We start from the raw sequence: 282695 nt of genomic DNA on the forward strand, positions 1-282695 counted from the left end.
CCAATGCTATATAAACTCTGGCATGCAGCGTCGACACCTGATCTGGGCTAAAAGGGCCGCTGGAGAGATCCTCTGCTCCCTCCTTGTCCCCTGCTCTTTCAAGTCCACTGCCCCTTGCTCTTGCCCAGGCCCACTTACTGGCATGGTCACCAACCATGGGGGCCCCTTTAGACTTCCACCAAACAGCTCTCACTCAGTCTCAGTCATCACTGCCCTGCTAATGAGGGCCTCCGAGGACAATCTGACACAACTAATGGGACAGTGTGGGCACTGGGGGTTCTCTGTAGCTGCTTGCAGATGAACTCTCCCTCCCTGAGTTCAGTTTAATGCAGTGATTCCCATCCACACCACTGAAGACCACCCAACCTCACCCAATCGGCGAGTAGAGTACCAATCAGATGAAACCGGACAATCCTCCATGGCACACCCAATGGCCTCCCACAGTTGGGAATCACTGGTTTAATGTGCTCCAATGTGTGACAGCTGTCCATCTGCTCTGCCTAACAACCCAAAATCTAAACTGAGATTCATTCATTCAAACTATTTCTGTTGTCGGGGGTGCTGGAGCCAATCCCAGCCAACCGGGAACCGAACCTGCAAATTTTTTGGGGTAACCCACTGCCCATAAACTGAGATATGTTAGCATCCAACACTTTTATGCATCTAATTCAATTCAGAGTTTTCTGGATGGCCAGGATGGAAGTGTAGTATTGTTGACCAAGGGTCAGAATTGCTATTCTTGTTATGTGGTGCATTATTATGAGCCACACTCACTACAAACTGAAGATGGCCTGTCACAAAAATGCAACATCGTAAAGCTTGACAAAACGTGTGCAAACAGATAAAACAATGAGGAAAAGAGCCCCTTTGGTTCGACAGAACACAGGATTAATGCAGTTTAAATTGCATGTGGAGCCCTTGAACCACTACTTATTTGTAGAGTCGGTGTACTTACTGGCGTCTGTATATTAGTTAAGTGTTTATTACAGTCTTTATGTCTTCAAACTTTATGGTTTATTTATTGCTTAATGAAATTATAGCAACTGTAGTTTACAGCTTTACAGCTGAACTGGTGTATATATAGATATAGATATATATGTTTTTAAGCTTCAAGTGTCATGCACAGTGATGGTAAATGAAATATTATCTTCACTTGCGCAAACAAGCAGCTGAATTAACAAAAGCCATTAAAAACCTTGACTCAAGTAAACAACTCTGACCCCCCCCCCCCCCCTCCCCCCTCCCCCCACCCCTCTACCCCAAACCCCGAATGGAATAATGTGACCCACTAACATCAATTATTCAACTTTATTGAGCAGGATATGAGTTTTCTACTCCTCTAACAGCACAAACCCGATGAGCTGGCAGCCTCAGAGAGAGCAGTCTGTGGCCTGCCATGAATTTATCATAACATAGAAATCTAGTGATCGATATTATACACTTCTGCGAAGATCAAGCTAATGCACATGGTCGGCTGAGAGTTATTAACACAGAGAGATGGACTGGAGGTGAAGGGTTAGGAATAAGAAGTGAAAACAGAGCAGCAATAGCTAGCTTAATTCTGGACTAAATCCAAGTGTGAGGTAGCTGTAAGGTTGATCATCTCTTCTTACACTTTGGGACATGTATGCTTTCCCACTGTTCAGGAAATGAATGTATCAGTGACCTGCTCCAGATCACAGGATGTAGATGAACTCGGCTGATGTGACGTAACTTTCCAAGGGGTTCCACTCCAATTGTGCTTTTTGCAACCTAGATTTTCAACCACACTGCCATAGGCTGAATAGCCCCCTGGTTGTTGTGTCAGTGTCACGCCTGTGACCTCTGCGATGCATTACGCTCCATGGAGAGCCTCTTCAGATGAGGATTAGCACTGGGTGCAGATAGAGAATGCGCAAACAGGAGACAGCTCTTTTTGTCTCAGCAAGTTTGGAGAAGGAAAACAGCCACATATTTCGGCGAAAGCTGTGAAAAGGCCGAGCGAGAGTGGAAATAAAGAGAGTAAAACACCAGAGGGCCCCTCTTTCTGCGCTCAGGATGTTGTTTATGTTGTTGACAGGCCTTTTTAACCTCCCTAAGCTCATTCTGTGGGGTCTCTTTGGGAGCTCACTTTGGGTTTGTAGCCTGTGGAGTCTGCATTCAGCCTGTATCCAGTCAAGCAGTTGCATTATTTATGAGTGCTGCGGCTGTTGTTCTGACTCTGTTGTTGGGATTGTTGGTACCTCATCATGGAACAAAAATAATGAGAGAACAATAAATTTAGGTGCTGTCAACAGCCACTTGAGTGAACAACATGTCAGGTTTCTCTCCCCCAGATTCAGATGACATCAGACCCTTCTCTGCTTGCGATATGTTTTCCTTTTGGACAGGTCCAATGGCCTGGCCTCAAGGCCCATTTCACACTAGATTAGTTTCCATTTCAAGCATCAGACCAACCCCCCACCTCTTATAGTGGACACATGAACTGAGGTTAAATCCTCAGAAAATCTTTTTCATCTTTTGTCATGGGTCGAAAAGCAATGCGACAGAAGCTTGCTTTTGGGGCATAAATTAGTTCTGGTCAGACCGAAAACAGACTTTAATCCAGCTGTTTAAAATGGATCTGAGAATAAGACTGTAAATCACACAAAGTATTGTGCTTGAAATGTTGAATAAACTGGCAGATGATGTGATTTCATGCTAAGCCTTTATGGCTGCAAGTAAACTGGTAACAGCGTGCCCAAAACTACCATCATGGAAAACAGCACATTGCCCTCTTTCTTCTATCATCAACACAGTTTTCTGTTTCTCACAAAGTATACACACAGGTAAACAAGCAAATGCCTAAATACACACATACATAAATACACATGCACGTTACTACTTTTCTTTGTAGATAGACTTAAAGTCCGCTGAACGTTTCTTGCGAAAGAAGTGCTTTAAGTAGACAGCTGTACACGTACAGGCCCCCATCAGTGAGTTTACTTCCAGATGTGAACACAAATCAGTCACTGGAAGCAAGCCTCGCTGTGCCTCCACACACACGCATGCACCGGCGCGAAGTGAGTGTTTGTATCAAGGGAAATCATAACAGGAAGAGAAAGAAAGTGGGGAGAGGGGAGAGAAAGAGGGTGTTACCTTAGTGGAAGGGAGGTTCCAACAGATCTTAGACTCTGGCCAGTCACCTCATTAGCATCTGCTCGGATGTAACTGAAAATCGGCGCAATCAACTGGTCATCAGCCCGCATCTTAGTGATAAAGACAGCTCTGCAGTGCTCAGAAGGCCTCGAGTTTCCAAAGCATTTTGGCACTCTGAATCGTATTAAAGTACTCTCATGGTGGCAACTTGTTAGTCTTACATCAACTTCACTTCATCATATTCTGTTATCATTTAGCTCTTTATCCTGCTGCTGAATCAGTATTAACTCTTTTCCAACAACACCTCATCATAATAAACGTCCAGTCACACTACATTAGCCACATGTCAATGAGTTTTGGGAGTAAAACCACTCCTGTTTTGACCTCTAAACTCCAGTTCAAGCATCCTTCGCATTCTGTCACTTTTTTTTTTTTTTTTTTGCAGTGCTAAGTGATAGATTGGGCATTTGTTGTCTCCAATCTGTCGATTCTTTCTTTTATGAAAAGTAATAAACAGAAATGTATTATCTTGAAGCCCTGATTTTTATTTGCAATTCGAGTTGTGAGCTTGTCAGCTTTCATGGGGAGGACATTTTCTATAAGATCATTCACAAGATGACTACAACATTCAGATCTGATGCAGTGGCGTGGCAGTTTAAAAAAAAAAAAGAAAGAAAAACGTGAATGATTGAGTCTTGATATCTCACTCAATCATCAGCTGATAGACACAAAACTGTCAGGCAATGTGAGACGATACATTTTCGCCTTTAAGTGACTCAGGTTTGAAGAAAAGAGAGCAACTGTTAGGTTAAGAGGTTTAATTCAGGCCGTGTGTAAACAGGAACTTTTCAGCAGCTAATTGACCTTGGGCTTAAAAACTCAGCAGACATCAGCCTTATTTTATTTTGACAGCCATCAGTCTCAGAGAAGTAATAATTCAGAGGGCTCAGTTCTCGTTAACAGTTGCTTTGCTGCAGGGCTGTCCAAGGTGCCGCCTGTGGAGGCTTGCAGTAACAAGCACAAGGACCCTCTTAGTCCAGCTCTCCTGCAGAGTGGCATATGGAAGACTTTGCTACAAAAACCCCAAGATTGCTGTTGGCCAGCCTGGCTTCATTAGCCGAGTTAACCCTCAAACCGTACTGCTGCCTCTTGCTCTGCCCTCAGGTCTGTTATGGCTGAGAGGAAGTTGGAGCAAGACTTGTGTCAAATATACTGTCAACGGGCTAAACAGGAACAGCTTGGACAAAGACAAGTGGCTGACAAGCGTCCCACTGGGCAGGGAAAAGTTTGTGAAACACCACAGGAAGTTAAAAGCCTTTCTTTCAAATAAAACTGTCTCCTGTTTGTCTGAGTTTCAAGCTGAAGCTTTAAATTGATAACACGCAGCTAGGGCATGAACCGACTGAGGACTGAACTCACCAGTTAGAGAGCGTAGCTGTGGCAATAACAGCCTCTGCTGCGCGAATGGTAGCGTTTACGGGACTTCTCTGTAAGGTAATGTAGCAGCGGTCTTTGATCATGGTTTCATGATGCAATTTTTGGATTAGCGGTCACTGGATCCAGAAGCCATTTGCCATATGACATGAATGATATAACGACATGAAGGAAGAAAATAGCCGTCCTCTATGTATTAAATATACTTAGTGATCCTGATCCATATTGCACTGGTTTACCTTTCCCTGAGGACCACACGCTCACTATGAAATACAGGAAGTATTATATGACCTGAAACTAACTCGAAGAAGCTGTGGAATTTGTCGACATGGATGTGTATTGATACCAAATGATCGGGGCTGGTGTCTATCACTCTTGGCGTCGCAGTTCATTAAATACAATGAAGACCAGCACTGAATAAAAGCCAGTCTTTCCTCGTAGTCTAATTTATCTGATTATTGGGGCACGCAGAACTTTTTTCTTTTGAAAGTCCTGCAAATCTTTTTAGCAATGACATTTTTTCGTACCTCATCTGGACAAACTCAAGCAGAAAATTAAGTGAGACCCAAGGTGAGGCTGACTCACCCAGGTGTCACACCTTTGTTTCCCTAATAACTTCTGCAGAGCACCCTTTGCTCTGTGTGAGGCTGTTTCACGTCCCCCCCCCCTCCTCTGCTGGTCAGAGGCTTGATGAGCTCCAGATGTGCACCAGATGAGACCCACATCTGACACGGGGATATGAGAGGAGCTTCAGACTCAAAGGGCTCCATCAAATCACCATAGGTCCTGCTCAAATTGATTTCTGAAATGGAGGTGCATGTTCTACCATGAACTCAGCATCTTAAAGGTTTTTTAAAAAATTGTATAACGCATTTCCAAACTTTCAGAAGTCTAAATAAAGATTGGCCACGTAAAAACCCTTCCATCATACCTGTGGTCACTATATATGATTTCTCTCTGGTTTGTTGCCTTTGTATCACAATGAACTAATACAAACACAAAACTGGTTCAAATATGGGCCAACCTTGAGTCATAGAGAGATTCATTTGGTCTTTTCGCTGATGCAGCGTTTCTTTTCTTTTTTTTTTTTTTGATAGACATCAATTACAAGGATTTACCGTTAAAGAAAAGGAAGCTGTACCTTACCACCTAAAATATTTTTTTTTACAGTTGGTGTCTAATAGTTTCAGAGATTCCACAGATACTTGACAACATGATGGGGAAAGTGTACATGTGTCTATAAGGCATATACTCTATATTGGTCTTGCTATGCTCTAAACTGTAACTGCATGACACAGAGCAGACGAAGCTCCTTCCTGGCTCCCCATGGCAACAGCTGCATGATGTCAGATGCTGAGCTGGTGATCTGAGGTATGCAAGTGATTGCGCCTAAAGTCTACAGAGAAATATTACACGTGTAATGTAGTACAAACAGTACATGACATACCGCAGCGGATTTTAGTCAGTTGGCGTGTTGTTCAAATGTTTGATTTGTACAATTAACCTTGGATGTTTGTTATAATTGTTCGCAAAGTCAGGAAACACTCATGCATCTTTTTTTGTTCACTTAGAGAACATGCGGCTGTTCTCCGGCTTACGCTTCAGCGTCCTGGGGAGGCTCCGTGAACAGTCCATTGAGGAGGATTAGAGAGACAGAGTTCCAGCTAATTGCTCATAGTTCCCATGTGCTGATGTGAGTCTCAAACTGTTGCGTCGGCAAAATTGATTTCATGACAAAACGTAATTCTGCAGATATGAGGATTATCTAGTGCGACGTGGAGAAATGCAGCTGGATTCATCCAATTATCTTTTCTTTGCTGAAATATTTCTCATAAGCTTCGGGTTAAAGCAGTGGGATAATGAGGAAATTTGCATTGCCTGTCTAAATGTAATAATCGCATAAGGTCAAAAGATGCTTAGAAAATGTTTTCATTCACCAACTGCCCTATTAAGTTTTATGTTTTATTTATTCAGGTTTTGCACAATCTGACGTTCTGCCGCTATCTCGCTAAGATGAATGGAATTTAGTTTGTGGTTGTTAAAGCGTCAGAAAACTCCACAGCAGCGTGTTCCTGTAGAAACAATGCCCTAGTTACTGATCACAAACCACAGACCGCACTGTGAACAGTTTTTGTTGGAACTACTTTTTTCAATTTTCAATTCTTCACAGCAAGGTTTCCTTGGCGGCTCCTTACTTATTTTTCATTCCTTTTTTGCATTCGTTCCTTATTCATTCTGATTATTTTAGCGTTTTGGTCCCAGTGAAACATTGAATTGTAAAAATCCTCTGATACAACAAATACTCAGATTCAAACGTTAAGCTTTTTCTACTTAAGAGTAGCTTTGATGCAGGTTTGTGGCCATTGAATACAGGCAATATCGAAAAACACATCACAAACATTTGGCTTCATATTTATGTGTGGAACAGTTTTTAAAATGTTAAATGTATTTGCTCTCTGGTTGATGCGGGGAAGCGATCCTTAGCAGGGTCTCCTTTGTGGCATGTTGCACGCAGTGATGTCACAGAAAATTAATGCTGCGTTTCTCTTATCAAACAGGTCAGTGTAAAGGAATGACATATCTAACTTTACAGCCACACTGCCTCTCTCTGTCCGTCACTACCTAACACCTCAAAGCAGGTCAGTTAACTACCTAACCTATTTCTATTAAGACCGTCTGGTACCATACCAGCAACTATAATGTCATCCTCTGATATAGTCCTACTTTATTAGCAGTCTCTAATATCAAAGCTGGTCCTGTGATTGAACACACAGTGAATCCAGGTAGATTTCTAAAAGAGAGGGAGAGAGACACAAAAAGTGCTGATAATTAATGGCTGTCACGAGATACTGAGTGGATGCAGAATGATTACACATGACATATAAATTGCTGTGTAATTTCAGACGCTATGAGCGTTTTCTGTTGGAGCAGGTCTCCTCTTGTACTGCCTGACAGATGATATTCAAATGGAAGTCAATGCCAGAGGGATAACATGCCATTGTTGAACCATTCGATATGCCAAGGACATATAATGGTCCGGGCTACACGCAGAGCAGCACATCAGACAACTTCTAGGATTTCAGGAGAACACAGTGTAACACAAAACACATTCTTAGAAAAGGATCATTGTGCTTAAGCAGGAAGGTTCACTTCTGTTGTATCAAGTCAGAAATATTCACACATGCCTTAAGCTTTTGGCGTGTTTCAAGTTGGCAAGCACTTGATTAATTAAAAGCGAAATAGCATGCATTTAAAGGTGTGAAAGCAGACAACGTCACTCTCCATTGAGAAGCCGCACAGATTAGTTTGAGCGCGTTCATGGTCACTGATTAGTTAAATATGCCCGCATACAGTAGTGCCCGCTAGAAGGCCTCATCAAGTTTCCTTGTTTGATTTATGCATCAACAGCTGCAGAGGTGGTACGTACACCAGCCAGGCCTGACACAAATGCATCATAAAGGTTGATGCATTATCTGACTCTGCAACACAATCCCCCCGCTCCCTCAGCAGTTCCAGATATGGTTTGATAGTCTATGAAAGTGATTAGATCCGTGTCAAAGGGGAGACCTGAAAAACCCGTAGGGGTCCTAGTGATGTTCCACTCATGAAGAAAACACCTGATGGTCTCTGGGTTCCTGGTTCACCTGGTTGTTATCCGGCACACAGCAGACCCTGACTTTCATACAGATTTTCAGTAACTGTCAGAGAAACCGTGTTTTCCATAGTGTGTGCATACCCATGAAAGCACCGCTAATATAAAAAATATGCTAATATCTTGAAAGTCCTCTACCTATGCCTACAAACTAAGCCCCACATTACACCCTCAACTAGTCGAGGCCAGATGTGAAAACTCGAGGTCATCTTATGGGTTTCCATGAGATGAACGCATGCTCCTAAACAAGTGCAACCCTATAAATCTTTAAATGTTCTGACATGTGCACAGATAAAGAGTAATCCCACATCTTACTCTAATCACAGCGAAATATCCAGATGGTCCAGATTTGACCTTTCATAACAGATTGTCATGCATGATATAAAGGCTCCAGCTCTGGTTTGGAAGCTTACTGGGATTTTGTGTTTTTTGTGTCCATCAGGGGAAATTGTACCTTAGTGCTTTGTACTGAATCACACTTTTCCAACCTAAAATGGCAAACTAAAGTGAAGTCTGAAGTCTTTTGTTATCTTGCCATACTGGACTAAGATGCTTTCATTGGGAACAGTTCCCTTATTACAGTTCATGATATGAAAGATTGTCCTGCCAGGACGACTGCTGTCAGGAACCCCCTCCGCCACATCAGTCATATAAATACTGGGAAACAAGAACAGGAGAAAAAGTGAAATAACTGTCTGCATTAGCAGTCCTGGCCTGTTCACCTACCCTCTCTGCTGTAAAGTCGTCAGTTAAATAATAGTCCGTCCGGGAAAGCAGAGGGGTGTGCGGGACCTGATAAGACCACCCAGTCCAATTGGACTGAAGTCAGTGGACTCGTTCTCTACAAAAACCCTGTCTTTCATTTTGCTCTGTGACATTTCACTGATCTGACATACAGAAGAGAGTGCAAAAGAGTATATGGAAGGAAAAAAGGCAAGAGTCATCATGTTGACACTAATCGGGGAGAGAAGGAACATAGAGCTGCGAAAAGGACTTTGAAAAAGTCTGACCTTTCAAAGGTAAAAGTCTGAGATAAGATACAGCGATGCAACAGGACAGAGGGAACTTGAAAGAGTTTTTAGGGCACTTTACGTCCAGACATCACTGATAGTGAAGAGACAACTGGTGATCTCCATTGACAACAAGTCAACTAAGTGTTTACAGATAGCTGATGATGGTTTTATTGATTGATTGATCAGTTGATTGACTGATTGACTGATTGAGTGAGTGAGTGAAGTGATAAAATGTACCCCCTGCACATACAGTCGACTAAAATTAAAATTAAACCGAGAAACGAAACGTCTCTCTGACTGATAACCTCGAAGACTTTAAGATAATGAGTAAATACGTAGCTTCAGTTCAGGAAAATGAAAATTCTTGAGCTCTCTTATGCACATCTTGAGAGCTGCATGAGAAAAACACATTTTCAAAAAAGCTCGCGTGAGAATTGTTCATTTCATGATGAAATTCTCAAGAAAAGAAACCCCTGCTAACATACATGCAGATGTGCTGCAACACTTGAGGCTCCCATTAAGAGACACACATTAATGGTTGCCTCTTTTTGCTCTCACGCCTACGCATCGTTCAGACTTACCCAAATGGCTGCGCTGTCTTCAGTCCCCTGGGAGGTGGAAGCGTCTCAGCTCCCGCTTACCTGAGGAGCAAAAACAGAGAGGAAATAAAAGACATGGAGATCAAATGATATGAAATGTAAAGCTATTAAGATGCTTGCACTTACATATTGTATCTTTCTTTCATCCTTGCTATGATGTGCAGTTTAAGATGAATGTCTCCAAAAAGTTGAATATGATTTATTGCTTCCATCTGTCACCCACCAGGCCTTAAGCACAGACATTAAGAGCACACGGACTTCTGTTCCTTTCCCACATTCAGTCCGACTCTAGAGAAACTGCTTTCCCCTGGAGTTCACTGATGTCAAGTTAAAATCACAACTTCACTTCGAATTATTTTCATTCATGCGCAGAAATCAACATTAAACCCGATTCGGTTTTCAAACCCAATTACACACAGCAGATAAGCACTAATGCGCACTTGCGTATCACAGTGAAAATCAAGAAGAGTGAAAGAAAATTTCTGAGCTCAGACTTTAGACAATAACATTTGCATGTTTCCCACCAACTCAGCTTCATCCATTTTCATGTGTGTGAGACTTCAGGCAACATTACAGATTGCTATAATCCCTCAAAGCTGACAATGGTGATATGGCTGTTAATGTTGTCAGTGTACTGCTCTGTGCCTCCAGGACAATGAATAATTTGTACCATCATTTTCACTCCAGGAATTGGCTACAACACAGGTGATTGTGTTACAACAATACTGACGCGTAAAAAAAAAAAATAAATAAATAAAGAAATTGGAGTGGAACAAGTTGGAACGTCGATGAGAAAAGGCAGCAACTCTACATCTTCATCTGTCTCCCAGCACGGTGCTGATAGGTTTATCAGCTGAAGAAAGCTAATGTAAACCTACTGCTGATGAAGCCAGCCATGTGCTCCCCGCTTCACCCTGCACAGGGAAGAGAGAGCAGCAGAGAGCTTTTGAACTTGGGTAAAAAGCTGGTGTTGCAAGCTCCTTTCAGCGCCCCCTGATCCCATGATCATTTACAGGGCCCTGCTGCACAGGTACTGCTCTGTAAAAGCTTAAAAAGCACACGATTCAGCTACAAGTGTAATCATACTGTTTGTGCCTCGGCTGCCAGGCAGCTGGTTGAAGCGATGTACCTTTTTTTTTTGCAGCTGCTGAGAACTAAGATGACTAAAGAAAAGGCAAAAAAAAAAAAAAAAAAAAAAAAAACTGTGCCGGCTTGAGAAGGAGATGACAGATAGAAAGCAGCTAATATGGTATCAAAATGGACTATTAGTAATAACACGCACAATATACTGTAGCAGAAAAGGCCATTAGCAAGGATGTTTATTTCCACTTCATGTGACTTGCAATAATAAACTGAGGAAAAGGAACTGACCTGAAATAATGTTTCATCCATATGGCTGCTATGTGAAAGCCATCAAACGTACTCCCATGGGGTATTATTATCGCCACAAAAATGTTCATAACATTACTTCCAGGTATTTCTAAACAAATCATTGAAATGAAAACCTTTTCCTTCCGCCTAAAGACACACACGCTGTCTGATCATGTCGGCGATTGTAGTTTTAGCTGATAATATTGTCTCAGGACATTACTGTTTTCCCTCTTCCCTCAACCTTATGGTCCCTTAGCCATTTGCGCACTGTTCCTTATATTACATTAAAAATTTAAAGTGTCATTAATAATACACGAGGATGAAAATCTAAATATCTGAAAGCTTGAACTCAGTGACCATGAGAAAGCTCATTAACCAGGTGAGGAAGAGGCGTAAAGGTCACGTTTTCTTGATGACCGTTTTTATTTTTAATGTGAGCGTTCAGAAAGTCACTGCAGTGACTTTCTGAAACTTTTATCTATATTGCAATGGCAGAGGGTCAAGTTTTGTTTGCAATACTCAAAAAAAGGTCATAAAAAAGTCATTTTGGGGGCCGTCATCAGTTGCAAAAAAATCATTAATGAAGTGAGATGACTGCACTTAATACAAAACTTGGAAGAGGGTTTGATTTTTTTTTCTTTCTTCTCAGAAAAAAAGACAAGAGAACAAAGGAAAACTGAACGAATTTCATTTCGTGCCATCACTCCCGTCATTCTTCCGTCAGCGCTGGGGTGCAGAACAATGACATCATCCCCAAATGTTTTGAACGTCCATAATGGTCTCAGTGACGGGTCAGGCCGGTCGAATTGGTTCTGGCATGAGCAAATGTTCTCAGCATAAGTTGTGCACTGATGCAGATCCTACACCTGACAATCATAAGGGCATTTTCAAGAAAATGTTTTAGATTAGCAATCAATAATAGTCCTCATTTTTCAACTTACACTTGAAAGGATAAACCCGATGGTGAAATTGCTCGGACAAGCATGATTTTCCTATAAGCCTGTGATGGAATAGGCGCTTTGTTTGCAGGGGCGACCACAAACACATGCTACTCCTTAAGGAAGTCATTCTACATGTCATATGTTTTTGATCATTTGTCATAACGGACTAAGAAGAGATTTCTGACAACCGCACAGTCATCCTACATTAAAGCATAATGGAAAATAATCCACTTCATCTTTAAGGCTTCGTGGATTTCATTTCATACAAAGAGCGGGTCTTCCAGAGGCTTCTTCAACAGGGAAGGCTACACTGGGGGGGAAAAAAAACGACATGCTGTGTGGTGAACAGCCTGCCAGTTGGTAATGATATGCACTTAGGACATCTTTGTCCGTCTGCAGCGGCTTGGTGTCAAACCTCCTTTGAAAGCAATCAAATGAAGTCTCTGCCTCCTCCGTGGACTGACTCTCACATCTCAGGTTCCTGCTGACCGTCTTCTGCTTCTGTCTCGGCCGCAGACCGCCGCTGCAGCTCCACTCACCTGCTGCTAAGAGTCATCCAGTCAGGATAATTGGCTACCCCGTCCACCATTTCTGCCATTCACACTTACACCTGAAAGGAGACAAACAGAGAATACTAAGACAGCAGCTGTGTATGTCCTAACTCCCTCCCCGGGGACATCTTTTAGGAGCTGGGGGCGCCTTTGAGTCTTGCAAAAGAAATAATAGAGGAAAAAAAATAAAAAAAAAGTCAGGATGGGTAAAAGACTTTTTTTTTTTTTTTTTTTTCCAAAGATCATTTTGTAGCATTTGATGAGGGAAAAAATGTTTACGTCAGCTAATCACTCAGCCAGCGAGTTTATGTGAGACTAATACCATTACAGCATTTTACCTCAGCACTGACTCCTTAAATTCCTCATTATCTGATGATAATTTCTGCTTCACCCAAGACTTCAAGACTGAAATACATGAAACCTATGTCCGCGTGAATAAATACTCTATTTATATGCAAATACATCGATCCTGGGCCTAAATCTGTTGCAGGGAAAATGTATTCATTTCATTGATGTCCTAGGATACACTGACCTACAAAGAAATGAAAATTTGTGATCATGGCAACCTGCCAGCAAGATAGAGGGGGAAAATAACTGCAAATATGGAAGCAATTAAAAACCAAACATCTAACAACATGATCAAACCTTTGATTTTGCAGACATGTAAGCAGTCTTCCATTCCAAGGACGGCAGGAATAGTGACCACTAAAATGCTTTACAGAGACAGGTATAATCTTTTTATTTTGTAGCGGTAAGCATGTTTCATCCCTTCACTGTGCTGCTGAATAAATATGCTTAATTTTGGGCTATTGTTTAAGAAGAGAAGACAGTGAAACATGACTTTACCCGTCTGTGTTTGGCTCATTTGATGTAACCTGTGCGGTCTGAATCACTTTGAAGTTTAAATGTGAGAAAGATTGTGGGAAATTTTGACGACTATCAGAAGAATTGACAATTCATAACCTGAGGTATCGCACGGGCGAACTGAAGACGAATAGAACGAGTTTAAACCAACACAAACATGTTTTCCCCTCCTGAGGGAATGATGTGATGCAGAATTGGCAATCAATCACGTGTTTTAGATACAGGTCGAAATAAAGGGGGATGCTGTCCTTGTTGACCCATTCCCATGCCAAAGCAGGATACATTTTCTGAATGTTAATACAAAGTTGGGTTTTTCAAGTACACGCCTACATCTGGGCAAAAGAAATGGCAACTTCGTGGTCAGGGTTTGGAGTAAATACATCTGAACCTGAGATAATTACTGTGTTTTTGTTTATTGTACTTTCCTCTGTTTTGTTGCCAGGCCACAAAACAAGGTTTACATAGAAATGTAAACTTGTAAATTTCCCCATCTCCGAAGGCAGATATTCCATATACTGTCAGTCACTCTGAAAAAACATGATGCTCAACTTTGGCATTTTACCCACTGTTTGGAGGAGGGCCAGGTCTGTGGAGGCATGAAAGCAGAATACGAGACCTGTTCGAGCCAAAAGTAAGCAAATAGTAGGAAGCACAGTTGCTCTCGCACAGAGGTGTTGACTCCCTCCCTGCTCCTTTCCACATGGATTCTGCTGTTTGTCATTGACTACAGCTCCTCAGATTCCCCACTGTTCTCGTTACTGCTCTCAGAAGAGCTAGTCTGTCAGCACACTAAACCCTTGCAATCCTCTACATTCATCGAGCTGCAGCCGCAGGAAGGGTGTGTGCTGGTGCCTTCATATCAGTAAAGGTCAGAGGGAAGCTTCATGTTCTAACTCCTGCAGTGCACAACTGGGAAAGATTAACGCTGCTTTGACCAACAACTGAAATTACCATCAGTGGAAGAAAATGTTTGAGGCAAGCTGGGTGGGGGGGGGTGTTATTACTGGTCGACATGGGACCAAACTCTAATTGCATGTATACGTGCAGCTGGTAAGTTGGCAAATTCATCAAATTAATTATTTCATTCACCAAACATACTTGGATATACCACATCACTGAAAAATAAATAAATAAATAAATAAATTTACAAAAAGCATTTCTGTGCCATCTAGTGGTCAAATGGTGGACTATCTGCAGACTTAAAAATTACTCAACCACAATTAAAACGGTAGCAAAATACACTGAAGCAAAAAGGTAATCCACAATCTTTTACTTAAAAAAATATGTACATATAAAGAGCAATTCCCACCAACGAAAATTAGTATGTAAAAAATGATTGTGGCCTGTGTGACAGCATCATTTAAAAAAGACAGTATGGACACACTTCACATTTGTACATGCAGGCCACAATAAACATGGGAGGGGGGAAAAAAAAAAAAAAATTAGTCAACAGTATGAATTCATTCCTATACATTACCCATCGCTGTGGATGTCAAATTATTTTTTGTTTTGATCTTCAATGTAGCCATTATAACGTGTTTTAAGGCCACATCTTTTCTTACTTCACCTCAGTGTAGAAAATTGTGGCTGTACAGCAATATCCAAAGCAGAGCAACAGTAAAGTCAGTCCAAGTGATGTCTCATGCCGACATGGTCAATATCACTTCACATTAAGTGACGAGGTGTTCAGATAAATTACTCCAGTTCCTTGAACCGTGCAAACATGGCCTTGCGTACTGCTTGTTTGTAGGTGGCATGGTCCCAAACGACCGGTTCCTTCTTTTTCCTCTGCTGAAGACAGAAGTGCAATTAAAGGTTTAATGAACAAACCAGAGAAACAACATGATTGTTATTGAGAAAATAAAGCTTCCCCACCCACCGGGACAGGTTCAGCCCCTAGACCAGGTCTCTCACTGACTTTATTGGTCTCCCTAAAAAGAAAGGAGCAGAAAATTGTGAGTGTACCAAATAAAATATCCTGAATAAAATTACAGGGCAGTTTTTCCAGATATGTAAGAGACTGATGAAGCACACCTACCTGGAGCTACCAGCCCAGGTATTGTGGTGCTGTTGCTGATGGTGTTTTCTTCTTTTCTGCTCTGGGGATCTGGTTGCCTCTCTGGCATTCAGCTTTGGAGAACACATTCCACAATCAATTGATGAAATTCCACTCCACAATTTTTTCAACTGTCAGAATATTTCACACTTACTTCTTTTTCCTGGTTCTCTAGTGCCTCTAGCTCCTTCTTTGACCTCTTGATCTTGAGGTGAATCTCCATATTTTGCTGGCAAGACAACACACTGAGTATTAGAGGTTTTGTTTACAAAGTCACTGCTGACTTGAATAAGCAGATGGTGGTGAGTAGTACTTTATGCAGGTCGGAAAGCTGCTGGTGGCGGATTAGAGCGTCTTTGTTGGGGAACTGTCTCCTACACAGCAGACAGGCCATCTTCTTCCAGTCTGTTAGTTTGTCATCTTTGTCTTCAGACTGGCTGCTTTGGCTGCTTTTAGCTGCCTCCTCCTTATCCTCTTCCACTTCTTCATCACTTCCAGCAGCATAGTCTGATGCCAGCAGACCAAGGGAGCCCATTGGGCGCTGAAGAGGAAAAAAAAACAAAAACAAATGTTCAATAGCTTCATCTAATAGTCCATTTGTTGAGTTGCAAATCGTCAAAATGAATTGTCAAAGACTCAGTGATGGAATATGAGACATATAAAGTTGACTGCACAGGAAGATTCATACCTTTGACTTTTCATCTTTCTTAGGAGGAGCAAGAGGCTTTTTGAAAAGATCATCTCCGCCTGAGATCTGAATATTAGACACAAAAAAATAAATAAAAAAAAAATGCGATAAAAAATGCATGCACGTGCGCACACACACACACACACACACACACACACATGTATAAATAAATGCTTGGAGCAGGTCTCTTACCTTCCTCTCAAATATTGCAAAACCAGCGTCAGCTGACTTAGACTGCCTCTTATCATCATCCATTCCAGTCTTCAGTACTGGTGACGGAGCACGGACGCTCTCTTTTTGACGATTCTGGATCTTTGCCCATCGCTCCATGTCTTTCATAATCTGCAAGCACCGCCAACAAAGCATTTAAAAAAATTTTGCACTAAACAGCCATTTTCTTAGCAAAATACTGTATAGTAAAGTCATCTTGTGCAGAGAATTGCACCTCAATCCTGTTGTAAAAGGAAGTCGAAAGCAGCACTCCAAATAAGGCCAGTGAGGAAGCTATGACTCTCACACCTTGTGACATGACAGCAAGCATCCTGTTTATGTAACCACACCAGCTAACCATAATGTACTGTGATCCATATGCATTATACCAAGAAATTTTCTTTTACATGAAAAGCATTAAATGCCAAACCACATCCTGTGTAGGTGTTGAAGTCCGAGGTCACTGGACCCTCCCCTGCGCGGGACAACATATATACCAGCAGCATTACAGCTACGTTAGATCTTGATTGTGCTTATCGACACTCAGACAGAGCCGAGAAAAGCTTCACCTTATCAGCATTATTATCTTCCGTAAGCATATATTTTCTTGAATTAATCCTATAGATAAAGGGGTTATATACACAAGCGCCTTAGCAGGTCTTGGGGCCCAACCAAACCTTCTGAATTCGCCTGACATCCTTAAAGATCCTCCTTCATTAGCGCTGATCAGATCCCCAGGAGGGATTATCTCCTCCAGATCCTCTGGAGTGTGAAGAGAGCTCCAGTCACAGACAGTGGGGCAAGTGAAGGTCACTCTAAGTGACCTTTGAAGCCTGAGTAAAATAAACCCAGGTCCTCTGGATACTCACACTGAAGTGCACATCAGCTCACCAGGATTAAATTAAGTCACATGTTGACACCCCTGAGGTCCCTTAGTGCGAGGAAGACTAAGTGAGTATGGCCACCATGGGGAAAAATGGGTATAGAAATAAAGCTTAGGCCAGATCGAGAAAAGACTTCGTCTGGACAAGCACCTCGCCTTTCACTGTTTAAAGTTACCTTCCAACATTTCCTTCACTGAAGGAATCACAAATCCAGCTTCCTCATCAATGCTGTTCATGAGGCTGCCTCAGCTGATGTGTTTAAGTACCTTCATGCTACATAAGGCTACATATCGGTTTTCTTTTTTGATAGCTAAAGCAGCATGATAACATTAGCTAATTTGCAATTACCAACAATGAATTTGCATGTCACTATTGTTGCACAATGCTGTGCAGAAAATCCCAGCAATGCTAGTGTGGGCTAACAGCTGTAGTTAGATTGCTTTCTGTTGGCATTTGTTTTGTTGGTCTGAGATATTGGTGGTCTACTATGACATGTAGTGACCTCTTCAGCTTATCTATGTCATACTTTGTGTGATGGTATTGGTACTGAAGTATTACCTTAACAGCAGCAAGACTTTTTGGTTTCTCCTCTTTACTGTCCTTCTCTTTGTCCTTTTTCGTAGAATCGTCTTCATCTTTCTTCTCAGAAGTGGGAACAGTCTCTGTAGCAGATGTGACAGCTGCTGCAGTGTGGGGAGATGCTGATGGCTTCTTCATTTCTAGAGGAGCATCTGCTGCTGGGTTAGAAAGAATGGCCTGGTCTTCAGCAGTCATGGTCACTTGTTGGGTCTCTGTAGTCTTCCCTCCTGGAACTGGGATGTACGTTTTTGACACTGCATCCCAGTACAAGTACTCCTGGGTTTGTGCATTGTAGAAATACTACACAGAGGGGATGAGGGAAGGGGGAAAAAAAAAACAAAAAAAAACAACGATTCAAGGTGCAAGTACAAGTAAACTTAAACTGCAGTCAATCATATCAATCAAGGAGGTCTGTTGTATCCTTATCACACATCTTAGGTTGTAGGCATTTGGATAAACACAAGCAAGGTCTTTGCATTCTCACCCTAGAGTTAGGGTCGTAGTATAGTGTTGTCTCAGGATCGTAGTAGAAGCCTGACGTGGAATCATACAAATAATTGGTCATGTCCGGTATCTCAGAGCCTGGAGAAGGAATTTACAAATGTTACATAGCTGTAGTGAGCTCTGCAGTGTGACTTACAGTCCTAATTCAGAAAACATGCCAAGTTTAAATAATTATTGTACGAATGTACATTTATAGGTGATATAAAAAAAATGAACCTAAGATGAAAAGCTACAATAAAGTTTCCCATTTGTCTTACAATTGAATTGAAAAGAGTACTAGGACTGTCTTTATACATTTAAGACTCTCGAAGTTCAGCTCAACCAAAATATCAGATTATGTAAAATACAAGTGGATAGGTATCCTTAACCAATTGTGAAATCTGAATACAGCACTGAATTAATTTATGATAATGTGGTAACAATACTGTCATATGGTGATCCAACACTGTTGGGGATGAAATCATTTGATGTGTTTCTCACCATAGATATAGGCTTGTGATCCATCTGCGGTAGCAGTCATCCCAGCTGATTCTGTGGGCACATTAGCCCCAGCAGCATGGTATGAAGGATCCACAGTTGGAGTCTCACAGTAGCCAACTCCCTATGAGATGTAAAAAAAGATGACATTAACTACTTAGCTTCTGATCTTTCCATCTTTGTTTTTTTTTTTTTTTTTTTTTTTTTACACCTGCACAACCTACCTGGCTAATGACAGAATCTGACATCAGAGGATTGGTGCCAGTCACCAAATCACCTGGTGAGAAAAAAAATTATTCTTATATGGTGGTTGGAGATAAATAAGATTGTTAGAATAAACTGTGTGAGTGTGGACCAAGATAATGGACTGTGTTTCTTGAAGACTGACCTTGCATAACAGCAGGAGCACCAGCAGGTGGTTGCATGGGTTGCAAGTACTGTGGGGGTTGTGGGTACTGCTGCTGCAAAACCAAAACAAAATAGTGATGAGCATGGTGACCATTCTCTCCTTTTCACTAATTTAACATGGACTAACTAACTTACTCCTATTAAGCTGGCGTCGGGTGGAAACCCAAGGATTGAAGTGTTGGATTTTTCCAAATCTCTTCTGAAACTGAAATGAGCAAAAATGATCATTAACAAATACGATTGGATTTGGAATAGATTTTTATGACCAAAAATCCTGGCAACAAGTTTGCTTACTTTTGGTTCTTTAAGGGTTTAGCAACCTCAGCATAAACTCTGACTCCGTCAATATAAAGGGGTCTGGGTTTGGTGAGGAGCTCAACCAGACGTGTCACTTGCTACAAAAGACGACATTGTGATGAATGCACATACATAGTAATCACAAACTGTTAGAACAAAAAAAAAAAATAATAATAATAATAATAATTCTTTTGTACCTCGTGAGAGTCCATGTCAACAAAGCAGAAGCACTTTGCTCCAGGTGGCTTGGCTTTGACTAGACGCACATTTCTTTCATCGAGATATGCGAAGGGATCCAAAGCTTTCAAGATAGTTTCTACTGTGGTGGTTGGCTTCACATTTTTTATTATCATGGCTGTGTAGAGACAGAAAGCATAAAATGCTTTTAACTGCCCTCATTAATGACATCACATATTGAAACAGTTTTGTCCATAAAAAGCAGCATGAGTTTAACACTCAACCTACTTTTACTGTCTTTAAAGACTAAATCAGATTGGTGCGAACTGTGATGAGAAAGGTTGCGATTGCCCCAAGACTCTGCCTGCTGCTCAGTTTCTTGCTGTTGCAGCTGTCGGTCCACCTGCTGCTGCCATGCCTCTGGAGTCAGGTCAGAGCTACGCTGCCACAAGCCATGGGACAATGGATCCATAGGAGCTTTTGGGTTGGAACCTTTCAGGTTATTCTTCACTTCCTCTGAAGGTTTATCCGGTCTGGGCAACAAGGGCTCCTGGAGTTGAGGTACTTTGTGATCTGATTCCTATTTCACAAAAAGAAGAAGGGGACACTTTTTTTAAGAACACCATCTTTTGCCTTTACATAAATGTAAGCTCAACAACTACACCATCATTGTTTGTTGGACCTTTGAGACTTCCTGTTAACAACAGAAGTAAACAGTCATTTTCTATCACTATACTTACATGAACATCTCTTTCACACTCTTCTGGCTGGATGAATTTCATGGTTGCTGTTCTAGTGCCAACCTTTAGGGACCCCTGAAAGAAGAGCAGAAAAGATCAAATCAGCATTATGACACTGGTAATTCATACCTACAATATCAATGACATGCACTGTAGCAGGTTTAGCCCTCCTCTTCTCTGCCGAGGATAAAGTGGACCAACCTTTATGTTAGTGTGCAAAGCCCAGGCTTTACACAGGCCATTTGCCCAAAAACTATATTGAATAGTTTACTACAGCTAAAAATTAGGGCTGCACCTTACGATTATTGCATTACCTATTAACCTGAACTAATCTATAAATTGAGTAATCTTTTGTTCCATAAAATGGAAATTTGACCGTCAAAAACCCAAAGAGAAGCAGCTCACTACAAGACAAGACAAAGAAAAGCAGCAAATCACGATAACCAAAAAAGCTTGAAACTAGACTATGTTTATAGTTTATAGTTGCTGATTTATGTTCTTTTCACTCAGCTCAATTATAAACACTGGAACTTTCTAGAGGGCTGACTCATAGCCACAGAATATACCAACTTAAACAACAGGACACTATAGTGCGAAGAAGAACCACTCTCCAGCGAGGTGTACAAACCAAACAATGTCAATGTAAATACCCCATTCTCGATGCTACACTACATGTGCCAAGGAGGTGAACTGTTTTCCAAAAAATAAATAAATAAAAAACAAAACCCCAAAACTCTCATTTCCTCACAGTGGAAATGAGCATCGAAATCATACACCAGCTTTTAGGAAAAAGAAAAAGTGAAAGAACCATTTTCTACTAGACCCCGTGATGGTTTCAAACTGGGCATTAAATCTGAAAATGTTCACATTAACTGCAGCAGAAGACACACAAAAAATAAGAAGGGAAAATAAAGACGTAGAACACAACCAGTTTCACAGAAATAGCAAAGAGCCAAACAAACTGCTGACATTTTGGGAACAATCAAGCTCTTCTATCTCTAACAATTTGATACTCTCAGATCACAGAAGTCCAGCCATTGCTCCAAATCCAGAGATCCAAGTGAACAAAATTGATCAGTTCAAGACAATACCATCAAGAGGACATGGACTCACAGGGATGAGAGTCAGAGGACTGAAAACACCTTTGACCAAAAGGGCTTTGCCAGAGAAGGACTCTTAAAGAAACAAGCATGGGTGCCTGCCACCACATCAAAAGTTCTATGTGAAGCTGAAATACTTCTATGACTGTCAACGTAAAAAAAAGAAAAAGAAAACCAACAACCAAAAAAACAAGACAAAATTAGGTAAACCAGAAAATCAAACTGAAATGTGAGATACAAGTCAGGAGATTACTAAAGCTCCCAAGAACAGCCAGCAGCTGTTTAGAAATTTCCTTTCTGAAACACAAACGTAACCCTCATCATGGTGTAAAATATATAGCCAGGTCAGCGGCAAAGTCAAAGAGAGTAGGTAGCCATGTCAAATTATGGAGAGGACGTAGACCTTTCACTAGATAAAGAGTTGACCTGCTGGTTACTATCGAAGAAAAGTCAAGAGACAAAGACTTAAGGATTTCTCCTCTGGGCACCAAGAAAATTTGAATCAAATGAAATGGCAATCCATCCAGTAGTTGTGGAGACATTTCGCCAAGAATCAAAAAGTCAACTTCACAATGGCGCTAAAGGAAAAGTAAGGACATCACCAAGACAGCAGGCTTCTTCTTTAGGTGAATTAGGCCTGTGCAGACTTTCATGGTGGTCCAACTGACCTGACAGATCAGCTGCCATTGCCATCCATAAAGTCACACTGGCAGCATAGCAAAAAGCAGCAGAAGCAATATAGACCAATACATGGTGGAGAATATGATACAAGTTATAACAATACTAAGATCACTATTGAAAAAAAAAAATTGAGTTCCCATAGAGGCTTCTGATCGTTAAAAAAAAATAATTTGTAATTTCCTTCTGCAAAGTAAGCAACAAATATTTTCAGTTGGTTCACTGCATTCAGACCAACTTTCGTCCTGCTTGAAACCATACCTCCACTCACTCTTTAAATTAACCTGGTCAAGTCAGAGTAAGAGGGCGGCATGGCAGAATCAGTACTGTTGCCCAAAAGCAACGTCATGGGTTCTATTCCCAGGCCCCTTCTGCGTGAAGTTTGCATGTTCTCCCCATGCTTGCATGGGTTCCCCCCAGGTACTCCAGCTTCCTCCCGCAGTCCAAAGACATGTACATCTAGGCTAACTGTTGACTCTCTCTGCCCGTGTAAGTTTGAATGGTTGTCTATATGTCAGCCCTGTGATAGACTAACCACCCGTGCTGGGTATACCCTGTTCTCACCCAAGGCTCCAGCGACCCCGAGAACGTGACATAAGCGGTTAACAAAACTGAAAGAAAATTCTGAAAGTGGTATTGAGAATGCCGCTGTAGTCCATCAGCAAAAACAACATGATCGTTCAGAGGGAGTGCAAAGCGAACAACAAACTTCATTACAAAAATAAAACAAGTACCTTTTTTTTGTTTTTTTAAGTATTAGTGTCGCAAGTTATAAAAATTTCTTTCAATCCTTTTTGTTATATACGAAATCACAATACAGGAAAAGGTTGTTTAGTACGGTACCTTCATTTCCTACGTCATTTAACCTTCATTCAATTTTCTTCATGCGTTAAAAATTCCCCCAGTGAAGACCAATTTGGAAATTAGACTTACTGTTTGTTTACCTGTCACAATTAAGAGTTTATGTAAAGTTAGCTCTTTCTACACCTTGTAAGTACAAGTTTTACAATTTATATAATATTAGCTCTAAATCCTCAGGTTTAAAACAATAGTATCTAAAAATTTCAAAAACCGACACCTTCATCTTCTTGACTAAAGTAAATTGAATGTAATAGCAAACCCATACTCCCAGACTCTCTCCCTCCCCCATCTACTAAATGCCCCCTCAACCCCTCATAATCCTGATGGAGAGATGGCCTTCGTAGAGTGACGAGGATGGGCCACCTTGTTGGACTCCATGAAGTGGACTGCATCCTCGAGGTTTAAAAACTCCACATAGGCCGTATCGTAGCTGTAACCTGGGGACAGCATTTGAAATACAGATGGGTTTTTGTTAGTCAGTGCCAGTAATGACAGTCACCCGCTAAAACATAAATAAGAGCAGTTCGTCAGAATCAGAGTGAGCGAATTTTTTTTTTCACCTTTACAGACACATACCTTTTCAGGAAAGCACACATTTTGTTTCTGCTTTTTTTCTATTCAGTCTTCTGACAACTGACGTCATATCTCACTTTGCCATGGAAGACTCTGATAGAGCCAAGCTTTAACAGACACATAATCCAGGCCATTGGCCATGAACGACTGGTGTACATCACCAACACAGAAATATTTACCATTTTTGTTTATATGCAATAAAGTAAGACTTCTATCTCTTTCTGGGATTAAATTTTTATATTTATGCAAAATTAAAGGGCTTTGAAACATAAGGATCTCCGCAAGGCTGCTTGGCATCATAGTCACATGCACAGCAAGCCGTCAAGGAAAACTTTCACCCTAAAGCAGATGTTAAGATCAACAAGATGAGCAAAGCACTAACAAGAGAGTTTCCATTTCAGAATTGTCGACATTTTGCAGTTGAAGAACTTTGATAAACTGCCCCTGAAGGACACATTCAATAAGTCACTTGTCAAAGATGGTGTGTGACTGAATATCACTCTCTGAAGCTCCTAATATTGAATCCTTGATAAATCCTCTTCTTACTGACAATGACCCCACATTGTCATGGCATAACAGGCCCCCACCCTTCTGACCAAGTTCGCACAGAACAGCAACAACAAAAGCAACCAAGATCGTGAAAAAAAAGAATGCGAAGGTTCGAGTGTCGTAAAAAGCGAAATGTCGAGGGACATATTAGCGTTCGAGTGCCCCAAACAGTTCCAAGAACATTTTTGTTTCTTACCTGGCACAACATTTTTGATTTTCATCCCCTGCATTGGCACACCATCACGGACTACAAAGGCACCTAGAATCTGCAAAACAAATTGGCAAACAGAGTGAGCGATACTACGTCTGAGGGTACAAATACTACCAACAAAATCCAGTAGGACAAAGTTGCTTTTCTGTTTGATGATCACCTGTTCCATTGTGGCAGTCTTGGGAATACCAATTATGGATACTGTATTTGAAACCTTGTCCTCTACTGATGCGCTCCTGTAATCTTGATCCTTTCAAAGTTTTGACCAAAAATTATGGTTATAAAACATCAACATTTAAAAAAATTTAACATGAAACTAATTAAGGAAATAAGCAATACACACCTGAGAACCAGACTCACTAAATTTTGAAGGTGCAATGGCTGGCTTCGACTCTTCGATGAGTTTCTCGGGTGTTTGTAGTTCCTCATGTTTGTACTCAAAAGCCCTTCCGGACCCTGTTCTGTAATCAATGTCCCTGTAGTCTTGGTCTCTCGCCTGCATGGTGTCGCTGCTTTGAAAATCTCGTTCCACTCTCACCTTACCCTTGATAGGCCCTTGACTGTGTGGAATGTCTTTCATTCCTGAAAAACAATCATTTGGTTCCTGTATTTCAGATTTATTTTTCTCTTGATGGTAAGGGGACCTTTCATCGTGTTGTGGCTTATTCTGATTAAGTTTTGGCTCCCTTTCTCCAAGCCAGAGTTTACCCTCATTTTCTCTACCATGTGGACCAGTAAGAGGGCCTAAATCTGGAGGGGGGTGGTCTTGAGGTCCTTTGTTGCCAACTGGGGGTAGTTCAATAGCAGGGAAGTGATCACTGTGAGGAAAGCCAACATCTTTCCTTGGGAATTCAACAGCTGGCCTATCCCGTTCCTGAAATTGTGGTGCATCTCTAACATTCACATCACAGCCAAAACCTACTGGGAAGCTGGGTTCAGGTACACCTCCCATGCCTTTACCCATGTTTAAGAAAGGGTTTTTGTCCTTTCGACGGTTCTTCCATTCTTCTGCAAGAGTCATCTCTTCACCACTCCGATAATCGACAAGGGGACTGTTATTTGAATCTTGATACTCATTCTCTCTAAGAGTGTTTTCTGCACCCACATACTCTGATCTCTGAGGGCAAGCAGCATCTGAGAGCATGTCTGACCTTGCTCTGTCCATTGGAGGGTTATCACTATTTCCAAATCTTAAGGGTGATCGATCTCTACCTCTAAATTCACTTGATGGTCCAGGACGATTTCTGAAATCCATATCAGAATCAAATCCACCTCTTTGATTGAAAGGCGGTCCTCCTCTTCTGTCGGTATCCATCATTCTCCTTTCACGTGAAGGCATGTCCATATCATAGCGATCACCATCTCCCATGCCCATTGGCGGACAGTCACGCATGCCCCGAAATCCATCATTTCGCTCTAACCGGTCGACGGGAAACCCTCTTCTTCCATCAGCATTGGGATTATTGAACCGTGGCATGTTGTAATGAAAAGGTTCTCTGTCTCTCATGTCCATAAATTTGTTATTTGGATCCCTTGGTGGCATACCCCTACCTCCCATGTCTACTGAATTCCTGCCTGGTCCTGGAAAACCAGAAGAATTCATCAATTTGTCTCTGATGGAAGTGTCAAAATGCCTTCTAAGACCAAAGTCTGGCTCTTCCCCATGTCTAAAGAAATCTCTGTTTGGCTCTCTTCCTCTCATATCACGGGGATCCATATCACGCCCCCTTATTGGTGGTCCATCCATCCTCCTCATGTCCATCGGTGGGAGGTCAAGAGGTCTTAGGCCCATATGACCCATATTCATCCCATCTCTACCTCTGAAATCAGGCATAGATCGATCTCTGCCCCCAAACATTTCTCCATGATGATCACCCCTGCAACATACATTAATATATTAGACTTCTGTGCTGTTGACATACACATAGACGAAGAACATGGCTTTCAATATAGTAATACAGACAGGAGAACTATTGATTTTCACATTTGCCCAATGAAAATACTGGTATAGAAGAGGTGGGCAGCCTAAGAAAAAAGGCTGACACTATTCAATAAACAAAGACCTCCGGTTATCTAATGGAAAAATATGAGAATATGAGGGCCAATACAGACTAGCATTTAAAGCAAAACTATCTCCATAAAATGCACTACAATCAAATTATCAAATGACAAATTACTGTTTTTTTTTTTTTAAGCCATGTTGCTGATCCCTAACGAGGACATTCAAGAAGAGCTTCTAAATAAGGATCTTTATTACTTTAAATCTTTGCCTGGGACGAAATAGTGCTTGCTTACCTAAAGGGTCGCCCTCCCCTTGGTCCTTGCCCTGCTCCGTCCCACATGTCGGCCGTCAGTAATGATCTGGAATCAAAGTCAAAGGTTAACATCCTGATTTGAAGACAGATTAAGTCACCATGTCTGATTCGACAATGGCTGATACAACCTTGCAATGCCTGAATTAGCGTGATAACACATAACTGATCACATAGCCATATAAATCTAAGGCAGTCTCTCGGCAAAGGGTGAATTTCGTTTCATTTTTGACCTTAAGGACGGATCCACACGTCAAACACGGCCTGGTTGCCCACTCTCGGAGACGTGATTTCTGGTGCCGGCCCTCCGGAGAGGGGCCTGCTAAATATAGCCATCACTAGGCCCCGATAATCTACGCCACAACATAATCAAATAACCTGGGCGGAATAAATTAAGGATATGCATCTGCAAATCGGGTTATAATGGCAACCATAGTGTGATTAAATGAAGGAAGAAAAAGACGACTATAACGTGACCATTCAAAGGGTCAGCGGATCGGAAGCTAGCATGTCTTGGCTAAGACTGACGTTGAAAAAGCCGCTTTTTGGTGACTATTAGCAATTTAATAGCATCTTTTTAAAAGAAAAAAATCTCCAAGGACAACATATTTAATCAAACATACAATTTACAGGGACCCACTTTGCTTGTTCCCGGTGTTCAGTTGTGATATCGCGGAGCTCTGTCTCTCCGGACGTCGATGGCTCGGTTTCAACAAACTGATCAAAAATGGAGACCGAGCTTCTTCTTCTTCTGCGGCGGCAGCGAAGGCGTCTTCTTCGCTGAGCTGAGCCTGCAGCGCCACCGAGGGGCCGAAGAACTACACTGCCCCGCAGCACACCGGCCTGTTCAGTCCCCATGGAGATTGGTCAGACTGCAGACATATAAGTCTGTATAACCCTAACCCTAACCCTGAGACAAGGCTATTTATCCCCTAAAGGAGGGGACAATATAAATAACAGCTTAGCAGCAAGCTCTGTTATATCAAATATAGTCATACCAATGTATCCTCAGTACAAATAGTTAACTGTCAAGACATGGCATGCTTGAAAGTTAGTTTGTTTTGTTTTTCAAGCAACAAAACCTGTGTTTTGATTCAGCCATACATGGAATGGGGCTTTTGAGTTTGGGTGACCTATCAAAAGAGTTTAACTCTGTTAAATGCCCCTAACATATCTAACAACATCTCAGTTTCAAAAATAACACATTTTATAAATCACTCCAGTTTTTAGTGTTAAAAAAGAAATATATGAATATGTCTGGAACATATTTATGTCTCCCACATTTCCGTTTTAGAAAAAATGGACCAATCTAAAAGGGAGGATAGCGTGTTTTGACATTGATCAATATTGTCTTTGATAAATCACAAAACTGTAAGAACAGTTGTTGAGAAGGAAAAAGTCAAATATCTCCTTCTGAAGCATCTGGGGTGATCAGTAGTTGTTCTAAAAATAAAAACAGATGCTAAAAAACTATACAATTTGAAACATCATGGAGATGTAATATATTAATTTTAAATTCATTTAAAAAAAATAATATACTCCCTAATACTTTAAAAACTTTTAAAAACTGTTATGGTTGCTTGCCTTCCTTGTAATCAAAGGATGGATAAAAGAAATATGGGTAACCAGTGGAGGGGCTAAAATCAAAACACTCAGGGGGGGACAACTTAAGAAAACCCTCACAGTTTCAACAACATTAGTATTGCTCATTTTATTCATTCACAAGCGATGTAGCAACCCATTAGCTCAGCTAAATGTTGCTAAATACACATGTAAATAAAAAAATACACATGTATACAATGCAAATATACATTGTGGTACAGCAGGCCTATCAGGCTGAGCTCTAAACTTTTAATTTACTAATAACAAGTGACAACACAACAACAATAACAGCTAAAACATCACTCCACATAGAATGCTATAAGTCTAGTTTTGTGTGCTTTGAATAAAGGGTGAAAAGGACAGAACACAGGTTTCAGTACAGCAGCATAGGACTAAACATAGGTGCAAAGGAAACCACGAAACATTTCAAAGAAGTCAGTAAGCAATTATATTGAAGTTATTTCTTTTGAAACATTTCAGTACATTACTGCAACAAATATTAAGGCACTTGAACTTAAAAATATACTTTCTTGCTGCCTTAAAATTCTAAGTTGTCTGAAATTGTGCTGCACTGAAAATATCTTGTCAGTGTGTCAAGATGTAACTTAATGTTTGTCTTTCATTATAAAAGGGCATGGCCTTAATTTTTTTTTTTTTTTTAACTTTCTTTTCAATTATAAATTGTCAAATGATCCACTCAAGCTATATTAAAATTTAGAAGCATGGTTAACTCATAATTGCTGAAAGTATTATTTTAAAGTATTAGTCTAAATTCTGTTTATTTACTCAAATTAAACCTTGACGTGATCAATTTACCAAATCTTTCAACTCATAATTTTAAGTCACAAGACACAAACGCAGGATTGTACGTTTTGAAGCTGAAAACAAGCAGTTTGTTGAGAGACAAATACATCTATATACAATGAACTGATGATTGCAGATTAGTTGATTTCACCAAATTACACTATTAGTTTTTACAGTTTTAGGAAAAAGGGAACAACAGAGGAGGTACTTCGCAACTAGCTTTAAAGGGACTTGAACATAAAATAACAAGAGAGAATGGAGAACACTATTCAATAGAACAATCAGTACAGAAGGCGAAAAACATAAAATGCATGGTGTTGAAATAACTTTGCAACCTGGCTTTAGTCAAACAACATAAGACGTGGAATCATAATGCCAAATTTATTGGCTGTACTGCACATGTGTTTGTTGCACTGTTAGGGTCCTCTTCTTTTATATGATAGAGGCTTACTCTCCCTTTCTATGTGACAACATTTGAGGAACATCACCATTGCACCGCACCTGAGGCTGCTCATCCTGTCGAGCTACACTGGGCATGGAGATGGCCGCAGTCTGTGTGTCAGGAGCCTTTTCACTAAGAGCAGCTTTTATGCTGGCAGCGACACTGTCTCCGCCTCCAGCTGGAAGAGTAGGAGCGCCGCTGGGTGTGTTGGCTGTAGCTCCTGCAGCGAGACCAGAGGCACCAGACTCACCCTGCTCAGATGCTCTGAGCCTTTTCATGAGTGTGGTCACTCTAACTGCTTTCTGTGGATGTAAAAAGAGGAAATAAATAAATCATAGTTAATGACATACGTCAAACTTAGTTCCTTAAAGAAAGGCGGCGCTTTTGCCTTGAAATGTTTTCAACACAGCAGAAAAAATATCAGGGTAAATGGCCTGAGGAAGGCCTCAGGCTAAAACGTCTCAATGATATTTGGATTAAGTACAAAGCCATGCAGACACTGAATGCTTTAATAAGAATAATAATAAGAAAGTACATTTTTAAACTGTGATTAAGTCCAATGGCAAGGATATACAAATATGTTTTTGACGCTGGCAGGACAACCAAAGAAGTTTATGGATAAACATACTACACATGATGATTGATGTTTAGGTTGTTATTGACAATCTGGTAAGAAATGAGTGAACCACAAGCTAGTTGTGATTTTATAATATCAAAACAGTCATTCTATTTTAGTTATTTTAAGTAATCAATATAAATATAAAAGTATTGAATATCAAATATAGAATGTTTCAGTACAGTTCTCCCAGATAAAGCTTTGGGCCTGTGACCGCATTCAGTTTGTCTGATTATGATGTTAGATGGTATCTGAAACATCATGTTTTATATGAAGAAATACCTTCCACTTGGCTTTGGCAAAGTTCTTTTCTATTTGTGCACAAACTCCATCCTTGATATTCTTGTCTGAAGCTGCATTTCCAGAAATCCTAAGAGAAGGAACAAGAAAATTATATTTGCTACTAACATAACATAACTCGTTACTCGTAACTAACATAAATAGATTAGTGGTTATTGTACAGCAAACCCTTGTTGGTGGAACCATTTGTATTCAAATAACTTGACTTTGTGTACCATTCATGGGCTATAGCTTCCTGTGCAGTCAATCGCTGGTCCTGGTCTACTTCCATCATAGATGCCACTAAGTTTTTGGCTGAAAAATGCAAGAGAGCAATCATGACAGTGAATTAGTTTTTGCAATATCAGGGCTTGAACACATTATTTGTGACATCTGTAGCACAATTAGATTTGATGCAGTATATATTTAAATTCACTCCCTCACCAGAATCTGAAATGTCATCCCAGTATGGTGAGTCGAATTCGTAGTCCCCTGACAAAATCTTTAGGAAAAGATTTTTATCACGATTGTCAGAGTCATCTTCATCAGCATCATCATAGAAAGGAGGGTTCCCAGATAAACTGTTGAGTCAGTGAGATAAGAAAATGACTGATGGCATCGTTACACTTAAGAAAACAGCATATTTGACGGTCCATTAAACAGCGCGTACAGTATATACATGATGACACCTATGGCCCAACAGTCCAGAGGTCTCCCATATCGCTGCCTCCCAACCACCTCAGGAGCTGAGAGAAGAAAAAGGCTTTAAAAAGGCATCCTGACGATATGATGGAGCTTTAGCCACTTTAAATTATGGTATGATCACAAACCAATCCAAACCAATATTGATTTTGTAAAAATCTGTATTCATTCAGCTGTTATGCTGCTTACCAAGATATTCTGGAGTACCACATGGGTCCTTAATGAGTCGATTTTCCAGTTTTGCCAACTGAAAGTCACTGATAACAATTTTGGAGTGCTTCAAACGGTTAAAATACACCAAATTCTCCAGCTGCATGAAACAGTAAACAGATGAAGGCTTATAAAATTGGAAAAGAAATTCTCTGAATGCGCAGTGTTTCATTTTAACAGAGGAAGTCATTGGTCTGTGGTGAAATAATGTTGTTTTTCACTAGGTGTCAGCAGTGTGATATACCTTCAGATTTCTGTGTACAATTTTCAGGGAGTGCAGGTAAGCGACGGCTTCCAGCACCTGCCTCATAACATTGCTCGTGTCCCTCTCTGAGTAGTAGCCTTGATCTAGGATCCAGTCAAAGACCTCTCTGCCTGTGGCACTGAAGCGATGGGATATCCAGGAAAAAATGCATCACTTTTTGATGAAAGCAATTAAAACATTTTAACATACTGAGTAAAACATGGGCTTCTAAATGAATTAGACAATTACATGTACACACGCCTAAGCCAACTGTTTTCTCAAATGATACTCACAGCTCCAGAAAAAGGAAGTACTCTTTCTTAGTTTCAAAAGCATCAACCAGTTGGAGGATGTTATGATGTTTTACCCTTTGAAAAGTAGGAAAGGACGAAATTGAATAATAGTATAATGAAAACATAAAAATAAATTTAAGACAGCTACACAGCCATGACATTCAGGACATTTAAAGTGACAACCTGTAAGTATGATGGATGTATTTTGATAAGTGTAGCAGTATCACAGTCCAGTTCACCAGAGGTTAGAGAATTAAAACAACAGGTGATTCGATTCGTTACATAATGTAATTAGAAATCATCACCTTAACACCTAATTTCAGAATTTCAAATGTGTAATAATCATCACTGCATAACAATACGTTTAGATTTACTAAATGCCATGTATAGTTGACTGACATAACGAAAACCACGGTGTTATCAGGTTTTATTATTTTATATGTAGGTGGATCTGCAAACAAGATTAAAGAGAAAGCAATTACCAAATTCTCAAATTTAGAATATAAGGCTTTTGAGATTTGTTATTGTCAACAAATTCAACAAAAGTAAAAACAAAACATGAAATGTGTTGTGTTATCTCTTAAGGTAGGACTTTTCTTTCCCTGATAGGTTTCTTGTTTAAGCACAATTTAAGAAAATAGGCAAAAATCCAATCATAAAAACAGGGTTTTTTAATGTCAACTATGGATTTGGTGGCTTTTTCATGGCACTGAGCAATGACTAACTTCCCTAAGTCAACAACTATGAACTTTTAAAATCTTTTTTAGCTTTGCTTTGTCCTTAGCTTGTCCTTAAAAGAGAATTTTCCTGATCATTTGTCTCAGAGCTTCAGACACACGAGCTCTATTATGAGGAGCTAAAATCCCAACTTACATCTTTAAGATCATGATCTCGTTCTTAGCAGCTTTCCTCACTTTCCTTCCATCCTTTTTGTGGAACTTTTTACAGGTGTACATTTTCAAGGTGTTCCTGTCCTTTGCCCGGAATATCTCACAAAACTCCTCTCTGTGAAAGAGACAAAACAGGGAATGTGCATCACATTTAGGCCAAAGCTATTAAAACAACTTTTGAAATGATAATAGTCTTACAACATAGATGTACTCACGATTTAACAATTTGTCCAAGGTCATATTTGTCAGTCACCTCTGAGGGATTGTTATAATCCTTCTTCTCCCCAAGTGTCAGACAACCAAATGGCATGGCAGCTTGTGCCCTAGCCAGGGAATATATGGCTACAACACAACCTGTCAACAATATGCAACATGTTACATTTACCTAAACAAAATCACTTTAATAGAGAGAAAAACATGAATGAATAAACTAGATAGATAGATCTTTTATTTATCTCCATGGGGAAATTATTGTATCCAGGAGATCATCAACATAAAAAGAACCTGCATAAAAACTATATGTAATTACATAAACACACAATCAATCACAAAAAAAAAAAAAAAAAAAAAACTGTGTGGAACACATGCTAGTGTTGTAATGCCGTAAAAATTTATATACAATTTCCTTCACGGAGAAATGAACTGTTTCATTAATGACAATAATAAACGTGGAAAAAATGTTGCCATACCGCCATAGGCAAAATAAATGTGCAAATTCTTGGAGACTAGTTTCGAAACACTCTTTTGGCCAAAATCTTTTCAGTCATTCATCTATGAATGGCAAAGCATAACTGAGCTTGTGGGAGCAAATTACTTCAAATTACCACAAGAGCAACACAAAATAAAAATGATATCTGCCATTACCATAATCTTCTTCAGTGAACTCAGTCAGACTGTTCGACTTGTTTCTTTCCACTCTGCAGTGAGTCAGCTCGGTACTGCAGCAGCAGTAGCAGCATTATTCATATGTGTGCGTTCTACTGTGGAGAATAAATCAAATGGACTTGACCCTGTACTGCAGCTGGAACAGTTGTATCATTATTTAGATGTTTTGTAAGACTCTTGAAAGTTGAAAAATATATTATCTAGTCACCTGTGGAGAAAAAAGAAAAGTGTAAATTCTGTCACTGAGTTGGCCGAAGGTAATTGTGTTAAATGTATACTGCTTTCAGGCGAGCTTGCAGCATTCTCACACTGACATAATATTTCTATGTAATCACATTATATAATAATGAATACACTTTAGCCAATTTACATCCAATTCTCCAGATTATAGGGGTGGGTAACTTGGATAACTCTATATGACATTTTGGATATGGTATAATGTAAATAGTTTATTAATCCCATGAAAATGCCAACTCAATCATGCAAAACACCAGTGTTGCAGTTCTGCTCATTCTTCAGCAATATTGCCCTCAGTGGACTGTGAAGGCAGGCATTTTAAAGGGGTGGATATTTTGGTCTAAACAGCAAAATCACTGCAGAGCATCAAGTCAGCTTTCCTCTATCTTAAAAGCAGGTCAAACTGAATCAAACCACATTGCAGCAGCCAAAGGATACAACGTTGAACAAAGCATCATATTTCTAACAGCAGACAAATGAACTGCCCAATAAATAAAAATCACCCATATCACCCTTTAACATGTTTATTTGCCAATTTCACAGATTGCTTTTTTTTTCTATCTAACACTGGTTAATTTCCTACAACTTGTTTTTTAGGCAACAGGCACCTGGGTGTTGCATCTAGTGGTACAACAGTAAACACTGGGGCAGCACGGCGGTGTAGTAGTTAGCGCTGTTGCCCCACAATAAGAAGGTTGTGGGTTCTGTTCCCGGCCCGTGGCCTTTCTGTGTGGCTTTGTCATGTTCTCCCTGTGCCTGCGTGGGTTTCCTCCCACCGTCCATAGACATGCATGTTTGGGTTAATTGGTCACTCTAAATTTGTCCGTAGGTCTGGATGAATGGATGGTAAACACTGTTGTCCAACAGCTTGAAGTTTCTGGACTTGAAACCTGGCCTTGGGCCTTTCTATATCTACATATCCTGTCTGCTTGGGTTCCCTCCATAGACATGCCCATTAGACTAATTGGTAACTCTAAATTGCCCCTGAGTGTGAGTGCCCTTGGTTGTATGTCCCATACCAGCGCTGTGGTTGACTGGCAAACTGCACCCCACCCTCACCATATGCCAGTTAGGATTGGTTCCAGCAGACAAATGGTATGGATAATGGATTGAGTCACTAGATACATAAATATGCAAAACTTTGAATCAGGCTGATGTGAATCACTCCAGCTGCACAAAGGAACTAAATACGCATCCACCACGAGCGGCTTCATTTTTTCCCGTGACATTTAATGCTTGTATGGAAAATAGATTTGTTTTTTTGGCAAGCCTTACAATAGAAATGGCAGCCAGCACAGAAGAGTGGGAGTGAAGAAACTCTGTCTGGAGCCTCAGTCAAGGTCCTATCAGAAGCAGCAATTTAAGCCAGTTTTAGCATCCAGTAAAATTTTTAGTAGAACAGAAAAGCTTATCAGTATTTGAAAAAACAACCCAAAGACTGCCTGTGTTAAAATGAAAGTGCTTTACGACAAACAGCTATTAGTTATGTGACCTTTCATTAACGTGAGAAAATATGGTTGGAATTTTATTTCCATTAATTGTTTTGATGGTAAGGGTTAGGGTTAACTTTTTAACCTCCAGGTTATGTTAAACCTAAATTCAAATTTCCTGGTTTGATTCCACCTATTGGCTTTTCTTCAATGTCATGCTTTTCTTTTTCTTTCTCTGCTTCCAGCGTTACTATCTACTGTCACTACATCATATAAAACAGTCTATTTTAAAAAAACAGTAACTATAGCCTCTGATAGGAGGACATGGACATAATTTAATGCTGACATTGCTTCACGTTCCCAAATGCTAAACAAACACTAACAAACAAACACACTGAAGGGATCAACCAGAGATAACAGCACATTTCTTATGCCACTTTAGCTTGGTTTTGAAGCGGAACCATTACATTTACTAAAAAAAAAAAGAAAAAGAAAGTACCTGTTCACACAAGCAGTAATGGTCATAGATGAAGGATTGGGCCTGTTGCCCCTGGCAAGTGGCTTTTTTTGGTGGTGGTGGTGGTGGTGGTGGTGGGGGGGGGGGGGTTGTATACATAGTGCTGTATGACGCACACAACATTATATATATTTTATTTGCTTTTGGCCATATTGTTCATAGTTCAATGTCTGACTCTAATGGTTGTCATAAGTTTCTCATCCTTCAGTAAAATGGTTCTATAATTTGGATTTTTACACCTTAGTTGAACCAACAATATTGCAGAATACATATTTAGTAATATAAAACAGATTTATAAATTTCAGTATATACCACTGCCACTTCAAATTAACATTGATCCAATTACTTTATGTAATAAAGTACCTGATACACTCAGCCAGATATATATATATATATATATATATATATATGGAGGTCAACTTTGTGTATCTCAAGGGATCAAGCCTCTTCTATTTTTCCAGTATTTTTGTTTGTTTAATTTCCCCCCAGATAATGATTAAAGCCAGTGTTTTTCCAGAAGTATGTACAAGGAAATTAAATGTTTGCCTGGGGTGAGTGAGAGGAGACAGAGATGCCACAGCACACAGCCCATTTTCACTGCAGGACTCTAGCCAAAACAATAACACATTTCAGTTCATTTTTTACTGTTTTCCTGATCAAACGCAGCAAAAATATATACCAGGGCCCCAATTTCTCCTGAAGCAGTGCATTCCTAATATTAAGTCTTAAATATGAGAAGCAATTCACAGATAGACTTCAGCTAAATCTTCCCCTAAACTTGAATCCTACAAGAAGAACATGTAGCGCTGCTTTTTCAGAGCATGACCAGAACACTGATCATGTACCCAAGCCAATAAACACAATTTCTGTCTTCGCATCTCTAAAAGCTTTCGTAATGTTTTTGCAGGGTGTAATTAAACTGATTGACGATCAGATCCATGGTGATGGCAAATGGCAAAATCTAACATTCAACCCTCGTTAGCTTAGCTTTAAAGGTGTGATGTCAAAGCTGAGCAGAGTCTCGAGGAGTATTTCAGCATTTCAATTCACACAAAAATGAGTCCCTTTGGCACTTCTGTTTCAATATAACCACACAACCAAGAGCCATCAAACCATACACTTCCATCCATGCTATGCAGAATCGAGGGGTGTGGCTGATGTGCAACCAACATTGGACCTCAAAATGAGCCATAAATCTCTGCCTTTGACTCGCAGTGTATCAAACACGTAACAGTGAGTATGACAAGTCAATCGTAATTTAGCGTGAATTTGTTTTTCCCCCTTTCAAGGCAATCTTGGAGATAAAACGATGTTCTCCAACACCAGAAGTAGAAAAAGATAAAAAGGCATAGGAGGCAGGACTACTGCTGAATCAGGAGTCTTTTATCTCGGTCTTTGGAAACACTTCATTAATGGGAATGTAAATGCTGTTTCAACTCGCACAGGACCCCGTGCTGAGAAAACTTCACTCTGGACACTGTTGGAGGGTGAACACCAAAGGCAGAGTTGTTGCATCCGATAAACAAACCTGTGTCCAATTAATTTTCCAGTAGGTGAAAAAAGCCAAAGTAAAAGCTCTACAATTTAGATAATTTTGTTTTCAAGTCACAGTGGCCACAATATAAATATAAGCCCAAGAGTCACATTGGGGGGAGAAAAACAGCAACTGAATGCTTTCATCAATATCTTATTAAAAGTTCTTATTCACTGTTAGATGAAGAGATAATGCATAAAATAACACTTTTTATAGCTTGAGAGCATTAATAGCTGAATAGATCAAACCCAGTTAAGGGAGTATTTTATACATAATGACTGCCACAAGTACCATGGCTGAAATCAGCAGTTCAAAGTTCTTTAAGATGTGCTTTACATATATTGCATTACATTACTAACTATCTGTAGCTACCCCTCAAAATTACACTAGAAATGTAACAGTTCTTCATAAGATTACATTAGTTTAGATTAGATTACAATGTGCAAGAACATAATGATAAATTCAAAGCCTAAAAGATCTTAACATTAAGGGCGTACAACAAAAGCGATGCAAATCTAATTTTAATTTATTCACTCAGTCAGTCAGTCATCTGTGCAATTTTGTAACTGCGATATCTCATGTGAATACGCAGGTTTGAATTTGAATGAGGACAAAGGATGGGTGTCGTATCTTCACACCTTATATGCCCTGGCTGTTGTAGAGCTACACCGATTGACCCGGGGCAATCTTCTATTTAAAACAATCAAGTTGAGAAGTAATGCCTCTCAGACACTGCAGGTTCACCTTATAGCCATCGGGTATCTTTTTATCAAAAAAAAAAAAAAAAACAACAACCCCCCCACTCCCCCGACGACAACACACATCTCTGGCAGTTAAATGTGACAGTAATGGGTTTCGTGAGGTTCAGGATGGAGAATCAAGTCTTCTACATCAGATTTGGAGTGTGGTGTGCCAGATGTAGCAGAGCTATGCTGCCAAAGTGGAATTATAACAAAAACTAAAATGTGTTTTAAATACCTCAGACACTCCTACTCCAACTTCCTGAAGGCTTGGTGCATTTTGGCTTTGTGTTCTGGCATTCAGTAACGTAGTGGCCTAACAGAGATGCTAAATTTAAATTCTGCATGTTAAAAGCCTGATCTCATACCTGGGTGACAAAACATCTGCTGCCATATTTTCAATCATGTGTTCACATAGTTCATACTGAGAAACGTAAGATTTCAAAGTAACTTGACTTGAAGCATATTACACTAATCCTAATCCTTCAAACTCATATGACTTCTGAGTCATGCTGCCCCAACTGAGATGAAAATTTGATGATGGCTTTTTATATTGTTGCATCAGCATCTAATGGGACTACTTAGGATGTAAATATACGCGTGTATATGAACTTATGTGTGGCAACATATCCTCTGAGAGCACTTTGGGGGGACTCGGATGCACAGGCCAGCTCAGCTTCAGCTTTCTATTAAAGACCTGGAAAAAGGCTGCAGCTTTAAAAATAGAAATGTAGTGTTGTTTTTCGTTCCATGTATATACATGAGTACAAACAAGAGGTCTTTTATTTTTCAAGAATAGATATTTTGGGTGCTATTTTGGGACGGAGGTTAGTTGGTAGTAATGTGGGACTTTGGAGGCAGGCCAGAGAGAGCCAAGGGATTGGCCACAGTTGAGGCTCTTCAAAGGGGAAGGCTTGGTGACAGGGAGCAGATGGTGGTGATGATGTTGGAGCCAAAATTTCGATCCTGAAATGCCTCATTTAAGATCTGAATGCCACTCGTGCTAGCTGCGAACACAAAGGCAATTTTTATGGACCTTCACTTTTCAGTGGCAATATATCAGAAACAAACAGAGGGTAAGGAACACATATGGGAAGAGAGATGAAGAAAAATATTGATGAATCTGTCCACTTTTGTCCTTGGTTCTGTTACGTATTGAGTCAGCCATTCATCTCCTCTTCAAGCATCACTGGCTCATCTGACCAGTTTCTCTGATGTTGTTTTGTTGCCATGGTAACCAAGTGCTCCAGTATGCGCCACGGTACTGTCTGTTCAGGATGGCTCGCTGCGTACTCGTCGATATCACCGCCCAAGACCACAGCCACCTCGTGTGACTGAAACTCCATTTGTGATCTCGAATCCAAAATCCACTATAAACGATCAAACTACTCATAATGAATGAGTATTCAATTATTTCTCTTTTTTTCACCTATGTGTGTCCCAGTTATCTGGCAGGTACTTTAACTTAATTAGTTATAGCTGAATGCCCAGTGAAACACATTCAATGCAGCGTGAAGCCTGTTACATACACAAAAGGCTTTAACTCCTTTCAAATAAATCTTTCAAACATTTGGTTTCACTCTTTCTCAGCATCAGGGATCCAGGTGTAGGGAGAGAAACAACAACATGAGTATGTGAGACAGGATATCTGAGTAGCACTGCTTCATACATCAGCCCAGGGTACGTTCTATCACCGTGTGTTTTAACTTCAGAAATCTTAGCTTGTGTTTATTTCATCCATTCAGACTATAAATGAGCAATAAAATCCATCCAAAAATGTTGTCTACTTTAAGTTTGCTCCCACACAAGAGCACTCCATGAGTGTATGACTGTGCAGCCAGGGCTTCCCAAACTTTTTTTATGCACAGTTTTTATACATAGCAGGCTGCATTTGATCCATTTGGTTTGATCAGAATCAATTCCCAACTACATCTGAAAGCGCACACAGCAATCCTTGCAAGCAGGCATGCTTTATTTGGAGGAGAGGCTGTTTTGCAAAAACTGTTCTCTCTCCTCGATGTGGCTGTTTGAGCATTAGCAAGAAAGCGTGCAAAGCAAACACAGGCTCGTTGGGTGTGAGATGACAAATAATGACAGGGAGGCAGGGACGACGCGAAACTGCGAGACTGAATTGAAGAAGTGCTGCAGTCAAGAGCACGCCTTATGTAAATGTGAAGCGCAGTTTGAGCCTCTGTGAACTTGCTGAGCCTCCTATAACGACTAGAAAGTGTAAACTGCGGCAAAATAAATAAATAAATAAATAAAAAATAAAACATAAAAAGAAAATGATTCAACCCAATTGTGACCTGGAAATGTGCAGTGTGGAGAGTTGAAACAGGTGCTACCTTGATGTGTTTGACTGATGTTGCAGCCGAGCGAAAAACTATCCTGCAGTTTTCAGCAATCACGCCAGCACGTCCGACGATCTCAGCAAAAAATAAAAAATAAAATAAATAAAAATGTGGGATTCATGCAAAAGTTTTGAGTCCCCTGTTTTCAGTGCGACAAGCTGGTCAAAGAGGACAACTGCTGAGCGATTAAAATCTCGGACAGCATCCCTCAGTATTCCCCACTTCTCGCGTTTTTGACACCGGCGCTTTGTAATTGAATTTGTGATCATCCAAACTACGCTCACTTACCTTCAATGGAGTGAAAAGGTGATGATCAATAATCCAACCCCCCCTCCCTCTGTCTTTGTAGTGGAATATTTCCCTGCTTCACTTTGTTGTTTCACTCCTTATCGGTGGCTTTTCCAGCCGCTGCTCGCTGTCACAGAGGCTTTAAGATCCTCGAGCATTTCCAACAAGTCTGCCCGTTCTTGAGAGTATTACGTGAGCGCGTGATGCTGCCGGCGGGCTGTGATGCAGGAAGGAGGGGGAGCGCGCGTGCGTGCAATGTGCACGACTGTGCGCAGCAAATGTTTGGATGATAACAATAACACCGTCACTGTGAGGGCTTGTCACAGTGATGATCAGCTGGAGGCTGTTCGGCGGCTGCCCTGCACAAAGAGGGTCAAAATAATGTTTTGTTGTTGTTGTTTTGTTTTGTTTTTTTCCAAAGTCCCTCCAGAAGTTGGAGCCAGTCAGTTCCCAAGATCTTCCATCTTTCCTGCAAGCAGTTCACCCCCATGGATAGTCACAATCTTCATCTCCTGTCTCCCAGAATGACAGCAGTTGTTTTAGACAAGATTATGTTTTGATCCTTACATCTGTTGCTATGACTGATTTGAAGTCATGGTTACCACTTTTGTTTCAGTTAAAGACGGGGTGGCTCACACTCTTGGAAAGAACTTAAGGCGTGTGCACTGATGCACCTCATTCTTACATACATTTCCAATCAATCACACGGGATGTCACATTGTCTGCATTGCAGGTAGCAGGAAGTCAGAAAACAGGACAGCTTGATTGGCCTTACATGATGCTCAAGCAAGAGAGAGCAGGACCCAACGACAGCTCGGAGGGGCAACAAATACTGTAGTTTTAAAAGACAATGTTCAGAAGTCATTGCCGTCCACAAAGTGTGAGCACTCTTTCGTAGTCTCTTATCTCTGGTAGTCTTTTTGGTCCTGCTGTGCATTTTAGTGTCTGCTGTCAGACCTGAAATAACCATGGGTGATGCAAAGTTACTGGCAGAAAAATGTGCTTATCTTTCAGAGCTGATATATGACATAAACGTAAACATGTCTGTCTCAATATCAACAATTGGAAATGAACGTATCGTTCATTTAATTCCGTACACATTTGTCATTCAAATCTCCAAGGTCACCTGGCTACCAGATGCATCTTTACTTTTTTGGATACATTTTTGTACAGTGTTCTCTGCTTGCAGCAGTTTCAAGTGAAATCTGATCTGACCATCGGCAATACTTTCCAATTACATACAGGTATACAGAGGATCTGTGGGGATTTTAGGTGGTAGGCAGCTCTGGCTTATGTAACAGAAGTGTCTCTTTCCTAAAAATGAGTAATGCCGCTAAAAGGCCATTGGGATAACAGGAAAGAGAGCGGTAGAGCATCTTTAACCTGCTCCCCACCTACCCACAAAACCACGCACTCTCTCTTTTCTGACTTCTGGCATCACGTGGCTCTCCAAAACTCTGGATGTCTTAACAGTACAAGTTGTGCTGTATCACAAATCTGCGTCCTGGAATCCCTCGTATCACTGTCATTATTTTAGAGTGGGAGGTTTATAATCCTTCTCAAATCCACCACTGCAGGAGGGTGTCAATCACCTCTTTGTCTGTTGTCTGCATCTGAGCGTAAAAAAGAGCCTTCCAACCCTCAACCCGTGGCATGAAACCCACATTTTCACATGGAAGGGAAATACTTAAGAGTAAAAACACACTTGGAAATATAAATACAACCAAAGTGGCGCAGTAGCAACAGCGGAACAAAAGCATTTATTCAGCAAAAGAAGTGAAAAGGTGAAGGCTTCAAAAATAGAGCTCAGTTAAACCCAACTTTTGGGTGTTCTCCAGATAAAAGGTGAGACGTTTTTGGCAAAAGCCCAGAGTGCCTGAGTCATATACATGAAAGCATTCAGACAGGACTCTTTACAGTCTTCTACATATTTTGAAGAGACAGTTAATCAAAATATGTTTAAAGTCATGCATACAGGTATACGTGCCTGACATAAAAGCTAAACTGTCATTGACATCGACCATTTGGGGTGCTGTCACCATATTAATGGCCTCTTAGGGGATACAGATATGCAGTGAGTGTTTGTTGTCATTCAATGCGAGAAACTAGAGGAAAGGTCACTTTGGATTAATACATTTGACACCAAGGACCCCCAAAGCAAACCCAAGGATTATTTTCAAAACTGTGACACTCCTGGGATTTTTGTAATATGATGATTCTTGATGGGCAGCACAGCAGCGTAGTGGTTGCCACTGTCGCCCCCCAGTAAGGTCGTCGGTTCAGTTCCCGGGCTATGGCCTTTTTGTGCGGAGTGTGCATGTCCTCCCGATGTCTGCGTGGGTTTCCTCCCACCGTTGAAAGACATCATGTCCTGCGATGGACTGGTGAACTGTCCAAGGTGTACCCCACCCTCACCCAGTGTGAGCTGGGATTGGCTCAAGCACCCCCCACGATCCGGAAACGGATAAGCGGTTGAAGATGAATGAGAATGATTCTTCATAACTTTATTTATCTGGGGGCTAAGGACTCAAACATACTCCTTTTGTCTTCTGACCTTACCTTTGGCCTTTCTCTGATCTTTGACCCTGACCCTAACTCGAATGCAATATGTATAATCCCCAAATGCTATCAGTTGTTTTATGTGTGTCTAACATATCTCATAAAACAAGCAACGTCTTTATTAGTCCCTCCCAACTCATACAATGCCTCGTGCTGTCAGTTTCTCGCATGTGATTTATATCAGTTATAATTATCCACAGGAAGGCTAATTAGTCTGTTGTACAGTAGAGACATACACAAAAGTGGAATCTGCATCACAAAGCTCGCAGGCAGTATCGCCTTGTGTTTCTCTAAAACTACTCAAGGCTCTGCTCATCCTCATGTTACCATGGCTGCATCTAGTCAATCCAGTATTTGTAAGTCTATGAATGGGCTCGAGTGGCTTGCCTGCTTCACAATTTCAAGGTGTTTGTCTTCTCATCTGCATTGGAAATCTCACATTGTTTCTTCACGGAGGGATTTAAGACAATAAGATTTATTTTTATTGTATGAGATTCCTTTGCTGATTTTTATGTTGGACATATAAGGTGACATATAAAGTTAAACAAGGCATGGAAAATTCCAGACAAACACAATATGTGTATTACAGGTGCAAACAATCACTCTTGACTATGTTACAATACAGAGCCACAACTAAAAGAGAGACCAACTAAATTTACCCACCTGAGCAACAGAAGATAAAACATGCAGCACAGTCAGTACTGCATGTCAAGACATACAGCAAAAACATCCATCTTAACTCACATCACTGCTCTGGCATACAAACAGACACTCACACCGTTTCCCTTTTATGAATTCATGGCAGTATCTGTAAAAGAGACAGAATAAGAAGAATAAGAATAAATTCCAGGATTTACATATTACAAAAAATTTATTTAATCTCACTGGTAGATTTTTTTCCATCTGTCATCTGCCTTCTGTCAAATTTTCCGTTTTTGTATTTTGCAGTGCAGGATTGGTTTTCTGACGAAAATATTTCCATGCTCCGCAATTCTGTACTCATGCTTGTAAAAGATGAGTCAACTTATAGTTCAGTTTAGTTGTCATAGAAACGAAAACCAATAGTCATGAGGTCTGTGATGGAAACTTTTGAGGGGTGGAAAGCATGCTTCTCGCAAGCATCGGTGGAGACCTCGACAGCTGTTACAGCAGCAAAAAAAACACTCCTAATTATTCAGTGAACAAGTAAACAACATGCTGATATTTTGAACTGTGGTGTTTAACATATATCTAGAAATGAATCACCCAAATAGAAAAAGTTTTACTTAGAAGCTCTTTAACAGATAAAAATTATATATGTTTGGAAATATTTATAGAGCGAATGAACGTGACTAACACAGCATAAAAATAATAATAATCAGTATCAAATAGATAACTTTATTTATAGATTATAGATGACTGATCATATTTCCACCATTGGCCAGCTGAATAATAATACATAAATTACTTCCATTACATGTATTGTTATTGGAGGCAGAGGAATATCTAAATATGAAATACAATGAACAACAGTTAAAGAAAGGAGCAGATCTGAATAGCCTACAAACAAAAGAGATGCCAACAAGCAGAAATCAGTCAATATGTTCAACTTCAGCATGTAAATAACAAAACAAACAAAAAAGAAAAGTCAGTTATTCAAGTTCTCTGTTCATAGATAGGCTTGAGAGACTTCGATTTGAAACAGTTTATGTTCACCCATAACGCTAACACGGCAAACAGGTGCAACAGAAAAAATGCATCATACCAAAACCGAGCGAATTATATATATATATTGTAAAGATTGGTACAAATACAATTCTGCATCAACTGAAGGAGGAAATATGATATTTGAGAAGTGTTATGGATCAGACTTGGAGGTGTTCGGTGTGAGGCAATATATAGGTTATATGTCAAATGGAAAAATGAGAGTTGGAAAGCAGCTGAAATCACAGCACAGTTTCTCTCTTGATGTGTTGTTTGTTATCTGGATGGCTATAAAATCAGGACTCAGAGCAGCAGCTCCAAAATGGCTGAGGAGGTTTACACGTAGTCTGAATGTGCTGTTGCTCAGCCACTATTGTATGACAAGCAAAAGAACAACACTGAAGAAAAAGACCAAGAGACATGTAAATGAGAGCAATGTTATTGTTATTCGGCTGTACTGAAACACGCTGCATGCGAGCACAGAGGAGAAACAAACGGATTAGACAGATGAGGGAGAAAAAAGGAAGAACTGTTCAGGGAGTTGGCATTTGTGTCACTGTTTTTGCTAATTTTGGTGCTTACTTGTTTCACCAAACATTTTCGTACACACTTTAAAGTCAGCGTTGTGTGAATGTATTTGTATTTTGTTGTTTACGCTTCACTGCAAACAGTCTTCTCCTTTCCGCTTAAAGGGGCAACTCAGTCACAGTACAAACATCCCTCACTGACTTATATCAAGTGCCGCGCAGATTCCCTTGTTCTCATCTTATAGCTGCTCGAAGAAGGTGAAAATTTTCATCGGATGGAGAGAAACAATTGCAAAGTATCTTTCCAGAAACAAATATATGTTGAACTTTTCAAACAAAAAAGCCGAATGGAGACAGTAAGCCAGGGCTTCAGCATGTTCATGGTTTTGAAGAAAGTGCGAACAAACCCCATAAAACTCGGTCATTTAGACAGTTGGAGAAGTCATGTGGATCTGGACTGGATCTGGCTCTGTAGATGGAGGGAGGCACAGTGTCACAGATGATACCCTCACACTTCAAGCAGAACATTTGGTGCTCTTTCAGGTTACCATAGCTACCACAACACAGCAAGACCGGATGTCCATAATGTTGATCAGCTTGTATCTGGTAGAGCATCTATGATTTCTATGTCAAAGCAAACGGGTTCATAACAAGCCATCCATAGGGACCATCCCTCGAGCCAAATCAGATATAAATGGTAAAATATCGATTTGTGTAAACTAATCCTTTTTTTTTTTTTTTCCCGGTTTAACGTCATCATGTTAGTGAAAGCAAAAAACAAACTATAGCTTGGTTTATTTGATACATTTTGTGATTAGGTCTTTTAAAGGTTTCATATCCTTGTAATTACTGTGGCTTCTCCACTGATGTGGAAAGGCAATTTATCTCTGAGTCGTCTTGTGCTAATTCAGAGTTTATGGGGGCTGCCGTCGGGTCTGCACTGGCACTTAATCACTTTTGTAAACACTGAGACTCTTTTTCCTAATTGCTGCAAGCTACAGTTGATGCAAAACTATTAAACCTTTTGCACCATGCTGTGTCCACAGATTTCAATTGCAAAGTGATAAATGTTTTTGGATGGTGATTTTAATTTATGTGACAAAATGTCCATTTGCCTAATTTTAGATTCACAGATGAACTCCCACTGTACATTATGCTCATTCATAAATGCTATTTTATTCTATTCTATCCTATTATAGCTAATAGAATTATTTATGCTTTATTAATATTATCATGATTATACTTTGGATAATACTGATTAAATATATATTGTATGTTTTATTGGACACTATTTATTGCTCTGTAAAAAAGAAACCCTTTTAATGAATAATTTCCAAGAGTCCAAATTTTGAATGCCCCATCTCATCTGAAAGGTATTTGTTCATACCTATACAGAAAAATATAGCATTCTTTTACATATTAATTATCTAACCAGAAATTTCAGCAACTGTTGAATGAATGTAACTATTTTATGTTGTTTTTGTTTTTTTTTGTTGTTTTTTGCATAGTTTTTCTTTTTATTTATTCCCCTGACACAAACATGCACACATGGAAATTATGAATAGATTATAAAACATGCATAAAGCAGTTTGATAATTTTCAACCATATCTCTCTGCCTTCCTACACACCACTGGCATCAAATGATGGTTGTCATAGCAACAGGCTCACAAGCCACAACAGGGTTTTTGGAAGACAAATTCAGATCAGGATAAGAGAAAATCTTTCTTATCCACATTTGCCGTCTATAAAACCTGTTTAGACCCCACTCACAAGAGGTAACATGACTAGGTTTTGCTTCTCTCATTTGGAAAACGCTCATGATTGCTAACAAAGGCGGCTGCATGACTTTTTGTGACTGAATGGCATTCCTTTGCAGTGTAGTTTGACGCAGCTTTGACGGGGGGGAATACATGATGAATCAGTGGTCTCCATTAAACATGGTCAAGAGGGTCAAGAAACGTCATTTTGGTCATTTGCAAAAGTTTTAGCAAACTTCATTGATGTGATGTATCTTGCACAGTCACATCTCCAGATGTGTCTTATTTCCTTTTATGAAGAATTTCTCATATATTAAATGATCATTTCCAATATTGAGCGTACACCTGAATGTCTCCTTCTCGTCTCTACATGTCTTTAAATGTCGACTGGCCCTATTGTTTTCAAAGCTATTTGCATGTAAAAATGCAGAGGGACAGTTTTTAGCCTGCACGTTTGCAAAATCCTCATTACATCATAGTTTTTTTTTTTTAAGCATTAAACTTAAACTGTGTAGAGCTCTAAATAACTGAGCTCTTGTGTCAGTAGCATTAACATTTTCACCCAGTATGCATGAATATACGCAGGAGTGGACAATGACGAAGTAAATTTACAGTTTTTGAGTATCTGTACTTTACTTGAGTAAAGTAGTTTACTTGAGTTTTACTTTCACTTCACCACATTTGCGCTAGTCTAACATTACTCCTTCACTGTTTTTAATTGTAATTGTTTGTAATTGAAGCGGTGGAGTAATCAGTAATTTCAACTTCAGTAGGCTTTGGCCCGAAAGAGGGTGCTCCGTAGTTTAACAAAAGCAAACTTGTGTATTAAATGCCAAGTGAAGCAAACCATGTTGCTCTTCCGTGTTTGAAAGCCGTGTTTTTTCAGTCATTACTCAAATGACAGCTATAGCACCACTCTGGTTCCAATGAACGAAATCGACGAATGACTTGAAAAAAGATTTGTTCATTTTACTGAACGAGAATAAAAGACCTGACTCAGTAAAAAGAGCCGTACTTCCCATCACTGCTACATACCTAGCAGTCCCAACAATATATTACACAAGAACCCTCAATGCCTTTGGTTTACAAACATAAACTCAACTGGTTTACGACAATTGGCCTCAGGCTTACTGATGTAAACCTCACTACCTCAAATAAATGTAGCAAGTAAACCATCTTGCCAGCTATTACCTGAGAGCAAGTGCTCAGTTAATTTCTTCTTTTCCAGCGTCCTCAGCAACAATGTTTTCTCTGGCACCGCTTTTGTAAAAATAACGCGTCAACATTTGCTGAGACTGTGTCACGTTTTTAGTTTCACACTGGGCCCCAGCTCTGGAAGCATCTCAACAGTATATGATGGGTTTTAGTGTGTGCTGAAGTGGACTGACAAAACACAGTGATTGTCTGTTATCACCTATATTCAGAGGTGGACAGAGTACACAACTTCACTAATTGAGTAAATGTGCAGACTCCTTGTCAAATATTACTCCAATACAAGGAAAAGTAGCTTCATCAAAATATTACTTAAGTAAAAGTACAAAAGTATTTGCTTAAAAAAAATATTTAAGTAAAAGTATATATATGAAAAAATACCTCAGAAAATACAGAAGACTGGATTTATTGTCATTATACAATACAGTGATGTATTTCTGCTACATACATATTCATAGCTCAAAAATACCTTCAGTTAAAGAGGCCCTACAAGAACTGGTCTGTGGAGGGATCCAGTCCAGTCCAGAGGTCTCTAGCTCCGGTCCTGGAGGGACACTGTCCTGCAGGTTTTAGATGTTTCCTGCTCCAACACACCTGATTCCAATAAGTGGCTCCTTGTCAGACTTCAGCAGAGCTTGATGACGAGCTGATCATTGGAATCAGGTGTGTTAGAGCAGGAACCATCCAGGACGGGATTTGGAGGGATTTGGACTTCTGGTCTCGTCTCTAGTCTCTGGTCTAGTCTCTCGTCTGTACAAAACATATTTTATATGGACACAATGAACACAGTCTCAAACTCTGGAGGTCTGTGGGGGGTCCGGTCTCTGACGGTTTGCTGTGTGTTACCTCGTGTTTCTGTCTCTGCTATTCACCTTGATTAATAGACTGTGCTGTGTGCTCCATGTCTAGTTCCTCCTCTGCCTCCTTTTAGGATCGTACCTCTTGTCATAGATGCAGGATGACGGCAAAAATGAAGGCGAGAATTAATGAGTTAGAGTCACCAATTCTGTCTGTACTGTGTGTTTTATTGTTTGTCTGTTGTGTGAGTAAGGCATGTAAGTGAATGATAAATAAAGTATATATCTATCATATTTATAATATCAAAATAATATATTGTAATATATCCAGAGACTAGACTGGATCCCTCCACAGTGTGCCATTATAATGACTCACATGGATTTTATCCTAACACCCAAAAACGCCATGGACTGAAGCAGCATCTATAAAAAACGAATATCGCCCAGAATTACAATGCAGAAATAATAATACGTAAATAATACGTAATTAATTAAATGACAATGCTTAAAACTATTGTCACAGTGAATTCATTTGCTTGTAATACGTGCCAGAGCTAAATAATTCAAATAACCTACAAAGCATCTAAAGCTGAACACCCACAGACCTCTCCCACAGGCAAGCTGAACCTCACTAAGGTTCCTATTAACCTTAATGAGGTTCAACCGAAGCATCTGAAAAATTGTTAAAACACCTGAAAAAGGCATTCATCTAAACAATAATGTCTTGTATAATTGTAGAATATTGTACTGCAGACTGCTTTACAAATTTAATTGCTTTAGCAGTTTAAGTTTGACTGGTTGGATATAAACACGGTTGCATTATTTAAAATAGCTAATGTTAATAAAAACCCATTGAGCCACAGGAGATTTTATAAAATGGAGGAACACAAATCTGGAGCACTGAGGTGCTAACAGTTTAGAGTTTCATGTGTTTTATGCACCAGTACGAGGGAGACAGCACACTGTTTCAGGCACTACTCTCGGTGGATATACGTTTTTGTGATTACATGTGCAGTATGAAAAATTCATAAGAATGTGTGCTGACGAAATATGTCTCATTATTAATGCAGAAGTAACCAAGTAATAAGTCAGTAGTGACGACACACAGTGTGGGAAGGTCAGTGTATATTTAATGAATCCTCTGAAGCCATTTGCATCACATTTAATTTCATATGTGTTGTTTTATTAAAAAAATCCAGTATATTGTTTATAACATGTTTTTGCAGTAATTGTAAAACTTTTTAAGTCAAAAAGTAGCACACATTGATAGCAAGAAGGATTTTTTTTTTTGTTGTTTTTTTTTCTTTGCCAAATACAGTTCATTTGTGGTTGGCATGGCCTTGTTCATCAAATACTTTTAATTGCTCTGCAAATTTGTGTTTTCTTTTCAGAATAATCCCATCTGCGGAGACTTTCACTTAGAGAGCAGAGATGAGAACAAACATAACACTTCTCTCCATCTGTGACCTCCCAGCTCCTCATCATCCCTCTGAATGCAATGCAACAATGGAGAAGAGCAAGGGAGAGGGAGGAGGGTTGTCTCACTATTCAAGTGGTTACTGGCAGAAGACAGTCTCAAGGACAGTGGATTCAATTCAGAGAACAAGAGTGTGAGAAATGCTTCAAACCCACATCAAGATATCTGCACAGGAAGTTGGACTTTTGACATGGAAAGGCATAAGTCTGGGATCTCTTCGAACCACACCTACATTTCCCAATCTTTGACAAAAGTGCAAAATTATTTAAGGAAGTAAGAACGATTTTGATTATTGTAAAAACATTTTCTGCAAGCTACAACAGGAAAAAGCTGACTCGGGTCATGAATAATGAAATGTGCATTCTCTTATTGCACTGCTATATTTTCTTCCTTTGTCACCCGCTGCAGATTTCTTCTTACCAGTATCTTGAAAAGCTAAGAATATTCTTGCTGCGAAACTTCAGACTGAATGCATCCACAGCTCAGCTCAGAACACCTGCGCGGAAAGGTTCAACAGCAGTGAATGAGGCTTTTTTTTCTTTTTTTTCCAGTCCTCAGGCCATTTTATATCTAGTGGTGCAATGCAGAATGTCTGATACTGTGTCATACAACAAAGCCAGAAGCTTGCTAAATGGCCAAATCATTTCTGTCATGATACAGATTATTGCCGGACAAATGAGTGTGAGTGTGCAGAATCGCCACCCTGCTGTCACGGGGTCAGGGCCCCACAGCTAGCAAGGCTGCAACATCCACTGCGTGCAAAATGTTTGATAATCAGTTACTGATTGTTCCATTGTGTTTTCAAAGTATCAGCTCTGTCCCTGCTCACACATTTTCATTTTACATCATCTGACAGCTCGCTCATCTCACCATCAGCTGACCCCAACTGGCAACACTCTCGTTTGGCACATTAAAATCAGTGGCCCATCTTTTCTCATCACCGAAGCAAAATCACATCCATAGTTAAGTTTCAAGCTACAGATTGTATCAACTGGCTGATCCGTCTTGTGTTGCCCAATCTGTGGAACACTAATTTGTGTTAAGTCTCAGCAGAAAACAGATGACCAAGACTAGCTGGTTTCTTTTCCCTTGTCTAGTTTGTCATGGATCACACAACAGCTGCTGTGTGACATTTGCAGTTTCACAATCAGGGCTGTGTGAAATGAAGGTGTAAAATATTTAGAAATATATACACTTGAAGACAACAAAAGGACCAGACACGGGGGTCCTCCGTCAGTGCAGCTCACTGTGCTCCGGGCTTGGGATGGTGCTTTCTGAATAGATGACTGAGAGATTCTTTCTGAGAATCAGAAAATAGTCCATCGATGGTTGTTTGATCAGTTGCTGGCTAATTGTTCACCCTAAAAGAAGCAAACTTTTATTCACAAGTCAATTTATTCTCAATGGGGGTTTTCTTAATCATCCTACATCCATCCAGCATCCGTCCATCTTCGACCGCTTTTACGTTTCCCGGTCGCAGGGGGTGCTGGAGCCAATCTCAGCCAACGTTCCGGGCGAGAGGTGGGGTCACCCTGGACAGGTCACCAGTCCATCACAGGGCCAACACACTGAGACAGACAGAGACCAACAACCACTCACACCCACATTCAGATCTACGGACAATGGGAGGAAACTGGAGTACCTGGAGGAAACCCACGCAGACAACATGCAAACTCCACACAGAAAGGACCCAGGACGGGAACTCAACCTTCTTATTGTGAGGTGACAGTGCTAACCACTACGCTGCCATGCTGCCCCCCACACAGACAGATGTATTTTATTATCTGTGGCTACAGAGACATTTTCTGAAGAGTAAGAAAATGACCCATGTCATCCAGATTATCTTGACTTGGATTTATAGAACATTCACATTAAACCTGAGATGCTGTATTTGCTAGTTTCTGACATACGTTTGGAAGTCCCCAAGCTTTTTAGTACAAAGTCAGACAAATTGCAGACTGTTTAAGATGTGCAGAGCCTAAAGAGGCAGACTTTATAACACAGGCAATTAATGTGACATTTATTGGATTTTTAGGTCATAAAAGAAGAGAAAAAAATCACGCTTAATCCACTTAAGACCACAGCAACATCAAGTTTACAGTATTTCAGTATGTCTGTTCACAGGGTCGGCCCTGCAACAGACCAGTGAACTGCTCAGGGTGTACACTGCACTTTCCCAGAGTCAGCTGGGATTGGCTCCAAAGAATCTGACAATAAGCAGTATGGATAATGGATCAGTGTTATTAGGGTCAAATAAGATTTTTTGTTAATGTTGAAATCAAAACCTAAACAGAAAATGTAGATATTGGAATTGGGAAAACTCCAAAAGAGTAAAAAATGAATTTCAAATCTATTTAAAAAAGTTTATAAGACATTAAAATAAGACAGGCGTTTCTGTCAAGAGTGCATAAATCATGGCAAAAACAGACTTTTTTTTTTTTTTTTACTTTCTCAAAGTGCTGATGCCAACATTCCTCTTTCAGTTCAAATTTTGACTTCAATACCAGCATCCTGTTTAAAAGCCAAATTTATTTTGAAATGCTAACAGCATTTACACAATCCCAAGAACTGCACTGTCTAATTAATCATAAGGTGACACAATGAAGAGAACTGAGAGACTTGCCGTAAAGACTTAAAGCTTTCTGTGGCATCTGTTGGCATTTTTGATATTTGGTTGGCCACAGGCCTAAATTGTAGGCACATGTTGCATTTTTTTTCCCGCTCTGAGCTAATGCACAATGCTAATGTTTACTTATTGTCTAACTCCCCCTCCCCCCCACCCCCCACCTCATCTCCTCTTCATCAGGTGCAGTCATTAAATACTCCTTAATAACACTGCTACACTACCTCATTAGCAGGAACCAGATCTTTCACTAAACATGCAGATAGATTACATTTTTTCCTCTATACAACATGAATAAAAGAAAATCCTTCAGGTGATGATTGTTCGCAGAAAAATAGATCCACCCAAACAACTTATCATTATGGCCACCTCTTCAGTGCCTGAACAGCAAGGGATAAAAAAAAAATAAAAAATACTTTTTGGACCCATAAATTATTCATTGTGAACATTACAAATGTTAGATGTACACATTAGGCTGAATCATGCAGCTTTCACTCTAGTTGAGCTGGCATAATTCAGACCTAACAGTGTGTGTTATTCCTCTCTTCTACCTGACAGAAAGAGAGAAAGAGCTGTGCTGCTTCAGACCTGTGCCCCCCCCCTTCAGTGGCTGTGGCGATTGACTTTCATGAAGAACTCCTGTGCCTCCTCTCGCAGTAGATGTCTGCATTTCATCTTACCAGATAAAACAGTTAAGAAGAAAACTTGGGTCCTTTTGTATGGGATGCAGTTACAACAAACAAGTCTTGGGAGACATTTATGTGCAATAAAACCCCTTTTTCTGTAAAAACACACTTAAGAGTGCAACCCAGAGCACAGCTCAACCTTTAGAGGAACAAAAAAAAAAAAAGAAAAAGAAGCAGCACGTTAAAATGATCAAGTATATCCATACAAAATTCATTATCACTGGAAGGAGAGATTAAAGGTCAACGTATAACCGTTTTGGTGAACCACACTGCTTTGTCAGTTTAAAGAAATAAATCAGTGCATACATTCTAAAATGCTGTAGATTATTTCATTTTGCTGTTGCAATCACGGCAATCACAAGAGACTGTGTTGATTGGGTTGACAAATTGAATTTTTAAAATGTTCTCAGTAGTTCAATAGAGTTGTATTGTTTGTGTAACACCTGCTGTATATGTTGAGCTGTCTTCTGTAGTGCAGCGCATCACTGCAGCAGTAGCTCCAGTATGCCTTAGAAGGAGGCTTTGGTTGCCCTCTAGTGATAACTAAAGTTACTTATTCAGTTGGAGCAAAGCTTGTTAGTGTCAGTGGAGTTGCATTCAGAATGTTTTTACACGCACTTTTGTGCTGACTTTAGCTTTTTAAGTCTGTATGAATGGATTTAAACAATTACAAAACTGACCCTGAGCACAAGTCAGCATTTATAGACCCCCATGTCTGTCTAATGCACCGACTCAAATATCCTTATGTACGCTGACATCCCTTTCTATAAATCTGAGATCATAGGACATGTTACATTCACTGCGTCTCATTCACACTTGTGTTTTAGATGTTTATAAAAAAATAAAAACATTTACTTCCATCTGCATGTTGCCACTTTTTTGGTTACAAATAAGGATTGGAACTTCAAGAGCGATTTTGTCTCAGCCCCCGTAAAAGTACCTAAATTGTCTTTAATCTGTAGCCAAACCTTCAATATGCTCAGGTTTTTGGGCATAATAAAACAAAACATGTGAAAAGGCAAGCTGTCCTCCATCTTCTATGGTCCAGGTCCTGTTTTAGTCAGAGAGTCTTTGGGGATCTGAGACACTCAGCTGGCAGCGTCACTATCTGTGTCCAAGTCTGAAGTGTTTGCCTTGTCTGCATATCTGCTCAAGGAGGGATAAGACCTTGGCTGGTCTAAGTTGACATAGGTAACATTCAGACTTATGTAGTGCTCTCCTTCCAGACCGGACAGGATGTCCTGTACTTCTGCAACCAGGCTGCGGAAGCTAGGTCTGCACTCAGGTTCTGGGTCCCAACACGCCAGCATGAGTGAATACCTTTGGAATGAATAAATGTGGAAATAAGAGCATGAGTAAGTGCTTGGCTACAAATTTAAGCAAGTGAAGGAACTGCAAAATGATGGTCATTGTGAGACTGAGAAAAATATACTACAACTGAGATAAAACCGAAGAAACGTCATTTACAGGACGCTGCAGTTATTCTTACAGTGTATCAGGGCAAAATTGTGGCTGTGGAAGGCGACGTCCCTTCAACAGGAAGTGTGTGATGTCGTAAGGGTCCACTTCTGGATATGGGCTAGCACCTCTGGTCAACAGCTCCCACATTAAGATGCCATATGACCACTAGGAAACAGAAAAGTATTAATGTATTATACATGCAAATAAAATAGATAGAAACCCATTTCTGCGACCTTATTAAGTGCACTCACCACATCGGACTTGGTGGTGAACTTCTGTGTTTGCAGGCTTTCAATGGCCATCCACTTCACTGGCAGTTTAGCCCCTTTGTGATCTTGAATGCTGTAGTAGTCCTTGTCATAGATGTCCCTCGCCATGCCAAAATCAGCCACCTTTACTGTGAACGTTTCATCCAGCCTGAAAAGAGATGACATCTTAACAAAAAAAGAATCGCACTCCAAGACAACAGGAAGCATCTGTACACTCATCATGAGCCCGCTAACTAACTTTACACCAATTTGGAGCATCTGCATTAATGGTTTGTGATGCTCCTGTCACATAATTGCAATGCACACATTTTAGGATAATGAGGATGGTTATCAATTCCATTTGTGTGAACTCTGTCAAAGTAAGCAAAAATGCTTATCTCCCAAATGTCTTCTCTAACATGTATGGGTTAATAAGGACAGAAAAAGGAAAACTCAAAAACCACTGTCACAATTAACTGTCATCCTGTAAGGATTTGAAAGAGACAAGACGTTTTGCTCTCATACACCTTTGCAGCACAGCATGTGGATGATACAGGCAGTGAAATGACCTCATCTCCATGGTCCCCATGGACCATTAATCAGAGCATGATTCACACTTACATGCAGTTACGTGCAGCCAGGTCTCTGTGAACAAATTTTTTCTGAGCCAAATACTCCATTCCCTTGGCAACCTGAAGCCCAAAGCCGATCAGGTCTTTCACTGTTGGGTTCTGGACAGGACAAAGAACTAGTAAACAGAGCTGACTGAAGCATAGCTCACAGAAGTGAATCATAAAAGCTCCAGACCAGACACACAGAGCGGATAGTCACCCAGATGACCTTACTGGTCCAGAGTTTCATTGCGTAACCATACCCGTTTCTCAGAACGGATGAAATGACGCACATCCCCATGCTTCATGTACGGTAGCACCACCAGAGGGAGCCCTTCTTTGGGCAGCATGATGCCCAGCAGAGACAGTATGTTAGGATGATGGAAACCTTTCATGATGATGCCTTCTCTGAGGAACTGGTCCACCTCTTTCAAATCTGTGATCCCTGTGTGTAAAACATGCTGTTATAGAGACAAGCCTACCAGTCAAATACTCACATAATGTATGTAAACATATGTAAAAACAGACATTCCCATACTGTTCAATGATTTCACAGCACAGTGGGTCTCTTGCTTATTGCTGTCTATCAAGTATCCATGATAAACTGTCCCAAAGTGTCCTGCAAATGAAGAAAAATTGGTTGGTAAAGGTCAATCGTAAACTTTGAAGAAAAAGAGAGAGAGACAAACCAAAACACGTGCCTTTGCCAATTATCTGACTGTCCTCAATTCTGAGCATGTCAGCAGGGATGAGCACATCTCTGACCTCGTCGAGAAGATCAGAACTCAGGCTGGTATTGTCCCGAGACACTAAAGGGATGGACAGATGGTCATAGCTGGCGGCATATAATAACCCTTGGAAGGCCATTCCTCCTGATCCTGATGTTTGACTGGAAAGATCAACTGTAACAAACACAAACACACAAACTCAGATGATGTGAAGCTGTAAAGAGGCAGTTGAATCCTTTCCTGTTAATGATGCCAAACAGACTTTAAGTATACGTTCTTCAGATGACGCGCCTTGGACGTTTGTTTTTGTGAATCACAAAACACTTTTTCAAATCCATAAATATTTAAGCTTTAAATTATTAGATTATTCTTTATCCCATTATCCTTAGCTTTGTTGACAGTGACCTGACATTTTACATTAATCTATTGATTTACCAATCCACACTACTACAATCTTTTGCGATATACATAGATTTAAAAGGTTGTGACTAATAAAAGACGGTGAGCGGTTGGATGCATTTGAATGAAGGAAATGGAAAAGAGTGAACAATTGGAAGGTCTGAACACACTAAACATGGCGTTATAAATGAATAAACATATTACAAAGACTCGCCTCGTCTGTAGTCTCCTGTTGGTGAGAAATCGGAGCTGCTACCCAAGCGGCTTTGCGAAAGCATTGTTGTTAAACGGTTCTCGATTTCAGCTGAAAAAAACAAAAAAAAACAAAAAAAAACCACATTCAAATAAATGAAAACACGTTGATATATAAAAACACAAAAACATGGATGCTTAGGTTAATTGGTGACTCTAAATTGTGTGTGAGTGTGATTGGTTGTTGGCCTCGACCCGGAAGCGTGTAAGCGGTAGAAGATGAATGAATAGTAATGAAGATTAGCGATGTGCAGTAGCAATCAGCAAAATGTATGTAAAATATCAGGATTTTTCTCACCTCTTTTCTTCTTCCTTAACTTGATCATCACAAGTAATGCCAGGCCAGCACCTAATACAAGCGCAGCAAGGATGCCCATCACAATGCCCATCACAATGCCCACAATACCCTTGTGGTTGTTGTCGTAGACTACGGTACCCACATCATGTACCTCCCCGTTCACAGCCACCTATAGCAGTGGAAGAGATTATCACTTCAGTTGAATGCATCTGATTTGTTATATACGTGTTTCAAATGGGTGAGATTGTTCTCTTACCCTGACAGGCAGTCCCTCACTGGGAATGACCAAGCCTTTTGGGATCCGACACGTCAGCTCATTTAGCAGAACTTGAACGTTGCAGTGCACGCCGCCGATGGTCATCGTGATTTTCATACATGTGCTCACTGTATTCAGCTTGCTGTGCTGTTAGATATGTGGAAACAGAGTTTACGTGCAAAGGGTTTTGACTTTTGTTTTAATTTGTATTCTGTGTTCAGTAATATACTGATGGATGGCACATTAATGATCTCACTGAATTTTGATACATTTTCATACAAACACATTTGTAAAAAAAAAAAAAAAAAGGCACATTAGTGAGGAAACATACATGCAGTGAAACTTCTGTCTCTCCTGGTTTTAGGAGTAATACGTTGTCATCAGATTCAAATGGAATGACTTTGGCGTCAGGGTAGTAGTCAAACCGTCTCTTCCACAGGTCATGTTTTCCATCCATGTGAATGGAAATGTCTCCTAGGTCGGACTTTTCCTCTGGTATTTCCTCAACTAAAGCAGGAGCCCAGCACTCCATATGTGTGGCATTTTTTGTGCCATTGCACACCTCAAGAGAAGAACAAGCGTATACAATTCAACTTTGAATCCCATCCGCTGTAAATGTTTGGCATAATTGTAAATCTTGAGAGAGAATGAGCATTTGCTTCATAAATGTGCTCACGGCTTGGTGAATAAGATAATGAAATGCTTCACATCACTTTACTCAACACACAGCATGTCTAAAGAACCCCTTCGAACTGGGTAACACACTGCAGCAAGTCAGTCTTGCAAATGAACAAAATCGACACGTGAACCTACTTGTCGAAGAGATTGCATCCCGGCAGTTTTGGGAGTGTACTGAACCACAATTCTGTGGGCAGAATCAAGGTTCTGACCTTGTATCATCAGCTTGGAGCCACTGTAAGACAGAATACATGAGCATGTTGACAACGACTTCCTGTACGTAGCATCGTGGTTTGTACTGTTATGATCTTTTGAAACATTTGGTAATGCCAGAGCTGACTGTGGTCAGCGCCCTACCGTCTGAAACTGCAGTGAGGTTCCACAGAGGTAATAACAGGGTCTTCCTTGTACGAGAACAATTTCTTGGCAGTCACTTCATGATTGTCGATGATGACTTTTACAACTGCGTTCCTGGCGCGCGCTGCTGCTGTTGTGTTGCAGACAATTGAAGATAAAGGGGCGGTTCCTTCATGAGTACTGAAAGCAGCACAGATAACAGTAACCACACGTGCAGAATGCTAAAAGCCTTAAATTGAAATAATCTGAACACAAGGGATATTTGACAAAGTTAAAATTTAGGCACCTTAGAATGTTACACTTGCTGTTTTCGAAGAAGACATGTCTGTATAGCCCAGAAAGAAGAAATCTGCCTGTTAGTGTAACCTCTGTTCCTCCAAACATAGGCCCATAGTCTGGTGTGATTTCTGTAATAGTAACTTCCTAGTTGGAGAGAAGTGAAACATATGTTACAGTGGAAAACACACATTATTCCCACAAATAACTGTCATACAAGGTAATGTACTGACAGATTACCTCATCAAAACAACTGCTCAAATTGCATAAAATATGTTATTCTCACCACAAATGAGAAGCCAGACCTCTGAGCTTCGCCTTCGATTGAGTAGCGACCCTCAACTTCCCCCTCGTGCACTTCCAGAGTGATGGTAATGTTCTGCTGTGGCCTTTTGTCATGAATTTTGCATACTAGCCTGGATTAAAGACGCAAGAAATGATGCATCTATGAATTTGGCATTATGGCATGAGTTAAACAAATAATTTAAAATCCTTTTAAACTAATGTAAGGGTCATTACCAAAGCACAGATGAGGAGATGTGGTTTTCATAATAATGTAGTCTTGTGTCCGTAACCCACAGTGAAGTCAGAATTGACTTGCTCATCTATTGTGTGTGTATCCGTGTGTTGTATGATGTGTACAATATTTTGTATCTGTAAAACTCACACTTCATTTTTGCTCTTTTCGGGCAAGATAGTGCACACGGTCTCGGAGCCCACTGTGATGGTGTGAGTTTTTCTGCTGATGATGGCAGGTCGCAGTGGGGACTGAAAGTCCCAGCCGCACAACGTCACCTCTGTCTCCCCACCAGCAGGAGCCGTTTTGGGAAAAAACTGCAGACAGAGGGAGTGCCATCCAGAACGTCAATCAGCATATCAGCCCAATCAGTCTGCTCAGCATAGTCTCATGACTCACACTGTTTAAACTCACGCTTTGGCTAATCAGTTACAGCTGGCAGCATATCTACCTCTGTTATAACGGGTGCACAAGAGGCTTGGTTCCACTGCGAGGTGCACTCATGTTGCCTTGAGCAGATTCCTGAACACCAGCCGCAGTTCATGAAACGTGGAGCCGTCAAACACATGGAGCATGTCATAAAATGAGCACACCCTGGTCCTGTAGCGGGCACTTTGAACATCTTGATGAGGGAGACAAGAAGACGAGGGTGGTGTCCGGTAAAGTGTAACACAGTCAAAAGATAAGCACTGGCTACAAAATCGTACCTTATTTTCAGTGACAAAAAGTAGCGAGTCATCTGAGTACACTGCTGCCGTCCTGGATATCGCAGCCTCTCCCAGAGAATAGTTGGCAAAAACCACAGTCCTGTATGTGTTGAGAATAACCTAAATCAGTGAGACAGAGAGGCGGCTGTAAGAAAGATGTTCCTTTTGAGAGGCTGTATGTGACTTTCTATCCAAATGGTAGAAAGATCGTCTGTGCCTTGTTACCTGCAATACTCTGCCGTCTGAGGTGCCAAAGTGACCCAGTGTGTAGTTCCCAAGAGTGGTGACCAGAACAGCAGTGAACAAGACATCTCTCATCCGCCTGTTAAAGAGGTCTACTCTGTAGTACGGTTTGGACACCAGAGTGGCCATAGCCGTGCATGTGTCAGTGCCCTCAGAGCTCTGTAGAATGAGTGAAACACGCAGAGCGAAGGTGTTAGCAACGGGAAGGATCAAGTGCTTCATTCTCCTCCTGATGAGATCTAAAATATCTACATGCACACCCTTGTGTGCAACAGGAAGTGGGGTGGAACGTAGAGTAATAGGAAGGTATTTTCATTCATTCATTTAGAGAGGAAGTGCTCAAGCCGTGCCTCCAAGCACAGTTACCAGCTGTGAGAGCTACAAGGTCATAAAAGCCACAGTGACTCCAGCCCTGTATGTTGACTGTTGTCTGTATGTCATCCAGTGCAGATTGTCAGCTCTTGAAATTGGACTTTCCAGACGTGACAGATGTGCGTTTATGGCTGGCAGGCGGGCCATGACCACTCAATAAAAAGTAATTATTTCAAAGAATGGGGAACCTAATGTTAAACATTCCTCTCTGAAGTGGCAGACTTGCCCCAGCATGTCTCTGTTCACATGAGCGTTTCAATGCCCTTCATTCAAATCATACAAACTTCTCAGTTTCTTTCTACCTCACCATTTTGAGCTTCAAAACGGCATCTTGAAATTATTTTAATCACACCCATCCCATTCTAGAAAGATTCACGCCAACAATTTTAAGACAGCGTTATTATTGATTCAACCATAAATGTGCTGCTCAAGAAGAATGCGTAAAAGCCAGGCACACTGCAACACGGTCCCACCCCTCCAAATTCCACCTTTTTATCAGTAGGGTTTATAACTTGTGTGTGTTGGCGCACATTCTTATAAGTGTACACATGGGTCTTGGAGCTTAAAGGACACAGTCCGAGCTCCTTAAAAGGAAAAGGCCACACCTTTATTGTTTTCTACAGAACCATAGACGAGTGCTCTGTTAAGCACAGACCTTGAGAGCGAAGTCAATTTGGTCTTTCCTTCATCGTTCTACTTTTCTCGGCACACAGGCCAGAGTCAGAATAAAACAGAGGAGAAGAAGAAATCACTCGAAGATTCAGCTCTGCACTATAAACAGCTGCCACATTTTCATTGAGAAAGACTGAAACTTAACAGAGCAGAGCCGTGGTGTGGCAATCTGCAGGTCACACGTCTGACTCATCCACCTCTCCCACTTTTCTCATCAGGCCTTGCTCTCGCACACACACACAATTATATTATGCTTGTAACTGCAGCGTCACAAGATGATATGCTATCCAATATTGCTCAATATAAAACTGTAAGCTTAATGATAAGCTATTTGCTGTGAAGACAGGTGACTGAACGACACAATGTTTGTCTGGGTATGTCACTTCCTATCTTGGTGCAAGGGACCTTTGTACTCTTCCTGTCCTCGGATGTCAGTCAGACATATGGAAAAAAAAAAAAAAAAAGGAGTTACTCACTTCATGTGGGCAGTTCTCACATGGCTGGAAGTGGCATAGTCCTCTGGACAGCTGCTCTGACCCTGACTTGCAGCAGGCCTCTACACCCATGTCAATTGCAAGGTTCACTTTAGTCAGAGGGAAGGCACACAGGGCTGAGTTTTTCTGAGGTTTGCCGCGCTCATTTACTTCTGCGAACACCCCATAGAGGATGTCATCGCTCTTGTCCACCCCCAGCTCATCGGCCAAGTCCTTTCCCACCCGGCCAAAGTGGGCTGCCTGTATCCCGTTATACACAATGTCTTTCAAACTCTCTCTCCGTCTCCTCCGGCGTTTTGGTTCATACCGGCACTCCAGAGTGACCTCCCTGTACATCCACACTTCTGGAATTAATATGGGCAGTCGCCCCAGTCGAGTCTGATAAGCCGAATTGTTCCTAAAGGGGTTTTCTCTTTGCAAGGACAGAAAGTAGACGTAATCCTTGGTAGAGAAGCTGTAAATGTAATCAATCCTGTAAGAGTTCCGTAGACCAGGGAGCACCGTCAGACCATCCATGACCATATGAAAACCATCTTCTGTTGAAAGTGGCCTCATTGCCGATAAGGACCTCCTGGGGTACCTCTGTGCCACTGTGTCATTGACAGAAGCTGCTACGAAGAACAACGATGTGACCCCTTGTTCCACAATGGTGACTTTGGTGCCAAGTGGGCTGGCGAGGCAGTCAGGACAGTTGGCAGCAGAGTTTTGCTCTTTTTTGTATAGACACTGAGGCTCAGGGTGTTGAGCCATAGTGTCAACGAAGTAACAGATTCCATGTTGAGTACTCCCACAAATATACAAATATGGCAAGAGAAATCCAGAAGGATCCAAAAGCAGAACCTCATTGTCTGTATTCACGGGATTCCCAGGATCCGTTTCAATGTCACACACTTTACAGGTTTTACATTCAGGGCTGCCAATAGGACCAGTTCTCAATTCCCATTTTTTGTCCATATTATGGTGGACTGCCTGTATTACATTCTGGCTTCCAACATACACCTCTGGCTGCAGCTGATCCAACTGGACAGCAATGTTCTGGATGGTTTTGTTGGCCTCGAAGTGAGGGAGAGAGTATTTTACAGTGAAATCCACCACAGGGGGAAGAGGAGGACACGTGTGCTGTCCTGAGGCGATCTGGGTCTGTATCCATATGCATACTGTCAGCAAAGCAGCCCAAGGGATCATCTCCACAGCCACAGTCCCGTGTGATTGATTGCTACCTATAAGATACTTTCTTCAGAGAGAACATTCTGCAGGAAGACACGGTCTGCAAGGGGAAACAAAATGAGGAATGCTGACATTCAACATAAGCAGCAGCAACATTTGAGTCTCACGTCAGCAGTTTTACAGCTTTTGATGTGGGCATAGAAGCCCATGTAAACATTTTAGCGTGTTTTAACTGAGAAAAGCAGCAGGAACGAGGAAAAGGTATCAGCTGCTGTTTTTCTGGCTGAGACCAGCGACAAAGTAGTCGCTTTATTTTTCCCTCTTTCAGCTTTTTTTTTTTTTTTTCTAAATAAACGCCGCTGCTTATACAACACAGCTGAAACACACACAGTGAAGCTGGTGGAAAAATAAGTCAAGATAGACTCCAGCGTGGGCAAGACATGTCATGCTACAACTTGTGGAGCAACTGTGGAAATGTTCAAGACCCTACAGTCAAACACAGATCTGCAACAAAACCTCAAGTAAACCTAATATGGAATGTAAAGACACCTACATTAATGGACATTTAGACACAAATAGTTTTTCTCTATTCCTCACTGTGATGGGCTTTGGAGGGTGATTTACAGTTTCCAAACAGAGAGCAAAATATAAGTTACACTCATCTGTAAAGTCAGAACATTGCGTTAATAATCCAAAACAAATCTGATGTTGAGGGGAGTGAAAATGAACATGAGCTGATGAGAACTGGAACTTAAGTGTGCTGGGTCATTCATTAACGTGGACCAATGGCTGCTCAAGGCATCTTCTCTGCCGTCAAGAAGGAAAACAAGTGAATCTTACCTCGGAGTGGTTGATATCTGAACAGAACAGATTCCTGAGCGCTGATCTTGATTAGTTCCCTGCGTTTGGGCAGCTTTCCTCGCTGGCCAGCAGTGCGCTCACCTGACAGCGACACACACACACACAGACTGGAGTTCACACTGACGGTGAACCGAGAGATCCGAGAGATCCGAGAGCCCACAGACCATCAGGAAGCTGTGCTCAGCCTCACAATAAAAGCATGCTCAAGCGATTGTTCCTTTTCTTTTTTTTTTTTTTTTTTTTATTTATTCGGTTATTTACACTGTTTGTCTGTTTGTTTTGTGACGTTCACAGAAAAACATTCACAACATTCAGACTTTGTGATTGTCTAAGCTATTGACGAGTTGAATGATCTATTTAAAATGATAGATGCTAAAAAGCTCTACTGAAGTACTTTCAAATACTTTCAGAGATGCCACAAACAGCTGTTTAACTCCTCAGCGATGTCTATATTTAATCATTGCTCAAGTATTAAAATCAAAATCTATATAGTAGTGATTTAAAATATAAAAACAAACCAGAATAGCATTTAAAGGTTCTTCAGGAATTATGGCAAATGAATTTAAACTGTTCAAACATGAAAACCAAAAATTCAAATTGTCATTGCATAGCCTAAAGGATAAGCCATTGTTTTGTTTTCGTTCCTTTTATATGTAACACACACACAGACACACACACATATTCAGATTAGCTTTAATTTGAAAGTCCAGGAGCAGGGCCCCTGTGGTGGTTGTGATGTACTTGACTCTGGTGCACCCAGAGAGGGTGCAGCCCTGTCAAGCCTCGCCTGCAACAAGGAAGCATTAAAAATAGTTGCGAAATCCGACCGTCTCAAAGATATTCTCATCATTTTCCTCCCAAAAGTTCTATCAGCTCACCATCTGCAACCCTTTTCCAGTCGGGCAGCATTGTGTCAGAGTCACTACAACAAATCTCTCAACATTTTGAAATAGTTCTTTCTCTCTTTACGCCTGCAGGACTTCTGCCAAAGCTGCATTTCTTTCAGATGAGGATTGAAGCCATCTTCAAATATAAGCAACTCCATCCAAAAAGCTATGTAAGGAATGTCTGCACTCTCCAATCAGATAATCTCTTTCTTTTTTCTTTTTTCCTAAACAGAATCAGTATTAGAAATACCTTATTAATGCAGAGGGGAAATTCTGTTCATTACAGAACTCAATGACAACATTGATCGTAAAGAAAATAAAAAAAATCCATATTAATTAAATGAATACATATATAATTAAAATCTTGGCACCTGTTTATTTTTAGAATTATATGAATGATGCTATTAATCATCACTCAGTGTCTAAATAGAAACATTGCCACAAACAAAATCATGTATTATAGATCCAAAAGTTAAACATCTACCGCTGAATCCAAAGTTCAGTAATCACACTCTGTTAGAAAAATCTGATTTACAATATTCCTCTGAAAGAAAATGCACTTTAGTGTGTTTGTCAGCTTCAAGACACAAACATTAAGGATCACGTGAGAAAAAGTTACACGGCACAAAGAAAGTTGTTTTGATTGGAACTTGACAAGGTCGGACTGAGGCTTTAGGTATGACACGACTAAATAAACAGTCTGCTAACAACATCAAATCCAGCCCCCGAAATCTACGTCCTTGTGTGAGTCACTGACGCATAAGACAGGGACCAAACAAATACACATTCAGGACACCACACAAGCCATGGAAGGCCCATACATGGGATGTTTTGTGTTTCTATTAAAGAGAATCTCGAGAGATTTGGTTGAGTCTGAGATGAAATTCCCAGGGCAGTTTAAAATAAACTGCCACAAAAGTGGTTATATTTCCCAAACCATAAACTCTATTTAGTTATATTTTCACTGCTGTCCTATTCCACGTTATCAAAGTGAGTCAAATGATCATGTTTTGTGATCATATAGATCAATTTTCAGTAAAGTGACATCACTGACTCTTTCATTTTTGATCTGTTTGATCAGAATCCACCAAACAATGCAAAGACAGAAAAGAGGTGATGAAGACGAAGCAGAAGCAGTGATGGTAAGATTATAAAATATTACTTGTGACTATCTTTGATATCTATTTAAAACTATATACTGCAGTGATTTCACCACATCATGCACATTGACACAGATTGTGATGTGTTCCTTGAATTGCTTCCTCATTTACACTCCATGATGATCTTTATGATTTGCTAATTTAGTCACTCAATGTCGAATCGTGTCTTGTGACTCCTAAGTTGTACTGTTTTCTATAGGTTTTTTTTTTTTTTCTTCTTCTTCTGGCACTCAACCAGAAATTCATGTCAAAAACATGAAGCAAAATGGGGGAGTATCTTTGTTGTTGGAATTGAGATTGTTGTACAAAGAATGCTTCGACGGATAGATTGATAGTTTAAGTGCATAAATTTGCCAAAGATGTCAAATGACTGTGTTGTTAGCTGAAATTAGTTGTGGTGCATCAAAGAAAGGGGATTTTTTTCAATCTTATCTTTACTGCATTTCAGCCGTCCGCTTTTCCCTGATAAACTTTTTCTGCTCCACTGTACAGAGGAGCCTGGGGGTCAGACCACACCACGGCCCTGACCTTCGTGCTGTGCATGTGCACAGATTTGAAATGGGAACCTCAAACATGTCTTCTTCAGCAGATTCATACGACAAACTGAACTTCGTTATGTGTTGTCAAGTGAAACAGCCAAGTGAAGGAGGAAGCAAATGAAATCTGAATGGAAAGAGAGTTCACGTTATTAGACAAGAGCACTTCTCCAAAGTTTAAGCCGCAAGACCAGATCTTAGTGGGATATTAGTAAGTTTTACTCCAAACTCTGCCAGTTCAAACCACACTCAGAAAAACAGAGACTATACACTATAATGTAAAATAAAAAATAATGTAATCCTCTGACAAAGTTGTCTAAAATATCAGCATCAGTACACATGAAGAGAAAGAGCACACAAGACCTGCTGCTTCTGAAGTTCTGCAAGGAAACCAACACAGCCTGCCAGTCAATGGTTAATGACTGAATGGGAGTAGGCTGACGATGGCGATGAAAGAAAACAGAGATTTGTTCCAGGTGGAGGACGTCTTCAGCTGTGAAACCACAAACAGCCCTCGACTCCCTCTAGTGGTCAGCTGTTCCTGAAATGACGAAAAACAAAAGTGAAACTTTTTCTGTGCAGGCCATCAGCGATCAGCTGAGCATTGACGCTGAATCAGTTCGCACACCCTTCCTGATTCAGCGTTCATCGGTCCGGTCCAGCTGATCTTCCTCGGTTCAGTCCGGCTGCTTTGGGAGCTGGAAACTCAGAGCACCATGTCAGAGCACGCTGCGATCGATGAGGGGTTTTACTCCCGGCAGCTGTAAGTAGGACACACTCTCAGGTCAGATGGAGTGGACGGACCGCTCACCCAAAGGTCCCCTGTGTCTCCCACCTGTGCAGGTATGTCCTGGGACATGACGCCATGCAGATGATGGCCGCCGCCAGAGTCCTCATAGCAGGCCTGGGTGGTCTGGGGGTGGAAATAGCCAAGAATGTGGTCCTGTCCGGGGTCGGCGTTGTCACGGTCCAGGACGAAGAACACACACGGTGGACCGACCTGTCCTCCCAGGTGGCAACACTGATCTGTCCATCTGCTGCTTGGTGTCTTCAAGTGTTTCCTAATTTGGGGTTCATGACAATGTTGACAACGCTGCATAACGATGACCTTAAAGTTTCACTTTTTCAGTCTCTCTTCAGCAAATAAGTCAGTCATTGTGTAACACACAGCCCATCGTGAAGGTTTACAAATTACATGTGGAAAAGCAGAGTTGAATTTATTGGTAATTTTAAAAAGCTTTTTGAAACCAAATGTGTTTACTTTCACTTTTAGTTCCATTAGCTGTCCTCCTACCATACAAGGGTGATTGTCTTCTATTAAACCTTGTGCAGTTTAAAGAATTTATTCCTAACCTGTGAAATGGCATTTGACAAACAATTCGAAAGGGAAAATCTTGTGCAATCTCTGGGCTACTGAGACTCAGTGTGTAGATGAAGAATTTGTTGTGGTGCAGTCAAAATTCAATAACAAGCAGCTCGGCAGCCCTTTGAATGAGGTCATTTTCGTCACACCAGTTCTTCCTGAAGGAGTCCCACCTTGGTCAAAACCGGGCCACGTGTTCCGTACAAGAGCTGTCAGCCTTGAACCCACATGTGCGTGTGACGGCACACACTGGGCCGCTGGATGAGGACCTGCTTAAAAAGTTTGAGGTACCAAGAAAAAAAGCTTCAAGCTGAAAGCCAAAGTAGTTTAAAAGTGACGTGTACTCTTGCTAGTGTGACAGATGAATGTGAAAACACCCTTTTTCTGTCAGATCTGTATGTTCATCACTCTGCACAGTTAAGCTCTGACAAAGCAACAGCGTGAAAACGACTTTTCTGAGTGCACGGATACTGTCACTCTGCAGGTGGTGGTCCTCACTGATTCCTCACTGGATGATCAGATGCGCTTTGGCGACTTCTGCCATTCACATCAAATAAAGTTCATTGTAGCAGACACCAGAGGACTCTGTGGGTAAGTGAGGAGAGATAGCCGTCAGCAATTGACTGGATATGCTGAGTAATTCTGGTAAAGTAAAATAAAACCTGTGTGGTTCCTTTGCAGTCAGTTGTTTTGCGATTTTGGGGAGCGTTTTGAGGTCTTGGACCAGACTGAAGAGATGCCTGCCTCAGCAATGATACAAGCTGTCTCTCAGGTAATGCCCTGTCTTTATTTCATGCAAGTACCCTATAAAAATACTTCCTTTATCATCTCTTAACATTCAAACCTGTTCAGGGCATTTATCTGCATGCCTTTGCATGACTAAAGGAAATGTAAAAAAAAAATGCCCAGGAAACACAAAGAAGATCACTGTGAGCTAACAGATTAGAATTTAAAAGATTCCCAATCACCGTCTGTTACGAGTTGTCTTACAGGTGTGAGGAAAGAGATAACTTTAACTTTAATGCAATGAGATTGTCAATATCGTCATTCTTTCAGGGGAATCCTGGACGGGTGGACTGTACTGATGACCAGCCACATGGGTTTCCTAATGGCACTAAAGTTTCTTTCTCTGACGTTCATGGCATGACAGAGCTCAACAGTATCGACCCTGTGGAGATCACAGTCCTCAGTTAGTGTTGTGTCATGATGACGTTTTAATTTAGTTTCTTTTCTTTTCCCTCTACAATTGCAACACACACAGTTTGGCCACACACAATGGAATTTTTTTCTTCTAACTCAATAACTTTCATGTTGCGTTTATCAACAGGTCCTCAGTCCTTCAGCATTTGTGACACCTCCGCCTTTTCCGAGTATAAACGGGGTGGACTGGTGACTGAGGTCAAGCAGCCATGCGTGCTAAATTTTGTATGTATTTACTTTAATACTCTTTTTTTTTTCCTGAAATGTTCCCACAGTTAATGGAATGATTGCCTCATAAATTGCAGAAAACAATAAGCGAGACTCTCCTGGACTACAGTCTCCTACAAACAACTGACTATGGAAAAATAGCGAGGATTGAGACCCTGCACTTGGCTTTCCAAGCTCTCCACATCTTTGTGAAGACAAAACAAAGACTGCCTCATATTTGGTCACAGGTCAGTGAACATCCCAGAATATTACAGCCAGTAAATTTTGCAGAGCAATGCGTTTGATAAGTTATAAGTGTTATAAGAGAAACAAGTTAATCATGATGTGATATCCTGGCATGATCGCTAAAGGATATTCAAGGCTGTTTCCCTCCCACATCCTGTGTAGTCAGATGCAAATGAATTACTTGACGTAGTGAGAGAGCTGAATAAATCTGCAAAGCTGGAACAGCTGGATGAAGATGCTGTGAGAAACCTCTCCTACACAGCTCAGGGGGACTTGGCTCCTATCAATGCTTTCATCGGAGGGCTTGCTGCCCAGGAAGTTATCAAGGTGAGGTTGAAGGTGTGACAACCAGTGACAATAGCATCATCTTTTGGTTACTGATGAAGTGGGTTCATGTTAGTCATACAAAATAATACACATTAAATATACTTAGCTTACTGCATGGAGGTGGCGTACATACTGTAGCTGATTGTACTTTGCTCTGTGCTTTCTATAATGTTCCTGCAGGCATGTAGTCGCAAATTTATTCCTCTTCAGCAGTGGCTATGTTTTGATGCACTGGAGTGCCTCCCACAAGGGAAGAGTGAATTTGCAGACAGCTCTTTTTCAGTAGTGAGTTAAATTAAAATTAAAAACAACATTTCACGCGCATCAAACAAGAACAGCCCACCCGAATGACGTCAGACTGTTTCCGATACTTTTGTTTCCCTCGCTCACAGACAGGCACCAGGTACGCCGGACAGATTGCCGTGTTTGGGCCAGCCTTCCAGGAGAAGCTGCAGAGGCAGAAGTATTTACTGGTGAGTGCATGTTTAACGTTTGCCCAGCAGGGGGAACAGTCTGCCCTGAAAGCAGGAGCTCCATCTGTGTCTTTCTTTGATCATAATGATGGCACATGCAGGAAACGGCTGTGATTCAGGGGGCATTTCCTGCCAGCGTTGACCTTTAGGTGCAGGGGGGCCAAGCCTTTCTCTGTTTCCTTTATCTGTGTTATTTTTACGGCTGTTTACTCGGTCTGCATGTGGGAGAGCACATGCATTTGTTTTTTCTACCAGTGGAAACGTGGGGGGGGGGATCACTGAGTGAAACAACTGATGTGGAAGACTAGATCACTTTTTGACATTTCAACGTCTGTTTTCAACATTTTGACAAGTTGTGAAATCTACTTGCACAACCCAAACTATTATTAATTGAATCAGATTATCCCATTATCCCTCTGTCTTTGTCCTCTCTAGGTCGGAGCTGGTGCGATTGGCTGTGAGCTTCTTAAAAACTTTGCCCTCATCGGCCTTGGTTCAGGAGAAGGGCATATCACTGTAACAGACATGGACTTCATCGAAAGATCCAACTTGAACCGCCAGTTCTTGTTCAGGTCTCAGGATATCGGGGTGAGAATACACAAAGCACAGCTCATGACAGCCTCCTCCTCGCAGTGAAGACTCTGATGCCATCTTTCTCGCTGGCTCTTTCTTCGATTCATTTTTAGCTGTTTTATTTTATAGTTGTTTACTTTAGCAATATATCAGGCAACCAATCTCAGATCCACTATTAATGTATGTCCTCATTAGAGTTCTGCATTCCTGAGTTATCCTTCTATCTGCCACCTCCACCATTGTTTGAGTCTATTTTATACCTTCATTGCTCACACGTATTGCCTCCTGCTTGCTCACTTGCACAAACAGAAACCAAAATCAGAAGTTGCAGCCAGAGCAGTCCGAGAGATGAACCCACAGATGAAAATAACCGCTCACCTGAACCGAATGGACCCTGACAGTGAGGAAGTGTATGGATATGACTTCTTCGAGGACCTCGATGGAGTGGCTGCAGCCCTTGACAATGTTGAAGCCAGTGAGGGCATTTACTCGGTTGAGAGATTATTCATTTACCGTGCATTTTTGACTACAGATGCTTGTGAAAGAGCCTCTTTATGTGGTTAATGCCTCCTTTTCGCTGGCAGGGGTCTATCTTGATGGACGCTGCATTCAACACCAGAAGCCACTGCTGGAGGGAGGAACTCAGGGAACAAAGGGGAGTACGCTTGTTGTGGTGCCTCTCCTGACAGAGTCTTATGGACCTGCCACATCAAATTCCAATGATGCCATCCCACTCTGCACTCTGAAGAACTTCCCTCACCACATCAAGCACACACTACAGGTTGGATGTAGACTGAGACTTTTGTCTAATTTAGATGCTTCAGGAGTTTAGCATATTCATTTACGTTTTTTGTTAATAAGCACTAAAAGTAATCACAGCTGAGGGTGGTGGGAATGACAGTTTTTCAGTCAAGTATTAAACAAAAAAATTGTAGTCAGGTGAGGGTGCCAGGCAGAAATTAAGGAATGAACTGAACATAAGGCTGCGCATGCATGCTTATACTCAATTTCATGGGAATCCATTCAATGGTCATCTAAATATTTTACTACACTCCCATGTCAATCACATAATGGTGCTAATTCTCCAAAGTCATCCCCAGGGTACGGACCATGAATGTTTAAAATTACAATCCATCCCATTGACCACGGTCTCAACCAAATCAACCGCAGAATGTCATTGCCGTTCATATAGCCACAGTAAATATAAAATGCATTACTGAAATGCTTTGTGTTATTATGGTATGTAGGGACACGGCTTTAGTGTTTACACAGCATGAAAATGAATATTTCTACATTTATACCCACAAAATATTCCCATGTTTAAACATTTTTTTGCACTAACTTGGCATTATAATTCCTTTAGTGGGCCAGAGATCAGTTTGAAGGACTGTTTAAACAAACACCTGAAAATGTGAATCTCTTCCTGAGGTAAGAAATGAGTCCATCCTCTGATTTTTCTCATTCCACAATGAATGTTGCCTCCAACAATTGTTAGAACCAAACTGCTGTCACTTAATAACCATGAGCAGCTTGTTTTACAATGCTACTCTGCTCTTTTTCCATTCCAGTGAACTTATACAGCTAATGAAGCGGTTCAAGATCATTGTTTTGTTATATTGACAGGAAAGCATGGGATTGGCTTTTAGCGGCAAACTGCTAGTAAAAATAACATCAACAGTCTGTCTTGCCAAGACTGTACTCTGTAATGTATCTTTCATTGTAGCTCAGAATGATAAAGTATCTGTCTATTTGAAGATTTTTATGGTTTACAAACATCTACTGTTTGGAAAAACAGATTATAGTAATGCAGAAAAAGTATGTCATATAAAGCAGCTTTGTCGGACTATTGTGTTATTTTCTGAACGGAAAAAACACAGATCTTACCTTCAAGCATCGATCTAATTACAAAGCGACAACACAGCAAGGACACATTTGAGCCTCCAGTCCCAAACCTTTTCTGAGCTTTGGCCTCTGAGACTTTCTAATTCAGCCATGTTTTGAGTTGTCTCTCTGTTTGTATTGGGAAAATTGATATAATCTCCCCTCATTTCAACCTTCCCACCAGAATATGTACGTTTCTACTGTGGGGCAGCACAACGGCATAGTTGTTAGCGCTGCTGTTGCAGGCCTTGCTGTGTGGAGTTTTCCATGTTCCCCCCCGAGTCTGTGAGGGTTTCCTCCCACTGTCCAAACACATCATGTTTGGGTTACTTGGTGCCTCTAAACTGTCCATAGGTCTGAGTGTCAGTGTGACTGGTTGTTGGTCTCTGTCTGTCTCTGTGTGTTGGCCCTGTGATGGACTGGTGACCTTTCCAGGTGTACCCCGCCCTCGCCCAGAGTGAGCTGGGATTGGCTCCAGCACCCCCATGAAACAGATCAGCGGTAGTAGATGAATGAATGAATGTCTCTGTCGTGGCGCGTGTCATGGAAAATCTCTTTGGACATGAGAAAGGCAGCAACATAGCACAGTTAATGTGAAGTGACTGTTAATGATGTCATGAAAAGGAATAATATGTTGTGTTTTTCCGCCCTAATTTACACAGAACCTGTTTAGCCATTCTTGTCTGTGCTTGACAGAACCAAATATTTTTCCTGGGGGGCTTTTCCAAATTTTAAACTATATTGACCCCCTCCAAGGAAATATATTACAATCCTGCTCCAGTGATGATACATTTACTGTCTGTCTCCACAGTAAGTGGTTTTTTTTCCTCCTGTAAACTCATTAAACTGAAAGGAACTGCTGCTCTGTTTTCTTCAGGGATCTCCAGTTTGTAGACCAGACTCTTGGCCGTGGAGATGCTGAGGCTTTGCATGTTCTTGGGGCGGTTAGCGACAGCCTGGAGGGCATGACAAGTGGAGGACAAAGTCCAGCAAACTTTGAAGACTGTGTGCGCTGGGCCCGTTGCAAATGGGAGTCTCTCTATAACAACGACATCTGCCAGCTTCTGCACTGCTTTCCTCCCAACCAGGTGAGATCACAATAGAGTGAAAATAACAGCTTTCACCTAGGAAAAGCATCAAAAGCCTGTAATTAAAGTTTATGGACACAAAGGGGCACTGTTGTGTGTTTGTGTATAAAATTACTTTAATACTGCAATATGGCATTCGATCTGAAGGAATGCTCGGAGGCCACCATTAACCTTACTTGAAATCTAAACCTCCTCAAGCCATTGCTGATAAATATCTCTGAGCAACTTTGGGGATTTGCAATCTGCTGAAACATGCAGACAGAGTGATGTCATTTGTTTCTGTCACATCTGGAAGAACCCAGACAGGCCCTCACAAACCCAAGTCCCAGTCCAGGCACCGGCCGTTTATACCTTCAGTTTGTGTCGCTGCAGGACTGTAAAAATTCCTTTTAGCAAAAATGTTTTTCATCTACTCATGTCCGTTTAAATATTCACAACAGGGAACTATGTTATCTGTCTAATTATTACAAGAAACAATCATTTTTTATGGTTTATTATGTGTCTTTAAACTAGTATTCAGGTGAATTCAGAAACTGTGAAATTAACATTTTCACCTCCTTAGCATGAAAACACACCATGAAAGAAGGAGAAACTCTATAGTTCCGTTCATCCTAGTTACCTTTTCAGAGAATCGTGGTTTCATTGAGCTCGTGGAAAGTCAGTTTTGACCACAGACTTTCTGAGGAAGTATGATCGCGCAGCTAACGTCAGTTAACCATCACAAAGCAGACGCTGCAACAGAAACATGACAGATGACCATTTGATGAGTTGAACAGTTACTTTGGTTTGCACGGCCTCCACATACGAGTGAGTGTGTGTCTGTGTGTTTGGCACATGAAGCAATAACAGGATATGAAACAAAACACAATGGAGGCATCAGTAGCGACAGTGGGCAGAATCCCTGCACAAAGTCTATTTAGAAGAAATAAAAAACAATGAATTAGTCAATATAAGATGTTCAACGCTAAATTACACAGGAAATTAAAGATCTCCCAAAAAGACAAACAGATGCTGCTTGTGTTCGAGGTAATGAAATGGGTAATACATCGTGAATGCAGGCTATGCTTTATCTATCATGATTTGTGATGTTATTGTTTAGTGATTTCGGTGTTTTATAGACTAAACAAAGTCCATTCAGAATATAAAAGTGGTAGAAGTTAAGTCAGTTTTCTTCATCTAACTGAAAATCACAAAGGCCTTAATGGCTTGTTTAGCATATGACACCTTCTGTCTACAGGCCTCAGATCCTTTTTAAGACGGGACCTTTGTTGCTGCCCTGTTTTGCCTGCAGGCCGTCTGATGCCTGACTGTGAAAAGGAGAATTTTGTTGATGCCTTTTGGCTGCTTAAGAAAGCTCCCCTAGAGTGAAAACTGGCACCACCAAAAGCAGACTCTTTCTCTCTCCCAACATACGGACCATTTGGCTACATCAAAGTTCTCAGGCACTTTGTTCCATTATCAGACATACAAATTGTGTAGTCAACACACAGCTGATAACAGTATTAGTCTGACTGTGTTCTGGGAAACTCAGCGGGCCTCCTGCTGCGGCACATAACAAAGCAGCGATGAGGAGATGTGACACAGTGTGTGACATGCTCGTGGCATTGCTGCTGTTGGTGTGTTTGAGTATGATTCCCACAGCTGCGGATCATTGTGACAAGGAGATTTTCTTCTGTCTCTCTTTAGGTGACCCCTACTGGTCTACAATTTTGGACGGGATCGAAGAGATGCCCTCACCCACTGACCTTTGACCCTAACAATGTGAGTAGCATCTGGCCCAATCCTGAACCCTAAGATATTGACTGAAAATTTCCACAGCATTTGGTGATGATCACTCTCATTCCTTCTTTATCTGGTCTGATAATTGTTACACCTCATTCGGATTAAACTTATTTAACCTGTTTAACTTATTTCTTATCTCAGTCTCTAATGGAACTTAACCTGCATACGGACAATAAAATGCTTTTATTATCTCATGAGCAATGAGTAATAAATGGACATTAAATTCACTATACTGTTACTCGGGAGGTAATGATGACACATTGAAAATCTGCAGTTGTACAGGATTGACTTTTCAGGGGTTTGAAGTGATATGATGCCTTCCTGCGTTAATCATCATCTCAATTGATAGTGTTGGAAATACCTGCTAATTTCCATTTATTTAGAAAAATGAAGAGTGCTGATAAGCATAGTAACCCACAATGTAAAAGGCATAAAACAAAACCAATCCTTGAGATATAGTTTATAGGGCAGAGTCATCTGTTCTGCAGTTCTCGATGTTTCTATTCTATTCATATGATATGAGTCTCTGGTCAGTAATCAGTGAACTGAATACAATTCACTTTATTGTATAGAAGTAGAATACCTACAGCAGCAACAGTTACTGCAACAAAGCACAGTTGTCCCTTTGTGTCTTCTAACAGCTTTTGTTACTTCCTGTTGTGTCAGGGAAGTAATTTGCCCTTAATGCATTACCTTAATATTGTTCTGCGTTCGTACTTTTGAGTTCCCATCAGTTTCACTCTGTAGGCAGGTGTGCTGTAAGGACTTATTGCTGAGTCAATTTAATTTCCCTTTTTTTTTTTTTTTTAATAGATTCAGGATTGTTCACAATGCATCTGTAACTCTATAAATAATATATTTAAAATGTGTCTTTTTCATTGTGGGAACTGTTTGTGGGTTTTCTCTTTGTAATTTCAGAGCCTGGAGATAATGTATAATATGATGTGGAGCTGCAGAGGCTACACCTTGGCCTTGCTGCACCATGACAATATGTGTTGATTCGATACGGTTTTCATTTTGACGCTGTTTTAGGTTACCCATATGGGATATGTGGTGGCAGCAGCTAATCTGTACGGCCAAATCTACGGGATCCCAGGAACAAGAGATGTTAATTATATCAGGGGAATCTTAGAGACAGTCAGTGTACCACCTTTCACTCCCAACTCGTCCTTAAGGATTCATCTTACTGACGCAGAGATGCAGGACAATGAAAATGGTATTGATGACAGAGGTGAGTTTTGTTTTTTTTTTTTACCCACTTTTACTGTCTGTTGTGGCCTCACTTGCGTCCACTGCATCTTTTATTCATAATCTCTGTGTTTTTATGCCAGAAAAATCTCGACTTGAGGAGTTAAAAGGAAAGTTGGCCTCACCATCTTTGAGAAGCTCAGCCATGCGGATGTACCCCATCGACTTTGAGAAGGTAGGGCAGGGGGGCATGGACACTGTTTCTACACACACTACAAAAGCCACAGACACATCAGGGAGCTGTACTCAAATCTATAGATGTTTTCAGAATATGTCTTTTTTTCTCCCCATCTTTGAGTCCTCGGTGACCTGAATCTGAGCTGCTCCCCAACATATGCGGCAGATTTTGTTTGTACTCTTGTGTTCACTGTTGCAACATCTTCGAATCTAAGATGTGTATTTTAGAACTGCATATACAGTTTTCAAAAATAGCAAAAAGAACCACATGAAACAGATCTATTCCTACGGGCCTATATGGGAGCAGCATGAACACACTTGGTGAAATACTTCCTTCAAGCATGACAAAGCAAGACTTTGAAACGGCACACTCTGAACCCTTGAGGCAGAGTTCTCTATGTAACATGTCCATTGTACATCCACTCAGCCTCACAGAGTCTCGTCACACTCTCCCCCACCACCTCTCAACAAGTCATCACTCTCTGTCTGGGCTTTACATCAGGTTTAACACTTGGTTGGTAATTGAAGTGTGTGGACTGTAGACAAGACACTTTGTCAGAAATTCCCAAATATGATATCCCAACCAGTTGTTTTTGGCGCAATCAGTCATACCTTGAGCAAGTTTGATTTATTGTCAAGAAAGTAGTGAGGCATGGTATTGTGTCTTCAACACAAGATGCACATATTAGATAAGATGTGCAAGCACAGACAACAGACATTTCCACATACACGTTATTTGCAATAATGTTGTTGGCCAACATTACAGTAATGTCAGGGAGGACACTTGTTGCACTTTTGTCCTTCCATCTCTGTCTGTCACCGCTGCTCAGTATGACACTGTTGAGTCCCTGTAAAGAAAGAGAATGTAGATAGATAGATAGTTACTGTGTTAGTTAAAGTGTTGGGCTGTGAGGTGTCCTTTTAAGGGCCGAACTATGTCATAATTCAAGGCTGTCTTGGGAGTTGTATTCTCCACTATGAAAGCCATTTTTGAACACAGGTTATTGAGTCACTCAGCGTCCTCTGCACAGTTGGAAAGTTAACATCTAATTATTATTATTATTTTTTTTTTACTTAATTCAAACTTTCCCCTTTTTCACAATTTCAGGATATAGGAGTTTGATTCTAAAAGTACTATGCTGACTAACAGACAAGCATGTGGGCTGCTAAAAGGCAGTGTGCTGGGACTGCTTTTATTTTCCATTATTACTAATGATATTCCTCTTGTCACTCAAATATCCTATTTGTTTCTGTATGCTGATGATTCTACATCATCTTATTCTGCATCTATAATTAGAGAACCTTTCTGTCCTCTCAAGGGACACAAAGTCTGTGTCTGAACAGGGGACAATAGACAAACGAAAGACTGGTCCACAACATAGTCTAGCTAAAGAGCCTATTTTTAATTTGCAGCATTCATTTCTGTAGCACCACAGTGCTTGTGAGTGGCACATTTTATCCTAATAAATGTTGCAAAAATAAATAAATAAATTTGGGACTGGACTTTTTACATTGACATGGAGTTGGAAGGTAACGAAGACCTCAATATCGAAGTAGATGTCATGCCTGTGATGGAGTTGTTGTATCACAGAGAGCACTATTTTACAGAAGATGGAAGGTGTTCCAAGTTCAACAAAGAGCCACATGTATCCCAGAAAGGACATAGGAGAGGATAAAGCATTCAGTGACTCAGGTGAAGCAGTAATAAAGTTGTATGAGGTCAGTCAGGTGCATATCAAATATCATCTTGAATAAGAATGAGATCCCCATAACAACTGCACTCCCCCTTCTCCTCATTTTATCCCTACGTGCCCAGGTCATGCTGTGGATGGATGGAATGTGTGTAGGAGGGTTTCAGAGGCATCAGGTTGCCCGTTTGGAGCTTCCTCACAATCCCTAAAGCCATCCCTTAGTGACAGTCGCCTTGCTCGCCTTTGTAGAGCCGGAGCAGCAGAGGCATGACCTCACTGTCTCTGTCAATCACAACAGAAATCTGATTTCCAGCACATTCTGATTGGGTGACAGAGTCCCATATTGGAGTGACTCAGGCAACACAACAAAAAATCTTCAAAGCGTTGGTCCAGCCTCCATGGGAATGTCATTTGGCGCATAGTTACTGATTGTGGAGTTTCAAGCTCTTATGAAACCTACGCTCATCGTGTTTAACTTTGATAATTAGATGAATTTGAAAAGAAGTGTTGATAAGTTTTTCTGTTTTGGTATATATGAACTGATAAATAGAAAACATCTCCTTTGGCACAGGATGACGACCGTAACTTCCACATGGACTACATCGTTGCTGCTTCTAACCTGAGGGCAGAGAACTATGACATCCCAGCAGCCGATCACCTCCAGGTCAACATTTTCACAATGTGCATCATCAAGTAGTGAAATCTCTTCGAAGGGTAAAAAAAAAAAAAAAAAGTGTGATGAAGGTTAAGGTGAGATTACAAGAAATACAGCAGACTGCTCCCCCTCCCTCTGGGTCATGTTTTCAGTGCTGCACACACCTGCCCTAAAGCCACAGAAAGGGGCCGCTCACCTTTTGTTCCAGGGACAGAACTAATCTCAGCACTTTACCTGTCGCCTGGGAGGTGACACCTGAGCCAGAGGCTGTACCAGCCACTGCCTGAGACACACACAGCCGCAGCGGTTGGCTGCGGGGGGATGGGTAGGAAAGAGAAGGACGGACACAAAAGAGGGTCACCAATGTGTAATCATACGGCCACGTGTTTCATCTTGTTTGGGAATAACATTAGCCTCACCATTTAAGCTTGTTCACCTTAAGGCTTTTTCCATCACTGTTTACCGGGAAAGTAAATCAGAAGAACGATTCAGATCATTTACTGTCCTCAAGTTGCAATACCTGAATACCCCAAAAATAAATGCTGTATTTTGATTTTCAGCGATGCAACAACATATGCCTGCTCAAGATGACTCACTATGGGGCAGTTTTATATGTTTTTACTGGCTGCAGTGAGCACTGAGGAATTAAAGCTAATGCACAGCACTGATTATACTGTTGAGTTGTTTTATTTATTAACCTGAACACGTTCTTTCTATATTTAAAATTATTGAATTTTTAAAGTCAATGGCAACTATTGCTGTCAAATAAAAGTGAGGACTCAAGGAAAGCAAGTATCACAAAAATACTTTAGTGAGCGATCTGTGTTTCGTTCCACTGATCACCAAGGGTTTTTTTTTTGTTGTTTTTTCAGTCACTACTCATAATCATCATAACTTTTTAAAAGTAAACCTTTCTTTTGTCTCCCTCACAGAGTAAGGGCATTGTTGGAAGGATCATCCCTGCCATCGCTACCACAACAGCCGCTGTGGCAGGCCTGATGTGCGTGGAGCTGTATAAACTGATTATGGGTCAGCGGGACATCAGCTCTTACCGCACGGCCTCTATCAACCTGGCTGTCCAATACTTAGTGATGTCCCAGCCGTGTCTGCCGCCACACTTCAAGGTGAGTAACAGCTCAGTACGCCCACAGCCACTTTGAGTTGTGCTTGGGGATTGCAGGGGGCTAAAGGATGAAATCTTTGGAGCAGTCAGTCACCTACAGGACCTGAGTGAGGCACTTTATACAGCCTGACAGACTCCTACTGTACATGCATTTATAATTTAAGGCTGTTTACTTTTGGGATGAATCCATTGAGTCCCTGTAGAGTCACGTCTTTCCTCTCTCACTGGAGAGCATTAAGCCATGAATAAGTGCTCTCAGAATAAGAGACCAGTGCTGACTGTCAGTCTCCTGAATACAGTCAAGTCTTTTGCTAGCTCAGTATAATCCTCGGGTGTTTCAGGGCAGGTGAGGCACAAACATACCCATGTCTGCTTCTGTGTTTGCACAAATTAAGTGAATTCAAAGTAACTGTAGTTCAAAGGAAAAAGAAAGGATCTTTTTCTCCCCACTGGATTAGATTGACCTGAATGTCTGAGGTTATGCCAGGTTTTATAAGGTCACACAAAGTTCATTATGTTGTATATCCTTAAAACTGAAACACCATATCTGGGGTCACATTTTGGGGGGGGGGGGGGGGGACTGAGTGGAGGTCCATTTAAATAATTCTGTTGCCCTCTTACAGGCCTGATTGCTTGTCCCTTGATATCTCACCTCAGACACTGGAGCTGCCCTCCCCAGTTTTCTCACTCAGGGCATTGAACCTTTGACGGACAGGGGTCAATGGGGGTTGCTGAGTAGGGCAACCTTGTCCCGCAGGATGTGAGGGTGCAATGGCGGGGTTCTGAGACAGTGTAGGTCTGGTTTCAGCTTTGGTTACGGGCAAAAATGCTGCAGCTGCATAAAAGGCTGCTGTGATGACAGAGGCAGCTGTGACTTTCGTTGCAGGACCGGAGTTCCAGACATGTCCTCTCCCTTATGCACAAAGAACCTGGTGTTGCCACAGTTGGCTATGAACTTGGTCAGTCAGCATGTTTGTGCATACTGTCAAATTTTTCATACATATGTTTTCTATAATTTGCTGGCCAAGGCACAGCATTGCCCAGTGAGTGATTGCATCCACACAGACATCATCTCACCCAGAGGGCTTATGCTGTGTTGGGTTGGATCCTTTAGTTGATGAGAGCAGGCATCAGATTTTCCGAACCCAGGCTTTTTCATTGTGGTTTATAGTGTTGAAGCATCAGCTTTTAACCTTTGGACTATTCAGCAGTGGAGATGGAACAGACTAAGGACACGGATAGAGACTCGGGGTTAATGTTAGAGTTAGAGAAAAACATCTGAGAGTCAAGATCACACATGTGTGGATAGGATTGCTCACAGAGAAGGAGGTGGTTGGCTGCCAAACCATTTATGTGGGAGATTCTCAAATGTCTGCCAAGAAAACCTTTCAGATTTTAGTTTTAATGATTAGTTTAAACTCAACTGTGATACCATAGAGTGAAAAAGAAAATCAGCTTAGTGTATATTTGTATATTTAGTGTATGATCCACTCTTTCTAAAAACATTGCCAACAAAGCAATGCAACGTTACGCATCAATGCAATTTATTTCATCACAACAAATATCCTGAACGTCCACATTGAACCCAATCCAAATGAATGTCTAACTCATAAAATCGCAGACAAACATCCTTTTATCTTTGCTCATTGCAAATATTGGTGTTGACTAGTAATTTAAAGTGCCAAAGACATATGTCACCCATTAAATACAAAGCACTTTCCAGTGGTTTAAGAAGCTCCCGTATCTTCTAAGCATACTGCGTCATCAAAAGAAGTTGCTTATAATCATTTTTTTTATCCCTATAATATAGGACTTATTCTTTACTAATACTACTAATGCTAATAACTAATACTTTACTAATATGTGTAAGTAAAAGTAAAGTAAGGGCATAAAAAGAGAAAAAAGCTCGTAGCAATAAAAGACGAAACTAACACACATTCTTGATATCAGACTGCTTTTGAAGCAACTGCAGACGTGCAGCTGTTAAATATCACTGATCAGACATGCAGTATCAAGAGCTCAAGTTCCTTTTGCAATGACTTTGGCCTCTCCCCTCATGAGATCAGTCTCAGTTCATTAATATCAAGTAACAACACTCGCTGTTCCTTGGAAACACTGGTGGCCCACCCAGTGCTCCTCCAAGGTCTACCACATCACAGCATTACCAGATGTCGGGCTCTCGACTTCATCTGACTTAAGAGAAAAGCCTTTTGGAAGAGGTGTTTTCCTGCTGTACAGAAGAAATTTTTACTTTAACGAAGCTTTCCCAGAATAGTAGGCTCATGCTAAGGCCCTCCGTATGGAGGCAGAAATATGTAAACAAACTGGAGGTTGTCCTTGTCTGCGCAACACTGACTCTTAAGTATCATTTTCCTTGCTGTGTTTATATTTTTCAGCTGGAGGCCAAAGCACAGGCCCTTAAAGGAGGAAAACATTTGTGGAGGCCCTGAAAATTTTAATTACTGCAATGACTAGAAATAGTTGCACAAAATCTGCATCTCTACGTATCCCGAAAATCATATTGCTAAACTCAAGTGCTGCTTTTGCTGCCTTACTTGTCGTTGCTTTCATCTAATATCCCAGATAAGAATATTTGTATTCCAACCAATGGAATTTTCCATTCTATGTAGGAATACTGTAAAAAATACAACACCATAAATATTTGTGCATTTTCCATTCCTCACTGAAGTGAGACTGTGTCATTTTCCAATGAAATCCGTTTTTTAAATCTGAAGTCTTTCCTTTCTTTTCCCTTATGTTTCTTCATTTTTTTATGCGGTTGGAGCAGCAATCTAACGTCTTCCAGCTCTCTGGAAGCTCTCCGCTAACATTAATCCACGGCTGCTGGATATACCAGATTATGTAAATGCATTTCATCTTTTTGGTGCACAGTGATTAGTTGAAATAAACTGCACTGTAACTACTGTAGGGTTTATTTCACCTCGGATTACAGACAGTGCCCCACGGTCATGTTGTTGCAGAAAACAAACCCCCAGAAGACATTAAAGGCAGTTTCAAGAGCAGCAGAGATTAATGAGTGTTGCGTTGCCGCAGCTGTAACAGAGCTGCAGGCTCAGTAAAACGCAGGGAGACAGCGCCAGGACAGAGGAGGATGTGTTTCAGCGGGGTATTAAATAGCTCCATCCTCAGTCCCTCCAGCAACTTGCACAATCCTCCCACTGCACGCTGTCTTTACATGTCTGCAAGCTTGTTGTGTTCCATGGAAGTACTCCCTCTTCATCCTCCACACCCTGGTCTTAACTTTGCGCCCTTTCACGCTCCCCTGGTGACCTCCTTCCTCAGCTTGCCCTTTCAGTTTGTAATTGAATTAGCAGTGTTGGAAGGAGGCTCCTGATTTTAAAGCAGCCACTCCAAAGTCAAAGCTCACACTGGTGCTTTGTTAATTGCCTGCAGAAATGATGGCTATTTCCTGCCTTCACAGGAAGCACTGTATTGAAACCAGATTTGCCAGAGAGCTCTAAGTGATCTTGCTGCACGGTTTGCAGAGCACAAGGTCTGCAGAGATTTTTGTATTCATCCGCTCTGGATTGTGTTTCTCATGATTTTTGGTTAACAACTTCAGGGCCGTCATGTACATACCTAAATTATGGTGAAGCAACAAGGTTGGCACTTATGCATAAGCGTCAGTCAATCCCAGGTGCTTTTATTTTGGCTTGAATGTTGACAGTAAAGCCTGCTGCGACTTCATTTGGGGGCTGGAGCATTTTTTTTTTTTTTTTGACAGTCACACATCTGCTTGTCACACAAATAACAGGGACTTGCAAGAAAACAACAAAGGGGGCGATTTACCTGGCATATGGTTAAATTTGTGTTGGTTTACTTGGTCTTTGCCAGCAAAGAAGGAGGGTGAACATGATCCAAGGCCCTCAGTATTCCTCCAGGAGCTCCAGCTTTGAGCTGCATTGTGTAGTTTGTAACCTGAGACCCAGACCTGAATTGTGCTCACGGGATAATGAGTAATCTGTGATCAACATAGGCGGCTTGTGCCTTCTGTTGTTTTCTGCTTTTTGTTGTTGATTCTATTGTGTATTTGGCATTATGCTGTCAAGTCATCTGTCGTTTTACATCATGTTGTTCCGTAAATGCTGGTCTTACTTCCCCATTTTTCCTCACCTTCGCACCAACAACATTATTATCTCTGTTTGCGGGGCCATTAAAAACAGTCTGATTAAATGAGTGAACTATCCGGAGGCATTTGGTACTTTGTAGCTCTTTCAAATCATCTTCAGTCATATCTCCTCATTTCATTTAAGCCAGAGGCCAGAGGATGAGAGACACAAAAACAGGAATAGAAAGACTTCCCTTCAGCAGATCATTTCTCTGAACGGTCCAAGAGCAAAGACCTGTTTCAGAGGCACCGCTCTCTGGCTTTTATGTTAGAGTTTGAACGAGGGTTTTTTTTTTAAATATAAATAAAGTGTTCAGAATATAAAAATAGAAGAATTATTAATTGTTCATTCGAAAAACCCCTTTCTGTGCACAGGGGTTCTGTAATCCCGGATTTTGGATGGTAGCTGGATCTCTTGAACAGATATTTTTGTAAAAAGGTGTGATGTCTTTTTCAGCCTTTCAAAAATGAAAAAACTAATATTACAAATATAAACATTATATGTGCATGTATTTGTGCTCTAACATAGTTGGCATATGTAAAGTTGTGTCTGTCAAAGTTAGAAATGTGCCAACACCTTTTCGTCAGGCCTGTTGAAGTCATGTGGAATTTATTAGTCTCTGTCCCCAAGCATCTCTATACCCTCATTAATGCACCGATACTGGCATGAGATGAGCTACAGGCCTCTCATCAGCTACATTAAATGTTGCGCAGGTCATAAATTTAAAGGAAATGTACCCGTTAGCTCTAAATTATAAAGACCTCCTGTCATATCCTGTCTCCCCTTTTTCTTCAGTTTTTCTAACAACAGCCGGGAAATGACACCTCATACACCCCCCCACCATTCAGTGTTCAGCATTTTGTGAGCTGCACAACCGTCCGGTGTCTCAGTTTTGTTTGGGGCCAACATCAGATAAAGCAACAGCTGACACGAACTGGACATAATATTGACCTACAGGCATCGATACACGGAAGAGCTGCATCATTCCATATTACATTTCAACACGCGGCGTGACCTCTGATTACTGAAGCAGCTGATCAATATTATATATTGGCATGTAACAACACTGGGAACATTCATTGGTTTATACTCTGAGCATTTTGAATGAATACTAATCGACGACACGTTTGTAACAATAATAGCTGTGTCCCAGCCGTACTCATACCTACACATAACCAGGGAAAGGCTCTCTAAGTGTCCATCTAAGAGCAATTACAGAGGACTTGACAAGGCCCCTGTTTTATTGTGGCATCATTTCATCTCAATCCTCTCGCACATGAAACACATAATATAAGAAAGTTGGGGGCAGTTTTCATGGTGTTGCATTTTGGACCATCTGTTGCGCCACTTTGAAGCGTTTTGACTGTATTTCAGGGCTTTATAACTGCAGCATCTATCAGACACATGCTGGTAGATTATCTCGGCAGGCTCCAACGCGTCAGTGGCCCATTTGTGAAAAGGAGGGTTTTATTGACTCAGACCTTCTGCCTGAGGTCTTTTTCAGTCAGGTTGAGAGCTGTTATCTTCTCATTTGAAAGACAATCACATGGAGATTGTGTTTACTGTTTTGCACGTGAATGGAAGCCTTTCAAAAGCAACGGGCTTCTTTCATTCTGTGTGTCAAACTAGGCACTCTCCTGTGAGGTATCTGCATACTATTGAGCCGACCCCCCCCCCCACCTGCACTCATAAGTCAGAGGTCAGCCTTCACATACAGTCATTTGACAGTCTTTGAATTATATTTAACGCAGATAGTCCAGTTCTTAATGTGACTGTTTTACAGACTGGTATTTTGTCAATTCTCTGGGGAGTTTGGCCGATAATTGCGTGAGAGCTGGAGAGAGCAGTCGGAGGTCCCAGCCATCTGTTTCTTCACAGCAGTGCAAAGGGACTGTTGATCAGTAGTGATCAGGTAGCAGATGACACTCCCGATCAGACAAAGGGCACTTTTTGCATGACAGTGCTGTTGTCCCTTTTTGTGAAGACCATACACAAAAAAAAAACAAACAAGTTCCCCTGTCAAATAAAACAGCAGTGTGGTCTTCACCAGCATCCTGTCCTGACAAAGAGGTTTTTGAATGATGGTTTTTTAGACATGAATACTTATGAAAGGAATCACATCAGGATAAAACACGTTTTTGAATTCATGACAGCCCCTTCTAGTAGTCTAAAACTTCCAGTCAATCAACAGGAAGCTCCAGACATTTCTCTTGATAACAGCATAAATTGCAGGAATCGGCAGTGTTGCCGTGCATCACCACTGTGTTCATGCTGACGTGAAGAAAGGCATATTAGCGTTGCTTCAGTGAAGTCAGCAAGGAAAGGAGGAAATTGGTTGTCCACGTATGCTTCCAGTGCTGTAATGTTGTCGTGAGCACAAACTGCTTATCTCACACGAAGCTTAGCAATACTATCAGCAGCCATTGCTACTAGTTGACTTATTTTACATTTTAAAGCAGGACAACGTGTCAGTTCTTCATTAAATAAATAATGGTGTCATATTATGTGGGGTAATTTGGATATTTGATTCTATTTAACAAAACAAAAAATATATTCACTCGATGACTACACTCCAGTATATCACAATCATATTACCTTGCTTTATACCTGACTGTACTGCAAAAAACGGCATACTGTACATAGTAACCAGCGGCATCAGCAGCATGTGTTCAGTAATATACTGCTCGACTTTGAGGCTCAAGCAAGCACTTAAATGGGCTTTGCTAAAAAGTTACCAGATTGCCTGCTAAAGGAAAGCTTGCGGAAACTAACAGAGATTAAGATGAAAATATGAGCCAAATAGACCACACAGATCCTCCATCTGCCTCCCCTAAAGCTCACTTTGAAGCCCTCCAAAGAGAAGAGCTGCCTTTGAAGAAACAGGCCTCTAGCCACAACGGGTTGTAAAAAATGTTTCCACTGTTGGGATTCTGGCCAGATAAAGAAGCTAAAGCAAGATCGTGCCTCGACCGTGCTATTTCTTGTGGCAGGCAGCAGGGAGGAGGGCTTATCGAGGTTTGCCTTCCTGATCTCAGCTTCCTGTGTCCAAAAATGCTGCATTGTCTTAAAGGGCAAGATTGAAAACTCTCAGTTTGATTATACTCCGAACGCAGTAACGAGCATTACTGTGTGTGCAAAGGGGATGGTAGTCAGACAGAGATTCAGTACACTGCCTTATCAGGACGACTTGGCTGAACCTTCCCTTTGTGCACTACATTCCCATGCCCTCACGTATATGTGCAGTCTGGGGTCTATTTTTGGGCTCCATCAATCAGAAGAGTTTATTTTGTGGCAGGTCCTGTGTTCACTGCCAATGATTTGTTTTTGGGACTCGTAGAAAATGGCATAATAAATTCAATTCCTCTCTTGTTGAAAGGAGGTGAAGTCAAAGAAATTAAATGAAAGCTCCAAAAGGTGAGCAAGTTTAAAAAGTCAAGATTAATCTGAACCAATGTGTCATACATACAGTACAGCTGAAACGCAAAGAATAGCTGAAGAGAGCTTTGCCAACCTTCATTTCAGTTCCTGTCAGAAACGTTATTTCCAATGAGCCGTGACTCATTGGAAATAAAGTCGTCTGATAAAGTGAGATGTTTGAAAAATCTTGGGATGATGCAATTCTGTAAATTTCAGGCCAGAAGAATGTCTCATCCTTTCCACCTGAGATGGCTTTTTACTGAGCACTGTCCCACATCTAAAAGGCCATTTTTTTTACTTAGATTTATTTTGCTAGATGGAATTCATTATTATTTGACATTTTTTGACACAAAATGCAATTTGTGTGTTAGTATGTTTTACTTTTTTGAAAATAAATAAATAAATAAATAAATAGCGTAGTAGATGCAATTTAGTGTGTAATAAAGCAAACTGAAAATGTTTCTATGTTCTCTTTTCGTATTCACATATTTGTTATTAGAATTAAGAAACTAGATGGTCTTTCCAGGATGTGACTGAAACTCATACAACTGGACAGTTTTCATTTAAATTGTATAGTCGGTGATGAGAAACAGACTTGAAATGTCATTGTGTTCCTTTATTGTTTTGGAAAGTACAGCTGTGACATGTTTCAGAGGGAAGGTCCGTTAATTAATGCACAGTACAATATGTGGAAAAGATGAGAGATTTGGCTGTCCTCCAGAGTAGACAGAGTTTACACTGTCTACTCCTGTGAAGTCAAACTTCAGCCCAGACTCCTGACTGCCAGCTCTGCTTTACATCCAAACAGACCTCTGGCTCTGCAGACACCGGCGAAGCAGCACGGTACTGAAGTTAGAGAGCATTTTGTGACCCCACAGTTTTTTTTTTATTATTTCCAAGATTCAGACTCTATAGATGGAAGCTAATTTTGTGGAGCTGTGATGTGCCACCAGTCCCTTGGCGCAAATGTATAAATTGTGTGATTTTAATGTAATATAAACTCCTATTATCCTATTAAGCTTCTGTTAGATTATTTTATAACTGCATATGGTGTCACGTTTGAATCATTTTCCGCAATACTAATTTGTTTACAAAGCTGCTTCGCAGAAAAAAAAAAACTCTCTGCTTCACATTCCTTCTTTTCCCCCAGAGACTGCAGTTTCGTTGCAGCATTTTTATTTATTTATTTATTTTTTTAATTTTGGAAGTTCCATGACAAAGACACACTGTAGTTGTGCTTGTGGGAAACCACTTGTAATTGTTTCCAGCAGGCAGTTCGGTTCCACTTTTATAATTATTTTTTTCCTCCCCTGCTGCAGCGTTGAAGAGCTGATGTCACACTATATACATTCTGACGGGGTAGCTGATCGGCTTCACGTTCCTGCCAGACTTGTGCGACAGAAATGAAAGAGAGGAAGGGAGGAGAGGGACTAAAAATGGCCTGTGTGCTAACTTTGCATTGTGTGAATTCAGCATTTTCTGTTCGCACAAATGCGCTCGTGAAAATCTCTGGCGTGGCAACTGGCAAAAAGAACAACAATGGCATTGCATTTGAAAGACCATTTCATAAAAGAAATTCTCCTGTACACTGGACATTGATCTGGCCACGGAAAGATGGAGGTTGTACTGACATTTTACAGAAATTAAAGAGATCTGCATTTTGCAAAACAAACCAGGCTTTGTCTGAAAACTGAGCGGGAGGATGTAGACACCCGGTCAGACTTGCCTCGAGTGTGTCTCCATAACCTCATACCCCACGAGTGGTGGGAGTTTTGAGGGCCAGTCGAAAAGTTCCCCTTGGCTGCCGGAGCAGAGATAATTGAACTCAGGTTTAGCTGGTATTCGCATCTCAAGCCAAGTTTTGATCTTCACAACGTCACGTACCAGACAGCGCCTGAGTGTGCAGGTCTTCCTGATTCAGTGACATGTTCTGACAGTTTTGTCTGCATGTGAGGAGTCGTGGTCCATTTCAGGTCAGGGGGATGTTTCACCCGGATGTCTTGCATACGTGTTTCCAAACTGTGAGGGACATTGAATCGATTGCTGTCCAAGCTAAGGACATTGTATTCATTTTTTTGTGATGAGAAGCCTCTATGATGAGACTGGAAATGCCGCTGAGTTCCTTTATTGTTGTCAAAAGTACAGCTGAGTCATGTTTTAGGGGGAAGTTCGAAGCTCCATCTCTAACGCCGACGTGTGGAACAGATGAGAGATTTGATTGTAGCACATTTTTTTCTTTTATTATTTCTCTTTTTTTTTTTTTTGCACGGGATTGCATGAGGAGTCCTGACCCATCTCAGGCCAGGTGATAGTTTTTCCTCAGGTCTTGTACATGTGGATGTTACATGACAAACACAGAGCATCACGTGAACTCTTTATGTTTGTGGAGTTAAATCGAGCTTTTTTATGGTCCAGCGGTATTCTCTCTTTGTCTGAGGTGTCGAACGGTTGATCCTTTAAGAATTTTAACTTAGAGGATGCAGAGTTTCTGTTGGTCATCCATCCTGAGAGGTGTGAAGGGTCTGATATCAGTGCTTAAAGGTTACTGTGGAGCTTTCTTCAGACTCACTCTTGTCATACTGATGTATGTATACTGATGTATCAAATGCATTCCAGAGAAGGACTGAATAACATTATCCCTTTGTATTCATTTGTTCTTCCCTTAAATGTAAAAGGACATGGGCAGTAGCATTCCCAGCATTTCGGCCAAGCATGAAGTGTGACTTTACTGGCAGCAGTGTTGGCTGTTCAATCCACCACTTTAGTGCAGTCACAAAACTAGTCAGCAACTATTCCATGACTAATATTTGGATATTCATTGAACCGTTTGACTGCGGCGATCCCCTGACTTCTCACCTGGACCAACATTAGGTTGGCGTCGCTGGTTTTCAACAGCTATCGGCCAAATTAACATGCAACTTTGGAAAGATCTTCTTCAGGATGATTTGAAATAATTAGGGTGATTAGTTGCTTTTCATCCAGAGTCATCATGATGTCAGAGTTTCATTTGTATCACAAATCGTAGCTGGTAAAGACTCAGTGAACACCAAACATGCCAAACATCATCATATTAGTGTCGTTAGAATGCCAGTATGTTGATGTACTCTTTGTTTGTTTCATACAACAAAAATGAACCTAATGATTACTTAGGTTCAGTTTTTATGGGGCAATTTATGAGGTGAAAAGAACACCAGCCTTGCTGCTGCAGCTGGTTATGACCACAATGGATTCAATTTACGACAAGAGAAACACAAGAAATCCCAACATTCATGAACCTGTAAACAGAAAATATTTATTCATATTTCATTTCATGAATAACATATTTCCAACGAAGTCTCTGTTATAATTGAAACTATATAAAAAAAATTACTCCATGCAGTGTTGCTGTTAAGTTGTTTACATAATCAGATTTCAGGTAAGTTTCTCCAACTTTCTCAATAAACTGTAGGAAACTGAAAAGGAAACGGCCTCTCACAGCTCAAACCTCAGCTACTAAAAGTGTGATCTGGCAAGGTGTCTGGAAAATTCCTATGTTGTTATTTCACTGCCTGGAGCGACACATATTCAGTCAGATTCAGGTTTTATAAGCACAAGTTATTTTCTCAAGTTACACCAATATCATCTGCCCCGAATTACAGACACCAACATGGCAAGATGTTTTGTTTTTTTTTTACTAGCAGAGATGGATTATAAAACTGTGAGAAGTCAGTCCTTGTGGAAAAAACCCATCACCTCCTTCGAAACACCTTTCTGACCTCGCGGTAGCCTGTTGTGGTCGTTACTGCAGATTGTTCTCAGCTGCTTTATAACAATGTGATGAAAAAATGCAAACTCTCCGAGTCTCCAGGACTTTTGTTATGGACACAAACATTTCTGCACATCCCTCACACCAAGTGGTACTTAAATCTGTCAACTCTGCCTGTCGGTGTGTGTGTGTGTGTGTGTGCGCGTGCATGCTGGGGTATGGATCACGTCTATCAACAGGTTGCAGAAAAGGAATACACTCTGTGGGATGACTTCCGCGTCGAGGGCAGACGCCAGGATCAGCAGGAAATGACCTTGGGCGATCTGATCCAGTATATCAAGGTACAACCTCCGTATTCCTGACAGACAGGAAACACACACTTTCTTCACAACCGCTGCTACTGAGTGCATATTTTATTTATACGTGCTTTATTCAATGAAGCCATTTTACCTCCTTCCAGTGCCCGCAGTGCCCATTGTTTTGAATGGCTGACCTTTTTCACACCTACCATTCACAACATAAGCATTATCTTGTTTCTTTAATGAATACGTTGTAGCATTCAAGAAAATGAACGCAGAGTCTGTTCAAATTCTGTCTTCTGTCAAAGCGAAATTGACTCTGAAATCATTTTCTGAACGTCCTGAGATAATTTATGGAGCTATCTCAACATGCTTTGGTTCCAAGCTGTCTCCTTTCTCCATCTCATCACTTGTTACAGAGGTCAGAAGAGTTTACAATGCACTTTATAGCTGTGCTGCAGCAAAAATATCTGACCACATGGCTTCACTATCTATTTTCATCAAGTACCTTCTTGACCTAAACGGTCTTTTTCCTGTTTGATTCTATTGGAGTTTTCTTCTGAGGAGGCGAAGGGAAAATAAATTGGCAAGCGTTCTTGTTTGCGCCACTTTTCATTTAACCTTTGACTGGCTGGCGTCTGTGTGGTTTGTGTGCAGAGACACAGCAGAGCTTCCCGAGCTGCTGAAATGGTTTTAGACCACAGGCCATCATCAGACCTCTGTCTTTGTAGTAAATCACCTCTGCGTGATGCACATAGGACATGCCAAACTGTGGTTGTCTTTGCCTTGGTGCAGGCTTAATTGAGTTATTTGTCTTTGCACAGGAAAGATATGGCTTGAGCATCTCCCACCTCTTCTACGGAACAGCGATGTTATACAGTGGGCAAGAGGATCGGCTTCAGATGAGGTATGTTCACTGAAGACAAAGACACAACAAAGTGTAAATACAAATGGTACACAACCCTTCTTCCATAAACAATCATAGCGAGCAGCCTCCCGTTGTTTGTTTAGAGGCTAAAGGCAGGATGAGGTGTTTCCTGTCGACACGCTGGCGTGCACCACCGGGCGCTGATGAGTGAGGCTGCTCCTCCTCACGTTTCTGTCTGTTTGTTGAGGAGGACTTAAAGAACACTTCTTTCTTCTGGAACACAGTCCGGGCACGTTTTAACACTGCAGCACATTACGGGCGCGTTTCATAACCCCTGGGCTGTTGATGGAATCTCTTCTTCAATTAAAGATTAGATTATAGATCAGGTATGGCCTTAAAGGATTTCTGGGAAGTAAATAACTCAGGAAAATGAAATATCTGACTTAAATCATTCTTGGGTTGAAACTTTCTTTGTGCTAGTGCTTTTCAGTTGTGGTTTTATGTTCATGGTGCAGTGGTGTTCGTATTGTGGTTAGAGGCAGCTAGAGGCGGAGGGGCCAGAGTGCTCTGGACAGAATGCTGTGCATGATAAATGGTCTCTGCAGTCCTGACTTCCTGTGCAGCCGTCCTGAACAGAGCTTCCTGTGTTGGGCCAGTGACGGGGGGGACCAACGAACTAGCGAACACTATTTTTCTATACTTTTATTATGGCCATCAATTCCCTTCATGAGACCAAACCCATTGGTGCGGTAGTCTCTCTCTCTCAATAATGATGTTTTGACCTCTTAACCCTGTTTGACACAACAAGCCCATTTCTTCCTATTGAAGATGGAAATCTTGCAAAAATAAAGCTATATTTAAAGTAACTGCTGACACAGTTGTCTTAGTTGTTAGTTGTTTTAGTAGACGACAGTAGAAATCAGTCCACTTCTCCAGTTTTGTTTGTTTGTTTGTGTTTTTGGTCCACCTAGATAACACCATAAAAAAGATGCAGTATAATTAATTTAGGAAACCTTCTTAAAGTTTACAATGTTTTTTTCTTTTTTAGACACATGATAGCTCTATTTAGTGGCTACTTTGGAGGCTGCTGTGCTTTTGAGCTGTGTTGCGTTAGTGCAGCTGATGTATATGACAGACGGTATGGTGATTATTAGAGATATTTTCTTTTACAACGACAAAGAAGTCAACAACTCCACAAACCCTGTCCTGCAGTTCTTGTTTATTTATCTCAAGGTTGTTCAAAAAGATGGGTAGTTAGTTTGATGAAGGTTTTGCTAGAATAACCGTGCCTGCGTGGGCTTCCTCCTGTTACTCCAGTTTCCTCCCACCGTCCAAAGACATGCTTGGGTTTGTTGGTGACTTGTTTGTAGGTCTGAGTGTGAGTGTGAGTGGTTGTTGGTCTCTGTCTCTGGTGACCTGTCCAGGCTGTACCCCGCCCTCACCCAGGATGCCAGTTGTTATTGGCTCCAGCACCGCTGGTGAACCTGATAAGTGGTTGAAAATGAAATGGAAATTACTGCCCACTGAGAGTATCTCAGGCTTTGGTTATACACATAATGCTGATTGGACTCAACTCGTTGTTGGTTTTCATGGAATTTGTTGACACAGAGTAAAATCTAATGGTAAATTGTTGTGGTCTTCTGCCAAGAGACTACAACTAGACTGAATTATTTGAACTGTACAGTGACAACACATGTTTGTGTTTTACATACATGTTTTTCTCCCGATTCCAATAGTTTGTATGTGATATGTCATTTTTTTTTTGTTGTTCATTAGTGTGTCTGATGTGATGAGAATGGTAACTCAAGCAGAAATCCCACCGCACAAGAAGATGCTGGAGCTGATCCCCTCATTTGCTGAAGATGAGGACTGTGAGGCAGTCCCACCAATCAGGTATCTGCTGCACTGATGCCTGATGACCGTTTTAATGTAGTGAGGCAAACTTAATATTCCTTTGACAACCTACCTTTGAGAAGTCTGAGCTGGGTGATTGATACCTGAATTTAATATGGTGTTGTACCACAGTCACTGTTACTGTTAATCACAAATGTGTGTGAAATTAATGTGAAAATGGGAAATGCATTTTTTTGTGCGGAAATGGGAATTATGTCAATCTTTGTTGTAAATTTGTTTAATTTTTGCTAACTTTTGCTTTTCATTTACATATGATAAGTGTCTTTTGAGAGGCCAAGGAAAAGATGTTTTCCAACCCATACAGATTAGCTGCTCTGGCAGCGGTAGGGCGCTGGTGGGCTGGTTACAAGGAACTAATCCAAGGCACGCTGAGTTTGATGTTAATAGGTGTGGTTAGACCAGTCAGCAGGCACTGTAGCCACAGCACTTTGACGATTCAGGGTTCTTCTGCCTTCTGGACTCAACTTTGTTGTGTAAAACGTGTTCCAAACATCATCATCATCATCATCTCCCTCCCTCCCTATCTCTTCAAGAGAATTTGTTTGCCGTCAGATTGCTTTAATGCACGTTCGATCCGTTTCCGTAACCTCACAAATTGTTTCGCTTGACACACAGTAACATGCTGTTCTTGTTGCCATGCTTTGGTGTTTATGCTCTATGTTTGTGTCATGAAGAGTAATGAAGAATGATCTCTGTAATTAGTCCTGCAATTACTTACAGATGCACTTTGTGAGTGTGTAATTGGGCGGTGATTGAAGCACACTGTTAGTGCTTAAATTATGTTTCAACAATAAACCAAGAAGTGTATGCGGAACCTTGTTACGTCATTGCAATTCAGAAAAACACTTCTGTTCCTGTTTCTTTTGAACTGCCCAACCAAATGTCCATAAGTTGAATTTAACGCATTTGAGAGGCTTTAACATGAATTTTGGGGGGTTTTGAACTAACTAACTGGATATAACTGTTGTGTATCTGTTTCTTAACTCCTAGGTTCATTTATTCCTAATCACTGACTCATTGAACTTACAAGATAACACAAGATACTGTGTTGATGTCATTGGCAGACAGATGTGATTACACACACATTTTGAATCTCAAGGGTTTAAGAATTAGTATGGTTTGAAATGAAGTGGCTCAAATGATTAGATGTCTAAGCTACACCCCCAACTCATGTTAACTTTCATATCCCTCGTACCACAGGTCGAGGAGGTGGGGTGGCTGCAATATTTCAGTCAAGCCTATTAATCAACCCCAGACCAAAATCTGGCTGCAGGTCTTTTGAAAGCCTCACTCTTAGTCTTTCCCACTCGGACTGGAAAGGTGAAAAACCAGTTCTGTTAGTCACAGTATACCGTCCACCTGGTCTGTACTCAGAATTCCTATCAGAGTTTTCTGAGTTTATATCAGAGTTAGTACTTAGTACAGATAAAATCATTATACTGGGAGATTTCAATATACATGTTGATGTAGAAAGCGACAGCCTTAGTTCTGGGTTTCTTTCCCTACTAGACTCAATTGGCTTTTCCCAGCATGTGAATGAACCCACTCACTTTTACAATCATATCCTTGATCTTGTTCTAACTTATGGCATTGAAATTGACAAGCTAACAATTCTTCCCCAAAATTCTCTCCTGTCTGACCATTACCTTATTACATTTGAGTTTACTTTAATGGGCTCCACAGCATTGAGGAATAAATTCAGCTATAGAAGATGTTTATCTGAAGCTGCTGTGGCTAAATTTAAAGAGAACATTTGGTCATCATTCCCAACAATGCCATATCTAAATTTAAATGAGGATTTCTCCCATACGCAGGTTGATGACCTTGTGACTAGCACTATGGCCACACTGCGTTCGAATCTTGATAATGCCGCCCCTCTCAAAAAGAAAGTATTCAATCTGAGGAGGATGGCTCCCTGGTATAGTTACCAAATCCGTGCCTTGAAGCAGACATCAAGGAAATTAGAAAGAAACTGGCGTTCCAGTAAGTCAGAAGAGTCTCACAGAGCCTGGAAAGACAACCTAAAACGTATAAAAAAGCTCTCCGCAGTGCTAGAAGTTCATATTACTCAGCACTCATAGAAGAAAACAAGAACAACCCCAGGTTTCTCTTCAGCACTGTAGCCAGGCTGACAGAGAGCCATAGCTCAGTTGAACCAGTGATCCCCTTAGCTCTAAGCAGTAATGATTTTATTAGTTTTTTTTCAGATAAAATTCTCATGATCAGAGAAAGAATTTATCAGCTCTTGCCTACGTTAGATAAAAATCCCCTTCTGAAGACGGCAACTGCTGAATCAGCTGCGGCGCCTCATTTACATCTGGAATCATTCTCACCTCTAAATCTCTCAGAGCTAGCTTCTATAGTTTCATCACCCAGACCGTCAACCTGTCTATTAGACCCAGTACCAGCTCGCCTCTTTAAAGAGATCTTTTATGTAATTGAGCCGTTTATTCTAGATTTGATTAATCTGACTTTATTTCTGGGTTATGCACCTCAGGCACTTAAGACTGCGGTCATCAAACCCCAGCTTAAAAAGCCTAATCTTGATCCAGATGTTTTGGCAAACTATAGACCCATATCGAACCTTCTATTTATTTCTAATCATTGAGAAAGCTGTAGCAAAACAACTACACGGCCATCTGGATGGGAACAGTTTGTTTGAAGAGTTTCAGTCAGGATTTAGAGCCCATCATAGCACAGAAACAGCACTGGTTAAAGTCTCCAATGCCATTCTAATGGCTTCAGACAATGGATCAGCCTCCATACTTCTCCCTCTAGATCTAAGTGCTGCATTCGACACCATAGATCATAATATTTTACTACAGAGACTGGAACATGAAATTGGAATTAAAGGAACTGCACTAAAGTGGTTCAAATCCTACTTATCAGATAGACATCAGTTTGTTCATGTAAACAACAGCTCCTCCTCATGTACTGTAGTCAGTCATGGAGTCCCGCAGGGTTCGGTACTTGGACCAATCCTCTTTACGCTTTATCTGCTTCCTCTAGGCAACATTATCAGGAAACACAGCATAAATTTCCACTGCTACGCAGACGATACTCAGCTGTACCTATCAATGAAGCCAAATGAAGTCAGTCAGATAGTCAGACTGCAGGCATGTCTTGAAGACATAAAAGTCTGGATGACTGGAAATTTTTTAATTCCCAACTCTGACAAAACAGACGTTATTGTACTCGGCCCTAAGCACCTCAGAAAAATATTATCTAATCATCTCATCAGTTTGGATGGCATCACTTTGGCCTCCAGCTCCACTGTAAGAAACCTTGGAGTAATTTTTGACCAGGACATGTCCTTTGTCCCTCACATAAAACAAGTTAGTCGGGCAGCTTTCTTCCACCTGAGAAACATTAGGAAAATCAGAAACATCCTTCCTCAGGATGATGCAGAAAAACTAGTCCATGCATTTGTAACTTCTAGGCTGGACTACTGTAACTCATTACTATCTGGATGTCCAAACAAATCTCTAAAAGGCCTTCAGTTAATTCAGAATGCTGCTGCACAAATATTAACAGGAACTAGGAAAAGAGATCATATCTCTCCTGTGTTAGCTGCTCTTCATTGGCTGCCAGTAAAATATAGAGTAGAATTCAAAATCCTTCTTTTAACGTATAAAGCTCTTAATGGCCAAGCTCCATCATATCTCAGAGAGCTCATAGTTCCTGACTGTCCTAGCAGGCCACTCCGCTCTCTAGATGGAGGTTTACTTGTGGTTCCTAGAGTCTCCAAGAGTAAATCTGGAGGCAGATCGTTCAGTTATCAGGCTCCTCTTCTATGGAACCAACTCCCAGCATCGGTCCGGGGGGCGGACTCTTTAGTAACTTTCAAGACCAGGCTTAAAACTTTCCTGTATGACAGAGCGTACAGTTACAAAGTCCTCTACTCTTTAGGTATGCTGCTATAGGCCTAGGCTGCTGGGGGAAGGACTGAGCTTCTCTCTCTCTCTCTCTCTCTCTCTCTCTCTCCCTGTCACCCTCTCGCCCCCTCTCCCTCTTTCTCTCTAACTCCCTCCTTGCATGCACTGATAAAAACCATCCTTCTTAAAAAAAAAAAAAAAAAAAAAAAAAACAGTTTCACCCAGTTCTAAGCATTTATACTGCATTTACTAACCATGTTCTGCCAAAGTCTCTGTCTCTCCCAGTTCCTCTCCTCTCTCCCTGTCCTCATCCTGCAGGTGGTGACACATCTCCATCCCATGTTCCTGCAACACCTGCTGGTCCCTTATAGCATGAATTCTGTATTACAGCTCAACTCCATGAACTTCATGCAACAACATGTTCCTGCCTACACCCCCCTCCAATGCCTGTCTCTCTCTCTCTCTCTCTCTCTCTCTCTCTCTCTCCCACTCTCAACCCAACCGGTCGAGGCAGATGGCCGCCCCCCCTGAGCCTGGTTCTGCTCGAGGTTTCTGCCTCTTAAAGGAAGTTTTTCCTTGCCACTGTTGCCAAGTGCTTGCTCATCGGCGGATCTGTTGGGTCTCTTTAAATAAATTTATAAAGAGTTTGGTCTAGACCAGCTCTATATGTAAAGTGCCTTGATGTAACTTTGTTATAATTTGGCGCTATACAAATAAATCTGATTTGATTTGATTTGATTTAGATGCTGCTTAAACTCAAGCAGGAAGAGAACAGATTTACATTAAATACACAAAAAATGTTTATTCCAGCTTCATGAACACTCTGGACACAATCCAGTTATGAAAATAGAACCATCTTATTGACATTTTTGTTTAAGGAATCAGTTTGTATTTACAGTCTCACTTAAATGTATCCAATGATGTCGTTGCATATGATCGGTTGTCGGCTGCCAGTTTTCATGACTGCTGTGAACTGGTAGAAGTCACTGTCCAGTTGATGGAGTCCTGTGTGAGACTGGTGAAAAAAAGGTTTGAGAGCCTGGCGTCCCAGTGGACAGGACATCCGTTTGGGAGCCCCAGCATCCCTGCTGACCTTTGTGGAGTCTGGCCTTGGCCTCACCTCCACACTCTTAGACATCCCAGCCAGTCTCTTGCGCATGTTGACCAAAATGTCTTTAGCAAGGCGCCGGCCACCGCTGGGCTTCAGTTGTGTTGGGTCAGGACAATCTGGTAGGTCCATCCAGTTCTTTATGAGGTCAGCAAAGCTGTTGTCTCCCAGGACGAGGGGCTGTCTGTTCCTGCTGCGACTCAGCAGCGAGGTGGTCCAGTCCTCCGGGTCACTGGCCTCAAACGAAGTCCAGCGCTCCAGGCAAGCATCTGAGGTTGATTTGGGTCGGATACGGCAAGAAGGTCCTCTGTTTGTGCGGAGGCAGGCGGAAGAGGAGACTCGCACGTTTCTGGTCCTCCTCAGCACCACGCCTTCGTCTTGCCAAGAAGCCTCAGAGTAACCTGAGTCAAAGTCCACACTCTTTTCACTGCCAGGGGAGCCTCGTGCAAGTCGGTCGTGCTCCTGGTGCTCTCCGTCCTCCTCCAAAGGGCTCGCCAGGCAACAGGCAGAGTCATAAGTGCTGGCATCACTGGCGTCAGAAACACGCAGTCGAGCGAGCCGCTCCTGCTGTGCCCTCTGTTTGCAGAGCCGTGTTGCAGTGAAGGACTGCACACATGGTTCACTCAGTGGCCTTGGCCTGCCTATCTGCTTCAGGTCCTGCAAGGATCTCATCATGCACTGCATTTGGTCCCGGAGGCAGTCTGTAGAGTCTCCTAAACACAGCTACACAAAGAGAGAGACACAAAGTGTTTGCAATAACAGCCATTTAAAAATGACACTTGCATTTACACAACCTAAGGTGAGAAAGGCTGTGGTCAAAGTCTGAAGGAGACTAAAGAGCAGTTTGTCTGCGTTATTTCCAGAACTGGGCCAATAAGATTTTTACCAGCTGAGATCATTCTCCTGTATGACCGTGTAGAAAGTGAAACATTCCTGACAAACCATGGAGCAGCTTTATGGAGCCCATTCCGGGCAGTACGAAAATGGAAAAGCCCTCGCTGGAAGAACAGGATGCACATTTTAAACTGGGAAAACACTCCCTGCCTTCTAAAGCTAGAGGGGAAGTTTGAACAAAGTGGAGCTGAATCACGGAGGAGTGAAGAGCTTCGCATATCCTCTCTGGACCCCCCTAACTCACAGGATGTTGGCTGGGCTGCATTATGAAGCAGGAAATGACAAGACATTTGAGAATTACAGAGTGATTTAATTATGATTGACATCTACATACTTCGAGAAAAAAGGAAATAGGTGCAAGTATAATTAGCCCAACTTTCCATTTTTCTTTTGCAATTTCCAGTAATGATTAGTTTGTTGAGCCCTTTTTTTTTTCGTTTTCCAGAGTTTGACTTGAGTTTGAGTTGTAAGGACACCACAATGCCATGATGTTATCACAGCTGTGGGTGCTGGACCATTTGGCCCCTGGGGTGGACTTATCTGACACACACAGAGACATCCTCAGTGGCATTCAGTCCACTTTCAAAATGCCTTGTTCTCCTTGGCTGCCTTCGCACAGCAGGGAGAAGGGATTCACTCATCTGTGTACATTTGGCAAGGACAGTCTGACAACTCACTCACAACAAAACTCAACAAAAGCAACACAAAGCACCTAAAACGCTTAAGGGTTCTTCATGTGGACGTTAATATTTGTAAACACAGTTAAGTCACTGTGAAGCATCAGAAGACTGAAAACACGTGGAGGAAAAGGAAAACTCACCATTGCTTATGAGTAAATCTGTGCAGCGATATTGAAGAGCCTGTTAATTATCTCTGCAAAAAAAAAACAAACATACCATTAGATAAACAATCAGTGTCTCACCAGCAGACTACATTTCCTCAGATTATTAGTGGCAACGAAACTCACTTTTACATTTGCTTCAAAGTTAATCCCAGAAAGTCTGGCAAATGTGCAGGTCCTGAGTCCAGACCTCCTCTGATCCCGGTCCGGCTCTGACTTCAGATTTTCACGCTGCTGAACTTTTTCTGCAGCCAATCAGCGCAGGGTGTCAAAAAATTTAATAAATAAATCAGCCAATCACAAGTCGTCTCAAACGAGACCCCCGCCCGCCCCCCTCAGTGCGTTCAGGCTCCACATCTGGAGGCGGATTGTTAGGTCATTATTTTATTAGACAAAAAGTTTTTTTTAAGTCCGAGTATCAAAAAAAAAACCAAAACTCGTTGCAAATAACTTCCAACGACAAACGCAATGGAAAACTACCAACTGTTTTTGTTGTTGTGTTGAGCTGGTGATCGCGCTGTTCTACCACCACACAGGCCCACACAACGCCACCTTGTGGGTGTTTGTGTGCAGGACACCCCATTTTACTGCTGACCAGCTTCCTGACTACAACCCTTCTCACAGCCACAGTCCTGCCACCTCTCTTTTCTTTGAGGATGCTTTAAAATGCAAACTGTTGGCTTCGAGCGAAGCTCCCATTTCATTTGGAGATGAGCGAATTCAACACGACTGCACCTCCTCACCTCAGCTCTTTGGATGCTGATAACACTCTGTATTGTAATTCAAAGGGCAATTGTAATTACAATGCTTCTCAGTGACTTAAGTGGGACAAAGATGTAAAAATTCTTCTTAGAGGCCGAAGTATCCCATCTGAAATTCCACTGGATCATAAATGCATATATATGTAATATTAGCTATTTGTAAATGTAGTATAAAGTTGGACTATATTTCTATAAAAAAAAAAAAAAAAAAAAAAAAAGCTAGTTGAAGTAGAGCCAGTTCAGTCTTTGAAACTAAATATTAACAACTATTTGGGCTTTTGTTTGAGTTAGAACATTTGCCCCCTATTTATTTTATAAGCATATAAAAAGTAAAAGTAAACTGTGATGTAACTTAATCTATTAGAAATTGCATAAAATAAAATGTTAAAGAATCAAGAGTAAAGCCATATTGTCTTTGGGTCATTAAGACAACCACTGGGGTTACGTGGGCTTTCTTTGTGAATTGTTCTCCTTTTCTTCTTTTTTTTCATATGTTTGTCGTTTATACATTCTCCTCGACACATCACACCGCAAAATCAAACTTGGTGTGACCAAACTTTATTTACATTTAACAATATTAACGAAGGACTATCATCCATTTGTCTCAGTGGTATGGTGCGTCTTAAATCACGGGTTATGTGAACTGAAGTGGAGTAGAAATAGCCCTAATTGACCCTATGAAGATCGCATGTCTAATAAACAAGTGTAAACAGATATCAAGGCACAAACATATGGAAAAAGACTCAAATGAAACAAACAGTACAGTTCAATCCATGTTAGGAACAGACATAACCACTTAAAAATCTTGCAGATATCTTAAAAGTGACACAACCATTTTTCTTTTGTTTCTTTAAAGAAGTTACTTAAGGAATGTTATTCAGTTTGTGGGGGGTACAGGCTAATCTATGGACAGTCATGCAGAACAATGCACTATAGTACAGCTGTGAATATTGATTCTGTGTAAACATTGTACAAAATATTTTCCCTTCATCCAGTTCCGTTCTCCATGCTTGTTTGTTTTCTTCTAAAAAATAAGCTCTGTGCAGTCAAAAGCTTCATAAAATGCCAACGTTAGTTAACATAAGTTAATGTGATATTTATAAAAAGTTGTTTTTGTACTGTACTGTCTTATTAAACTTCAAAACTCAAAGGAAAAGAAAAAATGCCTGGAAGTCAAATCAAATTTAACTGAAATATGAACATGAAGAAACAAGACAACTACCATTTAAAGGGCTCTTAAAGGCTTATGGATGAAGAAAAATACCTTAATTCTACTGTAAGTTTTTGGTCATTTGGCATGATGAGATAATTTCACTATGATTTATTTCCAAAGGTTTTATTTCACTTCAAAACAGAGCCAGTCAGCTCATATAATTTAAGTCCTAAATCCAATAATAAAAAAAAAGAAAAAGCATCTGTCAGATGAGTGACTGCAGGTGTTAGTTCTTTTCCACCAAGCAACTTCTGGGTCAAACATATTTGATCAGAACTCAGTATGATGAATAGTATAAGAACCCCTGATCAAGAGCAGTTAGAAATATATATATAAAAATAACAATAAAACATTAGACAGAAAACATGATGGTTGCAAATCAGTGATTGTTTAAGTTCTTTGAGATTCCCCCCCCCCCTAGGAATAGAGTCTGTTATGGTTTTCATTATGAAAAGCAGTAATCATCACATGGCTGTTGCAGTCTCTCATGCAGTCTGTGTGTCGGGCATGGTCCTGCATGAAAAGGAAGATGACAAAGACAGCAGTCATTGCAAATTCACTGTTTTCTCTGTGTGATTGTCAGATTTGAACAGTAATCCTGGCTGGTCACTATGTGGTCAGACTTTACTGGTATGACCACATATAAATGAGCGTCATACAAGATTTGCATTTTGACAAAAGAATTTTCACTTGAACCTCTGGTAATGTGGCCTGCCTAGCTGCAACAAAAAGGTAATTGACCACAACCACAGACTGTTTGTACCTCAGGGTGCATCATTTATTTCTCTTTGCCTGTCAAATAAGCAAACCTAATAGAGTTTGATGCTTGCAGCAAAAATAATGACCCATCCAAAACAAAACAACTGGAGCCTTTAATTTTCTTACATTTTGATGTCGTCCAAGTAACTGAGATTAACTTTTACGTTATTAACTGCGTTTATCTTTTTGATCAAACAAATGTTTGTTGCACGTCAATTGGAATCATTTCTTTTTCTGGTCATCAATATAAAACTAAAAGATATTGGATAAGATGAATAAAAGCAAATTGTGGACATACAGTAGAGAGTGGAACAGCAGGATATTTTTAATTAGTAAAATAATAAAGCTGTTCCAGTTAATCCAGCTAATTGATTAATTATTTCAGCTCTATGAGTAAAGCTGAGTATTTAGACTATTATTATTTTTATTTTTACTATTGGACATGACAACTCATAGGCCACTTTAAAGACAAAGGTTGTTCTTAACCAGATCATGATTTTATGCTTCAAAGTACTTTCCTCATCCACCATGTCATGTTTCTGTCTTACCTTTAGAAAAGACCGCAGTCTTTTAGGTTGTTCTTAATAATGACGTCAGTGACGGCATCAAAGACAAACTGCACGTTCTTGGTGTCAGTGGCACAGGTGAAGTGGGTGTAGATCTCCTTAGTGTCCTTTTTCTTGTTTAGATCCTCAAACTTGGTCTGAATGTAACTGGCTGCTTCATCAAACTTGTTGGCTCCTGGTGAGAAAGAGTTTGGAGAGATAAGCAGGTGATTTTTATAAATTAATAAATGTGGCCATCTGCGGCCACAGCGACCTGCCAATGGTAAACTGTAGATGTTTAACTACAGCTTCCATTGCAGTGAGACCCGTGATGTCTCCCTTCTAACCCATACCTGTGTACTCTGGGAAACAGATGGTCAAAGGGCTGCGTGTGATCTTCTCCTCAAAGAGATCCTTCTTGTTGAGGAACAGGATGATGGAGGTCTCAGTGAACCATTTGTTGTTGCAGATGGAGTCAAACAGCTTCATGCTCTCATGCATTCGATTCTAGGAAGAAGCAATCACTGTTCATGGCTCGTGGCCTCCACTAACACGTCAGCACATCAGAACGACCACCAGGGGACAATGTTGTTTAATACTGCAAACATGCAGAGTAACCAGTGCAGGAAAGGTTCTTTATAGCGTGGTGTGGTAATGTCTCTCCTGAGCACCCTTGTTAAACTGATAAGCAGTTCAAGAAATTGGGGTCAAAAGGTCCAAATCAGCTAGGAGAATTAATTATATAGGACTTTTATTACATAACTCCACTCCACTTAAAAATGTATCATTAAACTCCAATGAGCCAATTTTACAACCCAGAGCTCACTATTATTAAGGCATAATGACAACTTATGCGTTTTATAAAGCCGCACAACTTAAACCAACCTCATACTGAAAATTTGCAAAAGAACAGATTTATGTGGCTTGTGAGGTTCATTGATGCAGAAGAAGACACATCAGAAGATGGATTTCTCCTTACCATCTCCTCATCCTCAGCCAGCACCAGGTCGTACGCGCTCAGTGCAACACAAAAGATAATCGCTGTGACACCTTCAAAACAGTGAATCCACTTCTTTCTCTCAGAGCGTTGGCCTCCCACATCAAACATTCTGCAAGGAAGATGAAGCACAGGAGATGTGTTGAGTACTTTGCACCTGTGTGTGCGCACTGAAAGAGGAACACAACAAAAGACAGTAAGGTGACGCCGAGCAGGAGCAAGCAGAAATTTCAGGAAGCATGACATTGAAAAAGGGTGACCTTCCATCTTTGGTTGTGCATTTAAATTTTATGAGGCTGCTTTCAGAACAAAAGTGGTCGTGAGGAGGTGGAGAGGTGTCCATCAGATATCTGATAAAAGATTGCAGGGTCAAAGCAGGTTACCAGAGCCAGCCATCTATATTCAGAGCAAAGCCCTGGCTAATGGAGAAGCTGAGTGGTGCGATCTAAGCTGTTAAAGGTGTGATCCAGCACAGCTGCAATGCTTCAGTAATATCTGTTGGGGTTTGAAAATGACCACAAAGCCCCATCTAGACAAATGTAATTTTAAACCACTGTCGAAAAGATCCCTTTTATGTATCACAATAATTTCCTTTTCATACTTACTATGGCAAACAGGGCTGTGTTACAAAAATTTGACTTTCTTATTATCGATTGCCTGCATGTATTATTCAGGACAAATATTGAGGCAGCAATAGAAGGTAAATATCAGAGAGTGTATCAGGAAACAGGTCACACCAGATGCATATGGTCTTTTTTCATTAGCCAGATATCGTTCTACTTTCCAATGGATTGTGTTTTATATGCTATAAACAAAGACAAACTAAACAGACACATCCCCTTTATATCTTTACCCTTCCTAATTTGATCCAACACATTTTACATATTCAGCTATTCTTTGGATATGAACTGAATTGCCTCATTCCCAACATGTTTAAACACTTCTATGAAGAGATACATCTATGCATCCATTAGTGTCCCACATGAGTGCTCAGGCTAGGTTAGAGCATATTTTATGTAAGATTTACAACACTGTGCAATGGAGGACATGGTGAAATGTTAACATTAAATAAAGCTCCAGCTCTATCGAGACAGAGAACAATGGACAGGCCTAATTTATTTATTCTGCTCTCAGAGCAATCATAATAATTACTCTTTTAATTGCTGGTATAATTTTGATTCTGAGTAGCTGAGTTGCACATTTCATGGTGGCAAGGTCAAATGCCTCTCGATGCTTTTTCACATTGGGACCAAAATTATGACTAGCAATTTCTGGATATTGCTGTTAACTTGGTACATTGCCAATGTTCATTATATTTCTGTTTTAGGTGCAGAGGAGGCTGGTATTGTAATGTCACTGTTTACACTGAGAGAACTTATTTCCATGAAAACACCTATGCTGATATAACTGTGTTATCCTGGTTCTTTGATATCAAAGGGCACCAAATATTTTATTCAGTGTTTTCTTCGGTTTCACATGTTGTGGGGTTAGTAAGAATAACTGACAACTGGCAGTTTTTTAAATCTCAAATCAACAAATAACACTGTAGGCAAGCACCAAAAGGTGAGTGAACACTAGCTGAGTCATATAACCACTCAGGTTACTTAATGCCAACTAATGACACCCTCTGACTGTGGGCCAGCTGCTAAGTGAGGGTTCTCTGAACTTTCACATTGATTGCAAATGGCCAGAGGACTTGGTATGAACCCTTTCAGGGAGGAAGGTTGAGATTGGAAAACGTATTTTAATTCACGATTATTTGAGTCGGGCTTTTTTACTTCCAAAATACTTACTGATATCAAATTAGTAACGTGATCTTACTTGAAGTGTAGTTCCTTGAAAGTGAAGTGAGTCTCCACAATACCAGTGGTCTTGACCCGAGTTCGCAGGACATCCTGCTGGGAGGGTATATAATCAGTTTTGGCTATCCGCTCGAGGTCATTCAGGTAACTGGGAGAGTGGGGAGGGGGGGAGAGGAGGAGGAGGGGGAGGGAGAGAGGTCAATATTCTCTAGAGGAGAAAAGAAAAGTCAACACAGCAGATGAACACACAGGTCACTGTTCTACTTGTGGTGCAGTAACATCCAAATCATTCTGTATTTCATTCAGCTGCTTTGAACTGCAATGAACTTTACGTGGAGTGACTCATAATCTGCGGCATGAAATGACACTGCAAAATTTCACGTTTGCAGCATTTCATTAGCCTGTTTAAAGAGTTTTGCTCCGATCCTGTTACAGTTATGCAGGTCAGTCTCTTACATTAGTTGTTAGCCTTTGAGCTCTGAACTGTAGTTGAGAGGAATAAGTTTCAATCGACATGGATATGTACATGAACACAGCAGAAATAATCATGAACATTGGGGTTTGTTGAAAGCAGTAAGCCTTCTACTGGGTCTGGTTCCCCTGACGAGGTATGGAAAATGAAGGGTCACTTTTAGTTCTGTTTTTGGTCTCCACCAACCGCTGAGTAAAATACCTGGCTCTTTAGCTGCTAAATCCTGCACTGTGATCACAAGCTAGTTGGTTTTGCTGCCATTTTTGGCACTGGACAATTGGTGTTCAGTGGGTTCGTAGATTTTTTCATGTTGTCATTGAGACATTGTTGCTTTGGAAATAAAGATTTTGTTTAACCATTTGAGGCAATACTTATTTATTACCACAGTGGCTGTGGTAAACTGTGGAGTAATTCAATTGGCATGGTATGAGCTCACTCTGCTGGCTGAATTAATTTCTTAAACCATCTAATATTCATTGTGTTGTGCCAGGTGTATTGTGAAATTGATTTACATAGTGGTGTATCATAATTCCAACCATTCAATTGATTTTGCAGTAAAGTCACCTGGTGATTGTACCTGTACAGATTTCAGATGTGCAATCATCTAATCCATATATATTACCGATGTTTGGTTTATAGACAGCTATCATACTGCTGCTTATCTGCTGCCTTTCAAAACATTTCTCGGAGCTTTGTCTCTCCACGTTGTTTTGTTTAACATGCTGAAGTTAATTGTGATCAGATTGCACAACCTGCTGCTACCAAGCTGTTTTGGTGGGTTTCTGTCTTTCCTAGACCTTTTTTTCCCTGCTTTCACTATTTATTAAATCTCCTACCATAGATGTACATAACACCCAGTGTGAAGCGCTGGATACATTTTTCATCGACATTGGCCAATCTCTGCTCTGCTGAGCTTGATGTATGTTTGAGGAGAGCGGGATGAGGTCAGAGCGTAGATGCCAAGTACAAACTCTGCATTTACTCTGTATTCATATATTAAATCCCCACGTGAAATGGCTGACTGAGATGTCTATGAGAGACCCCCACAGGATTACCGCCAGACCCACTAGTACTATGCACTCTCCTTAGTGGGAGCATTTCTATGGCAACATGAACTGATTTGCTCTGCTTGAGTCAATTTTATATGTTCAATTAGCAAAAAAGTATGATTATTTGTGATCTATTCATATACAAATTTCCCAGGTGATCAATAGGGCTGCAAGATCAATTCATACAGTTGGTTTGCCTCTTCAAATCAACATCATAGGCAGCCCTTGCCATTTGTTAAATCATAATGTTTTTTGGCTTTTTTTCTGACAGACTGTTGGTCAGTAGGGGAGTGTGGAAGCATCTTCACAGTGCTTGACGCAGCCTGCCCCACTTACACAAGCATTGCATCATCATCGAAGGCCAGATGGGAGCTTTAGTGGTCCAGCCAACCTACGCTTCACAGACGAACAGAGACATATATCCGGCTTTTCAGTGGATGTAACATTCATGCATGTCCCATCAACTGAATATAGAATAATTAATGAGCCAACTTTTTGAAGTGAATAAAAACATAAATCATTAAACAAGCATCTACCCCCTCTTGTCTCATCAGAGCAGCCTTACAAAATATTTCAAAATGGGATAAAAGAGGTATTATAGACACATCATACAAAGCAACATTTACAACAACAGAATAAATGCATCGACTTGATAAAACCAAAAGATCACTTATGTGTTTTTCTTCACAGAGTTATGAACTCACACAGTTTACTGGGATGAAGGTTACTCAAAATTATTTTGGAGCCTCATTTGTCAATTCCCAAAGATGAACTATTCTGTGCTCTGTTTATTAGGTTACAATATTAAATAATCAAACCCAGAGACAGAGAAATAAACACTAAATTGAAGTTATTGGACTATCTCTCCAGTCTCTATAACTCCCTTGAGAAGCTTCTCTCAACAACCATTAAATCCATGACAACAACAGCCTCCCTAATGGCAGTGATATAAACAGGCCTTAATATGACGCAAACATAAAAGCAATCAGCACAGCCATTGAGGAAATGGAAAAAAAATGGCACAGTTGCAAGGGCAAGTATCACATTTATCTGGTAGCTATGAGGTTTACCTCTTGTTTCCATTTCTATTTACAGTACATTGACACTGAAGAGCATATTCAGGAGAAGATTGCATATCGATTGACGTACAAGTGGAGGAGGATATGTAGAGACCATTTCAATAAAGGAAATGTGAACATTTCAAAAGTTAGAAGGACAATGAGAATCACATTTCACTGAGCAATGCTGGAAAGTAGACTTTGTTGAAATTATAGGAAATAAAACAAAAGGTCCCACTCACTATGCTGCAGAGTCGTTGAGTTGATATTCTCGAGCCCTTGCAAAGCAACTCTGTATGCCGCTGTCACCCCACAATCGCCTGATCACATTGGCCAGATCATCAGGGAAAACACCCTGCTCTTCAGCAGCCACAGACAAGCTAAAGAGCTGATGGGCATCATCCTGCAGGGGGCGATAAGAACACAGGGGCCGTTAAAATTAGAACATTTCTGCCAAGGAAGTACAGGTTATACTTACAGCTGTATATTGTGATTTTGAGATCATTAAATCCTCTGACAAACGGATGCAAGCCAACATGGGCTGAGCACGATAGGTGAGATATGCTGGTGTGACTCAAGGTAACAGTAGGTAATGCTGATATTGCATACTGTGGTTTGATTTCCTGCTGTTTGCCACCTCACTTGTTTCTCTCAATTTTCCATTTCCCTGTTGGCATCAAATCAACCTTATTCTCTGAGCTTTAGTCACCGAAAGTGTTACAATAAAATAGAATAAGTACTGATCAGTTCCTAACAATTGTATTCTTTCTATCTGTGTATAGTCATTGTTAACGTAATGAAGTATAAAAACACAACGTTTACTGTTTTACATTTTAGGGGAAATGCAGTTTTGACTTAATCTAGTTTCAGTTCTATTAGTGGGTAGTTGTGGTCTAATGTGAGTGCCATCATTTCTCCTGTTCATGTTGCGTATCATCACTTACTATTCTATATTCTATAGAAGATAAGGATTCAGTCTAGATAGGTTATGTGCGTAGTGGTTTTGATGTTTAAACATGTGTTTTATTCTAGCATCAAGCTGATGATGGCACGTTCACACACCAGCAATGAAACAGCTGTTTTTATCATTATTTTTTATTCAGCTGATTAGAAGTGGATCTCAGCAAATATGATGTGTTTGCTGGAAGTCATCCTGCCCCCATAACCAAACTAAACGGCCTGAATAATGTGTAAATGTGCATATGCATTCACACACATTCACACACACAGACACATTCGCAATCTGTGTGTGTGTGCTGTGTACAAGTATGGGCAGGCTAGCGCACTAATTGCCATGTGTGGGAGTATTGTCACGTACAAACATTTGACAGATCCATCACGCTAGATCCCGTTAGAGCTCAGTGGCAACTTGTTCATAGGCTGATAGGTGTTCATGAAGTACAGCAAACTAAGCCTGTGCCTGAAACTCACACTTGTTTGAAGAACTAAATAAGCATTCGATCTATAAAAATTAAAATATTCAAAAATCTCATCCAAAATGACTGTTAGTTTATTAGACTGTTAGTAATTGTCCCAAATTCAGAATATATTCTGTTTTGATGATCTTAAACAAGACTGCAAATCCTCATGTAAAAATGAATGAAATGAAATTAAAAATCCTTTTCACCGATGCAATTGGCAGTTTAAGTCATTGCTAACAGTTGCTACAACTGTCAAGCTTTCCAATACTGTGTAGCATTGTCACATACACAATTTTGCGTCATTAGATTTACACCCAACATTCTTAGTATTTTTGCCAAGTGCATCTTTGATTTCAGACAGACAAAGAAAAAAGCAGCGATCTCCTTTCCAGCCAGATAAACATGTGACTTCCAACAAACATGTGTCATTTCAGTCAGACTAAAGGGACACAAGTTTATCAGCAGTAGCTAACTGATGAAGCAAATGTCAGCTCCCTGATTCATTGAACAGTCTCTGGCAGACTGAATGTTTCCAATCGCAAATAAGGTTTTTAATAGCCAGTTGGTTAATGAGATATGAAAAGAATTTCATCTTAGAGCAAATAAAAAACACTGATAATTACTTTTTATAGTTCCACTCTTATTATAGGTAGGTATAGGACACCACCCTGCATATTCTTCAAATTCAGAATCTCATTAATTTCAATGTTATTCAGCAAAAAAAATGAAGAACAAGCATACAAAGCAGACATTCAAATGATAAATCACAGATGTTTAAAGAAGAAGAAGGAAAAAAAAAAAAAAACCCCAGACAAATCTCAAGATCATACTTTCACGTGTTTAACCTCAAAACATGGAAATCATTTGTCTTTGCTGACAGTCCAGGTAAAATATGCTCTGCCAGCAACCTTCAAATAGATCCAATCTTTCAAAAATCCCTCAGGGGCCTGTTTGCCGCTGTTATTAGGCACACTTTCAGCCTCTTCTAGAGTTTAGATCAAAGATAGGTGAGGTGAAGACGAGCACCGTTTCCCTGCAGGTTACCAAAATGGATGAGAGAAGTATTACTGTGTGTTTCAGTTTGTACTACCAGCTGCAGCTTTACCAGAGATAAAGAAAGCTGCCAGATGTTTAAATGGCACCATCCCTCGTTGGATTAAAGCACTGGCACAACTTGCCAGTGTTATTTACCCAACACGAGTTGCCAATAGGAGGCAGGGTATGATAAAACAGATCTTGTTACCCAGGGACGACCTTGCAACAATTTTTTGTTAACAGGTTACAGAATATGGAAAATCGAAGGATGATGGGCAGTGGATGCAGCAAGTCACCAAAAATGGTGTTTGACCTAAGGCAAGTGATTGACCATGAGCAGTGGTAATCAGGAGGGTCAAGAGAGATCCATTAATGATTCTGGAGACTGACCAGACTGATTATTGTGTTGCTGAAGAATATTGTGTTCTACATATCTACAGTATAAAGCTTGCTGCTTCATCCTCATATTTCATCCTCATATCCACCCCTCATATTTCCAAGGCTCTGACTACGTTTGCAGCAGGGGAAGAAATAGTCAATCCCTCCTCAAGTGGTCTGCCATGAATTGCAATTGCTCAGGTAATGAGCCAATAGAGCTCTGAACTCTCTTTTCAGGGGTCTCTTGGTATTGTCCAGGGAATATGTGCGTTCACAGTTTTCAATGGTTTGGAAACAGCAGCAAAAAGTGAAAGGAAGAATTCTGAGAATAACAAATACATTCAAACAAGCAGTAATGACCAGGCAGGCTGAATACTAAACAGGGGTGTAATAACTACCCACTAGCTCAGGTGAAAATGAATTTGGCTGGTATGACTGATTAATTCTTGGGCAGCCCTTACTGGTTGTATTAGGCTATTTCACTTTGTGTGATCTTAATATCAGGCTAATGTAAATAATCAAAATGGAAAATGTTTTTCAACATGTGTGTTTTAATGTTTCAAGTTCCTTTTCTCCTGCAGGCTCAGTACTGCGTCATCGCATAAATACTGAGGTGTCCACACACACACAACCCACTTTGCTGCGAAAGAAAGAAAAAAAAAATCCCATTGATAACCTACGCACAGGACTGCAGCAAGGAATGGATGAACAGTCAGACCATGCAGCACTGCGCCCAAGACAAGTTGCCCTTCTGGGACAATAATTTATTCATTTTTAAGATGCTGTAAACAGCTTTTGCTCTATTGGGGCCTGAAGGAAATTCTGATCTGTCCACACTGATTGTGGCCAGCTCTTCTTAAAGCCATGCTCCTTCAAAAAAAAAAAACAAACAAACAAACAAACAAACATGCAAAAACCAAACAAGCGAAAACACAGTTTCTATCATTCTTTCTGCATATCTGCATAACTTTTGCAAGTTGGTTAACCTCCATGCAAGTATGTAGTAGTAGTATCTATTACTTACAGAGAGGCTCTATTCAAAACAGTTGGCCTAGTTTTACACATGAAATTAGTCTTTGTTGTGTGTTGTCAACCAATGTTCACATACACGTCATTCTATCACAAATATATGATCTTTTTGAGTGTTTTATTGTTGTGTGTGTGAGTCTTACCATTCTGGCAGGGTTGCTGTAGTCTATCTTCAGACTGGCCATGGCTTTAACAATGGCCATAATAGACTGGATGGTATTACTGTAAACCACTGCTCGGTACTGCTTACACTCATCTTCTGAGTAGCCATCTTCATGGATGATCCTAAGAATATCAAGAGGCATGAAATATTTATTCAAGTGCATTAAACCTGGCAAAAGCTTTTGTTTTGCCACTAGGGAGCTAAATGCTCCACTGGCTGGCAATATTTCTCAATACATCAATCATTAAGCTGAACATAAAATTGTCATGTCCAGCTATGAACCGATATCCACAGTGATATCTTAACTGGTATGTTTATGAGAAACACCTTTGACAGTGTCGAGGCTGAATGATGCCCAGGTTGTCTAACAATAAGTATATAATATGTGCTAGGCATCACATTTCTGATAACAGTGTGCTGTGTAGGATGATGCAGTGGGGTTAATACACAGTGGCACTGCCTCAGTTCTGCAGCATCCATTTGATGCAGTATCCTGAGTTTACCTCTTGCAATAATATAACTCTGGACCTAGGAGTGAGGGAAACTGTTGTCATGAGATGCAATAATCCACTTTAATTGTTAAGTAAAACTGCTGCCTTTAATAACGCATTTAAAGAAGTGATAATGATACAAATGTGTCCCTAATTTTTAAGTTATTTTATGAATGCAGTCGTGCTTCCCTAACTTTCGATGCTGTAATATTGAGTTTACACACAATGCTTTAATGTAATGTCATGTTACATAATAGGCCAGTGTTGTGAGAGTTTCAGTCTTCCAAGCTGATTTATCTGTACGGCTGTACTTGTTAATAACCTGCCTTCAAAAAGCCACAGACTGTTCCTGCTCCAAGCTCATAAAAAATGGATTCAATGCCTGGCTAGCCCAGAGGAATGTGAATAATTAAGCCATTTAAGGTTGTGTGTGTGTGTGTGTGTGTGTGTCTGCGTGCGTGCGTGTGTGTTTGTGTTCAGAGTGGCACATAAGCATTACAACATCCTCTGTATTCAGGAACGCTGCACATTATTCTTGTACTAGCAGCAGTAAAAGACAATAACAAACAGAAGAGGCCATGATGTCCCAAAGAAATCACGAGGGGAAGTAAGCTTTATCTTAGCCACAAAAGGCATGATTACTATTGTTAACGATGAAGCTAAAACTTTTCCTTTAATCTGACAATCAGTGACTCAGTGTCTAGCCTAACAGGGAGGGGAATATCAGGAAAATGTGCTAAAAATGAACAAGTAGCAGAGAATAATCAAATGAGTCCTCTGTATTTTATACATCAGAAGGTCTTTCACTTACAGATAGGCCTTACACTATAGCTCTGTGTCTGATTGAAGGATGACTGTGAAGATATAGATAATACCAAGATGGCCCAGTCCTCAATCAGAGTCAGAAATACTTAATTAATCCTGGAAAGGAAAATCTGCTGTTTGGTAATTTATATAATGGCTGTAAAGTGTGATGGTCATTAGACAGAGAGAATGAACCATAACACTGGGGCCCTTGGGTCCTATTGAAAACGAACAATGAGACTCAGGTGAACATGATTTATTGTATACATTTTAGTTCCCAGCTGACTCTGCCAACATTGTTTGGATATGTGTAGTGGTCCAATGAAGAATATCCCTAATTGGACATAACATGTTTCATATGTTGCCTGCAAGGCAAATGATCTTCAGAACTGTGTGGCATTACAGTGTTGGATTGCTCTGCTCTTTATTTTCTAAAGTCAGCTGAGCATTTATTCATGCTTAGCTGAAGATATTTGGCTCTCATCTCCTCAATTAGTCAGCTCACCAGCTTTGCATCATGAGCATAAAAAGCAAAACAAGAGAGGCAGAATGTGACAGATGCATTATTTTGTCCTTCACACGTCATCACAATCAGGAAAAAAGCATGTAGCTAGATTTGGTGAAGTTCAGCTAAATTACAGTTTAGAACAACTTAATAATAAATAATACTTATTGACTCACTTCATCTGCTTCACGATGGTGCTCTTCCCAGACTCCCCGGCACCTGTTGGCAGAGTAAAATGTTAGAAGTTACAACAGAAACTTCACCTACATGGTGCTGTTGTCTTTGCGCCTGGTAATAAGGCTGAACATTAGTGGGTACTTTGAAAACACAAGTGGCCCAGAGTTGACCCGCAAATAAGATCACATTTTGTTATCTGGCCTGTCTGGTTTATTCATGTTTCCATTTTTGAGGACATGTTATGCAAATATGCATAAGGAACTCCCCTATTTATTCATATTTGTTTTTCAATCTGGTAAAATATAAGTGTAAGGGAAAGAGCAATGATTTTAGGAGTACTGATTAATTTAAAGTTGCACAGAAGCAGCATATCTCCCAATCCATGTTTGGAATAGGAAGAAAATTTTCATTTAAATGTCTACTAAAAACTATGTATATTTTCAAAACATGCACCATGACCACATCATGACCACTGACAAAAGTCTGGCTACAATGTCAACTGCTACTGGTGCAGGTTATATTAGCAAGCAAGTGAACACTTGCACAGTTAAAGTGCTTTCCTGTGAAACATGAAAATTGTGTCAAGTGTAAGGATTTGTCATGTTCCAAATTGTGATGGCTATGACAACTGGGTCAGAAAATGTCCAAAACTAGACGTCGGTAGCTATACAAAGTGGTCCAAAAAATGAAAACCAGTGAATGGGTAACAACATTGTGGCTCACTGGGGCAGGTGAGGAGAAAAGGCTGGTGACTTGACCCTCCTAGTTTGTAATTCGTGCCTTTATTTCGCCCTCAGCACAGGTATTTATTATTTATTTAGTCAAATTTTCTTGGGGCAATGCAGCAATACCAACTATCTGAGGCTGCAAATATGTAAATAGAGTCACCTGGGAAACAGCAACTATTCAAAAAAATTATATAATGCTTCATTAATTCCTCAGAAGGGGTAATTGAATGAATTTTGTACTTTTCTGCTGATTGAACATGGCAGCATTCATGCTGAAAGGAAAAGGCAAAATTGATGTGATTGATTTGGATGGGAGAAATGCAGGATTTGAATTTGTTCTAAGAATCTGCTTTGTTACAGTTTAATCCAAAAGGAATATCAACAGAAACCTGACATAAACAATGAAAGCAGCATAATCTAAAAATATATACTGCTATCAGAAACACTGTGGGAGATCATTTAAAATATATATTCTGTTGATGAGCTGAAACCACCAGTATGGTATGTTAACTGAAGCACTAAAGACCCGAAGGGCAAGAAAAGTCCAATTTCTGATGGTTAAAATGAAGAATTAAAGATCCATTAGGGATTAAAAATTAAGAGCCTTAATGTAAAAGGAGCCAAAGGAAAAAAAAAAAAAAAAAAAAAAGGAAAAGGAAGTCTTCATAGACACATTTCGGCACAAAACTGTTCATTAGCGAACAAATTCACTATTCTGAATGAGCCATTCTTATTTAGATTTTAAAAAAAAAAAGGCTCAAGTCTATGGCACACCCCCTGAATTCTCAGGACCATACCACCATGAACTGTCCCATCACAGCACCTGACCCAGCCCTGCCAAAGAACATTAGCCTTGCCGGAGCTGACAGAGCAAGTGGGACAAGCAGTACCCCCTCCAGCCCCCTCTCCATCCTCTCTCATGCTGTCAACACTCATCATATTCACATACAGCTAGCACTTTCCTGAGAAAGAGGAAGGAGCCCAGGGCGAAGGGAGGGGTGTAAAAGCAAGGTCTGGGGCGAGATTACCACCGCAGGAGCTGTCACTCATGCCATACTGCTCGAAAGGTTCAAAGGCAGAGAATATCTCCAGGTGCTTTCTTTAAATTACAAAAAAAATATTTTATAGTTTGATATAAATCTGGGTGTTGACAATTAGTTTTATTTGACATAATCAGCATAATGTTACACATATTTTCTTTTGTTTGTTTTAATGGTTCATATTCTTCTTGATCCTTTTCTGTTGATGCCTTACACCTGAAATAATCCTTAAGCCCAAACTTTTTAAAACTGATCAAGTTTAAATTATGTAACCAGGCAGCTGCTTCTAGTCCTGGCTTCGCACATATCTGTAGGAAAAAAATGTTTTAAGAGAGCTTACTGACTCTTCTTTTAAACCACCATCCACGCCCATCTAGAACCTTGAACTTTGTTTCCAGTGAAATAAGTATGAACCAATACTATATAACATTGCCTGTATAGGCAGATGTATAAAAATGTCCCGTTTAATACAAAGGCAGGTGGTGGAAAGTAGAATATCACTCTCTACGGACACATACATGCATGAAGGTCACCTCTCTCACTCCAGAAAAAAACACATCCATTAATATTTCAGTCTGAGGGGAGCTTGAACACTTTTGAACAGTAGAGAAAAGAGAAGAGACGATCTCCATTATTCATTCTCAAGGTGCTTTAGCAGGAACGGGCAGTGTTGTTGTGCTGCTTCAGGGGAAAACCTTTGAATTCTACAGTATCAGATTATATCACAGTCGACTTAATGACACTATTTGAACATTTTTGGTTTAAAGGGGTGAAAGTGATCCCAATACAAAATGAAAGACGATTTTTCTCTGTTGCTCTGAAAAAATTAAACGTATGAAGACTGATATCACTCTCAGGTAAAATTTATATCAAGTGATGCTACTCTTTTAACAGAGTAGCTCAGAGTGCCCTTGGCTTGATCTTTGGGGGGGGGGGGGGGGGCTTCTCACAGGACCATAACTTCAGTCAGAAGGATCCTTTTCCCCCTCCTTGCCTCCATAACTATGTCAGGGCTGAAAAATGTTTGGATGTTCCACCTTCATCCCGCGGGCTGCACACAGGAGGTTTTCCTTGGTCCTTTAGTGAATTTTATGGGTGCAGCTGGTCTCATGTGAGTCTGAAACTTTTTCTGTTTCTCCCTCTCTGTCATGACACCAGTCTCCAAAAGTCCTACTTCATCCAGAGCCCTTGTAATCCAAGTAAGCTGCTACTTTCACCCCTTCTCTACTAGGTGTTGGACTGATTTCCCCCACCACAGTTTGAGGTGATGGTTCTTAGTCCTTACTATGCCATGTTCATCATAACGTGCTACTACTTCAACATACTGATGTTTTACTGACCCACTTTTAATCTATTTGATCAATCTGTATCACTGTACATCATGTCAACTCTGCACTTTGGCATCTTGAACTCCGAAAAAGCTGTAACAGACAAAAAGCATAACTTGTGGAACTTCTGAGCCACTTATGTTAACTTGCTATTCAACTGCAAAATTTGTTTAAATTTGAAAAAGGGATCTATAAGGTGAATAGAGGCATAAGAGAGCAATAATTCTAAAATCTGTAAAGAGTTATTAATCAAATTATTCAAACAGGAGGACGTGAATTTATCCTGAAGGAAATGCCAACATCATTAATTCAGATATAGATGTTGCTGACAGTGGAGACGATCTATCATCAGTGGATAAAGAGTTTCTGTACAGAATTAATCAACTGAGCATGATCGCAACAATAAAACAACTGGATAGATACTTGATTTAAAAAAAATAAATAAATAAAAATAAATTCACACGTGTAACAAAAATTTCTATTTTATCAGGGAAAGCCCACTGACCAGAGAATATTAATCATTATTGCCCAAATATATTTAATCCCACTATTATGGATTAATCTGCATTACATTCTGAAGGGGCAGATGTATCCATTGCACATGAAACCCTGTTGGGAGTTGGAGCAATAATGAGGACTGATCAGAATTACAAAGACCTCTCTGTATTGCGTGCTGGCAGAGCAGACAAGCTCTCCCTTTTTAGTGTGCTTACAAGAGAACCAGAATCACTTTCTGGCAACAAGGAGACGATACTGCCCCCTCTTTCTGCTTCTTCAACCCCAACTATTCATAGCTGTTCCCTGTTGGTTTTCAGAGAGCACCAGAACACACAAAGATAACAACATGATTTGTAGCATGAGGATCACAAGTGGCAAGGCTGCAGAAAACACAACGCTTTCTCTCTACACATCCAATACTCTCACAGGCCCACTCACTTTGATGACAGCTTGGCAACAGTCTCAGACGTCCACTGCTGATGACAAAGTATTCATTCATGGACCGATGTGATGGCGTGATCGAGTCAAAAGCACAAGCATCCACACCTGAGCTGTACTCAGGGGGTGAAGTTAGTGTCAAATAAAAAGAAAAAGGTAGTGAGTAAAAGTAAGCACAATGTTGATCACCACTATATTTTACCAATATGTAAAATATTTGCTGTGATCAGCGTGTTAAAATGAACCGTACCTGCTTTTCACTGCTTAATTGAAAATCTGCCTTGGACTGTTGGTTGAAGAAACAAGTTACTGAAGATGTAAAGTTGGGCTCTGGCATTTAGTGATGGTTATTTGAACATTTTATTCTGTGAAAAATCAAACCTTACTGAGGTATCGCTCAAATCATTAAACTCTAATCGCTCAATTCCTGGTAGCGATGCAGTAATGCTTCTGACTTGGCTCACTCATTCAACATTATTGCCAATGTTCATGAAGAGGTAAAGGAATGAGTGTCAAATCTGTAACCAAAAGTGTGAGTCTGTGCACACATTACACCCACCCAGTGAAGGTTCTTGCCTTGGGTAAGAAGAAGTTGCTGACATGACTCAAGTGAATGTCTACATCCTTTCTAGGCCAGAGCTCGGACAAGGGCAGCTATAAGAGGGAAACCGGACCTTCAAAACGGATTTAGAGGGCAAAAAAATAAATAAATAAATAAATAAAAAAGCGACACAGAAATAGTAAAAACCCATAATGTATCAGTGAGCCCTGGCTTCCTGTAGTGTGTATTTGATTCATGTGTTTTAATTACGAGCTTGAGGCCAAGATAAGTCATATTATAAACTTACTGAGAATACTCTATACATCAGGGACAAAAGCAAAATTGCTCTGGTGTAGCTCACAGGGCACAGATTTCCTTTGGGATAGCTGACACAGTAGCCTACCACTTTAACCCTGTGTGCGGATACTGAAGCGAGGTTTGGAAAGACAAAGCACTGTAATTAATGGGTAGTCAAAGAAGAGGACAGATAAGAGGCAGTGGAGTAGAGGTGGACAACATGAAGAAAGAGTGGCAAATTAACAGTGGATGGACAGAGAGGAGGATGACGATGCAGAGGAAACAGGGAATGCTTGAAAGGGGTTGAAAAAAAAAAAAAAACATAGTGAGAAAGACTAACACCAGTTACTGACAAATTCAGTTAGTTGCAGATAAATAAGAAGTGTAGCAACTGCAAGCAAAATGACATGAATGTCAGGAATGAGAGTGTAATACGTAGTATTGCATTCAAGTGTAACTGCCTTCAGTGAACATCGTCAGGCTCGTGCTTGTTTTGTGTTTTCTCCATCCCTTCATTGCCAGCAGATTAGTGGTTTGCTAAACTACATGCACCAGCAAAAATGAGTAAGTCACAAGATGGCAGACTTATAGAGAACTCCCACTCCTGCAGACCAGCCTCCCCACTAAATGACCCACTTAATATAATTACTTCCCAAGAACCTTCACTAATTATGGCACTAAAACCAGAATTAGTAAATCACTTTTGTAGGCTGTTAATTTACATTGTACAGGGTACTTATTTTTGGTGTTTGATCTGTAAATTTATTGAAAACTTAGTAACATCGAAATGAAACATATCCCATTTCAGGAGAAAACATAAGGATTGGTGAAGGAAATGAATATGAAGGAGTGGGCTGATTATACAGGCGTCCTCATCCAGCTTAGTACTTAGCTCTGAATTCTTTGTTTGGAATTTGATATATAAATTATTCTACAGAAAGATTATTATGACACGCTTCCATGTCCTGTTTTAAAGTGGATCTGTTGTATAATTGGTTTACATTTCTCAGTTGAAAACAAACAAGTGCATTTTATGCATTTATGGCATCACTAAGATTGATTGCTCACAAATGATACATTGCCTTTTATGGTGTTGCCTGCATGAAAAGAAAAAATACATCTGAGGATGATGAGTTATCCTTAAAAAAATAAGGTGAGGAAGCGATTAGATGACATTAATGTCTGATGAACCAAAGACAATTCATCCAACATTTATTGAGGAATTGCAATTGAGAATACAAATGTCAATCTCATGGTGGCATTGCAAGAGAGTCCGGAAAACACTAATGTCCACAGGTCATGCACTGGGGAGTTTTTCTGTGCAAAGTATTGTAATCATCTATGTATTGATAAACCCGGGATAAACTGTTACAAGCCAAACAGGCCAACACTGCTGCCACTGGGGTCATATAAGCTTCTGAATTTTGCATCACTTGTTTTGTTAATAGATTACTGGAGTACAAGAAAAGTTATTTTTCATCAAGAAGGAATGCCAAACCTTCAAACATTTAATGTTATAGTTTAATATATTAAATGTACTACTTTTGGGTTACCTTTTGGTTAAAATGTCACTTTTATTCCCTAATAAGTGTTTCATTATTTGTGTCAGATTAAAATATAAAATCAATTATATGATTATTTATTAAATCATAATAAAATTAATGAATACCAGCATTTAATCAATGCTTCCCCAGTCTCTTGAACCATTTTAAACAAGAATAAGAAATAAAAATGTCTTGCACATCTATTTTAAAACGCATTTGACCTACTATTTATACTCAATACCAACTTATTGCTCAAAATGTAATTGCAATGAAATTTTTTTATTCCTAGAGGCTGGCCTTGTATGTTTATCTACTCCACAACAGTAGTTAACGAGTGGACAGACGTACTTCTTTTAGATGTGTGAGAGTGAAATTTTTCATTTTGCATTCAGAGGAGACAGGACTGCCCACTTCTCTTCCACAAGCCTAGAGGGAACTTTCCAGGAAAGGCCAATTCAAAAAAGGCAGCTGTCTGAGAAAATGAGGCCCATTCTGGCACATTTGACTTATTGGAGAAGTAAGAGAGGTTCTATTTTGGCTGCAGGCAAAACACACTCAACACACTCTGTGGAACTCAACTCTTGTTTGCAAGCAGAATTAATTCAGCACTGAAGAAAAAATATAAGACTATGGCTACGCTAGAGGCAGAATGCAAACAGGCTCACAGTGACACTGCTTACATGCCCAACAGGTGTAATGTTTGCTCTGTTCACCAATTTAATCTCACACGCCTGCCGACGTTTGCTCTGGTTTAAAGGATTATTATTACATATGCAAACATTTGACAGTACTGGACAAACATAAATGTTTACTTTACCATATTAGCACGACATTAAAAGTCAAGGGATGGCCAGAGTGGTTATGCTTCACCCTGAGGAGAGATTAAATGTCTGCCCTAACTTTTATGGAAATCCATCCAATATTTCAATATTGATCAAGGTGGTGCTGACTGACTCAAATCCTGAAACGGATAACACCGGCAGGTAAAAATCTGTTTTTCAAATTACAAACACTAGAAACGAGCACCATCAAAATCCATTCTGCTCTTTCACTCTCCTCATATACTTCTTCTCTAGAGAAATGTAGCATGTCTCAGCATATGGCAGCGTCATAGGCCATCTATTGTCGCAGCGACATGGGAGAGTGACTCACTGGCCTGGCAGTGGCACAACTCTTTCTTCACTCTCTTCCTGGCCCGCTGTTCCCACTCATTGGTGTCACGACTGCTCACATCCAACTAGCTTTTACAGCCATTTAAAGGTTAACCACCTCTGGGCGTTGATGGCACTGAGCAGAATATACAACAATAATGCTGGTGCTATTTAAAGTCATGTCACAGTGTACTCGGGGAGATAACTGACACAAGCAGACGTGATGCAACTTTAAGTAAATATATTTTTAATTACGGTTTTCCTCCTGACCCACAATGGAACCAATCTAAACATATGGTCACCTGCTGCTGTAGCCTAATTGCTCATTGGGAAAACTGTTCAGTAATTTGATTTTTTAAAACTAAACCACACTTATAGGTTTTCTAGATAAATTACTTACTTTCAAGTGATCTATCTTGCAATTGTCAATAAAACAATCAGGAAGGAAACAAACCATTCAATAAGCCAAACTTCATATTAAATTCTGTGTCTTGAAAAACTTGACCAAAAAAAAAAGCAAAATGGAATAGGCCATCTGAGTAACTGCTCACATCTTCAGATGAAAAGTGATAGTTTGAAGTTTACATATCTGCTGAAAGTATATTAATGATCAATCAACCTTTAGTTCAGTCATAGACAAACGAACGTCAAAACCTAGCAAACTGCTGTGTTTTCAGCCTTTAATCTTCTTCTCTCATTTTTCACCTATATAGCATTTTAAATGCACAATTAAGCCAATTAAGATGTTTTTCTGTTTCTGTTCATACAATGGAACAAGTATGAGACAGTGCATGAAATGTGATGAATTAAGACTGCATGTTAAATTAAAAGCTGAGCTTTGCTGACCAACAGAGTTAAAAACAAATTTCAATTCATAATTTAATAAATTTCACTTATATTAATGGGTTTGTTCCTTTTGTTTGTTATTGCCATAAAATACAAGCTGTGTGTATTTTATATTTTTGTGAGAGAGAGCTAAACTCAGCTCATGACACTCATTTTAAGTGTAGCTGGGTTCCAGCACATCGCCCCTTTCAGATGGCCATTATTAACAGCCTCCTCTTTTTTCTTCCATTATGAGTAAAGCCTTTATCTTTGCTTTGCTGCAGCAGTTGTGTGCCAAAGAAGCAATGCTTGACCAGTTAAAGTTACAAATAGACATCCACGAGGACAATACTGACATGGATGTGATTTTCTTCTCCCATTTCGGAAAAACAGTCTTTCCCATAAAGGATCTTTTATTGGACTTCCATCCATTATGTCATTTACTACAGTTGTGGTGGCAGTTGCTAAAGCAGAGTGAGATATTTTAGTTATTTTCATGGTATGGCCATGTCCCACTGTCAGTTGAAACTATATTTCCAATAAATATTTGCATGCATTGATGTATCTAATGTATCCTCTTTTGTCCAGCTGTAAAAGTCAGCACATGCCACTGCCTCTGAATTATTTCATGCAGCTGCTCCACCACTTTGCCTGGGGAACAAAGAACAAAGACCCAGATTAGTTTAGTGTATCTCCACATGTGGGTTCTGGTGGGTGCCTGCCTACATTTTAGCTTCAGTAGCATAGGTGTTTCATACGGAGGGGGGGGCAGAAAGCCCCCAACCACCACCACCACCACCTCAGCCCATTTCCCAGGCAGAATGGAGAGCAATGGAAGAATTTTACATGGTTAGATACGGTACAGTATGTATCGCCTAGAGTGGAAAAACTAGGTCATCGGCCTTGCAGGGAGCTGTGGAGCTTTGCTGCTTCTCTCTGCAGAATCGGATCTTGCTGCACTCAAAGTGACTGACTGCACAGCCATGTTAACAATGTATATTACTTTGTCATGTGTGTACACAATCAGCAGACACTTTTTGTGATGGCTAATACTCCACAATTTGGCATTTTAAATATAAAAACAATGAAATTTAGCAGAACTCTATGTCAACATAAAGTAAGTGACGGTTCAGTAAACAAATGCCCTTTTTTAAAATATATATGTGGTTCCTAAATCACAAGGTTTACCTCTGCACCAGCAACTTTTAGCAATTGAAGCATAGCAGATGAAAAGACAGGTATATTTTTGACTCATGTCACAAACAGTCCTGGAAATCATGGACAGACAACAGAAAGACAACTGGAGAATGAGAGAATGAGAGAGTGAGTAGCTGTGATTCGACATGTAGATACTATATATATATGCACAAACACACTCACACAGTGCTGCCAGAGGAAGAACCCTCATTTCATGAGCAGTACAACAGAGACACACTTACCTTGTCTTAATCTTTATGTGATTAGGACAAAGTATGTTAGTATGGTGTCATAGAGGTTAACGCTGTTGCCCCACAACAAGAGGGTTGCAGGTTTGGTTCCCGGCCCTGCCTGGGCTGCCTCCAAATGTTCTGTTTCTTCCCACCTTCCAAAGACTTGCATGTTTAGGTTAATTGGTGGCCAAATTGTCCATGAGTACAAGTTCGTCTCTGTGTGTTGGCCCTGTGATTGGATTGGCTTAGACACCCTCTGTGACTCAGAAACGGAAAAGTGGCAGAAGATGAACGAATGCTTTGAGTGACAGATAGGTGAGTGTGAGCTTCTAACAAACCAGCATTTTCAGAGTTAGGCAGTGTCAGGCACAGCCAAGACAACAGGCCATTCTTATCTTTCGTAGTACTTCTCAGGAATGGTTGTATTTCAGCCTTTTTATATACAGTTTTGAGCAGTTTTTTTTTTTATATTCATCTTGATCACCTATTTTATCTTAGTGTGTTTTTTTTTTTTTACTTTTTGTGATTTGTTTGTTTGTTGTTTTTTTGTTATGTCCTGCTATGTCAAGTGGTGTTTGTAAAAAAGTTGCCATATAAACAAGGCTGAATTCAGTACTAGGGTTGTTACATTTGAGCTCAGGAAAGATGGCAAGATAACCTGCGTATCTATTTATATTCTCTCACACTTGAGGCAGTTTCAGAGTGATATGGGATAAGGATGTTCAGAGTCTGCAGTAGAAATTGAACCAGGAATATTACATTAAATGGTGTGTGCTTTTATGAATGATTCCAGATGTTCTTCGAGCTTGAGGAAATAAATTAAATGAGGAGACAACAACGAAAAAGCAACTACTGGCTGAAATCCCGTCACTATTTGAGACCATTTAATCAAGTGCTTGCACATGCTAGAATGACTCCCTTTAGTTTCTTCCTATCCACAATCTCGCTGAGATCATCGTTAGAGCCCTCAGCACCTAAAGGATAATTTGATAATTTTTTATGGGGGGATATTAATTGTGACATTAGCTAACATCATCTTACATTATCTAATTCTTTATTTCAGATGGCAATTTCTCACTGCACCAATTTAAGAGAGTCTAACTTTTTTTTAAAACTACATAAAAGGAAATAACTCCTTATAAAACCAACATTTTTGAACTGTCTGTTTGAGGAACCAGAGTATTGCTGACATTGCTAATACTGATGTCTGGCGAGTTGGTTCTGTCGTCATCTGTTTGCAGAACTAGATGTTTACCAATGTCATTGGCAGTGGGACTGTTTGAGTAGGGAGCCGACGTTTTTCTCTGAGCAGGGCTCAGATCAACCCTTCCTTAGAGTTTGCATTGTTAACTTTTTTTCATCAACAGCAGAGAAGCCAAGATTATAGGGAGTGGAGGAGAATGGGGGGGGCGCTGCAGGAGCCTCAGCCTAGGAGATGAGAGTGCTCTTTGAAAGATGCTCTGGACTCAGACAGTGCTCCAGCCAGTAGTTATGGCATTAACACTGATTCTTGTACAGCATCAAAGGAATTCCCAACAAGTCTGAAAGTTTACTCACTCACTCATCTTCATCCGTTTCCGGGTCGCGGGGCTGCCGGAGCCAATCCCAGCACACATTGGGCGAGGTCACCCTGGACAGGTCGCCAGTCCATCGCATGCCCAACACACAGAGACAAACAACCACTCACGCTCGAATTCACACCTACGGTCAATTTAACATTGCCAGTTAACCTATACACGCATGTCTTTGGATGGTGGGAGGAAACCCACACAGACATGGGAAGAACATGCAAGAACACAGAAAGGACTCAGGCCGGGAACCGAACCTGCGACCTTCTTATTGTGGGACGATAGTGCTAACCACTATGCCGCCGTGCTGCTGCTGAAAGTTTACAATAATTAAAATAAATAAAGTACCCTTCACTGATGACTGAAAAACAATGTGGTGTCAGCATCATTTCAAATGGGTCAAAATCATCATCTCTAAACCGAAGACCCACTAGAATTTGAACTCGAAGTTTTATGTCTTCGAAGACTTTAACTCAAGGTTTTACTGATAACCTGATCTTAATTTTCAATTTAATGCCAACAGATTGTATGTTTATTTACTATTCAATAGAATAAATGTGTTGAAAGATGATCTCTCATTTTTCCCTACATGAATGAAAGATGATGACTGAACACAAAAGAATCTTCTGGCAGGAGAGCTGATTGTGACAGGTAGATATTAGGCAGAAGGTGAATCAATCCGTTGGGTAATTCAGAACAAAATCAATATGTCCTCTGCCTTGCTGGAGTCCATATTAATTAAACTAATCAAGTGAATGCGTATTGATCACCAATAACGCTGGTGAGCGGAAGCTCTTTGGAGAAACTGAAAAACTGATTCCCTGTTTAGTATGAAGGAGTAGACTGACAATCAACAAGCACGATGTTGCTGCTAATGTTGCTGGACATCAAGTCATTCAGGCGCCAGCAGGTGTCCAGTGACTTTCTGACCAAATTTCAGGGCATTTTATCTCAACCTAAAGCGTTTAATAGCTTTAAATTCTTCATCAGCAGGATGAGTTTGAACAATATAGCTGCTCAATTAATTACACTCTGAGCACTTTACATAGTGTATTATAACATATATGAGATATTTAATGTTTGGCTAGATATTTAACTTGTAATTATTGTACTTTGACAACTAGCCCACAAACAAAGCTGGTCGAACCGCCACGAATTGTATAATTAGATATTAGGATACAACAGTAATAACCAGCTTTCAAGATTGAATTTGCCTGGAAACAGAAAGTAGCAACAAAAAGATCTCAGACTAAGCAACAGACCACTTTTAATAACACTCAAAGATATATATTTATTATCCTCTTTCTTCCTCAGCTCTCTTGTTCTGGTAGTATTTTCTCTCCTTAAAGAGTCCCATGTTGTGTCATGGTGCAGAAATTTTAAGATGCACAATAGTTCCCCTCTAATCATATCAACAATCAGAGCTGCTGTTTTGCAGGTAATCACTCTGCTCACTCTCCCAATATCCTATATTTCTCCATACTAGCATGTCGGCTTACACTTGATGCAATCACATTTACGTTAGTAAACAGCTGAGACATCATGCAGGTTGGGCAGTTGCTGCAGTATTGGAGGCATCCTATAAAACCACCCAGCATTCTGCTGGCACACCAGACTGTCAGGGTGAATAAGGAGTGCTTACACAAATTAGGGGCACATGGTGCAGAGTGACAGTCAGGCATCAGTTTGAGTTAGATTTTCGTGCACATCAGCTGCTTATTGTGTCCTAAAAGCAGCTGTTTCATTTCAGCTGATCCAAAATGCCAACCATCATGTTCTAGAGAAATGGGATATTGTGCTGCTTCCAACTGGAAACATATCTAAAAGTTGGGTCCGTGGGTCAGACCCAGCAGAGCTGGTAATGAAATGAGCAGTGTCCCTGTGTGCGTATGCACTCGATTAGTTGCCATGGTTACAGCACCACACTGCCTCACCAAAACTAAATCATGAGCATCAACACATTTACACGTTTCTTTTAGGAGTGTTGTAGTGGAACGAGCATCAATGGTTTTTATCTGCTGTGACTGATAAGACACTGCTTGTTTGTTTAGGTCAATTTCATTTGATATAGTCTCAGCTGCAAGAGATAAACAGGTTTATAGGGATATCCTCATGTGAATGTGTGGCTATGAAGCCCCTCTCTTCATTGTTACTGTCATCTTAATTTATAGTGTGCCACAAATGATCTCTTTCCGCTTTGCAAGCACACTTTTAAAGCTCATATGACAGGTAAGACTCCAAGTCAAATGTAGTGGACTCATGAGTGCTGAATAACCAGTGATCACAAAAATATTTATATAAAGTGGTACAAGAATACCGCACGCCAAAGCAGCCCAATATTATGCCCGAGAAATTATTGTCATGGCTAAGTGACATATTTTCATCAATGGATGGTTCAATTTCAAAGGCCACTGAATTGTGTGATGATTATCATATAGTATTTATTCCAACATTAAAATTATGAGATAAATTAACTTGTTAAGGGGGGGAATTCAAATATTTGAAAAGCTAAAACTACAAACTAATTCCAGCTGTTTAAAATTCAAAGTTTTGACTATTACAATTTTAACTTGTATATGTACATAACAGACTAAAGGATTAATTGGCTAATGGCTTGTGCTCAACAGTCAATTGTTCTTAGGAAATATGTTTATTCACTTACAGTAAGATGGGAGGATCAATAGCACTTGGCAGGCAGCCAGCAATCCTATCTTAGCATAAAAAAAGATTGGCGGCAGGGGCTTTTCTTAATAATTATTATTTGAATTCCCACTCATTGTTTTCAGATAGCCAGCTGCTAGTGCTAGTTTGTTATTTGTCATGGAGACATTAAGTCATTAACAAACTCATCAATCCTCTGAAATAAAGTGGCTATTTTGTTAAAGATTATATACAAGAGAAACTGATACAATTTCTCATTGCTTGATTCATTTATTGATTTGATTTTCTTCTATTAAAACTTATTTAACATGTTTTACAAGACATCCATGATGTTTATCTGATTAGCACATCATGTCAAATCACTGTTTAACAGAATTTTAATTTGTTTCTCATGCTGTGAAAAATTAGAAGACATATACTCAGACAATTCAACATACACACAGTGGGTGCTACAACAGCAGTTTATTTATTTATTTATTTTGACTTGCATGTAAACCCCAAACTTGTCCATTTAATATAGGAAGCATTTGCGCTGTGTATATTAAATCTTATCTGAACTGCATGTAGTAATATTGGACATCAATACATTCTTAACTAGATTCGGGAGCTGTTTAGGAGCTAGTATTGAAGAATGCCAGAGATTAGTCTCAGCTCTCTTTTGCCTCTCAAAGCAAAACAGGAAGAGTCAATGACTTACCAGATCTGAGACATACGGCTCTGATTACTAATCTCAGCTATTCATTACACAATCCATATAACTGTGCTGTGTGTGCAATTATATAGCTTTTAAAACCAATTAAATTTAATTGGGAGGGTGTTCACTGCCATGTACACAGAGGCAATGAAACAGTTCACAAATACAATAAACAGCATAATGTACCTAATAAAATCACAATGAGAGAAACCAGCATAAACAATGATACTAACCAACATAGTAGATAGATTAACAGAGAAATAGAAATAAGACACTGAATAAATGATTAAATGACCTTGTTCTCTTGCCAGGAAACATCTATGCTAAACCCATATCAGGATAAGTGCAGCTCATTATCTAGATGTAACCTCTTTGTTGATGACATTTAGATCTTTTGCAGCCTCACTACTGCTCAGTGATTACGAGTTACTGCCAAATTAATGGCACCCTTTTTCAGAGTGGATCAAACCAAATTAGGTCCCATATGAACTTTCAAACAAAGCAGCACAATTACAAAACGTGCATGGCCTTTTTATTCTTATTCTATTCAGATACAGACAGAGAGAGAGAGGCCGAGGGTGGTTCTAACATAGTTTTAACATTTGACATTTCAAATAGTCCTTGACATTGGTGTCACTCCTGTTTTCAGCTACAAATGCTGACAATATGAATAATTTTAATAGTTACAGTATTATGACATATCTTTGCATTAGGTCTTCTCATGCTTCACAACATGGACAAATGGAATCCAAAATTATTGAAGTGTAATTGTCTAATCTCACTCACTGACTCAAGCCACAGTGATGATGACTGATTGGGTGAATAGCATCACATGACCATAATGCTTAAGAATAGAAAAACTCTCAAAATTATATAGAATTATTAGATTTTTGGAAGGGCAGCATGGTGGCACAGTTGTCCCACAATAAGAAGGTTGCAGGTTCGGTTCCTGGCCTTTCTGTGTGGAGTTTATGTGGGTTTCCTCTGGGTACTCCTATTTCCTCCCACAGCCCAAAAACACCCTCCCTCACCCAACGTGAGCTGGGATTGGCTCCACAACCCAGGAATAAATAAGCGGTGGAAGACGAATGAATGAGTGAATGAGATTTTTGGAAAGGATAGTCCAGATGGTCTGGACTCGTACCACAGACATCTAATGATACACTGTTCACCAGAAATCAGTTCTTTTTTGCACTTCATAACAGTAGTTGCCAGCAGCTAATTTCCAGTAGAATTTCCATTACTTCTGGGTGCATAGACATGCTCATAGATTCTGTATTCTGAATTCTATATTTCAGTCAATACAGAGGAATTTCTGATATTAACACAGTCATCAGTAAATTTTAAAAACATAATTATATGAAGTTGTGTGTATATTAAACATCATTTTTTTCAGGGACAGTGGAGAATGAGAAGTGGCATAAAGTCAGTGAAGTGAACAATGCCATTCACCCAAGAATATTGAACTGAAGTTTGATAAGCTTCTGGTAATGCCTGTTTAAATGAGACTGTGGAAACGAAACTTGAACTTAATAAGAAGGTGTCTGAGTAGGTTAGTTCGATGAAATACTTTGACAGACAGGAATTAAGAATTACCCCACTTAGCCAGAAAGCTAAAGCAATATGATAGATATGTAGTTCATACATATCAAGGTCACATCACAAAATCCAACAAGGAATAATAGCATCAGCATTTGATACTTAATAGTGATTTATGATGTGATGGCAGTAATAATAATAAAATTCTGAAAATGACTTCTGTAACTTCTGATAAGACTTTAATATGTAATAAACTCAAAAGACATAAGCGATGCCCTGCAGCGGAGATAAACATTGAGGTGGTCCTCTCTGATTTTATCTCTATAAACTTCCAACACCTTCAGTAATCAGAGGTAGGAAATGTAGGATTATTGTTCTTTCAGTAATATTAAACTTTTAATCACTTGGAAAATTCTGATATTATTAATTATTATTTTATTATTATTATTATAAATTCTGGATATTATTGTCAAAGTAACAGAGAGTAAATGAGAATCTTGATTCTTATATGAATATATAAGGCACACCCCTATTCAATATTATGGTAAAAAGGTTTTTTGGTACCTGCTGCCCATGTAGAATTTAGGATAAAATATTAGACATGAATATAGCCCTCGCAGGCAGGCAGAGACAAAGCTGGTTAATCTTTTGTGACTAGAATCAGAGAGCACATCTATCATACCTTTATTTATATGGATTTAATAGAGCCAGTAAATCCATAATGATGGTTCTCCTGTCTCTGCTTTTCCCAAAACAAAAAATGCACACTTGAATATCTCTAAGAAAACAAGGCTTTTCACTGGTTAAGCATACATTTAATTAAATTCACAAATTTGTCTTTTCCTGTGTCTTCAACCAAGAAAACCATAGGCAAAGTAGCTCTGCAATGCAGGTGCTTCACGTGTTTCTGCAGACAACACAAGCCCAATGCTCCTCCAAACAAAGCGCCTCCTTGCCTTCACATCTTGCATTGTCTTTTCCTCATTATAGCACTGCCACCCTGAAATGTAATATTGAAGATATATCACTGACTCTACTGAGACTTATCTTCACCATTCTTTTTGCTTCTACGTACAGTGAGGAGCAATGTCGTACTTGTTCCTTTTCATTGGCTCATATGGGAAAATTATTTTTCCCATAGTTTTTTTTTTTTTGTTTGTTTGGTTTTTTTTTTTTTAAACCAACACAACTGAGGTTTTATGACAGTTCCTTACAACTTGTTAAGTATGTTAAGGCAGCTTGTGATGCTGGATACAAATCATTTATAACTTTCACATCCACCTTCAGTTTGAATTAAATATACACTATGTCTTCTCGTCAGTGTCATGATATGTAGGTGATCGCTATTTTATGAATTGATGAAGGGCTATTCCTGGAATCAACTTTGAGCTAAATCAATGAGTGAATAATGCAGCAGCAGCAGTTGATGATGTAGGTAATGTAGACTTATTGCTTCTCCAAAAATGTTGACTGAAAGAAAGAGTGTTGGTAAATATGTTGCCATTTCTTTTAATGGCCAGTTTTTGTTTCTGACCCCAGATATTTCTTTTAAATTCCTAATGTAGACATTCCATTAACAAAATTAGTTCCCCTGAGCTTTATCTGCTGCTAAAGATGCTGTTTGTGACTTTTCATTTGTGTCTGCTACCTCAATAGAATGTGGGGATTTTAAATACTATGCCTCTACCTTAATTAAATCATACATTTAATATTCGAGGGTATGACTGATAGATGGTTGGCACGTACTGGCCCAGTCACGTCTCCCTCTGGACCATTCTCACTGCTAGGAAAAGTGTGTACAGACATGACTAAAGAGGGTGTAACCCTTTTTGTTCTTACTTTCACAAGATTTATACTGAAGCAATGGCCAAATTCAGGGAAACATTGATGAATAGAGAAACGTTGGTGGGAAGGTTCACAGATCAAATCCGATAACACTGAAATTTTATGCAGCCCTCCGCCATTGAAAATGTTCTGACATCTTTTCTGTTATTACTTGATTCAGTTCATTTTCAAGTAGAGCTTAAGATCATTTTTAGAAATAAGACTTTAAAGTATGACGTATAAAGAGTACAAGTACGCTTCCTGATAAAATGCTCAGCTGGTGAACCCTGCATTCAATATTATAAAATGACTTTATTCCTCATTGTACTGCTGTAATGTAAGATTTACTGCTTAAGTTAATCAATCACTCAGCTGAAATAGTAAGAACGCCCTCTCCCCCACCAAAAGAAAATAAAATGATAAATCATCATTAACTACTAATCCATTTTCAAGCATCATCATCATCATCATTCAAGCAACATCATCTTGTTCCAGCTTTTCATCAGTGAGAACCTGCTGTCACTTTCTACTGTTCCTACTAAACCCTATATTGTAAAATAAATTACTATAGATTTTTTTACCTTCTGAAGGAAAAATCTCAAATACTTAAATTTAATTAATCCAAATGGATCTTTTGAGCAACTAACTCATTTATTACAAAAAAAAAAAAAAAACCCTTTAACAACTTGACTGTACCTCACCATCTGCTTATTCCTCTCTATTATCTCTGTCTTTCATCCTTTATCTCCTTCATCACCATCCTCAACCTCTCATTAAAACTGACAAGAATTTTTTTTTGCAAACCAATTATGAAGGCTTAAATTCTAACCAGCCCCTCCTACGTCAAATTGCATTGCAGTTAAGTGTGGGTAATGCAAGGGACTAATGTTGATAAGTTTGCTGAGTCTTGGTTGTATTAAGACTCTACCGCTTCCTGCCACGGCCACTCCTCACTTGAGGAGAGCGAGGTTAAGTAATGTGAAAAAGAGAGAAGGGCAAGGTATAAAATGAGATCCCTAAATTATGAATGGGGCTGATAATGGAAATGTGATTGGAAAATGAAATATGGGGAAGGATCAGGCTCGTCGTCTGCACCAAACACAAAATGAGGATAAAAAATAGACTCTGGAGAATACCGCTACTTTGTAGATTTTTGTGTGTGCTATGATGAACATGAAATTAAAGAATAGCTACAGGGAAAATAAAACTACAGGAAATGCAGAAGTTGATGGATTACAACTGCAGGTATCTCAAAGTGAACAGATACAGTTCCTCCTGCTGCAGCCACAGAAAATTCGAACATTTTATAGATGTCTATAAAATAACACAAAGGACTGGGGGAACCATCTTAATTCACCCTCTTTCATACAGACAGTCAAGGGCTTAAGCAATAAACGACGGAGGAGCTGCTGCAAATAGGCAGGGAGCTGCCACCTCTGCAGAAACAACACCACGAGCAACATTTCACACATGTATCAGTAGAACTTATTTTCAGAAACCATATGTGCATAACAATCCTAAACAAAATAAATGAACAGCATGTATTCTGTGTGATAAATCATATTTGATAAGATATGATTCTCTGCATTTTGTTTTTGGCTTTTTCTCTATTGACTAATCGGCATATCGTGTGATGACTGGCCAAGGTGTTTTCCTGGCTTTTCCTAAATGCATGCTGGGAGTCTCCTCAGGCCCCAAATAAGCACGGTAACTATGAATGTAATGACTAATAGAAAATTCAGACCAATTGGAACAGCTGTATTATGCAACAGTTCTGTCATAAACGCGTGATGCTTAATAATTCTCCCACAAATATCAAATGATGCATTTTAGCTAACCCAACCCCACCATCCTGCCTCAGGAAATAGTTAGAATTCACTTCACTGTGAAATCAACCAAAAGAAACATCTGTACACACTGTTACATTCAGACAGATTATTTCATGCACATGCCCAAAATCAGACATACACATACACAAGGCCTGAAAATTGCTTATTACTTAATTGTGAGCATGTGAAGAAACTTTAAATTGCATGTGATAGTCCCTGAGCAGAGGCCACTTGTTCACGCTCTGCTTCCTCCATTTTACTTTTTTCACATGGTAAAGCTCTCTCGCTGCTTTCTGCCATTACCACCCACCCCCAGAAAAGGTGCAGAAATCAACATCAAAGTAAACAGGTCATCCGTAAGCATGACTGCTATAAGGATCCGTTTCTTGCTAGTTCAGCACATAAAAACACACACCTATTAGTGGTATTCACCAAAGACATGACTAACAGCACGTAAGTATATTCTTTCAGTTTGCGGGTAGTTGTGAAGTTGTCATCTCTGGATAGACAGTCTCAACCTGAGTCATGTCTGTGAAGCACTATTATTATCGTCTGCCTGGGGTAGGTATTAGAGATAAGCTACAGTGGAGGCTGATTTATGAGAAGAAGATATATTTTTATATATTGTATATACTCTTATGAGAATTAATAACATTTACAAATCAACCTGATGAGTGGACTTTTTTTTTTCCACATGGCTTCTGCAGCGTGAGTACAATTCTTTCTTTTTTTAAATCATTGTTTTAATTTGCTGAAACTCCTCATGGCAGTTAAATCAGTGAGTGTACTTTGTTTTTGGCTGCAGAATGGTGTTAGCACTGCTACACAGTCAGGACCTGACAATACACTTGCTAGTCAAGCTGTCTTCATTTTTAAAGGCCCATATTTCTTGAGCACTACACAAAAGTTGGTATAGACTCATTTGTTGAAAGGGATAGGCCTCACTGGGTTCATATTGATCCCAGCCAAAATTGAAAAGTCTTTCAACAATCCAATAGGCTCAATAGTGTAATTTCCACAGGTAATGGTGTATCTCCATCCTTTGCTTCTCTCGGCTTTAACAGATTCAATTTGATTTACTCACTACAATCTTGAAACTGAGTTTTCTGACTGCCCAGCTTCCAAAGTTCAAATGAACTGAGTTTCACCTCTCAGGGTACTATCAGATTCTCCTGCAGTCTAACAAGTCTATCACCTGCCCCTAGTGTGTTCATACTGTAGCAGAACAAACCTAAATACAGAAAAGGACAGTGCTTGTAAAACGAAAATACAGAATTTATCTATCAATGGAAGTTAAACATGATTTTGAATGGCTTTTTAAACAATAAATGAACAATGTAGCACAACTGCACAAAATCTAATCACTTGTAAACATCAGTGAATTGCTGTCTCAGAGTGATTCATTTTAGGTATAAATGCCCTGCCATGAGGATTCTCACTTCCTGATATGTTGCATCAAATTTATGCATCATGGGTTTTTGTTCCTAATTCCAACACTGATAAAGATATGCCATCTTGTCAGTCAGCTACATAGAGCATTCTAGTGTATGGTGCAATATGTTGAAATCAGCACCTTCTTGCATCAATGAGCACAGTCAGAGCAGCGTTTCCTATGCACCTGTCAAGTTTTGAACTTGACTCGTTCTGAACTACAGCTTCATGTAGCAGCGCAGCCAGTTGAAGGACATGTGAAGGCTCTTTATGTCTAGACAAAATTAATGGCAAGTTCAACAACTTCATTCCCTGCCACATAATTCTTCTTCAATGTCCATCCTCAGTCCTTACTCAAACCATGAATTAAGCAGTAATCTGGTGTATTATGCACTTTGGGCCCTAACAGTATTGCTGGCAAAGACAGAACTTACTTATTTGCAAGAAAAAGGGGAACAAGTTTTTAGGTCCCCTGAGAACTGTCAGCGGAAAAATAAAAACATTTGCTGAAAGCTGCAAACCCATTAAAACATTTCGATGCACCCCTTTAATGCTGCACTGGCTCCATCAAATGACTCATCTCTCTGCCAGAGCAACTCAGTATCTTCTCATCCTCAAATGAGACAAATACACCCAATATGTCATCTGCATTATTAATATGCAACTCCTGTATCAACACTGATGCTTTTGCGCCTTGGTGTGCCATTACTGTGGCACCTGGTCAAGAGAAAGTCGTGTATGTTGCCACCCATCTGATGACTCTTATCATCCTTATTTATTGTTGACTGTTTTTATTTTTATTGTGTTATGCTGAAACTTATGAGCCATAGTAGCCACTGTTATTCATTTTAATAAATATTTACATTATATAAAAATTTATATATATGTATGAGATAAAACTAAGCTTTTAATATGTAAAGCTATTGCATTAGTTTTAATCAAACTTCATGCTAAATTATTATTTTGGATTACAAATGAAATTTGTAGACTGAATAACATGAAAGAATATGATATGGTTATATCAAACTAATTGATTGGCAAAAAGTAATCAGAAACTATTGTTTAAGACAACATCAAAATTCAATGGTTTCAGATTCTTGGTAGTTACATGAATTTGTATGGATTTTGGTTGAAGACACTCACGTGAGCTTTGGATAATTGGGTTGGATGTTTTTAGGAAAATAATCAATCAATTGACAATAAATGGCTACAAGATACTGTAGAGTCTAAGAAACAAACTATCCTGTAATACAAAAAAAGTATTAAAAATGACTCTAGTTAGCTAACTCCTAACTATATACATGGTCTGTGCGCACCTACTTCAACATGCTACTGCAAAAACAAAACATGTTACACAATGTCTGAGACATCAGCGATAGTCTGTGTAATTATAACAGGAAAGGCATCAGTGTACATAACAACATGAAGAGTGAGTTAATGACAGTGAGACACTGAGCCAACATGCCAACTCGGGAGTCAGCCATTATTGATTGTAATTCACACCTTTGCTCTTCCAGCTGTGGCACATTAAAATGTTTGCAGAAACACTCTTCCCGCCATGCCATGCTTCTCTGGTTTTCCCTTCTCTATACATATATATTTAAAAATATTATGTTTTGCTGTTGTTGAATGAACTGCTGTCATGTTTTCTCTGCTGGCTCACACTGAAGTCAGTCAATTGTCATCATATTGTCCCTCTCAACAAAGCTCTACTGTGTTGACACTACATGCAAGGTTTTAGAGATACACAACCCATCTAAAAAGGTGTGCCCTTACATGAAACATGAAATATAAAAGAAATAGGAGTGGGGTCAGCCATCAAGACGTTAATATGCTTAACCAAGAGATGAACTGAATAAAACTGTATAAAACACTCACATGAAGACAAGTTTGTACTAAATGCCAGTTCACGTGGCGCAAGTTGCAGATATACCAGGAGCATTTAGATTGGCACTGCTTGATTTCCTTCCAGTGCTTCTAAAGATTTTCTCTAAAAAACATAAAAAATTGTTTGATTGCAGGTTAAAATTAAGGCCATAACAGGCTGTGTTATTTATCAGAAACCCTTTAAGGCTAATAAATAAAAAGTCTCCCTGACTGTAAGATGATCAGAACTCTAGCCATCCATCATTAGCTTGATCCTGTCCTGTATTAGCAGCTTGTCATAGCGCGATGACATCCATCTAACTCCACCTGGCCTCCTACCTCCATCACCCTCATCACTCACACACACGTGCACACACACACAGTGTCCGTGTGCACGTAAGCAATAAGACAAAGAACAAATTAAGACCAAGATGATGGAAAACAAACATAGCTGAAATGGATAAAAAAAAAGGGGGGGGGAGTGAGAAATTGGTAGTGAGTGGGAGGTTGTGTGTTTGTTCCTTGTGTGAGCGTGTGTGCATGCACGAGCAAAAAGGCAGAGGTACAAGGAAGACAAAGTGTTTTTTCCTGCTTCACAGTCTTCAGTTTTTTCATTGTTGTCAGCAAACTAACAAGATGTGCTCTGTTGCTGGAAGCAGCTGATATGTATTTGAGGGAGGCGCTGGAGTGTGGCCCTGTTAATGTTTAGTCCTGGTCCACAAATTTGATACACTGAATTCAGCTCCCTGGGCAAAATGCCAAGGCAGAGCTCAGAGATGTTGTGCAGCATGCTGACATGATGATATCTGAATTATTTCTAAGTAAACACTTGGCTAATTAATAACAGTGATTACAGCCCGTGTTTCATTATTATTCGGGTACAGTAATGAAATGGCCTCTCCGTGAGCCTCAGCTAATGATTTGCACACTCTTCACTACAGAAACGACTCAACTGTTTTCTGCCTATATCGTCTGCTCAAGTCAAAAACTTTATTCTAATGCAGCACTCCTTTCCAGCTTATAGTGTTAATCCCACTCTTAAACTGGAGAGACATTTCATTTCCTTAAAATCCTGAACAAAGACCAAGTGTTCTGACTTAACTCACCCAGTAAGAGCAATTTGACTTCTCTGGCCGCCTTCTCTCCGTCTTCTCGGAGGTTTTTGTCAATCATCTTTGACCTCTCTGCGGCAGCCTTATCCTCGGCGCTCACCGTACAGCCCATGGCTCCAAACGCGGAGGCGCAGTGACCACTTGCAACGAAATCAATAATAAAAACAATAAAAATATAAAACAAAGGTGTCAGTGCTGTTGGGTCTCTGCCGATGCCAGGAGGAGAAAAACGATGCGGCAGCTCTTGCTTCCAGCTATGGCTTCTTTAAAGGGGGGGAAAACGGAGTCTGGAGGAGTTGTTTTTGTTGTTTTTGTTGTTGTTGTTGTTGTTGTTTTTACCATAAAGTCGTAGATGTTCCTGCTCTGTCGTTCAATGGCAGGCGCGCGGATGAAGCAGCTGCATCAGAATCACGCGCTCGTTCGCACTGAGTCTCGGGCTGTTACCGGCCGTCCATGTCTCGGTGCTCTCCGCCGTCTGTCCTACCTCCATTCACGCACGCGGGCAGGCAGGCGGAGGTGTCCGTCCGTCAGCCTGGCTCGTCTCGCGGGCCCCCCAGGTGAGCGGCGCGTGCTCCGTCGCTCGACTGACGGCAGTCTTCGTGGAAGGAGGGGGCGGGGCGGGGCGGGGAGGGGGGGGCGGGGGCCAGCGCCAATACCCTCAGACGTCCCTAAGGCAATTTGGGAGCTCGCGTCGACGTCACTCGGACAACTTGTCGCGATAGTTCAATTAAAGCAGGTGAGTCCCTCCGCTCCGGAGCGTGCGTGGCGCCAATTAGAGGAAGTCTGCGAGGCGTGATTTGAGCAGTGCCAGCTTCGTTCTTCCGCAGCTCCCATGGGTGCCCACAGCCGCGTTATGAGGCAGCGACAACCGTGAAGAGGAAGGTCAGTCTGAGAAAACGCGCCTTTGTGCCACATGTCGATGAAATAGCTTCGGTACGCAAAGTCAGACGGTGTACGTGTTGGCGGACAGCGCCGCCCACTGGACACAAGCCCGCCTGCCTTCCCTGACTGCTACTCACTCCCATAAACATGACAAAAATACCAACAATAAACTTCTGTGACATAGAAACATCGTTACTCCAAACAAACGTATTAATATATGAATATGGAATAGTGGTTAGCACTGAAGAAGGTCGCGGGTTCGATTCCCGGACCAAGGCCCTTCTGTGCGGAGTTTGCCTGTGTGGGTCCAAAGTCATCCAAAGACATCATGTTTGGGTTAACTGGTAAGTCTAAATTGTCTGTAGATCTGAGTGTGAGTGGTTGTTGGTCTCTGTCTGTTTCTGTTTGTCGGCCCTGCGATGGGCAGATAAGTGCAAAATGTTTCATTGTTAATTTATCTCTTATGTGCCATTAGACTGTTGATTCCTCACAGTTTGAAGCTTTTTTTTTTTACTCTGACAGCGAGATAAATATGCTCAGTGACTTTCAGGTCAGAGTGACTGAAAAGAAACCAAGCCATGTCTTCTCTTGGCTTTTTGCGTTGCACTGTGATGCAGTGAAAAGCTGCAGTGTGTTGACATAACAAGGTCAGCAGACATCACACTGACCTCAAGTTCAGGTTAAATGTATTTCGGTAAACATAGATTAGCCATGACAGAAACACTGAACCGGTATACACCAAGTCTTATTTACAAACTGTGAAACCATGGTCAAAGCACGAGGGCGTGGGCGTGTGTGTGGGTAGAGAATATAAATGCATAAAATCCATCAAACGTTAAACATATTATTAGCAACACAAAGAAAAACTATCTGTCTAATTATACGATTTCTTAATTTGCTCTTACAGACATAAACAGATATAAGTGCTGATTTGTTTAAACAGAAAGGGAAATAATAGCAACAGAGACAATGTAAAAACATCTACAATTATTTTATTGCCAAACTAAAACTGTCCCTGCTATTTACACTTTACAAGCTACTGTAAATATGCATCACAAATATAAAAAGTTGAAATTTATTTACATTATTTATATAAAGCCTCATCCTATTCACCAAAATCCATATGCCTTGTTATTTGCTTATAGTTGTTACTTGATTAATAGCTATATTAAAATATTGATTTATTTGGGTGCATGAAAAATTCATATTGAATATAAAGGGTCTTGGTTTAAGTTGTGGTACCTGTTTAAAAGTTGAAGCCTTTTCGTGATGAATAAAATCTCAAAAACATGACAAAGCTAACACTTTCTTTCCAACTCAACAGCCACTGCAAATAACAGTGGAACAGTAGGGGATGGAGGTTGATACGTGTACTAAATATTTCTCTTGCTGTTATTCATTATTTTCCCCAAAACAATACATAAATAAGAAGAGAAGTTATGCTTTACATTGCACTTCTCTGAAGCCTGAGTGTTATGATACAAAGTAAAACTTTCTTTGGCTACAAGTACTTGAAATAATATTTCACTGAGTTGTTTGATTCAAAAGATATGACTCTTCGATTCTTAAGTTAATTTGTGAAATATATATTTATATATATATATATATATATAATAGAAATGCTCCTGTACTGTCAAAAGTGAACTCATAAGCACTTTGTCAGTGCTATTATGGTACCCAAAATCAGTCTGGTGAATCATAAAATATATGAAGTATCCACCTAAGTCCCCATATTAACCCTAAATTTGCTGTGTCGTCACTGACTGAAAATCAGAGCAGCGATATTTAAAACATTATTGTTGTGAAAAACTTTAAGAAGGGCTTCGCAGTTCTAACACAACACAATAACTATAGCACAGACTGGGACTTGGATACATGTCACAATACGATGCCATTTGTACAGTAATACAGTAACATCCATGTATGACAAGTTGAGCAGTTCACTGTACCAATTACAAGACACAGAGGACGTAACGTGCAAAACCGTAACTTCAACCCTAAATGTTAAACAAGTTTGAAAGTGGATCACAATAATCTCAAACTATCACAGCAAAGGCATAACTTCAGAACCACAACAGATTAATACAAGTTCAAATTAAGAAAATGAAGTACCGGCCCCACCAGTGGGTTTATCTTAACAAATTCATACTGCAGGACTGTGTGTTTGAATTAAATATTCTAAAATAATATAAATTATAAAAAAAAAATGATGAACCATATATTCTGTATTACCTTTGTCAGTAAGCTGTAACTCGCCAAGATTGTTTTGGTTTTGTTTCAATAAGTATTGCAATATGTACATTGCTCACGTGCCCACACATTTTTATCCATATAATACATCTCAACTCCTGGATACAGGAGTACAAGTATAACCAAAACTCTCTCTATGGTCTGACCATATTTACGTCATTTATAGACATGAGTAAAGAAAAATGCAGTGAAGTCTTGGATCATGTTGATAAAAAAATACTTGGTAGTATTATATCATAAAGAAAGTGTTGTTTCTGAATTCCTCTGAATTTAATGAAAATATAAAGAGGGAAAATAATCAAATGGTGATTAATGAACCTGACCCAAAAAGGTCAGGGTAACTGTCAGTGTAAACACTATAGCGCTGCTTGGTTTGAAGTCAAGGCCACAGTTTGGCAGATATGCGCTAAATGTTTTCCAAAAGGAGGTATCAAGTAAGGAAATCAAGCTCCTTCTATTTTATCCCACATTAAAAGCGTTGTCTGTCTGTAAAACCACTAATAACTACACTACCAGTCAAAAGTTTAGACACACTTTCCTACTCATTTAAATGAGTAAACTTTTGACTGGTGGTGTATATACTAGGAGCTCAGACAAAAACTAAAATTGCAGATAACGTTTATAGAGATCATTAAGTTCACATATACAGTAGTTAAATAGAGTCCATTTAAATTTAAAAACAAAGTTGTAGTAGCTAAATAAATATACTCCTGTTAATACTGTATGTTTGTGCACTGTTCCTAATTCGGTAAGGCACTGAGTTTGTAAAGAAACTGCTGATTTATGCATATGGAGCAAACCATCTGATATTATCAATCATCACATATCAAATCTGGCAATTGGTAGATCTTGAAAATGAAAAGCCATATGCGCTTTAAGGCTGTAAAGCACAATTTGTCCGATATTACATGATGATGAAAAGTTCAGGGTGCTGCCGGTTTGGTGCGTCTCATGGAAAAGGCACAAAGCAGTGACCAAATTTTATACTGATCAACTGTGAGTGATTTGGCCAACTGCTCTCTTCCTTCATCCGGCCTGAAAACAATGATATCAACCTTTTCCAAATGGCACCAGCTGCACCTGTTTGTGTGTAAATATAAAGGAAGTAACAGGAATGGACCATTTCACCATCATGGATGAGGATGTACAATCCGATAGCGAAAGGAAAAGACCCTGTTCAACCCTGATGATTTCTCGAAATGACATTACCATTGCACTATGTTAATCTGAATTATTAAACTTGATTATAGTAGGATTTTGTTCAGGGTATGCCACGCTACATTTTAAGTTAATTAAATTTCTATTAGCGTGATTCCATTCAATATAAGATACTCTATATTACTGGTGTAATCCCAGGCTGTATGCTGGGCAGCCCTGTGTTGTGTGCCAAATGAGGTGGTAGGGGACCTTTTACACTGACCAACTTTTTTTCTCAGCTTCCTGCCCACACACACACACTGAAACATCCTCTAGTGGCCTCCTGCAGCACGGCTGCTCCCCGTTGTCCAGTCAAGGAATATGAAGCTCAGACTCATTATCATGAAGGAGACACCCAAAGCAACAAAACAGATAGCCTAAATAAAAGATGAGAAAACAAATGTTTGACAATCATGAGCTCTGGCATGGAAAATGTATCACAAAAGTAATCACATCATCAGATTATTATAATCAAAGGTTCAGCACTAAGAAAAAAGACTTCTATAACCTCACCACTATCTTAGGGAGGGAGTTCATGGGCTCCTCATCTTTGGGGACGATTCGGATATAGAAAACAGCAGGGAAGATGAAAATGAGGCAGGGAGCCGACGTGGCACCTGAAAGTGTAAAGTAGCAGGACTAGTTAAATGTGGGGAAATGATGGAGATATAAACACAGTATTCATACAGCTGAATGTTATTCAACATTACATTCAACATTAATAATGAGATTAAATGAAAGTTCAAAAAGAGGGATCATCATGTAAGAGTTCAGGTTCAGTACTCTTTGACCAGACCTTCAACCATTGTTGCATTCACAAAAATAAAAGGTAAAAAGGTTATATTACAACCTCTGAGCATCACTACATGTTGGAAAAATGTCCAGTCAGTGACAAGATGGACAGGGGGTACCTGATTTGCATGCCGAATTTTATCAAATTGAATTTAATTACACGATAGAGACAACTTTTGAGGAAAGGAATTAACTTTAAGTAAGTCAGTACATTTTAAAAGTTTCCAGAGGGTTCATAATATATTTACACCTAAATCTTTGTGTTATAATTTTTTTCTATCTGCTTTTCAACAGTTTTTAACCAAGAATAAACACATCTAAATTCCCAGATTTTGACCTCTAAACAAAGTTTTGTTTTTTGTTTTTTTTTTTTTTTTGCGACTAGCTCCATTCCATCATCTGACAATGTGGGCTGAATGATTCCATATATTCAGGCGCACTCTGTATGTGCACCCACATGTGTACTTAAATGCATCCACATGTTTATCAAGGCAAAGAAAGCTTTGAAAATGTCCTTGGCGGTCCTTTAACTTTTATCTTTTCAACTTTCACCTCTGCCCTGTTAGTTGTGCTCAATCTGAGGACAGAATATGACGACAATATTGACACAAGCCAACAGTCTTTCCATGAGCAAACATGCACTAGTCATGTTTTCTTATTTAGCTTTTTATGGATGGAAGCATACAATGTAAAAAAAGAAGGTTTCAGTCTGAAAACAAAGGCAAACTAGGTAAATAGGAGTTATTCTATTGTTGTGTAATTCTAAGGAGCTAATAACATAAAAGGCCCAGCTAAACAGTTTTAAAATTGGATACAGCCTGTGGGATTAAACCATCACTGTTTTAGACTATTGCACCTTTTCAATACTACAAATGCTAAAGGGATTTTTGTTAGTTTTCTCTGAATGGTGTTTCTTTTTGGGAGTAGGATGCTTGATAAGAGCTCTATAATGCCAGAAGTAATAATAGCTCCTCTGGCCAGTGCTATGGCTTCAGGGCAGATTGGAAGCAGCAGTGAGTCACTATGAGAACATGATGAGATGGACCAGGGCTAATTGGTTAGCATGCATACTTCAGTGGAAGAAAACATGACGGAGACAAATATAAACATTTCCATTGTGAGGTAGATTTTTGTGTGTAGTGGAATGAAGTTAAATGCCGAACTCACATTTCTTCTAGACTGTAAGTGAATTGCTGCTAACACCACCTATGTTGCAATAACAAAACTCAAAAAAAGTTCTTGGATTAGATTTAAACTAACCGATGATGCCAAAGATGCCCAGGATATTTGGAGCGAAAATCACTAGCATGTTGATTAAGAAGAGCAAAATGAGAGCAATGCCAATGTGATTCAACCAGTTGAAAGCTTTGGTGGGGAAGAACATCTGCTGAATGGCCCTGCGCACCTGTGGAAAGGCACAAACAGAACATTTATTTAAGAATCAACAATACAAGATTCATCAAGCACTGCAGAGAGCAAATCAACAACAAACCTACAGGGAACAACACAATAGGGACAGTCAGTGTGACAGCAGTGAGGACAGCCACTCGCACACACAGGATCAAAGTGTCATAGGGGTCAATCTTGCTGTATGCATGCAGCAGTTCAGGCTCCACTTTGTCTGCAGGAATATAAAGAGAATATAAAGAGACACATTACACTTGAATGTCACAAAAAAATAACGACGCATTGGAGAGTATCATTGGAACAAATAGTAACCACAAGAGGGAGCTTTAATTCCATGTGTGGAAAATTGATAATAAATCAATTGATAATAATAGGTAGTATTAAAATCATAGTCAATTAAACCATAGAGTAGGAATTTGGGGAATGTCATTTTTTTCTTGACAATAGTGATTAAATAGTTAATTCATTTGTTGCTGCCGCACCCGCTACAGGAATTTAACTGGAAAATTCTAGATTTTATTGCAAGATTGACATAGAAAACTAACTAACACTTCTCTTTTACAGAAAGCATCTCTCACTGCTCAGTTTTCAGTTCTAACCAAAACTGTGTAGCTTTTTTGCATCACATCAATGTATCTTTACAGAATGAGAAATACATCTGTATGCCTCCACATAGCTATACACTACCAGTCTAAAAGTTTGGACATACTTTCCTATTCATTTGAATGAGAAAGTGCGTCCAAACAAAAAAGAATCCAGTTGTTCTCACCGTAAAAGGTTAGGTAGCCAAAGAGGGCTGCTAGAAAGTACATGGTGTACATGATAAAGATGGAGATGTTTGCCACCTTCTGCATCTTCTTCTTTGTTGGACTGAAATCAGAAAAAGTTGACCATCATGTGAATGCCACATACTGCACTGACATGCTATGAAATATTGCAGCTAACAGAGGGGTGTCTCACTTGCGGAGCTCTGTGTAAATTGGCAGAACTTCAGGGTGACACACAAATGCGAAAGCCAAGATGGGAATGGTGTATGCTGTCTGTAAAGACAAACATAACATGAGTTAAAGTGCACCTGCAGAACTCAATATTTGAAAATGATCCAGATATGAAAACTCGGCAGCCTACCTGTGAGTTGATGGTGAACAAGCGTGGGGTGCAGTGAGCGTCATCATCCTCTGCATGAAGCAGACCATTGACGTGGTCGTGGCCATGGCTGTGACTTGAGACATTCAAGCTGAGGTGGGCAGCAGTGCTGTTGGCTGAGAACATTTCGAATGGGCAGGGAATTTGAAACTTCTTATAGATGACCTGCAGTGCCATGTAAAAGGAGGAAAGAAAAGCAAGGATATAATCAAAGAAAGAATCAGATTAGTGGGATTCAGCCTCTAATACTATGGTTTTATTCTCAAGCTTTGATGACCATAAGCTGCTCTTAAATTTGCCCTATCAAACAGAGCTGCATACCACTGAAAATAGAGGCAAGTGTGGGAAAGGGAAAAGGGTGGGAACGAAAGCGAGATGTGCCAAGATGACAAGCCAGAACAAACGAGGCTCCTTGTAAAGAGTCACAGTGAGGCTGTGCGGCTATGTGAGCTGGACCAACTTACCGCAGTGAGAAAAAACACCATGCAGCTGAGAGAAAAGCCACTGCTATAACCAAGGTAACCTGAAAAACGAGAACAAGACATCAATGTGACAGCTTCCTAAACTGTCGTTATCCTTTTGGTCTTCACGTGACGATACAAGCTTTACTGCTTACACAGAAAGCCTAGAGATTTCCTACTGCTCTGTAAATGGGGCCTGTGCAAAAACATCCCTAAAATTCAATAGTTAGAATGACCTCAAAACACCAGGAGGTCAGAAAGAGCATGTTTATTTCATGTTGATGTGAGTTGCTCAGACTGCTACAGAGAATGTGGCCATCTCTGTCTAATTGGGCACCTGCTGTTTCTCCTGCCAGCGGTGGGATGAAAACACGCTCATTACTTGACTTTGAGGCAAATGTTCCATCATAATGGCATTATGTAAGCTGGCGCGAGGTAAAAAAAAAAAGAAAAAAAAAAAAAAAAGCACATTTTCATTAAAGATGGAAAATACTTCTTAAACAGAAACTAGCAAATGCATGAGTTAAAAGAGTGCAATGCATTAAAATGCAAAATACTTTGAAATGGACAACCAGAAAACTGTAGGGAATTAATTAAACCTTCAGGATCTAAAAGTTGCTCGAAGCCACACAACTAAGTGAAAACAGTAAGATGCTTCATAGAGTCAGCGAAGGGCACAGACATGATTGACTGGTCTCTCAAAGTCTGCAAGGCTGAGATTGTACCAATGGCTCCAGGAGAAAAAACAACAAATCAAAACCCATGGAAACCAATTCACAGCAGTGAAAGAGAAAAGTCAAGACTCTGATGTAGCACATTGTGTTTTAGACTTAAAAACACATCCGAATTGTGGCATTTTAAGTAAAAAAATTTAATGTATTAAACTAATTTACTTTAGTAAATCCATTTTCAGGTTTTGGGCCCTTCATTCATGTCTCTTACAACAGATGAATGATTATTTCAGTTGGATTCACATGGCTCAATACAATCACAGACCAAATGAAAATACGCCAAACTGCCAGAGAACATACTGCTGAAGCGTGACTCACCAAGTTGCTTCATTAAAGCCAGGGGCAGGATGATACTGGCAGAGACCATGACAACCAGGTAGTTTCCATTTATGTACCACAGGCTGTTGGGAGAAGAGTCTAGTTTACTTTGGTGAGCTCAACATTTCAAATACTGACAAAGAAACACAGCGCAGAGACAAAAATAGACTGGAGAATGAGATGGTGAGAAATTGGTTACACGGTTATTGGCACTGCCTTTCCTGAATTCACACAAATCGAATGTTTGAACGTCACCAGGTTGAGAAAAATCTGCTGGGCCAAAAGGTTGACATGTTGCATCGGATGACAACAGCGGCTTGCTCAAGATTGTGGAAAAAAAAAAAAACCTGTCTGCTTATGTTGCTCTTGACAGTAGCACTGGAATAGACTGTTACATAACCCCGATGATGTATGTGGCACTTAACAGAAAAGGAGACCTGAGCGGCGCCTACACAACACAAAGCAGCCATCACACAAATACTACCGATGTCGGCTTCAAAGCTTCGCCATGTACGTCCTTCACATCCTGTTTTTTGACTTATGCTTCCCTTTCAATCCAACAGGGGACCTTGCTGCTGCATAACGTGTGCTATATGTGTGCACCATCAATGCTGCCTATAAAACGCAGCTCCCTCCTACAACCTGAATGCCCAGCATGACATGGATGCGTGTGTTCTTAGTATATGGGCAGGTGTTGGTGCTGAGCAGTAGCTCCACATCATTGTGTTGTTGAACTGACATTTCCCCGACTATAATATTATTGTTTATAGTAAGCGGACACTATGGGATTTAACAGCTGCTTTATGTTACATAAATAAAAGATTTGTTTCAGTCCTCGAGCTGGGCCACCGCCGGTTAGCATATGAAGTAGAAAAGGCATATTTGCCCTTGAATATATCACTCAGGAAAACATACAGCCAGGAGCAAAATCTGTAAATCAAATTTAAAATCAGTAGCTTTACACCTGAGTGGACTGTGAGCAACAATACAGTTCACAGAAGTGATATTAAAACCACTAAAGATCACTGTCACTTTAATCCCGTGCATGGAGAGGTCATTGTGCCCTACAGCCCCCTTATGAGCTGCCAAGCCTGTTATTCTTAACCCTCTGAATGAGACACCAGCAGCGGGATCAGCTGTCTTCCACAGCCCTGCAGGCTCCAGCATATGATGATCTACGAGACTGGCGGCGTCTCTTCCTTGAAAGCATGGGAGCTTGCACAAGTCAGAGGTCACGCCCTCTTTGAACTTCTTGTCAGTTCGGAAATTTCTGATGCTCACCTTTCATCTTTTGCATCTTACTGCAAATCCGAGACTGAAGCCTCACGACCTCGGTATGACTCAAGTTCAAGTGTGAGCTCCACAGCTCTGAGATCCTCTCTCTGAGTGACTCCACTGCAGATTGGGTATTTCACATAATGCATTAGTATATCCTCATGCCACAGTTTTTACCTTCCCTTGCACAATCGTCCGGTACTTGTCTGTATGTCTGTCACACATCAATGTCACTTATATTTAGGCAACCACAGGCCAGAAATAAAGTCACGGGCCCACCACCCACCCATCATTCCACTGTACCCTCTTGACGCCACAGGCTTCAAAAGTGAGAGGCGCATCAAGTGGAAATGAACATTGTGTCTTGGTTGTTAAGAGCTGGCTATGGCCTGGCCTGTCCTGATGCATGGCGTCAGAATTTGGCACCTATGTGACACCACCTGCTTCTGTCATTAGTGCGTGTGTGCGTGAGTGAGACAGAGAGAGAAATGGAGTCGTCATCTTTAATACGACTTTGATTGTTGCTAAATTCCTGACCCTGGCAGGCTATCCTGCTCTCAAACTGATCAGTAATCAAGGGTGAAGACTTGTCCTTCGGGGAGTGCAGGCCTTGCTGCTGGAACAATGCAAATTTCCCCATTGTGGGACAAATAAAGGGATATCTTATCTTCATGTAAGATTTACCTTACTGGGATGGTAAAAAATGGAACAACAAGAACAGTAACACACTATAGAGTAACCCTAACTCCAACCCTAACTCTAAGGCCACAACATTGGTTGGATAGCTTGTGTAGAGGCTGTTTTAATGTATACTGCCTCGACTGTAAAGTCTCTGAAAGCTCCAGTATGTAAAAACACAAAGTTGCCAACATATTTGAAAAGTTAGATCTTCTGGCCCTGAGATGTTGTCAGAGGAAAGTGGCTGCAGTCGCTGCATTCCCTTCTGAGCACGAGGTTTGTTTTTAGATTTGAACAGACAGATGGAATCCACTTCAGTCCTCCATGGCCTTATGCAGAGTGTCTGTGGCATGGCTCTGACGTGAACAGCACCTTTGCGCTAGCTGAAAGCTCCGAGGGTTTATGTTGTGTGTATACATAACTGACAATAACCCCCACCCTCCCCCCACCACTGCCTGTTTGCATAGCCAATTAGAAGATACCATTCTTATCACCGCCCCAACAATGATTAAATCAATGAATGGTACAAACTGGCATATTCCCCAGTATGAAAATCGGCCAGGCCACTTGACCCTGTGAGCAGCGTGTGAGCTCTGGGCCAACAGCAGCACGGAATCACGTGGCTTCAACACGGAGCATTGATGGTAATACTCACTCAGAGTCGGGATCTGCCTTCAGGAAAGCTTGGATGACCAGCGGCAACTCAGACTTAACAATGTACAGGTAGCTGGACATTGCTGTAACAAGACAGGACAGAGTGTGGCCAAGAGTTGGTACACCTCTAGACAGAGAAACTGTAGCGAAAGCATGTCACTAGAACACCCCTGTTTGTGTATGGGATGGATCACAGGCCGCTACTGAGTACACTGAGCTGACGCCAACTGCTTTTCCGGAAAATTAGGGCATTTCTGTGTGTTGGTGGTGGTGGTGAAATTAGAGTTTAAAAATGATATTGCTCCTGCAAAGCTGAATCTGAGTGGTTTAAAACAAGCATGGATGTGTGCTGGTTGGGTGGACTGTCTAATCAAATGTACTTTTCTGCTCCAGGGTGTTTGCAGACATGTGATATATTGGTAAAGATATTATGGCGTCTCACCTCCGATATTCTGCAGGGTAATTGCTATTCCAGCAGCCAATTTTCCAGGAGTGCCAAAGGCTCTGTACCCCAGCTGTTCATAAGCGCGAATTCCTGTCAACAGATTAGAAACAATACATTTGGTTTTTGCTGGGACCCTCGCCCCCTTGAGTAAAACAATAACTTTAAAAGAAATAACTTAAGATGAGGTGGGTTTGGCAGGTGGAGAACCTGGTGTCATTTTAACAGTTTTAGTATTTGTCCAGCTGCTATAAGCTAAGCCAAAAACGAAACAGAGTAAACAAACTCAATTTACTTTTTACACTTAAAAACAGACTAGGAAGCCTGGCAAACCTAAATAACAATGTCATAAATGATTAAGAATTATTTTTAAATATTGTCATTCTAGAATTATGTAATAACAACATAGGTATGTATTTTAACCAGTGAACTAAAATAACATTTAAATCCTACTGTTTTTTAAAATCGACGTTTTGTTTTTTTCTCTCAAGGAAAAAACTTTGTAACACATTCAGAGGTCATACTGTGACAACAAAGTGTCTCGGCATGGCACAAAGCTTACCCACAATTCCAGAGGATTTGAGCAGCAGATGAATAGAGTAAGATGACAGGGCTGCTACTGCCGTCAGAAGAAACCTGTGAAACAATATGAAAGGGAAAGTCATATACCTGTGTTAGGCCACTATTTCAAAGTTAATCTCATGTTCCCCCCAGTTCCCACTTTCCGTGCATCACAAACTGGTGTTCCCTCATTGAATTTCATTCATTTTCCCTCTCTGCATGGAATTTTGAAGTTTCAAAATGCAAACTAGACATTGTGCTATAACAAATATTTAACACATGACAAGAGGGGACATTCTTGAAACAGTCAATGAACTCCATTGATAAAAGGTCAGTAATGTCACACGGGAAAGAAAATGTTATTTCCCATAACCCCTTTGCTACTGAGTTGCTGTGGTCTGCCTACGGAGGCACAGAGCCCTGGGCACAGGATCTCAGCATTCCTCAAGAGTCGGATGGCGATTTCAAATACATCACTTTTCTCCGACCTTCTCCCAACTATTTGTACACTCGTGCATTTCTTGTAGCCACTGATGAAGTATGAATCTTTAGAGATGGAGATCAAGCCCTGAGATTTTACTGAACAGTAACCAGTGCTCAACTCCCGAGCTAATAGCGTCTGTTGGACAAACCACATTTAATGGCTTGTCTTAATGAAGACGTATCCTTCTCTGTATCCTGGCACCCTGGTGAAATATTCAACAAGGCGTCTGGCTTTTCATAACCTTCCATAACCCTTCCTGGGTTGCGCAGAAATAATGCTGACGAAAACTGAAAATTCCGATTTGTATCTTTGCACTGAGATGTCTCAGAGGCAACAAAGAACAAGCTAATAAAAAAGCTAATAGAGCACACTCATCAATCTTAGAGCACATCTATTGTTCATGGATGTGCTCTGAGGAAGGTTTCAGGATACTGTAACTAGGCAGTCCCCTCTGCATCATAAATCAAAGCCTACCTTAGAAAGCTCTTTTGTTTTCTTTCTAAGAATTAAGACTTCCTTGAGCCTGTTCAAAGAGTCACGTGTCTTCCATTCAATAGAAATTGGGGGTATAACTGATTTTTTATTTTCTTTTAACCGTTTTTCATGTTACTAAGCCAATAGCCTGTAGCTCTAGCTCTCTAAATATATCTATCTCAATAGACAAAAAATAAATGCTACATCTTAAAGTTGCTGAAACAGCTGAGCGTTTGCCACAGCTGAGGTATAAGATACAATCTCTCCAAAGACTCCACCGTTAAAGCTGAAATCTTACTTCATGTGTGTCTTTTTGAAGCAATAGAACAAAATAATATGACCAGTGATGTTTTTTTTTCTCCACTATATTACATTCTCACACATCCCTCACATGGGTCTTATGATAGAAATGAAGGACTCCCACTGTGTTGTGCTCATGCAACAGGTTTAGTTTTCGGTGAACTTTGATGTCCAAGTGTTGCTTATTGAACGTCATATTTGACATAAGTCATCACCAGCTTCATGACGGCAAACTTTCAGGTTGAAAACAGTTAAATGTAAAGGAAACGCCTTTTGTTGCTGCTACACAGCGACGACCTACTGACCTGATTCCTACCAGAAATTTCATAAGAGGAGCTATTCTCCAAAAGGCCCTAGCATCAGCCTGACTTTCTTTTCCACAGTTGAAGCTCATGTTCAGGGAATTCTCTATTCCAGTCCTGCTACCGCTAGTCTCATCAACTACACAAGCACAGACTACAAGAGCCGGACTAACAGGGTCATGGTCTAACAGCAGTCATCTGCACGGGGTGGTGGTGGGGTGATAAATGAGCAATTCAGATACCTCATACAGGCTCCGGAGCCTCAGTTATTCTGGGATGTGGCCTTTCTGGGGTCTCTATGAAGTAGCGAGGGAGGGGACAAATGCCTGAGCAAAACGGCATGAATGGGAGTATATCATCTGATATACTCTGATGAATTAGCAGATGTAATGAAAGATGCAAGATTCAATATCACTCCTGTAAGTAACTTTCTCTACACTGACACTTGATCGCACAACCAGGACAGCCCACTTTAAGCGGCCACTTAGTTTCTATTTTACAACCTTTTAAAGTGCATGCAGCCATTTAACAGATAGCTAGAGCTGAAAGACAGAACGTTGAAAATCCATTGACTCCAACCATTAACACAAGTTTGTGTTTGAGTTGGTAAGACAACATATTCATTTACTCACAAGAAGAAGATTATGCCAGTGTTGGCCATGGCATAGGCCAACCCCAGGATTCCACTGCCCATAATAGCATTGCCCAAATTGAAGACAGACATGCCAAAAGAGGTCTTTCCTTCAAACTGTTGGGAAAAAAACAATCATAAAAACTCCTCCAAATCGAAAAACATAATGGTCTTTTTGTTTCCTGTGTGTAAACACTGGCTTTAACACTCACATCTGTGAAGCGAAATGGTTTCCTTTTATCTGCACTGGGCAAAAACTCCTCATTCTCCCGTCCTCCATCGGGGTCTTCAAATCTAGGGGGAAATCAAAACCAGTTACCTGACTGTCTCTCCATCCATCTCCAAAAACTGCACACGAACAGTAGTCAAGCTAAGATTTCTTCTGTTGTCATTATTATATGCAGAAAAACTAGTCACAAAAATCTCCACGGACATACCTGACTGTTTGAGTGCCATTTCTGAACAAGGATCCACCAGACGGAGCAAGCACAAAAAATAGGTAAACATGCATTTTACAAAAAAAAGCAAGGAGTAAGTCAAACTGCATGTTGTTCACCACATTCTTCTCCCGGTCAGATTAACGGGACGATTTTTTTCTTCCCCGCCCTCCCCCGCAAAAAATTTCATTTAAAAGTTAGCTGTTTCATTTGAAGTCATTTTGGTATAGCGAATGTAAAAAGTCAAACTGTTTTTCATGCCATGTTAAATATATATATATAATATATATAATATATATATCATATGTGGAATAATGAACGAATACTCACTGTCCTTCCTCGAGCATCGTCTTCATTGGCACACTCGTCTCATCTCCAGTGTCATGATTCTTCCCATTGGGGAAAATGTTCATCTCTGACTGAGCAGGTTCCATGATCCAATGTTTTTACGGGCTCAATGGACGTGATCCTCGGCAGTCGCTCAGTGTCTTAGAAGTACCTGTAGCAGGGGCAGAAAAGACATGAGTGGCATGTAGATGCACCATTTGTTTCCAAAATCTTTCATTGAAAATGTGCAGCACCGTTTGGATTCTATAAGACCCTCAAAACACATTTTTTTTACATTTTCCAGATTAACTTCCCGCAGTGAAAGATCAGGTCCAATTTATATTTTCTGTCAAACTACTACAGTTGTGCTCCTTAATGATGAAGATTTCTGTATTTATTGTTTGTTTGGGCATCGTTGCTTTCAGGTGGAAGCCACTGGGCTAAAATGAAGATGTAAAAGGAATGCGAAGGTACATAAAATATTTCTCTGCGACTTTAGCGCAAAAGAAAGTGATGACTCACTTCTGATATTGATTTCTGTTGTTACGTTACACAATCGAAACCTGAGATCATTTGCTCACTCATTCCATTCAGTCACTGAAACGTGTACTGCACATACACGCTTACGCAAACGGCACACATGAGCATGCTGGAGGTGTAAGTGAATGCTGGAAAGGTTGATCAAAATTTCTTTCCGGACAAGGCGCACGTCTTCTGCACAAGGTCAAAGGTCAACATCTACTTGAGGTTTTGTTTTTTTTTTCTTCTTGTTTGGGCTTGTCTTTTGTTTCATTCAAGTCAAAACTTGCAGATTATCAGCGTTACTGTGGTGATCCACCACAATGACCACAGCAGTCTTTATGATGTATACTAAATAAAATACCAAATCACTCATAACAAGGCTCCCTTCAATTAGAGAAAAGCACTGTGCAAAACAGCAATTACTGTAATACTGCGATTCTTTATTTTAACCGTGTTGCTCGAGTCTGGGGCGCACTGCACTAATGATTTAAAGAAAGCTTTCCCTTTTTATGAAATGGGAAAGAAATCGGTTTTTATAGCCTGCCATGACCCCCAATGAATCCTCTTCACTATTTTACTCAGATACAATAGTGTGTTGTTTGCCATTTCCGCTGTGACCAGTGTACAGCAGCTCAATTGTGTTCACAGTATCTTCTGAGCCAGAAGATCACTGTCACTGCTATTCATACTGTACAGCTGAAGAGGGTCATTGAGACCACACCACAGAGGGCACCGAAAACCCTGAGCACAGTAAAACAAACACACTGCGTGATATTCAGTACAATAACCAGGTACAGTGGTCTACAAAGGAATGGATAATAAAGCAAGGTAAAAAATAAAAGCTCTAAGCGGGTATTTTATTTCAACATGAACAGCTAACATCAGTGAAACTTTGCATTGCTTCACCTAGAGAGTGATTTTATTTACCATGAGGTCACATGTCCTTTCATGGCACGGCAAATGTAAAAGGTCCTGATGTCAGTGTTTCCTGTGGCAACACCTGACTTTGAGAATGATCCTTTACAGAAAGGCAACACAGAGAACTCCTTGTTTAAATTGCAAATAGGAAGAGTAACACAATCAAGCGCTGACGAGTTTGCATAAATGCAACTGCTGGCAGATCAGCCTTTAATTTTCACATGGTTTTTAAACAGTTCCGTAAGAGGAAAAACGTACACACTTGGTTGTCATTATACGGAAAACAATGAATGCTCGACTGGTGGACTTACTGGAGAATCTGTTCATCAGAGCGCAGCAATAATGTGATTCATTCAGTCATTCACTCATTCATCTTCAACCGCTTATCTGTTTCCAGGTTGTGGGGGGTGCTGGAGCCAATCCCAGCTCTAATTGGGTGAGGGCGGGGTACACACTGGACAGTTCAAAAGTCCATCACATTACAACTTAGAGTCAGCAGTTAACCCAAACATGATGTCTTTGGACGGTGGGAGGAAACTGGAGTACATGGAGGAAACCCACGCAGGCACGGGGGGAAATCCCCACAGAAAGGCCACAGGCCGGGAACTGAACCCGTGAACTTCTTGTTGCGGGGCAGCAGCACTGACCACCATGCAGCCATGCTGACCCCCAGAGATGACCAATGAATGGATAGTTACTTGGGCTTACTGACTCATAAGATGAAGCATTAGCAGGTGTTAAGCTTTCATGAAGTATTTATAAATATCCATGCAACCTTCAGCAATTGTCAGTAAAAGTATTACGGTACATAGGCCAACTCTACAACCTACCAACTCTAGGTTGGGCTTCATTCTTATCTTACAGCAGCCACAGCAGCACACAGTTCATAGAAAAAATGCTATCACAAGTTAAAAGTTTAGGGTTATCATAAAGTTTGGTTTTCCACTTCTGCCCATTTTGGAGGAATGCAATCAATCACGAGGATTAACGCGAAGCAAACAGACCTGAGACGCTGCGAAGACACCTCACTGGTACCGTACAATAAGGACTGAAGGACTGAGATCAGGAAGCTGCTGCAAAATTTGCTCTTTAAACAGACACAGAGCATCTACTGTTTCTGCTGTGTAATTTCATCTGGTGATGGTGAAGGGCAGGCTGGATACTTAAACCATATGTGACTCTGTCTACATGCCTGTCAAAACTTCCCAGCTCTGCTTGTTAGCGGCTGCTGTCACTTCTTTACTATCTTCAGATCACTTTTATCGTCTGCAGTATTTGGTATCTTTATTAGTTTACATTACAATTTACACAAGACTGAGCGTGTGATGCTCGAAGTGCGACAACCAGGCAGTAAATACTGCAAATACACATATAGGGCGTATTACTATTGAATACTAAATTTGTGCTTCTTCAAAGTAGGGGACAAAAATGTATTCTGTCTGTAGTATCATCTGCGTTTTACTGTACCCGAATAGAGCAACCTCACTATGAACATATGCTCTTCTGTGGAGCACCGGGGGGGTAAACTTAGACTTTTAAACTCCACTGGGGCCACCAGTGCGTTCTGTTACACAATCCATGATGAAATGGGGCATGAAAATGAAGTAGCATTCTGACTGACCGGACTTACAAGGCATTTGAAATGTTTGAACAGGTGGACGAGTGAGCGACGATAAGCTATTTGAGTTTTCCTTCCGTTCACACAAGGGAGCGACTATTCACAAAATATTTTTACTCTCAAATAGGACATGTAGCTGCTGCATTATCAACAATTATTTCCCATCTCTTCTTGCGCCAGCTGGTTATCAAACATGCAAGGGCAGGTGACAAGTGGGGGACAGTGGAAAAGCACATGTAGATGAGGAGAGGCCCATGTGGTGGTGTATCAGGAACAGGCGCGACGTTCAGCCAAGAGCGCCTGGCAGCGCCAGCTCATCGTCAGCCACGTGCTCTGCTGGGGACAGAGGAACACATGTTCATGTCCTGCCATGTCCGCCACCACCTGAATTACATATTCCAATCCCGGGCATTCATTATGGCAAATTTATCTTGAATAGGTCCCTTTTCAGCGCTCCAAATACGTTTGAAACTGTTAAATTGAAAGCAAACTATTAAGTATTTTTACTTATTTTTACTTATTTTCTCTGTTTCTATATTTTCTCCATACAGAATAGCCAAAAAATATTTATTCTTTATGTGCAACTGGTCACAAAATGCACAACTTAAAAAAAGTATTGTAACTGTAGCAAAAAAATAAGTCTATAAGTATGTTTAAATGAATTAATCTATTATAATGTGGATGAATGTCATTTTACGTTTGCAAATGTTCATATATCAGCTTATGAGCTGTGACACAGAAGGTCATTAGCTCCCTGCAGCACCTTCCTGTTTCCAAGCAGTGTGACACATGACAGAACACACACACTAATGATTAAACTAAACTATAGATCAGTTCCTGAGCAAGAACAAAAAGAGACACTTCCAGCAGAGGAATTAATCTGATAGCACAATAAATTCAAATCCGAATGATTCAGTTCAAGGCTGTAAATCCGTTTGATGTATTAAAACTTTGTGTCGTGAACACTGAGGGTTGAGGTCCACAGTGAATTTAAGTGTTTCTAGTACATCTGCTATGTCCATATGTAAAAATTCTCTCAGTCCAGAAAATTCTTCACAAAATGATGTCAAAATTATTTTAATGTGGACTCCTCCCACGCAGAACGACTGAATCACCAAAGGGATTGTAAAAGTAAGCCACGGTTTCTGCCAAGATATAATTTGACAGAATCCGTGTTTACATACAGATATATCCGAGAACATTACACTCTGGTATCATCTGAAAAAAAAAAAAAAAACACTTAACAAAACCTGATATACAGAGCAACATCAAACTAAGTATTAAAGTCAGATAAAATAAAAAAGATGCATCTTTTAAAATGCTAAACCTTGGCGAGGTCAGTAGAAAACCGCAAACTGTGCAATGAGTTGAAACTCAAAGTAAACCCAAAAGCACCAGGAAACCCTTTTCTTGTCTTTTTGTTTTCACATTTTCTTTTTATGTTGCTATAACATAAATGTAACTATCTGGCTACCTGTGGCTGCTTCACATATTTCCTATCGTACAAGGTCAACTCTGGAGAGTCTCTGTGGGTTTTGAAGGCAGCATGCGTTAGCATGAGAGTTTAAGTTAGAGTACTGACAACACCACAGGGAACAAACTCATGTGAGTTTTAGTGCCGTTTTTTTACCTACAGAGAACCACAGAGCAGAAAAAGTAAAAGAATTTCAGTTTGACCTTCCTCAGGGATGATGAACAAAATAAGCACTGTTTGGACGCCCTCCCCCTCTTAAAAACTTCTTATCACTCATTAAAACGCACAGGTAGAAACGTTTTAATCCAAAACATACGAATAAACGTGAACTCCTTTCAGTACACAACATCAACAAAGGGCAATGTCTTTCCAGAAATGCCAACATAAATAGACAACAGCACATGATAGGGACAGGTTAAACCCAGCAAATTATGAGCCCCATGACAACGATAATAATAACCTCTGCAGCGGCTGATACTCAACACTCAGGCTGACTCAAAGACTCAAAGATATTCACAGGTCTCTTCAGAGTCACAGAAAATCCTGGCAGGCTGGCTGCTTCCCACATAGATTAAACATTGGCCCCCACACAGCACGCACCTGTCCGGCTCCTCCTGAAACTCCCAGCACATGCTGAGGTCACTGACCACATGCCGACTTATCTACTTATTCTCCACTGTACTGAACTCATGAAAACCAAAGTAGGGCATTAGTGTTTAGATAGGGGACAAAGTCAAAAACGTGTCCCCTCAACCAGGCCAGCCTGGTTCTCTTGTCTGTCTGTTTCCTAAAAGGAGAAAGTTGTTCATTTGTTTGCTTTGTTTGATATTTTAAAATAAGTCCTCTGCTTTGGATCAGTTGATAACCAGGTGCCATCTTCTTTAAAACGAGTGGAAGTCTTCACATTTTCACCCTCACAGACAGTCAAAGATAGAAACAGGCAGCCTTCAACATGATGGAAACTTTTTCAGCCGTTAACATATAAATAGGAACCACAAAAAACTGTGTGATGATCCCCCCTTCTCAAAAATGTCTGAAACCTCTGAACTTTACGCACAATTAAAAAACTAGTGGGAGTTAATGCAGCAATATATACAACAATGTGATGAGACCAATGACAGATTACACGTCACTATTGATTATGTTGCATATCACTCTGACTGCTTCTTTAAGACTCTGGTGAAGTCTCCAAATTGCCTGTTCTGTCAGGCAGATAGTCCAAAACCACTCAAATGTTCAGCTCAGTGTTTAGACAAAAGACAAAAGCAGGAGGAACTACATCAGGGAAATACATGATGGCAGGCTATGGAAATGGACTGTATGTAATGAATGTAGAGGGAAAACATTGCTGAGTAAATTCACTCCTCTCAGACACACAACAATAACAGAGATGTGCACTGGTGAATTCCCACACAGGACGCTCTTCCTTCACATGGGTATGTTTGGCCCCCAACAACAGAGAGAAAGGCTGCTGCTGCGAGTTTTCATCTAGTCCGCTTGTTATCAGCGCGGTTTCTTCTGCTCGCAGTTTGATATGTTGCGGCAGGACAGGGAGGAAGTAGACGCTGTCTTTCCTCCCTGTGTCTTGGACACAGGAAGGTGAAACATTTTTAAATGTTTTTGGGGTTTTTTGTGCCACATAGCCTTCACACTCTTCGCTGGTTTTTGCCTGTTGCAAACTTTGGCTTTGAGCCACAAACTCATCCAAAGAGTCAAAACACAAAACGACTTGGACACACAATAGAAGACCACCAATCTGTCATTGACTCCTTGAGCCACATGGTCGTGACATCTGGACTTGGCGCTCGTTGCAACATGCTGATCTTTATTTATTGATCACTCGCTCCATCATATAAGGAAACAAAGCCATGTGGCCCCGGATGGCGCACCGCGGGATCACTTAGGATCACTGTATTTCCCTTTTCCCCTCTTTGGTCTCCGTGTGTGGTTAGAGGAAAAAAGAAAACATCTCACTAAAAAGGTTTTCAAATGTTTTGTTTTTTGTTTTTTTTTTTTCACTAATCAAAATCAATCAAACGCAAACATCACAAACACAACTGCGTCGTGTGTGAACAAAGCACGTTTAATTTTTCCGGATTGGAATAAAAAAAAAAGATTTATTGAGTCTTACCAAAAGGACCTGGTCGCGGAGCTTTGGAGGTAATTCCTCTGCTGATCGGGAATTAGATGTCGATCGCTGCCTTTTTCTTTTTCTCCTTCCCCCGTCTTTCTTTCTTTCCTTCTCTCGATGAGGTGTTTTTCTACATTTGAAGAGATTTTACGCACATCGGGACGCTCGCTCCGCAGCACGCGCTTTGAGAAATGGTCAGCATTGTAAGAGCCTGTGTGGTTTCAACTGGGGGTCGCACTGGGTCCGCCTCCTGAGCGACCGACCCCCCCTGTGTGTGTGTGTGTGTGGGGGGGGCAAAGGGAGGCGCGCTCCCTTCTGGTCTTGAGGCATTTGAGAAGGTTTGAGAAAATAGGACCCAGAAGCAGACAGAGCCAATGATGGGAGGGTTCAGTGTTCTTTTAATGGGAAAAGAGGGTCTTCATGAGAAAAAGGGAGGGGGATGGGCGAGGGCGAGTGCTGATGAGCAGATCAGGTGAGTGCTGGTGTCCGGCTGTGCTGGGGCTGGCAGGCACAGGATCCAGGGCAGAGACGAGGAGAGGGACGGTCCACATCAGGAGATGTGTGGTACCTGGACGAAAGGCTGGAAGTGGCCCCCAGAGCCTAGATACTGAGGCACGCCGTGGAGTTTGAATAAATGAAAGGCAAACAGATCTGCCGTCTCAGTAGCTGAGGGAAATTTACGGCCAATGGCACAAAATGCGCAGTCTTAGAGAAGCGATCAACAATAGTTGGATGGTGGTGTTACCTTCCGATGGCGGGAGGCCTGTGACTAATTCCACTGCGATGTGGGGCAATGGACGACTGGGGACAGGGAGAGGGTGTAATAGGCCAGCAGGGGGTTGGAGAGAGGCCTCACTGCAGGCACAGATGGTGCAGGCAGACACAAAAGCTCGGGTGTCATGGGACATGGAAGGCCACCAAAAACGCTGCTTGATAAGGGTGCAGTGGAAGCCGGGATGGCACATTAATTTCAACACTTGAGACTTAACAGAGTCAGGAACAAACAGACGGTGAGCGGGGACGTTACCTGGGTCCGGGTCGGAGTGCTGTGCCTCCCAAACCATGGGCTCTATCTCCCACGTAGCTGTAGCAGCTACACAGGAAGAAGGTAGAATGGTCTCTGATTCTGAGTTGGGTCTCTCTGGAGCGGCCTGGCAGGAGAGGGCATCGGGTTTAGTTTACGGGAGAGAGTGAAGTTAAATCGCTCTACGAAACAAGGCCCACCAGGCCTGTCGGGTATTTAATCGTTTAGCAGAGCTGAGGTAGGAGAAGTTTTTGTGATCAGTCGATACAACAAATGGTTGTTCAGCTCCCTCGTGCCAGTGCCTCCATTCCTCCAATGCCAGAACCACTGCCAACAGTTCTCTGAAATCCTGGTTTAATACTTGTTTTTGACAGTAATGTAATAAGGCCATGAAAATTGATACAGGGGTACAATGTGTGATCTTTTTCATTGACAAAGATACCAAAAAATATGAAAAACAGCTCCAACAGGGGAAGAAGAAGGACGGATCAGACCAGCAGAGAGGGAATCATAGCGGTACTTTTCCATGGCCTCCCTCTCTGGGTGTGACAGGTTGTACAGACGGCTAGCAGGCAAAGGGACACCAGGGAGCAGTTCGGTTGCACAATCATAAGGTCTATGAGGGGGCAGAGATAATGCTCGCTGTTTGCTAAACACTTCTGAGATCATGATAGGTTAATGGAACGGAGGAGGGGTCAGGAGGCTTGGTCAAAGCAGAGGAAAGCTGAATGAGAGCAATGGCAGACCGCAAACAGTGTGGATGGCAAAAAACTCTGGTTAATAATGGTGCCAGCAGATGGACTTTAAGCTAGGTGAGCCCTAAAACTAAAGGGGCCTGTTGGGAGGCCAGCAAGCAAGGAAATGACCAGCCTCGAGAGTTGGGAAACCTGAAGTGAAATATCTGCTTTACCATGCTGCGATTGCTTTCAGAGCGTCCCTGGAGAAGTTGTTCATGTTGTTCCAGTAGGTAACTGCATGTACAAGGTGGGGGTTGGGGGCAGTGTCGGGGGCCGCATCCGCTGGGTCCATGTTGGCCAGATTGTTCTTTGAAGGTTTGGGAAAATAAGACCCAGAAGCAGTTCAATGTTCTTTAATGAGAAAAGAGGGTCTCGAGGGGAAAAGGGACGGGGGTGGGCAAGGGCAAGTGGCTGATGAGTATTTTAACTAGAAAACATGAAATAGAAAATGTGGCTATATTGCTGAATGCTAATTTTCTTAACGCTTTTTTTTTTTTTTTATGATTTCAGGGTCCTGAAAATAAAAAGCCTTTGGTTTTTCAAAGATCACTGGCTACGTTTTTGTTCACGAAGGCAGATTCCCATCTCAGGGACTGGATTACTAAACTGATTGATGGGAGACCGATGAGTATTCACAGAACAAATAAAATACATGTAACCAAACCTCACTCTACTTGAATCTTGAAGCAAAACAAACAATTCTGCTTCTGTCTGCCCGGGATCTCGGGTGATGTTCCAGTCAAACTATTTCCATCATCATCTAAATTATATTCAGTGTAATCCACCTACAAAATGATGCTTTCTATTTCAGCATGTCACAAACTTACCTATTGATGGTTTGGAGTCTAAAGCCAAGGCGTTTAAAGTTTAGAAAACCATGGCCAACAACAATGGCCAACAATATTAATTCCCAGTTTCCTTATTTTAAAGGATTTCAATATGCTTGAAGGCGTTTTGCCTCTCCTCTGAAGAAGGTCAGGGCCCTGCGTTCTACCTCTTCCATGTATAGGTTCGCCACAATGGGAGACACTGGGGAGCCCATAGCAAACACTGTTTCTGTCTATAAAACTGAGGCTCCATCTTTATGGATCTTCAGGAGCTGTCAGACTAACTTCCTCTGGTCAGAAGGCACGAACTGAGGAAGCCCCTCGGATAAAGACGTCTTCAAGGACATTGAACCAAGTCCAGTCGCTCTCGACTCAACTCTCTCTGGACAACGATGACCTGGATGAACGGGAACCCTCACAGACATGTTTAAAGAATACGTAAGCCATTCACAGAGAGATGGATACGGCTCACCTTTCTCAAACTGGGATAGATGTTTGATTTTTGTAACGTTTCTGAGAAAGCAGGATGGGATTATTACAGCAGCGGCACAGTCTAAGACCACAGGAGTAAGGAAGGGTTGCTGCAATATATTTATGCATCGGAGGTGGATGTGAGGTTCAGAACATTTCTCCCTGAGAGGTGGAAATATCAAAGGACAGGGCACTATAAGGTAAATAAAACAAACCCAAGAGACGGACTGTATAATATTTCATTATGTAACACATTGCTTATTCAAGGAATACCAGCACAGACAGGCAAGCTGACCAGCCAACGGAAATATACATGATCTGTTTTATCTACGAGATATTTAGAGAACAACTGGGTTCAAAATGATGATTTGGCAAATCTCTAAAATCATCTGTGAAAGTGTAAACTTTTTTTTTTTTTAATGTGATCTGACACAGATGAAAAATAAATTGAAAAACAGGGGAAAGGCAAAGAGATGGGGTCATTTCTGAGTGTTGACTTGGAGGGGTGTTTTATCTGAGCCCCCAAACATCCCGCTGTGACAACACAGCATCTATTCACACAAAGGACACACTCACATCACTGCATACAATACCTCCACTGGCAATGCATGTAAGTAAGCAGAAAAACTTCACATTATTTATAGTTATATTATTTTAGAAAACCATCTGAAGCATGAACTGATCGGTGGCATTTTTATTTGAATTGGACATGTCAATGTGGTGTGAGGTTTTATCACAAAGAGCAAGTTGAAATTCTAAATATAGCATTTGATGCTGTCTCTGTGTTTGATCTCGGGTAAATATAAAATCCATCAAGGCACATTAAAGCTGGAAAACATTTTCACTGGGTTAAAACAACGCAATAAGGCACTCATAGTGTTTCCTACCGACAACAGGACGCGGTTATTTTTCATTGATCCAGTAAGATGCTTGGAAAACCCAGGCCACCATGAGGAGTACCCCATTACACCATGTGTTACTTTGTAACAGTGAAAGCTCCAACCACATAAGAAGCCTGGTCTCTGTGGAGGGGTCCAGCGAAGTCTCTAATCTCTGGGGGAGTCCTGGATGCGGGTCACTGATCCTTGGTGTTGCCCAGTCCATCACTTGTCATTAGTTAACCAATTAACTTAGACATGGTCAGGGGCCCACACCAAGAATTGAACCACAACCTTCTTATTGCGGCGCAACAACACTATCCTCTGCACCAGCATGCTGCTCAAGCTGCAGGGCAGAAAACTGGTGGATCTGCAACCTCCATCTGCAGTTTTTATTTCCATCCCAGTTCATATACAGGTGCAATATTATATTATTTCAATGTTATAAATATGATAGGTATATACTTTATTTATCCTGAGGGAAATTCACTCCTACAACAGACAGAGACATGCTGCCTCACCTTTACACTGCAGTGTGCTTTACTTCCCAACATGACAAACAGCTCGTTTTTGTAGAGATTAGATGATGAAAGGTTTACAAACACAAAACAGGCTCAGCAATGAGGAACTATATCGAATATATATTACTTGTGGCACATGAGTTGTTGTGCTAAAACACCTGGTTAATACCCACACAGCTCCACTTCAGGGGATCAGGGCTTAAAGTATTCCGGCAAGCATTTTTGGACTGCGATTAAAAAAAGATCCACATTAAAAAAATAAATGTTGATTCGAGCAGTCAATCGAGTTCGCCTGCCAATGGAATGAGAGTAATGCAGCTTTTCCTCTCAACCAAACTAACGCCTCAGCCAATCAGAGGGAGGAGGGGTGTGGTCTGGAAAAACTTGGTTGAGATCCAGCAGCAGGTGATAATGCATTCTGAACAACTTGTAAAAAATGAGTTGAGTTGTCAAACTTGGAAATGACTGCTTCCAAAATAAACGAAAATGGCTGCTGCACACATTTTAGTGGTCAGCAAACGCATACGATATGCCAAACTTATTTGTTCTCCTCCAAGTTAACCTGTACTACTACAGGTTCCTATGATATCGGAAGTCGTAAATTTCCGACTTGGACGACAGAATTATCAGTGCCGAGTTTTCGTGAACGCATCGTTTTTACATCGTGGTCACTGTTGAAGATGATGCAGTCCGTGGAGAGCAGACAGGAACAGAGATGAGGAGCGCTTTGGTTTTTATTTCCTATTTAGTGTTTAGAGTCATAAAGTTTACTAAGGTTACTAAAGTTTACTATTGCACCCCCCCCCCGGAAAAAAGGGAGAGAATGTATTGCCCCACAATTGAAATAACCATCGGAATTATACCGTATATATTTTTTTTTTTAATAGAAGGCGCACTTAAAATCCTTAAATTATGAAATGGGATTGAAAAAACACATACCATAAATCTCTTATGTAATTTATTTCATGTACAAACAAGATATTTTATATAAACTGTACAGTCTTAACATGCCAAGACAAAAGCTCATTGCACAGAAAAAATACAAAAGAAATTGTAAACTAGGGAAGTAAATTTTCTGTGCATATGTACAATTTATAAATTAAATTATTCACCATCTTTATAAACCTCCATTACAGATTATTTCTACCGTCTTGTTCACGGCAAGAGGCACAATCATCATGGATCATATCTGGAATGAACATAAAGGATCTTTTGCTTCCGTGTCAAGACATTTTCCTTCGTTGATGCAGACATGGCGAGCTGTTCTTTAAAAAAGGAGCAAATCATCTGAAGGCTAAGATGAAGAGTCATTTCACCTGATGATTAACGGATCATTCCAATTCAGTGAACCGGGCGAACATGGCTTTGCGGACAGCGTCTTTGTATGTGTCTGAAGACGACAGCGTGTAGTTGGTGCCTTTAGTGCCAAGTCCTGCTCCTTTTGTTCTCATCTGCGCCTGAGGACAAAAGCCACAAAAATTTAGTGCCTTCTGCAAGAAAGATGCAATTATTGATGCTGATGAGTTCTGGATACACAGTGACAACACCAGGTGATCAATGTGAATACCTCAATGGGTGTGGTGATCCCCTGTTGATTGCGACCAAGTCCCTTCCCTTCCTTCCAGCCCATGGCCTGCAGCATTTTGTTCCCAATATTGTCACTGTTAAGGCCGTCTTTGGTGGGCTGCTCATAGTTACTGCAGGGAGAAAATGGGAATATGAAAACATCACTGAAAATGCATTATTAAAAAAGTAAAGCTCTACAAAGACTTGAAACAACAACAGCATGTTACACATTAGTGCGTTAAAACCAAACAAAGATGCTTACATGGCTGGTGCTGGTTGGGAAAATTTCTTCTTTTTGGGTGCTGGTGGTTCAGGGATGCCATACTTTTCCCTCCTCTCAGCTGCTCTGTCTCTGTATTTCATCTGTACACCAGAGGAATAAGATATTTCAGTTAAATTAATCATGTGGAAAGAGGAACAACATAACAGGTAGGTGTTTATTTTGAGACAAACCTCCGTCTCTTTCCTCTCCAACTCTTCTAGTTCTGCTTCACTCATTTTGGATCTGCGGAGAACTTCCAGGTTTTTCTAGGAAGGATCAATGCAAAAAAAGATTTAAACCTTATGGCCTTACAGGTTTTTTTTTCTTTTCTTTTTTTCCATTTTCTATATGGGTGCATGATTTTACTTACTTTGTGGAGGTCAGAGAGTTGCTGATGTCGTATTAGACTCTCTTTGTTGGGAAACTGTCTCCTACACAACAAGCAGGCCAACTTTTTCCAGTCTGTGAGCTTGTCCTGGCCCCCGTCCCCACCATCAATCTCAGCTCCCCCCTCTTCAGGATCACTGTCTCCACTGTAAGCTGCTACCAGACCAACCTAGGCATACCAGAGATAGACAAAGACAGGTGTTAATATTTTAAAAAGACTACCTTAGTGGTAAAATGACATTGACATTACTCGCTAAACAATGTTGCAAGATTGCAAGATAGAAGTACAGTCTTGAATCAGCGATGCAGAAAAAACTTACCTTGGAGGTGCTGACAGAGCTGGGTGGAGGCTCCTCCTCAGGGCCCCTTGGCATTTCTGGTATGAGTCTGTCTAGAGTTCCGGCCTGCTAAAAGTAAATAGGGCCAAGTAAAATTAATGAATCAAAGACATTCTTGTTTTAAAATTACACGTGACATCTGTGGTGTCTTTTTCAGATATTAAATCTCACAGGATTACCTTCTTTTCAAACAGTGTGTAACCAGCATCAGCGGCTGCTGCCTCCTTCCTTTCTTCTTGACTAATAGGCTGAAAGCTACTCTTAAAGTTCTCTTTCTGCTTGTTGAGACTCTTTGCCCACCGCTCCATGTCTTTAGCAATCTGAAAGCATCAAATATTTTGACCATGAAACCTAATAGAACTTAAACATTAATAAAACTTTAGATTGTACAGGTAAGATGCAGATAATATGTGCTGAAATATGACAGTACCTGCTGAGCAGTTTTGCTTTTGGGCTTCTCCTTCTTCTCCTTGCCTTCTTTTGGTTCTTTGCCTCCTGTCGCTGTAGAGCCACTAGCTGCATTATCATTTTGTGCTGCATTGGGGTCTGTTGGGGCAGGTACATAAGTCTGCTTCTCACTGTCCCAGTACAGGTACTGCTGTGTCTGGGAGTTGTAGTAATACTGAAAGGACATAAACACCACCAATGTGCATCAAGAAAACATATACTTGTGTAACTGTCATAAAATTAAGTGCCTGCGCACTACTTACATGTGTGTTTGGATCATAATAGAGGCCAGTTTGGGGATCATAATAGTAGCCAGAGGACTCATCATACTGATAGGTGGACGTATCAGGAACAGCTGTCAAATGTATAGAATTCCATCATGAACAAAGACCATAGAAAACTTCTTTGAAGGAAATTAAGTTTGCTTTATCTAAAAATAACATGAAGTGCTTGATATTAGTGCACTCTTCATACATCAATAAAGTCCTAGTTTTAACTAACCTTTGACAAAACAAAAAAACAACAACCAAACAAACAAAAAAAAACCAGTGAGGATTATACATGTCAAATTTGAAGAGAGAAGGATTTAAGGGATACTGTGTGCTCATACCAGTGCTGGTGGTGGCTGGCTGTCCAGGGGCTATTAATGTACTGGCAGCAGTAACATTGGCAGCAAGTACAGGAGTAACAGGCATCGGGGCAGTTTCAATCCCCGGTAGAAGCCCTGTCTGTGGTTTTGCCTCCAGTGGCTGAGCAAGTGGCAATGCCTTTAACAAATAAACAATAGTTATTTTCAGACTGTTACATCACTCACTTTAATAATGGCAGTATAGTGTAATTCCACAATAAAAAAAGAAAAGATGTGTCACCTGAACAGCTGGCTGAGCAATGATATGTGGTTGGTAGACTTGTGCACTCTGTGATATTACTACTCCAGCTGCAGTTGGAACAATCTTTACACCAGGGGCAGCTAAAATTGAAAATACAAGTAAATACAAATAAAGAAAAAAACTAAATATATTAGTACATTGTTTAGAGTCTAGCAGGCAGAGATCTGCATCATTTCTACATTCTAAAACTAGGGTTGTGGGACTTATTAATGTTAAAAACTATTGTGACCTTAGCCCTGTGTCATCGAAATAACACTTATTTGTCGAACACTGAGATTAAAATAAATAAATTAAATAAAATAAACAAATAAACAGGAACTGTGATAACTGTGAGGTGTAGAAGCATTTCCTACCTCCCAGAATGCCATTTCCCTGTGAAGTGCTAGCTCCTGCTCCTTGGTGATAGAACGTCTGGAACTCCTTTTGAAAAAAGGTTATTCATCACAATGGCACATTTTTGTGCTTGACATTCAAAATTACCCCAGCTTCGTACATTGCAAATGGACATCTAGCTTTTTTCTTTTTAAACATTTCTATGAAATACACCATCAGAAATGATAAACAGCCAGACAATTTGGTTGGAATTTTTTCCCCCTCTACTACTAACCTGTGACATTGGAGTATAGCCTTCTTGCAGGTAGCTATACTCTGACATTCCCTCTGAGCTCTGTTGTGGTGAAAAGAGTAGTGTAAGTGTGAATTCTGACTTTGTGACATTTATACATGGAAGATGATAAATAATGTGATAGTGAGAATAAATGGACTACCTGACTTGAGGACCACTGAGCTGCAGCGATGGCTGTGCTAGCCACAGAGAAGGCACTTACACGATTCCCATCTGGCAGTAAGAGGTCCCTAAAACAGGCAAATGTCAGACATTTATTCATTTATTCCCAAGAGGAACACACAAGTTGCCAAAGAAATTAAAAAAGTTACAGAATGCAGTTCCAAGTCAACCTTGTCATCTATCACAAAATATTTACATATATTTATATACCCACTTTCTGGCACTTTTAGCATAATCCACTCCAATTGTTTTTCCATCCAGTTTCAGAGGGGGCTGTAGTCCCTGTAAGATTGTCAATAGTTGGGAGGCCTCCTGTGAAAAGTAATGATATTAAATCTTCAGTTGAATGCAAACATCATCAGGTAACTGGGACATCCAGGAAAAATTACATTTTAAATGGTTGTTGATCACTTGAGATAAAATGATTAGTGTTTTTATGCCGTGTTGATAAAGTTATCATCTCAATCTCTAAATACAGTGAGTACTATTTTTCTTTCACCAAATTCTTTTTTTTTTTTTTTTAACATTACCATGATGATACTGACAACCATAATTATTGTGACCACTGTAACTGTAAACTGGGACCATTTTCTTGCATAGCAGATTTGCGGGCTCTCTCCTCTGATTTGGTTTGAAACCAAAATAATCCCACAACGGAGAAGTTGTACTACCTTTAGAAACAATCTCCAGCTCGTGTCTTGTTTTCCAAATTCAGTGTCAAAATGATGCTATGACCAATCTTCCAATCATAATTTAGCTGAAACCAGTTGGGCTCGCAGACTCCCTACATTATGACAGGACCAGCAGGACAGTGTCAAGCGACACTTTTTCCTTTTTCTTTATTACCAACTCTAAAAGAAAACTCCAGTGAAAACCAAACGTGTACCAGCTTAATGTTATGGGCATTTCTCAGTACTGCTTATCGCAAACTACCCATTTCTCTTTGGATTGTTAAAGTTAGAAAGACAATTTGACTTCACAACTGTAAATCAATGCACATGAGGCGTCCACCAATGGGACAGTTTCTGGTCTGTTGCGCTGCAGGACCCACACAGACAGTGGAAAGTGTTTGATGGATGCAAGCAAAAGTGTTACGATGCTTTGATCCATAGCATGAAAATAACCCACCCCAAAACATTGCTTTGATTGCAGTTAAACAAAGAAACAATGATTATGTCCAAAAAAATAAAAAATAAAATAAATCATAGACAATTATGAAATAATTATTACAATGCCAAAAAGGAGATTGTGACAATGCAAATATTAAAGAACGCTTTACCAGAGGAGAAGACAGTTGTACAAAGGCAAAGCCTCTGTTCTGGCCTGTCTGCTTGTCCTTGATGAGGCGAATGTTGCTGGAGGAAAGATTTGCATATGGTGCCAAGGCTGCCATTATGGCTTCCACAGTGGTCAGAGGAGCAATGTTTCTCAGGATGATTGCTGTTCAGAACAAAAATCTTTATTTTAGAACAACTCATGCTCTATTGGATATTCTTTACTAGAAAATGGAATATTACTGCTATAAAATAGAAGTCCTTACTGTCGCCATAAAAATCTCCACTGGGCTGTGACTCAGAAACTCCATTATTTCCACCGCTGTTTTCACCTTCTGTTGAGAGAATGACAGAAGTAAGAAGTGCATTAACATTACCTTCAAAATAATGTCAGAGAACTGGAAATGGGGTATCAAGTGTCAAAACCCTGTGTTAAATATTAGTCAGTGTTTGCAATATAAGAAAGGTAATCTCATTAACGGTATTAAGTATTGTGTTTTCTCCCCATTTTGTGTTATTGTCTGGTAGGAAAGAAAATGCATGCTGTTTCTCCATTTATACACTGACCGTGACAGCACATAGTATCCACATCATTTGTTTTACTGGCCTCTACAACTCCACAAATATAAACTGCGTTGCATCCCAGGAGTGTTGCCTCAGGCAGGCCAGATGTCTGCTGTCAGTGGCCTTTCGTTGATTTAACTACTTACCAGCTTTGGCTGCTCCACACCTGAAGCACTTCAGCCTCCTCCGGAAATTGTACAGGCCACACTGCAAGTAACCGTTCACATCATTTTTATTATACACCTACTAAAGCCCTTAACAGTGCTGCCTCAGAGAACAGGCAGTCTATACAGGTGAAGCATACCATACTTACCCGAGACACAACCTAACCTTTACCGCTTATCAAATTAAAGGGTACCAAAAAATTAGCTGACAGAATTGCAAAACCATCACTTAAAATCCTAACTTCTGGGTGTGTTCGGGTGTGTGTGCAATGTTCTGCAGTAGCACTGTTTGGACAATGTGAGTGTGAAACCAAAACAGATCACTGACTTACAGTGTTGCAGAGCCAGTCTTCATACTTGTTTCTGGGGTGACTGTAGTGCATGTCCACACTTTTGCCTTGGATGTTCAGACATTTCTGAAAGAGGAGGACAAAAATTACTCAGGTGTTCATGGTGAGCATTTATCTCATCAATAGAGCTAGCAGTGTTGGAAGGGAAAGAAGGGGAAGAGGGACCCCCCAACAGATAGCCTTTGTATTAAAGCCAGGCACATGATGATATACGTGTGAACATGGTGTATGGAGGATTCTTTAGGTGTTTGGGACCCGTGTGCCCAGACCAAACTGGAGCAGAGTGTACAATGTGACCCCCTAAGACATATTTGACTTATTTTATATATAAAAAAAAAAAAAAAAAAAAGAAAAAGAAAGAGAGAGAGAGAGTAAGAGAGAGAGAAGTATTAAGACTTTATATAAAAAAAAGAAAAAAAAGAAAAAAAAAAGTTCTCACCTACTGAGGGGTGAGCATACAAAATGAATAGTCTGAGATTACAGTCATCTCTGAAATACCATTGGTAATGCCTCTATTAGTAAGGAAACGATAATGTGTTCATCATTTTAAATGCAGATTGCTTAAGGAGATGACAACTAACTCACAAAATAACTCACATCTGTAGTTTGGATGCCACTGCCTTTATAGTAAATTAAAATAATTGTTAAATCAAATTCATGAACGTAATTATCTCCAATGTACACATGACATCGTTTTGCCCTGTAACGTACAGTCCATTGGTTTTTTCCAATAAGATCAATACAGTTTACATTTATTTGATGCACTTTGGTTGCCTTTTGGGTTATTTCTCTATATGCCCAAGATTAAAACTAGACTTGGCGATTGAGAAGCAACCTGATTGGTCTCCATCCATCGGGTAGCATCTTGCAAGTGATAAAAGTCCACGAAGGCGAAACCACGGCTTATACCTAGAGACAGCATTCAAATATAGACGGGAGGCGTGTTAGTTAAGAGTCCATGGGCATATTATTCAAACTCTTCCACAAACTGCTTCACGACCCAGGCCCTTTTTGGTACACAATGGGCCAACCTCCTTAGGGGTTTTACCATAGCAAAAAAATCCTGCTGAATATCTCTGTTAAAAACCACACTCAGCAAGGAAGTGTGTGACTGGCAATTGACTTTCTTAAAAACTAGTATTGCAGCAGTTACTTACCTTAAAAAGCTCCAAAATAAGCTGAAATAAAGAGTCTTAAATATCATATGAAACCTCATTCTGATAATTCCATACAACTGTCTCCTAGTTGCTATGGGAAATGGGTCTGAATGGAAGCAGATTGGCCCTATTGGTCAAACACTTGGGGGGGAAAGTTGGGCTCCGTCGTATAGCTGGTTCTCACCTGTTTTCTTTTTCATCAGCCTGACATCCACTGGTTGGGGTCCTTCCAGTTGGTCTATTGCAAAACGAATCTAAAGAAAATAGAGAAAGGAATTTAAAATTATTGTTCTGCATTTTTTCCATTTTAAAAAGGCATTTGTGCTTACAGCGGCTTTGATACTTGCACAAAATTAAACTTTGCATCAGAGAACTGAAGACTTACATCATCCTCAGTCACATGAGGAGACAGGCCCCAGAGCATGATGGTCTTACTCTTCTTTTCATCTCCTGGATCCCTTCTATAATCCTGCTCTGGGTAGTCGCCATCAGAGTGATACCCATCTTCCGATCTATCACTGTTACGTCGTTTCCGTTCTCGGTGCTTAAAAAAAAAAAAGAAAAAAAAAAAAAAGACCAATGCATCAATTTATCACAAAAAAAGCAATTTACCGATAATTCATAAAACTACTGGAATCCACTGAACATTAAAACATTTACCTCTGGACTGTCTCTTGATCCTCGACGATCACCTACTTCATAACGATCATTACGTCTATCCTCCCCCCAGCGGCGCATGTTGTGATCACGCTCTGGATCCCGCTCTCTTCTGTCACGCCATTCGGATTCATCGCGGGACTGGTCTGAGCCATATCTACCACTACGTTCTGTGCGACTAATTCTATTTTGGAAAAATTTGAAAGAAAGACAAGCCCATGAACATTTCTTATCACATGATGCTATTAAAAGAGCCAGCTCCATTACAGAATTTATTGATAGCCATTATTAAAAAAAAAAAAAAAAAAAAAAAGCCTGACATCTTCCTACTCTTTTAGGGTCACTGTCTAATATAGAGTCAACCAAAGATTGAACATTAATTTATATTGAACTTCTGAATATAAGGATTTAAGAAGTGGAAACGTAAGATACACATGCCATTCAAATCATATTTACTAATATGGCAGCCACTTTAAGCAACTTACAACTGAGGGACATTGTTAAAGCTTCAGGGCTGTATAACACCTTGGTATAAGTATTAAGTAGTGCATTATTGTATACCAAACCCCTTTCTAGTGCCGTGATACAGCTGTCTCCCAGTAAGTATGTGAAAATTAGTCAGAATCCAGATATTAATTGTTTAACTATCTATTACACAAGTGCTGGCATGACAGTATAGCTTTCATTGTCAACATAGTCGAAGACTTTTCAGATTTTCGCTTAAGTGCTGAGGGATTGAGATCTTTGTTTTTTTTTTTCTTTATTCATACTTAAAATTCTACGGCTGTGAATTTGCGCAACACCTGCGGCATTAACATGTGCAATACCCACAGAACGTGAATGTTGTCTGTTGTCGTGTTTTTGTGTTTTATGCATATTTATTCAAATTGTTTTAAACCAGCACCTTAAGGGCAGCATCCAATTTCCTTGTGCTTGTGCAATTACAATAAAAACATTCTAATTCTACTTTTGGTAAAACGGAGTCGAAAATATTCTGCATGATGGACATCTTTCAGAATATTTTAACACACCCACATCCAGACTGCTTGCAAACAAGTGGTTAAGTTATTTTTACACCTACACAATTGTTGATTTAAGTGAGATTTGGAAATATGCGGGATTTCTAGACGATTCTTTAACTGCTAGGATGCAATAATACTTTAAATGTTCAATGTTTTCAATGCAGAGGAGGAAGCAGCTGGATACGTTTGGCACGGTGTTTGTGGTTAGCCACGCCTGCTGTGGCCAGTTTGGTGAGCGCCCAACGCCGCAACTCACCTTTTATCAGCTCCCATCTTCACGCTGTCTCCGCAGTCATACGACTTCTACAAAACAAAAAAAAATACCAATAGTTCGGGGTTACACGTTAATAAAGTCAAATCTGTGATTTATACCGACCTGAATCAGAGTTGCCATAGCACCGAAAACAATGAGCACATCGAAATGTAAGTAACGCCTAACATGGACTCTGACGTTAGCAAACAGACGGCTGCCAGGGAAAAAAAAATGGCGAAAATGAAGAGCTGTGGGATGATGTACTCTACCACCCGGTTCTACAGTAACTCACCAAGGTTGTTTCTCAATGGCGCTGTTGCACACTATTATTTTTTCGCGACTCTGTTTGAAGAATTGTCGTCTGAAAAAATCATCTCACGTTCAAGGACTTTCCACAACACTGTGATGGCACTTTCTTTGTCCCAAAATGCATCAGTGCACAGCGCGATGCATTGTGGGTCAGGATAAAATTCCTCCCCGAGTTTACCTCACAGGGAAAACAGGGGTCTGGGCTTTGGCGGTTCTGAGGTCTAACTCATAGGTTTGACAGTTGGTTTTGTTTAGATATGTAAAATTAATGCTAGGACGGGACAGAGAGGGTCACTGACCCAACTCAAGTTACCGTTCCTTGGTAATGACGGTCGAACATTGCCTGAAAGTCCACAGGGAGGGTTTAATACCAATAACTACGCCATTTTACTGGGAATCGCTCGCTTTTAGCTTGTCTTATTTGCAGTACAGCAATAAATCCCAGCAACATCCTCACATAGGTCGCTGTTTATTACCACATTACAAATGTTGTTTGACCTCAAATTATAGATATGTTTTACTAAGAAAGGATCGATTGAGTTACTGTACTGATCCCAAACTGAAAAATTTTAATTGTAAAACAAATGAATCTGTCTTTTAATGCTAAGACATATTGTAATATATTCATCTGGGGGCCCGATCCAGTTAAACATTTTAGCTCATTTGAATCGCTATAAAAGAAAACAGTCCATTTATCCTGTCCGTTGTACACAGCAGGCTGCATGTTCACATCGATTTTAACTGCGAAGACGACACTAGAAATATAATCCCTTACCAGTCATTAACGACAAAGGACTATTTGTCATTATTATTTGTTATTGTTACGTTAAGGGTAATATGTTAATATTGTTATTATTATATACTATTTGACATTATAAAATAAAGTTCGGGAATCTTTGAGTGATTTTCAACCTGAGGAGTTTGTAGATTCTTCATATCAGTCAATATACTGCATGCTAATAAACCGTTATATGAAAATCAGTTGAATGATCTACATTTTATTCCAGCATCTAAGAATTACCACAACTTTGTCATGGCATTTTGACCTGTACAATTCAGTATGTTTGAGTTCCATCTCATGTTTGTGTCACATTACTGAAATTGCCAGTATTCACTTCTCATTATTTGAATGTGTCTATATTTATATCTTCCTGTAAATGTCCCATCTTTGAGTGTATTGAGAGTTCCTGAAAACTGCATACATCTCGCATGCCAACCAACATTTTTTGTCAAATAAGTTGAATCTGATAAGCTACAACATGAAACAAAATCCTTGTTTATCATTTATTACAGTATTTAAATCCTGAAACATCACCAAACAGTTCACTGTACAAGCAGGTCCTTAATAAAGATGACTACACAATTACTTGTTCAACATGGCACACAAGAATATTCCCCTTTCATAAATCTCTGATGTGGTAATGATGCTGTGTACAACACAGATGGTCAACAAATTGTGCTGATAAAAGATCCATAATTGAGATTCACAACATTTTTTTGAAACCAAAACTTGTGGTTATACTCATTTTCATTTTGTAAAATTGGTGATGGTTGAATCACTGATGCCAAAAACTGACCCATATATTCTATACAAATGCATCATGGGATAAAATAACACAAATTCAGCCATTTACTATAAAAATGGTCCACATGGCCCCAAAAAAGTAGGTTGAAATCCAGCAAACTTATTCCAAGGATTGAGGATGTGGGTCGGCAGGTTGCACGAAGATGCTGTGAATTTCAATGTTGCCTTCTAGGTCAAGGTCTCTCCTTTTGTCACCTGTATTGAGATACACATTTATATTATGGTTACACCACTTTGAAGTGTACAAGAAAAAAAGCAATCATGTTTTTTAATTAAATGTAGCATACTCACTCTCGCCTCAATATATTCGATCCTCCTCTCCAACGCTGTTAGCTTCTCATTGAGAGTGGCCAAACGGGAGCGACACGACATATCTAATAGCAATAAGTTTCATTTAGGAAATGTTACGCCAATGCAATCATGTACAATGAACAACCTCACTGCTAATGTTTTGGCTGATATTGTTCCACACAGAGCATCAGTACACATCTGTATGTAACATCTATGACAGCAGAGCAGACTAGCGTTAATATAAAACAGTACACGGATACTCGAGTGCATAACCACTTTGGTGGCATGTTTTGGCATTTGTTACACAACAGTTGAAAAGCCAAACGAAAACACAAGCCGACCCTTCGCCAAAGTGCGGAGGTCGCTATACGCGAAAAACAACTAAACTGCGGATAAGCTAACTGCTAACTGGGAGTGGCCATAGAAAATATCAACACCATTGCTAACAAGAGCAGGACAGCTAGCTCCAGCTGCCAGCTACTTGTTGTAGACGTCCACAGCTCTTGTTCAAGACGTTGCGTTTTAAAAGCTTACCGAATGAGTTGAGAAAGTCGGCGATTTTTTTGATACTACTGGTTATTACTTCTATATATTCTCGATTGGCCCAGTCTTGGTGGATCTCTCTCTGCACTGGATCTTCCTGGCCGGCCATGTTGGGTTAGTCGCTGACTTACGTAGTGTTCAATCAGGGATAGCTCCGTGCGTTCAACCAGGAAGTGTGGCGTAAACATGCACCGTTTAGCACTAGTATGACTAAGTTACCGAAAATTAGATAAAAAAATATATTTTATATTGGTTACATTACTATTAAGAATATTTGTAAACATCAAAAGGGCTCACTATAAGCTATCAGATGTTTGCAGACAGGAAACTCTTTGTCCACATAATCAAACAGCACTACATGGCACACATAAACCATAATATTTTTCCAGAACAGAACAGAAACTCTGAAAGCACTCACTTTGTGGTGATTGTATTTTATTTTAATAAATTGTGATATGAGTTATACACAGTGGCTGAATCTGTCTTTTACATTTTCATCAGAAACTCCCCTCACAAAAATGATTCAAGGAATACCTTCATTCAGTAAACAGGCTGACCAACCATAGTGCAACTCACTGGACATATCACATAAAAAGCTTTGTTGCAGTTGATCTAAACTGCGAAAGTGGTGAACATGATGAAATACCCCAAACAGATGGGTTCGACCGATAACTATTCTTGGCAGTGCTGTGCAACGGATATTAACTGCCATCAGGGGTGCGCCATACTATTTACTTGACTGTCTTGAGAAGCTCTTGGATGTCTGCCTCAATATTGATGGTGAGGAAATTTCTGCTGTAGCGCTTGTAGGGCTCTCCGTCAGGAGTGACTAGGAACTTCTCAAAGTTCCATGAGACATCACTCCTACGCACTGGACTCCAAATGATAGACTTTGGATCAGTCATGAGAGCCATGCTCTCATCACTGGGAAATGGCAGCTTTTCTTTCAGATAGACAAACAAGGGGTGTGCATCCTTTCCATTCACGTCCACCTTTTCAAGGAGCTGAAACTTTGGTTCAAAGCCGTTCCCTGGACGGACATACTTCAGAGAGTTTAGGATTTCATCATTGTTGCCGTTCTCCTAATGTAAATAAATAAACAGATAAACAAAACCACAAATAGAGAAACATTAAATATGAGAAGAATGACAGTATAAAAACAATTTAATTCAAAGCTACAAGACGTTCTCATTCAAATTTACAAAGCAAAGCAAATGGTACTGGACAGTTCATTACAATTGGGATAGAAATATAATTTTTCACTCAACCTGACCTTGCAATTTAACCTCTTTATATACTTGGATGTAAAAAAAAAAAAAAATAGTAATATGTGAGGCTATAGAGGTCATATGATACAACAGCCTACTACTACAATAATAGTATATTAAACTATGGGACACTAAAATGCTACTTGACAGTTAAGGTATTAGTATCTTTATGTGGCTCAATCTGCTGCCCATCAGGAAGTTGGAGGACAATGGCGTAATTTAAAGTACGATAGTTTATCTTGGAAGATGTTAATCTTTTCCTAAATCCTTTTATGAAACTATAAACCTATATATATATAAACTATAAACTTATTAACATTTAACCTCTCAAAATTCAATGGCTTTGATAAACATTCCATCTATGATATTGAAGAAAAACAAACGCGTCTACACCTGTTTTCCAAGACTATAACTAATCACATTGTCATGAATCCATGTCTGGATTCACATAGGACTTGCCTGATGTCCAAACTGATTGCAGGGTACCCCCAGGATAACGAGCCCCTTGGCGGAATAGCGTGAGTAGAGCTCGTTCATCTGAGTGTAATCCCTGGTAGTTGTTCCTCAGAGAGACGCGACATTTTCAATGAGAACAACTTTCCCCTTCAGTGCGGAGAAGCTGATGGTTTCTCCAGACAGCAGCTTGGCTGTCAGATCGTAAAACTTTTTAATGCCCCCAGCCATTCTCCCGAATTCAAGACGATCTAAAGAAAGACTTATAACTTCAGGAAGTCATTGGACGTTTCCTTTATCAGGCGGTCTAATGACAAGTCCAGCCTTCACCTTGTTCGTGGGGCGGGACTTTAATGTAACACAACCATCCATGCGACCTTCATCGTTCTGTCTTTTATAGCATTTGTTTATATAAGTTCATAGGTCTCAGTCCCCAAATGGTTAGAATTTTAGTTCAAATTCAAGCATGTTGTTTAATTAATATTATCGTAGTCGAATATGGCAAATGTGCCTCACACTTTTCTTTTGTTATTAGCTGTAATTTAAAGGTGTCCAAATTGTTGTTCCTATAATTCGCAAACTGCTCCAGCTCACAGGTCATTCAAAATACGTTATCAAGTATGTATACCTTTCAAAATAAAACGGGTTACTCAATCCAAAAGTTGGCGCGAACATTGTGAAATGGCATACGCGTATTTTGAATGCAGATTTATACGTTACATCTAACATTAGAACTACCCGTTACACTGAACATAAAAATACGTTTTTTATATTTTATGTGTGTACGACTTTGTTATGGCCTATTTATTCGACGTAAGAGCCACCCCTTTGTGGTCGGCACAAATGGTACATTCCAGGAAGTACCTAGCAGCGTGTAATCTTTTCGGTGCCTTGTTACTGGGTGACACAAATCTTAACTTTAGTCAAACTCTACACGGTTAAGTTACAAATAACGAAGCATTTTGTGAAACATGCCCGACTGCGTTGTGGGTTCATACACGGCTGAATGACGGCGTCTGCTCCGGCTTTTAGTGATCCATCATGTCAGACTGGGTCAGTCTGTGTGTGGTCATCAGCCTGCTGTTTAGCCTGTTAATGGTGGCTGTTTACTTCTTATACTCAGGACTTCTGTCAGACATTATTGTGCTAACCGGCTCTCCTCCCGTAAAGAAGATTACTTTCGCCTACAAATTCAAGCAGGGACCGTACAAAAACTGTGGACAGCTTTTTAAAGAGACTAACAGCATTGGACCAAAGCTAACATGTATCGGAGTGTTTTATGACGACCCCAAAAAGGTAAATATCCATTCTTACAACATCAGCAGTTTTTTCAGTTTTTATTTTGTTTGTTTGAGTGATTTTCCGGTTGTTCAGTCAACTATTAACCAGTCAGACAAACACTACAATTGAAAGTAGTTGGCCGCTAGATGGTGACAATGCCATTCTCTTGAAAACGACTCAGGCGGTAAGAAGTCGAAACTGTCAGCTCATTAGTATTTTTTCGCTACCTTGTACTAACCCTATTATAATTAATTATCGTAAGACTTCTACAGGAATTGGTTACTGCTTGTGTTTTCCCCAGAGTATCATTGTAATATTTCTGGAGGTGTTGTTTTGATGGGTGTTCGGGTAACATGAACTATCCAAGTGCAATTTGTTGGGGGAGTTGAGTGATTAAGTCCCAGACCGAGCGAAACTTAACTTATGGGACCTTTTCCATAAAATCAAGAAATACTGAACCCGTTGAAGCAAAGCAGCAAAGTATGATTGCCCACAAGCAGCACTAATGGCACTAATCACAATAAACCTAGTATTATGGATTGTTTTCTAATTTCTCCTTTTGCCAATCATTATTAAAATTAAGTCCACTGTCTTTCAGAGCCTGGTTTCAGAGTTTGACTGACATCTATTGTGTTTAACTATCAAAGTTTTCCATGCAAATCATTTCAACCTAAATATAAAGAATCTTGTGGCTTCCAGGTGTGTTTCCGGTCTTTGATCAATAGATCAAGCTTTTGCTTGTTGTTGTTGGATCCACCCTCTGACACTAATCTGAACAACTTGTCCTTTAATTCAGGGTCTTCCAGATATGTGAGGGGGGAAGACTGTTGCATTGTTGTTGCTCAAATTGAGAGGGGCTGAAAAGTAGACAGCAAGTGGCATTGGGGAAAAATGTCAGAAGGGAAATGAAAAACAATTTCAGTGGTGGAAATGGCACATTTGAGTTCTTTGTTTTTTGTTTTTTTCCATTACATTACATGCCTTTTGAGTGTTTTTTGGAGTTTCATGAAATCAGTGATCGGAATAGGGGGAGCTTCTATCTCATAGCTTTGAATTTGACTGCAGCTTTTCTGCTCTGTTTAACTGCCACACCATTTCTGCTAAAAATGCAATTATTAAGTTGGATATCTCTGTGAGATGTGTTCCCACACTACCAACTGTTCCCTGTGTGAACTCATCCATTCCCAAACCTTGGTGTCTATAAGCAGCAGGAAATAATATCTGCTGGCTCTGTTTTGCTTATACCTAATCCTGCTGAATCAGTGGGGTCTCCAAAATCATGTGGTGCTGGTTCTCACATATTGAAGTGAGTCTAGCATGAGTCCTTTTTCTTAGTTGCTCTGTCCAAATTGTCCAAAAAAGAATGGAAAAAGTAGTATCACTCAGATTGGTTAAGTAGTTTGGATGTGAATAGTTATGTAGAGGGTCTAATAGGGGGATAGAAGTAAAGAGTTACTTTGTGTCTTAAAAGTAGAAATTCTTCCTAATAAACGTGCAGCTGATGTAGAGATGCTTGGAGATGTGAATTTATGTATTGGACTGATTTAGGAGTTGGGCAGCTTTTTGAACTAACTGTAGGCGGTGGATTGATTTCTGAAAGACAGGTACATAGCGAGTTTCAATAATCAAGGCGGAAGGAAAGTATACGCATCTCAGTATTTTATTTCAATAAGACAGTCGCGCAGTGTTTCTGTGATGTACTAGTCACTGGGTCTGAATGAAGTTGTGTGTCACTGGGGTAACAAAATAAACATTGTATTCACATATGATGTCTCCAAACAAAAATAAAATAAAACAAATAAATGGAAAATAAAATTGGACCCAGGACTGAACTTTAGGAGACAACATGGGGTGACTCAGCAGAGAATGACCCTCACACAGGCATCAACACAAAGAAACACATTTTTGAAAGATAGGACACTAACCACTTTAAAGCCACACCACTGGTTCCTACCCACTTGTATGGTCCATTGATGAGTGTGTTGTTATATACTGTGTTAAATTTTGAGTCTTTTAGACCATAGTGCTGCTTCTGATAGTCACTTACATTTCCAGGCGATAGAGGGATGCAAATTTTGAGGAGAGCCATCTCAGTCTTGTTCTTATATTGAGATATATAGTAAACGATATTGTGATATCACGTCTGTCAGCTTGGCTTAACTCTGATATTTGCAGTAAATCTCTGTAGTATGTCTCTGAAGAATTCGCTCTTGAGAGTATTGACTTAAGTGGCACTACTTGTACCTGCCATTGCCTGATCCACAACACCATGAAGGAGTATAACCAGAGTTCAATGACAGACACGTCCCAACTTTGCTTCAAAATCCTTTTGTTATGCTCATCATCCCTTTTTTCCCAAGCCGGCAATTAGTCTAGCTGTGGATCCTAGTTCCTCTGTACAGTCACAGCCAACTCCTGATCTAAGTTAAAATAATTGGTGTAATGATCTCAGCTCATTAGTGTCCGAGCCTCAGGATGCCATTCAGTCCCCGCATCAGGAGCCCCAACGTGTTTTCAGATCGGAGGCTTGGTGTTTGGTACTGGGACACTATTCATTAATAAGTGCAGTGAGAAAGATTTCGGAAGTGTAGCTGACAGAGGATAAGTGTCAGGATGGTGAGATTCGTCCTCTGTTCTCAGTTTTCTCACTTTTACTTCTTTTAATCACTTCCTTTGGAGACACAAAAGACCTCAACATGGACTTGAGTTGCTCCTGAGATGGTTGCTATGGATACATGGCAGGAGCAGCTCTGCTTATTCCTTCAAACGGCCAACACACATTTCTGATCTCCACTCAGAAAGCCTCCTACAGCCCCCGTCTGTGTTTAAAAGCCAGGGCAGAGGGGAGGGAGGTGGGGGTCTGTCCTGGTGTGCCCACTTCACCTCTACCCCGCAGCTTTCTTCTTTTTCTGTTCAGATGAGGGCTGGGTGGATGGATCATGTTGTTGTCTGTCAAACTTGATATTCAAAATAAGCGGTCAGGGTCATGGTTTGTGGCCCCTTGAGCCAAGGATTGTCTGTCTAAATAAAAACCCAGATGACAAGTGGAATACTGTTGAAGTGACACGTGTCTCATTTTAAGGGACCCCATGTTTGGGTCACAATATGATGAAAGCAGAGGGCACAGCAGCTGGGGGGAACAGTCAGGAAGTGGTTATCACTGTGACTCTTAGTCTTTGTTGTGAATGCTGAAATAGTATACTGAATTGTCAAGTGGAAAAAAAATACTAGATATATGCTGTTAAAAGTTGTTTAAAGGGATTCTTCAAGTTCACTTTCAAAACTTTTTTCTTCTTCAGATGAGCTGCCTGTGTAGCGTGATTAAAAGACAGCACAGTTGTTTCTTGATGCAGCCAGAGTGGCAAAATGAAAATTGTGGACAGAGGTTAGTGCTTTTGGCACTGGTTCTTTGTTCTGGACTATCTGCTTGGAGTCCTGTGATGATTAATAAATCCACTTGGCTCAGACTTAACACTGTGAACCCCCCAAAATCCAGTCTGTCCTCATGTGTTAAGTTTCGCAAAACTTGGTTTTAGTCCTCGAAATAACATCAGACGAGCCGCTATATTTAATATGTATCGTCTAATGAAGAGAGTGGTTGATGCGATATCTTGTATATGTTAGCACTGAAAATATCCCTGTTATTTATCTGTAGTGACAAACACCATTAATAATGTGATCATGTTTTTATCAGAATCAGTAATAGTTTTATTGTCAGGTATGTGTAAACATAGTAGGATTTGACTCCAGTGTTTCCTTTTTGGACACATTAGGGTGAAGACACAAATGTATATAAATATATACATTGATATTAGACTACTGGTTATTACTTTTTTATTTGGGGCTTGAGGGCATTTGATGAAGGGAAAACATTTCTCTTTCTGTGAGACCTTATTGAATCTACCTTTTTATAATCTCTAATCAACGGCCAAAGTATTTTTTTACCCTGTTTACTTCAGACTTGGTCCCTTTTAACTCAAATAGCCTACCATGTGGCTATATAACCGACTTTGACTATGTCTGTTTGCTCCGCCATGTTTGATGAAAGTGGAAAGACTCCAGAGTGAAAAAACTATGTACATGTTGATGTCATACATCTTATTTTCTCCAATCAACCGTCCATGATATTGAGTTTACAGTTTATTACACTGATTAATGTTCTATTGATCAACAAAATGTGTATTGCACACGATTGAGATTAAAAGCGAATTATGATAATCAGAATTTACCATAAAGGTTATCAAATCCATCCAATATTTAAGTATACTTGTCCACTGTATTTCTAATGATTAAGTGTGCTGTTCATCTACTGAAACCAAAAAATTCTTATGCCATAAATCGATGCACCCTTTACTTCCTGCTGTGTGTGTTTTGTGTTTGTGTGTTTGGGGGGAAAAAAGAGCTTAGTCTCCAGAGCTAGGTGAAACCACACTTCCACCCATCACTGTCTCTGTCTCTCTGCTGAGGAATAAAGGAGAAAATAGGCATCCTCAAACACCCTGGCTGTGCTTGAAGCACAGCATTGATAGGTTTAGGAACAAATTGGACAACTTCAGCTTATTTATTCCACAAGCCTTCACTGGTGTTCAGCACAGTAGGGGAAAAGTCTTGGATGTCCCAGGAGAATTCATTTGTGAAAAGTATCTCCCTTTTTTTTTTTTTTTTTTTTTTAAATACATTTTTATTTTTATTTTTAATGGGCACCAGGGTGCTCAGACAGGAAGGAGGAGCAATAATTGCTGTGCTGCCAAATGCTCCAATTAGAGCTCCTATTAATGAGCATATCTTCTCTTTAACTTTGGACCCTAGCTGACATCACAGAAGATATCCTTTTTAAGTCATTTTCTTGTTTGTTTCTACTCCAGTGTGTTCCTTCCATTGCTTAGAAAAATTGTCTTACATTGCAGGCCCTTATGTTTGTGAATCATCACTCCTTGGGGACTGGGATTTAGAAATGTTGCAGACAGGTTGTGTGTCTGTGATTTCACCCTTATTTTTAGGGAAAGGAACACATTTCTAGAGTAAATACAATGATCTACAATCATTTCCTGCAATGGCACTAAAGCAACCATGAGGGATTTTTTTTTTTTTTTTAGCACTTTTTTTTTTGTTGTTGTTTTTTGTACATTTATTTGTCTGCTCTATAATATGGAAGTTCCTTAAAATTCCCTATATATATTAAATGATTTTAATCTATCTAACAATCTAACTAACATTTAAACTATCATTCTATCTTGGCTTGTCTATCTTCATTTACCACTTCTTTTCATCCTAACTTTTGTTCTTAGGTGCCTGGACCACAGTGCCGCTATGCAGTTGGCAGTATTCTGAGTGAAGGGGAAGACAAGGCAGATGAGGAGCTTCTAAAGCGCTATGAGACATCTGGCTTTAATGTCTTTTCCTTCCCGGAAGTCACACACGTGGTCACTACCTCATTCCCCCACAGGACTTTTTTCTCTATTCTCTTGAGTGTGAGGAGAGTCTACCCACGGATGGAGCTCTATATCAAGGTATTATGCTTTTAGATTCTATTTTACAGAACCTCTCTGTCACTTGACCTTTTTTTTTTTTTTTGATCTCACAATCAATACAGTTCATGAAATGTACGACTAAAGACAAAAAGAAAAGGTCACCAATAACTAATTTAACTGTTCATTAATTATGACACACAGTGTATGCATCCATATAATAGATGTGTACAACAAGGTACATGCATGCACACACTACAGAAAGGTAGAACTTATTCATAGACAGATATTTCAAAGGATCCATTTATACAAGCCCACGTCTATTAACATGACCTCTGTAAAGTAAATGTAAGAAAAACTCACACATCACTGTGCACCATAGTGAAGCAAGCATTATCTTCACAGCCAACATCTTTAGCACATCACAAAGATATCCAACGGGCCTCTGCGTTCCCACACACGTGTCTTGGCTGCACACTGAGTCAGCACACTCATCACCATTAACCCACTTTTTGTGGGCTTCCACTTTTTGTATTTTGATTCAGGTCCTGACCATTTGCAAAATATTTTCTGTGATATTTTTTTTTTTGTTGTTATTTTTTTTATATTTCCTGTTCGAAATAAGACCAGGAGCCACTGCCTGTATGCTTATTTTTGTGACTACAATGGGAAAAGAAGCGCGTGTGTGTGCATGTGTAAACTGAATCATTGCTGAGTCTGAGGTGAGACTCCTTCAAACATCCATCAATCATCTATACTGCTTATTCCATCAAGGTAGCAGAGGCGGCTGGATCCAATCCCAGCTGACATTGGGTGAGGGTGGGGTACACCTGGGACCGGTCTGACATATAGAAAGTTACTGAGACAAACAGCCACCTACACTCAAATCCTGTCTCCAGGCAGTTTAGAGTCATTAGTTAACCTAAGCATATATGTCTCAGGACTGTGGGAGGAAGCCAGAGTACTTGGAGATAACTCACACAGCCACAGGGAGGACATGGAAACTCCAGACAGAGTGGCCCCCCAGGTCTGGGGTTTGAACCCAGAGTCTTCTTGTGCTAACCATACATCACATCTATATCTGAGTCGTGAGGTGTGTTTTCAGGCTTCACAAAGTTAAAATATAATTTGTGAAAATCTCAACATGCCAAATCTTTTCTCTACACTTTCTTCAGCATCCCCTGGAGGGGAGGTAGCTGTGTGATGGGTTGCTGCAGCAGGAAGAGATTGATGGTTAGAGAAGAGATAAATCTGAAGACAAAAGAGAGGAGAGGGAGAGGGATATTTTAGGTGTTTTTTTTTTTTCCTTTCTTCTTTTCTTTTTTTCCAGACTTGATGATGAATGATCTGACCAAACACTGCTCGAGGGATGCTGGGAAAGTGAGTCATTGTGATGGGCAGATAGTTTTGAAGAAATGGTTTAATTATGAACTGTGCTAAAACAGGTGGCAGCACCACAGGTTGTCTCGATCATTGTGCTTCTGCTGGAGGAATGTGTTTGTGTGTCCTGTCTGGCTGGCTCTACCATCTGCTTGGATGCTGTTAAACCTGGCTCTGCTCCAGTGGCACTTAGCCTGTCAGAAAGGTCAGCTTACACACTCATCAAACTGGGTATCAGTCTCCTTCACCAACAATATTAAATCTTCCTTTGACCTTTGTTTCTACACTTGGTATATATGTTTCACTGTCTTGTTGAAAGTCCCAACACTTGTGGCTGACGCTACAGTTACGGTTTTTGCATGAGTTGGAGTAATACATTGCAAACGTATTTAACTAGCCATAAAATCAACCCACCAACCATGAAATATTTACATTGTGGTGAATCTGTTTTAGGGTGAAAAACCTCCTCATAAAATACAATACAGTCAAAAAAAAAAAAAAACAGTCTAGCTGTTAGTGTGTCTTCTCCTAATGTCTTGTGGGTGGCTATTTATCCTCATCCATTATTTCCCCTCCAGCTATTATTGATATGCAACGACTGGTAAAAAGGAAAAAAAAAAAGCCCTACACATAAATTATTGTGTTCATATTGTGCTTTGGAGGAACCGTCTTAACAGGCAAAATAGAAAAACTGTTTGCCTGTCGGATAAAAAATACTTAAACTTATCTGCACTAAATTAAAATGATAGAAAGGAAAATTGATAGAGACTTGGATTGGAACATGCAATACAATTTAGACAATTATGAAATACAAAATGGGAGATGTGTTTCCAAGTCATTTGGTTGCATGCGGAGGTTCAGGAAATCCATTTCATTTAAAATCAAAGTTACATGAGTTAGATCACTGATTGTAACTCACAGGTTTAACGTTGATGCAGGTGCAGCTGTTTCTCTTCTGACTCTACGTTATATTCACAAAGGCCAGTGATATTTCACTGTGGTATTTTGTTATTAAAAGAGGAGGCATATAGTTATTTACATGCCGCTGTGAGTTTCAATTATAAGTTTAACAGGGATGCCTCTCTTGGCTCTTTAAGCACACTCTCCAATATTTGAGTTAATTTTGTTCAAATTTGGTTCATGCTTGCAACAACTAATACCTTCTAACATCCTGTAGTTTGATTCATTTGCAGTCTTGACCCAGATTGCAAATTTATCAGGTGTTGCCTCAGAAGCTGGTCCCTCATACGGCAGAGAATCAAATTCGAATAACATAAATGAATACATTTGAATGAGGAACTTTCATGGAGTGAAAGTAAATGCAATCAAGCAAATGTCAACCATCAAACTGAATAGACCAACTGTCCATTTTGAAATTGCTAGGGCCTTTGAAACAGCAACATTTATTATTATACACCACAGGTAATCGTTCACATTTAATTTTCCATTGTCACTTTTTTAACCAGCGTACGATGACACATGATTGACACTATATGGAACCAAAAGAAAAATACAAAATTCTTGTACCTGCAGAAGAAAATGCATAAAAGAAAAAACATTTGAACCAGTGGAATTTCTTATAACATTGAATCATCATAACCCTTGGAAAGCTTTCCTATGTAACTGCTAAACTTGAAGAGGTTGTAAGCAGGAAGTTTAGTTGGAACATTAAGTTGAAACACTGAAAGTAAATACATTGTCATTCAAAGTTGAAATGTATGTGAAAAAGAATTTAATGTAAAACTCAAAAACTGCTGAACATTTAAAGCATTCAGAGGTTTTTATTTTTATTTTTTAATCTATGTATAGCACATTGATTGAAAGCACCTACAAATACATTTCACGTCATTATCACTAAAGAGTCACATTTCAGATTTACATGGGAGGTAAATGCCCAGTGCTCAATACAAATCTTCCTACAAATTACAAAACACTACAGCATTTGACTTTATTATAATGTATTGGTATATGTAATTCAGAAACAATATTCAAAAGGAAATGTGACTCACGTTTAACAGAATCAGCCAGTTCCCGCCGGCTTTCTTTCTGTGAATAAAGCATGCTGTTGATGGCTGACACTTGAAATCTCCCAAGTGGTGAGACCTTTTTAAACAACCTCATCAGCATTTAGCATGCCTGACTTGTCATGCCACAATGATTTCTGTCTGTCAGACACTTTGAGTTGCTGCCCCATGGCCGCACTTGATATTTGCCTAGTCAGACCATCGATTGGCCCCAGTGTTTTTCTTCTGTGCCTTGGCTTTTTAGTGCCGGGCTACATCAGAGACACCTTGGCATCTTGAGAGTTGACTTGAGCATGATGGCCAAGCCTTCAGACTGGATTGGGGACTGGGCTAGGAGGATAATATTGCTGACATTCACACAGATCTAAAGGTTTGCGAAAGGCAGATGATGGAACATTTGTTTGCTTGAGGGCACCAAAATTTCTTGCCAACACAGAGGTTCTGGGCTGAATACAAAGCAAGTTTTCCTTTGTTCCTGGGAAATGGCCGTTTTTAGCAACTGACGCACATGCTGAAGCGATGATGAAGTCCTCCTCAGCATGATGGAAAATTAAACCATCTTCGGTGCAGAGGGTGCTGCATCTCACAGTTCTGTTAGTATTTTGTTTATATGAGAGTGATGCAAAGCAGAGCACAGATGCTGGTCCGCAGGGCCTGTTAAAAACGCAGACATTTAACTAACTGTGATGTACAACCAGAAAGGTCAGAAAAGGTTGAGGGTTTGGACATGGTTGTGAACATGGTGTCATATGCTGAAAGACCTGGAAGGGAAGCCTGGCTTGATTTTAACTGTAATTCTAGGGATTTATGAGTCTCTGATTGCATTCAAACATTATTTATTCTGACTGGTACGCTGGAAAAAAAAAAGCACTGGCATAACACAATTCAATTGTGGACATCGGTTGCACACAACTTGTTTGCTTTGGCAGTGATAAGTGATAGCCTTGTATCAGATCAATACAAATTATTAATTTTTAAGTAACAGACACATTGTGTAGATACAAAATGATTACATTATGGTAAAATAAAACTCTTTAATCACTTAATTTTAGCACGATTTGAATTTTGAATAAAAGAAGGTGCTCACCCAAGAACTTGAGCCACAGATGACAAGAATGAGATAAAGAATAAGAATGTCTTGACTTAATCTGAAACAGCACAGAGAAAATCACATTATGCTTTCAAAATTTTCACTTTTAATGGAATTTAAGCATACAAATGTTATGCACAGAGAGGACTGGATTTAGAAAGTTGCACATAAAAAATTTTGGCATTACCTCCTCCTCCAAATATTAAAAGCTTAAAACCGACAATTAATGAAATAACAACAGGAAAGCTTGAATGAAGTTTGATGCATTAGTGGTGTCTGCTCCATATTTTTACCTCAGAGATAGACACTGAAGTCGGTCTAACAATTAAATAGCACTGAATTACCACACTCATTATCTTAAACTTCTCCTAACTTTTCATAAAGCTTTACACAGTAAATAATTACACATCAGCTGCTTTTAAAATAGTTTAAGATATCCATACTGGCCAAGCTGGGCAGTGGTGGGCACCAGGCGGTGTTGTCTTCTGCTTCCAATAATGCAATGCATTGCGCCTAATGAGTGAAGTTGATGCATGAATGTGATTGAATGGTGGTTGAATGAAATTTAATGCACATCATGTTGAATCAATGTGATACTATTATATTTTTTCAGAACATGATGCAGTTGCATTGAAGTTGCAAACAATGATTTAAGTCGGAAGAACCCTTTATGGTGCAGATTTGTGTAAAACTTCAACTGTACTCCAATATAGAAAAGTTGTGCATAGATTTTTGTTTTCTTTTTCTATGTCTGTCTCAGTTATTGACATTAATGAGCTTCAGACATCAAACCATGTGGTTGGGATGATTTATTACCAAACTGTATCAAATAGTATTTATTCTGTCCAAAACATGACTATGGTTCATGAGTTGCTGTTTTTTAAGGTGTCTGTTCTGCACATGTCTTCTGTGTGTACAAGGCCTTGTTTCACAGTTTTTATTTTAACCTACATCAAGTTTAATTTTCAAATAAACTGCACATTCACAATGGACTATATTAAAATGCAGGCTTGCAAACTCAAGCTTCAAAAATAGAATCCATTTAACTATTTTCACAGCAGTAGACAGCAGTTTACCCAGTTTATATATTTGGGTGAGGGTTAGTGGAGCTTGATAAGTGTTCAAGTCAATAAACCATATGGTTAAGAAGAAGGTTTCAAAATGGCTTATTACTTTTACATTTTAGAGCCAGAGCTATGAAAATGTGGAAACCTCTGCTGATAAAAATCAAGGGTAACACTTTGTTGCAAATTGTTGAAAAACAAACCAACACATGAATCTTCTTGGGAGGGGAAGCAGTTAATGAATTGCGTGAATGAGTAAGTAAATTCATACGTAGTTAAATCTGTTTTGTTGCTTATGACAAGTAACAGAACAAAGATGACAGAAATGCAAAGTGGATTTGAAAATTATTCAATGTTTATACATCAAAAAATCTTTCGGGAAGAATTTTCTTTTTTTCCCGACAGGGTTTTCCCTGGGTTTGTGAAATCCCTGACAGGATATAAACACCTACACACACACACCTGCACGTGGCTACAGTGAATATTATTACTGCTACATCAGGAAAGCTTACAGACACTCTGTGCAGTACAATGAACAACATATTAAGTGTTCTGTAGAAGTATTGTAGTTTAAAGAGAAGGCATCAGTGCTTAAAATGTTTACAACTGGGAACAATGCAATGCTTAAAAAATACAGAGGCGACAGGAAGGAGATATGCATCCCGGTGATGAGTGAGAGAAGAGTTTGCGGCAGCAGCAGATAGTTGAGAAACTAACACACCACAACTGAACAGGACCAACACCCACAAAAGTGTAATGGAATCAGACTGTGTTCTTCTCATTCATGAGTAGGAAGCGAAACTTCCTTGTTTACACGATTTTCATATATAGTTGCAATGAAACAAGCCTCGATACATCACATCTGCGAAACGCTTATTTAAAAAAAATATTTCACACAAGCTTTATAGTTTCAATGTTACAGGAAACGCTTGTAAATGTGTAAATGCAAAGTGTAAACACAAATTATTTGTTGTTGGATGTAAAACCGCTCTCTTCTGCTCATTGCCAATATGCAGTTTAGTTTTGATCAAATTTTGTTTCAAAATTCTTTCCTCACAAACAATATGCACCATTTGGTGTTTTTTGATGGTGTGAAAATAAGAGCAATTGCTTAATTTGTATCTCAGCAGGTGCAGTTTTCTCTGATAATCAGTATCTCTTGTATGTGAATTTGATTTTAACCATTTAATTATACTGATGTACAAATCACTTCACCTCTTATCAAGAATATTGCATCATGACCCAGTGAGTTTAGTCTGCGCACATAAAGCTCAGTAGAGTTTGTCTGTCAAATGTTCAAACATGACTTCCATCCTCCAGCAGCTGGGAATCTACAGTTGGTGTTAAATGTCACTTCTACATATGATTGATCTGATTTAAACTTTATTCTCCGTTGCACTGTCGCTCTGAATCAAGATCAGGCAGAAGGGTGTGATTACAATTTAAGAACGGTGGTTATTTTTAGATAAGGGACAAACTGTTTTGTGCCGATGGCTATCTTCTCAATCTCTCAGATTGTGAATATCAAGCAAAGATTTAAGATATGTTCTGTATTACTTGTAGTCTGTGATTGTGGTTGGTTATACTATCTCCCTGGCTTGTCTTACTACACTGTCTACTACAGTATAGTGACTTTTAGCTAGCAACTGAGCCGTTTTATTATTGCTATTTACCTTTAACCCCTCAGGAAAGAGCAAGTGAAATGTATATTTTTAAGGATTATATGGAAAACTTGATGAATAAAAAAAAAAACAAAACAGAAATGCCGTCAAAAACAACCTGAAAATACTGTGAAATCAACCTGCAGTGTGGAAACTGCTGCTGACATATTTGTGATTGGACCATTTACTGTGCAACATCTGAAAGTCTCTCCCAAATTGTTGAAGTTGTTGCTCTGCTTGGCTTATTTTAAGACTCTTTATGAGCATCTGGTCAGTTTGTCTGTGATATGTGTTCTCCAGTAAAGAGGAGAATACATGCACTCATTCCCTCGTGTCAGCTAAAATCTTCTAACAATGCAGTCATGTATTTTGCTGGGATAGATGTGCAATTTAACTGAAATTACTACAATATCCTCTTGAGGGATTTTCTGAAAAGCAATCCAACAGGCAATCATAAACCGTTCAAGTACAAGTCCAACCACAGGGTGGGGGCACCTAACCAAGGTGCAAAGGGATTAGACCTCACTGAGCAAAGTTAAGGACTTGGGAAAGATTAAAAAAAAAAATAGAGGCTTAGGACTTAACTGCTTTATTCAGCTGAATAAAGACTCTCAAACAGTCCTTGTTCATATGTTAGGCCTGAATAAGTCTGTGTAAAGATTGCTGTCGCTTGAGTGAGACCTGGATTGTTCGAAGCATCAGCAACTACTGTCACTCATTATGCCCTTGCTCCCTTTAAACCACTTTTGCCCCCTCTGGGCATTGAAATAAAATGTAGATTATAAAGGGCTGTAGAGATACTATGTTCCATCATCCCCTCTTCTCAGTGAAGTAACAGGACTCTGAGATATGTCTGAAAGGTTTGTTCTACTACAACGGCAATCAAGATAACCAGGTGGCAAAGCCCAAGTGAGGTAAAAAAAATAGCGTTAATGTGAGAGTTTCATTGGATGTGATTTAAAAATAGGAAGAGACGTGATTGGTACGTTGGAATCGACGGAGGTGGTCTGTGGAGGCCTCTGATGGAGTGGTGTTACAGATTACTGTCATTAGCACCCTTGCTACAGGAAGCAGTCAAGTATCACTATCCTGTGTCCTGCTGAGTGGTAGAATTGCCTCTTTATTCACACATTTAAGAGAAAACCTAAGAGGAGAGCTGTTATGGTGCCAGCAAACGACACTTTTATTCAAAAGGTCACTTTTTCCGTGCTGTAAAAATTCTTTATGAAGACCTCCATCAGTCTTCCGCATTAATTATCAACCGTAGACGTCTGTAATAAATACAGAATGATCAAATTTTGATCTTTAGTTTGTTTTTATGCATCCATTTTGAGCCCAGTGCTGTAAACAAGCAGTTTTAATCAGCAGGGATACTGTTTTAATACCTGAAGTTAAAGTTTTACAGCGCAGTCCAATATTTAAATTTCTGCTGTTTTCTTTGTTCTGGAAAAATGCAGTGTCCTTTGGAATAAGAGGGTTTTGGCCGGGGGTCACGTTGTCTGTTACAGGGTTACACTCCCTGACTTGCAGCACCAGAATACTTGGTGTATATTCCATTTGAAGTCATCTTAACGTTCTGCAGCCCGAGTCGGCAGTGTTCCTGCAGCATTTAGCACCATTTGTACATTTTGGTGCTCAATTTTTTTTTTTTTTTTTAAAGTTCACAGAGAATATCAACTGACAGATTTGATATTTTTCTGTGTCTTGTCTCTGCTATTGTAAGTGTGTGTGCAAGAGAAGTTTGCTTTATGTCTTTTTCATATTCACTGAATGTATGTGGACAGTAATTTCAGCTCGGAACTCGCCTGAGCAAACATGACCGCAATGACCCTGAAATTACAGCTTGAAGGGTAAAAAGTAAATTCTGTATTCCTATCAGCACTTTTTCTACAGAATCACTGAAGGTCCTGTGTATATAAAGGATGCGCAGTATGTGCAGCTAGACAGGCACACAATGTCCTCTTCGGTGTGCAAGCCATGGAAAACCTGAAGTTGTTTAAAGTTAATGGTTATACCTATAAATGCATATTTCAAATGAAAATTTGCAAAACTAGCCATCTCCTTTTGTATAAGGACAAAAGATTTGAATTTCCTGATGCAGTTCCCCTAAAGGGATGACATGCATTAAGTCCTGCTTACCTCCTAAATCCATACTCATTCATTCATTCATTCATTTATTCATCTATTCATCTTCTACCGCTTATCCGTTTCTGGGTCGCAGGAGCCAATCCCAGCTCGCACTGTGTGAGGGTGGGTACGTCCTGAATAGGTTGCCAGTCCATCACAGGGCCGACAGACAGACAAGCAACCACTCACACTCAGATCTACGGACAATACAGAGTCACCAATCAACCTAAATCCACATATACAGTATAACTGTTTCTGCCTACTTGTGCTTGTCTGGTAGACCTCCAGAGACCAAGTAAAACAAAGTTGTTCAACCTTCAGCAGCAACACAGACCCCAAAGACAAGAAAATGAAAAAGAATTCTACCACTTTCCAATAGTAAATATTGTATAATATACTGTACACAGCATGATGCTGACTTAAGTCATAGTTTTTCCACAAATGTTGCTTTGACAAGATAATGATGGCAAATTAGTTTCTCATGGAAACATCAATGTAATGTATTTTACATTATACTGCTAACTACTTTAAATGAAAAATAAAATACCACATGCAAGTAGAGGCATGCACATAAATACAGCTATTATTAATATATGTGAGTGTTTAGTTCTTAAACTTAGAATTTACTTTTGGAAATAAATGTAAACATTTATTTTCCTTAAAATATTGCTTATGTGAATTGTTTCATGTTATTTTTTTTTATCAGTTGCTACCTATGTATAGCCAGATGTTGAGCAGTGTGTTCTGTCAGTGGTATATTTTGATTGTGACGTGATTTTGATTGATTGTGTGATATTTTGTTGAAATTTTGACAGTTACTTAGAAGTGTTGGGTTTGTGTTGTAGTTTTTGTTGCTCAACAGGAAATGGTAAATTACAGTTGATACATCTAGAAAACAAGCTTGTTTGCAGATTCTTAGTCCAGTAAAGTGGGAGGGAGCACTTATCTCCCACTTTCTTCCATCAGCCGTCCTCTTCACTGCTGATGGTGGTATTCAGTTCCTTTTGTCTTTATCCTCAAGAGACTAGGGGCCATGCTGTTGGCGTCCATCTCAGTACTCAGCGATCATTTGTTGGCTGTTGTACTCTGAAGGGAAAAAAAAGAAAAAGAAATCATCTGTTCCTTTTTCTCTAACTGTAGGCAGGAGGACTTCACTCTTTAAAATTTTCACTTTGTCTTATCCATGCTCTTTCTGTGCTACAATAACTCTTGAGAGTCAATGTCACTCTGAACTTTACTATTTTACCCAGTTTCTAATGCCTAAAAATCTGAATATCTATGGCTTATTCCCTTGAGTGTCTTCCATGACATTTTATTTTCACTCTGTGCACAAGCTCTGTAGCAGATATCTAGCCTGTAGCGATAAAGCCTACCTAAGAACCACTCACATCTATTGTTTAATCTGAAAAATGTATTAATTCATAAATATTTGGCACAAAAAAAACCTAAAAGGATTTTTGAATATTGATTGATTGATCATTATCTCAACCCAAGTTATACATTGCTTATGTTTATGTTCTTTGTGACATTTACATCACTTGGGTATTCCGCCACCCACTCAGCTTGTTGCATGGCTATTCATTTCTGCCCATATTACTGCAGCACACCGAGCCCAGCGTGGTTTGCATTTCATATGTAAAATGACAAAGTTCTTTGGAAACCTTGACAGGTTTCCTGATCTTTTCTGTAGAGAAACTGCTGCTTTCCTCCAACCACACAATGTTGGTTGAACAAAACAAGCTAGGTGGAGGCATTATCTCTCTTGTTCCAGTGTCCATGTTGTTTAAATAGCAAATACACTTTTGCTAATCTGAGCATCCATGGACATGTAAGTCTTAAAGTGGTAGGCAGTGCAGGTCATTTTTCTCTCCCTCCCTGTTTCCTGTCAGCCTCTCTGTCACTTACTGGTTGAAATAAAAGCATAAAAAGCCCAAATAAATAAATAAAATCTGGTGTAAAAGTGTTGTACGATACAATATGATACACTTTATTGTCCTCTTGGGAAAACTTGCATTGGACTCCAGTGCTGACACATTTAGCTGCCTACACAGGCAAAAAAAGCACAAACGAGCAGTAAAAACACTGCATAAATACAAATGAAGAGCAAAGCACCAAAGAACCTTTTCAGAACCCATACAACCTTAAGACCTCAAGAAGTATTATTTAAGATTTTATTTGAGGTAGGCAATTTTTTCAAATAATTCACGAGTCTGCAATGGTGGGACTGTATATCACCGACGAAATGGTAAGAGCTCATACTCGGGGTGAAGGATGTGCAGTGGATCAGATAAAACTCTCTGGACTTGTGTGAGCAAAGACTACTCATAGATACATTATAGGGAGAGCTTTTCAGTCTTCCCCATGACCTTCAAGGGAGACAGTAACAAACAGAAATTTAGATTTCAATTGAGCAAAGAGATTGCCATAGCATGAAGTACGTGAGATTGCTTTTGTTGTGTAAAATAAAGTCTGGTCTGGGCCAGATGTGACTCTGGAAATATGGTTTTTCTATGTAATGAGTCTCTCAAAAAATGTCAAAAACGACGTTCAAAAAGAATCAGGAGATCTTCATGGTCTGATCTGATGATGGTCCTTTCTGCTCGTCCTTTTATTACCGTAAAACATCCTGCCCATTTTGTCTGAACAAGGTAACTTTTGCCCACCTATTTAAAAAAACGACAAAAAACACATGCATACATACACAAATAAATATATATATATATCCCCAGAACCAACTACCAAATTATGTATGGCCAACCCCTTTGAAACCTTACCCCACCCCATTAGGCTGCTCTTATCCCCTACATAAAGAAAATGATTGTGACAGTTCCTTGATGTCATGTAACCTCTGTCTGAACTTCCTTGGTTGTCAGGAGCTAACTCAGCTTTTCTGGTCTTCCCTCTCTTATCTTGGGGAGGGGCACCGCAGCATTTCTTCAAACCCAGTTGCATTCTCAGAGTGACCCCATCCTCACATAGTGTATCGTGCAGAACAGTTTAAACACACTGAGTAAATTCTGTAAAAAGTCTCCTAACTTAACTCAGTGAGCAAACTCTGTAACGTGAACATAACGTATAGTATCTGCAATTATTTTATTTATAGATTGTATTAATCATACAATCATTATCAAAATTAAAACATGTCTTTATTTTTGTTGTTGGCACATTGCTGTTGAAAATCAAATGCCACCAGCCACCAACTAAAACCTGGTTTTAAGTCGGCCAATTATTCATGTTTTTGTTTTTTAAAGTCACATTATGAAGAGAATTGCCCAATAATAGTGCACTACTGTACTATACTCTACAAAAAATTCCCAATGTCAATATATGTTTTCCTTTTGTCTTTCCCTTGTCCAAGATTGAAAACACCACAGTCAAATTCCTCGTATGGTTACACACACCTGGCAATAAAATCTGATTCTAATTCTATCATCACAGGCCAGTTCCATTTCCTCCAATAAAGTTTCCTTGGCGTGGGGCTGTCGGTCATAGACCTTCCACCACCACACAGAGTCTCCTCTATAGGATTCAGGAAGGGGCTGTAAGGTGGAAGGAAAACCTTGATGAAGCGCTGGTTGTTGGTGAACCACTCACATATTATGACAGCACAGTGAAAGCTCGCATTGTCCCAAACTATGACATATACAGGATGCACTGCTAGCTGATGGTGGAGAACCCCCCAGTTACTTCAGGCTGCACAAAGGGTGACATTGCCACCGCACTGTCAAGGGACTTCCACAATAGCACGTTGACCAATTAAGTTCCTGTCTCTCTGCCTCTGTTTTAAAAACTCTTATAGAAATAGAAGTGCAAGCATGCATTACACTATAGTTTACAGTGCTGTAAAAGTAGCAACTGCAACTACGACCCAACAGTAACAGCTGACCTATAAGGACAGATTTGTACTGGAAGCATCAGTGCTGAATGTGTGAGTAAGGTGCACTTACTGGCACATACTGATCACATCTTAGATCTTTGACTCTTTCAGAGTTGTGCTCAAAGGGTACTCTGTACGCTTGTTTCATGCCAACTCTGTTGCATTGGAGGGCACAGTCAGTAGTTGACAGAGACACACTGTTGATTCCATCGAAGTTGACACTGTCTTCAATCACTCTGCTTTCGCAGAGTCAGATGGGCCTATTTTGAAGGACCATGTCAACAATGAGTGCTTCTTGTTGCTGGGAGAAAGGAGCATTCCTTCCTCCCTCATTTGGTCGCATTTCAATTCTACAAAGGGAGAAAATGCAATAACAAACACATACAGCCAGTAAAAACAGTATTTAATGAACATTACAGTACTGACAGTACTGTGTTCTGAATGTCAAATGTTGCACAACAAGAAACAATTGCCCTGATGATGCTGGCCACAAAGAATCTGCTCAAATTGGGTTGGACTCTGTGTTGTGCTTCTCTCATTGTCATCCCATGAACAAGGATATGGTGTCTTCTTCGGCCCCTTCCTCCTCGTCCACCATCTCTCACACAAATTCTTCCTCCTCCACTTCTTAGTGTTTCTTTCCATAGTAGGTGGATGCAGATGTGCCACCTGTGCACTCCGAACTGACTTTCATCCTATACAGTTGGTCCGATCAAATCATTAGAAGCCAGTGTTCAGTTTTGAGTTGTAGTGTGTAAAAGATGACAGCTGTGTTGGAGTTGTGTTCACATTTTGCTGCCAGTGTTTACAATTTTGCAACACAAGTGTATCACAGTGTGAAATGTGTTTAGTGACTGAGAGTCTCTTTAAGGTTTGGCAAAAAAAGAGCAGATGAGTTTTGCAAATTGAGTCTAAGTACCTGAGCAGTGTTTAAAGTTTGGCCAAAAGAGTGTTTGATTTGAAAAATTAGTTTAGGCCACTGAGAATTTGGCTCAGAGAATGGGATTTACTGTTTTAGCAATTATAAAAAACTGTAATAGGCAGGCACACAACTGGTATATTCTGTAATCTACCTGTTCCATACACGCAGGCGGTGGCAGAGTATTTCACCTAGAATAAATTTCCCCCCTGCAGATATGCTTTGTACCAGTTTCAATGTTAGCCAAACCGCCACAAACAGAATAATTCTGTATCAAACACTGTGTAATGATAATGGCTTTACTCCAAGCTGCAAATTGGCTCGGCTTTTTAAACTGAATGGAAGATGGCCCTCTGATTGGTTTATTGCACTTTTCACACAAAATTCACCCATGATAAATCGAGAGTACTCTGTACGACCATTTTGAACCACTCATCTGGTGCTAATTGAGTCATTTGGACATAAAAATACATTTCTGATATGCTCTTTCGATCATGTATTTTGATTTGATAGATTTGTTCAAATGTAGCTGTAATTTTGTTTTCTGACAGACAATGTAATATTCATCTCAAAATTAAAACTGCAAGCAACAATGAACGAGCCCTGACACCCCCGTGTAACAGAGAACCCCCACCTAATCATGTTAGATCTTAAAACATCACCGTGGCGTGTCTTTCCTGGGTGTCCATTTCTTGGCCCAAGACATCACCCACCCATATGATATATGATTTAGTGGTGTACGATGTGGAGAACAGATCCTGTAAATATCAGTTGACGTTTGTGTATTGAGGCTGACTATATGTATAACATACCCCAAAACTCATATGAGCTTAACTGTTGACGCTAGTTAAGCTTTATTATTATAATTATTATTATTTGGATCCATATAAGACTGGTATCTGATATGAATTTTTGTATGCTCAAAACCAGAGCCACCAGATGAAGGGAGAGATTCATGAAATTTCAAAGTGAATGTGATTCATCAACAGCCACCTTGGAAAAACATGTCTCCTTTGTGTGGTGTTACTTAATGGCTCCGCTGGCTTTATTTGCATCAGGCTCAACTTTGGTTATTCTTCCTCTCCAGCAGCGGTGCTTTTATTCCTTGTTGAAATCTCTCCTCTGGTGTAAATTGTGTTCTCTGTATTTGTTATGCCATCCCAAAGTGCCTCTGGGCATCTCCTCCAGTAACACTTCCAGCTCCACAGTGGCGAAAAATTTACTCTTCCATTGTTTATCAGTGAATTGTTGCTGGTGAAGTAAATTGCAGCAAAATTTGACAACAACAAAAAAACCCCTCATGCATTTCTTGTTCAAAATGGAAAATGGGAAAATGTACATCAAATATTTTCTTAAGATAAAAAAAGCTGAAAAGGAGCTAAAGAAGCAGCATTCATGTGTTCATACATGTGGACGTAAATTTCCCAGGAACAACGAACCTGTTGGTCACAACAGGTTCCTGCTCAAAACTTTAACACAGTTATTGAATTTATCTAGCTATCCTCAAAGCACAATTGAAACTATTTGCTTGAGGAGGTCCCCATGTGTCGCTTTGCTTTAACCTAACCCTTCATCCTAAAATAGGTTGAGGAGGTTTAGATAGATTTACCATCTGAAGCCACTCTCTCACTCTTTTTTACTGTTTTGTGTCATTACAATACACGTACAGCAGCACAGAACCGTCCAAATAATGCTTTAGAGACCACAGTTTTGTTTTGTTTTTTTTTTTGTAGAGGCGGTCTTTGTGAGTAAAGTTGAGGCACACACCAGGAATTTGTAGCGTCATTTTTCGAAGCTCCGTTTATTTCCGTTGATGCAGAGAAGCTGCAGGTATGTCAATGACTTTTGTTCTAATTAAGATTGTGCCACTGGACTTGAGCTGCCTCCACTGGAGGCACGTTTTTTTTTTTAAAGGGGGGGGTGTTTTTTTTAAATGACACTAATACATATATTTCAGTTAATAACTGGTCAAACAGGACAAGTCTTTTGTTTGTAGAAGCACACATTTATGCATTGTGTTATACAGTGAGGTTGTATCCTTCCAAGAAAAAAATAACTCATCTAACCAGAGTGAAGTCTGAATGTATATAAGTGTTGGACCAGCAGGGACTGGAAATGTAGTTTTAGAGCTCTAAAAATACCCTTTACATTTGATTTATTTATCCAAGGGCACATGTGACGCGTTTTCACAGCCATCTTGTGCAGATGTTGGTCTTGAGGCGAAAAAGAAAAAAAAAAACCTGGAAAGAGAGGATACTGGCACATCCTCATCCTTTATGTAGACCATCTATCCTTCCCCCGTCCTCTGAGGACAGGCTGCAGAGCGCCTACAAACACAGCGAGTATGAGAAAGTCTGTGAGGGGTGGTTTAAGAGCCACATACCTCAGCTGGTTTTTGCATGGTGCTTTTGGCAATCTCCTACAAGCAAGCTAATTTCATTAATCTTTAATTCCTATATTTCCTTTCAGTACAACAAAGCACCATAATTATGTGGTTTATTTAACTGACAAGTGAATAAGCTCATTAATTAAACTCGATTAACACTGTTAGCATGGTACCTTTTTGAATAAAACAGCTTTGGGGTGTGCTGATAGGTAGCTGTGATGGCCAGGATGGTCATATATAGCAGTCATGAGCAGCATTTTCAGTCATGGTGTAATCACACAAGACAAGCAACTTGAATCTATCTAGACCTACCTCTGCTTTGGCTTTTTCTTTTTTCCCCCCCAAACTGTTCACTTAAACTGAAGCATTGTTATAATTCTGCTGGTGCCTGTAATTTCCCATGTCTGTTTTCTTAATAATGCTATATTGTATCACTGGTTTCATGGGCTGGAAACAACATAACACATATCTTCCGTGTGAAAAACATTGCCATTTTTCTGCTTTGGGGAATGTGAAGGAAAAATAACCCTAGTATGACCCCGATACTCTGGACTGTCTTAAGTGCTCTCCTGAGTCCCCAAGGCCCTCACCCTGTAGGAGAGGATTATAGAGAAAATCTAACAAAAATCAATAAGTACACAAGCCACAATCCCCCACCCAATTACAAGAACCTACCGAGCACTGTCTCAGCAATACCACAGCAGGTCTAACTATTGACCTGCCTTGTCCCAGGTTTTCTGTTTATAAGACACAGCAAAACTGACCTCATTGTATCTGTTCAATGTGGGTTACGTTGCATCTATCATAGGACCTTGACTGACCGTAATAACATGTATAGACCATTATTATATATCTGTGGCTGTAGAAATAACAGCCACAAATAACAAACAAATAACAAACCAGGTTCAGTCCCTGTGACCTGTGGGGCATGTCATGCCCCTCTCCCTGTTTCCTGTAGGCGTCTCCACCACTCATTCCTTAAATTTCAGGCATTAACATGAAGAGAGTGTTGAATATTGATTGTTTTTAAATGAGTTCAACAGTGTTCCTTTTTTTTCTTGACCCACCTCTCTGGCCTTCATTGTTGGTCTGAAAAGCTCAGCGCTGCTCAACTTTCTACCTCATACCAGACAATATTTTCAATGTTTATAAATGATTTTCATGAACAATTTCATTTTAAAGAGCTTTCAAGTAATTTCAGGTGGGATGTGTTTTACGGACTCCTCAAAACTAACAACAAAAAAGAAATGAATGAAATGAAAAACTGAATGAAAGAAGCTATGAAAAATCCTCACGTAATTACCTTTACAGAAAAAGATTTGGGCTGTGAAGAAAACAGTTGGGTTTTATGTAAGAAAATTAGCATTAAAAAAAGGGAGCACACAAAGTGCCAATGAAGACACAACTCTGGTGCATTGTTCATAAAATAAAAAACAATTTTTGGTGAGGAAAGTAATTTAATTTGTATGGTAATTTCGAAAAAGCTTATTTTCAGGATGGGGCAACCAAAAAGGCACAGTGGCTGTGAATTAGGTCCTGATGAGTTGTTTTGTGCAAGCTTCCAGTTTTGTTTCCATTTTTAGAGAGAAAAATCACGTTTTGTTTTGTTTTTTTTACATTAAGTGACTTTTGACACATTACAATACCTATTAGATCCCGATGCTTTTGCTCTGCACCTTGACAAAATTCATTTGGCCTATAGGGCCATTTTGCAGGCTGGGATGTTTCCTAATTTTTGTTTTCTCAAGATCCATTTTCAAAAACCTTATGTACGAGTGCCCCCTCCACCTCCATTAAAGTTTTGTAGAGCAAATCTAAAATGAACTGAAGATCTTTTGCAGCTTTCTGTATTATCATGGCTGTGATGTCTAATTCATCGACAGGATGTCAATTTTCTTCATCCTTCAGATTTTCCCCCTGCTAACAGGCTGAGATCTGTGCAAATGAAGCAACAGAGGCTTTTTTTAGTGTCCCTCTATTTTAGATACTTTATATTCATTTTTAGTCAGGTGTTTCTATTATTTTCTTCTCTGGGTAAGTGCAATGCTTTTAAAACTCACCCTTACTCTGCTCATGTGGAATGTAATACTTGGATCTTTTAAAGTATGCCACTGGACTGTTGAGTCTCCTCTTGTTGAGTACATCTTGTCTGCCCTATTATTTTCCTCAGCTCCTCACCAACCCTTTGTCCTGTAATCCCAACAAGCCAATTAAAATGTCTTGGGCATCCATTATAGTCTGAGAGATATTAACATTGAATTCTCTGTGTGGCTATTGTATTGACATTGTGTCTGTACTTTTTTGTACTGCTTTTTTCCATATTTAATCCATGTTTAATTTATTGATGGGTTCTGAGCAGCAAAGTTGAACTGTGTGCATGTCATGCACATCAATATAAGATGCAGCAGCCTGAATCTGATGCAGGCTGATGAGCCAAAGAGTATACACAGATGTTTTTGAAGGAAATAAGCACCAATAATTGATGTCATTGAAATCACTGAAACTGACATTGTTGTTCCTGTAGCAGCATGAGAAGCGTTGCCACTGTCATAATTGGGCCGGGAGACAGATGGTGAGAGAGATGATGGGACAGAGTTTGAAAAGACGTTAGCTGCCTCCTGCAAAGAGTGCCTCATATGTGTGTGTTCAGCCTACAATTCTGATTATCATACCCTATACGTGTGTCATTCCTGTTGTCCCACTAAACAGCAACTAACTGTCAGTTAAATCCATTTTGCTTGGAATATCAGCAGGGGGAACAGGGACTCTGCTTGCCAGAACTGTCGAGAAACAATAATAAGATGAACCATTTCAACTCTCTGTGATTTCTAAGGGCTTAAAAAAATGTGTAAGCAGTCATTAATGTCCTCAAAAGCTTGGGCTGATGTATTAAAAATCAGTAAAGGGACAAATTTTTCAGAGATGGAGGAAGAGTGCCAGGTGTCTGTAGATCTATATTACTTTAACACTGTGCTTTTATTCCCAATTTATTGCATTTATTTATTGTACAAATCTTTTAAATGAAGCAATAATAGCATATTACACCACACTAAATGCCTCAGTCGGTGACTTAAATCCATAGCACTTTTTATTATAAGAAAAAAATGTTGCTTGTGATTTTAGTCTGGTGTCCAATATGACAGCAGTTAATAAGCATCAACTGTGCTTAAGGTTAACTAAATCCAACAGCAGCAAAATTGACAAGCTAAAAAAAAAAGTGACCTTTTTTTAAAAATTTAAACAAAATTACTACATAATATGGAGAAACCACACTCAAGTTGCGAGTGTGTTTCTATTATTGCTCGCCATTTAGCTTATGCCGAAAGGGTGAAAGTAACAGACATCGGCTTTACATGAGCGGAATAACAAAACATGTTGTATGAAAGGTTAATGAGACTGCAGAAGTGAAGTGTTCATGTGAGACTTCCTGCCTCCAGAGGAGTGAGCCAAATAACGGGGAGGAAGGACAGCAGCTTTAACGCAGTCAGGGTGATAGGCAGTATGGTGGCAGCACATTCATAAAGGCAGATTATACACATCTAAGATGTATTGCCTGTAGTGTGAAAAGACAGGAAAATTATTAATTTTGGTTCTGGGATAATGCAGTGATCATCCCACACCTCATTTTCACTTGGGAATGACTGCAATCAGACGTGTTTATTGTTATACTACTGTGTTTGTCTCTGTCCATTGCATGTACATGTATGTGTTAATAGGTGCTGATGTTAAATTAGCACTAACTATTTCAAAATATACCTGATCAACAGTGATGCTTTTTAATTAAACTGATTTGTGCACTTGAATTGCTATTAAACGCACAAACTTTAAAGGGAACGTGTTTTTTCAAATTGCATTTTCGTTTTTGTAAATTGAGAGCGTTACGCTCACTAACTTACCCATCTCTTGCAGAAAAGGAGGCTGTGTGCACACCCATTCCTTGAGCTCTACAGGGATGGTCAGATCCAGTTCATGGCTCCCTTGGCTCGACAGGGAGATTTCTATGTGCCGGAAGTCCGCCATGTAGAAAGGAGGCTCTCTGAAGAGGAGGAATTGCACAGTGACACAGACGTCTCAGGTACATGTCCTTCGTATTGTGGTGCACAAGCATAAACATTTTTGTTGTACTTAATGGGTAGACCCAGTGGGGATCAACTCTCTCAGGAATACTTAGAGGCTTGCAAATAGATGTAATGAGACATTTTAAAAGAACTACCATCCTAATTGATAATGATTTTCAACCATTATCAATTAGGACTTGGGCTAGGTTTGACAGTCCCTCTGTTGAAGCTGAACCCATTATTCAAATAGAGACCATACAAATTTAATTTGATGTTTGATTACTGATTATCTTTTCTGGTAAAAAAAAAAAAAAAAAAAGCAAAGAAAATCCATTTGTACAAAGATATGCATAACAGCTACTATGTCATCAGTTTTGTCATGAGGTTAATACATAACTCTTGATTTTTTTTATTTATTTTTTTTTCTTCAACGAACTCAAAAATTGATAATAGTCACAATGAGAGAAGAAGAAGAAGAGTTGTGTTTTGACATTTTTTCAAAAACTCTTCTTAGGATCATTATATAAAATTAAATCATTATGCAAATAATGAAATATATTTTCTTTATGTGGTGGAACTGTCACTCATTGCTTCTGTTTTATAACAGTATAACAATTTTGAAGCTTTGCCCCAGCCAGTCACTTGAATTGTCTATTTTATGCTGTCCAATATTACCATCTTATAATATTGATTATGGTGAACAGCCGCTGTCTCATTCAGATGATGTTCAAATGTGCAGGTATGGTGAAACATTAGTCTTTATAGGAGGTTCTATTGATGGCAACTCAGTGCTCACATTACGCCTCTCTTAGGTTTCTCAGAAAATTGAGAAAAGTTAGACATTTTTCCATTTAGTTTTACACTCAGCTACTTTCAACCAGCAGGAAACTGCATGTTGAGGTGCCTGCGTATTCAGCTCTTATGATTCAGCTGTGGTCATTGCCGATACCGTCGGTCTCCTGCTGTTTTGTTTATGTGCAGCCTCACAGAAGAAAACTGTGATTGACACCTTCTTAGGTGTTAATGAAATGGCCAGATACAACAGACTCTGGCAGAAGTGTGTTAACACCCAGCAAGGGAGTGTCCGCAGCTACAGTGATACCATATGGAAATCTTTCACTGCAAAAGGTGCATGAACAGAGGTCTACTTGACACTAAGTTATTGTCACAAAAGAGTCGATGAAAGTAGATGAAGGGGGACATTTACATGAAGTGTTGAAATAAACCTACCAGTGTATAGTACCTGTATTTTGTGGCAGAGGCCTGATTGTTCAATTTAGTTCAACTCAGTGGCACAAAAAAGAGTCCAAATATATCTTAGCTGAAACATAAAGCACATAAATCATTGGAAATAACCACCAAAAAAAGTGAAAGTGTTAGCAGTATAAATTTAATTGTGAACATGCAGTAAAGTTGTTTTTACATCTAAACAACGTCATTAGCGCCCAAGCAATTTTTTATAGGTTCATTAACTGTTGCAAAATAAATTGGAGGTAATCTTGATAATCGATTATTAATCTTATTCATCAAGCCATGATATCAAATGATTTCTGGTTCCAGCTTTGGAAAAGTACAAATTTGAAACATCCCAAAATGTTGGTCTGACAAAACAAATGACATTAGCAGGTCAGATTAAGCAAAAGGCGCTTGCAATGCGCTTTTTTTTTCTGTATTTTTCCTCTTTCTACAAAAGAAAAAGTTAATGTAAAAATGTCTATGTTGTTAGACTAAAAGATTGTCGAGGCCTGGAAGTTTGCTGCTGCTGTTTTGTAGTTGTGTGTGCACGTAGGAGTCCAAAGATTGATTTACTTCACCGGTTTTTGTTCTCATTGTTTTCTTTTTTGCTTAAAGCCACTCAATCACACCATCAAGTGCTGTTTTTCTTGGACCGCATAATGAAATGTATTTGTGTGGTTGTAGCCACACTCTCACAAATAGTGTGACATCTTCCTCCCATCACACCTCAGAAGTCCCTCTCTGGATCTCTGCTACCACCACAGTGAAAATGATTGACGTTAACAAATCCAAAGCTCTTCCTGTGTCACAACCGTGGTGATGAACATTTCAGCCTACGATGTGAATGACAGTGTGACGGGCAGCCATGCTCCTGTCTCATTGGTATCAACTTCCACAGGTCAGTGGAGCTGTCGGGACACTGGAGTCTTCCACGGTCCATTGACTGCCAACCCAGCCATCCGCTACATCGGTCACTCTCCCATACTCATTACTGACCGAATTAAACCGCAAGCCTCCCCATAACTCTCTTATGCTAGTGGCTCTGCTGTTTTTAAGTACCTGGAGGGAGTTTGAAAAAGTCAAAACTCAAGTCCATGTTATAGAGCAAGTTATTTTTCTGCCTCGGATATCACCAACACCGGACAGACACCATGTGGTTGGCTTACTCAACGTGATGGAAAACAGTGACAGGGGCTTTAAAAGATGCATGCGGCTGAGAAGGAGAAGATAGCAAGCCTTTCTTAAACTGACCACAGTCACAATCGCAGCCTTTGGGGAAGCACCCATCAGCTAGAGTGTAGACTATGATGTAGCTTTCAAGCCTACACATATAGCTGTTCAAGATGACATAACCCTGTAAACCGAAAGGCGCCTCGTTTGACGGTGAAGTGTCCGCTCTTTGAGAAGGTCAATATTAGATATTTATCCAAGTTCAGAGTGAAAAATTAGGCAAGAACTAAATCTTCAGAAGAGACTACAAACTTCCGGACACTCAATTAGCTCCTGCTCGAGATGAATGAGGATACTGATATCTTTTAGTAAATTGTAAATAGCTGAAAGTTGAATAACCAGTTTTGCAGTGACCACAAAATGGATTTTCTTTAATAGCCTCACACAAAGTTGTGGGGAACTAACATCAACCTTAATTCCAAGTCCAAATCTCACTATTAACATTATACTGTATATTTATCTGCAGATATTTGACCAAACAGGATTTATACCTGATTACAATAATAATTATCTCTCTGTTAAAGTAAGTCAGAGGAGGCGCATAAAATCTTGACACACTCATATTCCAATAATGGATCATCTGTCATTCTGACTGTATGTAGAGACTAATGCCTGAAGGCACTGCTAAACCCCTCCAATCAATTGTGGAGACAATTTTCACCTTAAGAAAATGAGGATATCATGCCTCATGTATCTTGCAATCCAAATGGGAATTTTCTCCCCCATTGACTGATTACATTTTGTGACTTGCTTTAGGCGTTTAACCAGCAGAGGAGAAACCAACTTGAGACCAAACTCGTTGCTCTTTTGCAGCTCATATGCAGTGTGCATATTTTCAGTGTTTTTAGTTAAATTTTTTTCATTCCTACCATCAATCACATACACACGAGGTGTGCGTTAATTAATCAGGGACAGCTTGTGGCTACATTAAAATTTGGTTGTCTTTTTTTTTTTTTTTTTTTTTTTTTTTAAATGCATTTTTGTGAAGGTAAACAGGAGCTTATTCTGTGCTGTAAGTTGAATTTGTTTTTGATTTATACACATTTTCTCTTTGACGAGGGTGAAAATATACATAGTCCACTAATGTAATGTCATTATTGTGAATAAATGATGTATAATTCAATCAGCTATTGTTTGTACATGCAGTCACAGTTTGAATTCTGGTCATTCAACTCATACTCAAACGCCATCGTGTGCCCAATAGCCTGCCCAGTTTCACATTCAACTTAACATATCAACATAAGGTCGCATTTGTGCTACTTGAGGAGGTCTGACACAACATGAGCATTTTTCATGCTTTGACCATGTGTAACACAGCACACACAGCAGATCAGCCCATGTCAACACACAGTATCTCTTCAAAAACTGGCAGTGTTGATCCTGACAATTAATGTGTACTATTTGTGCACTATGTCATACCATTTCTTCTTTTAGTATTTTGCTTAGAGCGTTAAAAGTCTTTTAACTTGAGTGTGATTTTCAAATATATCTGAAGTGAATGTTTCTGTTTTCTATCTTTTAGCGAAGTATCAGCCTGCCTCTGCTCATTGTTTTGTTTTTTTCCTTCCTTAATTTCAAAGTGCATGCTTGATTTTTCTGTAGATCACAGCCAGTGTTGAATATCCACTATGAAATTTTCAGAGCAAACACATTTGTTAATTTATAACTTGTCACTTTGAACACTGAAAAGCTGCAACATTATGAGTCGTTCTTTATTTACTTTTTTTTTTTCACCCTGATTTGCATTGCACAGTGGTGGGAAGATTGTGAGTTTGTCAGCTTGCCATTCTGTTAACATCACAAACCTCATCTACTGCTTAGACACTTTCCAGAGTCATAAAGCATTAGCACCTGCAACATGGTGATTAGCCTCCCTCTGGCTTCTGTCCAGTTTCATATGAAAGGTTAGTTCTTGCCATTGGTATGCATCATCATCAGGCCTGCAGTTAATGGCACGCTGGCTTTAGTGCCAAGATGTATTGATTTGAGAAGAGAGCTGTATGCGAACGCTCACAGTCGAAAAGGCAGACGGTCAAGAGACTGAAACATGTGTGACATTGATCCTATTAACCTACAGCGTACAAATGCAGAAACACCGAGGAAAGAGGCGTTTGGGATGCTTGTGTGCTCTGGTCCAATTAGAGAGCAAAAGACTTTTCGCTTCTGAGAGTTTCTAATGAACTTCAAGTCACAGCACGAGGTGTTGCCGTGCATCTCATAGTTCATTAACAAGCAGAAAAGTGTGTGTGCTGTCACCCAAAAATACAACATTCACACCACTCCAGACTGAATCAGCAAGATACAACTATTGCTGTTAAGGAACCAGCTGATTGCATGAAAGGCACATTGTCGAAGTTTAGCTTTTGATTTGCTATATGTAGGGAAGACGTGAAATAATTTTAATGAATGTTTTGATGTCACTGCACGGGTTCGCTTGTCAGTCAGCAGCAGGGATGTTTAAAGCTCTATGGTCCTGTTTTACTGAATGACAACGTTTAATGTCCAAGTACATGTTCGTAAGTAGTATTTCTCATATCGCCTCCATGCACGTGATGCTACAACCGATTTGCCATTTTAGTGTAAAATATTAGGGGAAAATTATGGATGAGATAATGGTTGTGGGTGGCCCAAAATCACTGTGCAACTCTCAAATACCATCATGCAGATTTTGGTTGAATCCCAGCCCTGGGTTTTTGGACAGCCAGGCTTTTCTCATGTGGCGTTTGTTTATAAAAGCCCTCTCACCATCTGTCCATCCCCTCCCTTTGTTTCATTACTGCTCTAGGTGCAGACTCGAACAGTGAATACAGCTCAGGGAGCGGGGTTCTCCTGTCAGACAGCAGAGAGACGTCGCTCGGAGCCTCCTCTGTCCACTCCTCTGTGTCTCCCTTGGAACAAGGGGACAGAGACTACAGAGGGAGAAGCTCAGGGGGAGCTTCATCCAAAGAGCCAGACTGGGAGCAGGCTGGTGGACAGCAGGACGAGAGAAAAGAGTCGCTTCATGGAGACTCCGAGCAGAAAAACCTGGTGGTTCCCACTCAGCAGTGGTGGGGGGTCGTTGGAGGGGAGGAATGAAAGGAGTGAGAGATAATGAATGAAAGAATAAAGGGAATGGTAGACAATTCCTCCTATTTCTCTTATTGTCTACATATCCCATGAAAACAAGTTCCCATAAAGATGTCAAAAAAAAAACAAAAAAAAAAACTAAACTTCATTAAACAGCATCAGTTAGTTACATGTTGATTTGAACTTTCTACTACTTAGTGTTCTACGGCGGCTGTGCCCACGTTCATTTCATTTATTTGTGTTATTGCTCAGCAGTTCGTTGTTAAGTTAATTCTTTTTAAAATGATTTATTGACAGTAAGAAAATATGGAATGACGCCAGAATTATCTTTGAATCCTCGACTTGTTCTCGGGTGAACGTGTGAAAAGCTGGCAAGAAAACACATTCAGGTAACCCGAGTTTCTTGATTTATTTTTAAGATAATACTGTATTGATCCTACTTGGGGAAATTTGCTCATTGCCACAGCTCCGTACAGACAGAATAGAAACAATGCAGAATGCATTATGGATGACTGTACGGTGGGAAAGTGTGCATGACAGGTTAAAGAAGTATATAAATAAATAAATAACTACACATATACACACATACATATATACATACATACATACACACACACACACACACACACACAATATATCAGCAATAATGCTGTTTTATCAGGATGATATAAGATGACTCAACTGATTATTTATCAGCCAAAGCATTTTACTTGAAGATCTTATGCTGGTAATTATTTCTCTGTCCATCTGATGTGATCAAAGGATATCTGTATTTTGCTGGACCGAAGCTAAACACAGACTGCATATCTAATTAAGTATTTGTTAGAGGGGATTATATCACAAATATAAATATAAGGAATTCTGTTCATTTCAAGTATGTTTAGTGACTTGTTTACAAAGGATGTAATTCATGTAACAGACTCTTGGCATTGAAGTATATAAGTAGAAGTACATATAGTAAACAAGCACACTGTTCTGTTCTGTTTTTATACATTTCATGTGTTGACTACTTGAACACGTTGTTATAAATCTTAAAATGTGTATTTAATAAGGTTATGTTTTGTTTTGTTTTTTTTTTTTTGCTGATTTCCAAAGAATGAATATTGTATAATTGGCTTGCCTTCAACATTTAGGACACGAGTATGGTCAGTGTGCAGCCAACAGAAGAAAGCTGACCATTAATGTTCATTTCAATGTGAATGAGAGCAAAGCGTTTGTATTACCTTCCTGTACTTACAGTCACTGTCCATTCCCAGCTCCTTCGTTTGATTTTAGACATCAAATTTAGTTTGTTATTTTACTTTCTCAACTTCACTACCATCTGCTGTCTGTTTACACTGGCTAGTTCCTGTTTGTTTTTTCACCTTTTGCGCTGCCTCCCTGTCCCCCTTCCAAAAAAATATGGCAGCTGCAGCCTCAAAGACCACCTGATGACCCACGGTCAGTAATGTATGTACATTCATATCCATATCCTTTATCTTCCATCATCAAACACGAGGTCACACCGTGCTTCTCACAACATGCCATGCTCACTTGGAGGGTGCGGGCGGTAAAAGAAGATATGCGTGTGAAGTGGAATGAAAGATGAACCATATACTCCCAGTTATAAGCAAGTGGCTTTTGCATGTTACAAACTCAACTCATGGCGCTACGTTTAAAATCCTTCTGATGAGTTTCTCTCTTTATTGTGTATTCTTTAATTCAACTTTGGCATTAGATTGCCAGAAGCAGTCGCTACAAGTCTTCCAAATTTTTTCAGCCCAAAGAAAACCTAGAGCAGAAAGCTCATTAGGTAGATTCATTCAGCTAACAAAGCCCCAGCTCTTTTCCCTGACTGAGGCTCTTGGCTGTTGATCCAAACATGGGGCGGCATCAAGTAGCAGGCTTACTGAGTTATCTGGGTAGCTGAGTGAAACCTGGAACAAATCTTGGGCTTTGGCTGGTTTGGGATTTTACATAACAAAGTTATCTGGATAACCCAGTTAGTGTCTTCACGGATACAGTCTCAGCAGCATGTCGTTACAGAGGAGGCAGCGAGAGTTGTGTTTTTTAGCATTATCTGTCTGTTTGGTCAAAACCACATTGCATTCAAAGAGATCTTTTGCTGCCTGTCTGTTCAATTGGTTGCCAAACTGCTGAGAATGGAAATGAGAAAAAAACAAAACCCAAAACAGACCAGGTCTCGGACGCTGCCACTTATTCATTCATTGATTTGAAATTGGAGTTGGCTTGAACTTAATTGGCAGAATGCTGAGCTTTGATCTGACAAATGCTCTACAAACAAAATGATCCATAGCGGGTCTTTACATTTTTAATCTAAATGCTGATTACTTTAAGTTCCCAGAGGATGAAGTTAAATAAGACAGATGGGTTTTAAGAGTAAGCGTGAAGCACTGAGCTGCTTCTTGTGTGTATCATTATAAAACCTCTGTGTGGCTGTTTTCTGATCTCTAGCACATGAGATAGTAACCTGCTGAAACCTTCTGTGAATTATTTATGATTTTGTATACTGTGGTGTTTATTGCCAGTCAGAGCTGTTATTAAACTGCGTTAAATGAATGACCATTTAAAGGATAATTCCACTTAATTACACCTCTGTCACATGTTGATATCTGGCTATGTCATGCTCCTTAATGTGGATAGTCACTGAAATCTAGTTCATGCTGATAAAACTTTATAACGTGAAATTAGAGAAAAGTCCAAAATTTCTTTCCAAAGCTGCAGAAGCGTAAATTCAATCAATAACAGTTCACTGTGAGGTCTTTCAATACTCCAGTGACACTGTTTTCATTACTTTGAACACTGCAAACCTAATTTTATTCAGCTGTATGGATATCCATCTCAGGACAGCAAAAATCTAATTACACTAAAAACTATCTGTACAACTTGATAAAATGTTATCTTTGTGAGATGGTAGAACTGACCCTTTGATAACTAATTCTGCTCACACTAAGCCTGAATTCCCCTGCTGAGACACAGTAGATATTGTGGAGGAATAATCGTATGTACTTGAAAGCGGTGACTCATTGTGTGTGTGTGTGTGTGTGTGTGTGTGTGTGTGTGTGTGTGTGTGTGTGTGTGTGTGTGTGTGAGACACCACCATGAGCACAAAACTGCTCTTGTCCACGCTTCGGCTGAAGTTCTTCCATTTTGATAACGAAACAGCCCAATTTAGTACTTGTGATTATCAACAAAAGGCGTGAAAGTAAATTAGTGATTTTGGATTGACTGTTTTGTCATCGTTCATTAACGTCAAATTACTCCAAAAAGCGCAAAGAAAGCAGCATCATTCACACGGATGCACGATGACTGCCGGCTACAGAGATTTTGTTCCTGTCCTCTGTAATTTTCCCTGGCATTAATTGGCATGTTCCTTTCGAAACTCTACATTTCCACCCACATGCCCTCAACTATTGTAAGGTAAACTACAAATCTGTTTCAGGAGAAAATTGGTCCCTTTGTGTTAGCTGAGGGAATTATGCAACAAGAAGGACTTGCTCATCATTTTAATTGCTACTGTACACAGGAGAAGTTATTCTTTCGCCAGCCCCTAACTGCAAAGTACCTATTGTTAGTCTGTGGAAATGAAACATTAGAAAACGGTGAGGTGTGTTGTGCATGGGGGCAGGAGGTGGTGTTGGTGGTGCTTAAGTATGGGAAGGTGACAGAAATGGGTGGGCAACGAAGCTGAATGATTCACACAGAATGAACTTGTTTGTTGCTTCCTGTCTATTTGCAGATTTAATTGTGACTGGTTGTGCGCTGGGGTAGAATTGGACTCGATAACCACACAAGTGCAGCAGACCTTCCCCGCTCTCGTCGCTAATTATGTAACAGGAATGTTGATGTAATATTGATGTGAATGAGGAAGAAAGTGCACAGTTTATTGCACGAAATTCCATATCTGCCCTAAGCTTTGGCGCAAAACAGCATGTTGGATAATTAACCTTAATTACGGTGAGAGTCATCGCCACCTGCACAGTTCTTAAGCAGTTAATTGACTGAATCGGTGCATTAATTTGCAGAAGTATTAGCAGGAGCAGTGAATGTCAAAACCAGATCCGTGCTTATCTAGACTGTTTGAGGACAATGCTTCATGAGGGGACAGAGCCAGCATTTAAACTTCTGTCCAAAGCCTGTCTCTGAGCGAACTGCAGATTGAATTATACTCTTGTGTTGAAGTTGTGTGTGTGTGTTTTCAGTGAAAAACAAAGTGTGCATCAATACCACTTGAATCTGTGAAGTGTTTCGCCACTCAACTGGAGTGTTATTCAGTTTTAATGAGAGGGATGTGAAAGAGGATCAGAGTGAAAAGTGCCTTATAGTCTACTGATGATTATTCCCACTTTTCCCTCAAAAGTTACACATAAGATACACATCATTCAAGATGTATACAAGATACAAACTCATCTCTGTGATTCTGCGGATGAGCCACACTGGCAGACCAGTGAGAAGTTTGGGACAGGATTTTGTTTTTGGTTTATGCGCATTTTTTGCTGTTTCTATGCTTTACTCCTGCCTGCCGAACATCACATGTTGTTGTGTTGAAACTCGGGTTTCATTGTTTTATTTCTCTGCTGGAACTCAGCTCTCCGACCTTCAAACAAAACCCCCATATGAAGCACAGGCTGGGTTTGAGATAGGCGAGAGCACAGCGTTGACTCCCCGCACTCATTACAGCAGAGAGCTGAGAGCTGCCGCTGTCTCTCTCTCTCTCTCTCTCTCTCCTTGTGTGTGTGTGTGTGTGTGTGCGTGAGAGAGAGAGAGCCACAGAAGCACCTCTCCACTGTTTTTGTTTTGAAGTGGATTTGATCAACTAACTTGGTTAACTTAAGCAGAAGTAACCCAGCATGTAGTGGGGGGGGGGGGGGGGGGGATTTCAGGTTGAATCCGGGCTTTTCTTTTCTTTCTTTTTTTTTTCTCCCACCGCTGCTGGTACACACACACACACACACACACACACACACACACACACACACACTCCTCTGAGCATCAGTGCTGTTGGTGGACGCGCTGTGTGAGCTGTTGGGCGGTGGGCTGTGCTGCCGCTGCTCTCGGAGGCTGGAGGAGTCCAAGTTGGGAGAGGAAGAGTTTTGTCAGACTTGCCGTTTGGAGAGCGACGCTTCAGGACCAAGGACAGATCCAAAAACCGCTGGATGGCCGGCACGCACGCGCCAAGTGAGCAACATCTGGACTCCGCTCGTTTTTCTGCGTGTCGTCGCGCCGCTTGTGGAAAAAGAGAGGTTGCTTTCTCATCCGACATCCAGCGCTGCAGCCAGGTAAGAAATCATCCGTTGGTAACTTTGATTCTAACGCGATGTTTGTTTTTCTCTTTCTTTCTTTTAAATCACACAATGACTTTGTCAGTGTATGTTCCTGTCCGGCGTGTGACAGCTTTAACCCCCCCACCCCAACTATTTATGGCAGAAATCCTCCTCCTTATAAGACACAAACAACCTCAACTTATCCGACTTTATCATTGAGAAAATCGTTTCCACAACTCCACCGGTGACACGAATTGATCTAATGATTTATTGAATTTATTGAGACTTGAGTGGGATTCTTCGTGGGAATTAATATGGAAGTTGTTTTTCTCTTTTTTCCCCCCCAGACTATATTAATTTCGCACACTTGCTTTTTCTCAGTTGCATAATCTAATATTGTGCTGGTTCCTTTTCAACCAGTCAAAGCTTTTGTTTTCCCGCAGAACTGAGACAAACTAATTGCATCCTGGTATGAAGAGTAATTAAGACTGTTTTCTGTTGGCAAAGTTCAGGACAGTGTTTCTTCAATGTGAAATAAATAACAAAGAAACCCAACTCAACCAACATGGCATTTATCAGACTGTTGTCATTTGATCGAATATGGTGTGATGCAGCAGTGGGAGGTCTAAGTGTAACACACACCGCCATGTGTGAATGAATGTTTTCCTGCTGTTGTTATCAGATGTGTCAAACAGTCAGTGAAGACAGACAACCTGTTGTAGTTTAGTTGCTCTCCTTCTCACAGCTGCACACGATCTCTCAATCTCCCAATTTTACTAGACAATTTTACTACTGATTTAAAAAAAACAAAAAAAAACAAACTGTCAGATATTAGCACAGTAAAATTGTTCGAAGCCTAAATAGTCTCCCGACCAGATTCCCCTGGTTGTTTTGACAAACTGATGCACTTGATCTGCCTTCAAACTCTCAGTCAGCTGGGCTGCTGGCCACGGCAGAGGCAACCTAATTCCTTCAGATGACAAATCCAGGTGGAGGGATAAAGTGTCCACCCCCAAAGGAGATGATGCGAGGAAGGGATTGTTAGTGCAGTAATGTCTGCTGCAGCCTTTTCTCACAATTTCTCTGCCATTAGTAAGAGATAAAGGTCTTCAGCTAATCTTAAATATCAGTACGAATCTCAAGGCAAACTGCTAATCTGCCTTTCTAAACCTCCAGTCCTCCAGCGCGATGTGAAAATCTGTTCTTGGGTGGTGTGGTATTACAAGAGAATTAGTGAAACTAAAGGATGACACTTTGTCCATAATCCATCACTGTGGGCTGTGTCACAATAATGAAAACTACTCTGCCATAAATTATTGCCAAATCATTGTTATCTCGTGGGACAAGTGCCGTGTTTGGGCTGTTATTACTCAACAGGCTCAGTGATTCATGTGTAGTGGATTAGACACTAAATGAAATGTCAGGTCATGAAGGTTCAAGTGTTCAGCAAAAGCGCACACGGGCCACGAGCTTCACAAAAACCAAGGTTCTGAAATGAGCACCACTTTATGGAACCACATCATACAAAACAGTGCGAAATGCCACACCAAGTGGATGTGTTTTGCGTGGTTGTAATGGACCATGCCAGCAGTAATAAACAGCTTTGCATTGAACTGCGAAACATCTCTCAAGCTCGTTCTCCAGCTTTAAATGTTGTTGTCTTTCTCCTTGAGCACATGCAGGATTCATGTTTGAGCCGTTCGTGCCACTCGCCATCGCTTCTGAGAGCAACTCTGCAGTGAGTCATGCATCACACGTTATCTGTGTGTGGATAAGACAAAAAAGAAATGTTATTGTCGAAGCACCGTTATGCTAATATTGGAGAAATCCTCCCCGCACCAGGCGAGAGTAGTAATGCATTAGCTGCCAGTTCAAAGCTGAGTGAAGCACACTGCCTTCTCTTTTTGAACTTGCCTTTCAGAGGGAATATCGTGCGAAGACAGCTGGGGAGCGAGTGACTCTCCTGACTGCTGTGTGCGACAGTGACAGCTGTGTCTTCATCAAGATGCTCTCACTGATATGATCGAGGCCAGATAGATGCTACTTCACACCGAGCAGAGGCTGAGATTAAAAATTCATGCCGGATGATAATAATGCTTCCGCCTGATAAGCATCTCCACTAATTAGTGGGAAATATGGTTTTGATAGCTGTTTTTAATGTCCGCTTCAAACTCTACCGCATTTATTAACACCCCTCGGAGGTTTTGAGAGGCAGTTCTGGACCTTCAACCTCACTTTGGCCTAGTTTGCATATAGACCTGTCTAATTGGTTGTTCCTTGTGGTACCATTAGTTCATACTTTGACCTACTCTTTGCAACTGGAAAGCTTCCATCTGTTGGAACAGATGACACAGAAGAGCAATTAGAGTCTTGATGTTGAACCCTTCAAGTGGCTTTCTCACCTTGAGTCCAAATATAGGGCAAATGTGGCACAGGCGACAGCACATGCTAGATCTGAAAACTTACAACATGTAATCCTCTTTGCTGTAGAGAGTTCACCAGACCCACAATATGATGTAATGCTTACTGAGCGGAATAGATTCGGCATTCATTGCGCTTTTTTCTTTTGATTTTTCTGTGCTGGTCTATGTTGCTCCCTCTGCTTTTGGGATATTGAAGTATATTCTTCAAACATCAAATATCTCTGCACACAGACGCAGACACACACGCACACACACGCTAAATGAACTTATGTGGGCGTAACTGCAGCAGCTTGTGTTTTTGTATCCTACCCCAGCAGACCCCTCTGGGGGATTTCTGTTTCTGTGGGGATGCTCAACAGGACACACTCAGGTTTGAATAAAGTGACTTTCAAAATATCAACTTACAACAGAACTGATGGCACATTTGGGTTTAACAAGTGACACATTTCCATGTGATATCACAACGGCACGGTGTCCATAAAGAGCCCCTCATTGCTTGTTCTGACTTTCAAATGCGACTTATGCTGCTGATATCTGCTAAGACCACCGTTGAAATGATTATCTCCGTAATGATGTGTAGTAAATGAGTCATTAAAGATCCTTCATCAGCAAGTGAATGTGTTTTAATGGATACGTTTGCTGAACTTGTTTGTATGATTGATGAATATGAAGACTGGATGTGTTGAAACACAGGACTCTGGTTGACTGACAAAGCCCATCACCCTAATCAACACAACTCCTCCAGTAACCTCGACATGATATGAACATATATTATACATGTCTCACTGCCCACTTCCCTGCAGTCCAAGCCTTATTTTTTTTCTACCCACCATGTTTCCATGGCAACCCCAGCCATTGAGGAGAACCACCATGTATGTGATATCTCCGTTGGAAAATCAGAAAATTACACTTCGCTCTGGACGTACGTAAAACATTTCTGAATGTTTGATGTTGTCGGTCGACAATGGTGACACCAGGTTCGTCTTTGAGATAAAACATCAGGGTTATATTTAGCCCCAAGTTGACGTTATCTCTAACCCTCTTTCAACAAGAAGATTATTAATTGGCTGTTATCATCATCCTGAACAAACAGTCTCACAGTTGACGACTGTCCAACAGTTGGGTTCTTTGTTTGTTATATTTATATAGATGAGAATATACCCAGAAAAGAAAAATAAAATAATGCAGCCGATTTTTTTTGCTCCTCTTGAATTGTTTCTGTTGTTTGAATCTGTGGATGAAAAGCAGAGAGAGAGAGAGAGGGGCCATTACTTTTGATATTTTGAACTTTAACAATACTACCTACTGTAGGGCTGAAACAAAGACAGGGCACACTGGGTGTGCTGTGTAATTTGCTTTGGTGTTTATTGAATTATAATGAAATGGGCTTCATTATCTGGGTAATTAGTTTCTCCTTTATCATTTAGGAGATATCAATCATGCTGCACCTGCCGAGACAAGACTTCAAAGTGATCTGCATCAAGATTCTGTGAGTCTCCGCTCGGCTCCTTTCTACTTCGACCACCTACCTGATCCTGCCATGCTGAGTGTAGAGCTCTGCCCCGGGTTGTTGGCCAACTTGGCCCATTATTGGCCCCTCCACATGTTCCTGCTGGAGCTGCTGATCCCGGGAGTCCTCCCCAACATCTCCAGATTACCGCCTGCAGCCAAACATGAGATCATCATGGAAGGGGATTTGGTGATTGGAGGCCTCTTCCCCGTGCATCAAAAAGGTGATGGGACTGAAGACTGTGGTAAGATCAACGAGGAGAGAGGTATCCAGAGATTGGAGGCCATGTTGCTGGCACTCGATGAGATTAATTCCAGCGATCACATCCTTCCCGGACTCCAGCTGGGGGCCCACATCCTGGACACTTGTTCAAAGGATACCTACGCTCTAGAGCAGTCTCTAGATTTCGTCAGGGCCTCCCTCACCAAGGTGCAAGATCCGGGCTTCATCTGCCCAGACGGCTCCAGACCGGTCCAGAATGAGGTTCCACTGGCCATCTCTGGGGTCATTGGAGGATCTTACAGTGACGTCTCCATTCAGGTAGATGAAATGTGCATGTAAATAAGAATTCATGTTTTGCTGGCAGTGACAGTCATACCAATGATTTGCGGATTCCTCAGCTCAGTATCTCTTACCATTATTAGATTATTTGCATGACTCTACACCCGACAATTTCCATCCAATTCCAACATCCAGTACGAATGCAGAGACCAGTGTGTGCATTATGAGATGAGACAGAGAACAATCAGTGGATGATATTTCCCTCAGCCTCACTAAACAGTCAGTTTAGTTGGTACACTTTCTTTGAACTGTTCATTTTTTATTAAAATGAACAGTACTCTGGATATACCTCACAGATGATGGGTGATGGGTGAACTTACATTATTCATTAACCTAAAAGGCCTCACATCTCTATGTTACTGAGCAGGATGATGGAGCCTTTGGTTGAAAATATGTAGCTTTAGTTGTAATGGTAAGAATCCGCCTGGGATGAAATCAGTTTGAAACATCAGCATTCCCAAAGAGATCCGTCACTTTGTCAGCGACTTCATTTCCGCCACACAAAGAAAACTGACCTTTCACAGACGTATGAAGAGTTGCCAGAGGCAATGCATCTGAGCATAATTAATGAATTCTGATTGGCCTCACATGTCATGATTACCATGATGCAAAAGATTTTAGTGAGCCAAAGTGTGTATGAATAATTTAATTACACTTGCCATTAACAGCAGATCACAACATACACACACACAAGCTTAGGAAAGAATTAGTAAAATATGTGCATTTAAAAAAAGTTTTGATGTGGAGTGAAGTGTGTGGCTGGTTTATTTGCTTTTAGAAGAGTTCACAGTTTAATGATAGAGCATTTTCCTGCTTGCACCAGTTGCCTGTTTAGGTTGCCGGTTTAGCAGTTGTCGACTATTCGACAAGAAAATGGGTATTCACTTATTTTGGCCAAAAAGATCAGAGCAGTGTGTTGATTGAGTAGCTCTTACAAAAATAACTCTTCCTCATATAGCTCAACAGCTTATGTAAAGCATGATTTTATCCTATATATAGTTGTATTTGCTATATTATTGTCAATTGGCATGTTCTCATTTTGGGTTTTCGGTATCTTTTAGGAAGTATCCCCCCCCCCCCCCCACCCCCCCACCCAATATTAAGTGTAGGAATATAGTGTAGCCTCAAACTCATCTTAAATGAAACTACTGATTTGATTGACTTATAATATCTTTGGCCCCACCCCCTAATTTATTTTCACCAGTTGTGTCATCACATTGAGGGGGAGTCCGAAATTTAGCTTGTTCAAATGGTATCTCTAACAGCAAAATCCACCCCAACAAACAAACAAACAAAGGTTATAAGTTATTTGTTGTGATTAGAAACGTATCTTTGCACTATACCTCATTTACAAGGGCAACGCTATTAAAACCATGTTCTTCCCACAACAATTACACATGCAGTTTGACTAATGCTGGAAAATTTCACACTTGGCATACACCAGCATGCAAGCATTGCATGAATATTTAATGTAAATATATCAGGAAAAAAAATTTAAACCATTGATGGTTGAATCACGAGTCATGAATATGCAGCAATGATAGCGCATCCTAATGAGTCTACAGACTACCGGATGACGTAAGCCGCTGAAAATGTTCACTTAACAAATGCATTTCAAATAATTCAGATCTATACTGGTACAGACAACATGAGCGCCGGGGTTTCGTGGTGAGGTTCAGTGATACTGATCAATGGACACAGAGAACTTATTGATGGGTTGATTAGGTACACTGAAGCTTATTCACCCTTGACCCTCCTGCATTCTAAAAATCTCAAGCATTGACAATACATTTAAGAGAAATTACAATTTAATTTTCATACAAACACCTAAAGAGTGTAAGCACTCTAATTTCCCATTGTAACACTAAATCACCTGCCTGCTGCTGCACGCTGGGCAAAACTGCCAGGGACTCCCTAAACATCTCTGGAAAGCTCAGAGGAGCTGCAGAGTCAGATGAGGACTCCAGTGTGTTTTTGCTCAGGTCGGTCGGCTAGATCAGCCAGTTTATCTGTAATTTTATGGGTCCCCCTTTTGGAGTATGAAAATATGTTTGTATTTCATTTGTTATTCTCCATTTCTGCACACAATGAGTAGTAATGAGAACTATTCTTTGAATAAACTGAGCATTACAGCCGGTCTGACTGTGATACCTGTGCTAATATCTGTTAAAACAATGGCAAAAGTAAAATCCAGCCAAAATAGATTCCTGCCAAGACTCTGCAGTGATGAATGCTGCATTTCGGTTTGTTGATGCTAGACGGAGGTGTCGATGATTCTCTTAGGATCAGGCAAATAACGCAGGTTCTTCTCTCATGATGTTGCTGATGTTTTTTAGACGTATGAAAAGGACGACTGTCTGTGCGTGAATGAGGCTTCAGTGACCACACAGTCAGCAGATTCAAAAGGAAACTCAGAGCTTTGAATTTCTTTTTTCTTTCAGGTTTTCTCTATGAATTTGAATACATACCTCCACAGTCACACATGCTCAACAGGCTCTTTGTTAGCACATTCACAACACTTTAATGAATAGAGCCGTGAGAGCGGCGAAAAACCCATGGTGGTTTTTTTTTTGAGGGGCTGCTGGTTTAAACAGCTTCTTTTAATCCCAGAGAGGCACTTTGAGTTAAAAAAAAAAAAAAAAAAAAAAAAAAAAAACACTGAGGAGAAGAGGTGCCAGTGATGGTCCCAGGGAATTTGAGAGGAGCTGGTTTTCCCACCGGTGGGGTGCATCTCTGTTGGCTGGCAGCGATGTGTCCACCTGCGTGTGGAGAGGCGGCTGATGCTGCCTGTGACTGGGGCCAAGGACGAGATGTGGGAAAGATGGTGGGAGACCAGCCAGTTTCTGCTAAGCCTCAACAGGATCCTTTCATTATTGGCCCATCAATATTTTGGAGGCCTTCAATATTGTCTTTCTCATTCTGGCGTGTGTTTGTTTAGTCCAGTGGCTGTTTAATTTTGTAAAAAAAAAAGATCTAAATTGCCATCTGGGATGCTGCCTATAGAATCAACCTTGAGTGACCCACTCCTCACAGACCACACATTTAATAACTATGAATTTGATCTAATTTTATGGCCAAATCATTTCAAAATGAACCATGAAATAATGCTGAACTAGTCCAACACTTTATTGTGCAAACAACATTAATAAAAGATTTGTATCTTCCAATCCTTCAGTTCCTATTCCGTCGTCACAACTTTGTCTTCAATGTGGATTTTTTTTATTAGGTTTTTTTTTAGGCTGTTTTTGTGCTCACATACACAAACTGAAAGAGTTGGACATCCACAAAGGATTTAACACACATGCGCAAGAAAAGTCAAGTATTTTTGTGGCAATAAAAAAAAACAAAAAACTATAAAAACCTTTTTCAGCAGCCTCATCTCATACAAATTAAAATTAAAATATGACACCATTTGAGCTGCTTTCTCCTCAGATGACTTATCCCAGAAATGAAACTAAAATTTGAACTCAAAAACGCATTTATGAAAGTCCTTCAAGACCATTGAAGTAACTCTGTTTAAGCACTGATGCTGCTGATGGCAAGGTCCTGAGTAATTACGGGTTATAAGTTCTTATCTGTCCTGCCGCACTGCATATTGATGTTTAATATTTTTGCTCTTGGTGGTTTATTGCGTGCGTTTATGTGGTGTGTCGAGAAACAACATGGGGCTTTGTGTTTATCATGTTTCCATCTTCAGAGTACATCCAGGGAAAAAAAAAGATGTTTTGGTGCTCACCTCGAAAGATTCTTTTTTTGTGATGTGACATTATAGCTGAAACACACAAACAGAGATACACACTCGTTCTCCTCCCTGAAAATTTCAACACATTCGAGGAAGACAGTCCATTTCACAAATTAGTGCATCAGAAAGTCATTCAGAGTGAAGGGAAAGACAGTAATGGCTGGAAGGTCAGAGTGAACCCACACAGTCAATAATATTGCTTGTACATCAATTTCTGGATGCCGTCTTCGTCTTGTTTTTCACACGGTATTGCTGGAATAACTCATCAGTCTTTTACTCTGAATTTGTGGCTGTTAATCAGTTCTGCAGTTTGAGCGATGCACTGTGGTCTCTCTAACAGTTGAATTTATTGGATTAGTTCATCCTGCAAGTGCAGCGTGGCAGCAAAAAAAGCTTTTTTTTAAAAAAAAAAAAAAAAAAAAAAGTGTCCCTGAACTCTCAAAAAGTTGCTGTTATAATGAGCACTGTTTTGCTGGGAGATGCAATTGATAGATGCAGGTTTCATGTGTGGCCTGGCATCTTCCGAAGATCAACACACATTCCTTCTGCTTACTGATTTCCCAGCTATGCAACTGTGAACGCTGAATCACACACAGTCCTTATCAGTGGACATGTCTGCGTGCAGTAGACAGTCTTGTGAGAGAAGCTGTGTGCATGTGCTTCTGCTACTTTCAATATCCTCGCATTTGTTTATGTCTTTGCTCTGAATGAGTTTTTATCTTTGTGCGTCAGTGTGTGGGTCTGTGGAGAGGATGTGACTTCTTCGGGTGACTGTGTGTCTGTGCATGCAGTTTTCATAAAGTGCACTGCATTTGCTTGAAAAAAATATCTTAATATCTCCCCTTTCCAATAGCTGCGCCTCCACTAATGAGATCAAAATCTGAAAGAGAAACTGTACGTTTTTCTTATTTTCCAATGAAAGACAATACTTTATATTACACCTCCCACTGTGATGGTGTAGTCTCCCGGAATTTATAAATTCTTTGGTCAATTATGCAGTGTTTGTATTTTTTACTTTTTATTTTTTTGAATGAAAGAATAGATGAAGTGCTTCACAGGGAGGTGGTTGGTAGGAATGGCAGGTGTGAGAGCCCGGATCCCATCTGCTGTGATGTTTGTATGACAACAATGATTTGACCGTTATTTTGCTGAAAACAAATGAAACCCGTTGTCCTGATGGAAGACGTGATTTCATTAGCGATACGTTTCCTTCAAACTTCGTTCAACCTCGAAAAGAAATTCTAAGAAAGTTCGTTGACTGTGACATTAATGTCCTTCACACGCAGCATGCCTTCCTATCACCAAATGACGGCCAGATTTAAAACACAGAAAGGTGAAAATCAATTGGTGATTGGTAGCATGCGGACAGTTTACGGTGCCATTGTATTTTTTCCTCTCAGATGCAATGGGGACAAACAAGAAACTGGCAAGATGAAAAATATGCAAACAAGCCAGAGCATCAGAGATGTACAGCAGTGCAAAGTGGCTGTTCTTCAATTTCATCCAAATTGGATGAACTAGCTCTGCAATCATACTGAGAAACACAGAGCTCATACTTGGTGCTTGAGGTTTCTGCAAATCATGTTAGAGGGAACAAAGTAGATCCAAGTAGATGAGCACAGAAAATGCACTTTCAGTTTTAATTGTGAGATTGGAATATTACTGTGATTTGGCGCTGAAGCCGTTTCCAGCTGATGGATGTTTAGATCAATCGTTAAAATAATACAACGCTGTCATCGCCTGTGATGAGCCTTTACGACACACAAGTCATTAATAACTTCTAAATGATTTTTCTTTGTTTCTAGATTTACCAGCATTTTTATTATTTTCATCTTTGTTTTTGTGAGAACTGCCTTCGACTGGAATAATTTCTCACCTGCTCAAATGAAACCTCGTGTAAGCTCAGCACAGATAATTTGGGCTTCTGTTTGCACATGATCGGTGTATCCTTTTCGAATTGGAGGATTTTGAAAGCTCTACAGGGAGAGAGGCATCTTTATATCACAAAGTATTGTTTCATGTGATTTTGCTAAACCACTGATGGAAAAACGACTTTCTCCCTGACAGCGAGATCAATTAATATCATCGCCAAGTGTAACCATGTATTGAGTTTTGTATTCAAGATTTGAAAGTGAATTTCAGGTCTGATATCAAATCCAGCAGCCATGTGAACTGTATGTATAATTAATTAGCGATATTTCTGGATCTTTGGTGGGTGGCTGGTCTGGTGCACTGTACATCCTGAAGTTTTTCTCTAGCTGTCATGTACTATATCTACTGTAGGGCTCAGTTTGACAGGCACCTCAGGGAGATACAAATGAGCTTTCTATGTTGAAAGAAATGATGACGAACACATGAGTAAGAGGCTGTCCATGTTCTTGCTGCCATATGTCTGCCCTCCATGCTTCAGCCCTTTTGAAGGAACGCTGCACTGAAAGCATAATAACACCATAAAACTGTTTCTCACTGTATAGCTCATAGCAACACATCATCAAAAGCAACAGCTGCAAATTGTATTTCAATCCAGCTTGCCGACACAAGAGTCTTAAGTTGTGATGATCTTAAAAATTGGATCTGCATCGACACTTTGCTGCTTATCTCATGATGATACCGACTAACCAGCAGTCGACCAGAGACAGATCTGTAGATGCAAACTCACCACTAATGGGCTCAACCAGATGGGAAGGCATCGTGTTTAAGAAAATTGCTTTTAAGTGTCCTTCTGTTATCAAAATTGAACAAACTAGCTCTGTATAAAAAGACTCAGTGAAATTCATGTTTGAATTATAAACATTGCCATTAGCTACAATATATTAAAGCAACGTAGATGGAATGAAATTGCCTAAACGAAATCGCCAGCCTCATGCAAACCATTTTCATTTGATGGCCCGAGCAATATATCTACACAGCGTGGTCAGGCCAGTGACAGCATATTAATTCCCATCACATACTTACAGGCTTTAATACAAACAAAAGATAAAACTTTTTTTTTTTTTTTTTTTAATGTTAATGCTATAAGAAGTGCTTTAACTTCATGACATTAAAAGAAAATCAAGAAGTCCACAAAAGTACTGCTTTGTGAATGATTTATTAGCTGCCTTGCAATACTTTGACTACCCTCCCAGCAGTTCCTGAAATACTAGTCTAAATATTTAGAGATCTGTGGATCATGAAAAGCATCTGAATGAAGTCTCTTTTGCTTCCTGTAGTCAAACTCAAACAAGCCAAGGTGGTTTGTGTCTTAACAAGAAACAAGTTCAGGTTTGGATTTTAAGTATGCATCGGTTATGATGAATAAACAAGAGAAAGTCAAAACTTTTTGAGTGTTCGGAGTCTCATGCACTCATAGCAAATTCTCGGCATTAAACTCCAGAGTTTGTACTGTGGGTGCTCTTATCTGACTTGTTGATGGGGAGAGAGAGAGCGAACACTGCGTGAGTACCAACATACTGTCACTGTCACACACTCCAGTGCCGTCCTGAAATGTGTACTGTCAAGGCTCTCCAGGAATCTATTGATGAAGACCAACTGCCTGTAAACCTTGCGAGAGGAAACTACCTTATTTCCATACAAGTGTGACTGACTGGCTGTCAGTCACATAACTCACTCAGCTGCATACAAAACAGAATCAGAATCAGAATCAATGAGTTTAATCAGGCCTCCCTTTACATTTTCAACATAAATCATATCTCTTGGTGGTAATTTGACGAGACCTCTGCCCTATATTCTGCAGAAACAGTGGAGAGGAACTCTGCTGGGCGCAGTGCGCTTGTCTAAATACATCACATTTACTCTATTCATCCACTCAAGAGCTTCTCGTGTGCCTACAGTTTCCACCCTTGTCCTAAGGGGTATTTTAGCTAAAGGAGGTTAAGCACAGAGCCGCTCACAGATTGGGATTAATCTCAGTTATTTCTGACGCAAACCAAAGTATTTACATTGCATTTGCTGTGCCAAGTGGTCTCAGTGCATTGATGCAGGTCTACAAACACTTCTCTTTAACTTAAGAGAAATGCTCAGGGTTTAGACGGCAGTAAAATTCACATCACAGAAGGCACAGATAGCTGTCTAATGTCTCATGGGCTGTGATGAATGAAATGTAAGAGAGAACAATACATTTAATAGGACTTAGTGTTAGAGTTGAAGGTTCCAATTATATCCACAGGGATGCCATTGTTTGGAAAGCCTGCAGTCATAAAATGATGCCTTAGGGAGGAGGAACGCCATATTGAGGCCCATGGGTATTCACTAATCACTACTGTGCCTCACAAGGAATCCTGCAAAATGAAAACTTTTAACTATCTCTCTGTCAGAGTTCGCTCTGTAATGATGTGTGGGAAAATAATTGCAGTGAATTTATGTTACGGTCTCCAATAAAAAGCATTTTAGCAGGTTTGCATCCAACATATATGTCTTGCTGAGTTTTAAGTCAGAAATCATTACCCACCCATGCTGAGCTCAGTATCACCAGCTGTCACTTCCACCAAGAAATCAATATACTTGATTGTATAGGTGCATCTTAACTTCTGGCAGAATCCATCAGGACACAGGAGCAAACGGCCTGACAGAATGGCTTTACCAGAACACCCTGATGAAATTCTTATCTCTGTGTTATCTGGGGCTATCATTTAGGGGATTTGCGGCAGAGTAGAGTGTGAGATATAGGAATATTGAATTGTAGCTGTTGCCACAGAGCTCAAACACATCAAACAGCTGCACTTCACCTGTGACCAGATTGATATCTTCAAGTTATATTGCAAAAAAATATATATTAAATGAAATCATTTGAAAAAGTTTAATTTTTTTCTGGAAAAAGTCAACATGATGATGAAGATGATGACTTTCGTCATTAGATCAGCAATCATAGGTGCCATTTAAACTGCTACAAAGCTGTAAGTTAAAGCAAACCATTATACTTATATAATGTAAAATTAATCATCTATAAAAATATATGCATCTGTAGATTCCCCAATTAGATCCCCAAAAAAGTTTGTTGGGGATGTGAAGAGAAACAAAAGGTAAACAAGATAAAATTAGCAAAAGGAACCGTTACATAAAAGATAAATGATCAATTTGTTAACGTACAACAAAGTTTTGTGACAGCAGAGAAAACAACAACAACAACAACAACAAACACAGGGCAAGGTCAAAACCAGACACACAACTGGATCATGTGTGGTCAACGTGTACAACCGAGGACTCTCTTGCATTCTACCTGCTGTCAGCTGGTTTCAGCCCCACAGCTGATGCACTATTTTAATATTGTTCAATTCCCTATGAAGCTGTTCTCATTTACATGTTTTTTCTCTTTCTGTTGTCTGTCATTTTGACTTCAAAGCCATTTGTGAGGTGCTGCTAAAATCCAGATTTTGTAACTCAGACATAATCACACATGCACAACGCACTTAAATTAAGCACAGAGACTGTGCTTTGATTTCACTTCTATTTATCTACAAAATTATGATGGAGAAAGTCAGATGAGCGGCTGTGTCCTGTGTCCTCATAGTGAGGTGATTGTGTGCATATTCTCCCTGCACATGGACCCCTCTGGGTGCTCTGACTTCCCCCCACAGTCCAAAGACTTCCATGTTTCAGTTAATAGATGACTAAATTGTCTGTACTCCTGAATGTGACCATGGATGGTTGTTTGTCTCTACATGTTGGTTTACCCCACTCTGGCCCAGTGTCAGCTAGGACTGGCTACACCGTCCTTGCACAGATAAGCGGCAGTGATAATAAAGTTAGATGAGACAGATTACCCTAACCCTAACCCCTTCCTTATTTTTTGTCTCACACGAAGCTTAACCTTCTGCATATTGAACGTTCACTTTGTCTCTCCGTCACTCAGTGAATATAGTAGACACTGAGTTGTTCAGAAGTGATAACATCTGCAAAAAGGAGCAAAGGTTTGTCCTAAAAGGTCCTGTTTTGTTTTGTTTTTTTTTGTTTTTTTTTTAAACATTTCTAAATCTAGTGACAACTGTGTTAAGTTGGAAGCAGTGCAGGCTGTAAAATAACTTGTTTTTGCCAAAAAGCAAAAGGCCAGTGGGATATTATCAGTCAATCTGTCAATCCAGCTATTGAGGTGAGCCCAAAAACCAATGGTGAGGTTTTTGAAACTAAAATAATGTATTGATAAAATTTAGTATTTAACTGTTCTCGGAATGCAGAGAGCAAGAATAATAATTAGAACAACAATAAGCAACAATAATTACAAAGTAGCTGGACATTTGGCACCAATATAGACTAAACTAACTAACTTACATGATCTCTTGCTAAAATGTTCCGCATTACATTTGTAAACCTTGTGTCTAACCAATCATGAAATTTGGAGCCAAAAAAGTCTAATTGTATTAGAACATTAATCCCCAAAAGAAATATGGATCAAGTCTTTGGAAGTAGTAGCTGATAGACCCTGATAAACCAAATGTGTCTTTCTTATTCTGCAGGTCGCGAACCTTCTGCGACTCTTCCAGATCCCTCAGATCAGCTATGCTTCAACCAGTGCAAAGCTCAGTGATAAGAGCCGCTATGACTACTTCGCCCGCACTGTGCCCCCCGACTTCTATCAAGCCAAGGCCATGGCTGAGATCCTGCGATACTTCAACTGGACCTACGTCTCCACCGTAGCATCAGAGGGTGACTACGGTGAGACTGGCATTGATGCATTTCAGCAAGAGGCCCGCACGCGCCAAATCTGCATCGCCACCTCAGCCAAGGTGAGCCGCACGATGAACCGCCAGGGCTACGAGAACGTGATCCGCTCACTGCAGCAGAAATCCAACGCCAAGGTGGTCATCCTGTTCACCCGCAGCGAAGACGCTCGTGAGCTGCTGGTGGCTGCCGCTCGCATGAATGTCACCTTCACCTGGGTGGCCAGTGATGGATGGGGAGCACAGGAGAGCGTGGTGAGGGGCAGTGAGACTGCAGCAGAGGGGGCTTTCACCACTGAACTAGCCTCCTACCCAATCAGGGAGTTTGAAGACTATTTCACCAAACTGAACCCGTACACCAACACGAGGAACCCGTGGTTTAAAGAATTCTGGGAGCACCACTTTGGCTGCAGCCTCCAAGAACATGGCTGCAGTAAACACAGCCTACGAGACGGAACGTTTGAGCAGGAGTCCAAGATCATGTTTGTGGTGAACGCAGTGTACGCCATGGCCTACGCCCTGCACAACATGAGGCAGGCTGTGTGCTCCAACACATCCAAGGTCTGTGATGCCATGAAACCAGGTAATGGCAAACGGTTCTACAAGGAGTTCATCTTGAAGACCAAGTTTGAAGGTAGGATCAGCAGTCAAAGAAAACAGAAGCAATGCCTGGGTTCTATGTAGTTCTTCAGGTGAAGAGTATTCTTTGGCGAGTTGATTAAATTTGTTTCCTTGTAAATGTACCGTAAAGCCAATAGGCATGGCACTGAATTCAGACTTGTAGATATTTCCTCTGAATTTTAGATTGAAAGAAGCTTTATTATTATTCAGATAGCAAAAATAATCTATGAATTAGCATGCAAAAATCTGTGGGAGTTGAAGCCGTTTAGGAAATGAATGCCCATATTCAGATACTCAGATGTGCTGAAATACCTGGAAACCTGTGAGTTTGAGAACATTTTGATAGATTTACTCCTATAAACAAGTCTAGAGTGTACAGTACGGTGGCACACAGTAGGATGTGATGTTTATACTCCGGTGTTGCCGGATTTGTGCTTCCTGTCAGCTCCATTCAGACCTGCAGACACAGAGAACATGGTACGTTTCAACTCTGTTGGCGACAGCATCAGCCGCTACAACATCTTTCACTACCACAAAGAGGACGGTAAGTTTGTCTACAAAAAGGTGGGTTACTGGGACGGGAACCTGACCTTCAACACGTCACTCGTATCCTGGCGTGGCCTTGTACCGCCCACCTCCCAGTGCAGTGACCCGTGCAGGAAGAACGAAGTAAAGAGCATGCAGCCAGGAGATGTGTGCTGCTGGATCTGCATCCCCTGTCAGCCCTACCAGTACCTGCAGGATGAGTTCACCTGTGCCGACTGCACCTTCGGCAGGTGGCCTCTGGCTAACTTGACTGGTTGTTATGATCTGCCTGAAGAGTACATCCGATGGGAGGATGCCTGGGCCATTGGGCCTGTCACCATCTCCTGTCTTGGTATACTGTGCACTCTGTCAGTAGTGGGCCTTTTCTTTAAGCACAATGAAACACCCGTGGTGAAAGCGAGCGGCCGGGAACTCTCCTACATCCTCTTGTTGGGAGTGCTGATGTGCTACAGCATGACTTTCATCTACATCGCCAAACCTTCTACTGCCATTTGCACTCTACGTCGACTCGGCCTGGGCACCTCGTTCGCCGTGTGTTACTCCGCCCTGCTAACCAAGACCAACCGCATCGCTCGAATCTTCAGCGGGGTGAAGGATGGAGCCCAGCGGCCCCGCTTCATCAGCCCAGCCTCCCAGGTGGCGATCTGCAGCATCCTTATCTCCTGCCAGCTGCTTGTGGCTCTTATCTGGCTGCTGGTTGAGGTGCCGGGGGTTCGGAAGGAGGTGGGCCCGGAGAGGAGAGATGTCGTCACCCTCAAGTGCAACAGCAGAGACTCCAGCATGCTCATGTCACTCGCTTACAACTGCGTCCTCATCATCCTCTGCACCGTCTACGCCTTCAAGACACGGAAGTGCCCCGAAAACTTCAATGAGGCCAAGTTCATCGGGTTCACCATGTACACCACCTGCATCATCTGGCTTGCTTTCCAGCCCATCTTCTATGTCACTGCCAGCGACTACCGGGTAATTATATCTAAGTTGTTCTGGTATAGTAGAAATTATATATTTATATATTATTTTATATAAATTATATATATATATATATATATATATATATCTTTAGAAACTTCTCAGACTCAGTCTCATGAAAGAAATGTAAACAAGGTCTATAAATGAATATCCCCTGTGTGTTTGCTGTTCTTAAAGAAGAGGTGTCACTTTCCCATTCCATTTGATCACCTTCACCCAGTCTCATGAAAGACAGAGCTCTTTCTTCATGTGGTTTGAAGAATGTTTCAAGACTAGAACAAAGATTTACGAGGCGAGTGAGGCTTGTGTATATAGTCAAAAATAATCACTGTCAAACAGATTCATTGAGTCACAATATTACTAAATGTTTCAAAACCGAAAATTAGTAAAATACAAAATAAAAATGAAATGACGCATTATCATGACCTGTTGTAAAATGTGCTGCCTCTCTTCGGGCTCTGCTTTCCTGAGTGTCAGGGAAATGTTACACATCTGCTATGGAACTGGGGAGAAAGTTTTACAGGCTTTCGTGTTCCATAAATGTCTAAAAGGCTAAATTTAAGCTGCATCACACAAATAGGAAAGAATGAATGAAAAATGAAAAACAAAAGGTTGGAAATGTGTAGCTGCTACTGGACCTGTTTGTGATGCTGCAGTAGTAGGAAATTTAGAATTTCCATTTTGTTTTGCTCAAGTAGAAAATGTATAGCTGCAAGGACAAATTAATCAATTTCCCCGTGCAGTGTAATGTAAGACAAATAAGACAGAACACTGCGCACAAAGCTGACAGACCATATAAGTTGTGAGTGCTGGTGCCTTTGAGCAAATTCAAGGCTCCTGCCTCAGCATTTAGCCTGAATGTGCGACAAGGCCTTTGTTGTGCAAACAGATGGGGGGAGGTCTAGGATCACACAAGCTTTGTATCATCATGAGGTACCGCAGGCTTTGCACGTCTGTAGTGATCAGATCTCTTACCTTTCCTAATGCTTAGTGGATTTATGAGGCCGACAGAGCATCGTAAGATACCAGACGTCATGCTGAGGAAGCTGCACAAGGAGAAAATGAAAAAGTTTCACAACGAAACCGAGGCCTTGACTCTTTAGCTCTGTGTGACAGCTGAATTTGGCTTTCATTCATTCATTTTCCACCACTTATCCATTTACGGGGGGGTGCAGGGGTGCTGGAGCCAATCCCAGCTCACACTGGGCGACAGGTCACCAGTCCATCACAGGGCCAACACACAGAGACAGACAGAGACCAACAACCACTCACACTCAGACCTACGGACAGTTTAGAGTCACCAGTTAACCCAAACATGGTGGGAGGAAACCCACAGGAACACCTTCTTTTTGTGAGGCAACAGAACTAACCACCATGCTGCCCTGAACTTGGCATCACCCCGATTATTCTTTCATTTAATTTATTTCCATACTTTTATATGCCTACATGTTTGATTTTATGATCTTGAAGCCTAAATCCAACTGGCTAAAGTATAAATCAAAGTTAATCTTAAAATGAACTACAGCACAACCACATGACTTCACCACCACACCTTTCCTCTCATAAGTTTACCCATAGTTTGCAAAAATGTGAGTAGAAATACTTGTTTCATACTTGTTTGAATTGGTACTGCAATTAAATACAATAATGATGATATAATAATAACAGAAATAGAAAAGGTCAGTACTGAAGCAATAAATGGATCACAACTTTGCTCTAGAATTTTTAAAAGATTAACTGCAGTAAATGGAAATCAGAATTACAAACACCACACAGATTACATCTGAGAAGCAAAAGGTCATCAATTCAATAGTAAAGCCAGGAATATAAAGGCAATAAAGATTTAAAATCGGGTCTAAATAAAGCATTAGATTGGTAAAAAGAGTAAAGTAGGAGCACAGCAGGCTGCTCGGTGTGACAGTGCCACAGCATGTCCCGTTGGTGATGACAAATTGTTTGTTTCGAGAGCTGTTAAATGGAAATAGCTGCAAGAAAGACACTGTTATGGCAGAAAGAGATAAGGAGGTGTGCAGAATCAGACAGCTGAAGTCGTATTACCTGCCGTTTTGGCGTTCTTTTTTCTTCAGTTATTTTTGAAACTAAAATGTCTGAGGACCTCTCATATCGGGTGCTGTCTCAGTGCATTATGCTTAGCAGGGATTTCACTTCATGCTGCTGTTCAGCAAATAGAAGATCCTGGACTGCAGGGGTAACCGGTGGCGAGGGAAGGGATGGTGCCCAGGAAGATGACCCCAGCAGTCAGCTCACATTAGCAACTGAAATATGACTAACAGGAGCATGACTTTCCAGGACAGCCAGCTGTGCTTATCCCTGACGTTTCTTGTGGGATTGTCTCATATCCATGCAGATACAAATACACAATCAGAATTGCTAACGTACATAATTGAAAACTTCAGACATGCATAGATAAATACAAATGGAAATCCGGCTAATAAGGCATTTTTAGGGATGACTGCAGTATTTGCCAGAAATACTTTTTAGGATTCAAGCTAAATACAGTTAAAGAGGCAGAAATCAATACTTACACGTAAACAACATAAACAAAGACTGTGTGAATGGAGCTGTTCTTAGTGAAGCACACACCAATCTGTAGTCTTGATCATTTTAGCTTCTTTCTGCTGTTTGGGTCTTTATGATTCAATCTCATTGATCTTGTAGCATTGAAAAGCATTTACAACTGAATACCTTTGTTTCTCCAGATATGATGAATTAGCAAATAAATCAGTGTTTAGTAATTTAGCTAAAAAAAAACAAACAAAAAGTTAAAACAAGAAGTCATTGTTGTGCTGTCTTTAGCCAAAAAGGACATCAAAGTAGGTTTAAAATCCGTCTGACAGAGTACTTTTTAATGATCTATGTACATAATGACGTGCTTGAGCCAACAAATAAATCAACGAACAAGCAAACAAATGAATAAAATAAAAATAATCTGACCTCATTTTATTTGTGTAAAACAAGAAAAAAAAAAACAAATCAAAGTTGTAGTTAACATATATTGTGGCATTCAAATCAACAACATTCATTATTAGTTGATTTTTTTTTTTTTTTTTTTTTTGACTCCAAGTAAGCTGTGACTGTCCAGAGACATCTTGACGAGGAGGGACTGTTTTTCAGGGTGCTGAAACATGCTGAACGGATAAAAAGTATGCAGTGTAGGGTTCAAAATGTACAGTGAAGGGCTGAAAACTGAAATGACTTTGTTTTTATCCGCTGATTACTTTCTCTTTTAAATGGTTAATTGTTTAGTCTGTAAAAGTGAAAAAATTTACGAAGAAACATTTGAGATTCCTCATTTGGATCATTACTTCAATTCTATCATATAAAATGAAGAAAGAGAGCAATTATGACTGTTCTGCTTTGTATTTAAATGGTTGTTGTTAGTTGTATAAGTCGTTTCTAATTAATTTTCTTTGTTTTAATCTCAAGGGGCTATCCTTGTAAATAAAGAATAAACAATTAATCCATTCATTGTTTCAGCTCTTATATACGCTACAGTATGTATTTGACACTTGGCTTGGAGTCAGGGCAGAGAAGACGAAACCTGAGTGAAATGGTTTGGTCGAAGACTACAGAAAAGTAACGTGTGTGTGTGTGTGTGTGTGTGTGTGTGTGTGTGTGTGTGTGTGCGCGTGCGCGTGCGCGTGCGCGTGTGCGTGCGCGCGGCCTTTGAACAAACTTTACTAGGCTTTTGAAAACAAAATGCAAATGTCTAACTGCAGCCTGACGTATTCATCCTCCTCCTCCCTTCATCACAGGTGCAGACCACCACCATGTGCATTTCCGTCAGTCTGAGCGGTTCTGTGGTTCTCGGCTGCCTCTTTGCCCCCAAGATCCACATCATACTGTTCCAGCCTCAGAAAAATGTGGCCACGCTCAGAGTCACAGCCAACCGTTTCAGTGCTACAGTGACCGCCTCTGCTTCTGCCTCGGCTCCCAGCTCCAGCTACTCTAAAGGTAAACCACTCAGAAAACAAGCACTGTAATGAAAAGCATTATCTCCTTGAAGTGTAATCTTGTATTTTGATTACATCATAACATTTCTGTTTTTCATTTGAATCTGCTTTGTTAAACATGAGCACGTTAGGTTGTTTAACTCACCTAAGAGTTAAACCAAGACAATGTTGAATGTGTCTCGTTTCTGTTTCTGTTTGTTTCTTTGGATTTGCATCGGGCTGGCTGAGCAATTCAAATTCAGTCATTATGTTTCTTTTCTTAGTGGATAAGCGCCAGTCTTATCTAAAGCTTCTTAATAAACTCAAGAATAATTGGCAGCACAATCTTCATTAATAAACAATGACGCAAAAGTTTACACACTGCATTCAGTCCACTCTTTCTTCGTTTAAGAGTTCCAGGAGGAGAGCTCAATCAGCTTGTTGTTCAAACTATATCTGTGCATTTAAAGGCTTGAACATGATTCTTGTTTAATCTCTGCTTCACAGTTCTGTTTCCAAATGACAAAACGCTCTTGCCTGGCTAACATCCCTGGTTTTTATTCTTCAAGGATCAGTGTCCAACTATGTACCAGCAGTTTGCAACGGCCGTGAGGTGGTGGACTCCACAACGTCCTCCTTGTGAAACCATGTTGCACTCTAAAGCATAAGAGACCGTCCCACCCCACCATCAATCACACCCCCCCACCCCCCAGCCTCAATCAAACAGGCCTGTGTATGATGGAGGCCCCTCGCCATCCAACATGCTGCTGCAGAGAGATAAGTGACTGACAGTGGACGGGGTAACTTTGACTGTGAAAGCTAAATCATGTTCCTTCAACGAGCAGTATGTATCTAATGTAAAGCCTTTTTGTATAGATTTAATATGCTGTGATCTCTTTGGTTTATGGATAGATGTGATTAAATGCACTGTGCCTTGTCCTAAAGAGTCTTGTTGTCAAATGGGTGGTTGTGAAGCAATAGTGTTACACAAAAGGCTGTTCTTATCTTGTCCTTAGAGTGCTGTGAATCTATCCTAATGTTTTAGACACTTAAAATGCTATGAAATAAATGTAGCAATTTTTATTCAACTAAATATGTGACCAACCATAGTGAATGTGATCAAAAACTAGGCAACTAGACAATATAAAGTACATGTGTTAATGTAGACTGAAGTAACAGTGTGTGCTTTCCTGTAAGTTATGTAAATAAAATATTTTCTTTTTATATTAAAAGATTAAACATCGCAATGTTTGGGATCGCACTTGCAATTCTTGACACGTCAAACTCTCAAATGCAGCTAATCAGAAATAATAGTAATGAGCTTTTTGCACATAGGATTAGGCTTTTGCCTCTTTGAAACCAAATTAACACTCTAAAATGTTTGTTGTTGTAGCTGAATTGGCTCATGCAATTGTTTATTCGATAATAGTTGAAGATGTTAAGTTAGCTTTAACTTTTTTTTTTTCCTCCAACAGGTGCAGCATGTTTTTCAATTGTGCTCTAATTCCATGACTTGTATTTGGTGCTCTGACCTCTAAGCTATAAGAACTGATGTAACTATTAGTTGGGAATGTTCAATTATACATGTACAGTGTCGATAAGGAGAAAAAAAAAAAAAAAAGTATTCATCCAAGTTGGACTTTTTCATCTTTTATACTGATTGGATTTTCCTGATATTAAATTGTAATAACCATCCATAAATAACCTCCCCACTGTCTGTCTGGTCTATTCTCATAGGATAAATATAAATTCAGTAAACTGGTAGTCTGCTCAGGCCTCAAAGTTTCCCTGTTGACTGTAAATTCATGTCACATATATCAATAAGTAAAAGCACCAGAGCTAAAACACAAAGGGATCAGGGAAGTTACACTTCTACCAAAGCCCAAGAGTACACCTGCAGGAAATCTGATGCAAGTGCTAATGCAAATGTTTGTGTGTGATCTAAATAACGCTGTTCATGTGCTGCCAATAATTAAGATTTTCCTCCGCAGTTCAAAGCAGTTTTGCATTTGGCTCTGACAGGTTGACTGACTCCAGGATTAATCCCCAATTTAACCCCTTTACACAGCAAATAGAAAACCCATAAAATAACTGTATACATACATACAAATACACACACAGCCAAATAGATGTCTCTCAAATAGTGTCTTAACTCAGTGAAGTGGGTTTACTTACAATATAATCTGGTGGGTAAAGAAAGACGTGATACACAAGCAGCTTTTAAATCTTTAATTTACAAAAGAAAATACACTAATCAGTCATCTTTGTCTCTTCTGGATTGGAAGGTTTCCTTTTGAGAGGAATAACATAGATCCCATTTTTGGCCTCCTTCAGTCTCCACCACCGGCCCAACCTGAAGGATTGCAAACAGAAATTGAAGAGTGAAAGCCACAAATAGACTACATCTTCACTGGAGACTTTGATGCGTGATGTGAAACAGGAAAACTAATAAAAGCCTGTGTTGTGAAGAACTCTTCTTTGCAGTTTCAGTTTACTTGAGTTAGTTTTAATCTGACAGAAAGTTCTGAGGGAGAAGTGAATCGATGTCCATCAGGCAGACAAAATAACACCCAGGTCAAGGCTGGATGCCTTTAGATTGACCTAATGAGGCTGGTTGTTGGGATTTCTGTTACAGACGATCCTGGAAATGACCGGAACCAAGAATTCTAATTTTAAGATGAGCTTTTTTGCAGTGTTTTTTTTTAATTAGCTGACAGTATCAGAAGAAGCCTTGTAACAAATAAAATCTTTATTTTTATTTAAACTGCAGATCAAATTACTCTATATGGATCCAAGTTTAGTCATCAAATCCACTGTGAAAATGTCTTTAAAAAGGTCACCGAGCACTGTCCTGCATTCAGACTGAGGCGAGGTGACATCATGAAAGCATCATGAAATATGGCTAAAAGCGTAAATACTCATCTGGTGACCCCTGTGAGATAAATTCACAACAATGTGTGTGGGCTGTCTTCACCTAGTCTATACCATTGTTCAACCAAAACAAAACAAAACAAAACATATGTTGCATTGGAAAGGAAAATGCACTTTGAGCAAACGTGGCAAAGACTGATAAATATATTAACAGTGCCATCTAGTGGACATTTCAGTCACTGACCTTAAACCCTATAGAAATGATATATTTGTTGATGACTACTGAACAACGAGCGTTAGTTCATAGTTACCTGTGCTCCTGTCCGACTCCTGCAGCCAAGAACTGACCAGAGTTTGAAAACTTCAGACTGTTAACAAAACCAGACTGGCAGCAAAAGAAGACAAAAAGATATTTTAAAACAGCAAATGGGGAATTTGCCAGGCAATATCTGTAAACGTGTGCGTGTAGTTTTTTTTTTGGTTTGTTTTTTTTTTACTCATTAGAAGAGCTAATGAGAGCTTACCACTGGCACGTTGAATAGAGGCTCCAGCCCACGGTAGTTTTGGGTACACTTCCAGAGCTGCACCTGTGAGTTGTGTGAACCTATATTGAAAAAACAGTTATGCATAGACAGAAAAGCATTATAAGAGCAGTTTAGGTAAATACAAGTTTTATTTACAACTTTATAACTTTATAAGTTAGCTTTTGTACAAACTGTGAAAAAGGGTTCAGTGCTTTCTGCACATCCTAATACGTGTTACTAAAAAGCTGGTAAGTGTGACTCTCACAGCAAAAACCACCTGAGGCGACGGTATCCGAGTTGTGAAGAGCCGCAACTGAGGCGACCCAGTGAGGCTGCTGCAGCTCTGCGTCACCATGGCAACCGTGAGCCTGCCTCACAGTGCTGAGAGGCTTTTTCTTGTTGACACTCCAAAGAGACAAAGAGCTGAGGTCATTCAGAAAAGTGAGAGAGGGCATGGATGAGACACATGAGTGGATGTGTAAGCACAGTGAGAGCCCAGAAAATTAAAGTGCTGCTGTCGTCTCACCCATCATCAGCCCCCGTTATCATGTGCTCCTCGTTTATGAGCTGGATACAGTCGATCGAACCTCTGTAGGAGGGCAGAATAATAAGGTGACAGAATATATGTATGTCTGTAGGCATCACAGGAGGTTGCGGCACAAATATGAATTTTAGAACCAAATTGTTGAAAAAAAAAAAAAATAGTTCAACAATTTTAAATAAAAATAATATTTCACAAAGTTGAAATAATGTCCCATTTTGTATTAATGTTCTGCAGGAAAAATCATTACACATTAAATCGATCATTTTTACAAAGGCCTAACTACTATACTGCTCAATTGTATGTGAACCTTCTCAAAATTATAGGTAAAAGACACAGAAACAAGGGAAACAGACAAAGAAACTCACTCATGGCCATGGAAGACGAGCTGAGACTCCTCGGCTATCTTCCACACCCTCACAGTGCGATCCCGTCCTCCTGCAGTCACACACCGCTCACGGCTCAGACTGTCTAATCCTGTGATAGCATCCTGATGCCCAAAGCTAAAGAGATTCACAATCAAAATTAAATTGAGATTCAAGACAAATGCAGGCATAAATCACAGAGTTAAATCATCTTCTCAGTTACTTACAGAGTTTCTACATAAGCATTCTCATTCACATTCCAGACCTTGATAGAGCGGTCATGAGATGCGCTGTACAGATCATGAGTCCCCCTCCTGAACGAAAGCCCCTGAGAGGAATGACATTTTACATGATTCAGGGACGGACATTAGAAAAAAATGTTTAAGAATGCTTGTGAAAGAGGAACGGCGTACCGACACAGGGCCTTTGTGTCCTGTGAATTTATATAGATGTTTACATGTTTCTGCCTCCCAAATCATGATCAGTTTGTTCATGTCTCCAGTGGCCTAAAAAGAGGACAATGGTGCTGTTACAATATGACAAGGCTCTTTGCAAGTCTGGATTCTCAAAACTTAACAAAAAAAAAAAAAAAAAAAAAGGGAATATCCAGAGAGAGAACTCCTCACCATGTATTTTCCATCTGACGATATGGCCATGCACAGGATGTGGGCAGTATGTCCAACATGTCGATCCTCTGTACCTTTTCTTCCACCATGTACTGTATGCAGTTTTTTGCCACTCTCAACATCCCCTGAATATACAAGAAAAAAAAATCCAAACTGATCTCAGCCTGTGAAATCAAATAATCAGCATTCATTATTGAACTTTAAGACAATGGCTTTACGGTGCTTCGGTGTATACTAACACTTAATGATGGAGCAGTCTTTGGCAGCTGAAAAGATGTACTTGTCATCAGGCGAAATAACCAAACAGGTAATGGGAAGTTTGTGTCCTCTTAACAGTCGGATCTCTGAAGCATCTGGTGCTATGAGCTATAACACAGAGAGGAAATCACATCAAAGTCAGATTGTTATTAAACACTTCCCTTTCTCCTTGTATAAAAGTAATTCCCACACTTACATCTTTGGCAATAGGTCTCTGGAGTTTTCCTTTCTGTTCAAGCTGTGGAGAACAACACGCACACATCAAAATTACAGACCCATGTATGAAAAACGAGCTCCCAGATTAATTTCATTATGAACGACAGTCTTCACCACTTCTTCTTGAAGTCTCCCTGCAATCAGATCAGTCTCAAAGTCGTCTTCTTCTGCTCTCTTTTCCTCTGATGACAACAGACATGCCACATTAAACTCAGTACACACTCACTGACTGCGATGTCTGGCCATCACGGCTACAACAAGCTCACCTTCCTCCTTCAGCTGCTCTAGGTAAAGTTTGGCTAATCTCAGCTTCTTCTCTTGTGGCGTTTCGTCATATTCGTTTTCCTCGTTGGCCTGCCTTTTCTTGGGCACTGTGGGACTGAGTAAAGAAGCACAAGTTCACAGTTGCTGGTCTGGAGAGTCCTGCCACCGAAGAGCGAACATCCGTGAGAGCAGCAGAAACTCACCCCTCGGTGTCAGAGTCGCTAGAAATCTCTACGTTGTATTTGGAGTTGGGTTTCTTTGCTTGCACTTTGCTCTTAGCCCCGGAGTCCCGATCGGCCTGTAGGAGGAAAAAACAAACAAACAACCAAAAACAAAGGGTTTGGAACACAATATGTATATGCATAAATTACTTCCCGAAACAGCGTGAAAGCCAGCAGGTAAGTCGCAGGAGTTAACCTGCTGCATTAGCTTGGTTGCTAACAACCTAATTAACTTGCCTTTCGTTTGGTCCCGGCTGTATTTTTCCCCTTTTTGGATAGTTTGGGGTTTGACTTTGACTTTATAAAAAAAGACGACGACATGGCGACAAACCAGACGAGCAGTTTCAAAGTAAAACAGTTTCCTCCCCAATCAACACTGATCCCACATGGGTGCACGCCAACCGAACTACACTAGTCAAGTTTCTTTTTGGCTCCAGCGCTGATTGGCTCAGCTTCCATTTGCCCCGCCTTTTGTAAAAACACTGGCTTTCCATTGGTCAATTTAAGAATTTTACACGCGCAGGAAACTGTACTCGGGAAAATTCTTCCCTCGGGGAAAAAGTTTTCGCACATTTGTTCCGCACACAATTCTAAAAAAAAATCTAAATGGAATTTAGATTTCATGTCATTTTATTAGCATGCGTATCACGCATGGCTAAAAGATTAGACGCAGAGGGGCACCATTTCACGGACATTTAACCGCAAGCGTTTTGTGCGGCTGTTCAAAATGAGCCGCAGTTGTATGAGGACCTTTGTATTGTACTACTGTAGTACTACTACTTCCTCAACTACGCAGTATTTCCCCTTTACTGCGCTGTGTTGGTCCTCAGTGAGTGTCGACAGAGTTTCTCCCTGAGGTGGAGCCGATCGGCCAGGTGAGCCTCCTCTGAACACAGCTGACGGACACACCGTGATGCTGGGGGAGCACAGAGCCCCAAAGGCTGTCCAGGTGGAGGCAGGCTGTACGGGGGGTAGGTGGGGTTGGAGAGGCAGGGTGGGGGTAATTAACTTTTTTCATTATTATTATTGTGCAGCACAGATGAGTTGTTGTTTATGACCGTAAAAAAACAAGACGACTAAACCAAAGTTTGACTCAAAGTTTGACTTCACCCCCCCTGCCTGCAGAAAAAGCGATGCACTCCGGCTCATCTGACCATCAGTCTCTACTCTCTGCAGATTGATTGTTTGTTGGCCGGTTTGTTTATTTGACCACTATGCCACCCAAGAGAGAGCCAGGGACGATTTCCGCACAGCCGCCGATGAAGATGATCAAGATCGGCTCGGATTCACTCGACTTGGGCTGCGATCCAACGGGGGACAACTACAGACCGGCCGAGGAGTCAGGAGGAGTCAGGAGCTACTCACCTTTTCCAAACAGCGAGGTGAAGGAACAGGTGTGCTTCTTTGCATTGTTCGCGTTATCATGCACTGATCTCATTTACTCTCCTTTTGCAGAATGAGACTTTTGAGTTTGACGAAGAAAATATTGCAAGTCCAGGCATTAGGACAGACACCATCAGTCTCCTCATGAAAATAGAGCAACTCCAGGCACAGCTGAAATATGAACGCAGATGTCGGATTTTGGCAGAAAGGGAGCTGAGGGAGCTGAAAGGTTGGTGGGAGAAAAAAAGATGACTTGTTTATTATCATGCTTAGAATATACCCGTCATTGTAATTTACTGTATGTGTCCCACTCTGGCCTTAGTGTGCTACACCTGAGCTCATGTTCTCTGTGATGTTAAATATGGGAATTCAATGACACAAAGAAAAAGTTGCACTCTGTAAATTAACATGCCTCCAGTTGCAGATTAAACTTTAATTACATTGAAAAGCTAAAACAACTTCTAAAACAAAAAACAAAAATGTAAAACAAAAAGTTTTCGGACAAAAAACAACAACAACAACAAAAAGAGACTGAAGATGATGTTTCATTCTTCATAGTGTATAACTCTGTAGGTTCTCAGTTATTCAGGTCATACATCTCTGAGAAAGTTGAATCTTGGGCAACTGGACTAAGTTGTGCACTTTTGAAGAAATTTCACAAACTTCATCATCTCACGAAGCCTCTTGGAAGTCAAACGTCTTTCAAGAATCTACAGCTGAGTCCAGGAGCTGTAGATTCAATGTTTTATACGGGTCTCAATTAATTTGTAGAAGTTTCTTGAGAATTAACTCTATGTTTATGCTAAATATACTTACATGATCACTTCTACATTTTAATAGTAATTATAATCTACAAACATTTTTCTGCATTAGAACATACTTGGTGATAATCTATTTAAACAGAGATTTTCTTCCAGGGACATTTTTACTTTTCTTATAATCAATACTGATTTACATTGATCACTCTAGACGTTCTTCTTCTTAATCTTAAAATATTTAAATGTCTGGCCAAATTATATTAATGGGATGTAATATTTTCCACAAAAATCTGCTCTGATCCTACGATGTAAACTTAAAACGTTCTAATCTTAAACCAGCACTGTGAAACTTTGTCTCCCCCTTCTGGTAGTGGTACTAATTACACAAACGGCACTCCAGTAAGGACTCTTAATTTTCAACTCGTTCACTAAACTAAATTGATTTTATTTGGAGCATTAGAAATTTCTTGTTTTTCCAGCGTGGCCACAGCACAAACTTCAGCTTTAACTATTTAAGTCATATTCCTCCTTCCATGGCAATAGCACTAACATCACACTTCTTTCAGAGATGAACACTCTCATGATGCAGATGAGGCACACAGCACACGAACTGCGTGCCACCTTGGATCATGTTCTCCAAGGAGGCGAGTCATCGGTCATCGCACCACAAAACACTCACGATCAAACCATGCCTTTCCTGGCTGATCCTAAAACAGAGATGGGAGCGATCCATAACATTCCAGAGGTCATGACTTCTCATTTTGACGAAGATTAAACTAGCTCAATATCAGCACTTAAAACTTAGATTTTTCTTTTTTTGCCCTCAGGACAAGCACAACTTTGTGTTTCTTGGCGAGAATCTTCGAGTCCAAAAAAACCTCTATGAACGCATTGCAGAGATTGCGGACTACAAGAAGTACACTTCAGCACTGCTGATGATACTTTTTGACAGAGAAACATTGGCCACACACTCTCTACAGGGCCGGAGAAATACTTTCACAGGAGAGGACTGTCATAAGCCTCAACTCCCACCTGACATCTTGAGAAGTATAATTGGTAAGATAAAGGTCATTTGCTGAAATTATTAGCAGACTGCCCTGCTCATTTTGCATGAATTACATACAGGAAAAGGAAAATGAAATGTTTTATGATTCTTTTTCCAGATCATGTGGCAGCCAAGTTTGGTGTTGATTGCAGCCAAATAAAAACTGCAATCCGGACAAAGTTGAATAATGAGGACAAGCTATTAAAGAAGAGGTTGGGTTTGGGTAAAGCTGAAAACAAGACGATTGTTGATCAAGATTTTTGCCAAGATGCTGCACTCTTGCCTGAAAATGAACCAATTGGAAATGGCTCTCAGTTATAGCATTTCACTTCTACTCTCATTTGTTGGTCATCAGTTTTAAATTTCTGATAGAAATGTGCGACAAGTCGCATTTTTTAGAAATATAGTTCAATCTAATTATATATTTTGTTTACTTTAATGTTTTTTGCTGATTGTACTGTATGTTCAAACGTGTAAAGTCTAACCTGGTGACCAAACAAAGCTGTTTGTACAGCGCTATAAAACGTCACATGTACAACCAACAGTATTTCTTTAGTCTAAGGTAGAAAGTAGCTGTGTCTAAATACTAAGTTTGTGAAGTCAAACTCCATAATCTGTTGGCCTTTGTGTGTTTAATAGTAAGAGATGTTCAAAATTATAGTTACCAAAGCATTAAAAATGGTGAATGATATTGATCTGATATTGTCTTTTTAATATATATATAACTAATATTTATTATTTTTATTTTTTGAAATTTTAGGGTACTAATAGAGATCATGAATCCTCCTGTAAAATCAAATGCACCACTTCTCTTTTTGTTGTGCTTCACCACATGAGGGGTCAATAAACCTCAGCTGTTGTCCTTTCATTACATTCATTCATCCCTTACCGCTTCCGGGTCATAGGGGGTGCTGGAGCCAATCCCAGCTCACATTGTGCGAGGGCAGGGTACACCCTGGACAGTTTGCCAGTCCATCACAGGAACAACAGAGACCAACAACCACTCAGACCTACAGACAATTTAGAGTCACCAGTTAACCCAAACATGATGTCTTCGGACGGTGGGAGGAAACTGGCGCAGGGAGAACATGCAAACTCCACACAGAAAGGACCCAGGCTGGGAACCGAACCCACAACCTTACTGCCGGGCAACAGCTGCCCCTCTCATTACAGCTCATAAACGTGAATATGGTTTTATATCTCAGTGACCAACAGATGTCAGTGCTGAGCTCTGCCTAATGTGCCCAAGGGGCACAACGGTTGTGAAATGGACATTACTGTTCCAAAATCACTGAATTAGAATTATGTCAACAGAAAGAAGAGAGTCTTGTTTGTGTGAAATGGTGAATGAACCAATCGAGTCCAAGAAATATTTCAGGGTCTTCATTCTCTGTGAAACTCATCAGGAGAAGAGGAGTGTGTGTGACAGTCACTGCCACATACTGCCTGATGAAAGACAGCGTGTGTGTTTCTGTGTGGGCGATGGTATTATAGAGTCATGCTCCCTTGAAAGACGTGATGTGAACAATTACCAAGTGCTGGCTCCTCCCCCTCATTTCCCCTCAGGCTAGCTGTACTGTCTCACTGGACTCAACACATCACCTCACTCTGTCAGTATCAGCTCTCCCTGGGGTTTTTTCAAGTATCCTCTTTCTTTCTTTTTCTTTTGGCTAAAGATTTCAGTAAAAGTTGCAGCCGGGCAGCAGAGTGCCTGAGAGAGAGAGTCTGAGGGGGATCAGCACTTCTGTATACCTGGAAACAACATTTGAGGTTTTCAACGATTTGGAGATGAGTCATGAGAAGACTACTTTGGAAGTATTTGGAAGACTCAAAGGAAATCTGCGGTGGAGCTACAGCCAATTTTCAAATCGTAAGAGCTACTTTCTTGTGCTTGATCAGAGAAAGTCAGTGGTTATGAAGGGACAAACCTAATTTTGACCATTGTACAAAGCTTTGATGCTTGTCAATGAAGAAATTAAGATAAATGATATATCAGATGAGTAATTAAAATCTGTGGGAGGCTATTCTGTGCTTTTCTCTGTATGGGATTATCTCTGAGATCCCTGCAACCTTTACTTCTCTAAGACTTCTGGCTTCTTTTTTGTAAATATTTTTTTTCCTAGATAGCTTGAAGAGTGACAAGAAATGACATTTGGCAAATGACACTGACCAGACCCAAACCAGTGTCGCCGGTGACGACCTTGTACCCTTCTGTTTTTGGGGCACATGTGCTACCCACTACGGCTCTGATGCCCAACACTGCTCTCTTCTCTAAGGAAAAACACATAAATTGTAGATTTAAGGCTGCTTTTTAAAGTCTTATCATATTGTTAAAATTCTGACAACTTGCAAACATGAGGGTTCCAAATCATCTTATCAATTTGAGGGAGCTAATGATATTGTTGATCATTAGGAAAAATAGTAAGATGTAAAAAAAAAAAATTATAATAATCATTAGAGATAACAAACTGGACTAAAATTGTTGTAACAACAACTAATCTTCAACTTGTCGTACAGTCAAAGACAGATTTTTCAACCTAGCCTCATTATGTAATTAAAATCAAATTAAATCAAATTCACACTGTGTGTGGATGGAACAGGACCTGGTCCTTCACTATTTTAAGGTTTGTCTCCTACCTGAATGTTCTTATTATAATCTCCAAATATTTAAAACCATTGAAATAGCTATTTTATTTCTTGTTTCTCTCCTCAAAGATCTAATGACCAATTATGTCCTTGTTTAATGAAATTGAAAATATCATTTCAAATGTATTATTTGTTACATATATAGATATATATAAATATATTTGTATAATTAAATAATATTTTTTCATCACAATAAATCACATATTGATTGAATGTGTCACACATACAACTAAATGATTAGTAAAATGAAAAAGTGTGCCACAAAGAGTTGGATTAAGGGGATTCACAGTAAGGGCAAAAATGCACAGTCGCATAGATTTGTTTAGGATTAAAGGACGTGCATAATTCCCTCATCCTCATTGTAATGTTTTCAAATGGCTTGTTGGTCTAATTTTATTTTTACTTAAAAAATGACAATAGAGAGCAAGACGGCAGACGAAAAATCACTGCATTTATTCTATCTATTGAATCAATAAAAGCTGAATATTTCCACATAAATTTGTGGAGGAAAATGCCCCCCTCTCCTCTCCCCTCCCCTCTTCAAAAGTACAACATGAACTTCAAGGATGGGGCATATGCTTTGCTGAAACTGGAATATGATGAAAACGAGAACACCCTTACATAACGTGCATGCATGTGTTGATGTACTGGGGATAAATCCCAGCACAGTTGTGGCATGCCAGTAGCTGTCCACTAGCAGATTACAGCAGGAGAGCGCATCAGTGGATCCCTGGCAGTGGCCAGGCACATGTATTTAGGACACAGCATCCTCCACACTCATGCATTTAAAACCTGATTATGATTATGAGCACAGGATGGACGGGTACATACAGTGGAAGGCACATTTCAATGCACAGCAGGAGGGTGTATTCAATTAAATTTACTTCATGCACAAGCTGGTTGTTTCATAAGAAATGCTCTCTGATGCTGAAGGGGGAGTTCCTGTTCCAGTGACAGGTCTGCTCTTTGATGGCGTGTTGCAGGGTGACACTGAACACATACTAATAAATCCAGCCAGTTTCCTGCAGCTGGGCTAAAACAAGCTCGCTCATTATCTTTCATTTCAAAAGGATAAGGACGAATGGAGGAGAGACAGGGTGTCCTCCATGAATTATTCCTATTGATCAAGTCTCTTGCTCACTACAAAGAGAGACAGAGCGAGACCGTTGCCTTTAAAATATCACGCAAATAAAGTGACCAGTTATTGGTAACCGTTCCACTTTAAGATGTGTGCATGCATGTGCTCTCTTTACAGTTATGAAAAGTATATCCGTTACTGTGAGATACATTTACTTGTCTATTTAGTGCTACTCAGCCTGAAAAAAAAGTTCTTCTGTGGAGCTTCATCAATGCTAATGATGTCACAGTGATGTCATCAGAGTTATGTCGGTTATGTAAATTACCTTCATCGTTGAATTAGTTTAAAAGCTGCAGATTTTTCCCAGACAGGGATCAGTGAATGTTTAACTGGTCTTTCATTTTGAAAGTATTATTTAGAGTTCCTGTTCCTGAGGAATCTCTATTTCTATGGTCCAATACTAAATTGCCAACATAAACATTAAGTACTGCTAAATATTACTCAATTTTTATGTCATACAATCTTTTTTAATTGTATAATGTAACATAAACTTTTGTTTTCAACTGAGAATTTACTGAAGCTACAATCAAAAACTGTCAATTGTCAATTACCAAAGCATCCGACAGCTACTTGTATGTGAAAGGTCAAACTTATATGACAAACTAGTGGACATATTGGAGAAGGAATGATGATAAAGCTAAATCCCTCAAGAGTTGGTGGAGTCCAAAATCAGAGCTCAGTGGAGAATGCTTAGTAGTCCTTTCCATCAGGTGGACACAAATACGACTTTAAATTAACAACAAGGTTATTTATTACTACTACCAGCATTTGAACAGTGTTCAGGTCATATCTTTTTTTCTGTTTTCCCAATTGCGCAATGCTATATATTTTTGGTTTGTTGAACATGAATTTCATAAATTAATTGAAGTAAATTTCTCTTCACAGGTGTGAAAAAGCTTTCATTTGATGTTTGAAGAATGTTTTGGCCTGAACACTGAACAATGTGGGAGTCTGGAAGAGCGAAGCACACTTTGAAGCCTTTATTATGAATCATGGAGCAAAACAGTTCATATCCTACCTCTGACTACAACGACAGCACCACTGCCTGGGCGCCGATGCCCTTGCCTCCCAGCAGACACCTGGGCACCCTTCCCAATCCTCAGCTACGCTTCAAAGACCTGACAGGGATATTTTTCATGGTGACCCTGAATGTTCTGGCACTTCTGGCCAACACTGCTGTTCTGGTTGTTGTCATGAAAGCCCCTCATCTCAGGAAATTTGCCTTTGTCTGTCACTTGTGTGCAGTGGACCTGCTGTGCGCCATGTTGCTCATGCCCCTTGGGATTGTGTCTACTTCCCCATACTTTGCTGGCGTGGTATTCACTGTGCTGGAGTGTCAGGTCCACGTATTCCTTAATGTAATCCTCATAGCTGCCTCCATCTTCACCATCACAGCGATCAGCGTAGAGCGTTACTACTACATTGTCCACCCCATGCGCTATGAGGTTAAGATGACGCTGCAACTGACTGCTGCTGTCATGGTTACGGTTTGGGTGGCCTCTGCCGTGTTGGGCTTGTCCACAGTGTTTGGGTGGCCATCCTATAGCAGCCTGAGCAACATCAGTGCAGCACGCTGTTTGCTGTATTGGGGCCGCAGTGATCACCAACGAATTTTCTCTGTGCTCTTTAGTGTCACATGCTTCTGCCTGCCAGCTGTTGTGATTTTCGCAGTCTACTGTAATGTATATAAGGTCGCCCGTGTGGCTGCCCGCCAGCATGGACCTCTGCCCTCATGGACAAATAGTCAACTGAAGCACCGCTCTGACTCAATAAACAGCCAGACGACCATCATAACTACCCGCAATGCCCCACGTAGGATGATGCGTGATCGGCCCTTTGGGGGAGGCAAAGCTGCTCTGACACTGGTGCTCATTGTTGGCCAGTTCCTGATCTGCTGGCTGCCTTACTTTGCCTTCCACCTCCATTTGACAATAAATGCAACATCCACGATCCCTGAGGACCTTGAGGAAGCTGTCACCTGGCTGGCATATTCCTCTTTTGCTATAAACCCATTTTTCTACGGGCTCCTCAACCGGCAGATCCGGGAGGAGCTTTGTAAGCTCAGGCGTTGCTATTCACCCCGTCCAGTGGAGCTCGCAGTCTCAAGCCACGAGGGCTCGGGCCATGAGAACTTCCTACAATTCCTCCACAGGACCAGCTGCACATTAGAGACCCAAGGAAGCGTTGTCACATCAAGTCCAAGAAGCACTCTAGATCAGACTGGTCAGCCTGGCTTTAGGATACCGGGGCAAATCCCAGAGGAGTTCAGTTAGTTAGGTACCTCACCGCTGTTCCACTGTTATTGACAAAGCTACGTCTCCTCACTCAGAAAAAATACTGGAAGCATAAGTTAATTGAGAAAGTTTTTCGTTGTTGTTAGTGTTTTTGTGGCCAAATTGGAAGTAAAGCAGGGACTCATTTAATTTTGTTGCAAGTTGCAAACGCAAAGCTACTGTTGATCTGCAATCAGTACATCTGTATCATCAAAAGTCATTACATAATACAGTAAGTCACAACAGTACATCCAGTTAACATATGTTACTGTTGCCTCAAAACAAAGACATTCACAATCTACTGAGAATGCAACAGTATCTATAAAATCAAGAGATTACTTGTCTTCATGTACTGATGTAGCAGCGATATTCTCTGTATGAGTGAATATTAAGCACTTCAATGTTGTCATGTATTATTTATGTTGCAGGACTTTTTGTAAACGTTATTTATTGGACTCAGAGAAGTGGTACATCATCTGTTGTTTCTTATTGCTTTAAGTTTTGTGTGCAAATAAACATTGGTTACTTTAATCATTTATGTGTATCATAGTGGGTAATCATTATTTCCTATTGTAATGACTCAGCAAGCAATACAGTGCATACAGAGACAAAACAAAAATGTCAAATGTAAAAAAATATATGAATTTTAACGATAAAAAGTAATCTCTCCTATGTTGGAGACATTCATTCCACCTGAACTGCCCCTAAAAATAAAGAAGTAATACTATATGATCATGATATCCAATGTCTGTCCACAGCCAGCGTTCGTTTTAAAAAAATGTGTTATATATCCAGGCCTAAAATCCCTGAGCTGTAAGTTGGTTTGAATAAATGTGCCAAATGGTTTGAGCGACCTGTTGACTAGAGGAAATCCTGTTTCTCACTCCCTCTCTGAGCAGGATAAAAATTATATAAAAAAAAAAATTGCTATTCAAGTGTATCCAAACTGTACTGTATATCTGACTCTGTGTCCATTTGTCAAAACCCTGAGTTAGACTGAGCCCAGTTATATAAGCAGAAAATACCATTTCATAACAGCTGAAGGGGTTGTCAATAAAACCCCTTTAATATGTTTCCACTGGCAGATTAAATACAAAGAATTTATCATTCATCGCATTTACTTATGAATGTCACTTACTTGTCAAAATCAATACACATCAAATTTGTATATATTGTTTGTCGTTTTAAAAATAAGTTTGTATATGTGTGTGCATTGTATATTCTACACGGATCAGTCAACTGAAACACTTGCTTCATGCTTTGCCAGTGATAGTATTTTTAGGGATTGTGCAGCTCTCCCACAGAGATTAGATTTAAGGGATAATATTGGATGAACACGCTGATAATTGCTGTCAAATGAAAAGAGCACACTGATCTAAATTTACACAAAACCTGTAAACAACATTTAAAGAAATAAATCCGAAACATTGAACAGATTAGAGGGAGAATGGTGCAAATATAACCCCAGTTTTGCTGTTTTCTTAGCACTGATGCTGCTTGCACTGGGATATCAGTGGCAGGCTGCCAGAATAGAGGCATCTAGAGAATGACATCAAAAATAAGGAAAAGTCATTTGTTGACATGAAAATTATTCCAATAGCAAAATAATACTGTGTCCTTTTATGATCTGGCTTAATGTCTTAGGGAGAACCAAAAGTTTGAAAATATGCCACGCTAAATCTTTTAGAAATCTGGAATATCTCCATTAGATGAGTCACAGCGATAAAAACACGCAGTCTTGGGTTTGAATATTTCATTACTGTTTTCACAAGACAGTGTGGAATGAGACAATATGTCCTTTATACTGACACAAAGAATTAGGAAAGTCTGAGTGTCGATGTGCCGAAACAAATGGATTTATCCTCAGAAAACTGAAAACGAAGTTTAGATTTAATCAGTTAAGGCACATTTCACATATTGTGTGGGAGAAACTGATATGAAAGATAAGGTTGATGCAAGTGCACTTCAAAGAACTGACTGCCCGTCTCATCACCCTCCCCCCGCCACCAGTGTGCCATTTAGTCCACAGAGTGTTTGAGCCTGAGCGGTTTTCACAAGTTGCTAATTGAATTGGAAGACCTCCCACCTCACTTCCCACTCTCACTGTCACTGGCCATCTCTTTTGTAAAGCATATTCATCGTAGAGCCAACAAAAACCCCGTCTACGTTGAAAAGAAGAACGCGTGCCTTGAGCCATTGTTATTCATCTGCAACTCTGCTGAAAAGACCGAATATGTGAGTATGTATGTTTACTTGAAACCTGATGAGTTTGTCTGCTGCTGAACAAACAGCGACAATGAGAGAGACACTGCAGAGAAATCAAAGCGAGGTGTGACTGATGGCTTCATGACTGACTAGGGAGCCACATCATCCACCTCCGACAATAAAGGTCAGGGTTTCTTCAAAACTGCGTGGACATCATGAGAGCTGTTCAACTGCCCTCACACCGCACATTGTCAAATCCAGTCCAGTCCAGCTCAGTCCTATAGACTAATCAAAGAACAAATCCAGCATGAGGTGATAGTGTGCAAATCAGAGAACACTAGCTCCAAAAACACAACAACAACAACAACAACAACAACAACAAAAAACTACAACAGATTTTTTTCATGGATGAAAGAAACAAGATATAACCTGGTAATCAGTAGTGAGCACATACAGAGATTTTGTTATCTTTGGTCAAAGCAAGGCTTGATGGTAGTCATCCTTCCTGTATCGACAGGGACACAAGAGACATCAATCTAACTTCAACACAAAATATCGAAAACGCATTTCTCAAAATGTCACATTGCTCTTTTCAATTCATCCCTAAGTGAACCATTTTATTGATCTTGTCTTGTCATTGTGTAGCAAACTGTAAGTGACAAAATTTAATGTATCCGATTTTACCATCAACAGTAGGGAAGGTCAAATGTCTTTACCCCACCCCTCTCCCCTCTGGGGAGCCCCAGTGATATGCACCATCTTGTTGACAACAACAGCTTCTTATATGGCTGCTATGTTGATGACATCCAGCTATACCTGCCATCTCTTCCTTACAACTCCGCTGTTTCTATGCAGATCTCAGTCTGTCTCTCTGACATATGAGCATGTTTGAGGGAATGCCACCTTCAACTACACCTGCCAGTCGCTTCGGTCAGCACAACATTAGAAAAGCCTAGCTTTACCTGAAGGAGCCCAGCTCTTGGTCTAGGCTTTGCTTATCTCTCATCTCAGCTACTGCAATAACTTAATTGCAGTCATTCCTGCGTGAACAGTGAACCCTTTGCAGATGGACCAGAATTTAGATGTCTATATTAAAGGCATTCATGCTGATTTAATGTCCATGGGAAACTTCAATTTTGCATTTATTGACATTGTAATTCAGAGATTTGATGCACAGACATAAATATATGTCAACGAGTGGAGATGGAGATTAGTGATTGTGATATTAACTGCATGACAAATCAGTCTGACCTGTTGTACTGAAAACAGCTGGACTGACAAGTGCTGAGCAGCACACCGTTTGGCATCACTCATGCCCAATATCAGCTGCTGCCTTTGGGGACAGAGGGAGCTCAGCTGGGAATTGGGTTAAACTAAAGCACTGGTTAGATGCCTGCACACAACATATACAAAAACAATGACAAAACTGGTTTATGACTATGAATGCATATTGTTGCATTATGTATTATCGTGTTGTGATCCTTTTAATTTTTTAGTTAGTTTTTTTTATTTATTTATTTATTTTTTGGCTTTGCTATGCTGCCTGCCACTTTTCTTGCTAATCTGAAGTGAGTGAAGACATCTATTTCACATACTTTCATCAACCCTTCAGGATTTAATCACATTTTAAACAAAATGCAGTGGCTGTCCTGATAGGATTTGGATTATAAAAATTTTAATAAATTAAAAATGAATACCTGATGCATTTCAAAATTGTGATTTTTGCTTAACTAAGTTTTTTGGGGCTTGTTTGCTACATACCAGAGTCAAAATAGCAAACAATTGCAAACCAAACATTTTAGAACAACCGTGATTCGTACTTCCGGAGACCGTCAAGCTGAAATCCATTGAACTCCCCCCCTCCACCAACCCTACATCCCCGTCCCTCCAGTGACATCACTGAGGAGCAATTAGCTGGAACATGTGTCTTTCTCTTCTCTTTCTCTTCTTGTTCCACAGACACTCACTCACGCTGCCGCTGACCTCACCTGTGCAGCTGCGGACACAAACAAAGCCCATCTGCCAAGGTGTGCACTCCATTAGCATACCCTGGTCTCCTGCAGTGACACAGGAAACTCTCTGCCATCGTTACATTGTGTGCTCCCTCTGTCTTGATCCAGCAGGCAGGAATGATCATTACCATGGAGACTGAATTATTTGAACAAAACACATTTACCTTCCACGGCTCTTCAAATCGGTTTCATTGCACTCACCCTCACAAAAATGAAAAACAAAATGTCAATTCAAATGAATTTTTAGGGTGTCCAGGCTTTACAGATGGAAATTAAGTATGAAGCCCAGGGGTCTCTTATATTTACGTTATATTGCCAGCTGCTGTTCTGGGTCATTGCCTGGTGAAGAGGATGATGAGAGCAATACGAAATGGGTTTGTGATGAAGATCTGCTAGCTGTGACTAATTTGATGAGGTTTAACTTTGTGGATTTGTCGCTGATCTATTAATAGCAGTGCGGATGTCGGGTTAATAAGTCCAAAGGTTCACAGAGGTGAAAAGGTTTTCGTTTAAAAGCATGTTGCGAAATGTCCTTTCTAACCAAACAGAGAGCAGAGAGCGTTCTTCACTGTATCCGGACCTGTAGAGGAGGACTTTGTGATAGCATGCAGTACAGTATATCTCCAGCTGCTTCTGGAGTGTGTTTGATGCTGTTGGTGTAAAGACTGCATGGAAATCATACCGTTAAATGTCATTATATTACAGAGTTTTAAAATGAATCTATTATTTATCAAAAGAGAGGAATTTATCTTCTATCTTGAGTTTATCTTCCTCAAAATCAACTAATAAAGAATGGGAATTAGAATACACTTCTGTTATTGCTATCAGTGATTCAGTGTAATCTTCCAGTTCCTTCCTTCATTCTGCACTTTTATAGAAAGTAGTTTGTATCTTACTATGCAATTGAGTGACCTGTACCAAAATATACCATTAAATTTTTTATGCGTCTTAATTAATGACAAAGTGAGTCTCATCAGTTCAATAGTTCCCTGTTATACTGAGAGGTTGAGAGGATCCAAAACAAGATGGTGTAAAATAAATGGAAAAAATAGTAAAATATATGGATAAGCATCAGAATCATTGCGTCAACACTGTTAGGGTCGTGCACATTTCATTTCACGGGTGGAGAAAAAAAAATATTCTGGAGACTCCATTTCCATTACAGGCCAGAGGGAGGCAGAGCTGTCCTGCAACTCAAGCCTTTTTTTCAACATAAACATCGCTCTGTGCCAAAGTTTAATTGGACCTTGCCACAACTGAGTCAAAAATATCTGTCACCAAATATTCTTGGAACATGTTCTACTATATTTGCTCACATGCTTGCACAGTTGTCTCGTGTTTTTTCTCTCTCTCTCTGTGTTTGATTGCGTTCCCACTGGGGTGTATCAGAGCCATCTCCAAGCTCACAGTATTTATATCCCTCCTATCCTTCCTCTCCTCTAGCAGCACATGAAAATGATCTTCACTTGAGAAACCAACTGCAAATGCCATCCAGGGCACTGTAACATTCCCAATATAACTCAGTGCACACAGCCAGCTGAAGCGTCCAGTCAGTGGCCTCAGTCTGAGCTGTTAGTGAAGACACAGCCATTCACTCTCTTCTTTTTAGGTTGTGTTCTCTTTGCATGTTTGGGTGGACACCATGATGAAAGGGGAAGATTCAGAGGAAGTAGAGATTGACTTGGCCGACTCCAGTGATCCTGAAGAATTTGATAATGGGGAGGAACCTCAGACGCTGTGGAGGGCCCCTCCTTCTTTGGAAGAAGAGGAAAACATTCATACTTCTACTCTGGTGGAAATCAGCGATACCAAGCCTCTGATCAATGTCAGAGACCCCCGAGGTATCAATGACTGCCTCAAGGTATTACATTCTCATGCAGAAACTGGAATGAACTTTATTTTATGGACCATTTGATTAAAAACATTAATAAAAAATCACACCTAGCCTTTGGCACGAAGAAGCAAAAAGCTGTCATTCACAAGCTGGAATTTAATTGATCCCTACAGGAGTGTGATCAAACTATTCACCCCTGCAACATTAACACCACTTCGCTCCTTGTGTCTCCAGGTGACGTTTGAAGATGTGATTGCTGAGCCAGTATCAGTGCGCAGTGGGGACAGAGTGTGGATCTGGAGCAACGCCCTGTTCGAGGTGTCCCGGATTTGGATCTACAGGATAGTCACAGTGCTGCTGGCCATTCCGGTGTCAGTTATCTCTGGTCTCCTCTTTGCCATCCTCAGTTGCTTTCACATCTGGTACGTTTAGATCTGGATACCTTTCTTATGCTCTCGCATGATCTGAGTGATCAACATTAAATTAATTATACCCCAGGAGTTGAATGCATTTCCAATCTGCATTAGATGGATGATTTTCTCTGTAATTTTTATATTTCTCTCTATGACAGGATGGTTTCTCCCTGTATCCAGTGGATCTGCGTGGGCACCTGCTGGCTGCAGAGCCTATGGAGCATCATACTGCGTGTCATTGTCCACCCCTTTTTCACAAGTGCTGCAAAATGCTGTGGAGGCTTTAGCATTCACCTGGCCAAAGAATGACACTCACACAAAAGAAGGACATTCAGATTTGGATTGTGTGAAATGCGTTGATGGACTGAGCCCAAAGGGACAGCTGAATCTTGAATATTTGACAAGTACTATTTTTATTAATATATGTTTTACAGTGTTAAGAGCTTTAGTAGAAGTCCAACACTATCTGCAGGTTCTTTCCAACACCTATCATTTTTTTTTTTAGATACCAATTAATATAGATAGATGTATACATAGATAGATAGATATGTAGTTTCATATTTTATGCTATTTTCCGTGAAATTGTTTTGAGTTTGCATTAAGATTGGTTTTAAACAGAACACATATTCTTTGACTGACCTGAGAGGCTCGGGGGGTCATAATAGAACAGCATATGGCATTTTACTTAATTTATACACTGTATATCAATACAGACACCTCAGTATCTCTTTAAACCTCATTAATATAGTTGCAACGTTCCTCTGCAGTGTATATGCCTTCAGTAGGCCAGGCTATCTCATAATGGGAATATGAAGAATCATTAACTGAGTCTATTCATTCACCTTGATTATTAATTACATCTCTTACCAAACTGTGTGGTTCACAACTTGGATTTTATACAAAGTGAGAGTGAGAGTGTTAAATGAGTGCTAATTATTGAAACGCCTTTCAAAAAACACAGCATGTATCATGAACCTATGGCCTCCAGAACTTGTAATGAAGGTGAAAGATGGACGGTGGGAGGAGACACGGGGAGAGCGTGCAAAGTCCGCGCCGCTCCGCGACAGCGCTAACCACTGCAGTCGTTTCATAGCGCTGCTGTGACACGTCCGCGCCGCTAGAGGGCGCACGGCGCTGGGTGGTAGAGAGTGGGACGCGCAGGTAAACAGGAAGAATAAATCCTGCTGCTGCTGAAGGTAACGCCAGCACAACGTGTGTCTTTGTGTGTCCTCATCACAGTGCAGTCGGTGTGCCTTGAACTGCGTAAACATGCAGGAGTTCAAGAGAGCACGTGTAACTTCTGAGGACGTTTGGTTTGTGAGTCAAGCAAACGGGTTTTGACAACAGCGAAGTCCCCGAAGTTTCCATGTATCCTGTGGAGAATCCCTCTCCTTACGCTGTCGCCATGACAACACACAAAAAGTACGGACAGTTATGAGTGTTTTCAGTCTGGATGGGCCAATAATGCTGCCGTCTGGGAGGGGAAGGACAAGAAACCCTTCACTGTCAAAGGTGAGTGCTAGCGTTAGCTAACGCTTGGGGGGGGGGGGGGGTTCTGTAAAGAGCAAAACCCAGGCTTGTCTCTCTCCTCCTCGATTCGTGCAGTCAACTGCACCGCAACTATCCGACATGTTGGTAGAAGTTAAGAAAAAAACTAGTGTTTAAAAAAAATATATAAAATAAAAATGGCGGGCGGCGAACAAGCAGAGGAAGTAGCGTTCCCACAGTGGCGTGACGTCACGTGAAGAAATCTTGAATGGCCATTACTTTTCCCTCCAAGAAGTTAAAGGAGCGAGTTGAATGATGAAAAGCACATTATGTCCTGGACTAAAGCGCCTCTCCACGTCGGTGTCAAGTAATTCAAACTCACTCAGACTCATCTTAGAGCTGATTTGATTTGATTTGATTTGAGCTTTTAAACATTTGCTTGAAAGTAGCTTGATTGTTTTTTTTTTTTTCCTGCAGTAACTAGCTGCTTTTATCATTTGTAACTAATGTACTTACTCTTTGGGACGATTAACTAGTAACTGTCACTAATTACTTTTTTAGAGTAATTTGCCCAACACTGTTGAAAAGAGACTGAGGTAAATAGACGTTAAGGCATGTATGCTAACTAGCTAATACTAAGCGGACGTGTATCATGGTGAGTGAAGGAAGTTACGCTAATAAGAAACAATGCACTGAAGACACTTAGTCCAGTCTGAACTTTATTAAGGAAATGGTGATTTTCTGTTTATTATGTGTGTCGATGGGAGATATTTGTTGTTTATTGCCAAAATAGGAAATACTGGGGATAATAGTGCAGCGCATTGAATGAGTGGATGTTATAAGAATACAGTTGCAGTTCATATCTGTGAGGAAATATGTTTGATTGATGACAAGTTAATGAAACAAGAATAAAAAAAGGGTTATAGTGCCTACTGTTAAAAAAGTCATCTTATCAGTTTGGTTAAAAGTACCATTGTAAAAGCTGCTTTGGGAAAAAGTATCTTATAAAAACAAATGTAATTATTAGGTTCACGGATGCAGAAGGGGTTGTTTTTGTTTGTTTATTATTTTGAAGTAAATTTGTTTCAAGGGTCCAAACGGCCAAAGGCTTGACTGAGGACCTGCCGCCCCTCTGACCTTCCAGTTAAGGAGGCAACACTTTCAGTCACAGTGTGAGTTGTTGCATTTTTGTGTTTGTGTAGGTGTGTGTGTTTGTCCGTACTGACGTAGTGTGACAGCAGTAGTTGCTGTATTTCTGACAGTTGGAGATAGTCGTCGCTGGCAGCTGCTTGTTGGTATTCTAGGATTGGCATTTCAGTTTATTAACTGACACTCCCTGCTCTCTGAGACTCTGACTGCAGCGAAGGCATCCAGCCTCTCGTCGTGGCTTCCCTTGTTTGCCTATCTCAGCACCGGCCCGCTCAGCCTGCTCAGTCAGAGAACACAGTAAGATCATGGCTGACTGTGATCTGAGCTGGGAGCAGACAATCAGGAGGGACAGCCACACCAGGGAGGTCTTTTAACAGGTATAAGTCAAACCAAGTTTGTGTAAGCTAGAAGAGTACATTCTATTATATCCACACAGGATTGTCCCTTATTTATAGAGGATGTAAGATCTCTACTGCTGCGGCAACCACATTTACAGCCTTCACTTTAAGCTCTTTTCATTATGAATATTAAAATATTGGATTAGAACCTCCCACAGCAGGCACTTTACTGTGCTGAAACACTGCATGGAGAATGCAAAAAAAAAACTGCTCCATAAACAGCAGATAAATAAACTATCTCTGCGTGCTTTAGGCGGACTTTGAAGATGTGATCGGAGCATGCAGTCTGGACGGTGTGTGGAAAGCCAGCTACACCGCCTTCACCGTGCCAAAGTACTGTTGTTATCGTCGCTGCGTCACAGCCATCTTGGGCATCCCTCTGTCACTGCTTTGGGGCTTCCTGTTTGCTTGTCTGTCTTTCTGCCACATCTGGGCTGTTGTGCCCTGTATTAAGAGCAGTTTGATTGAGTTCCAATGTTTGAGTCAGTTTTACTCAATGGTCATACACACCTTCACTGGGTAAGATGTACAGTGGTGTGAAAGTGGTGTTACGCAAGGAGACATAGCTGATTTATTCAGGCATCAGGAGCAATAATTGGGCATTTCTAATGAAAAGCAATTGCAAGCTTGATGGTTTGTATTGTTGTTTGAAGCATAACATTGTCATGCATTTCACTTTTTTAAATCACATGCTGAAGACATCCAATCTTAAAATGAATAATGTTTTAAGTACAACAAGAATGGTATCATTCCATTAGGTTGGTAGTAATCATTTCCATGTGCTGTGGAAAGGCAGAAAAAATAACTCGTCAGTTTACTTCGTAAGTGAAAATTTATGTCTCTCATTGAAACTGAACATTTCCTCCCCTCCTTCACCTTTAAAGTGATCAATGTAAACGAAAATATTCTCTCCAACAACTTACTACGATAATTAGAAACACTTTCAAAACACACCTATTAAGATGAGATTGCACACTATATGACCAGTTATCACATTGCCTCAAATCCTAAAGGCAAAATAGACAAACAGAAAATGAAATGAGTTGTTGGAATAATCAGTGGTTAACCACAAGAGGGAACCATTATTCTACTTTGATCCCAACTAAAGCAACATGCAGAAAATCTCAGGTCTGTATGAGCTAGTTACTTGGAACCTTCAAGGACAAACAATGTTTTATCTAGAAGACAAGAGCCTGCTGAATAAATTGAAACCAGTTTCCTTAATGCGACTTTCATTGTTGATTTTGCTTTGTTCATATTTGCTTGTGTTGTTACAGTGGATTGTTTGCATACTCATAAAGTCAAAAATTGAGAGTGGGTAATGTAAATGTAATTCATGCATATCATTGTGATTCAACCACTCACATGCTGGAATAATGCATGTAAAACGCTTGGGCAACAAAGTAATACTGCTTTAAAGGATAAAAATTCATTACAGTAGTTGGATAACTGCCTGCTTGCTCAGAGCCACAACATCTCGAGATGATTTTTCCTTTGCTTTCAAAGAAAGAATATCCTTGTGCAATATTAATGAAATTATTGTGATACATTTTTGTCAAACCACAACAACAACTATTGGAATAAGCATTTAGAATTCAAGTGCAAGAGTCTGTAAACAGCTTTCCAAGAGCTTGTGGCTGTTTCTACAGAAAACCAGAGCATCAGTCTTGAAATTCCAATGTAAGAGGAATTGTGTAAATGAAGGACTGTGTATCCAAAAGCAAAATGATGTTTTTAAAAAGCTGAGGGCACACAGCCTTACAAAACTCAAACTGGTGCCATATGTGGCTGATTCAGGTCTCATGTTACGTCACATTTTAAGACACAATGATATTTTGTCCTGCTGTCATTATCTAAGGGTCCGCTGCATTGTCTGGACAGGAGGTTTTTATATTATCTAACTCATTCTAAAACATGTGAAAACAAACAGCAAAATGGCCACCGTAGAACTGCAGCAAATAATGGTGGCTGAAAGTGGGAACTGTCGTGACCCCCAGATTACTTGACTGCAGGAAGCCTGAATGGTTTTCAGATGGCTTTTTCAGTGTCCCGGGCCTCCAGTGCTGGACGTGTGTGTAAGACTCCTCTGACTGCCGTTATCCTTGATGACATAAGTAGGAGAGTTTCTCTTGTGCCTGCAGTGTTGATCACAGTTGCAGGAAGAGTCTGTCAGGTACCGTCTACAGCAGCAGAAGAAGCATTGCATCACGTCCCGGAACAGGTGACCAGCAAAGAACATGTAGATCCAGGGGTTGCAACAGCTGTTGAGACTGGCCAACAACATGGCGATGATGAAGGCGATGTCTAGGGAGAGAGACAGAGGAACTTTGGTGTGATATAACCACTTGGGTTCTAACAGTGTTAAATCAATCAAAATATTAATATGAATTGTTGGTATTGGAAAGAGTTTATAAATAAAAAAAAAAAAAAAAAAGATGAACAGAAAATCTTTTGTTTGGTATTTTTCAGTTGTCCAGTTTTAGTTTTTCAGTCTCTAATACAGGCCTCACTTATTTTGAGAAACTATTAAGAACACCCCCGGTAAGCTACAACATTGCACTGATTAATGATTTCCTTTGTCATGATGGATGATGGTGGGCACGATAATTTATTTTGAGTCCTGCTGTTGGAAATATTCGCTCTGTCACCAAATCCTCAAAGACACACTTGACTCATGTTTCAGTGACAATCCTTTAAAAGCATTAAAGAAAAAACAAAATCAAGCCACATATTTCAGAATATAGCCATCCTTATCCTTCTGCAAGGGACTTGCAGCCTGTCAAGGGTGTATTTTGAGGATTTCAAAAAATGCATGCTGGGATAGAGTCCAACCTCATGCAACTCAGAGGAGGATAAGCAGTTTAGAAATGGAGTCGATGAGTGGATATCCATTGAAGTAGCAAGTTTTTCATCAGTCCAGCAAGACATAATCCACTGTGGGCCAAAGTCCAATTTCACTGCTTGTGCTTTACCTTTTAAGCTATGGAAATGAAATCCTTAGATCCCTTTGTTAGGACTGTGTAAGCCATGAATAAAAAATATTAGTTGGTTCACCATGAAATTTTGTTGAGACATTAGGTGTGTGAGAGATGGTTAATTCTTTTTCACTTGATGATCTCTTGACTTCAGCTTTTTCCTGAAATAATTCATTTAAATTTCTGATGGAATATAATTTGAGATGGTCCAATAATAACTAATGGCCCAACAATAGTGAAAACAATAAACTGTATATATATATATGTATATACTGTATAACTATATATTGTCCGGGGGAGGAGTTGTAACACCCAACTTCATCTAACACCATCACCAGGTCCAACTTCAAGTCTCCACTGAACTGTTTACTGTTTCTGAACGGAGTTGTTCATTTATCTATTTTCCTTGTTTTGACTTCAAGATATGTCACAAACCACACAGAGGTGGACAATAGTCGATTTTAAAATTAGCCCTCAATAATTTGGCTATGGAGATTTTATTTTATGTAAATCAGTCTAGACTTCATGGAGAAACTAAAATGCAGACCAACCTCATATAATATGAAAGTTTGATTAAATTTCCAACTGTCGACGCTTCAGAGCAGAAGAAGCTTGATATTTGAACAGTGGAAACTGGAAGCCTTCTACGCCCCCCCCCCAAAATCCTAATGAGGTGAGAGAGATTTTGTGCATGTCATCTTCTTTGCTCCTGATGTCAGACTGCTGACCGCTCCGTTCCTCCTCTTCTGACTCCTAATAGTTCTTTGCTTTAAGGTGGGAGGTGTCAACTAAATGGCCTGTCAAAGTTATGAGAGTTGTTCAGCAGACAAGTCAAACAGTCCTGTCCATATTCTGTGTAGGGAGTCTCTTTAAGTGAAATACCACAAAAGTAACTGTGTTTAGACATTTTCTTTTTTAACCCTGCTACGCTTCACTTTGACTCACAGTGCGCACATCGCTTCCTCGTGCTGCCAGAAATGAAAGAAAAACATTGAGATTGGCTCCTCATCTGTGTTATCTTGATGAACAGCACTGCTCTTTTGAGATTGAAGTAAGAAAAAGGGATAAGAAGTCAACATTGACAACAAGAAGGATTTTGATGGGACTGCCATCTATCACGTTGTTGAGAGCACATACTATACCAAAAATACTTCTGGATTCTGAGTCAGTGAAATCTGAATTTGTTTTATTTTTGGAACGAGTTTTTCTGACATTTTTGTTTCATTGATCCGTTTTCTTTAAAATCTGAGTTGTTAACATGGATAGCATCCTTAATGGCCAATTTATATTCAATCTTAATTCAACTTTTCATGACTCTGCTGTAAATCCTTAAAGTATACTTTAATAGCTCGAACCTATTGCATCTGTTCTTCTGCCATCACTCTTTCTTTCTTTCTTGCACATCCACATTACTGCACTATTGTACCATATTCCACTACAAATATTTAACATTTTTAATTTCAATTAAGTTTGGTTGAATGAATTCAAGGACTTTAATCTTAGTTTAAATGTGACAAAGTTTTACATTAACAATATGTTATAGCTGCTGTAAATACCCTTTATGTGTATATATCATAATTTTTTTTATATTGGTTTGAAATTGCTAGGGTGGGTGGAGCGAAACTTTAAAAAAGTCACTGGTCCCAGAACTTGAAAGGTGATACCATCGAGCATAGTGAATTTCTATCTTTGGTAATATTCATGCTGCAGCTAAAATAGTGAAAGTATGACACCAAAAATGGTTGTAAGATGTCATATAGATTTTTTTTTTTTTTGGGGGGGGGGGGGCGTCCTTTTAAAATGGGACTTTCCCATTTCACCTAAGAGTGTGTGATGCATCTGACGGTCCAACATTTCTAAAGTATTTCACATCACGTCATTTATAAAAAATACGCAAGAAGACCCATAGCAACGTAACTTTTTTTTTTTTTTTAGCAACAAAAGCTCATTTTACTATGTGTTGTTACAAACTTTGGGCGGGGGGCTTCTTCTGATAACATACAGTTATCATTTTATTTTAAAGATGTGTGGTCTGAAAAGACAGCAGTGAGGAATTCATTCGGGCATAGAGAATCTAGTGCTGCTAAACTTCATTCATCTCGCCGTCCATCTACACTTTACTACCCCCCCCCCCCTCATCACATGCCCTGGAAGTTTGTGCATGGTGCACATACATTCTTGGCTCTAATGTGTTTATTTTCCTTATTTCGTGCAAAACTGCACGGAGGAGGCCTGAAACAGGAAGATAATTATCTTCGCTCAGTCTGAGCAATTTAGAAGTCAGGCTGAGTGCTCTGGAAGAATACTCATGTAGCCTCTCTTGGACAATGCCATTATAAAGGTTATGAGCCATATCTGCCATGCAGCTTTTGTTCCCTTAAATGTAAAGAGATATGAGGAGTAAATCTGAACAAATATGCATTTACATGGAAATTGCATAAACCACTACTGGGAGCAGAGAGAGAGTCTTTGACGCCCTGCTACATTTAGGCTCCCTGTGGAGGCCTTTTTTTTTTTTTTCCTGGGCTGATAACCACTCCCATTCATCTGTATGCAGTCTGGGGAAGTTCGGAGTTAAACACCATTGTGTTATCCTGGAAGTAAAGTGGACGGCTTATGAATTCCCAGACATTTTATATGGTGGAGGAATCTCCTTTGTATGTATGAGAAGCTGGGCTTAGTTTTGTCGGTGTGGAAGGATCACCGTGTTCAAACATTGAAAAGTATTCAACAGCATAAAATGGAAGAAGGGAAGGGTGATATCCTCATAGATAATTCATCAACAATGCATTTTAATGGCTTTAGTCTCTTCTTAAAGCACCTGTCAAAAGTTTGGACACACTTTCACACTTTCCTCTTCATTTGAATGGGCAGAAGTATGTCCAAACTTTTGACTGGTACTGTAAATCAAACTCTGGCCATACCTTCTCTTGGAGCAGCTGGATCCCATGCAGACCACATCTGGACCGAGAAGAAAGGAGTCCAACATACAATGTAGGCAAGGACCACCACAAAAGTCATTTTCACTGTGCGGATCTTTGCTTTTGATATCAGCCTGACGCTGCTCACATAAGGGAGCGGAGGGGCCACTTTGGAGGCCCTGGAGGTGAGCGCCAGGAAGTGCTCCCTTCTGGTTTTTAAATTGAAATTCTGCCATATTTTAAAACATATCAAACCGTAGCAGATGCTTAAAATCACCACTGGGAGGATGTAAATGCTGAGGGTCATCCATGTGATGTACGCCTTGGCGCCCCACGGCTTCACGAAGTCCCCCCAGCAGTCATACACGCCATTCCCCACGTCCCTTTTGGAGAAGATGTAGGCTTGAGGCGTGCTGAATATCAGGCTGAGCATCCAGGAGCCGATCACACACAGTCGATCCTTCCTCTTGTGCACAGAGCGAAGTGGTGTGCAGATGGCCAAACACCGATCTATGGACATCAGGACCAGCATGTAGGTGGACGCGAACATACCCACGACCTGGAGGTACTTGACCAGCCTGCACAGGAAATCCGGGCCATAGAAGCGGAATGTGATATCCCAAATAAGTTGAGGTAAGACCTGGAGGACCGCGACGACCAGGTCTGCGATGCTCAGGTGCTTCATGAAGTAATACATCCGAGACTGGCTGTCCTTGGCGGTGTGCACGGCCCACAGGACCCACATGTTCCCGGTCAGAGCCAGAACCAGCACCAGCAACAGGACCGTAACTTCCACTTTGGCGACGTCTTCATTTCGTTTCAAAGGATTAACAGTCAGGTTCCCCAAATTGCTTTCGTTTCCGAGAGTGGAGTTTCTCCATGACACGTTCTGCCCCCAACTAACCTGCTCATGTATGAAGTTATCCATGGTGCGTAAAAAGCGCCGCTTTGGCGCAGCCAGCGGTCACATCACATCCAGATCCAACACCGCAACGTCTGTATCTGTAGCACTCCGCTCAAGTTTGGTGATTTTTAATAGAAGTTACAGGAGAATCCAGCTGTCCTCTACCTGTAGGAACGCAGACGGTTTTGTGTTTTATTCACTGAAAACACATCCCAAGCCTTCAAACTACTCCTGCGACTCAGATAAGTTCATTTTAAGAATGACCATTAACATGATTAAGGGAATTTGGATCCGCACAAAGCTTACCTTAAAAGCAAATCTTTGCAGAGTTATTTTGGGACCTCGGAGCACTGCAGTCCTCATCACTGTGCCCAGTTTGATAACTGGTCTGCTGGAGCTCTGTTTTCTACCAATGTCAGTAACACCCTCCCGTCATCTTATTTTCCTCTGGAGGAAATTGTTGCGTACATGAGCAGACCCCCCCTCTCGCTCTCTCTCTCTCTCTCTCTTGATGTCCCTGCACACTGTCTACATTTTTTTACTTAGAGAACACTGTTTGCTTTATAAAATAAAATGCCAATCAACAACATTTAAGTGATTTTGGGTCTAAGTCAATACTTTCAACTTTGACATTATCTGAAAATCCTTTTTTAAAACCATAAAGGAAAACAAATCCAGCTCAAAATAAATTACTTTTTTTTTTTTTTTTTCAAAGAAAGGGACCAAATATGGGGGGAAAGAAGCTACTGGAAGAACTTTGATTCAATATAATTACATCTGAGACTGTGATGCTGTGCTGTTGTGTTCAGACTCCATCAGAGGCAGTCACAGGTGAGGTCAGGAGAGCATTAGTGTGGCGGGGGAGAGTCACATGAAACAAGCAAAAAGGGCGCTAGTGTGAGAAATCACAATACAGAATACAGAACCATACCAAGCAGCTGTAAAAATAACTTACTCCCATACGCACTACGCCCAGGGGACAAAATCATTGGTCAAAATTGCTCATGTGAAATCTTGATGGTCGGGTTATATAATAACTTAAAATAATCTCCTTTTTATTTGAGGTCAAAGGAAAATATCATCAAAATGATTCATTTTGAGAGCAGACCATACAGCATTTTCTTGGATTAAGCTCCTGCATTTGTGCATTGTATATAAATAATAATTTTCATTGTCACTTTGTTAAACATCCATTGGATTGTGCGTGTGAAACTGGTATCATTTATTTTAGTCTGTATTATTATCAGCCGCTAAAAGGAATACATATTATTGCTTATTAAGTTCTGAAAATGAACTGGTTTATCATGTTCATGTGTGAAAAATTTCTTTGCTCTGATTCATTTAACAGATTCCAGGTCCTCATAGGGACATTTTGTTACACTTGCATGAATGTAAAAATGACTATAAATAATGATTTTAACAAGGATAATACAAAGTGGGTGAAAAGCAAAAACTGAATCAGTTGAATATGCACAGGTGTTGTGTTCAGCCGAATAGCCTCCACGCCGATTTGAACGTGGGTGTTACAGCGATCTGAGACACATGCTGACAAACGCATGGGCCACTATTATCTCCTGACTACAGCTATGCCAGAGTTTGCTCTCGGCAACCAACAGATGACTTACAGCAATGACATAAAACACTATCAGGATGCCAAAAGAAGATAAGGGATATGGTGTCAGCTGAATGTGCCTATATAAACTGCTATGATCATTAATATTTTGAATCTGATGAACTTTGCTCATGCAAGAATTGAAATAGCTGATTTAAACTGTTTTTCTTTCTTTCTTTCTTTCTTTTTTTTTTAAAATACAAATCTAGTGGTGCGTTATCATTTTCAATTAAGCAGGCAAATGCAGATTAGGTTTGTGTTTACACCCAAAGGTCTCAGCATTAAAACTGCTGACTGGCTTTAATGTTGTGTAAAGATGCTTCAGGAAGAGCTGAAATAGCTTGAGCACCGACGGTAGCTCCTGCAGCGGAGACACTGATCTGAGACATCTTTCAATCGGAAAGTGAAATTGCAGAGGGAAGAATGAAACATGTTGAAGCTTCACAGCAGCTCATAATTCACCAGTATTACAGCCAGGCGTAACCCCTCACCCCTCCTTCAATAAATCGAGAACCAGGAGCAATTTCTGACACGTGGGAGCACATTCTGGGACATACTCCAGATGTTTGACATGCTTTATTAATCTGAGTCATTTCAATGGGCCTGTCATTTACAGGTTCCAGATGATACACTAGAGAGTAGCGGTAAATATACCCATCAACATTTCATAAAATTGAGGTGAGAAGGTTGTGTGTAAAACATTTCAACCAAAGTTACAGCTTCTGAAAGCTGGATTGTTCTATAATTTATTAAAAGTCAATTTCTTTATTGGTACCTTCAATGCATTCATTGTTGGTCTTTGTACTATTTGTCATTCAGCATGAACTCAGGTCTAAGTCACAGTTACCACTTTGTCAAGTTCGAAGTTGTAAGGAGCCCAAATACAAGAAGGATGAAAAAGATCTTTCAGTCTTTATTGACAATTATTCTGAATGTCAAGTTTCATAAATAGTTATTTTTTTTTTCACAGTTTTCCAGACAGATACAGCTGAAGGAGGATTATATGGTGCAGTTATGAAATGTGTGATGTTCGGTACCTTTAACTCAATACTCATATGGCTTTCTCAGCTTAACTCTACATGATAATGAATAAAGTTGTACTTGAGGAAATATAACATGATGAGCTCATTCTCAGAAATAATTATGGCCCACTGGGTCCAACCAAAAAGGTAAACCTTGGAAAATAGCATCATTAGGTATGGCTTTAATTGTCTTTATAGTGGAATTTACACTTAAAGAGTCTAAGCTTGTGTGTGTGTGTGTGTGTGTGTGTGTGTGTGTGTGTGTGTGTGTGTGTGTGTGTGTGTGTGTGTGTGTGTGTGTGTGTGTGTGTGTGTTTTTTCCCCCCAGCATATTTGATTACAGTTTGTTTTTTTTAAATAATAGCAACAGTCATCATATTTTCATTTAAATGTGGGCAGAGCTTAATACTGAAGTCCAACATGCGTGCGAGTGATATTTGCTAACTGAGCTCAGCACAGTAAACAGAAAAAAGCACAGAACTCTTTGTTTGTTGACTGGTGAGAGCTAATTGTGGTCATTTAGGGACTCTAACACTCAAGTAGGAAGATGGGAAATGAAATAGGGTTAGGGTTAGGGTTGTTGTTCTCACACAATGCATGACACATAGACTTGCGTTTAGTAATGATTGCGTGGTTGTATTAAATGATAATGACTGCATGGCACCATCCAGTCACTAGGTTTGTTTATGCCTCAGGCATGCTTTGAGTGTATTCACCAAAAGCCAAGAGATGTTTGTTTATTTTTTTTTATCATTCATTCCTCAGTGATAAATTTGCTAAGATGTAAAATATTGGATATCCGAAATCTTGCCACACATTCACTAATTTCCACTTTGTTAAACAACAGAAACTGTATATAACAACGCTCCCGTGTCGATGAATCAGAAAAGAACAGTGATCAGACAAGGCCCTCACGTTGCCACAATGCCTTTAAAAAAATCATTAAGGAGTTTTGAAAAACTTGTGCAAGTTAGAACTTCATTTCCATGTCCGACTGTCAGCTTGGCAAGCTGATTTGAAAACCATGATAGGAAATAACACAAACCAATTTTAAAATAACCAAATCTGTATAATAGAATCTATATCGCTCTATGTTTTATCTATAACTACACAAAATCTGTGTTTATAAGAGTCGCCTAACATGTTAGTCCACAGAAGTCAATATGTTGGACAGTTGTTACTGAAGTTGTGTACCTGTACATTCATTATCATGTTTGACTGGAGGTTTGTGTTTCCACGTCTTTTGTCAGAATAAATTCAGATGCTTGTCTGGTTGTGTTTCAAATATGATGAAAAAAAAAAAAATCTTCATGCCATTAATTCTGTTTTTTCAAGAACCTTGACACAGCTGCATTTGAACGAGGGGGTGGGAGGGTCATGTGTTTTTACTCTTGGCTTTGTTAGTCGGAGCACAGATGAGTTACATTAGCACCCCTGCGCATTGGATCCTGTGCAACTGAATCATATATGATAAAAACACAGATATCATGAAGCAGATGACTGCCACCACGAGGGCTCTTCTTGATGGACACTTTCATGTAAATAGACATAAAGGATCCGGTGTAACGAACCTGACCACACATAAACTCAGCAGTTCATCAGTATATTTTAAAAAGAAGTCGGAGTATTGTGGCAGTTTTGGGACGGTGAGCGTGCAGGCTTCCCGCTGTGGGAACATCAGAGCACATGAGGGTCACTCCAATTCAAGGATAACAAACCCATGTGTTGGTACAGCTGCCCCGTGGTTTCCGTGCACTCATCCAGGTATAAACCAGCAGTCACACTTTGGTTCCTAACCTGAAGCATGTGTGTGGTGCTGGAAGGCTCAGAAATCACATGCCAAACTAAATCATGTTAGCGTGACTGAAGTAAGGTTTGTATGAACACTTCTAACTGAAACAAGGGCTCCCTTCTAAATATGCCTGTTGTGAACATGACATAAGGATTGTCTAATATGTGTCCTCCTCCTCTCCTGGGATTAGATTTTTGATTCTTACCCTTTGCTGGAATATTTTAAAGTTTCTGGTCCCATTTTCCACAAGACCAGAGGCTTAAAAAATTGCAAGAAGAATATACTGATGCATTTTTAAAGTTGACTCTTAGATTTTTGTCCTTGAATGACTTTTATTGCCTGGTGTCAGAAAAACCTGCCTGAAGCAGCCGCAGTAGAAATGGAACAGGAAAAAAAGCAACTTGTGCATCTGTACATAGAGGCAGCTTATGAAGTGGGCAGTCAACAACGTTGGTGGACATAGAAATACTGAACTTTTAATGAGCAGTTGTTGCTGCATTGCAGGTAATTTGTGCAAGCACTGGCTTTGGCATCATGTATTGTTGCATTCATCATGTCCCTGAGTTGAATCATTCCATTAACAAATTACACTGCAGAAGGACGTGAGCCGATTTAGAGCTCATTTAATAGCTATTAGTGAAAAATCATCAAACTGGGGCTTGATAAAGTGAAAATCCCAGGAAGCTTAATTTTAGAGCATCCCAAAAAGTACTAGCACTGACTATATACCTTATACTTTACAAGGTCCAGGCACATCTGAACAGATGTTTTCTGATGTGTAGTTCTCTCTGTTCAGCAGCAAATATAACAGAAATAATGTGAGCTTAAATATGTGCGTTAATTTTTTAACGCCTCCAAGTATAACATTATCACTAGTATACTTTATAACAAATGTTTCTTTCATTCTGCCAAATGGATTTAATGTAATGTATCTCCCAGGAAGTCCCTGTTTGAGTATCAGAGATACTCAGCAAAGTTTTTCTGAGAAACTGGAATATTTTTCCTTTGTTTGAGGTGTTTTATATTAAAATAATACTGTATGAGAGCCAAATAAAGGCTGGCTTAGTCTCTGCCAGGCTAATATATAAATATTAAGTAAAATAAAAATCTTACGGAGCTGTGAAGACAGTGTAACAAAAGCTAACCATCTGCAATTATGAGTTTCAAGGTCAAAAAAAAATAAAAATAAAATTGATGCTTCATCTTTGAAAATATCCAAGTATTTCTGGCTAGGTGAGAAAATAATAATTACTTTGCTTTGAAGCCAACGGTTTTTAAGACCACATCAGCATCTGGACACGATCTCAGGAAACATGGATGAAAACCAACTCCACAGGGAATTCCTAAACAGCGGCATACTGTGAAGCACCATAACCTCTGGCTTTACCGAGGCTATAGCACACTATTCGCAGCATCTGTAACGTCTGCAGCTGAGCTCTGTTAATGGATAATCAGTGGCATGCCTCCTAGCAAAGGGTTTGTATGCGTTCCACCTCTTGGTGACGTGTTTTTGTAAACATGTGCATTGTCTGCTGGCTAGTAATTCTGCGCTATGATGATTCCTTCGCCAGATTCAGTTAAAATTCAGTGGAAAAGGTCTCAGTGAGCATAATTCATGCAGATTTTCTTCAAATGTTTGGGTGCTTTACAAATGGCTGTGAATCAGTTCCTCTTCTGTCTCTCCATAACCAAAAATGTGGTTACAAATCACATCTCAGGTCACTTTCACTTGACATAAAACTGTATTCATACTGAGAAAATGTATTTCAAGGTTGTGGCTTCTCACAGCGATGGAGGGAGATTGAATGGAGGATTGCTTGGGAAGCACTTGAAAGGAACAAAGAACAGAATGAATTTCGCTTTAGATCTCCGACCAAAATCAATATTGAACATCTTCCAGTTTTTAAAGTCAAAAGTTGCCACTTTTCCTTTGATTTTATGGCGAAAATATGGCTTTTAATAACACTAAAATCGTTTATGTTTGGTTATGTAACAAAGCACTTCAAATTGTAGGTCTTAGAGGAATGTAGAAAGAGTTTGTTCTGGCATAGTGTGTCAGGTTCAGTCTCTCATTAAAAAGTGATCAATGCAGAGCTCTGCTGCTCTCTGATATAGTTTGGAAAGGTAGTAACATCATGCGGTAGTTACACAGGACAAAACTCCTCGCGAACAAAACAAACAAACAAATACATGCATATTTGGAATAATCCAGTGGTTGCACGCCAACATGATAATAAAATGAATTACGATAGATAAGTGACATATCTTTTGTCTAACTGGCTTACCTTGTTACTTTGCTGTATTTAATTTTATATTTCGTATAATGATAAATCATATAGAGCTAATTTTGTTGACGTAGGTTGACTTAATCATACCTGTAAAGCTCATTATTATTATCATTTACCAAGAAAATACAACTGTACTGTTGTACCATACTTCAAAGGATGAACAGACTGGGTTGTGTAACCAAACCTCTGTAACCTGGTTTCACATTGAACACAGTTCAATATAAACTAACTCAAACCTCATTTATTTAGTTTAGCTGCAGCACTCTTCATCAGACTTGTCACACTCAGCAATATGTATCACCGAGACGTCTCTTGGCCTGCTGATTTGGCTTCAGTCATATCTGTTATTGTATCATCAAAAGAAGATATTGTGTTTACACACTGTACTTGGAGCATGAAAAATTAAATCAAGATGGGAACGACATATGAATTCTTGAAGAAATCCGCAGGCAGAGGAAGAGGATTTTGGTTTCGCAGTGGAACTCTCTCCGAAAAGTTTCGGCTGAGCTGACCGAGGACAGAAGCGATTGGTTAAAGAGTTTCCTCTGAAAATATTACTTAGCCGCAAAAATAGCCTTAACATGGAAGACCTGAATCAAAAAGAAAAAATGTTTGCATAGAATTTGATTTAAAAGTAACACATTGATATAAATCTGCTGAACCCTAACAGTTACTGGAGGTTGGTAAATACTCAAAAAAGATAATGTCTTCGAAGGAGAGACACTGTCTGGAGATGATGTTTACACACGTTCATTACCAAGGTAGAAACCTGAAACATTCACAATCATTCTTCGACAATTCTAGCTTATAAATAAAGCGAATTCAATCCAATACAAATCCAGACATTTCACATTAACTGATATGACCACAGCTGGATCACATTGTACATACTGCACACTGCGTTTATGTATGAACAGTGTCTTCTCACTGGGTAGAAAACGATCAACAGAATACAGGAAATGCAAAAAAGTTTAGGATTTAAAGGGATTTGGTGCGATTTTATTATTTCCTATTTGAAAGTACCACTGATTTCCCTCTCAGAGATTATCTGTTCCCATGACAAGAACAAAAAAAGATAGGGGAGGTCACACGGGGAATAATGGTCAGGGAGTAATTTTATTCAATAAACATTTTACCTCCCATGTGGTTCAGCGGAAGAATCAATTCAAAGTGTGCTTCTGTTCACATTACGGAAAAGCAGTCTGAAATTATTTCTGATTTGGTACTTAATGTATTGAAGTCACAGAAAAGTGACAGGTCTGTTTATAATTATTCAAGAAAAATCATAAACTTCTGTTTCATGTCATTTGACCTAATAGCAAATGTGTAATGCGTTCTTAACAGCCTGACTCCTTTGGGCCAGACTGGACACGACAGTGACTCAGTATTGGAAAATTCCCAACAGGCCAGCAAGGCAGGGCCGGTTGGTTCACATGCTAACCAAGCAGAACAAAAGGGATGCTTTCTAGGTCTGAAGAAAACCACTGGCACGTGAATATAGAAACACACGCAGGCCGATGCTGAAATCTCAACTAAACAGCTGTTACTGCTGCAACTGGCTATATAGACATGGCAAGACTTACAAAGAGTTTATTTAACACGTGTGGAAATGCATTCTTTTATTTTGCTGCCCCGCTGACATTGTAGACTAAAGACAAAACCAGAGCCAACACATTATTTATTATAAGACCACAGATTTTTGACTTCACGTTTTTAACCCACACAGACGAAACAAACAATGTGGACAGAAGAAAATGTCATTTATAAATACGCTTGACAGCCTCAGGCCAGACTCTCTTTCAGGCCTGTCCTATAATGTGATATTCTGCCTTGTCTGTTTTTTGTTTCTTTGTTTTTTAGTTGGTTACCACTTCCTGTTTCATTTTGGTAGTAATGGTGAATGTGTAGGTTGTCTAGTTTTACTTCCTGTTGTTTCCAGCCAATGTTCTTTGTGATTAAGGAATCCATATTTACACCGTAGGTGACAGCTCACCCTCTGCCACACCTTTGTGTGTTCATGCTCTCCGGCCTTTGTCCTCTCGTGTTCGCCTGCCTGATTTTTGACTCTGTCTGGATTTATGAACAGCAAGTATCGTGACTGGAGGAAATGAGAGTCGGGCTCGTGTTATCTGTATTCAGTAAAATCAAATCTCACAGGAGACAGTGCAGGCTTTCTATAAACTGGAAAATTGTCATTATTCAGCAGCTTTTCTTACTTTCCTCTCACACCGATTATTTTTCATGCATGTGAGCACACATTTGTATTGCGAGAGATATGTATGCATATCTACATACATTCTACATACATTTGTTAGCATAACTCACACCCTCTGAAATGTTATTATTCTCCAGACGAAAATGATTCAAGAAAAAAAAAATAAATAAAAGTGCTATTTTAAATGAACCGCAAAAATGTACTACATGTTTTCATTTTGCTTCGTAACCTGCTACGGGTGACCTGCACGGG

The 282695-nt window shown here is 40.2% G+C and overlaps 17 protein-coding genes across 27 annotated transcripts; 6 read left to right on the top strand and 11 right to left on the bottom strand.

Moving 5' to 3' along the window:
- Positions 1–14795: 14795 nt before the first annotated feature.
- Positions 14796–27558, bottom strand: rbm6 (RNA binding motif protein 6). Of its 2 annotated transcripts, none has more exons than XM_029502447.1 (23): positions 27487–27558; positions 26830–26895; positions 24878–26411; positions 24695–24784; positions 24520–24589; positions 23565–23638; positions 20563–20637; positions 20111–20402; positions 19843–20000; positions 19643–19743; positions 19484–19553; positions 19329–19401; positions 19165–19217; positions 18944–19064; positions 18444–18541; positions 17939–18259; positions 16479–16628; positions 16287–16352; positions 15912–16139; positions 15753–15827; positions 15581–15672; positions 15422–15473; positions 14796–15333 (listed from the first exon to the last, which is right to left on the bottom strand). In XM_029502447.1, the coding sequence occupies exons 2-23, from the start codon at positions 26874–26876 to the stop codon at positions 15238–15240; spliced, it is 3936 nt and encodes a 1311-aa protein (XP_029358307.1). In that variant the 5' UTR covers positions 26877–26895; positions 27487–27558; the 3' UTR covers positions 14796–15237. The 2 variants fall into 2 exon arrangements, with proteins under 2 accessions (XP_029358307.1, XP_029358308.1); XM_029502448.1 differs by having other exon boundaries at positions 27470–27547.
- Positions 27559–29324: 1766 nt separating this feature from the next.
- Positions 29325–41019, bottom strand: LOC115043963 (caM kinase-like vesicle-associated protein). The gene is made up of 11 exons (XM_029502765.1): positions 40911–41019; positions 33144–33282; positions 32912–33043; positions 32039–32113; positions 31746–31884; positions 31481–31601; positions 31260–31335; positions 31034–31170; positions 30826–30904; positions 30593–30680; positions 29325–29996 (listed from the first exon to the last, which is right to left on the bottom strand). The coding sequence occupies exons 2-11, from the start codon at positions 33236–33238 to the stop codon at positions 29700–29702; spliced, it is 1239 nt and encodes a 412-aa protein (XP_029358625.1). The 5' UTR covers positions 33239–33282; positions 40911–41019; the 3' UTR covers positions 29325–29699.
- An 11907-nt stretch (positions 41020–52926) lies between these two features.
- Positions 52927–64947, bottom strand: LOC115043973 (macrophage-stimulating protein receptor-like). Of its 2 annotated transcripts, XM_029502777.1 has the most exons (21): positions 64809–64947; positions 62784–64068; positions 61246–61422; positions 61021–61140; positions 60765–60935; positions 60464–60630; positions 60083–60212; positions 59807–59943; positions 59521–59700; positions 59299–59398; positions 58817–59047; positions 58486–58632; positions 58230–58398; positions 57894–57983; positions 57254–57454; positions 57091–57171; positions 56816–56997; positions 56563–56672; positions 55945–56110; positions 55722–55858; positions 55321–55552 (listed from the first exon to the last, which is right to left on the bottom strand). In XM_029502777.1, the coding sequence occupies exons 2-21, from the start codon at positions 63984–63986 to the stop codon at positions 55321–55323; spliced, it is 4131 nt and encodes a 1376-aa protein (XP_029358637.1). In that variant the 5' UTR covers positions 63987–64068; positions 64809–64947. The 2 variants fall into 2 exon arrangements, with proteins under 2 accessions (XP_029358638.1, XP_029358637.1); XM_029502778.1 differs by lacking the exon at positions 64809–64947 and having other exon boundaries at positions 52927–55552; positions 62784–63986.
- Positions 64948–66823: 1876 nt separating this feature from the next.
- On the top strand, positions 66824–110566 carry uba7 (ubiquitin-like modifier activating enzyme 7). Of its 3 annotated transcripts, none has more exons than XM_029502489.1 (26): positions 66824–66858; positions 67995–68175; positions 68256–68424; positions 68928–69062; positions 69260–69366; positions 69457–69547; positions 69832–69964; positions 70103–70200; positions 70281–70430; positions 70591–70755; positions 70936–71040; positions 71148–71228; positions 71664–71816; positions 72111–72276; positions 72386–72582; positions 73165–73229; positions 74560–74770; positions 76457–76531; positions 77585–77783; positions 77884–77975; positions 80240–80332; positions 81256–81447; positions 92978–93079; positions 93862–93944; positions 95682–95798; positions 110407–110566. In XM_029502489.1, the coding sequence occupies exons 2-26, from the start codon at positions 68129–68131 to the stop codon at positions 110450–110452; spliced, it is 3072 nt and encodes a 1023-aa protein (XP_029358349.1). In that variant the 5' UTR covers positions 66824–66858; positions 67995–68128; the 3' UTR covers positions 110453–110566. The 3 variants fall into 3 exon arrangements, with proteins under 3 accessions (XP_029358349.1, XP_029358351.1, XP_029358350.1); XM_029502491.1 differs by lacking the exon at positions 110407–110566 and adding an exon at positions 99910–99963 and having other exon boundaries at positions 66825–66858; XM_029502490.1 differs by lacking the exon at positions 110407–110566 and having other exon boundaries at positions 66826–66858; positions 95682–96633.
- On the bottom strand, positions 100477–102749 carry LOC115043792 (PAK4-inhibitor inka2-like). The gene is made up of 3 exons (XM_029502493.1): positions 102664–102749; positions 102517–102569; positions 100477–101525 (listed from the first exon to the last, which is right to left on the bottom strand). The coding sequence occupies exons 2-3, from the start codon at positions 102517–102519 to the stop codon at positions 100599–100601; spliced, it is 930 nt and encodes a 309-aa protein (XP_029358353.1). The 5' UTR covers positions 102520–102569; positions 102664–102749; the 3' UTR covers positions 100477–100598.
- Positions 103841–142133, bottom strand: LOC115043791 (guanine nucleotide-binding protein G(i) subunit alpha-2). The gene is made up of 10 exons (XM_029502492.1): positions 141880–142133; positions 141535–141680; positions 117196–117238; positions 115200–115341; positions 111436–111596; positions 108634–108762; positions 106795–106924; positions 106169–106322; positions 105819–106011; positions 103841–105024 (listed from the first exon to the last, which is right to left on the bottom strand). Exons 2-9 carry the CDS (start codon positions 141650–141652, stop codon positions 105821–105823), a joined length of 1068 nt encoding a protein of 355 aa, XP_029358352.1. The 5' UTR covers positions 141653–141680; positions 141880–142133; the 3' UTR covers positions 103841–105024; positions 105819–105820.
- A 1193-nt stretch (positions 142134–143326) lies between these two features.
- LOC115043119 (sodium-coupled neutral amino acid transporter 3-like) lies at positions 143327–164172 on the bottom strand. Of its 3 annotated transcripts, none has more exons than XM_029501300.1 (17): positions 163953–164172; positions 157293–157461; positions 156963–156983; positions 156738–156819; positions 156527–156642; positions 154336–154409; positions 153774–153866; positions 153333–153414; positions 150725–150807; positions 149679–149737; positions 149197–149379; positions 149029–149108; positions 148838–148938; positions 148158–148282; positions 147922–148066; positions 146383–146486; positions 143327–146246 (listed from the first exon to the last, which is right to left on the bottom strand). In XM_029501300.1, exons 2-17 carry the CDS (start codon positions 157394–157396, stop codon positions 146142–146144), a joined length of 1557 nt encoding a protein of 518 aa, XP_029357160.1. In that variant the 5' UTR covers positions 157397–157461; positions 163953–164172; the 3' UTR covers positions 143327–146141. The 3 variants fall into 3 exon arrangements, with proteins under 3 accessions (XP_029357160.1, XP_029357161.1, XP_029357162.1); XM_029501301.1 differs by lacking the exon at positions 163953–164172 and adding an exon at positions 159734–159790; XM_029501302.1 differs by lacking the exon at positions 156963–156983.
- Positions 164173–169346: 5174 nt separating this feature from the next.
- On the bottom strand, positions 169347–178943 carry rbm5 (RNA binding motif protein 5). 2 transcript variants are annotated; one of them, XM_029501298.1, is made up of 26 exons: positions 178821–178936; positions 178652–178742; positions 178532–178578; positions 177257–177437; positions 176982–177140; positions 176781–176850; positions 176275–176348; positions 175422–175505; positions 175072–175132; positions 174628–174696; positions 174367–174527; positions 173302–173399; positions 173068–173155; positions 172908–172967; positions 172654–172720; positions 172280–172380; positions 172021–172177; positions 171674–171765; positions 171394–171585; positions 171143–171283; positions 170946–171032; positions 170609–170794; positions 170430–170504; positions 170239–170339; positions 169978–170107; positions 169347–169867 (listed from the first exon to the last, which is right to left on the bottom strand). In XM_029501298.1, the coding sequence occupies exons 2-26, from the start codon at positions 178667–178669 to the stop codon at positions 169742–169744; spliced, it is 2625 nt and encodes an 874-aa protein (XP_029357158.1). In that variant the 5' UTR covers positions 178670–178742; positions 178821–178936; the 3' UTR covers positions 169347–169741. The 2 variants fall into 2 exon arrangements, with proteins under 2 accessions (XP_029357158.1, XP_029357159.1); XM_029501299.1 differs by lacking the exons at positions 169347–169867; positions 169978–170107 and having other exon boundaries at positions 170605–170794; positions 178821–178943.
- Positions 178944–180107: 1164 nt separating this feature from the next.
- Positions 180108–181383, bottom strand: brk1 (BRICK1 subunit of SCAR/WAVE actin nucleating complex). The gene is made up of 3 exons (XM_029502243.1): positions 181248–181383; positions 180714–180796; positions 180108–180617 (listed from the first exon to the last, which is right to left on the bottom strand). The coding sequence occupies exons 1-3, from the start codon at positions 181363–181365 to the stop codon at positions 180591–180593; spliced, it is 228 nt and encodes a 75-aa protein (XP_029358103.1). The 5' UTR covers positions 181366–181383; the 3' UTR covers positions 180108–180590.
- Positions 181384–181660: 277 nt separating this feature from the next.
- Positions 181661–183290, bottom strand: gpx1a (glutathione peroxidase 1a). The gene is made up of 2 exons (XM_029502242.1): positions 182984–183290; positions 181661–182338 (listed from the first exon to the last, which is right to left on the bottom strand). The coding sequence occupies exons 1-2, from the start codon at positions 183206–183208 to the stop codon at positions 181988–181990; spliced, it is 576 nt and encodes a 191-aa protein (XP_029358102.1). The 5' UTR covers positions 183209–183290; the 3' UTR covers positions 181661–181987.
- Positions 183291–183845: 555 nt separating this feature from the next.
- tex264b (testis expressed 264, ER-phagy receptor b) lies at positions 183846–218008 on the top strand. The gene is made up of 4 exons (XM_029502372.1): positions 183846–184273; positions 189547–189768; positions 210164–210329; positions 215564–218008. The coding sequence occupies exons 1-4, from the start codon at positions 184019–184021 to the stop codon at positions 215851–215853; spliced, it is 933 nt and encodes a 310-aa protein (XP_029358232.1). The 5' UTR covers positions 183846–184018; the 3' UTR covers positions 215854–218008.
- A 3103-nt stretch (positions 218009–221111) lies between these two features.
- grm2b (glutamate receptor, metabotropic 2b) lies at positions 221112–243195 on the top strand. Its single transcript, XM_029501990.1, has 6 exons — positions 221112–221123; positions 224959–225581; positions 235794–236631; positions 237064–238127; positions 241910–242108; positions 242656–243195. Exons 2-6 carry the CDS (start codon positions 225072–225074, stop codon positions 242727–242729), a joined length of 2685 nt encoding a protein of 894 aa, XP_029357850.1. The 5' UTR covers positions 221112–221123; positions 224959–225071; the 3' UTR covers positions 242730–243195.
- A 1105-nt stretch (positions 243196–244300) lies between these two features.
- rrp9 (ribosomal RNA processing 9, U3 small nucleolar RNA binding protein) lies at positions 244301–248364 on the bottom strand. 2 transcript variants are annotated; one of them, XM_029502514.1, is made up of 15 exons: positions 248210–248364; positions 247955–248049; positions 247754–247866; positions 247602–247669; positions 247468–247509; positions 247253–247379; positions 247014–247138; positions 246801–246893; positions 246615–246715; positions 246391–246525; positions 246008–246070; positions 245759–245904; positions 245482–245561; positions 245269–245342; positions 244301–244439 (listed from the first exon to the last, which is right to left on the bottom strand). In XM_029502514.1, exons 1-15 carry the CDS (start codon positions 248291–248293, stop codon positions 244337–244339), a joined length of 1449 nt encoding a protein of 482 aa, XP_029358374.1. In that variant the 5' UTR covers positions 248294–248364; the 3' UTR covers positions 244301–244336. The 2 variants fall into 2 exon arrangements, with proteins under 2 accessions (XP_029358374.1, XP_029358373.1); XM_029502513.1 differs by having other exon boundaries at positions 245747–245904.
- Positions 248365–248575: 211 nt separating this feature from the next.
- On the top strand, positions 248576–252016 carry LOC115043936 (uncharacterized). 3 transcript variants are annotated; one of them, XM_029502727.1, is made up of 6 exons: positions 248576–248921; positions 249149–249354; positions 249428–249584; positions 250680–250858; positions 250941–251169; positions 251277–252016. In XM_029502727.1, exons 2-6 carry the CDS (start codon positions 249187–249189, stop codon positions 251477–251479), a joined length of 936 nt encoding a protein of 311 aa, XP_029358587.1. In that variant the 5' UTR covers positions 248576–248921; positions 249149–249186; the 3' UTR covers positions 251480–252016. The 3 variants fall into 3 exon arrangements, with proteins under 3 accessions (XP_029358587.1, XP_029358585.1, XP_029358584.1); XM_029502725.1 differs by having other exon boundaries at positions 248577–248847; positions 251277–252015; XM_029502724.1 differs by having other exon boundaries at positions 248578–248943; positions 251277–252015.
- A 3918-nt stretch (positions 252017–255934) lies between these two features.
- LOC115044139 (probable G-protein coupled receptor) lies at positions 255935–257215 on the top strand. The gene has a single exon (XM_029502998.1). The coding sequence runs from the start codon at positions 255935–255937 to the stop codon at positions 257213–257215; it is 1281 nt and encodes a 426-aa protein (XP_029358858.1).
- Positions 257216–262988: 5773 nt separating this feature from the next.
- cav4a (caveolin 4a) lies at positions 262989–264662 on the top strand. The gene is made up of 3 exons (XM_029502610.1): positions 262989–263293; positions 263501–263688; positions 263838–264662. Exons 1-3 carry the CDS (start codon positions 263075–263077, stop codon positions 263986–263988), a joined length of 558 nt encoding a protein of 185 aa, XP_029358470.1. The 5' UTR covers positions 262989–263074; the 3' UTR covers positions 263989–264662.
- Positions 264663–268637: 3975 nt separating this feature from the next.
- On the bottom strand, positions 268638–273916 carry oxtrb (oxytocin receptor b). The gene is made up of 3 exons (XM_029501505.1): positions 273821–273916; positions 272614–273679; positions 268638–269018 (listed from the first exon to the last, which is right to left on the bottom strand). The coding sequence occupies exons 2-3, from the start codon at positions 273536–273538 to the stop codon at positions 268756–268758; spliced, it is 1188 nt and encodes a 395-aa protein (XP_029357365.1). The 5' UTR covers positions 273539–273679; positions 273821–273916; the 3' UTR covers positions 268638–268755.
- Positions 273917–282695: the final 8779 nt, after the last annotated feature.

Source organism: Echeneis naucrates, chromosome 5 (assembly GCF_900963305.1).
Source record: "Echeneis naucrates chromosome 5, fEcheNa1.1, whole genome shotgun sequence".
In the NCBI taxonomy this organism is placed as follows: Eukaryota; Metazoa; Chordata; class Actinopteri; order Carangiformes; family Echeneidae; genus Echeneis; species Echeneis naucrates.

Coding starts and splice junctions, on each gene's coding strand:
- LOC115043973 (XM_029502778.1), bottom strand. CDS start 63,986: ATGATCCCTTGGGCTGCTTTGCTGACAGTATGCATATGGATACAGACC. Junction 59,399..59,520: donor CCTCACTGCAGTTTCAGACG/GTAGGGCGCTGA, acceptor TCTGTCTTACAG/TGGCTCCAAGCTGATGATAC. Junction 58,633..58,816: donor AGACAGAAGTTTCACTGCAT/GTATGTTTCCTC, acceptor CATATCTAACAG/CACAGCAAGCTGAATACAGT.
- LOC115044139 (XM_029502998.1), top strand. CDS start 255,935: ATGGAGCAAAACAGTTCATATCCTACCTCTGACTACAACGACAGCACC.
- uba7 (XM_029502489.1), top strand. CDS start 68,129: ATGTCAGAGCACGCTGCGATCGATGAGGGGTTTTACTCCCGGCAGCT. Junction 76,532..77,584: donor TGACCTTTGACCCTAACAAT/GTGAGTAGCATC, acceptor ACGCTGTTTTAG/GTTACCCATATGGGATATGT. Junction 93,945..95,681: donor GAGGATCGGCTTCAGATGAG/GTATGTTCACTG, acceptor GTTGTTCATTAG/TGTGTCTGATGTGATGAGAA.
- brk1 (XM_029502243.1), bottom strand. CDS start 181,365: ATGGCCGGCCAGGAAGATCCAGTGCAGAGAGAGATCCACCAAGACTGG. Junction 180,797..181,247: donor CGACTTTCTCAACTCATTCG/GTAAGCTTTTAA, acceptor TATTGCTATTAG/ATATGTCGTGTCGCTCCCGT. Junction 180,618..180,713: donor TCGAATATATTGAGGCGAGA/GTGAGTATGCTA, acceptor ATCTCAATACAG/GTGACAAAAGGAGAGACCTT.
- grm2b (XM_029501990.1), top strand. CDS start 225,072: ATGCTGAGTGTAGAGCTCTGCCCCGGGTTGTTGGCCAACTTGGCCCAT. Junction 238,128..241,909: donor TCACTGCCAGCGACTACCGG/GTAATTATATCT, acceptor CCTTCATCACAG/GTGCAGACCACCACCATGTG. Junction 242,109..242,655: donor CAGCTCCAGCTACTCTAAAG/GTAAACCACTCA, acceptor TTATTCTTCAAG/GATCAGTGTCCAACTATGTA.
- rrp9 (XM_029502513.1), bottom strand. CDS start 248,293: ATGTCGTCGTCTTTTTTTATAAAGTCAAAGTCAAACCCCAAACTATCC. Junction 248,050..248,209: donor CAGCCGGGACCAAACGAAAG/GCAAGTTAATTA, acceptor TTCCTCCTACAG/GCCGATCGGGACTCCGGGGC. Junction 247,867..247,954: donor AGCGACTCTGACACCGAGGG/GTGAGTTTCTGC, acceptor TTCTTTACTCAG/TCCCACAGTGCCCAAGAAAA.
- LOC115043963 (XM_029502765.1), bottom strand. CDS start 33,238: ATGCCATTTGGTTGTCTGACACTTGGGGAGAAGAAGGATTATAACAAT. Junction 31,336..31,480: donor TGGTACTCCAGAATATCTTG/GTAAGCAGCATA, acceptor TTCTTCTCTCAG/CTCCTGAGGTGGTTGGGAGG. Junction 30,905..31,033: donor GGATGACATTTCAGATTCTG/GTGAGGGAGTGA, acceptor TGCATTTTTCAG/CCAAAAACTTAGTGGCATCT.
- rbm5 (XM_029501298.1), bottom strand. Junction 177,141..177,256: donor GATCAAGAGACAGTCCAGAG/GTAAATGTTTTA, acceptor TTTTTTTTTAAG/CACCGAGAACGGAAACGACG. Junction 171,586..171,673: donor ATTATGATCCAAACACACAT/GTAAGTAGTGCG, acceptor ATGTCCTTTCAG/TATTACTACAACTCCCAGAC.
- oxtrb (XM_029501505.1), bottom strand. CDS start 273,538: ATGGATAACTTCATACATGAGCAGGTTAGTTGGGGGCAGAACGTGTCA. Junction 269,019..272,613: donor TCCAGCTGCTCCAAGAGAAG/GTATGGCCAGAG, acceptor CTCTCTCCCTAG/ACATCGCCTTCATCATCGCC.
- rbm6 (XM_029502447.1), bottom strand. CDS start 26,876: ATGTGGGACGGAGCAGGGCAAGGACCAAGGGGAGGGCGACCCTTTAG. Junction 24,785..24,877: donor TTAGTGAGTCTGGTTCTCAG/GTGTGTATTGCT, acceptor AAACTTTGAAAG/GATCAAGATTACAGGAGCGC. Junction 16,629..17,938: donor AAAGTCTTGCTGCTGTTAAG/GTAATACTTCAG, acceptor CGGTGCTTGCAG/ATTATGAAAGACATGGAGCG.
- LOC115043936 (XM_029502727.1), top strand. CDS start 249,187: ATGCCACCCAAGAGAGAGCCAGGGACGATTTCCGCACAGCCGCCGATG. Junction 249,585..250,679: donor GGAGCTGAGGGAGCTGAAAG/GTTGGTGGGAGA, acceptor CACTTCTTTCAG/AGATGAACACTCTCATGATG. Junction 251,170..251,276: donor CATCTTGAGAAGTATAATTG/GTAAGATAAAGG, acceptor TTCTTTTTCCAG/ATCATGTGGCAGCCAAGTTT.
- tex264b (XM_029502372.1), top strand. CDS start 184,019: ATGTCAGACTGGGTCAGTCTGTGTGTGGTCATCAGCCTGCTGTTTAGC. Junction 184,274..189,546: donor TTTATGACGACCCCAAAAAG/GTAAATATCCAT, acceptor TTTTGTTCTTAG/GTGCCTGGACCACAGTGCCG. Junction 210,330..215,563: donor CAGTGACACAGACGTCTCAG/GTACATGTCCTT, acceptor TTACTGCTCTAG/GTGCAGACTCGAACAGTGAA.
- cav4a (XM_029502610.1), top strand. CDS start 263,075: ATGATGAAAGGGGAAGATTCAGAGGAAGTAGAGATTGACTTGGCCGAC. Junction 263,294..263,500: donor GTATCAATGACTGCCTCAAG/GTATTACATTCT, acceptor TTGTGTCTCCAG/GTGACGTTTGAAGATGTGAT. Junction 263,689..263,837: donor CTCAGTTGCTTTCACATCTG/GTACGTTTAGAT, acceptor TCTCTATGACAG/GATGGTTTCTCCCTGTATCC.
- LOC115043119 (XM_029501300.1), bottom strand. CDS start 157,396: ATGGAACCTGCTCAGTCAGAGATGAACATTTTCCCCAATGGGAAGAAT. Junction 154,410..156,526: donor ACTGGCATAATCTTCTTCTT/GTGAGTAAATGA, acceptor ATTGTTTCACAG/GTTTCTTCTGACGGCAGTAG. Junction 150,808..153,332: donor AAGGCAGATCCCGACTCTGA/GTGAGTATTACC, acceptor TTCTCCCAACAG/CCTGTGGTACATAAATGGAA.
- LOC115043791 (XM_029502492.1), bottom strand. CDS start 141,652: ATGGGCTGTACGGTGAGCGCCGAGGATAAGGCTGCCGCAGAGAGGTCA. Junction 111,597..115,199: donor ACAGCAACCCTGCCAGAATG/GTAAGACTCACA, acceptor CGCCCCCTGCAG/GATGATGCCCATCAGCTCTT. Junction 106,323..106,794: donor TGGCTGAGGATGAGGAGATG/GTAAGGAGAAAT, acceptor GCTTCTTCCTAG/AATCGAATGCATGAGAGCAT.